Raw genomic sequence first — 288,358 nt, 5'->3', positions numbered from 1 at the left:
CTGAGTCATAACTATATTCCAATAGAAGTTTACTTCATGATAATAAATGGCACTGCCACCTGTAGTTCACCCAAATCTGAAGTTCCTATCAAGTAATTTTGAATACCAATAAACTGCTGATTTATATTTGATTTCAGGTACTTCCTGTAGAAAAATTTTTAAAATAACTACCTAGATATAAATACTAAATGAACCAAATGATGTTGTATAATCCACTAATCTTTCTTTAGAAAAAAACTCTGTTTTTACTAATTTAGATTTGGTTTATTTCATTGCTTTTTTAGACTAGTTGTATATATCGCTGCTCAAAATACATAAAAATAAGTCCCAGCTACTTGTGAGGATGAGGTGAAAAAATTGCTTGAGCTTGAGAGTTCAAGACCAGCATGGGCAACATAGTAAGACATCATCTGAAGAAAAACTTGGCAAAAATATTTTGTGATTTAGGTATTTACATGTAATGTTAATGTATGTATTCTAAATATGCCCTCTTTGTTTCTTCATACTTTAATAAAGGATTCATGAAGTCAGTAGTTACTTCTCAGTGTTTCATAAGGTTATATGAAAGTATATATAACAGAAGTTTTTCATGGATGGCTTAATGTTTATTAAACCATTCATATTACACTAAACAAAGCAAAGAATAAATGAGGCCTTTTATTAAATATAATGAGAAAATTTGAAAATCTATTCTTACATGACCACATCCTTAACTACAGGATTGACATCCCTATAGTCAATAATGACAGTGTTACAAATAATTTTCACATGGTTGTCAATAAGGCAATGGATTGTTTTCTATCTGAGCCTATCATGTTACTCTTCATTTTTAATTAATCTGAATATTATTTAACTTCAAGAATTTCCAGTTTGATTCCCAGGAAAGTAAATCTAAATAAGGGTTATATAAAAACCAAAAGAAGAAGGCAACTTTGTTCTTTTTACCCCACAATGTAATGCATAGATGCAAACTGAATTTTTCTAAACTTTGTATCCATTAGCTCATTGTGGCTCATCAGAAGATCCAAGTTTACTGGCATTTAAATGTATCAAATATGCAATAAAGATGTTAAGATAAAGAAGTCACCAGTAGGGAATCTAAGATTTTTTTTACCTCCTACAAAGTATCTCCACAAATGTATTCCCCTAGGGAAGTAGTTTACAAAAGTTAATAAGCCTCAGAATATTTTTACCAAATGAGATCTCAAGTGTAAGTTCAATGTATAAAGCGAATATAGTAAAGTTGCTCTGACTGCTTACTATTTGTCCTACTCCACTCTCCTCTGAGGAAGTCATCAAGGCTTAGAAGAGACCTTTCTGTACAGCCTAGAGTGAAATACCTCTGCTTTATCTTGAAACATTCAAATACCATGATACTACACTTCTAACTGGCAATGCTTCCACAGATATAAGTCCTTAGGGCATCAGTGGCTATTGAGGAAGGAAAATAATAGTCCTTGAATTGATCATTAATTCAGAGTCAGAATTTGGGCAAAGGTGCCATCCCTTCTCTGCTAAAACTTGTCCAAGGTCTTAACTTCTCTATTGCACTTTATATATGTCCCTCCATCTATAAATGAATAAATTGGTATCAGAGCACTTGACTGTGAAATAGGAAACATACCTGTATAATTTCCATGTAAAATAAAAAGAAGTAGTTTCTGAGATAATGTATCATATGCAAATGGAGAAACTGAAAGCAATAAATATTTTGTTCCAGGGAATTTGATAGAAATTAATTAATTTTATTAACTGAAAGTATTTTTCCTACTCACAGTCCAGTATTCTGTTGTCAACTTCTTCATTAATTTGATGTTATAACTGAATACTCAGAAGCCTAAACAATTAATGGATTTATTCTCTTTCTTGATATATAAAGACAATAAATGTATATATTTGTTGTATCTTTGTTGCATATATTATGTATTATGTAAAAAATATTATATTATATTATATGTAAATACATACAGTTGACTTTTGAACAACCTGAGAATTAGGGGTACACATCCTCAACATAGAAAAAATCTACTTGTAGCTTTTGGCTCCCCCAAAATTAACTAGTAATAGCCTATTGTTGACTAGACGCCTTACCTATAACATACACAGTAGATTAACACATATTTTATGCATTCATGACATAACTAACTTTTTAGTTTTTTCAATGTTTCTAGGCTACCAAGTTTGCAAGGTTTTTCAAATTGTCACTAATGTGCAAAAACTTTTCCAAAATATTTATTGAAAAACATCCTTGTATGAGTAGACTTGCATCGTTCAACCGTGTTGTTCAAGGACGTACAGAGAGGAAGAGAAATAGAAAATAAATCTTTTAATTGTCTAAGCTTGTGAGTATCTAGTTATAACATCAAAATAAATTTATAAATTAAAAACGGAATTTACAGACTAGCAAAAGTCAATGTACAATAATGATTTAATACAATTACTGTTGTTTTCATGATATTATACTTCTGCTTACAGTGCAAACATGGTATTTCCTGTACAATGCAAGTTCTACTGTGTTTTACCTGCCTACACGTTATGTGCTAGGGGATGCCTCAGTATTCCTTGTTATTCTCCCTTTGAACTGCGATAAAAATCTCCATTTGTACAATGTACCTTAATGACACTTGGCCTTCATTTAGTGGTAATATATTATTTATACTTCTTTGTTTTGGGGGAGCCGTTGGAAACAAAGATTAATTGGTGACATTGCAGTTATAACTAGCAACAGAAACAATAGCAGTGATGTCACACAACAGTGCTTGTTCAAGGCTAATGTGTAAATAATACAGAATATGTTCACTTTTTTTTTTTACTAAAATTAAATTCTACTAGAAAATTTTTGGAGCTGCAAAATTTATTTCCACATCCAAGTTTGGGAAGAACTGAGGTAAACTGAGGTAGTGTAATGGCCTCATTAGATCTCAAATGCTTTTACTACTTTACGGCACTGTATTGAGCCAAAATATCAAGGTTCTAAACCCCAGCTAAGTGGGTCTCCTTGAGGGAGAAAATGAGTCATTGTTAGCCCCCTGTGAAAGATTAGTTTTTTCCTCTGTTTCTTCATGGCATAAAATGAAAATAATATCGACTTCTAGACTATTATAGAGATGAAAGGAGATAATGCATGTAAAAGTATGTTATAAATGGTAACGTGCAATAAAATACAAGATATCGTTAGTGCCTAGTAGCTTACCACATTCAAAAGAGAGAACTTTGAGAAAAGAAAATACTTTTTAAAAAGAGGTAAGTTTTAGTTTCAAAGACTGTATATTGTAGAAACACTTTCAGATTTTTTCCCTACCTTTACCTAATTAAAACATGTTTACCTAAGTGTTGCATTAATGCTACAAAGAGCATTAAAAAGTTTCTTTTAACAGAAATTATGTTTTGAAGTAGTGTCAAAAATTAGTTTGAATAAATTTACGAAAATTTATCTGTGCCCATGCAAACACCTACTTGTATTCCTTTTCTCAGAGAGGAATTTAATTATATGCTTTTAAACTTAAAAAAGACTTGAAATATAATTTGTTAGACTACTTCATAGAAAAAACTTTTAAGTTATCAAATAACTGTTGGGATGCCAACAGATAAATCTGAGTCAGTATATATATTTTAAGAAACTTCCTGTAACTAACATGTTTCTTTTACTAACATTATTGCAAAAGTTTGTTTTTTTTGTTTTTTTTGTTTTTTTTTTTTTTGAGATGGAGTCTCGCTCTGTCGCCCAGGCTGGAGTGCAGTGGCCGGATCTCAGCTCACTGCAAGCTCTGCCTCCCGGGTTTACGCCATTCTCCTGCCTCAGCCTCCCGAGTAGCTGGGACTACAGGCGCCCGCCACCACACTCGGCTAGTTTTTTTTTTTTTTTTTTTTTTTGTATTTTTTAGTAGAGACGGGGTTTCACCGGGTTAGCCAGGATGGTCTCGATCTCCTGACCTCGTGATTTGCCCGACTCGGCCTCCCAAAGTGCTGGGATTACAGGCTTGAGCCACCGCGCTCGGCCGCGCAAAAGTTTTATTCTCTGTCTCAAGACTAGTCATTCTTACTTTCAAATTCTGCTGTAATTATTGTAGGATTTCCTCTAATAATACATTTTTCTCTGAAAATTACACACACAAAATTTTGAATTTAAAATATTTAAATATTTAATTCTCCTACCTTGACTATATGCCACACCAGTTAATTAAAAATAGATTTACTATTATTTGCCCACATAATAAATTAGGTTCCAATTCCAATAAAACTTTACTTCCTAGTTAGTGACTTTCAGGTCAAGTCATATGCTTTTAGACCTTTTGCCAGCATGGAGGGTCATTGTACTCCATTTAGAAAAAGAATCATGATATAAAACGTATTTCTTTTATTATTCTGAGTTAATATACTTTTTCAGAACAATATATTGCAGATAAATTTTCACGCGGTATTCTCAGGCCACATAGTTACAAATTATGTCAAATTTTATTTATAAAATAAATGTTATTAATTTATATATGTATTACATGGTACTTTAAAAAATTTTAATAGAAATAGAATTTAAATGCTTCCTTGTAATTTGGAATGATGTCACATCTATATGAATTCCATTTACATTTTAACTATTTAAGGAAGTGGAAAAAGTACAGAAAACAAAGGCCAGTGCAACAGGGAAGATATTGTTTATGAGGCAAACATTTGAAGAAGGAGAGTTGGATACATGTCAGTGATTTGATGGAACTACTAGGGAAATTGAAAGTGTCTCTGGTTCCTTCATTAGATACTTGGCTCTAATTGGGATAGGGCATATCTGGCATACTGTGTTTAGCTCCAGGAATCATTTATTTTAATTATTTTTATTTTTTAAGCTTTATTTTAAGTACATTCAGGGCTACATGTGCAGGTTAGCTACACAGATAAACTTGTGTCATGGGGGTTTGCTACACAGATTACTTTGGCACCCTAGTATTAAGCCTAGTCCCCATTAGTTATTTTTCCAGATCCTCTTCCTCCTCCCACCCTCCACCCTCTGCTAGGCCTCAGTGTCTGTTGTTCTCCTCCTTGTGTCCATGTGTTCTCATTATTTGGCTCCAATTTATAAGTGAGAACATATGATATTTAGTTTTCTGTTCATGCATTAATTTGCTAAGGATAATGTCTTCCAGCTTCATCCATGTTCCTGCAAAAGACATGATCTCATTCTTTTTTTATGGCTGCATAGTATTCCATGGTGTATATATACCACATTTTCTTTGTCCAGTTTAACATTGAGGGGCATTTAGGTTGATTCCCTGTCTTTGCTATTGTGAATAGTGCTGCAACGAGCATATGCACGTATGTGTCTTTATAATAGAATGATTTATCATGCTATCATGGTGGGTCAAATGATATTTCTGCTTTTAGGTCGTGCAGGAATCACCATACTGTTTTCCCCAATGGTTGAACTAATTTACGCTTCCACCACCAACAGTGTATAAGCATTTCTTTTCTCTTCAACCTTACCAGCATCTGTTATTTGTTGACTTTTTAGTAGTAGCCATTCTGACTGGTATGAGATGGTATCTCATTGTGGTTTTGATTTAATGTCTCTAATAATCAGTGATATTAAGCTTTTTTCCATATGCATGTTGGCCATATTGTCTGTCTTCTGTTGAAAAGTATTCATGTTCTTTGCCCACTTTTAAATCAGATTGTTTGTTTTGGTCTTGTAAATTTAAGTTCCTTACAGATGCTGGATATTATACTTTTGTCAGATGCATAGTTTGCAAAAATTTCTTCCATTCTATAGGTTAGTTTTTCACTCTGTTAATAGTTTTGGGGTTTTTTGTTTGTTTTGTTTTGTTTTGTTTTGCTGTGCAGAAGCTCTTTAATTTAATTAGAGCCCATTTGTCAGTTTTTGCTCTTGTTGCAATTTCATTTGGTGTCATTGTCATGAAATCTTTGCGTGTTTCTGTATCCAGGATGGTATCGCCTAACTGTTTTCCAGGGTTTTCAGTTTGGAGTTTTACATTTAAGTCTTTAATCCAGCTTGAGATGAATTTTGCGTATGGTGTAAGGAAGGAGTCTAGTTTCAATCTTCTGCATATGGCTACCCAGTTCTCCCAGCACCATTTATTGAATAGGGAGTCTTTTCCCAATTGCTTGCTTTTGTCAGTTTTGTTGAAGATCAAATGGTTGTAGCTGTGTGGCCTTATTTCTGGGCTCTCTATTCTGTTCAATTGGTCTACAACTCTGTTTTTGTACCACTACCATGCTGTTTCAGTTACTATAGACCAGTAGCAGAGTTTGAAATAGGATAATGTGATACCTCTAGCTTTATTCTTTTGGCTTAGGATTGCCTTAACTATTCGGACATTTTTGAATTTTAAAATAGGTTTTTTTCTAGTTCTGTGAGGAATGTTACTGGTAGTTTGATAAAAAGAACCTTGAATATATAAATTGCTTTGGGCAGTATGGCCATTTTAACAATGTTGATTTTATCCATGAGCACAAAATATTTTCTCATTTGTTTGTGTCATCTCTGATATCTTTAAGCTTTGGTTTGTAGTTGTCTTTGTAGAGATCTTTCACATCCCTGACTGGCTGTATTCCTAGGTATTTTGTTCTTTTTGTGGTTATTGTGAATAGGATTACACTCCTGATTTGGCTCTCGGCTTGACTGTTGTTGGGATATAGAAATGCTAGTGATTTTTATATGTTGATTTTGTATCCTGAGACTTTGACAAAGTTGTTTATCAGTTTAAGGAGCTTTGAGGTTGAGAGTATGAGGTTTTCTAGATAAAGAATTATGTCATCTTCAAACAGAAATATTTTGACGTACTCTCTTCCTATTCGGATGCCCTTTATTTCTTTCTCTTGCCTGATTGCTCTAGCCAGGACTTCCAATCTATGTTGAATATAATTGATGAGAGAGGGTATCCTTGTCTTATTTGGTTTTCAAGAGGGATGCTTCCAGCTTTTGCCATTCAGTATAATGTTGGCTATGGGTTTGTCATATATGGCTTTTATTATTTTGAGATATGTTTCTTCAATACCTAGTTTATTGAGAGTTTTTAACATGAAGGAGTGTTGAGCTTCATTGAAAACCTTTTTTACATGCATTGAGATAATCATGTGATTTTTGTCTTTAGTTCTGTTTATGTGATGAGTCACATTTATTGATTTGTGTATGTTGAACCAACCTTGTATCCCGGGGATGAAGCCTACTTGATCATGGTGGATAAGCTTTTTGATGTTCTGCTGGGTTCGGTTTGCCAGTATTTTATTGAGGATTTTTGCATTAACATTCATCAGGGATAGTGGCCTGAAGTGTGTGTGTTTGTTTTTTTTTTGTTGTTGTTGTTATATCTCTGCCAGGTTTTCATAATAGGATGATGCTGACCTCAAAGAACAAGTTAGAGAAAAGTCCCTTTTCAATTGTTTGGAATAGTTTCAGTAGAAATGGTACCAGCTCTTGTACATCTGGTAGAATTTGGCTGTGAATCCACCTGGTCCTGGGATTTTTTTGGTTGGTAGGCTATTTATTGCTGATTAAACGTTGGTCTGTTCAGGGATTCAATTTCTTCCTGTTGCAGTCTGTATGCGTCCAGGGGTTTATCCATTTCTTCTAGATTTTCTAATTCGTGTAGAGCTGTTAGTAATATTCTCTGGGCCAGGCACAGTGGCTTATGCCGGTAATCCCAGCACTTTGGGAGGCTGAGGAGGGCCAATCACGAGGTCAGGAGATCGAGACCAGCCTGAGCCTGTCCAACATGATGAAGCCCCATCTCTACTAAAAATATAAAAAATTAACTGGGCGTGGTGGGGTGCGCTTGTAGTTCCAGCTACTTGGGAGGCTGAGGCAGGATAATCACTTGAACCCAGGAGGCAGAGGTTGCAGTGAGCCAAGATCATGCCACTGCACTCCAGCCTGGGTGACAGAGCGAGACTCCATCAAATAATAATAATAATATTCTCTGCTGGTTATTTGTATTTCTGTGGGGTCATTGGTAATATCTCCTTTGTCATTTCTAATTGGGTTTATTTGAATTCTCTCTTTTCTTCTTTATTAGTTTTAGCTAGTAGTCTATCTATTTTGTTAGTTCTTTCAAAAGACCAACTTCTAGATTCATTTATGTTTTGAATGTTTTTTTTTTGTATCTTAGTCTCCTTCAGTTCATCTCTGATTTTTGTTATTTTTTATCTTTTTCTAGCTTTGGAGTTTCTTTGCTCTAGGTTCTCTAGTTCTTTTAGTTGTGACAATCGGTTGTTAAATTGGGATCCTTCTAAATTTTGATATGGGTATTTAGTGCTATAAATTTTCCTCTTAACACTGCCTTTACTGTGTCTCAGAGATTGTGGTATGTTGTATCTTTGTTCTCATTTCAAATAACTTCTTATTGTCCTTAATTTCATTATTTACCCAAAAGTCATTCAGGAGCAGGTTATTCAATTTCCATGTGATTGTATGGTTTTGAGCAATTTTCTTAGTTGTGATTTGAAATTTTATTGCACTCTGGTCTGAGATGGTGGTTGTTATGATTTCAGTTCTTTTGCATTTGCTGAGGAGTGTTTTGTGTCTGATTATGTGGTCCTTTTTAGAGTATGTGCCATGTGGTGATGAGAATAATATATATTTTGTTGGTTTTGGTGGACAGTTCTGTAGATGTCTATCAGATCCATTGATCCAGTGCTCAGTTCAGGTCCTGAATATCTTTGTTAATTTTCTGCCTTGATGATCTGTCTAATACTGTCATGGGATGTTGAAATCTCCCATTATTGTGTGGAAGTCTAAGTCTAAGTCTCTTTGAAGATCTCTAAGAACTTGTTTTATGAATCTTTGTGCTCTTGTGTTGGGTGCATATGTTTTTAAAATAGCTCTTCCTGGCCAATTGAATCCTTTACCCTTATGTAATGCCCATCTTTGTCCTTTCTGTTCTTTGTTGGTTTAAAGTCTGTTTTTTCTGAAATTAAGACAGCAGCTCCTGCTGTTTTCTATTTTCCATTTGCTTGGTGGATTTTTCCCCCTCCTTCTATTTTGAGTCTATGGGCGTCATTGCATGTGAGATGAGTCTTCTGAAGACAGCATGCCAATGGGTCTTGGTTCTTTAGCCAACTTTCTGCTCTTTGCCTTTTAATTTGGGCATTTAGCCCATTTATATTCAAAATTAGTATTGATATGTGTAAATTTGATCCTGTCTTCATGATGATAGCTGGTTATTTTGCAGACTTGTTTCTGTGGTTGCTTTATAGTGTCACTGGTCTGTGTACTTCAGTGTGTTTTTGTAGTGAGTGGTGTTGAACCTTCCTCTCCATATTTAGTGTTTCCTTCGGGAGCTCTTGTAAGGCAGGTCCGGTGATATCAAATTCCCTCAGCATTTGCTTATCTGAAAGGTATCTAATTTCTCCTTTGCTTATGAAGCTTGATTCAGCCAGATATAAAATTCTTGGTTAAAATCTTCTTTTTTTTTTTTTTTTTTTTTGAGACAGCCCTATTACCCAGGCTGGAGTGCAGTGGCTCAGTCTCGGCTCACTGCAACCTCTGCCTCTTGGGTTCAAGTGATTCTCCTGCCTCAGCCTCCCAAGTAGCTGGGATTACAGGCACGTGCTACCACTCCTGGCTAATTTTTGTATTTTTAGTAGAGACGGGGTTTTGCTATGTTGGCCAGGCTGGTCTTGAACTTCTTACCTCAGGTGATCTGCTCACCTCCTCCTCCCAAAGTGCTGGGAATACAGGCATGAGCCATCGTGCCTAGCCTTAAAATTTCTTTTCTTTTCTTTTCTTTTTTTTTAAGATTGTCTAATATAGGCACTCATTTTTTTCTGGCTTATAGGGTTTCTGCTGTTAGTCTGATGAGCTTCCCTTTGTAGGTGACCTGACCTTTCTCTCTAGCTGCCTCTACTATTTTTTCTTTCAGTTTGACCTTGGAGAATCTAAAAACCATGTGTCTTTGGGATGATTTTCTTGTTAAGTATCTTAGTGGGGTTCTCTGAATTTCCTGAATTTGAATGCTGGCCTGTCTTTCTAGATTGTGGAGGTTATCATGGATGATATCTGAAATATGTTTTCCAATTTGCTTATACTCACCTCACTTCTTTAAGGGACACCACTGAGTCATAGATTTTGTTTCCTTACATAATTCCATATTTATCAGTGGGTTTCTTTGTTGCTTTTCATTCTTTTTTTTTCTCTATTCTTGTCTGACTGACTTATTTCAGGAAGTCAGTCTTCAGTTTCTGAGAGTCTTTCCTCAGCTTGTTCTATTCTGCTATTAATACTTGTAATTGCATTATGAAATTCTAGTATTGTGTTTTTCACCTCTATCAGGTTGGTTATGTTCTTTTCTATACTGGCTGTTTTGTCTGTGAGCTCTTGTATTGTTTCATCATGATTCTTAGCTTCCTTGGATTGGGTTTCAATGTGCTCCTGTAGCTCAATGATCTTTGTTTCTATCCATATTCTGTCATTTCAGGCATCTTAGACCGGTTCAGAACTCTTGCTGGAGAGATGATGGGATTGCTTGGAGAAAAAGAAGGCACTCTGGCTTTTTGAGTTGTCATGACTCTTGCATTGGCTCTTTCTTATTTTTGTGGGCTGATATTTCTTCAATTTTTGAAGTTGCTGACCTTTGGATTTTTCTTTTCTTTTATCCTTTTTGATTACCTTCAGGTTTTGATTGTTGCCTACGGTGGGTTGAGTCAACTGGCTTTGTTACTGAAAGATTTTAGGGGGCCAGTGCTCAGTCCTCAATTCCTGGACTGCATGCTTTAAATCTGGCGGACTTATATTGGTTTCCATCTTTGTTCTCTTGCTCCTCAAGGCTTGAAATCCACTGCTCAGAGGATGCTGAGGTGCTCCTGGACTGCTGGTCACTACACTCTGATGGGTGGTGCCAGCCAAAGCTAGTGTGGTGGCTATGGGATGCATCCTCCTTTGCATGTATCAGCAGCAGCGTCAGTGGCAGCACAAGAGGGAGCACACTGGTCAGCTGTGGCAGCATGCTGTGGGTGCTGGGGTGCCCACCTCTGTGTGGGCATTCACAACAGTGATGGAGGCAGCACAGCTCATGTGGGGGTGGGAGGCTGCTGGCGACTGTGTGTGCGGTTACACTGTTAGTGGTATTAACATGGAGGTGGGGTACTGATGGGTGCAGCTCTGTGTGCACTCTCTGTGCATCACATTCACGGCAGGGAAGGGTCCACTGTTCTCTGTGCCTAGTTTCACTACCACCCGGGCTTGCTGACTTTGTGCCAGCCAAGGCCCCCACAGCAATGGTGGTCAGGCAGGGACAGTGGGGCCAGGGGACAGGATGCATGGGCAGAGAGCACTCCACAATAGCCGCAGTGGTAGGGCAGGGTGAATGCAAACACGTGCATTGGTGGGGCAGAGAAGGCAAAACCCACTTGTGCACACACTCACTGGGAAAGCAATGTGGAGGGTGCTCATGGGCCTCAGGAAAGCCGTAGTGGTAGGAGGCAGCAGGAGGCCTGCTGCGTGGCCATGGGGCCTGCCCCACTGTAGTTCTCCAGCCAGTCAGGCATGGTCCACCAGTGCAGAATGTATGATATGGGGCCCCAGGACACCCAAGGCTGCCTTGCAAGCAGCCACAACTAGCATGGGGCCCTGGGAATGACCGGGGTACTCAGGTCGAACTGACCTCATCTGATGGGCAAGCTTGCCCTACTTAGTTCAGGTATGACAATTCCTCTAGGGCTAGAGCCTCCTATGGGATCAAGTCAAACAGAGGAAGACTTGATGGCTCTGCTTTGTTGAAGATGCTCCCACACCAAACCCCCATACCAACTGGTGCACTACCCCTAACACTCCTCTAAGCTGCTGTCCCTGCCAATTCAAGTGTCTGTGGTGGTACAGGGTCCTCCTCCTGCCAGGATTCCAGAGTGCCATGGTGAGGGCAGATTGTTCTTTGCCAGTTCAACTCACCCATTATCCTAGAGTCATTTGGGACCAGGAGTGAGTCCCAGTGTGCTGTAGCCCTGTGCAGTGTTCCCAGCTTCCTCCCCTTTCAGCCCAGCTTCCTTGTCTTTCTTTCATCTACTCTCAGTGCCTTCTCTCCAAAGATCTGTTAGCAATTTCTTTTTTAATTTTTGTGGGTACCTAGTAGGTATACATACTTATGGGGTACATTAGATGTTTTGATACAGGTATACAATGTGAAATAAGCACATCATGGAGTATGGGGTATCCATCCCCTCAATCATTTATCCTTTTAGTTACAAACAATCCAATTACACTCTTTGAATTATTTAAAAATGTACAATTAAGTTATTGTTTATTATAGTCACCTTGTTGTGCTATTTTGAGTTTTAGATTCCACAAATAAGGGAGAACATGCAATGTTTGTCTTTCTGGGTCTGGATTATTTCACTTAATGATCTCCAGTTCCATCCATGTGGCAAATGTCTGGATTTCATTCTTCTTTTATGGTTGAATCATACCCCATTATGTATGTATACCACATTTTCTTTATTCATTCATCTGTTGATGGACACTTTGGTTGCTTCCAAATGTTAGCTATTGTAAACAGTGCTACAACAAACATAGCAGCACAGATACCTCTTCAATATATTGATTTCCTTTTTTATGTGTGTGTATATTCCCAGCAGTGGAATTGCTGGATCATATGGTAGCTCTTGGATGAAATGTTTTGTAAATATCTATTAGCTCCATTTGGTCTATAGTACAAATTAAGCATCATATTTCTTTGTTGATTTTCTGTCTGAAAAAATCCGTCCAATGCTGAAAGTGGGGTGCTAAAGTCTCCAGGTATTATAGTATTGTGGCTTATCTCTGTCTTTAGCTCCAGTAACATTTCCTTTATATATCTGGGTACTCCAGTGTTGGGTATATATATATTTAAAATTGTTATACTCTCTTGCTGACTTGACCCCTTTATCATTATATAGTGACCTTCTTTGTCTCTTCTTATAGATTTTGTCTTGAAATCTCTTTTGTCTGATATAAGTATAGGTACTCCTATTGTTTTTTGGTTTTCATTGCCATGAAATATCTTCTTATATACCTTTATTTTCAGTCTATGTGTGTTTTTATAGCTGAAGTGTATATCTTGTTGGCAACAGATTCATGGGTCTTTTTTTTTTTAATCTATTCAGTCATTTTATGTCTGTTGATTGGAGAATTGAATCTATTTACATTCAATGGTGATACGATAAATAAGTACTTACTCCTGCCATTTTGTTATTTGTTTTCTTGTTTTCTGGTCTTCTCTTCCTTCTTTCTCACCTTTCTGTCTTCCTCTACTGAAGTGATTTTCTCTGGTGATATGATTTTGTTTCTTGCTTTTTATTTTTTGTTTGCCCATCATATTTTTTTTGGTTTGAGATTACCATAATCTCAAATACTATTGTTTGCAAATACTATTTTATAACCCATTATTTTAACCTGATAACAACTTAATGCTATTTGCATAAACAAACAAGCAAAAAGAAAACTAACAAAAACTCTATGCCTTAATTTTGTCCCCCTGCTTTTTAACGTTTTGTTATTTCTATGTGTATCTTCCCACAGTGACATTTTCTTCGGAAGTTGTAGTTATTATTTTTGATTGGTTCATCATTTAGTCTTTCTACTTTGGATAAGAGTAGTTTACACACCAAAATTGCAGTTTTATAACATTTTGTGTTTGTGTACTTACTATAACCAGTGTTTATTGCCTTCATTACAAAACTCACCAATGTCCTTTTCTTTCTAATTGAAGTACTACCTTTAGCATTTCTGGTAGGACAGGTCTAGTGTTGTTAAAATCCCTCAGCTTTTGTTTGTCTGGGAAAGTCTTTAATTCTCTTTCACGTTCGAAGGATGTTTTTGTGGGATATACTATTCCAGGGTAAAAGTCTTCTTACTCCAGCACTTCAAATATGTCATGCCACCCTCTCCCGGACTGTAAAGTTTCCACTAAAATGTCTGCTGCCAGACACATTGGAATGCCATTGTATTTTTTTGTTTTAGGGTTTTCTCTTGCTGCTTTTGTGATAATTTCTCTATCCTAGACCTTTGGGAGTTTGATTATTAAATGCCTTGAGGTAGTCTTCTTTGAGTTAAATCTGCTTGGTGTTCTATAACTTTCTTGGACATAGATATTGCTGTCTTTCTCTAGGTTTGGGAAGTTCTCTGTTATTATCCCTTTGAATAAACTTTCTACACTTATCTCTTTCTCTACCTCCTTTTAAGGCCAATCACTCTTTGATTTGCCCTTTTGAGGTTTTTTTCTAGATCCTGTAGGTATGCTTCATTGTTTTTATTCTTTTCTCTTTTGTCTCTTCTGACTGTGTATTTTCAAATTACCACCGGATTGGTGATTCCCCTCTGACGAGTGCTGGTTTAAATGTTTCTTCCACGGGCAGGTATCGGCTGAGTTTGGTCGACTTTCCTCTCTCCAAGCTCACTGATTTCTTTCTTCTGCTTGATTAATTCTGCTATTAAAAGACTCTGATTCATTCTTCAGTATGCCAATTGCATTTTTCAGCTCCATAATTTCTGCTTGATTCTTTTTAATTATTTTAATCTCTGTATTAAATTCATCTGATAGGATTCTGAATTCCTTCAATGTGTTATCTTAGATTTCTTTGGGTTTCCTCAACACAGCTATTTTGAATTCACTGTCTGAAAGGTCACACATCTCTGCTTTTCCAGGACTGGTCCCTGTACCTTATTTAGTTTAAATATTTGGTGAGTTCATGTTTTCCTGGATGGTGTTGATGCTAGTAAATGTTCTTCAGTGTCAGAGCATTGAACTAGATTTTTACTGTAGTCTTCACTGTTTGGGCTTAATTGTAGCTGTCCTTCTTGGGAAGGCTTTCCAGATATTTGAAAGGACTTGTGTGTTGTGATCTAAGCTGTATGTGCTTTAGGGGGCACTCCAAGCCCAGTAAAGGTATGATTCTTGCAAACTCCTAGAGAGTCTTCAAGAATCATAATGGTTTTAGACAAGATCTGGTAGTCCACCTTCATAGTTTTGAACAAGATCTGGTAGAATTCTCGAGATTACCAGGCAGAAACTCCTGTTCTCTTCCCTTACTTTCTCCCAGACGTACAGAGTCTCCCTCTCTGTTTTGAGCCACCTAAGGTTGGGAGGGGATTCACACAAGCTCCCCTGTGGCCACCACCACTATGACTGCACTAGGTTAGACCTGGAGCCAGCACAGCTCTAGGTCTTGCCCAAGGCCTACTGTAACCACTCCCCGAATACTGCTTATGTTTCCTCAAGGCCCTGCTGCTCTACAATCAGCAAGATGCAAAGCCAGCTAGACCTGTCTTCTTCCCTTCCAGATAGTGAGTTTCCCCAGGCCAGGTGTGGGTCCAGAGTACCTTCCAGGAGTCAGGGGCTAGAGTTAAAAACCTTAGAAGTCTACCTGGTATTCTATTGTATTGCAGCAGATCTGGAACTCACACCACAAGATGTAATCCTTCCCACTCTTTCCTCTCCTTTCCAAAGGCAGAGGAGACTTGTCCCATAGCCACCACCACTCCAAGCCACAAGGAATACTTCCAGACTACCTTCAATGTTTCTTTAAGGCCCAAGGTCTCTTAAATAAGCTTGTCATGAATGCTGCCTGGCCTTGGACTCATCCTTCAGGGCAGTGGACTCCCTTCTGGCCCAGCGCAGGTCCAGAAGTGCCATCCATGAGTCAAGTCCTGGAATTGGGGACCCAAGAGACTGCTTGGTGCTTTACCCCACTGTGGCTGCTCTGGTGCAAGACAGAATCCCCTTTACTTTACTTTTCTCTCTGCTTTTCTCAAGCAGAAGTTTTGCCCCATGGACACCATAGCTGGTAATGTGCTGAGTCTCACATGAGGTCAGCATGTCTCAGAGGCTCACCCAAGGCACTTGATGTAGTACCTGAGTATTGCTTCCGTTTGTTCAGGACCCAAGGACTCTTCAGTTAGCATGTGATGAATCCTGCCAGGATTGTGTTGTTTCCTTCAAAGTAGCAGGTTCCCTTCTGTCCCAGGGTGTGTCTAGATAAGTCATCTGGGGGGACTGGATCTGGAATGGGGTCTGGAATGGGGAGCCTCACAACTCTGATCAGTGACCTATCCTGCTATGGCTGAGCTGGTGTCCTAGATGCAAGTCCTCCTCACTGTTTCCTCTCCTCACCTCAAGTGAAGGAAGAGGTCACTTCTGGAGCCCTGAGCTATGCAGCCTGGGGTTAAGGGAGGGGTGATGCCAGCACTCCTTTGGGTGCCCCAGTTGGTATTTCAGTATGTCATATGCCAGCCCAGTCCACTGTCCCTGGACCTAGTTTAGCACTAGGACTCACTTAAGAGATGCAGTCCTTATGGCCTTGACTGCCCTTCAAGTTTACTTGGAGACACAGAGTGCTGTAGCCCTCAGTGGCAAGGTTTGCAATCACTCAACTTTGGACTGCTGGATCAGTGATTCCCATCTAACTAGGGCTGGTTGAAATACTCCGTCCATGGCTAGGCTTCAGCTGTGTTTGATCCAGTTTTCTTTTGTGCTCTAACAGGACAGCAGTGAGTTAAATGCCTCACCATTGCTGTGTTCTCCCTCCTCTAGTGCCCAGAGACTCTGCACCAGCCTGTGCTTCAGGGGATGGGGGAGGGGTGATGTCAGTAATTCAAGACTGTTATCTCTATCTCTTCAGTGCCTCTTTCAGCAATATGAAGTGCAAACAAGGTACTATGAGTACTCACCTGATTTTTGGTTCTTTTTTTTTTTTTTTTTTTTTTTTTGAGACGGAGTCTCGCTCTGTCGCCCAGGCTGGAGTGCAGTGGCCGGATCTCAGCTCACTGCAAGCTCCGCCTCCCGGGTTTACTCCATTCTCCTGCCTCAGCCTCCCAAGTAGCTGGGACTACAGGCGCCCGCCACCTCGCCCGGCTAGTTTTTTATGTATTTTTAGTAGAGACGGGGTTTCACTGTGTTCGCCAGGATGGTCTCGATCTCCTGACCTTGTGATCTGCCTGTCTCGGCCTCCCAAAGTGCTGGGATTACAGGCTTGAGCCACCGCGCCCGGCCTGATTTTTGGTTCTTATGAAGGTGTTTTCTCTGTGTAGATAGTTGTTAACTTGGTGTCCTTGCAGGGGATGGGGTGGGGGACAATCAGTGAAGCTTTCTATTCCACCATCTTGCTCCCATATGGTAAATTTTTTAAAAAGGAGGTCCCTTACATATTTTCTGAATTGTCTCAGGACCTAATTTTATTCATAACATCACTCAATAGATGTTCTATGCAAGAAATAATAAATATTTGGGGGGTAATAAAATTGCTTTGGGTGAGCGTTGCTGGAGTGATTGACTGCAGGCTTTTGCCTGCCACAGCATGGAATTTCAAAGTGTTCAAAAAATAAACAAATCTCCCTTGATATTATCTCCCTTGGAGCTTCCTAGCAAGTAGAAGAGGCCACATAGTTATGGTTGAACATTCGTGTTTCTACTTTGGAGTCAGAAGCCAAGAGAATAAACGAATGTTATGATGAAGTTAAGATTTTCTAGCCCTTTCATAAGAACTGTTATTACTGATGTAAAGGTAGTGATGAAGCAATAAGCCAAACACAGAGACATATGAACTACAGTTATAAGAAAAGAAAGATGAAACAGAGAAATGTGTTCTGAGAATTAGTACTCTCTACAGGGATAAATCTGGCTTTTATTTGAAAGGTTTTTTTTTTTTTTTTCTTTTCCGGTATTAAAGCTAGACCAGACTATAAAATATCATGTAGAATAGATACATTGATAATGCTGATGAAATATGCAGGTGCTTATATTAGTTAGCATTTTTTCTCTATCTCCTTTTTAGATTTTATTTTAGTTTTTGGCTAACCAAACACAATTATTAGAACCAATATTGTTTAAAATGAATGTATTACTACATACTCGAAACATTTCTTTAGAAAAAATAAACCACATACATATTATGGAATAGAATTTTTCTACAGCATTTTAATATAGAATCCTGGAGGAAATTAAATGAGGATTATTTAGATGATTTTGTTTCTTAAAATTCAGATACTTTAAAAATTTTATATACTTTTTATTTCTGCTATTATTTGATGGTTTTTGTTAGAGAAAAATCATTGCAAACTAGGAATAACAAAAAATGATAAAAATACAAAACAAACTGAGTTAAGGTAAACATTTTAGAGTACCTGAAAAAGTCAAATCCAAGAAGTACTAACATTAAAATCCGGCCGGACGCTGTGGCTCACGCCTGTTATCCCAGCACTTTGGGAGGCCGAGGCGGGCGGATCACGAGGTCAGGAGATCGAGACCATCCTGGCTAACACGGTGAAACCCCGTCTCTACTAAAATTACAAAAACTTAGCCAGGCCTGGTGGCGGGCGCCTGTAGTCCCAGCTACTCAAGAGGCTGAGGCAGGAGAATGGCGTGAAACCGGGAGGCGGAGCTTGCAGTGAGCCAAGATCGCGCCACTGCACTCCAGCCTGGGCGATAGAGCAAGACTCCATCTCAAAAAAAAAAAAAATTCCAACAGGAGTTTTTAGATAATAGCAATGCAATAATTACATCTTAATTGTTTGAAAAAACTGTCTGACTCCATGACTTTCAAATATAGATTTTTTGGAGTAAAATAATCAAGTAAGGCTTCTAGAGGAAAAAAAGAAGGGGTTTATTACTGATGGGACTATAAATCATATCTCTATAGAATTAAATCAAATTTTTCATTTTTTGATGAGGAAAATTCTATTACTTGATGAATAAAATTATCCTTTGAGTTGTATCATTTTTCCTTCAACAAACAATTCTGCATTATAACTTATTACTTTAACTGGATATATTAGTCATTAGTACTTTCCTCATTTTTCTTTCTCTAGTCTATAAGGCAGATAATGCTTCCCCACACTCTGGAAGTTAGGCATGGCTATCAGGCTGGGACTAGAGTGGAGGGAAAAAGATCTTCATTTCTGGTGCAAAATTTAAGGAAGTGCCAAAACACAGTAATCAAAAAAAATGTTCAATGCAATATTTTAAAGAATCAAAATTAATGCAAAAAGTTCCAGTATGATCAAAATATCGAAATGTTAATAATGGTATGATGAATAATAATGATTTCTCTTTTTGTCTTAGGCTTCAATGTGGCAGGGTTGGCTCTGTAATGATTGATGATTGAGTGGTATCTAATCATAATAATATGAATTTAAAACCATGCTCCTGGGAGGTTTCATTTATTGGACATACACATGTAACAAAAATTATTAAAATAATAGAATCACACTATCAATCAAATGTATTCAAACCGCATCTTTTTTTTTTTTTTTTTTTTTTTTTTTTTTTTTTTGAGACGTGGTCTTGTTCTGTCACCCAGGCTAGAGTGCAGTGGCCTGATCTCAGCTCACTGCAACCTCTGCCTCTTGCATTCATGTTCATGAGATTCTCTTGCCTCAGTCTCCCAAGTAGCTGAGATTACAGGCACCCACCACCACGCCTGGCTAATTTTTGTATCTTTAGTAGAGACAGAGTTTCGCCATGTTGGCCAGGCTGGTCTCAAACTCCTGAGGTCAAGTGATCCGCTTGTCTTGGCCTCCCAAAGTGCTGGGATTACAAGTGTGAACCACCGTGTCTGGCCATCAAACATCTAATTCCATTGAATAGTAATTCAATGGGTTGACAATTTAATGGATCACTACATTACTGCTAAATCTTTATGTAATTATTTGCAAATAGAGAGTTTTATAAAGAAAATAAAAGCAGGAAATTCTTCTCACAGATCTCATCAGAAAGTTATTTAATCAGACTTTGTTGATTTAGTTAATGAATTAGGAATTAAGCATCTTATGTTTAATTGAAAGTTTTCTAAATATATAATGGGAGTGCAAGAAAAGTCCTTGTCTTTAAAAGACTTACAATCTTACTGAAAAAACTGATACCCTCGACATCCTATCCCCAAAAGATTGAGTCATAACAATTTAAGTCAGTTGTTTGGGACTTAAAGTGCATTTTCCTCAAGAAACACAATTAGAAAAATAGTTGGTTTCTGAAGCTGTATTGTAAATCCTACTAAACCAAAACAGTCTACTGGGGAAATTATTAGTGCACACTCACATTTAATTCTTCTCTCTCTCTCTCCTGAGCACACAGGAAGACTAGATACCTTATCTCTCTTGTAACAGTGTGAGACCATGTGACAAGTTTAGATGAATGGAATGTGAGAGAAGTGATGGATGAAGAGTAGTGGGACCTCATGTACAGTATGCTTGCCATTGGCATTACTGGAAGAAAGGGATCTCTCTGATAAGAAATGGATTGGGCACCAAAAGACCTAAAAGCTCTGTAGAAAAGTCTTCTTGATCAAAATTACCAATAACAGCTCTTTGAGCTTGGGTGATAAGATGGTGCCCACATAGAGGCAGACTGGAACTCAGGAAGCAAGTAACTCAGACAAGTTGCCTACAAAGTTATATGTACTTTGAATACTGATATAACAACTGTTTCAAGACTGATTTTTAAAATATGGCAAAACCAACAACTCTAAGGGGCAAATTTGTTGAGAAGTATCAGAAATATGTGCTGTGAAAGTCTTCCTATGTTTATATGTTTTCCAATTACCAAGTTTATCTTTTTAAAAAAAGTTAGCAGCTAGTTAAAGCTTTTAAAGTTTCTAATCTATTTTACTGTCCTACATTAAATCAGAAGGAGAACATATGCTAATGTTTAGGCCACAGTGTTAAAAGGAAAATAGTATGTGCCTGTCTGTGGTAAGAATTTTGTTGCCTCTGGTAACTGAAGCAAGGGAAAGTACAACTCAGAGATCCTTGGGGATACCATTAGAAGACTCTCCTTTGAGAGAAAAACCTTGAAGGCTCTGTATTCTATTTACTAGAGTGAGCATATTTCCTGGTTGGACAACGCTGAATTAAGCAGAAGGCTGACTCAGAGCAGATTCTAATATTTTAACCCTAAATGGCAAGAAAAATAACACCTTTAACAGGAACAGAAGATTGGAGAACATTAGGTGGAAGCTGAAGAATTCTGGTTTGGATTTATTGAGTCGGAAATGATGGCGGAATAGCTTATTAAGTACTGGTTATGTGCCAGGTTTGCTTGTGCTCTGTGTCCAGATTTCCTTAGCAAATTCTGGGTTAAAAGATAGAAATCATGTTTAAATAATTATCATATTTAATAACATGTGCAATATTCCATGGTGGCAGAGAGGAGAAAATAGATAACTTTGAGGGTCTCATATGCTTCACTGAGAATAGAATATTTTGAGTTTTATCTAAAATGATGAGCATGAACTTGCCAGATAAATTAGTAAAGAAGAGGTAAAGGCAAAGATAATCAGAGAGAGGAAACAGGTAGGCTCTAACTGTATAAAACCACATAACATATTTGGCTCACTAAAAATAATTTTTTTATGGGGTGAGAAGAAGAAAGGGCATAATAAAAGGTGACTTCAGAGAACATGGCTTGCAACATCATAAAGAACAGGCCATGAAATAAAGTTTAGATTTTATTTTGTAAGCATTGTGAAGCCATTAAAAGTTTGTTTGTTTATTTTGCAAATAAAAACATAGTTTTGCTCTGTTGCCCAGGCTGGACTGCTGTGGCTTCATCACAGTTCACTGAAGCCTTGACTTCCCAGCCTCAAGCAATCCTCCCACCTCAGCCTCCTAAGTAGCTGGGACTATACCACACCTGGCTTTTTTTTTTTTTTTTTTTGTAGAAACAAGGTTTCATCACATTGCTCAGGCTGGTCTTGAACTCATGGGCTCAAGTGATTCTCCTGCTTCAGCCTCCCAAAATGCTGGGATTATGTAATTATTTATGTAAGCATCAGTCCCTGTGCTCTGCCCCACCATTGCAAGTTTTTAAGAAGAGGAGTGACTGATCAAATTCATAGTTTAGAAAGATCAATCTGACAAAGCAGTATGACAAATGGATTACATAAGGACAATATAAGGTGTATAGAGAAGATTTATGAGGCCTTTAAGATATTTCAGGTGAAAAATGATGAGAACCTAAAAAGTATCAGTGTGTATAAAAAGGGGAGCACGAACACCAAACTTACACTTGCAATATTAAGCCAGTCTATTTTGATGACATCATAGATGTAGTGTTCACTAATTGGGGATGGTTTAGGCTGGATTGAGATGGGAATGGAGTGATGCAGTTATTGAGGCAAAGGAAAATATGTAAGATGACAGTTTTCTAACTTGGCAGTCATTCTTTTTCACTAGTCATTATGGGGTCAGGTGGAGCGCCTACTGATCTGTAAGATGTGCTAATTGTTACCATGGACTACAGTTAACTTGAATTCCATGTGTCTGGTCTGCCCCTACTCAACAATTACAAGAGTTTCTTGGAGCTTCAGAATTGGTAAGGAACAGGTTAGTTTTGTTGTAATTAATAAAAGTACCAAAAAGCCCAAAAGATCTGAACAAGAAGGTCTCTGTTTGAAAGAACACAAGGGTTTCCCTTTAGTCCATGCTTCCAAAAACAAGTACATTGGTACCAATCTAGTGTTGCTGTGGAGAAATTAGAGTCTATCTTTGTTGTTCCACTTTGTTTCAAGACATGCACCTGAGAGGGACACAGCTCTTCCTGCAGTGTGTGATTGCCAAGGGACTAAGGCCTGTCTAGTTTATCCCAGTTATTTCCCTTTCTCTTGTATTTTCTTTGCATTATTCAGAATTAAAGTAATGATCTCATCTTACTTTTCCAAAAACAAAAAGAGAATGTATTAGATCAATACAAATTCAGTAAAATAGTAGTAAAAAAATACCCATGCATTATGACAATAAAATTCTATTGTTTTTCTTATTTAATAGGTTACTGGGCTTGTTCTTCGTAGACACTTCTTTGAGAAAATAAAGAATAAAGAATATGAAATATTTTGTTCACATGACATCCTAGTTTTATTTTTATTAACATGGTTTTAAACAGGGTATCTATAGATGTGTTAATGCCAATGGAATACTTTAAATCTGATGACCCAGAATAAAATTTCGGCAAAATTTGCTTTATCTGTCCAATAATAAGAGATCAAAAGCCCTGATACTCATGAACACTTTGACCTGGGAAAACCTACAAGCTACTTTCCCACAGGTATAGGGGCTTCTTATCAGGCTCCACAGATACTATAGGCTGGGTCTGCAACCAAAAAGACCGTTCAAAGTTTTGGGAAATAATAGAGAATAGTAGCTGGTAAGAGATCATGGAAGTGATACAAGGAGGTGAAAAGTAAAAAGGATCACAGTAATACAAGGAAGTAAAAAGTAAAACATGATATCACCAATGAGGAAGAGAGATACCAAGAAGACAGGGAAATTGATTATAGTTTCAGCCTGAAAAAAATGAAGAGGGTCAGAATTCACACACCCTCTTAATAAATTTCAAACAGCCATTCTCCCACTATATTCATGCTAATTTTTGTACAAAACCAGTTTTCGTAATTATGACAGGCTTTTTGTTTAGTGGGGCCAAACTGTAACATGTGCCAGTAAAGAATGCTGGGGCAGATATTCATGGAGCGGATAGTGTTCCTGTATAAATTCAATAAATTGTGTGTGCTACTTAAACAGTATGTTTAGTTTAAGTTTGACATATTGAAGGCTTTTTTGGCTTTAACAGCAATATTATTACATTATTTATTAGGCATTTAATGGTGCCGTTTCACATAATTCTCATTCCGCTCTCCTCTACTCTTCTGCTTTTTTCCCTCCTTCTCCCTCACCTTCTTCTGTTACTGATACCTCCTAAAAGTCATCTGAAGACAAATTAGACTTGGAATATTCACTATAATGCTTTGGGAAGGTTGCCACAGATATCCCCTCACCAGACATTTCAACAAGTTGATTGTATCACATACCGTTTAGCCACAGTTTTGAAAATTTGTTCATTTATTTTTGGATGCATAATAAACGTACATAGTTGCGAGGTAGACATATTGAACTTTAGGTGTCTATAAAATATTGGTGGGAATATCTGACAGAGAGTGATAGAAAGTTCTGAGGTTTAAGACAAAGAGACTAAGAAGAGCACAGGGTAAGAATGTTGCTGTTCAAATCAAGGAAGAAATGCATTTTAAGGATAATTGAGTACTTAACAGCTTGAACACCAAAATGAAGTCCTTATTTCAACACGAATCCATTGGCTGGTGGGCTTTTCCACCACTACCCAACTCAGATCTTCTCTGCTCATTTTTCCTTAAGAGCTGACTCTCACATCTGTATTTTCAGACACTTTTTATGCATGGCACTATAAGTATATATCTAAAGATAATAACTATTTACATCATTCCCAAATATTGCCATTACTTGAATTCGCTAATTGTATGCCCTTCTAACAACAGTCACTATATACCTTTAACGATTGTTGTAGGCATGAGGAAAGAGTTTAACATTCTGTTAGGTCTCTATGACCCATTTAATTTATTTGCAGAGCCAGTATTTATATTCTGATTATAATTCCAAGAATTGGCCTTTTCTTGATGGGGTAGAGATTATACCCATTATCCAAACGTTTGTCCTCTTTTAGTGAAGACAGAAGAGCTCTATCTGTGATGTACTATATATTTTTGATAGCAGTTACCTTTATCTTAATCTTACCTGACCAATCTGCATTTGGCACAGTGAAAATGTTCTAATTCTTGCATCTCCCATGCAAATTTATTCTCTATGTCAGCCATAAAATATCTTAGTTCTTCAGCCTTTAATTGTACTCCTTCCTTTATTACTACTTCCCTATACTCTTTCTCCCAGGCGATATGAAACAAGCATAAGGCATAGTAGCACTAATGACTACCACTGTAATCTAGAAAAATCAGCTAGTCTGCATTTTCACTATCAAAATCACATTAAATTCAATGTGCCCAACAGTGAATCCATGATATGCACTTTTCCAGCCAGGTCTGACCTGGTCTTGGTCATGAAACTGAAGTCTGAATGAGTTACAACATAAGGTTCTGTGTATATCAGATAAAGCTTACGTGTTTACATACCTATTACTCATTAATTTATGAAGATTATTTATTAATTTCCAGCATTTACCATATCATTAGGTGGCACCAGGATCCATGGAGTTACATCTAAGAGAACTAAACATCTTTAAAGTATCTCTTATCCACAAAACTCATAACCATCCCATAACCAAGACCTGTTATTTTTCTCCTTAATCATCTCTTTAATCTATTAAAATTTATATCTATTATAATTTTTAAAATTTTCACTGCCATTAAAGTTCAAAAAACAGCCAAGTCTTACCTGGACCATTGTAGTAGCTGTTTAACTTGTTTTCTCTCATTCATGCTGCCTTCCCCCAATTCATTGTACACACTACAATCAGAGAGATCTTTAAAAAGACAAATATGATAATGTCATCTTCATTGAAACTCTTCAGAAACCTCTCATTGCTTCTAGGATTAAAAAAAAAATTGACTTGGCATACAAGATCCTAATTCTTCAACCACATCTTGCAATATTCTTTTTTTTTTTTTTTTTTTTTTTTTTTTTTTTTAAGACGGAGTCTTGCTCTGTCACCTAGACTGGAGTGCAGTGGTGGGATCTCGGCTCACTGGAACCTCCACCTCCCAGGTTCAAGCAGTGCTCCTGCCTCAGCCTCTTGAGTAGCTGGGATTACAGATGCACTCCACCATGCCCAGCTATTTTTAGTAGAGACGGGGTTTCACCATGTTTGTCAGGCTGGTTTCAATCTCCTGACCTCATGATCTGCCCACCTCAGCCTCCCAAAGTGCTGGGATTACAGGTATGAGGAACCATGTTTGGCCTCATTTTGCAATATTCTATCCCTTTTCTCTGCATTCTAGGCTTACCGGCTCTCTTTAAGTTTCCTGAACTTGTCACATGACTTTTGTACATATTGTCTACAAATGTATATTTGTACCATTTGTACGTATGCACACATATATTGTCCACATGTATAAAATGTTAAACCCATAGTTCCACCTCCTCTCATTCCTCTCTGTGAGTGCCGTGGACTGCAGCTGCTGCTAATTCACTATCTTGGCCTCTCCTCAACTAAGATACTTTTTATGGGTTTATCAACACATAACCCCATTGTAAGTCAAGAATATCTATAGTATACTCAAGAATTTACTGTTTATGTCTTCTGTTTGTTCATACAAAAAGATACAAAACCCAAAACTGATTACTGATTTTTAGCACATGATCCATAATGCTATCTTATAAAAAGGAGTAAAAATGTAACTCATTTGAACTAAATTTGTTCAATAATAGCTCAACCATAATACATCTTAATTTATTATAATCTAGGAACCCATAATTTATATACACTGAGGTAATTGCTACTGTTTGTCTATCCAAATCAATGAACAGTCCTCAACTGTTAGGCCTATGTCCTGGAAACTAATCAACTAGAGTTCCATGTTAATCTGTTTCTTTCTATGCTTTATTTGAATATCTGGTACGTATAAAGATGGTTATAAATTTTTCCATTTGAGATATCAATAACTAGAACTGTTTTTTTCTTTTATCTTACAGTCAAGCTTTCATCATTATTTTCCAAGTTCTTAACAACTCTTTGTTAACAAATAAAAAGAATCCAGTAAAATGCCTGAGACATTGAAGGCACTCAATAAATGTTATTTATCCAACTGACCTTACACACGATTTTAATTTACCGTACTATTTTCTCAAATTTGCCCATTATTATCCTTGTCTTATTAAAAACATAAAAAATCATAAGTGCCTTTATTTTCTTTTAAAATTCTAAAATGCTTATTTTTCTTTGAAGCAATGTACAAAGAAAAATAACTTGACAATTTGAATAACTCTGACAAAGATCTTAAGCCCTACCTTTAGGAGCCAAACAACAGTGGCAGAAAGAGACATGAAGTAAACAGTGACAAAAATACTACAATAAAAATATGTTCTATGACCAGAAAGATGAATCAAGTTTTCTTGTTTAGGAGAGTTAAGCAGAGTGGTATTTATGTTATTTATAGGAGGACAAGGGGGGTAAAAAGAGATACCAGGAATATGCAGAAAGAGTGTCACATATTCCAGAATATTTAAGCACCCAACCCAGATGGAGTTCAGAATGAATGGCAGGGGTAGGTGGGATGAGGCTGGGTAGGCAGACGCATGCTAGATCAGGGAAGTCTGTGTATTTGACTTGAAGGAGCAGAAAAACATTGAAGGATTTAAAGGATACAAGCAATGTGAGGAGATTTGGCTTTTTGAAACCTCACTGTAGTTGCAGCAGCATGGTGCTTTTATTTAATAAGGCCTCTCCAAAGAGAAAATGAGGGCAGTTTAAGAGCTGTATAATTTATAGTAAGTTATATGACAGCTATCACTAAAACAGTATTATCAATTTACTGCTTTTTACAATGGAGGAAGAGAGCAAGTCTTGGATTAGTGCACTAAAGAAAACTAACCTTTTCCTCCATAAATGCAAAGATTGCATACAGAACAATTATGTCAGACTAATACAATTTATTTCTATGATGTCATCTATCTGCGCTTCAGTAAAGATGGATCCAGTTCCTGATGGAAATCAAAATAACAAGCTAGACTGATACAATCTAGAACACTCCACCACTGGGAGAAAGAACATGAAATTAGAGGAAGGGCTGATTACTTCTGTTTGGAAACAGAGGGTAGCGGGTGGGTGATCTGCCTATAGCTACTGCTGTTTAGTATCTTTATTCATCAATGTTTGAGTGCTTACCTATTAATTTTTCATATGATAAAAAGTTTGTCAAAATTGATTACTTGAAAAAGCAAACATCTTTACATTTTAATGCATATTATATAGATGAAAGTACAGTATAAACAAATGAAAAGCAATATATGAAGAAGAAAACAAATTCTAAGTAAAGAAAAATTGTATCAGAAAAGTTTAATGTGTTCCTGGGGCCATGAAGATCCTCATGTATATAAATGCATTCATGAATTAAGTTATGCTGGTAGTTTAACATGCATGTATTTTGCTGCAATGTGCAAATAAAAGTATGTAAGAAATTTAAATGATTCCTCTTAAAGAAGCATTTCATCCTACTCAGGTAAACAAATTTATTTTGACATCATATTTCAATTATAATATTGTCATAAACCCTTTCACTTACTAAATTTTAATCCTCATAATAACCCTATAATACAGGTACTACTGTATCTCATTTTAAAGATAAGGAAGCTGTTGGCCGGGCATGGTGGCTCATGCCTGTAATCCCAGCACTTTGGAATGCCAAGGTGGGTGGATCATTTGAGATCAGGAGTTTGAGACCAGCCTGGCCAACATGGTGAAACCCTGCCTCTACTAAAAATACAAAAATTAGCCGGATGTGGTAGGGAGCTCCTGTAATCCCAGCTACTTGGGAGGCTGAGGCAGGAGAATTGCTTGAACCCAGGAGGCGAATGTTGCCATGAGCTGAGACCACGCCACTGCACTCCTACCTGGGCGACAGAGTGAGACTCCGTCTCAAAAAAAAAAAACAAAAGATGAGGAAGCTAAGTATCATAGTCACTAGTAAACTGTGGAGTAATTTCAAGATCTAGAGAAAAATTTTTAGCAGATAAGGATTTAAAGCAAACTAAACTTATTAGAAATAGGTACTGGACATTATTTATTGCCACATTTGAATATTCACTAGGAGAATACAATAGCATTAGACATATCAGGAATTTTACAAAGCATGATCAAAATTTGATTTGATGTAATGCACAGTAACATGTCAAAAATATCCGAAATATTGTTTATAACAGTGACCTAGTAAGGATGATTTTGACCCAAGTTACTGTTTGAAGAGAAAACTGGAGGAGACTATTTCTAGCAGAATATTCTTTATCCTCTGGAGGGGCCTTTCACATGCCAACAACCTGACAGATGATGAAGAATGCACCATGACAAAACTGACCTCAAACTTTCAATAAGATTCACAATGTTATTCTTTTTTGCAGATGCTTTTTAGCTACTACACTGCAATTTAGAAAACAATGACTCCAGGGAGAAGCATGGTCTACTATTTAGTGCATTGTGTAACATTAAGATCTACTGAAATTTGCTGGTTCTTTGAAATAAAATGAATCTTTAGAGCTTGACATTATCCTGCATCATAAATTGCTAAAGAACGGAATGAACTTTGAGTGTCTTACCTTGAGAATAAGTACATTCACTTAAAGTATATAAGACAAATACTGGCTTAGATGAAGCTCCACCACTACTCCCGGCCCCCGCCTTTCGGACTGGGAGCTAGCCTGGCGCAGGCACTGAAGGCAGCGGCAGGGCCAGAGGCTCAGCGGCTCCCATGACTGAATATAAACTTGCGGTAGTTGGAGCTGGTGGCGTAAGCAAGAGTGCCTTGACGATACAGCTAATTCAGAATCATTTTGTGGACGAATATGAGCCAACAATAGAGGATTCCTACAGGAAGCAAGTAGTAATTGATGGAGAAACCTGTCTCTTGGATATTCTCGACACAGCAGGTCAAGAAGAGTACAATGCAGTGAGGGACCAGTACATGAGGACTGGGTGGGCGGGGGAGGGGTTCTTTGTTTATTTGCCATAAATAATATTAAATCATTTGAAGATATGCACAATTATAGAGAAGAAATAAAAAGATTTAAGGACTCTGAAGATGTGCCTTTGGTCGTAGTAGGAAATAAAATGTGATTTGCCTTCTAGAATAGTAGACACAAAACAGGCTCAGGACTTAGCAAGCAGTTAGGGGATTCCTTTTATTGAAACATCAGCAAAGACAAGACAGAGTGTTAATGATGCCTTCCATACATTAGTTTGAGAAATAAAGAAAAGATGAACAAAGATGATAAGAAGAAAAAGAAGTCAAAGACAAAGTGTGTAATTATGTAAATACAATTTGTACTTTTTTCTTAAGACATACTTAAGTAAAAGTGATTTTTATACATTACACTAAATTATTAGCATTGTTTTAGCATTACCTAATTGTTTTCCTGCTCCATGCAAACTGTTAGTTTTTACCTTAAATGCTTATTTTAAAATGACAGCACAAACTTTTTTTTCCTCTAAGTGCCAGTATTACCAGAGTTTTGGTTTTCAAACTAGCAATGCCTGCACAAAAGAAACTGAATACCTATGATTTCTGTCTTGGGTTTTTTGGTGCATGCAGTTGATTACTTCTTATTTTTCTTACCAATTGTGAACATCGGTGAGAAACAAAGTAATGAAGCTTTTGAATCATCCCTATTCTGTGTTTTATCCAGTCACATAAATGGATTAATTACTAATTATAATTTCAGTTGAGGCTTTATAATTGGTTTTCCTGAAACATTGAGGGAACACAAATTTATGGGCTTCCTGATGATCCTTCTTCTAGGCATCATGTCCTGTAGTTTGTCAGCCCTGGTGAATGTAAAGTTACACTGTTCACAAAGGTTTTGTCCCCCTTACCACTGCTATTAGTCATGGTCACTCTCCCAAAAATATTATATTTTTTCTATAAAAAGAAAAAAATGGAAAAAATTACAAGGCAATGGAAACTATTATAAGGCCATTTCCTTTTCACATTAGATAAATTACTGTAAAGACTCCTAATAGCTTTTCCTGTTAAGGCAGACCCAGTATGAAACTGGAATTATAGCAACCATTTTGGGGCTATATTTATATGGCACTAAATTTTTATAATAATTGAAAGAATTTTAACAGGTACAAAAAATTATCATAGGAATTAAATGTAGTATCCCTGTGTCAGATTGCTCTTTCATAGTATAACTTTAAATCTTTTATTCAACTTCAGTCTTTGGAGATAGTTTTAATTCTGCTTGTGATATTAAAGATTGTTTGGGCCAGTCATAGCTTAGTAGGTGCTGAAGAGACCAAGGTTGCAAAGCCAGGCCCTGTGTGGATATTTGAGCTTCATAGAGAGTTTCACAGCATGGACTGTGTCCCCACGGTCATCCAGTGTTGTCATGCATTGGTTGGTCAAAATGGGGAAGGATTAGGACAGTTTGGATAGCTCAACAAGATACATTCTCGTTCTGTGGTGGTCCTGCTGACAAACCAAGAGCACCGCATTTGTTTTTAGAAAACAAACTCTTTCTTAAAAATTACTTTTAAATATTAACCCAAAAGTTGAGATTTTGGGGTGGTGGCGTGCCAAGACATTATTATTTTTTAAACAATGAAGTGAAAAAGCTTTAAAATCTCTAGGTTTGGCTAGTCTCTTAACAATGGTCAAATTAACATTTCATAAACACTTTTCAAGTCTGATCCATATTTAAGATTACTGCTTTAAAAATAAATATTAGCCGGGCGCGGTGGCTCAAGCCTGTAATCCCAGCACTTTGGGAGGCCGAGACGGGCGGATCACGAGGTCAGGAGATCGAGACCATCCTGGCTAACACGGTGAAACCCCGTCTCTACTGAAAAATACAAAAAACTAGCCGGGCGAGGTGGCGGGCGCCTGTAGTCCCGGCTACTCGGGAGGCTGAGGCAGGAGAATGGCGTAAAAACCCGGGAGGCAGAGTTTGCAGTAAGCTGAGATCCGGCCACTGCACTCCAGCCTGGGCAACACAGCGAGACTCCGTCTCAAAAAAAAAAATTAAATTAAATTAAAAAAAAAATAAAAAATAAAAATAAATAAAAATAAATATTAATAAAAACAATGCTTTTAATACACTTAAAATGTTACTTGTTTTAAAATACATGAAGTGAGATGGTGTGGTGAGATGAAAATATCACTGGACTAGAAGGAAGGTGACTTAGGTTCTAGATATGTGTCTTTTAGGACTCTGATTTAGAGGAAATCACTTACTATCCTTTTCTTCATGTGCGTGCGCACACACACACACACGTTTATTCCTGAGGAATTATTACCTGTATGAAGTACATAATTCGTTTGTCCTTGTAACTTCACACAGATTATTTTCTTTTTTCCTCTAATATAATAATCTTTCTCTTTCTTATCAGCTAATACATTCCTGCCCCCAACACACTTTGTGCAATTTCATTTAAATAATAAACACTGAATCACAATTCTCTGAGGCGGGAATTGGGTTCTCATTATTATCCACATTACTGAGATATTTTTGTTTAATGAATATGAGATGCTGCCCACAGGGGTCTTCCAATCCAGTTGGAGAGACAAAAATAATTGTCATGATATACTATGAAGATTAGAAACAGAACCATAGAAACTCTTAAAATTGTATTCCTAAGATAATAGTTTTACACATATGGAATTTAATGGTTTCAAGTTCATAGACCTATGTTAAAAACCCCAATGTCTTATCAAGAGAAAGGAGAAAGAAATGGGGGACAGTATGCTCTGTTAATGAAATAAGCCAAACTCTGTAAAATATTTAAAGAGGTTTAGTCTGAGCCAAATATGAGTGACCATGGCCTGGAAAAGAGTCTAAAGATGTCTTGAGAACATATGCCCTAGTCAATCAAGTTAAGCTTGGTTTTATACATTTTAGGTAGACAGAAGTTACAAGCTAAGACATAAGTTAATACATGTAAGGTATATGTTGGTTTGGCCCAGAAAGGCAGGACATCTCAAAGCCAAGGACTTACAGGTAATAAATGGATTCAAAAATTTTCTAATTAGCAATTGGTTGAAAGAATTAAGCTTAGGCCAGGTGCAATGGCTCATGCCTATAATCCCAACACTTTGGGAAGCTGAGACAAGTGGATCACCTGAGATCAGGAGTTTAAGACCAGTCTGGCCAACATGGTGAAACCCCATCTCTACCTTAAAAGTATATATATACACATATACATATATATATATGTATATAAAAAACTAAAAATTAGCCAGACGAGGTGGTGGGCACCTGTAACCTCAGCTACTTGGGAGGCTGAGGTAAGAAAATCTCTTGAATCGGAGGTAGGAGTTTAGAGTGAGCTGAGATCATGCCATTGTACTCCAACTTGGGCAACAGAGCACTCCTTCTCAAATAAATAAATAAATAAATAAAAAAGAATTAAGCTTCGCCTAAAGAGTTGAATCAGCAGAAAGAAATGCTTGAATTAAGATAAGAAGGGTTATGGAAGCCAATGTTCTTGTTATGTAGATGAAGCCTCTGAATAGAAAGCTTCAGAGAGAATAAATGGTAAATGTCTCTTTTGGGACAGTAAAAGGTGTCAAACTCTTAGTTAAATCTCTCCTGGATCTGGAAAAGACCTAGAAAGGGAAGGAGATTCTCTACAGGATGCAAATTTTCCCCACAAGGGACGACTTTGCAAGTCCATTTCAAAATATGTCAAAGAAATATATTTTAGGGTAGAACACTTCGATTTTCTTCAGGGTCTTCTCTCTGTCCTGTGATGCTATACCAGAGACAGGTTGGAATTTGACACTTTATTGTTACAAAGAGTGTTTTGTCAATCTTTTGACAAATCTATTTTAATGTTAATGCTGATTGGTTAAACTGGGGGTATATGTTAGGGAATGGGTATAATGGAGCATATCCAACCCCCTTCCTGTCATAACCTGAACTAGGTCTTCAGGTTCCTTTAGTCAAAGGTTGGGAGTCCTTTCAGTTGGTTAAGGGGCTTAGAATTTTATTTTTGGTTTATATGTCCAAATATAATAGACTGTCATGGGAGTCAGAATGACAGTGGTGAAAGGGCAGAACTCCACTTGTTTACTGTGAAAGAGAGGAGAGAGAGAATCAACAATACACAAAAGACAATAGTGGACATTATCCATGGTCCATCTGTTTGTGTAGGGTGAGCAATGAAGAATATATGGAAATTAGCATGACCAAAATGAAGGTGCAGTGCTAGAAGTATCCGCGGGAAAGTGGATAGGCCTGAAAATGAAGAAGCCTGAATGCAATGTTTAGTCACTGGGCATGAGAGGAGAGTGAGCAGGATATTAATGTTTCTGAGTAAGACAAGTGCCATAACAGAAATGTATTTAAGAATTTATATCTTAAAAAACAAAATTTAAATAGAATATTGTGTTAATCAGATTTAAATATAGCATGATCTGCTCACAAAATTATTCCTTCAATATGTGTCATAAAATATTTGAAAAAGAAAATATTCTATGTGACATGTTGATTTACCTTTCCTATTATTGTAACTGCAGAACCAACCTATAGTGGGCCTACTCTGTTGATATGATAATGTCAAGTTATCTTGTAGGTATAACAGAGCCTAAACTGGAAGTTATGTAACCCCATCACATGCAATAGAAAAAGATTTGACTTCTAACAAGACTCAGAACCAAGGATTCCTCCCTACAGAACCAAAAAGGCTGGGACATGATCAGAACTTAAATACTGGAACCCTTTCAAAGGTGAGGGATCTTTTGGCCCAGAAGATTCAGAATGTATTAGTTCATTCTCACATTGCCATAAAGAACTACCTGAGACTGGATAATTTATTTTAAAAAGAGGTTTGATTGACTCATGGTTCTACAGGCTGTACAGGAAGCATTGCAGGAGAGGCCTCAGGAAACTCACAATGATGGTGGAAAGTGAAGAGGAAGGTGTCATGTCTTACATGGCTGGAGCAGGAGGAAGAGAGAGAAGGGGGTGGCTCTACAAACTAAACAACCAGATCTCGTGAGAACTCACTCACTATCATGAGAACAGCAAGGGGGACGTTTGCCCCATGATCAAACCACCTCCCACCAGACCCCTCCTCCAACATTGAGGATCACATGAGATTTGGGCAGGGACACAAATTCAAACCATATAACAGGGCTAAAATCCACCTAGCATACCTTATTCAAATGGTCAAATCAGACCTTGACAAGCTAACATTCCCAAATTCTTCCCCTTGCGCTCTGACCCTTTAAAACTTGCCCCAGACCCCAAATTGGGTAGACAGATTTGAGCTGCGTCTCTTGTCTCCTTGCCGGCTGGCCTTACAATAAAGCCTTTCTTTTCTCAAAAGCCAGTGCCATCGTATTGGCTTCTATGCGTGTCAGGCAGTGAGCCCATTTTCTGGTAAGATTGTATTAAATGACCTAGCTGCAGTTATCCAAAATTCATGATTCAAAAAGAAACAAAATTAGATCTTTATTATTTTTTTCACGTGTAGAACTAGTTTTTAATTTCAAAATGCTTCAGGGAAGGGTGTGAATGTTAGTGCTTTTAGGATATTAAAGCAAGTCTAGACTCAGTACCTTTTATAAAAATATATACAAAATAAGAAGTGGTTTTACTAGAAGACAATAAAACACTTTCAGGATGATTTACAATTACTCATTCCTATTCCTGGTATATTTCACACAGAATAGGGATATGGTGTTATTTCCATTGGGTAAACATATTATAGTGTGAAATAAATATCCACAATCAGAACAATCTATGTTCCTTAGAGTATCCTTATTTTGTGACTTCAAAAAGTTTGTAGAATACATTTGATAGTCACGCTGAAACAAGAAGACATCTAAGATATCAATTAAGGAAAAACAAAACTAGAAAATAGTTGAAGCTTGGCTGAGCGTGGTGGCTCACGCTTGCAATCTCAGCACCTCGGGAGGTGGAGGCAGGGGTATCACCTGAGGCCAGGAGTTCAAAACCAGTCTGGCCAACATGGCAAAACCACGTCTCTACTAAAAGTTAACCAGGCATGGTGGTGTGTGCCTGTAATCCCAGCTACTCAGGAGGCTGAGGTGTGAGAATCACTTGAACCTGAGAAGCCGAGGTTGCAATTAGCTGAAATGGCACCACTGCCCTCCAGCCTGGGGAACAGAGCAAAGCTCTGTCTCAAAAAAATACTACTAATAATACAAATAAATAAACTAGAAAATAGTTGAAGCTTTTTCCAATGATTCATCTTTCTTTCAGTTTGAATACTTTCTCTTGATCAGGAGTCTCAGGTTCCTTTTGTATGCATACTGATTCCTATAAATTTGGAACCAGAAAACTAAGTAACTGGAAGTTAAAGATATTGTAATATAAAAAATAAAATTACATTGATTCTGCTATACATATTTTATTCTACTTTTGGGTGAAAATCCCAAACATTTTTGCCTGCTGCATACAATTATAAATCCTCTCACAATATTAATTTCATCAAAATTAATCTTCAAAATATGCTTATTATAGTGTAAAACTTACTGTGAGCACACAAGAATGATATTTTTAGTCCCTAAATTATACCACAGTTTGTTAAATTATTAACACAAAGGCAGTATGTAAATAAAGCAACTTGGCTAATTTCAATTTCATTATCGCTAAAAATGCAGCAGTATTTATGTCTTCCACATTAAGGGAAAGCCAGCTCTTCAACTGAAAAATTTATGTATGAAAACTTTCTTCTCCGAGTAAAAGTTGGGTAATAAAATATGTTTACTTCCAGGATTTCCAAATGCTTTACATAGCAATTGGTGTTGAATATGCCTTCTTCTTGGTGTATAACCCTTCTGATTTATGCCACATAACACACTTATTAGTTATGCAAAATTCAGTGACATGAATCATATTAAGAACACAAAAAAATTATTGTTTTTTTGTGGATAGTATGTCCTTACTTTGATTTATGAGAAAAGTAGTACAGAGTTAAGAATTTAAATGGTTTAAATATCTTTGAATATTTAAAAGGAAATATCAAAATGTTAGCATATATACTTGTAATTTTTATTTTAAAAATTAACCCTTAAACCACTAAGGATTTAGACTTAATCAATTGTGTGTTGATTTAATGTAGAATCAGTTAACAATAGAGTTTAAGAATTGAATCCAGGCCGGGCCTGGAGGCTCACGCCTGTAATCCCAGCACTTCCGAGGCTGAGGCAGGTGGATCACCTGAGGTCGGGAGTTTGAGACCAGCCTGACCAACATGGAGAAACCCTGTCTCTACCAAAAATAAAAAATTAACCAGGTGTGGTGGCACATACCTGTAATCCCAGCTACTTGGGAGGCTGAGGCAGGAGAATCACTTGAACCTGGGAGGCGGAGGTTGCAGTGAGCCGAGATCGCGCGGTTGCACTCCAGCCTGGGCAACAAGAGCGAAACTCTGCCAAACCAAAAACAAAACAAAACAAACAAACAAACAAACAAAAAACCAAAGAAGAAGAATTAAGTCCATTAGGATTTGGGAGAATTTGCTTAAAAAAAAAAAAATTGAGTCCAATCATAGAACCATTACTTATTAGCTGGGTTAAGTTTCTTAACCTCTTTAAACCATAGCATTCTCAATTCTAAAATACTGTTATTAAAAATAACCATCCAACAATACTAAAATTTGTATGAAACCACAGAAGACTTGGAATAGCCAAAGTAACCTGAGGGAAGAAAAAAAAAATACTGGAGATACTATACTACCTGATTTCAAAATTACTATAAAGCTATAGTAATCAAAATAGCATCATAGTGGTATAAAAACAGATACATAGAATAATGGAACAAACAGAGTGTCAGAAATAAACCCACACGTTTACGGTCAAATGATTTTTTGGCAAAGGTTCTGAGAGTACACAATGGAGAAAGAACAGTCAGTTTAAAAGTAGTATTGAGAAAACCAGATATCCATATGCAGAAGAATGAAACTGAACTCCCATCTCACACCACATACAAAAATCAACTCAAAATTGATTAAAGACTAAATTTAAGACCTGATGTGGTAAAACCATTGGAAGAAAACAACCAATTTATGACACTGTTTTGGACAATGATCTTTTGAATATAACCCAAATGGTACAGGTAACAAAAACAGAAGTAGACAAATGGGATCATATCAAACTAAGAAGCTCTTACACACCAAAGGAAACAATCAACAAGGTGAAGAGACAACCTACACAGTGGGAGAAAATATTTGCAAATCATAAATTTCATAAGGGGTTAATGCCCCAAATCTATAAGGAACTAAAACAACTCAATAGCAGGACAACAAAGAACCCAATTAAAAAATCTGCAAAGGACTTGAAGAAACATTTATTATAAGAAGACATATAAGTGGCCAACAGATATGTGAAAAGTCACTCAACGTTACTAATTATCAGAGCAATGCAAATTAAAATCACAATGAGATATCACCTCATACCTGTTAGAGTGGCTATTACCAAAAAGACAAAAGTAAGTGTTGGCAAGGATATTGAGAAAGAGATACCTTTGTGCACTTCATGGAAACGTACATTACTATAGCTATTACATAGAACGGTACGGAGGTTCAAAAAAAAAAAAAAAAAAAGCTACAAATAGCACTATCATATGATCCAGCAATCCCACTACTGGACATATATCTAAAGGAAATGAAATCAGTATGTCAAAGAGATATCTGTACTCCATATTTACTGAGACACTATTCACAATAAACAAGGAACGGTATCCGCCTAAGTGTCCATCAATAGATAAATGGATGAAGAAAATGTGGTACATATACACAATGGAATTGTTTTCAGTATTAAAAAGAGGATTATTTGCCACAACATGGATGAACCTGGAGGATGTTATGCTACCAGAAAAAAAAGCCAGGCACATAAAGATGAATACTGCATGATCTCCCTCATCTGTGAAATCTAAAAAAGTTGATTCATACAAATAAGAGTAGAATGGTAGTTACTAGAGGCTAAGAGTTGGGAGGGTGGAGGAATAGGGAGATGTTGATCAAAGAATATAAAGTTGGCCGGTCATGGTGGCTCACACCTGTAATCCCAGCACTTTGGGAGGCTGAGGCGGGAATATCACGAGGTCAAGAGATCGAGACCATCCTGGCCAACATGGTGAAACCCTGTCTCTATTTAAAAAACAAAACAAAACAAAACAAAAAAAATTAGCTGGCCGTGGTGGTGCACACCCGTAGTCCCAGCGACTCAAGAGGCTGAGGCAGGAAAATAGCTTGAACGTGGGAGGCGGAAGTAGCAGTGAGCTGTGAGATCACTCCGCTGCACTACAGCGTGGGCAACAGAGGGAGACTCTGTCTCAAAAAAAAAAAAAAAAAAAAAAAAAAAGATATAAAGTTTCAGTTAGACAAAAAGAATGAGTTTTCCAGATCTACTGCATAGCATAGTGATCATAGTTCATAATATATATTACATTTCAAATATATATGTTAAGTATTCATCTCGCTGAAAGAATATATTTTGAAAGTTCTGACTACAAGAAAATAAGTATATTAATGTATATTAATTAGCTCCATATAATCATTCCACAATTTATACATATATGTAAACATCACATTGTATCCAATAAGTACATACAATTATTGTCAATTTAAAATTTACACAAAAAATCTTTAAAACAGAAATAGAAGAATTGGCTAAATTGGATAAAATAAAATATATTACTAAAATAAAAGTAACGCAATTTTTGTTATTTGAAGATTAAATGGCATTTTCCATTTTAAGCATTTAGCACAATGTCAATCACAAAGTAACAACTCAATAATTAACAACACAGATTTTTGTTTTTATTGCATTATTGTTAATATTATTTTAAAGTTAAAGAGAAAGAGTTCCACAAATTTTTTTCAAAAATCTTCAAATACATATCAATGAAGCATTAAGTTATTGGGCACAAGTTTTTGTTTTTTAATTTAACCATTATAATATCTCTTGAATTACCATATTCTTTCTATCTGCAGTGGTACATTTCACCACATCTTAACCCTTGAATATTATGATAGTTATTTAGTTGGATGCTGGCTTTACAAACAACGAGCTCACTCTCTACATAACTACCAAAATGATGTTTTTAAAGAAGAATAAGAGTCCAGACATAATTTTGTAGAGTAATTTTACCCTGCTCTTATCTGCTAAGTACAACTATAATCTCTCGGGGGAGAAAACACAAAATGAAGTCAAACAGTAACTCTAAAAATTAGAAATACATAGGTACACTGGTTAGGAACCCTGGGAGTGGAAAAGCAACATAAGGACAGGTCATCTTACTATCCTTCATCCCCCAAAAATGTAACCCTGGCCAATGCCTAGGAGGTTCATTCTCTCTTGGATCACATATGAGTTCTCTCAGCAATACCAGGCAAGTCCAGTACCACTGGCAAAGAGGGTTGATCTGGATCCACACTAAGAATAAACAGCCAGAGGAAGCATTGTCCTTCCCTGAAATGCTAGAGACTACCCTCCCTCACTGAGAGTAGCCAAGTGAACTAGTCAAAACAAGCTGCCATACCTGGAACATGACCTTTTACTTATAGACAGGAAAAGCTTTTTCCTTACCTTGAGACACTAGGTGATGCAGCATGGGGCAACCCCTCCTGCCCCATTGAGAAGGACCAGCAAAGACCTGGGAGAGTTTCGGCCTCACTAAATAAATCAAGCAGACCAAAACAGCAAGGCGAAACTCTAAAAATGAAACTATCTTTGAAACCACAGCCAAGAAAAAAAAAAAAAAAAAAAAAAGTGCTGTGGAACTGCATGTTACAACTATACAGGGAGCTGCTTACTATAATAAAATATTTAAATAGGGCCTAGAATCTTCTAATGTAATATCAAAAATGTTCAGGACATAATAAAAAAAGAAAAAAAATCTCAACACAGCAAGAACCAGGAATATTATAACTTGAATGAGATAAGTAATTTAATGTCGCTAACACTTAGTGAATCAAATGCTGGAATTATATGGCAAGAATTCTAAAGCAGTCATCAAAAACTTTTCTAGAAGCAATTACAAATTTCCTTGCAATAGCAAAAAAAGACTTTCTAATCTCAGCAAAGAAATAGAGGTTATGAAAAAGAACCAAATGTAAATAATAGAACTGAAAGATATGATAATAAAAATCTAAAAAACTTGCTGGATAGGTTCAGTGGTAGGTCATAGATAACAGAGGATAGGATCAGTTAACTTTAAAACAATCAACAGAACATATACAGTTTTCACAACAGAGAGGGAAAAGAGAGAATGCAACAGAGAGTGTGCACAGAGAGGATGTAAAAATAGAAGAAATAAAACTGCCCTTACTTACAGATGTCATGATTGTCTTCGTAGAAAACCCATGGCATCTATAAAAATGCTTCTAGAATGAATACGTGAGTTCAGCATGATTGCAAAATACAAGATCAATACACAAAAATCAGTCACTTTACTGTATAATACCAATGAACTTCGGTAGACCAAAATTAAAAACATAATACTATTTATAATCAGTCTAATGAAAATGAAGTACTTACTGAGGTATATACTTACTGAAACCTGTACAGAGTCTATATGTGGAAACTTATTAAATGCTGTTGAAAGAAATCAAAGGAAACCTAAACAAATATAGAAACATAACATGTTCATAGATTTGAAAATTCAACATTGAAAAAAATGTGAATTCTCCCCAGATTGTTCTATGGGTTCAATGACAATTACTATCAATCTTCCAGTAAGAATTTTTTTTTTTTTTTTTTTTTTTGAGACAGAGTCTTGATCTATCGCCCAGGCTAGAGTGCAGTGGCACGATATGGCTCAATGCAACCTCCATCTCCTGAGTTTAAGCTATTCTCCTGCCTCAACCTCCTGAGTAGCTAGGATTACAGGTGCCTAGCTAATTTTTGTATTTTTAGTAGAGACGGGGTTTTACCATATTGGCCAGGCTGGTCTTGAACTCCTAACCTCATGATACACCCACCTCGGCCTCCCAAAGTGCTGGGATTACAAGCATGAGCCACCGCGCCCGGCCCCCAGTAAGAATTTTTACAGGCATAGACAAGCTCATTATACAATATACACAGAAAAAAACACAGCTCTAGAATAACTTTTTAGAAAATCTTTGTACAGAAAAATAAAACAGAAGAAATTACTCTATTTGATATAAATCTTATTATAAAGTGACTGTAAACAAGGCACCATGATACTGACAGAGGGATTATAGATTAGTGGAACAAAATAGAGAACCCAGAAATACACCTACATAAATATACTTAACTAATTTTTGACAAAGATGCAAAAGCAATTCCAAGGAGGAAATATACCCTTTTCAACAAATGGTATTGAAGCAACTGGACATCCATAGGCAAGAAAATAAGCCTTGACCTAAATCTCAAGCCTTATACAAAAATTTATTCAAAATCAATCATAGATGTTAGTATAAAAGTATAAAACTTTTAGAAAAAAATATAGGAGACAGTCTTTAAAGTCTAAAGCTAGTGAAGAGTTGTTAGACTTGACATTAAGAGATGATCCATAAAAGGCAAAATTGATAACATGGACCCCACCAAAATTAAAAAGTTTTGCTTTGTGAGAGCTTGTGTGAAGAGGATGAAAAGACAATCTACACAATGGAAGAAAATACAAACCACATGTCTGAAAAAGGGCAGCTATTTAGAAGACAGAAAGAATTCTCAAAACTCAACGATGAAAAACAATTTAATTAGAAAATGGGCACAAAACATGAATAGACACTTCACTTAAGAGTGTGTACACATGACATATATGCACATGAAAAGATATGCAATGTCATCAGCCATTAGCAAAATGCAAAGTTAAACCACAGTGAGTGCTTGCTTCAGTAGCACATATGGTAAAATACTATGTAACAGAGATTAGTATAACTCCTGCACAAGGATAAAACACAAAGTCATAAACTGTCCCATATTTTGCATTCCTTTTCTAATGTTTACAGATAGGAAAACTGAGGCTCCAATAAGCAAAGTGACTTTCCCAACTAAGAGTCATTTCAGCTTTAAACTATGTCCAATTCCTCTTCCTCTTAACAAACAAAAACCACAATGAGGTATCACTGAGTATCTATTAGAAGAGGTATAATTAAGGCCAGGCGCAGTGGCTCACGCCCATAATCCCAGCACTTTGGGAGGCTAAGGCAGGTGGATAACCTGAGGTCAGGAGTTCGAGACCAGCTTGCCCAACATGGTGAAACCCTGTCTCTACTAAAAATATAAAAATTAGCCGGGCATGGTGGCAAGTGCCTGTAATCCCAGCTACTCAGGAGGCTGAGGAAGGAGAATTGCTTGAACCCGGGAGGTGGAGGTTGCAGTGAGCTGAGCTCATGCCACTGCACTCCAGCCTGGGCGACAGAGGGAGACTGTGTCTCAAAAAAAAAAAAAAGAATAGATATAATTAAAATACTGGAACGATGTGTGACTATATACTATTTAATTCTTTGTCTTCTTTTTTTTTTTTTTTTTTTTTTTTTTTTGAGATGGAGCCTCTCTCTGTCGCCCAGGCTAAAGACTCTCCTAAAATGGAAACTAATTTTCAGTCTGTTGGACAAACTACTAGTATGATTTGATATTTACAGATATTTTTACCACGCACTAGTAATAGAATAAACTAATACTTTCAGAATTTAGTGGTTGTTTTGCACTTAATGTATGAAGATAACATTGTACCAAATTATGCATTATTCATTGAGGAAAAAGAAGTCAACCAATATCCAATACATTTAAAATGTTTCATACTCTGAAATAATCCAATATGTTACATTTTGAATGTGGAAACTGTCAAAATACTGTTTCAAGCTGTTTCTTTTATCTTAGATTGATTTTACTCATTTTTATGCTCTGAATATTTTGTTTTCAATATACTAAAAAAGGATAGTACACTTTTATTGTTCGTTTTAATCATGTGTATGTCTATGTCATGAGCTTGATCTAAAAGACATTTTAAGAACTACTAGAAGACGTTACAAAGTAATTTGAACATCACTGAAATTTATTTCTACTTTTGATATCAAAGGCCCAATTGTAACTATTTCATTTTCTCTTAATATTTATGAGGCAACTGTGGACAAATTTCAGTTCTTCACACACAATAGTAAAAAGATTTAGATAAAAGTTTTCGTTTTTCTCCATGGTTATTTGTTCATTAAATTTTTGCTAGTAGATTTTACTTTTTAGAGCAGTTTTAGATTTGAAGAAAAATGAAATAGAAAGTACAGAGTCTCCATGTACCCCCTGATTTCTCCCCTCATACGTAGTTTCCCCTATTATTAACGTTTAGTATTAGTGTAGTACATTTGGTACAATTGATGGGCTAATATTCATAGTAGTTACTAATCAAAATCCATAATTTATATTAGAGTTCACTCTGTGTTGTAAACTTACGGGTTTTGGTAGATGTATGACACATATTCACCGTTACAGTATTATACAGAACAGTTTCATTGCCCAGAAAATCCTCTGTACTTCACCTGTTAATCTCTCCTTTCCTTCCACTGCAGTCCTTAGAAACTATTGATATTTTTACTGCCTCCAGAGTTTTGTCATTCCACAATGTCATATAGTTGGAATTGTATAGTATGTAGCCTCTTCAGATTGATTGCTTTTTTTTTTTTTTATGTTTTTTGAGACGAAGTTTCATTCTTGTTGCCCAGGCTGGAGCACAATGGTGTGGTCTCGGCTCACTGCAACCTCCGCCTCCCAGGTTCAAGTGATTCTCCTGCCTCAGCCTCCCAAGAACTAAGATTCCAGGCACCCACCACCACGCCCAGTCTAATTTTTGTATTTTTAGTAGAGATGGTGTTTCACCATGTTGGCCAGGTTGGTCTCAAACTCCTGACCTCAGCTTATCTGCCTGCCTTGGCCTCCCAAAGTGCTGGGATTACAGGCATGAGACATGGCACCCTGCAGATTGACTACTTTCAATTACTGATTTGTTTATATGGTTTCTCAATGTCTTTCGATGGCTTGATAGCTCATTGACATGTATCACTAAATATTATTTCATTATATGGATATACCACAGTTTGTTTATCCATTCTTTGTGTCTTTGTGTCCTTCACAAAGCATAAACTTTTCATTTTCATGAAGTTCATCTTATAATTTTTCCTTTAATTGATGATACTTTCAGTGTTGTACTTACAAAGTCATCTCCAAATCAAGATCCTCTATCTGTTCTCCTATATTGTTGCCTAGGAGTTTTATAGTTTTGCATTTTATTTTTAGGTCTATGATTCATTTTGAGTTAATTTTTGTGAAAAGTATAGGATTTGTGTCTAGATTTATTCTTCTGTATAAGGATGTCCAATTGTTTAACCATCATTTGTTGAAAAGATTATCCTTTTTCTGTTGAATTACCTATGCTTTTTCATCAAAGATCGACTGACTATAATTGCATGGGTCTATTAATGGTCTCTCTATTCCGTGACTCTATTTACCTATTTTTTCACTAATACCACACTGACTTGATACTGTAGCTTTATAATAAGTCTTGAAGTCTGGTTGTGTTAGTCCTTTCACTGTTCTTCAATGTTGTGTTGTCTATTCTAAGTCATCTCCCCCTTCATGTAAACTTTAGAATGAGTCTGTGGGATCCAAAAAATAACTTGTTGTGATTTGTTCATTTGATTTTTGGTATGATTAACCCCTTAGATTTTATTCTTTTTTTAATCTTCAATTTTAAAACTATCACTATATAAAGATCCAAATTATTTTCTCCAATACAGGATTAATCTTAAACTTTAAGAAGTTTATTGTATATATTGAGGTTTTGAACATCAGTTAAACATACTGCCTAATGATTTATTTTATTTTGAACATCAATTAAACATACTGCCTAATGATTTATTTTCTATTACCTGCAGCCTAAAATAAAGAATAATGTTTTCTCTGTCTTTTTTTTTTTAATAAATCAGTATTGAAATTGGAACTGTATTGAAAAGAATTCACAAAGAAGCAAACAACAACAAAACATCTTCACAGTAGGAAATAGTAATATAGCAGAGATGGAAGCAGACTAAAAATTCTTGAAGTTTTTTTCTTTGCTTTTGTTTTTTGTTTTAAGACAGAGTCTCATTCTGTCACCAGGCTGGAGTGCCTTGTTTTGAGACGGAGTCTCATTCTGTTGCCAGGCTGGAGTGCAATGGTGTGATCTTGCTCCTGCTCACTGCAACCTCCATCATCCAGGTTCAGATGATTCTCCTGCGTCAGCCTCCCAAGTAGCTGGCATTACAGGCTCCCGCCACCATGCCCAGCTAATTTTTGTATTTTTAGTAGAGACAGGGTTTCACCATGTTGGCCAGGCTGGTCTCAAACTCCTAACCTCATGATCCACCCATCTCAGCCTCCCAAAGCGCTAGGATTACAGGAGTGAACCACCACACCAGGTCAATCCTTAAAAGTTTTATGATTTATTTGAATTTGATTTATTTTTATAGACACTGATTAATTTATATACAAATTTTAAAACATGTTATTAATCAGGACATAAAACCCAGACTAGAAAGTGAAACTAGAAGCATTCACATTAATTCATCATTTCAGTTAATTAGGTACCCATCCACTGTGGTGTCAAGTTAATTATGCGAAGGTCTACAAAAATATTTATGGGGTTGTAAAATGTTAGAAGACCAATAAATTTAATATATCTATAAATTTCTGGCATAGTATTTATCTTTTAAGACTATAGAAAATATTTACTCGGTGCATATATTTTGTGCTTGGGTTTGTATTCAGTCTTAAATCAGTTATTGTAGTAAAAGTCACCTTTACAAAAAAGTTTCAAGTCACTTATTCTAAGCAAATTTTATACAGCAAACTGTCAATATTTTGCAGCCTTTGTATTGCCTGGGGAGTTCATGTGCAAAACATTTTACCTATATTGGAAATCATATTTCGATCAATGCATTTGTGAAATACATACTTACTGATTTTTTTTTAGGTTGACAAAAGTAATAATTTATACTGACTACAAGCTCAGGGCCCTTTCCTTCCATTACCTTATCTTATTCTCCTAACATCCACATGCAGTGGGTGGTACAGATGGTGTTGTACCTACCTCATCCATGAAGAAATACTAGAAGAATCATAAAGAAATTGCCCAAGTTTACACTAACTAGTAGTTATCAGAATTTAACCAAAGTAAATGTGATTCCAAGTAGAATGTTCTTCTACAACACCATATCCATAGATGAAGAAAGAATAAAGAAGGGCTGGGCACGGCGGCTCACACCTGTAATCCCAGCACTTTGGGAGACCAAGGTGTGTGGATTACCTGAGGTCAGAAGTTCGAGACCAGCCTGGGCAACATGGTGAAAGCCTGTCTCTACTAAAAATACAAAATTAGCTGGGTGTGGTGGTGCGTGCCTGTAGTCCTAGCTACTTGGGAGGCTGAAGCAGGAGAATCACTTGAATCCAGGAGGCAGTGAGCTGAGATCACGCCATTGCACTCCAGCCTGGGCAACAAGAGTGAAACTCCATCTCAATAAATGAATGAATGAATGAATGAATGAATGAATGAATGAATGAATAAATAAATAAATAAATAAATAAATAATAAAACTCTAGGCTGGGCACAATGGCTCACACCTATAATCCTAGCACTTTGGGAGGCCAAGGCAAGTGGATTGCTTGAGTCAGGAGTTAAAGACCAACCTGACAAACACAGTGAAACCCTGTTTCTACTAAAAATTAAAAAAAAAAAAAAATAGCTGGGCGTGGTGACAGGCACCTGTAATCCCAGCTACTCAGGAGGCTGAGGCATGAGAATTGCTTGAACCCAGGAGGCTGAGGTTGCAGATCATGCTACTGCACTCCAGCCTGGGTAACAGAGCAAGATGCTGTCTTAAAAAAAAAAAAAAAAAAAAAAAAAAAAAAAAAAACTAGAAAACTCTGCAGGCTAACTTTGAAGGCAGAAAGTATTTTACAATTTTTCCTTCTCTTTAATGCAGAGAAGTGCTAGCATATATTGGACAATGTATTTACTATTACTCTTAATTTATATATCTATATATACACACTTAAATAGGCTACAAATAACATCAGAATTAATTGATATTCTTGATATGGTTTGGGTCTGTGTCCATGCCCAAATGTCATGTTGAATTATAATATCCAGTGTTGGAGGTAAGGCTTGGTATAAGGTGATTAGATCCTGGGGTGGATTTCTCATGAATGGTTTAGCATCATCCCCTTGGTGCTATTCTCATGATAGTGAGTGAGTTCTCAGGAGATCTGGCCATTTAATAGTTTGTAGCATTTCCCACCTCGCTCTCTTTTGCTCTTGCTCCTGCTCCAGCCATGTGAAGTGCCTGCTCCCCTTTCACCTTCTGCCATAATTGTAAGTTTCCTGAGGCCTCCCCAGAAGCCAAGGAGATGCCAGCACTATGCTTTCTGTACAGCCTGCAGAACTGTGAGCCAATTAAACCTCTTTTCTTTATTAATTACCCTGTCCCAGGTGTCTCTTATAGCAATGTGAGATGGTACCAATATAACTCTCTTTACTTCTCTACATAAGTCCACAGGGGAAAAAATACTTTCCTTCTCTCAGGTGGGTTCAAAAAGATAATATTCTGCATTGCAGGTAACCAGATATACTTTTTTGTGAATATTTATTTATTCTTGTGACATTCTTTATAGGAGATTTGCCATTGTTGTATGATCAGCTAGGCATTCATGTTCAAGTATAATGTTATTGGAAGGCCTCAGGGTACATGCCATTGGAAAAACATCAACCTGGGTTGCAGTGTGTATTAGTCTGTTCTCACACTGCTAATAAAGACATACCTGGGACTGGGTAATTTATAAAGAAAAAGAAGTTTAATGGACTCACAGTTTCACATGGCTGGAGAGGTCTCACAATCATGGCAGAAAGTGAGGAGGAGAAAAGTCATGTCTTACATGGCAGCAGGCAAGAGAGAGTGAGAACCAAGCAAAAGAGGAAACCCCTTGATATGATTTGGTTGTGTCCCCACTGAAATCTCAACTTGAATTACATCTCCTAGAATTCCCACGTGTTGTGGGATGGACCCAGGGGTAGGTAATTGAATCATGGGGACTAGTCTTCCCTGTGCTATTCTTATGATAGTGAATAAGTCTCACAAGATCTGATGAGTTTATCAGGACTTTCCATTTTTGCTTCTTCCTCATTTTCTCTTGCCACCACCATGTAAGAAGTGCCTTTCACCTTCTGCGATGATTATGAGACCTCTCCAGCCATGTGGAACTGTAAGTTAAATTAAACCTCCTTTTCTTCCCAGTCTTGGGTATGTCTTCATCAGCAGCGTAAAAACAGACTAATACAGTAAATTGGTACCAGTAGAGTGGTGTGTTGCTGAAAAGATACCCAAAAATGTGGACGCAACTTTGGAATTGGATAACAGACTGAGGTTGGAACAGTTTGGAGGGCAGAAGAAGACAGGAAAATGTGGGAAATTTGGAAGCTCCTAGAGATTTGTTGAATGACTTTGACAGAATGCTGATAGTGATATGAAAATAAGGTCCAGGCTGAGGTGGTCTCAGATGGAGATGAGGAATTTGTTGGGAACTGGAGCAAAGGTGACTCTTGTTATGTTTTATCAGAGACTGGTGGCATTTTGCCCCTGCCCTGGAAATTTGTGGGACTTTGAACTTGACAGCAATGATTTAGGGTACCTGGTGGAAGAAATTTCTAAGTAGCAAAGCATTCAAGAGGTGACTTGGGTACTGTTAAAGGCATTTAGTTTTGTAAGGGAAGCAAAGCATAAAAGTTTGGAACATTTGCAGCCTGACTATGTGATGGGAAAGAAAAACCCATCTTTTGGGGAGAAATTCAAGTGAGCTGTAGAAATTTGCATAAGTAGCAAGGAGCCTAATGTTAATCTCCAAGACCATGGGGAAAATGTAACCAGGCCATGTCAGAGACCTTCATGGCAGCCCCTCCCATCACAGGCCTGGAGACCCAGGAGGAAAAAGTGGTTTTGTGGGCCCAGCCCAGGGTCCCCATGCTGTGTGCAGCCTAGGGATTTGGTGCCCTGTGTCCCAGCTGCTCCAGCCATGGTAGAAAGGGGCCAACATAGAGCTTGGGCTGTGGCTTCAGAGGGTGGAAGCCCCAAGCCTTGGCAGCTTCCACGTGGTGTTGAGCCTGCAGGTGCACAGAAGTTAAGAATTGAGGTTTCGGAACCTCTGCCTAGATTTCAGAAGATGTGTGGAAACGCCTGGATGCCCAGGCAAAAATTTACTGCAGTGGCAGGGCCCTCGTAGAGAACCTCTGCTAGCGCAGTGTGGAAGGGAAATGTGGGATCAGAGCCCCCTCAGAGAGTCCCTACTGGAGCACTGCCTAGTGGAGCTGTGAGAAGACAGTCACCATTCTCCAGACCCCAGAATGGTAGATCCACCAACAGCTTGCACCATGCACCTGGAAAAGCTGTAGACAATTAATACCAGCCTATTAAGGCAGTCAGGAGGGAGGCTGTACCATACAAAACCACAGGGACAGAGCTTCCCAAGACCATGGGAACCCACCTCTTGCATCAGTGTGACCTGGATGTGAGACCTAGAGTCAAAGGAAATCATTTTGGAGTTTTAAAATTTGACTGCCCCACTGGATTTCAGAGTTGCATGGGCCCTCTGACCACTTTGTTTTGGCCAATTTCTCCCATTTGGAATGGCTGTATTTACCCAATACATGTACCCCCATCATATCTAGAGAGTAACCCGTTTGCTTTTGATTTTACAGGCTCATAGGTGGAAGAGACTTGCCTTGTCTCAGATGAGACTTTGGACTGTGGACTTTGAGTTAATGCTGAAATGAGTTAAAGACTTTGGGGGACTGTGGCAAAGGCATGATTGATTTTAAAATGTGAGGAGATAAGATTTGGAGGGGCAGGGGTGGAATTATATGGTTTGGTTGTGTCCCTACCAAAACCTCAATTTAAATTATATCTCCCAGAATTCCTGAGTGTTGTGGGAGGGATTTAGGAGGAGGTAACTGAATCATCGGGACTGGTCTTTCCCGTGCCAATCTTGCAATAGTGAATAAGTCTCACAAGATCTGATGGGTTTGTCAGGGGTTTCCACTTTTGCTTCTTCCTCATTTTCTCTTGCCGCCGCCATGCAAGATGTGCCTTTCACCCTCTGCCATGATTATTAGACCACCCCAGCCATGTGGAGTTGTAAGTCAAATTAAACCTCCTTTTCTTCCCAGTCTCAGGTATGTCTTTATCAGCAGCATAAAAATGTACTAAGATATTCCTTATAAAACTATCAAATCTCATGAGACTTATTGACCACTGGGAGAACAGTACAGAGGAAACCACCCTCATGATTCAATTATCTTCCATCAGGTCCTTCCCACAACACATAGGAATTATGGGAGCTACAATTCAAGATGAGATTTGGGTGGGGACACAGCCAAACCATATCAGAGAAATATGCTGCAATGTCACAGGGGTCCTGTAATCATGTTGAGTCAACACCTTTAGTAAAAAATTCTCACATTATTAAGGAGATGGCACTATATATACATAAAAGCTTCTGAAAAGTCAAATTATTGAATTTTTACCTATCTATTTCATATCAAACAGCATTTTATCATGTGCCTAATTTAGAATAATATGTTGAATCCCTAAATGTTCCATGTAATCAGATTTCTCCTGGAATTAATACCTTGAAATCTATTTTTTTAAGATGTTACATAGTGTTCTATCAGTGCTAGTACCTAACCTGTCAATTGTTATCCAATCAGGTGTATAATAAATTTCTTCTGTATGCCATATTTCATCAGGGTTCTGCTAGATCATCATACCTTTTTGCCACTCATATATAAAGGATATTAATATCATACTGCTGAGCATTTGAATGAAAACTGGATGAACCCCCAATAAACCTGAGCTGATTATGATCAGGAGAGAAGAGATTAGACCCTTTTTATCTTCTGATAAGACAGAGAGAAAACACTAGAGACAGCTTTTGATTGGACTTGCTGATACATAAGGAGCAGTGGCATCCATGAGGGACTCCCAAGCAGCAGCAGTCCATGGGCAGTCCTCAATGCTTCGCTTCCACTAACCCAGGCTCACATCCCTCATCGTTTGTGTGCCTGTTCTGTCAATCCCAGTCCTGGATTATCCCAACCTTGTTTCCTTCCACTTCTGCTCTGGCCCCTAAATGGTATTAGATCAAATGCAGAAATGACTGGTCAAACTTCAACTGGATTCTTTTCTACTCCTGTGCAATTATTTCATATCTCATCTGCTAATTTCACACTGTAATAATTTCCCAGAACAACTGCTTCCTTGAGTCTCTGGTCTTACTCTCATTTTAGTCCTCTGTCTGAGCTAATGCTTTTAAAATCCATCTGGAGAAAATTTCCAAGTTTCTCTCACTTGTATCCATCATAACTGTGTTTCTATATTTACCTTTTGCCTTTGGACAGAGAAAGATTCCTCATCTTGTTTAAAGCTACCTCACTTGTAATAAATACTGATTTATTCCTCTTTCAGTTCTTAGATAACTTGTTTTCTCATCATTCCTTCTGTTTTTATTACTAAACTTCCTTTCCCATTGGCATTCAGAGGTCTCTCCTAACTTAATAACAACAATGAAACCCTTCACTTAATTTACCTGTCTTTTCTATTTAACTATTTTAAAACCTAAGTTTAAGAACTTAGACCATCAATGTTACTATCTTTGTAAATAGTTTTTGAGAGGGAAGAAGAAAATGTTTATATCTGTAAACATATACACATATAAACACTCACATTTATATACATATGTTTATACATGTATATGCGTGAACATATACACATGTGAATACATATACATTTATACACATATAAACATTTTCTTCTTCCTTCTCTTCTTCTTAATCTTTGTTCTTCTTCCCAATCTCCCTTGTTCATAAGAAGTGATACATAAATGCTCATTAATCCATTCATTGACATCAAAATGCTGTACAACTTTTTCTCAATTGGACAGTGTGGCTGCTAGTTAGAAGAAAACGACTCTCAGAGGAGCAAGTCCCACTCTTACTCTAGCCAGATGGTATTGCAATGAGGTGATGGGTTCCTTTTCTCCTGGGTGGAAGAAAGGACTCCATGTATGAATATGAAGCAAAACAAATAATCTAGAGGTGACTGAAACATGACATCACAGTGAACCTATAAAGCCACATATACAGTTTGCTCAATGGGGTAAAGTCTTTATTAATACAATTATAATTTAATAAATATCATAACATTGTTTTATTATCCTTTTGATTATCATTTACTGATGGTATCTGGAACATGGAATTTGACATAATTTATGAGCACTCAATATACATATGACAAAAAGTACAAGAAAGAAAATGAAGAAATAACACTGGCATGATGCCAATGATATGGGAATTTATTATCAGAGTCAATAAGCCAATTCTCTTTATCTTTAGGAACTGAACTTGGATAATATTCAGGTTCACAGATAGGTGCAACATTTACTGTGTTATCCAAAGTGGGAAGTTTTATGAGTAAAACTGGCAAAAGATTTAAACAAAAACTGTGTTATAAAAATTGCCACTTAACTTAGCGCATTAGTCCCATGAAATGAAGTGAACTGTGCAAGCACTAAGAACATAGGAGCCTGTTGATATTTTTCTCATCTCTTACTGCACATTTAAAAGTAAAATATTCAAACATGCAAATAACAACAGTAAGTAAGTTCCAATATTTACTAGTCAGTTTCTAGCATGCAGTAAACCATAGAGACCCTACTAGCTGAATAACTTGGAATGGACTACTTTCCTGCTCTACCTAACATGGACCTTGTTAGTCTGGCTATTCACAATGATAGGGAATACATTTTTCTGTTCAATTTATATTTTTAAATATGCACTGTATGCCAGTCACTGAGATATATCCTAGAGATATACTCAAATTAGGCAGGATCTGCCCTTGAAGATTTACAGTGGTGCAGAATATGAGACAGGCCATTCTTCAGTTTCAGACTTATGCACTAATACATACATATACATTTTTAAAATTATCTCATTTAAATTATTCATCACATCATTTCCCTCCATTGGTGGAGAAAATCAAAGAGATTGAGGAAGAGAGAAACAGTTAGATGTAAAGCCAGATTTTGTTCAATACAACTTAAAAATTATTAAAATGTTGATTTACTCATCATTAAAAGTATCTCTTTCCAGGAAATCTGAAGTCTTGCACTGTAACAAAGGAATTGCCTCATCTGTCAGTCAATTACACTCAACTCATTAAGAACGTATGCCAATCATATCCCCATGCACATCAATCAATCAACTAAAAACTATCTGTATGGTGCATACAATGTATGCAAAATGCCAAAACTCTCCTTTTTCATTGGCATTATTGGAGGTATTCGAATTTTTAAATGGAAAGTTACCAGTATGTAACCCTTTGTTGGAATGTTAGTTGTCAGCCATCATGAAACAAATATAGCACAAGAGCTAGAAAGACCACACTGTTATCATAATCTCCATTAAAAGCAAAATGATAGTTCCTTCAGCATTGAATCATTACCTCTCATGACTTACACTCAGCAGACTCTAATCACCGATATAATATTTCATGTATCTCCAGGCTTTTGTTGAAAGCCTTATAACTGTGATGTCCTATCCATCTTACCTTGAAAATGTTAATTATGAAATTAGAGTTTACAAAGCTATGCCTGCCAGCAGAGTCATGTGATATCATGATGTCACATACCAGTAACTGAGCTTTGGTGTTTATGACTCATACTAGTAATCCATAATAAATCAGCCAGGCAGGGCTATTTGTGAGTCATTTAGCTATAAGATTTCCTTCTTGCTTGCTGAATGTTCCTGAAGAATATGCATCCCTTATATGTTGTACATGGTTCACATTAATAAATTCATTGATTTAAAAATCCATGTTGCTAAGCAAAGCCTTATATCAATCAATGGTTGATTGAACTTGATGATTGAGTTCCTTTTATCCTTTTAAATATATACAATAAAGGAAAGCAGTAATATTAGTCCCAGAAAAATTTGTAGTCTTTCCTTAAAATTGTGAATAACAATAGAAGTAAACTTGAATTATAAGAAGATATAAATGTTCATCTGAATTAGAATGTATCAATCATGTTCTAGAAATATATTATTCTGGAAGATGAGATCAATGGATCACTACAGGAACCTGTAATAGCTAACTTAATACTTGGCAATGTTACTTCATTCAAACATTCCATTGACTTCATACAAAATAAATGATTTTTCTTTAAGTACAGACTGCTCACCTAGATTTACCAACAGATTTAGATCTATTATTTATTCAAAGAAAACACAATGACCACAAAGATTACATGAAATTATTTTAATACTACTGTTCTCTGTGATCCATCTATAAGACTTAACAATAAGTCAACAAAATCTGTCTGTGGTAAAACAAGGTTAATAATATGGCACTGCCTGACAGACACGTTTGAGAATTAGCCAACTACTTGCCTTAAAGTACATATAATATTTTAAATAAAAAGGCTATGAACTTAATGTAATTTAGAAACCACAGGAAAAGTACTAGCTACATATATTTATACACGATAATTAAGATCATTATCTTCTATTCTGTCTTACTTGACAAGGGATTGGAGAAGGAAAATTCAATTCCACTATGCAATTTGTGTGATATTACATTGGCAAAATTCTTTTTTTTTTTTTTTTTTGAGATGGAGTCTCACTCTGTCCCCCAGGCTGGAGTGCAGTGGCGCCATCTCGGCCCACTGCAAGCTCTGCCTCCTGGGTTCACTCCATTCTCCTGCCTCAGCCTCCCAAGTAGCTTGGACTACAGGCGCCTGCCACCTCGCGTGACTAATTTTTTGTATTTTTAGTAGAGACGGGGTTTCACCGCATTAGCCAAGATGGTGTCCATCTCCTCACCTCGTGATCCGCCCACCTCGGCCTCCCAAAGTGCTGTAATTACCGGTGTGAGCCACCGCACAGGGCCGAGATTGGCAAAATTCTAACACTCAAGCCAACTCTGTCCTTGGTGCTTCACTAGCGCCTCCTTCATATCTTTAACACTGCTGAGATATGCTTTTTCCTTTCTCCACTTACTTTCAAAAGCCAAGAGTCTGAGTCATTGCAGTAGGACTCGTGGTAAGGGCTGAATATGTATTTTGATTTAAGTGGGTTGAAAAGTCCTGCTATCAGAAGTACCTTCACAGTGCCATAAATGCTAGCATCCAGGTCACCTCTGTGAATCAAGCTCTCTCTCTAATTGGCTTCTAGTAAAATGCATGCAAGTTGATGTGGTGAAGATGAGGGTCCTGGAGAAAAAATACTCATTAGCACACCTCAACCACACCTTTGAAAAAAGAGCAGAAGCCTAAGTGCACATAATAGAGAAGAACTACAATTGGATGACCTGTGCTTGGAGCGCCACTTAGGGAAGGCAAGACAGATGAGGCAAAAATGAGGCTATTGGCATGATGGGGAGGAACTTAACCATTCAGATAAGGTCCTAGAAAGAGAACTCCCTAGGAAGTTGACTGGAGAATTGTGGCCAACTCATATACCACACATCTAAGTCAAGTTCTTACTTCTAAAGGGTGTAAAGCTTACCTAGGAATCTCTTAATTAGAATGCATGTAATTGAATTCCAACAAAGAAAGGGTGACACCATTTTAATAGGAGTAAGTGTAAACTGACTTAGGTAGCAAATGTCACAGCATTTTTAGGATTCTTTCAGGCATTTAAAATACTCGAGTTTTATATAGTTAAACTTAATATATAAATATGAAGATGAAACTAATTTGCTCTAAATTATTATTTTGTAAGTTAAAAGTAAACTACATCAAACACAACAAAAATTAAATAATAATAGAAGTGGATGAATTCAGGACAAAGCAGGTCAAACGAGGTAAGGCGTCCTAGCACGACAGAGTCAGGCAGACCAGGAATTGAATCCTAGTAATTCAACCTATTTGAAGTCTTAGTTTACTAACCTGTAAAATAGAGAAAATAAGATCTACCCATTAGAGTCATACATGAATTGACTGGCAAAGTGCTCAGTGAAATAGTAACCATCATTAGACAATTATTATTATTGTTGTTGCTACTACTGCTACCGGTATGTACAATAAGGGCAAGAGGTTTTCAAAGAAAGTATACAATTCTGTGAATTTTGGCATTCTGACACTGTTTTGAGGAAGAGACTGGGCTTGTGCTGGTGTTTGAATTTTGAGTAGATTATATGGGAAGAGAGGATTCTGTTAGCGGGAGGAGGCTTCATTTCATGAAAGAGGAAATGGCATAGTAGTTAAGCAGGCAGAAATAGCTCTGACATAATTTTTTTTTTGAAACAGAGTCTCGCTCTGTTGCCCCGGCTGGAGTGCAGTGGCATGATTTCAGCTCACTGCAAACTCCGCCTCCTGGGTTCAAGCGATTTCTGGCTAAGTTTTGTACTTTAAGTAGAGATGGGGTTTCACCTGTTGGCCAGGCTGGTCTCGAATTCCTGACCTCCAGTGATCCATCCGCCTTGGTCTCCCAAAGTGCTGGGATTACAGGCATGAGACACCACGCCTGGCTTCTCTGACATGATTTAAAGAGATAGTGAGTAGATTGATTTAATAAGAAAACAATTTTAAGTAGACATGGGTAATACAGGAGAAAGGGTAAGTTGGGGCCTGATTATAAATGATCCTGAATATCTGCCAGCCCTTAGGCTTTTTTCTATGGACAATTGATAATGGCTTGGGTTATGATTAATAGGCCAGAGTGAGATGCTTGGTCATAGTCTGTTGGGCTATTCTCAACACTGACATTTTAAATGCGTTATCAAAGACCTAGCCTACATAAATAGTCAGAGAGTTACCCAGAGCCAGAGAATTAAGAGTTCCATTCTACTCTTCACTGAGCAGATCCCACTGGAAGTAGGGGACATGTTCACAAAGGATTAAACATGATAATTACAAAACTAGAAACTTTGTCATCGAAAGGTCTGTGGAAAGGCCTTGGTGTTGTCAAACAAAAAGCTTATAGGTACTTTTTGATATCTGACAGAAAGGCTTTATTTCTGCCTATGAGCATAGGACAAATTGCAAAAGAATTCAGTTTTCAAAATAACTGGTGTCCCAAAATAAAAACAGGAGTTATTTATACTATATTATATAGCATAAATATCATATCTTATGTTTTCTATAGCTTATAGCTTATAGTATATTACATTCTAGTAATTCTACTCTGTATTTATATTTCAAATAATTATTTAAAGTAAAAATATTAATTGGATAACATTTCAGTCATTTTGATACAGAACAGGCATTTCTGTGCTTGATAATAAGAGAAAGGAATTTTCTGGTATATAGCACATTTCAAAGCTATCTGAGTCTGTTTGTAAACTGTGTCTTTAAGGAATGTAAAGCATTTAGAAATGCAAATGCTTCTGAGCTATGGAATGTGACGGGCTCAATGTCCAACCAGGGATGGGCTAAGCTAATAGCAAACATCGATATTTTCTTTTTTTTTTCAAATTCTATATTTTTAGATTGGGAAGTTAATATTTAGGAAGGCCGTGTTTAGCAAATGTTCAAGTAATTAACATGCTGTCATGTGGAAAAGGGTAGACTTATCCTTTCTAGTGTCACAGTGTAGAACTAGTTCTGTGGGTAAAAGATACAAAAAGACCAATTTTAACTTTGCATAAGAAAATACTTTGTAAAATTGGCTGAAAATAGTTTTGCTTGCTTCATGAAGATTGGAATCTTAACGCCAAATGTGAGTGATCAGTAATTTGTGAAGCAGGAAGGAGCTATCAATGAACTAATTCAGTAATTTTCATTCTGCTTGCAAATTAGCATTACCGGAAGGTTTTTTGTAAAGCTACACTGACACCAGGGTCCCACCTCAGATCAATTCAGCAGAACCCCTGGTGTAAAGTCTATAGACATTGATGACTTTATTAAGCAGCAGGGGTGTGAATCGAGACATTAGCTAAGGTAAGTCTACATAGTCCTACAGCATCCACCCTGTCTGTACCCATGAAGCAAGAGAGTTGCACACAGAATCACTATTAGAAAAGTCAATCATAAAATGCTATGCAGAATGGATTGGGGGTAATCATGTTTATAGGCAACAAAAACAAGGTGTGCTGTGAGTCCAGCTGCCAGATGCTGGAGACAGCTACAAAGAATATGCATTGCTTTTATAATCCAAAAAATAAGTTACTTTAAATTAGCAGCAAATGATAAGAAAAATAAATGAAAATTTGAGACTATTCCAGCCTTATCTTCAGTCTCCACCTTTGCTCCCGCCTCTACCCTTATTCCTATCACATGCACTTATATTCTGGCCACAATAGGTTTCTCAAAATTCTGCAAATATTTTAAATAGTTTCACACACCTCTAATTTCTGTTATTGAAATCAACATCCTAAGAGTAACTTTGCTTCTTTCTGTGCCTGAAATCGTACTTATCCTCAGACAGAGAGGCTACTTTATGATATGGTACTTGAGTGAAAAGCTTCACTCTCACTGAGATTAATGGCCAGATTATCTCAATTCTTCACCCTAAGGGTTACTTTTTGTTGTTGTTGTTGTTGTTGAGACGGAGTCTTGCTCTGTCACCCAGGTTGGAGTGCAGTGGCTCTATCTCGGCTCACTGCAACCTCCACCTCCCAGGTTCAAGTGACTCTCCTGTCTCAGCCTCCCAAGTAGCTGGGATTACAGGTGTGCTCCACCACGTCCGGCTAATTTTTGTATTTTTAGTAGAGACAGGTTTCACCGTGTTGGCCAGGCTGGTCTCAAACTCCTGACCTCACGTGATCTGCCTGCCTCAGTCTCCCAAAGTGCTGGGATTACAGACGTGAGCCACGGTGCCGAGCCCCCTAAAGGTTACTTTCAATTGCACTGACATTCATGTGCTACATCAAAGCCCCTCCCACCTCCATGGGGTAAAATTTGAAGGAACTGATGGCTGATAAGCCAAGTAACAGATCTGAACTAAATCCAGAAAATGTCATGTATGTGGAAGCAACCAAGGTCATTTAGGTAGAAAGAGAGAACGTGTCATTACAGAAAGGGTCCCCTCTAGGTCTGGAAAGGACAAGCAAAGAAACAGCAAAGACTGCAGTTGAGATGTGCTGAGTGGTGCAGAATAGTCAATCCTGATTCCTATTCAACGTGCACTCTTCATAGATCACAGTAAGTGTTGAACTTGAAATAAAGAATTATTTAGCCTAGCTTTCTGGACTCCATTTTGGTGCTTCATCACCTAAGGGATTTTTTTGTCACCAGTGGAAAAATATATACGTAATTTAGGCATATATGTTCAGGAACTAGTAAAGGGATAAATACTTCTCAGGAGATACTGATTGTCTAGCTTTTCAATTTAAGATCATTTAGCAAAGATAGTAATGGTGAACTCAGTAGTATTAATACCACTAAAATATAAATACTATTTTGGATAACAATATTAAATTATTAATTTCTAATTAAGGATGTTACTTGTCATTAAATGCATCATATTAAATCCAGTTTCATTCAAATTAAGCATTTATAATATATAGCTAGAACAATATAATATGATGTAATATAAATGAGAAGTCCTAGATCTCGGCCTAGCTACCAAACTTTTACCCTGATTAGCTGTGTGATCTTTGGAAGACATTTACTATTTTTGATATTTGGTTTCTCTGTCTATAAAAGATAATATTTATTTGCCCACGTTGAGGATTTATTATGACAAAGATGTAAGGTCATTTGTGTGAAAATGTTTTGTAAACTCTAGGGATCTTCAAGTCTAAGTTATTATTTCTATATCATGACAAGTAATGTAAATTGTATATAAAAATATAGAATATACTCATACCTATTCTAAAAAAAAACTAGTTACTCCAGGAAAGCTTTCATCTTTTAATATGAAAAGTGAAAAGTTTACATTTTGATAAAATCCTAGAGAAAGTTAACTCTCAATGATGGCTTTATGTGGTCAACCAGTTCACTTAGTAAACGTAAGTGCTTCATATACTAATTAGATAACGATCTGAAAATGAAGACCTAGCATTGTTGATCTGGTAACTCAGGATTTATTTCTCTTTCTGGGCATAAAAGATTAAATATATTTTTGGAAAAACAAATTTTATTTCCACCTATTCTCCTATACAACATCTATACTATTACAATATTATACCACTCATTATTCTTAAACAGCTCCCTAGGTTTTCATATATTCACTCCATTACCTATCAAATATCTGCTCCATTTCTCCATGCCAGAAACTGTAAATTTAGTCACAGCATTATGTATATTAAAACATTCAAAACAACATAGGAGTCAATCACAGAGACTATCTATTATAGTCCACTCTTTGTTCTCCACTTTTTACCTGAGACTATAACTCATCATTTTTACCTGTGTCTTTATTACTTGATATAAAGGCCACTTTTCTCAATTCTCTTGTAGCTAGTCATTGCTATGTGACTAAGTTCTACTCTTTGGATATAAATAAAATGGTGTGTGCAACTCATGAAAAATGCCCTTCCCCATATTTACTTGACTCCATCCTCCTGAACCATGAGAAAGAGATAGCCTGGGCCTGGGATTCTACATTATGTGGTATCATATCAGCTCAGAGCTTCTTTTATTCATATAAGAAAGAAACTTTTGCCTTGTTTAATCCACTCAGTTTTGTTTTTCTCCCACTTGCAGCCCAAGTTGAAACTAAAAAAATACAGCTTTCTACTTGAGGGAACAGGTTTAAAAAAATATTCAGACATTAAAAAGAAGTATCCAAATAGAAATATCACAATCTATTAAGTGTAAATACCGGATTACAAAATAGCATTTACAGTATAATCTCATTCTTATAAAAACATCTGAAAGCACAGAAAACACTGTATTAGCTATTGACAAAATTGTCCTTCATAATAAACCACCCAAAAACTCAGTGGATTAAAATAACAGTGATTTATTCTCAATCACATGCTATTGGTTGTTTGATGATTATTGGCTAATCTAGGCTAGACTTTTTTGAACTTGGTTTCAAGGTGCTGACAGGATTCAGGTCTTCTTCGTGAGACTGTATCCTTTTTGGATCAGGAGGTAGCTTATTTTTTTCATGGCAATGGGAGAAATGTGAGAGCAGTCACATTTCAAGCCACTGCTTGTGTCATGTCTGCTAATATCACACTGACCAAAGCAGATCACATGGATAATTCAGAAATCAAGACACAGGAAAGAATACACAACCTTTAGTTGGAAGAAATGCATGTCACGTAACAAACACCATAGCTATGTGGGAGGGATAAAAAATTGGAATCAGTGATTCAATCCTGCACAATCAAAACATTGATATTTTTGATATTGACTGGCAGACTTATAGATGATTTTATTTCCTTCTATTTGAAGCTTATTTTGTCTAATTTAGGAGAAATAAATAGGTTTATTTATAGAATAAGTGCATAAAATTAAAATTTAAAACGTAACACCCATGCTTCAAGGCTTATCTCAGTGCTACTTTCTCTTCATAGCCTTTTTAGAGACTCCAACAAGTGCTAACATTTTCCTCCTCTGAACTACGATTTATTTCTATTTATATCCTATATATAGAATTTCTCAGATTTTTTTTGAAATTATTATTGGTATTTACTTCCCATTGGAATGTAGGGAAGAGATTATGCCTTATTTAGAAATAGATCTAGGCTGGCCACGATGGTTCACACCTGTAATCATAGCACTTTGGGAGGCTGAGGCGAGCAGACCACCTGAGGTCAGGAGTTTGTGACAAGCCTAGCCAACACAGTGAAACTCCGTCTCTACTACAAATACAAAAATTCGCCAGGTGTGGTGGTGTATGCCTGTAATCCCAGCTGTTCAGGAGGCTGAGGCAGGAGAATCACTTGAACCCAGGAGGCAGAGGTTGCAGTCAACAGAGATCATGCCACTGCACTCTGGCCTAGGTGACAGAGTGAGACTCCATCTCAAAAAAAAAAAAAAAAAAAAGAAAAGAAAAAAAAGAAATAGATCTACGTAGCCCAAGTTTTGCACATAGAAATTACTGAAAAAATATTTTTGAAAATGAATGAATTGGTAAAGTACAATCAAATTTTTAAAATACGACACTTTGTATAGGAAAAATATTTACAAATTATTCACAAGACAGATATTAACAGGTCATACACAAAAATATGGAACCCATGCAAAAATAGTATTCATTAGGAGAGATTCTCATGAGAGATGCTGTTTACCTGGTTTGCCCACTCTGATCACCAGAATCTTGACTCTTGCAAACAGACAGGGGTACAACCATTTTGAACAGCCAGTTTTTTAACCTTCAGGCATTATGAATACCACAAAAAAGTTAAATGCAAATGACTGTGTGGAATATGAGCCATCCTCTGGGAACTCTCATGAATAACTTGAAGAGTCTTAAATGGTGGGATTGAGATTCTGCTCTTATAAAGGTGGGGAATATATTTTGAATGCAATATTAATACGCCTTATTCATTTCCACTGGCAGGTAAGGAGAGGCTAACATACATACAGTCAAATCTACTGGATATAGACTGGGTTGTTATCAATCTCTAGGACTTTCTTATTATTGACTTTGGGAATAGACTTATTTAAGGGAATAGTTATATCAGGTCCAATTCTCTCTTCTAGATGTCTCCTGTAATTCTTGCTGTATGCCACTTGATCTATGCAAGGTATATCAGATCTTTCTTTCACACTCTGCTGTTTACATTTTAATGGACTTTCAAAAACTACCACTATTCATTAACAGGTTTCCTCAGAAGTCTTTTCATCTCTCCAAAGTGGTCTGATAGGTGCTGGGCATGACCAGGAGTGCTGTAGCTCTCTATCTCTGAGAGGAGGACTCTTGACTTGTGTTCTACGATGTGAGATAAGGAAGACGCAGTGTGAAAGAAAGTTTAATAATCTCTTTTTGGCTGGCTGATTCACTTCCTGGTGGAAGTGATACCTGAGAATTTGAAAACAAATGTGCCACTATACAAAACCAGGAGGCCACAGACACTATATCAGACTATTAAAACACAATGATATATTGAGAATTAAATAAAGCCAGCTCATCTTGGTTGACCAAGATGGGTCAAACCATTGAGGTTGATTTTACTTCTCATTGCTATGGGCCCTTTAAGAGGAAATAAGTTATTCTCCTCCAGCTTCTCAAAGGGGCAGCCGATTTGTATTTGTAAAGCATAAATTTTCCTTCTTTGGATAAGAATGTCCTGGGAAAAAGAAAATAGTCTTTTTTCTCTTTAATCTTTGGGGCAAGTAATGTATCTGGAAGGAAAAAGGGATGGCAGCTTTAAATTTGGAATTTAGTTGTGTATGTGGAGAAGGGCATAGGAAGAGGAGACTCCCAGGGACATGGAAGTTCTGTGAGGGGTAAAGGGGCCCAAAAGAGCAAACTTTCAACATCTTTCTTAGGAGTCAAGATAAGAAAGAAAGAAAAGAGAGTGAGAGAGAGAGAGAAAAAGAGAGAAAGAAGCACAAGTTCTTAGGTGCTTGTGAGCACTAGGGACCTTAAGAAAACAGTACCGCCTGGGAGTCCAAGCAGTGGGTCCTCAAGATAGAACCTGGGCCTAAGGGATAAGAACCACAAGCAGAGTTGCCCAACTGAGTAAGTTCCACTGGTTTTGGTAGGAAACTGGGAAAACCTCCACATTAGATGCAACTTCAGCATTGAAAAGAGAGAAGAGCTTAGAGCCTCTCAAGATATTCTGTATCCACTAAAAACTAAGGTTGCTATGGAAACCATGAACCTTTTTTTCTAAACCAAATAAATACATAAGCCTACATGACTGTCCAAATGCAGGGATAGAAAAGGAGTTTTCAGAAAAGCATTTATAGAAATAGCTCTGTCTGCATAAATTTGATTTGGGCAATCTAAAGCACCATGAATCATTTTTTTAAAAACTGTGGTCAGAACCCTTATCATGAGATCTACCTTCTTAACAAAATTTTAAATATACAATATTTTAAACTATAGGCACAGTGTCGTAGAGCAGATCTCTAGAACTTTCCCATCTTACATAACTGAAACATTAGACTTGCTGAATAGTAGCCCATTTTCTTTTTCCCTCACTTCCTGGGAACCACCATTCTCCCTGCTTCTATATATTTGAATATTTTATATATCTCATGTAAGTGATATCATGCCGTATTTTTTCTTTTGTGACTCACTTATATTACTTATATCACTTATATTACTCCTCCTGGTCATTCATGTGGTTGCATATGGCAGGATTTCCTTTTTTTTTTTTTTTTTTTTTTTTGAGATGGAGTCTCACTCTGTTACCCAGGTTGGAGTGCAGTAGTGCAATCTCAGCTCACTGCAGCCTCCTCTCGGGTTCAAACGATTCTCATGCCTCAGCCTCCCAAGTAGCTGGGATCACACATGGGCACAACCACAACAGGCTAATTTTTGTATTTTTAGTACAGATGGGGTTTTGCCATTTTGGCCAGGCTGGTCTTGAACTCCTGATCGCAGGTGATCCACCCACCTTAGCCTCCCGAAGTGTTGGGATTACAGGCGTGAGCCACCGCACCCAGCAGGATTTCCATTTTTAAGGCTGAATAACATTCTAATGTATGTCTGTATCATACTTTATTTATATATCCATCAATGAACATTTAAATTGTTTCCACATCTTATCTATTGTGAATAATGCTACAATAAACATGGGAGTGCAAATATCTCTTTGAGACCTTGATTTCAATTCTTTTTGATAAATAACTAGAAATGAGATTACTGGATTATACGATATTTTTACTTTTAATTTTTTGAGGAACCTCTGTAGCAGCTGCACTATTTTTCATTCCCACAAATAGTGGACACGGGCTTTAATTTCTGCATGCCTCTCCAACAGTCAGTATCATTGTTTTTTATCATAGCTATCCTACAGGTATGAAGTGATATTTTGTTGTGATTAAGATTTGCATTTTTATAATGATTAGTAATTTTTAGCATCTTTTCATGCACCAATTGGCCATTTATATGTCTTCTCTTGAGAAATGTCTATTCAAGTCCTTTGCCCATTGTCTTAATCAAGGTATTTGCATTTGTGGGTGTGTGTGAGAGAGTGTGTGTGTTTTGTTTTTATTTTTGTTCTGCTATTAAGTTGAAGGAATTTCTTACTTATTTTGAATATTAACCCCTTATCAGATATGCAGTTTGCAAGTATTTTCTTCCATTCCATAGATTGCCCCTTGATTTGGCTGATTGGTTCCTTTGTTGTGCAGAAGCTTTATAGTTTGATGTAGTCGTACTTGTTTATTTTTGTTCTGTTGCTTGTGCTTTTGATGTCGTATCGAAGAAAGTATTTCCAAAATCAATCTCATGAGGTATTTCCCCTATGTTTACTTCTAGTAGTTTTACAGCTTCAGGTTTTCTGTTTAAGCTTTTAATCCATTTCCAGTTGGTTTTTAAAAGATAGGGGTTCAATTTTATTATTTTGCAATTGGGTGGCCAGTTTTCCTAACACAATTTGTTGAAGATCCTAGCCTTTCCCCCATGTGTAGTCTTGGCACCTTTGTTGAAGATCAATTGATCTTCATGCATGATTGTATTTCTAGGCTGTCTATTCTGTTCAATTGGTCTATACGTCTATCTTTATGCCTGTACTATATTATTTTAATTACTGTAACTAAAATATTTGGAAGTTATAAATAATAATACCTGCAACTTTGTTCTTTTTTCTCAATATTGATTTGGCTATCTGTAGTCTTTTTGGTTCCATATGAATCTTAGAATTCCTTTTTTTCCCCTATCTCTGTAAAACAAATTCCATTGGAATTTTAATAGGAATTACACTGAATCTGTAAACCACTTTGTGTAGTATGGATATTCTAACAATATAAAGTCTTCTAATCCATGAACATGGGATGACTTTCCATTTATTTGTTTCTATTATAATTTTATCCATCAATATTTTCTAGTTTTCAGTGTAGAAGTTTCTCACCTTCTTAGTTGATTTCTATTTTTCTTCTTGATGCTATTATAAATAAATTTTTTAAAAAATTTATTTTCAGATAATTTGTTCTTAGTGTATGGAATTACAACTGATTTTTTTGTATGTTGATTTGTATCCTTCAATTTTATTGAATTTGTTTATTAGTTTGAATTTTGTGTGTGTGCATGTGTGTGTGTGTGTGGAGTCTTTGCAATTTTCCACATATAAGATCCTGTCACTTGCAAATGGGGATGATTTTACTTATTCTTTTCCAATTTGGGTGTCTCTTAACTTTTTTTTTTTTTTTTTTTTGCCTACTTTACCAAATTGAATTCAATAGCACATTAAAGGGAGCATACACTAAGTCTTAGTGGCATTTATTCCTGGATGCAAGGGTGGTTCAACGTATACAAATCAATTAGTGTGACATAACACATTAACAGAATAAAGGATATAAATGACATGATCATCTCAACACATGCAGAGAAGACATTTGACAAAATTCAACACCATTTCATGGCAAGACTTTTAACAAATTAGAAGAATATAAGGAAATAAACTTAACATAATAAAGGTCATATAAAAATGTCCACATAAAAAGGTCATGTATTAAAAGTCCACATAAAAAGGCCATATATAATAAGTTTCATCATTGTCAATATGAAAAACTGAAAGCTTTTTCCTCTATGATGAAGAATAAGGCAAGGGTGCCCACTCTTGCCACTTCTGTTTAACGTAATACTGGAGGTCTTAGCCAGAGCAACTAGACAAGGAAAAGAAATAAAATTGAAATTGCTTTTGTATTCTGAGTATGCTATGGTGGAACAAATGATAACTACTATACTAACAATATTGCCATATCCTTAATAATTTAGAATATTTCTATTTAATTTTCTTGCCAAATAATGCATGAAGCTTTACTTTAAAATGTGGTGCCCAGTGAGTTTGATGTATAAAACAGATAATTAAATTGTGGTACAGAATTTTTAGCAGTTCAGTTTGAAAATAAATATTAAACTATTGATTTTCTTAAATGCTTTGGAATAACATCCCTGACATTTTAGTTTTACAGGTTAGAAGTATATTAATTAAGGTCAGGTTGTATGAAAGATATTCTTATAATAATAAATTAACTTCTAATTCTCTTCCATGAAAATATTCTCAAGTGATTGACAATAGGACAGGTGTACAGATAGAAAATATATGTGCCTAACTGCATACATTTTTAAATTATGACTTTCCATGTTTTATTAGTCTGAAATTTTTATTATATTATTCCATTTATTATTTCTGATGTTGTATAATAGTTATAATAGTTATATTTCCCCCTACGCTCCCATCAAAGATACTGAGATGATTCTTAATTGAATATATATATACACAGAGAGAGAGAGAGAGAGAGAGAAATTAAACATTGGTCTCTCTGTGCTGTTAAGTATTTGTACCATATGTTTGTCTGAGATAAGACCCTATCGACTTAATTGGCAATTTGGCCTAGAAGCAGCTTTATGCAATAGCTAAAAGTCTCTTACCTTAATTACAAGAAGTATTTAGATAGAGGTTTAATTGTTGTACATAATCCATGCATTGTCTACTGTGAGAGCTTTCCATGATTTAGTGAAGCTAATGTGACTAATGACATAAACATTAAAAGCTCTTCTTTCTTTATAATATGCTTAGGATGGAGAACAAGAAGCCTGGATATGTTCCAGAGATAAGGAAGGCTCTCTATATCATGTTGAACATAGGCTAGATCCTCTTGAACATTTCCGATGAGTTTTAAGGATTGGGAATATTATTGATTCTGTTAGTAGTGCCTCGTGGTATAAAATTGGAGTTAAAATGCTACTAAGCAGATAGACAAAAGTACAACAAACAGAGCCCTGAGAGCCTGCTATGACCATGGTTGGTTTTTGGCTTTTTCTAATCTGGTAAATTCCTTCAGTCTTTTTTGCCCCCTTGTAAAATTGAGATAATAATGCTCACGAATGTTTATAGACTGTGGTTTGGGATGCTCAGATGAAATATGTTATTAGATTTCTAGAACATTTTACAGATATAATCTAATTAACCAGACATAATTGGGCTTACAGACACAATCTAAATAACTTCACTTCTTGAAGTAAATTATCTCTAATTATTTTTATGTGACTATAGAATCTAAGAAATAATGAGATTAAGCGATGTGCTAAAAGTAATATTGTAAATTAGGGATAGTTCTAGAAATATAGCCTAATGATTATAAAACTTATTGGTATAGATCTGAATAGTGTCAAAGAAACTCACTGGCTATTTATTTTAGGTAAAAATTTTCTGACTGGCTTGGTAAGTTTCAATAAGAAAGCTACTATAATGTAATAAAGAATCATCTTTTAAAACATATTTTCCCCTGAAATTCTTATATTTTATACTCATGGACATTATAGTCATGCCAATCTGTGAAAATTCTAGAGATAGCATGAGCAAATTATCTTAGAATGGAGTTAAAATGAAAATCCTACAGGAGCTAATTGGAGCAATTAGTATAACGTAAATTCCTTTGGTGAGGGATATTATGAATTTGATAAATCCTTAGTCAAAACATTTGTTCTCCATCCTTTTAATCTCCTGAACTTTCCAAGTTCTACTTCTGTGAACTAAACTACTTCTCAAACTTTATTCTGTACATATTTTGTGGTATCTCTTGTAACTATTTTGTTCATTTTGTACTGCTGCTATAAAAAATTACCACAAATTTAGTGGCTTAAAACAACATGAACTTATTATCTTACAGTGTTGGAGGTCAGGAGTAAAAAATGTGTTCCATGGCCTACTAACATCAAGGTGCCAGCAGAGCTGTGTTTCTTCTGTAGGCTCTAAGGGAGAATTTGTTTCCTTGCTTTTTTCAGCTTCTAGAGGCTGCCCACATTCCTTTGACTCATGGTCCCCTTACGTCTTCAAATCCAGCAATGGCCTGTCTAGTCTTTCTCACATTGTCATAGCTCTGCTTCTCCTTCTTTGGCCTCTCTGTTAGATTAGCCCTTCTGATTATATTGCAGCCCACCCCCAGTAATCCAGGGTAAACTCCCCATCACAAAGGCAGATGATTAGCACTCTTAATTCCATCTGCTGCTTTATTACTTCTTGGCCATCTAAGGTAACATACTCTCAGGTTCTGGGATTAAGACGTGGACAACCTAGGATGACCATTATTCCACTGACTACAGATGCAAAGAAGTAAAGGCTCTGAAATTAAAAGTAGTCTTATGAAAATACATTGCCAACATAACCTTGTTAATCTCAAAAGTTGTAACCTACTTTAGTAGGTTTAAATACTATTTTAATTCTTTAATTAGACTTTTTTTTTCAAAACTCAAAGCTTTTAAATTTTAATATTTTTCTGTTTTAGAAAAGGATTTATTTATTTACTTACTTATTTTGGAGACAGGGTCTGGCTCTGTCCCCCAGGCTGGAGTGCAGTGGCATGATCTTGGCTCACTGCAACCTCTGCGTCCCAGGCTCAAGCTATACCCCCACCTCAGCCTTCTGAGTAGGTGGGACCACAGGCACATGCCACCATGCCAGGTTAATTTTTTAAAATATCTTTTTGTAGAGATGGGGTCTCACTCTGTTGCCCAGGCTGTTCTCAAACTCCTGAGCTCAAGCAATCCACTCTCCTCAGCCTCCCAAAATGCTGGGATTACAAGTGTGAACCAGTGTGCCCAACTTTAAATTTTTTTCTCATAATTAATGAAGATCAAAATACTATTGGCTGATAATTTTTGAAAACATACATTAAATTATGTAATTATACATGACCAGTAACATTATTATTCAGTCAGCCCAAACACATGGAATTTTTAAATCTGCATAACTACGACAATAGAACCTCAATCCAGGAAAAATTCTTTTCAGCATTTTGAATAAAAACACAGCCTTATAGTATGAGGTATTTGAAACTGATCACATACATTTTATGCTCCTTGAGAGTTTTTTCTTTCTTTCTTTCTTTCTTTTGAGACAGGGTCTTGCTCTGTTGCCCAGGTTGGAGTGTGGTGGCATGATCTCGGCTCACCTTCATCTCCCGGGCTCAAAAGATTCTCCTGCCTCAGTCTCCCAAGTAGCTGGGATTACAGGCACCCACCACCATGCCCAACTAATTATTTCTGTATTTTTAGTAGAGACGGGTTTTCACCCTGTTGGCCAGGCTGGTCTTGAACTCCTGACCTCAGGTGAAATGCCTACCTGGGCCTCCCAATGTGCTGAGATTATAGGCGTGAGCCACTGTGCCCAGCCACTTGAGAGTATTTTCTTTTTCAAAATAATAAACCTCGGCATTAAAGTCACTGAAATAAGTATATTTTCAAAAGAATTTGACAAATATTTCTTTTAAATATATGGATTATTGCTCAACTTCCTTATTATTAAGAACACCACTATTCTTCTAGTCACTCATCATTATAATTTATACTTTTATTTTATTCATCCAGATATCAAATTCTATTATTCTTTTGAAAGAATATTCTGTTGCCTACTAAAAATCCTAATTAATTTATATGAATATTACTATGAGAATATATTTTAAGGATTAGTCTACATTGATTTGTTTATTTAAAAGTTAATGGAAAAATATCAACTCACATTTATTGAACAACTTACTATGTCCTAAGCAGCATTGCAAACACTTTAAAATGTAAAATTCAATGAATTCTTACCTCGACACTCTGTGTTAGGTATTATTAACCTAGTTTCACAGATGAGAAATTGAGAATAGAGAAGTTAAATAATTTGCCAAAGGGTTGACAAATAAAACTGGTGAAGCCAGGATGGAGAGTTTACACGAAACTGCTCACTATGCTACCTGAACGGTTTTATGAGAACCAAATTAACTACATTTGTGTCTTCTGGGGTTTGGGTGACCCACTATACTATTTCTAATAAATTCTTGCTCTGACAGATTCCACAGGGAAATGAAGGATGTATTTGGTAGAGAAAAGGAACCACCGAGTGTGAGGGCCTCCATTACCAAGGGAGGAAAGAAGAGGAACAAGTCCTACCACCTTCAGATAGAAACTAGCAGAGTCCTGTTTCCCTAGTCCTGCCTTGTCATCCTTCTTCCAGTCTAGCTAGACAAAGCTGCCAGGTAATTTGTTCAATAGCACCCCTTACATCATGTTATTTTCTTACCCAAGAACTAAAGTGACTTTGTAATGCTTGCAGAAGCAAGTCCAAACTACTCCAGTTGGTACTGAATATACTTTTTATTTAGCTCCATTGTATTTATCTTTCACTTCTTCCAAACACAAATCTTCTATTCCCAAACCTTGCAGTCATCCTTGAGTCCCCTCTTTCTCTAACACCTCATAGCCAATCTATCAGCAAATCTCACTGACTCTAACTTCAAAACATACCCTGAATCCAATTGCTTATCAGAACCTTTGCTGCTACCACCCTAGATCATGTGATTATTAACCTTTTTTTGGACCACTAACATAGCTGCCTAATTGGTTCAACTGCTTTCACCCTTACCAGTCTACAGAATCTTCCAAACACTGCAGCCAAAGCATCGTTTTAATATAAATTACTCCTTTGCTAAAATCCCTCTTGTATCTCTCCATATGATGCAGGATAAAAGTCCAAAGGCTTTACCAGAGATTACAAGGGACTACATAATTTGGCCCCAGCAATCTCTCTGCCTTTATCGCTTTCCTTTCTCCCCCTTGATCACTTTGTACTAGCCACATTGGTACATGTTATTCTTTGTAGATGTATATTTAGAAGTAATTTCTAAAAATATAAATAGTTTCCATGTATCACTCCCTGGAGCATAAAGATAGAATTAGATAGAAACTCCGGATGGGTGCAGTGGCTTATGCCTGTACCCCAATGTTTTGGGAGGCCAAGGTAGGAGGATGGCTTGAGCCCAGTAGTTTGAGACCAGCCTGGGGAAAATAGTGAGATGCTCTCACTATAAAAATTTTAAAAATTAGCCAACTGTGATGGTGTCTGCCTATGGTCCCAGCTAGTGGTGTGGCGGCGGGCTGAGGTGGGAGGATCACTGGAGCCTGGGAGAGTGAGGCTGCAGTGAGCTGTGATCGTGCCACTGCACTCTAGCCCTGGCAACAACAGAGTGAGTCCCTCTCCACCCCTCGCCAAACACACACACACACACACACACACACACACACACACACACACACAGAAAAGAAAGAAAACTTTGAGTTTTCTATAAAAATATTGGCTGAAATTCCTGTGGATAAAAACAATAGTCATTATAATTGAAATTGTAGTCTCTGGAGAAATACAGTTTTTTTATACCTTCTTATACTTGAAAAATACAGTGATTAAATGTCACCCTTAAATTCTCTTAAGGATTTTGAAAAAATTTCTTTAACCTATACATAATGTACCATTGATAAAAACATAACACCAAAGACATTAATAAATTGATATTTTCTAAATAGAAAGAGCTTATGAATATAAAATCCTAACCCTGAATATTTTTTAGTAACATTATCCACTTTGAATTTTGGTAATACATAACAAAAATTGAGCTCGAGATGCAGTCTATTCTTCTCCTTCCTTGAAGTAAAATCACTGTTAAAACTAATAAAATTGGATTTTACTTTATCTTCTGTTTAAATATAAACTTTATCAAAGTCTTTATAAAGCATTTTTTAGCCCTTTAAAAAAATTCCATTTTAATGCTGAACAAAATATTATAAAACTGAGGAGATAAATGTCTTTTTTTTTTAAGTTCTGAGATAAATGTGCAGAACACACAGGTTTGTTACATAGGTATACATGTGTCATAGTGTTTTGCTGCACATATCAACCTACCATCTAGGTTTTAAGCCCAACATGCATTAGGTATTTGTCCTAATGATCTCCCTCCACTTCCCCCCAACCCCCCTGAAGGGGCCTGGTGTGTGATGCTACCCTCCCTGTGTCCATGTGTTTTCATGGTTCAACTCCCGTTTATGAGTGAGAATATGTGGTGTTTGGTTTTCTGTTCCTGTTTTAGTTTGCTGAGAAATATGGTTTCCAGCTTCATCCATGTCCCTGAAAAGGACATCAACTCATTTTTTTTTTTTTTTTTTTTATGGCTGCATAGTATACCATGATGTGTAAATGTGCCACAGTTTCTTTATCCAGTCTATCATTGATGGGCATTTTGATTAGGTCTAAGTCTTTGCTATTGTAAATAGTGCTGCAATAAACATGTGTGCATATGTCTTTATAGTAGAATGATTTGTAATCCTCTGGGTATATACCCAGTAATGGGATTGCTGGGTTAAATGGTATTTCTGGTTCTAGATCCTTGAGGAATAACCACACTGTCTTCCACAATGGTTTTACTGGTTTACACTCCCACCAACAGTGTATAACTGTTCCTATTTCTCCACATCCTTGCAGCATCTGTTGTTTCCTGACTTTTTAATGATTGCCATTCTAACTGATGTGAAATGGTATCTCATTGAAGTTTTGATTTGCATTTTTCTAATGACCAGTGATGATGAGCTTTTTCATATGTTTGTTGGCCGTATAAATGTCTTCTTTTGAGAAGTGTCTGTTCATATCCTTTGCCCACTTTTTGATGGGTTTGTTTGTTTTTTTCCTTGTAAATTTGTTTAAGTTCCTAGTAGATTGTGGATATTAGCCCTTTGTCAGATAGAGAGATTGCAAAATTTTTCTCTCATTCTGTAGGTTGCCTGTTCACTCTAATGATAGTTTCTTTTGCTGTGCAGAAGCTCTTTAATTTAGTTAGATCCCATTTGTTAATTTTGGCTTTTGTTGCAATTGCTTTTGGTGTTTTAGTCATGAAGTCTTTGCTCATGCCTATGTCCTGAATGGTATTGCCCAGGTTTTCTTCTAATGCTTTCATGGTTTTAGGTTTTATGTGTAAGTTTTTAATCCATCTTGAGTTAATTTTTGTATAAGGTGTAAGGAAGGGGTCCAGTTTCAGTTTTCTGCATATGGCTAGCCAGTTTTCCCAACACCATTTATTAAATAGGGAATCTTTTCCCCATTGCTTGTTTTTGTCAGGTTTGTCAAAGATCAGATAGTTGTAGATGTGTGGTGTTATTTCTGAGGCCTCTATTCTGTTCCATTGGTCTATATATCTGTTTTGGTACTTGCACCATGCCATTTTGGTTAGTGCAGCCTTGTAGCATAGTTTGAAGTCAGCTTGTGTGATGCCTCCAGTTTCGTTCTTTTTGCTTAGGATTGCCTTGGCTTATACAGGCTCTTTTTTGGTTTCATATGAAATTTAAAGTAGTTTTTCCTAGTTCTGTGAAGAAAGTCAATGGTACCTTGATGGGAATAGCATTGAATCTATAAATTACTTTAGGCAGGATGGCCATTTTCACTATACTGATTCTTCCTATCCATGGGCATGGAATTTTTTTCCATTTGTTTGTGTCCTCCCTTATTTCTTTGAGCAGTGGTTTGTAGTTTTTGAAGAGGTCCTTCATATCCCTTGTAAGTTGGATTCCTAGGTATTTTATTCTCTTTGTAACAATTGTGAATGGGAGTTCAGTCATGATTTGGCTCTCTGCTTGTCTATTGTTGGTGTATAGGAATGCTTGTGATTTTTGCACATTGATTTTGTATCCTGAGACTTTGCTGAAGTTGTTTATGAGCTTAATGATTTTTTGGGGCTGAGATGATGGGATTTCCTAAATATACAATCATGCCATCTGCAAAGAGGGACAATTTGACTTCCCCTCTTCCTGTTTGAATACCTTTATTTCTTTCTCTTGCTTGATTGCCCTAGCCAGAACTTTGAATACTGTGTTGAATAGGAGTGATGAGAGAAGGTATCCTTGTCTTTGCTAGTTTTCAAAGGGAATGCTTCCAGCTTTTGCCCATTCAGTATGATATTGGCTATGGGTTCATCATAAATAGCTCTTACTACTTTGAGATACATTCCATTAATATCTAGTTTACTGAGAGTTTTTAGCATGAAAGGGTGTTGAATTTTATCAAAGGCCTTTTCTGCATCTATTGAGATAATCATGTGGTTTTTGTCATTGGTCAATTTATGTTATGGATTACATTTATTGATTTGTGTATGTTGAACCAAGCCAACTTGATCATGGTGGATAAGCTTTTTCGATGTGCTGCTGGATTCGGTTTGCCAGTATTTTATTGAGGATTTTTGTATCAATGTTCATCAGGGATATGGCCTGAATTTTTTGTTGTTGTTGTGTCTCTGCCAGGTTTTGGTATCAGGATGATGTTAGCCTCATAACATGAGCTAGGCAGGAGTCCCTCTTTTTCTATTTTTTGGAATAGTTTCAGAAAGAATGGTGCCAGCTCCTCTTTGTACCTCTGGCAGAATTCGGCTGTGAATCCGTCTGGTCCTGGACTTTTTGGTTGGTAGGCTATTAATTGCTGCCTCAATTTCAAAACTTGTTATTGGTCTTTTCAGGGATTCGACTTCTTCCTGGTTATTCTTGGGAAGGTGTATGTGTCCAGGAATTCATCTATTTCTTCTAGATTTTCTAGTTTATTTGCGTAGAGGTGTTTACAGTATTCTCTGATGGTAGTTTGTATTTCCGTGGGATCAGTGGTGCTATCCCCTTTATCATTTTTTATTTTGTCTATTTGATTCTTCTCTCTTTTCTTCCTTATTAGTTTGACTAGTGGTCTATCTATTTTGTTAATCTTTTCAAAATAATCAGCTCCTGGATTCACTGAGTTTTTGAAGGGTTTTGTGTGTCTCTATCTCTTTCAGTTCTGTTCTGATCTTAGCTATTTCTTTTCTTCTGCTAGCTTTTGAATGTGTTTGCTCTTGCTTCTCTAGTTATTTTAATTGTGATATTAGAGTGTTGATTTTAGATCTTTCCCTCTTTCTGATGTGGGCATTCAGTGCTATAAATTTCCCTCTTAGCACTGCTTTAGCTATGTCCCAGAGATTCTGGTATGTTGTCTTGTTTTTCTCATTGGTTTCAAATAACTTATTTCTGCCTTAATTTCATTATTTACTCAGTAGTCATTCAGGAGCAGGTTGTTCAATTTCCATGTAGTTGTGCAGTTTTGAGTGAATTTCTTAATCCTGAATCCTAATTTGATTGCACTGTGTTATGTTTGTTATGAGAGACTGTTTGTTATGATTGACATTCTTTTGCATTTGCTGAGGAGTGTTTTATTTCCAATTGTGTGGTTGATTTTAGAATAAGTGCCATGTGGCAGTGAGAAGAATGTATATTCTGTTGATTTGGGGTGGACAGCTCTGTAGATGTCTATTTGGTCCACTTAGCCCAGAGCTGAGTTCAAGTCTTGTATATCCTTGTTAATTTTCTGTCTCGTTGATCTGTCTAATTTTGACAGTGGGTTGTCAGAGTCGCCCATTTCTATTGTTTGGGAGCCTAAGTCTCTTTGTAGGTCTCTAAGAACTTTTTTTTATGAATCTGGGTGCTCCTCTATTGGGTGCATATATATTTAGGATAATTAGCTCTTCTTGTTGCATTGATCCCTTTACCATTATGTAATGCTCTTCTGTTTTTTTTTTTTTTTTAATCTTTGTTGGTTTAAAATCTTTTTTATCAGAGACTAAAATTGCAACCCCTGCATTTTTTTTTTTTTTTTGCTTTTAATTTGCTTGATAAATATTCCTCCATCCCTTTGTTTTGAGCCTATGTGTATCTTTGCACATGAGATGGGTTTCTTGAATGTAGCACACCAATAGGTCTTGACTCTTTTTCCAATTTGCCAGTGTCTTTAAATTCGGACATTTAGCTCATTTAAGGTTAATATTGTTATGTGTGAATTTGATCCTGTCATCATAATTCTAGCTGGTTATTTTGCACATTAGTTGATGCAGTTTCTTCATAGTATCATTAGTCTTTACACTTTGGTGTGTTTTTGCAGTGGCTGGTGCCATTTTTTTGTTGTTGTTGTTTTGTTTTTTTCTATATTTAGTGCTTCCTTTAGGAGCTTTTGTAAGGCATGACTGGTGGTGACAAAATCACTCAGCATTTGCTTGTCTGGAAAGGATTTTATTTCTCCTTCACTTATGAAGCTTAGTCTGACCGGATACGAAATTCTGGGTTGCAAATTCTTTTCTTTAAGAATGTTGAATATTGGCCCCCACTCTCTTCTGGCTTGGAGGGTTTCTGCAGAGAGAGCCACTGTTAGTCTGATGGGCTTCTCTTTGTAGGTAATATGACCTTTCTCTCTGGCTGCCCTTAACATTTTTTCCTTCATTTCAACCTTGGAGAATCTGATGATTATGTATCTTAGGGTTGCTCTTCTCAAGGAGTATATTAGTCTGTATTTCCTGAATTTGAATGTTGGCCTGTCTTGCTAGGTTGGGGAAGTTTTCCTGGATAATATCCTGAAGTGTGTTTTCCAACTTGATCAAATTCTCCCTGTCATTTTCAGGTATATCAATCAATGATAGATTTGGTCTTTTCACATAGTCTCATATTTCTTGGAAGCTTTATTTGCTCCTTTTTATTCTTTTTTCTCTAGTCTTGTCTTCACACCTTATTTCAGTACGTTGATCTTCAATCTCTGATACACTTTCTTCCACTTGACCAATTTGGCTATTGATATTTGTGTATATTTCATGAAGTTCTCGTGCTGTGTTTTTCAGCTCCATCAGGTCATTCATATTCTTCTCTAAACTGGTTTTTCTAGTTAGCAGTTCCTGTAACCTTTTATGAAGGTTCTTAGCTTTCTTGCATTGGTTTAGAATATGCTCCTTTAGCTTGGAGGAGTATGTTATTACCCCTCTTCTGAAGCCTACTTCTGTCAATTCATCAAACTCATTCTCCGTCCAGTTTTGAGCCCTTGCTGGAGAGGAGTTGCGATCATTTGGAGGAGAATAGGTGTTCTGGTTTTTGGGATTTTCAGCAAGTTTGCACTGGTTTTTCCTCATCTTCATGGTTTTATCTACGTTCGATCTTTGAGGCTGATGACCTTTGGATGGGGGTTTTTGTGTGGGGGTCCTTTTTGTTGATGTTGATGCTATTCCTTTGTTTGTTATTTTTTCTTCTAACAGTCAGGTCCCTCTGCGGCAGGTCTGCTGTTGTTTGCTGTAGGTCCACTCCAGACCCTGTTTGCCTGGGTATCACCAGTGGAGGCTGCAAAACAGGAAAGACTGCTGCCTGGTCCTTCCTCTGGAAGCTTTGTCCCAGAAGGGCAGTGGCCTGAGGCCAGCTGGAGCTCTCCTGTATGAGGGGTGTGTCAACCCCTGCTGAGAGGTCTCTCCCGTTAGGAGCCACGGGGTTCAAGGACCCACCCTGAAGAGGCAGTCTGTCCCTTAGCAGAGCTCCAGCGCTGAGCTGGGAGAATCCTCCTTGTCAGAATCTGCTGCTCTCTTCAGAGCTGGCAGGCCGGAAGGTTTAATTCCGCTGAAGCTGAGCCCACAGCCTCCCCTTCCTCCAGGTGGTCTGTCCTAGGGAGATAGGAGTTTTATCTTGAAGCCCCTGCCTGGGGCTGCTGCCTTTCTTTCAGACATGCCCTGCCTAGCAAGGAGGAATCTAGAGAGGCAGTCTGGCCACAGCCACTTTGCTGCACTGTGGTGAGTTCCACCCAGTCTGAACTTCCCGGCCTCCTTAGCACTGTCAGGGGAAACTGCCTACTCAAGCCTCAGTAATGGCAGACGCCCCTCCCCACCACCAAGATGGGTCATCTCAGGTTGACTTCAGACTGCTGTGCTGGCAGTGAGAATTTCAATCTAGTGGTGCTTAGCTTGCTGGGCTCCATGGGAGTGGGACACACTGAGTGGGACACACTGAGCGAGACCACTTGGCTCCCTGGCTTCAACCCCCTTTCCATGGGAGTGAACGAACGGTTCTGTCTTGCTGGGGTTCCAGGTACCACTCAGTTGGAAATGCAGAAATCACCCACCTTCTGTGGTGGTCTCACTGGGAGCTACAGACAGGCGCTGTTCCTATTCGGCCATCTTGCCAGATCCCCGATAAATGTCTTTATATAAATTTTTTTTATTTAAAATTTACCTGGTTTCTGCAATTGACCGATGGATCCAATATTAAAAATTATAAAATGAAATGATAAAAGTACTAGATGATGATATTCTACTGTTTGCAAACACCATCTTATGTACTGTTTGCAAACACCATCTTTTGTTTATCCATTCATCTGTAATAGACATTTCAATTGTTTCAATTTGGCTATTGTGAATAATGCTGCTATGAACATCAACATATAAATATCTGTTTGAGTCCTTGCTTTTAATTCCTTTGTGTATATACTTAAAAATTGAATTGTTGGATCATAACATCGTTGGTTGTATGTTTAATTTTTTGAGGAACTGCCGTCCTGTTTTCCACAGCAGCTGTACATCTTACATTTCCACTAGCAATGCCCAATGTTTCCAGTTTCTACACATCCTCTCTAATACTTATTATTTACTGTTTTGTGTTTTGTGTTCAGGACTCACACATAAATGGAATTTCTAACATTCAAGGTTATTCACTGAAGCATTGTTTCTCTCAGGGACAAATGAATATAACGCAATTGTCCTTTAATGGTAGATTACTTAAATAAGTGGTTAGAATGTGTGCCCGATAATGTGATTGTGGATCTGATACATTTATAATGTTACTGTTTGACGAGGGGAAAGTAGCAATGAATGAAAATGAAGTCGGTTCTTAAATCATCTTGAGCTAATGCTAGAAACAAGAAATATGTAGAATTAGATATTTCTTTGAAAAAAAAATGTAAGAATTATAGATATTGTCTATAGTAGTGGCTACTTGTTAGTCAAATGTAGACATTCAGGAAGACTCCTTAAAGGTTGGGAGCAGCCTTGTTTTTGCATTCTCCTCTCTTGCTTGACAGAATGGGTGCCTGGGCTAGAGCAGACATCTTAGACTGTGAAACAATTCTCTTAGTATGATGAACCAGTGATACAGAAGGAGCCTAGGTCCCTGCTGATTATAGAATTTCCTGGAAATTTCCATGTTCTTCATGCCACTACTGTGTATTCTTTTTAAATATGGTGGAGCAAAAGCTTAATGAATATAGGAGCAAAGGTGAAAGCAGATTGACAGTTAGGAGGCTTATACAACAGTTCAAGTGAGAAGCAACCAAGATTAAGAGGTAGTGGAATAATAATAGATGGTGAGATTTAGAGTATACTTTAAAGAACAATACAACAGACCTGGCTGGTGGATTGAATGCATACTAATTATTGAGATAGAAATGAAGCATACATCCCTATTTTTAGCTAGAATGAAGTTACTGTTTACTAAGTTGGGAAAAATTGCAGGTGGTGAAGCCATGTTTTTTGTCTGCTTTTTTTAATTTTTGAAGGTCAGACCTAATCAAGACTATTTCGAGTATGCTAATTTTAGATGCTGTTATATTTCCATACTGAAATATGGTGGGGGCATTTGATAAATGATTCTGCATTTTGAGGGAGAGAACTGGGCTGGAGATATATAATTATGGACTTATCAGATATTAGCTAGGAAACATGTATAGATAAAGAAGACATCAAAAGACTGAGTTGATGGGCACTCTGAAGTTTGCAAATTCAGAAAATAAGGAATCAGCAAAGAAAACTGAGAAGCAGCAGCCAGTGAGGTCTCTTAGCAGCAAAAGACTTGTTTCAAGAAGAATGGAGTGATCATTTGTGATAAATCCTGCTTTTAGGTCCAGGTAAATTAAAATAAAAAATTCAGGATTGAATTTGGCAATGTGAATGACAAGGATAGCCTTGTCAAGTGCTGTTTAAATAGAATAGTCATGAAAAGGACCTTACTGGAGTGGATTCAAGAAAGAATGAGGAGATAGACATTAGAGATTCTTGGGACAGACAACTCTTTTCAGAGCCTTTGTTGTAAAGAGGAGCAGAGAAATGAGGAGTTAGCTTTTTATCACTTTATTTTAGATGGGAAATACCATAACATGTTTTTATGTTTGCAGGACAGATTTAGTAGAAAAGACCAGTAGAAAGCAAAAAACAGGAGGGAGAAAAATCCATGTCCTATCTTTGAGTAGGTGACAAGGGACAGAATCCAGTGCACACATGAAGAGGCTGGCCTTTTGCATGAGTAAAAATAGTTCAACCAAAGGTTAGAGCACACATTTTTGTTTCGGAATTTATATTTTGTTGTTGGAATGTTGGGACATTTTCTCCTAATTTCTTCAATTTTTCAGTAAAATAATAGACAAAGTCATCAGTTGAGAGTGGGAGGATGGAGGAAATGTTAGAGGCTTGGGGATAGAAAAGAAGATGGGAAATAGAGAAAACAGTGTGAAGAGTGAATTGAACAAGATAAAATTAGTAGGGGGGTTGAAAGTTAGTAATCGTAAATGTAAGCTGGGACCAGTCAGCACTGTGATGGGTTTTTTTGCCAGCTATATTCTCCCCTTGGGTACAGGTGCAGAAGAGGTGGAGGGTTATATTTACCCAGGCTTGGAAACTTGGCCATGAGAATACAATGGAGGCAAAGAAAAAGGAGGGAGTTGCTAATATATATAAGGAAATGACTATAATAATGAGCCATGGTATCTAAGCCAGGTAGGAGAGAAGTTAGGAATGAGAGAGGCAAAAAGGAGTAAAAAGGCATTAGAATGAATGAATTGGAGGTCCAGTGGGGTTGAGGTTTTTAGATGTCAGATATCTACTGGGAACAAACTGAGAAGAGTAAAAGTGGTGATCAGAGTGTGTGGTATTAAAAATTAATATTACAGAGAGGGCATTGCTATTGGTAATGGCAAAGTCCAGGGTACCACCATAGAGTGGTTACCTGAGGAAGGTTGGAGGCTAAAATTATTGGAGAAGAGGTAAAAAACCTAGTGGCCACAGTATTGGAAAAATGATCTATGTGGATATTGTAGTCACCAAGAATTAAGAGAGCAAACCAGGTGCCTAGAATATTTGTATTGGTCCATTCTTGCACTGCTATAAAGAAATACCTGAGACTGGGAATTTATTTAAAAAGAGGTTTAGGGCCAAGCGCAGTGGCTTACGCCTGTAATCCAGCACTTTGGGAGGCCGTGGTGGGCGAATCACCTGAGGTCGGGAGTTCAAGACCAGCCTGACCAACATGGTGAAACCCCATCTCTACTAAAAATACAAAATTTGTTGGGCATGGTGGCACATGCCTGTAATCCCAGCTACTCGGGATGCTGAGGCAGAAGAATCACTTCAACCCGGGAGGCGGAGGTTGCAGTGAGCCAAGATCACGCCATTGCACTCTAGCCTGGGCAACAAGAGCAAAATTTCGTCTCAGAAGAAAAAGGAAAGAGGTTTAATTGGTTAAGAGTTCTGTAGGCTATACAGGAAGCATGGCAACATGTGCTCAGCTTCAATCATGGCAGAAGGCAAAGGAGAAGCTGGCACTTCACATGGCAGAAGCAGGGGGAGGAGAGAGAGCAGAGAGGTGCTACATGCTTTTAAACAACTAGATCTCATGAGAACTCTATCACAAGAGCAGCACTAGATGGGTGGTTTCTAAACCATTAGGAATGGCCCCCATGATCCAATCCCCCGCACCAGGCCCATCTCCGACAATGGAATTACAATTGAACATGAGATTTGGGTGGGAGCACAGACCCAAACCATATCAATATGCAAGTAATTACAGAGTGATGTAGAAGTCATAGATGTCAAACTTCTCATTAATTCCTTAAAAAATGAGCTGTCTTAGGTATGTGAATATGCTGGAAACTTAAGACATTTCTATGTTGATATAATATTAGTTCACTTTCCCTGTGTTAATTAAATGCTAACAAAATACTAGGCACTGAAGAAAGAAAGATTTATAAGGATGGCACAGCCTCTGATATTAAGAAAACGACTCTAATATAGGCAACAAACATGCAAACAAATGGCAATTCAGTGAAAATGCATTTCCACAATCTGTGAAACAATAAAAACAAAAAAATTATGTTGGTCATGAATTGCTGAAATGAAAGCCTTCTTGATCATATACAAGTCATCCCTGGATGCAGTTCAAAATTGGATCCACCTTACACTGATTTTCTCAAAAATATCTACTGAGTACTACCTAAGAGTGTACAAAGTGTGGTAGAAGACAGGATTATATATTAAATTCTAACTCTGTCTTTATATTGAATGATATTATGGTAGGTCTTATCATACATTAAATTCTCTGTGGTTAATTTTTTTTCCAGACATTTTATTCAGGCAGTGCATGAGCTCTGATCAGCTAGGGGCAAAGTTATTCTTTCATGTTACATCAAATTATCTGAGTCATGTAAGTATTTGTTTAAAGTCAGAGCTTTGGCTAAGAAAAATATCAAGGGAAAACAAAAGTGGTAACTGGATGCTGAAGACAGAGGATATTATCTAATATTCAGATTTTCTCTGAGAACTTAAAAAAGGCTCAGTGTCAGTGGGATGCTGTTTTGTTTTTGTTTTGGGTGATTTTTTTTGATCAAATAGTATTATCTGTCAGAGCATCTAATAATGTCACTGGATGGCTGGTATTTACCTCCCTGTAATGATCATGACATGCTAGTGAATAACCAATTTCAAGAAGAGAACTTGCAGCCTTCCTGAGAATATTTATCTCTCATCTTCTTGGTTGGAAGTTTATTATAATATCACAGTTTACTTAAAGGAACTCAGTATCTATTGATTCTTTAATTCATAGTAATAACTTGCTTGAATGATTTTTTTTCACCTAAACATGTAACAATATATGTTAATATATTGAGTTGGGGATAAAAATAGCACCTATCTCACGAGGTTATAGTGAACATTACATAATTCATGTATAGCTGTGAAAAATGCTTAATATAAACTAACATTATTGTTGTTATTATTGACATCATAATTATTATTTTGACTACATAGCTGCTTTGTTTTGAAACATCTAGTTGCAAGTAAACAGAACCCAATTAGGAGTAATGCAAGCATACGATGAAGCTTAATTGAATTTACAGCGACAGTGGAGTGACATAAGGGCTGGAATGGTATTAGGACTCAGAAGACAATGGGATTAGAACCAGGAGAACCATTAAAACTCTATTTAAGCATCTCTCTTTTTATTTCTACATACCTGCATCTTTTTTTTTTTTTTTTGGTCTCTGCATAATGGCTGAAAGCAGAAATCTCTGCTTTTCATCTGTAAGGTGGAATGGCATTGCCGTAGCCCCCGAATTTACATGTTGAAGGACAGACACATGCAGGACTAACCAGCTGACTCTCAATTCCATTTCTACATAGGGGAGAAAGTGTAGTCCATCCAATTTGGCTTAGTAATCATCTTCTGACCTTGTTAGGATTGAGGATAAATTGATACAAGTTAAGAATGGTGGCCACCTCATCCTCATGATGCTTGGGCAGAAGAAGGAGGATTATTATTAGTATGGCAAACAAAGATCTACCACATACTCTTAATTTCTCAACACATATGTAAGTCTTTCTTCCTATATTCCCAAAGGTATCCTATCCATGATCCAACTAATTTACGTATAACAACAAACTACTCAACAACCTCATAACTGGAGGAACCTGATCTTCTTTTGGTCATAGGCCCACATAGGTCCAATTGCTCTACTTAAGATAAATGGAGATTTATCTGTGTCTAGAGATGTGTCACGTGTTTACCTCTAAGGCTGGGACAAATAGATAGGGGTAAAGATGTACTGTATGATTGACAGCCGCACTGGAATCACATGAATGGGGAAGGGATGGCTCCACAAAGGTAGAGTGCTTATAAGATACTTTCGAAGCCACTGCTATATTCCAACCCTAGCTGCTCAGCATTCACATTATGAGAAATTATTATATGTCTCCACCTAATAAGCTATAATAATTCCATATACCACCAAATACACACTCAGTTCCTAAGGGGAATAAATCAGTATTATCTCCAGATGACACATCTACTGATAAGATCCAGATGCAATCCTCTATGATGCATTTAACCACCCTACCACTTAAAATCCACCATGAAGGTAGGCAGAAAATAATAATAATAAAACAAGATAACTGCAATAGCTGTCTTATTTGTGAAGTAGAGAAGGAAAAATAACAAATAGTCATCACTGAATCTTAGTGTAAATCATATTCTATAGGAAAGGGTAGTAAGGATCCTTACCTTTGGCCATGGAGTAATTTCCAGGTTACATATCTGCCTCCTTTTGCTATGACTGCCAGGAGGATTGCTGGCGTTCATTTTCCTCTGTGGTCATAATCTAAAGCAGCATATGATAAGATTTCATCTGTAGAACTATAATCTCTTAGTCCACCCATTTTCTGTGGATATGATTATAATAAACTGAGTGTTGAATTAATGGTTGAGCAAAAATAGATCTTTTTCAGGCTCAAGGGTTCTCTGACAATTACATTTTCTGACGTAACCCACTCTTTTGCTTGTTAATTTATTTCTGAAACCTCCAAACGATAATAATCAGCATTAGAAACCTTGGATCTAGAGCACTGAATCTTAACCCTACAGGTGTTTGTCTCAGTAATTGCCGTTAGTGCTCTGCTAGTCTCCTGAGGCCACTGCTCACTGGCTTCCACTGTGCCCTTAGCTGAAGGTGGTGAAGGCAAACCTGTCTGTACCCTGTCCCGGTGCATCCCAGTAGAGAGTGCTTTTCACTATCTACTACCTGAAGAGAGAGAGTATTACCTCTGTCATTCTGGGAACAAATATTAAGATGTGGTTGGAAGATAAAATCTATGACTTAAGCTACTTCTGGACAGCAATCTTTCTTTCTTTCTTTCTTTCTTTCTTTCTTTCTTTCTTTCTTTCTTTCTTTCTTTCTTTCTTTCTCTCTTTTTTTTTTCTTTTTTCTTTTCTTTTCTTTTTTTTTTTTTTTTTTTGAGATGGAGTCTTACTCTGTCATCCAGGCTGGAGTGATCTCAGCTCACTGCAACCTCCACCTCCTGGGTTCAAGCGATTCTCCTGACTGTCTCCAAAGTAGCTGGGACTACAGGTATGTGCCGCCACGCCCAGCTAATTTTTTGTATTTTTAGTAGAGATGGGGTTTCACCATGTTAGCCAGGATGATCTCAATCTCCTGACCTGGTGATCCACCCACCTTGGCCTCCCAAAGTGCTGGGATTATAGGTGTGAGCCACCGTGCCTGGCCAGCAATCTTACTTTCTTACCTCCCTGATTTTGTCTGCTCTAACTTTTGCTTAGAAGCAAATGAGTTATTTTCTTTCAAAATTCATAAAGCACTGCTTTTCTGACTCTCAGCCATCGCAGATTCCTGTGCTGTGTTTTATTAACAAAGCTAAATATTGCTGTGTTTCTAATTGCAGATAACTGGCTTAAGAACCTAAGCATGACCACTTCTTGCAGGATCTTGCTGGAAGCTGCTGAAAGTGAACAGTATTTGCCAATGTTCTCATCTATTTCTTTTAGGTTCTCCAAAGTTCCACCTGAAGAAGGCATATCAGAAACATAACAAGCATTTCCAATCTCCAGTGCAGAGATACAGAGATCACTGCTGCCTGCAAAGAAATCTGGACTCAGACAGTTTCTCATTTCAAGATTTGTACCTGCAGTTTTACTTTTCAATATACCAATTTATACATTGAACTCTTTGGTTTACAGGGACAAAACTCAACTCATATCAGATTCAGTTTAAGATTCAGTTCATATATATATATATATGAGTGCAGTGGTGACATCTTGCTCACTGTAACCTCCACCTCCCAGTTTCAAGCGATTCTCATGCCTCAGCCTCCCCAGTAGCTGGGATTACAGGTGTGAGCCACTGCACCTTGCCAGATTAAATTTAAAATGGGAACTGGGTTGATAGTTTTAGACTTGGCTCTATTCAAGACTCAATCAATGTAGTAAATTTTTTGTTCTCTCTCTCCCTTATTTCTGCCCCCATGTTCCCCTCACCCCATGGCTTATTTTTTTTTTATTTTTATTTTTTTCATAAGCTGGCTTCATTTTCTTTTCCTTTACACATTTTTCCTACATGCAGTTAGGAAAGATGGAAGCCAACATTCCAGGCTACTCACTCCAGTTTAACAATCTTGGAAAGACAGCCTCTAACTTCTGGAATTACAGTATGATATATTGATACAGTTTTTAAAAATTATCCATTTGTAAAATTGACTAATTTTTGTAATTGTACACATGTATGGCATACAATTTGATGTTTCAGTGCAAACATTGCATGATCTTAGTTATACATGGAATCTAGAAAATAACAACTGATATCATAGAAGCAGAGAGTAGAACAGTGGTAACCAGTCACTGGAGAGAGAAGGGGGAGAAGGAGGGGGAGGGGAGGATGAAGAGAGGTTGGCCAATGTGTACAAAGTTGTAATTAGATAGGAGGAATAAACTATGGTGTTCTATTGCACAGTAGGGTGACTACAGTTAATAGTAAAACATTGATATCATTTTAAACTCCACAAAATAATACTATATATTCTCTTTTTGTGTGTGTGTGTGTGTGTGTGTGTGTGTGTGACGGAGTCTTGCTCTGTCGCCCAGGTTGGAGTGCAGTGGTGTGATCTCGGCTCACTGCAACCGCCACCTCCTGGGTTCAAGCGATTCTTCTGCCTCAGCTTCCCAAGTAGCTGGGACTACAGGTGCACATCACCACAACTGGCTAATTTTTGCATTTTTAGTAGAGACAGAGTTTCACCATAGTGGCCAGGCTGGTCTCGAACTTTTGACTTCATGATCCGCCTGCCTCAGCCTCCCAAAGTGCTAGGATTACAGGTGTGAGCCACCACACCCAGCCAATACTATATATTCTTTATGAATGTCTACATATGTTAAAAAAAAATTTTGTGACTGACATGGGAATAATAAACATTAAATTGAGCAGAGTGATTACTTCTGCAGGACCATAGGTGAGTGAGCTGCAGTGGGGTGCATAGGAACCTCAGCTATGTCGGTAATATTTTATTTCTTACACTAGTTGGTGGTTATATGGATTCTTGTTATATGATTTTTTTCGACATTTAAGTATGGCCAAATTATTTTATAGGTTTAAAAAAGAAAAAAATCCAATTGTTATTAATGTTGGGATTTGGATTCCAGAGACAATCTCAGATTGGCCCTGTCTGGATGATTCAAGCATTCTAGTCCTTTATTTCTTCCCAGTAAAACGTGGATGGTTAGGTCATGCACTGATCACTGTGGCTGTGGGACGGGTAAGGAGATATTGTGGTTTCCAGCTCCATTACATACAAAAGGAATAGGGAAATATGACTTTTTAAAGAAAGGGATGTTGGCTAGAAAAAAAACAACTGAGGGCCGTTTTAGTCTGGGTTAATTTTCTCTAAGCGAAGCTCATTCCTTTCTCCAGTTTATTCTCAATCTGTCCAGGCATAGATTCTTACCACATTGTAAACTGTGCCCTAAAATTTTAAATTGAACCATGGCCAACACACCTGATAAGCAATGGTGGTGAAAAAAAAAATGCTTTTTTTTTTTTTTTTTTTGGAGACGGAGTCTTGCTCTGTGGCCCAGGCTGGAGTGCAGTGGCATGATCTTGGCTCACTACCAAGCTCCGCCTCCCAGGTTCACACTATTCTCTTGCCTCAGCCTCCCAAGCAGCAGGGACTACAGGCACCCACCACCACACCCGGCTAATTTTTTGTATTTTTAGTAGAGATGGGGTTTCACTGTGTTAGCCAGGATGGTCTCGATCTCCTGACCTTGTGATCCGTCCACCTCAGCCTCCCAAAGTGCTGGGGTTACAGGCGTGACCCACCACGCCTGGCCTGCTTTTTAAAATGAAATAAATAAATCTTAATTTTTTCCTTAGGTAGTGCTGTTCAAGGTCACTCCCAAGGGGAGCATGAGGAAGGTTCCTGTGAGTGGGTGTGTGTGTTTGCACACACACATAGGTATGAAAACACCACTTCCTAGTAGTGTTTACATTTGGATCTGAGGGTAACCCGAGTGGCTAACACTTCCCTTACTATTTATTACCATGGGTCACTGTTCATTCGAATTTCACACCATCTTAAAGCTCTTGTATTTGCTGTCTTTTGATTTCATTTTGGGGGACTTGTTTTGCTAAAAACAAACAAATAAACAAACAAAACATTTCCGTAAGACATTGTCTGTAAAGACACTCCCCAACCCCTACTCTACCATGAAAACTCCCTGCTTGTGATGATGAGCTGTTGAGAGTACTCAACCATCCTCACATTTTCTGCCAATTAAACTCAGCCACAGACCACAGATGGGTAACAGTCACCATAGGTGGGTAACAATGGGATGAGGAAGGAGCCAAATTAAATATATCAGGGTGCAAACAACACATTCTCACATCTGCAGATATTTGCTACTGTTTCTACAAAAGTTTCATCATTGGTAGGCACTCAGCCTAAGTTTTAAGAATCAACAGATAATAGCTTAATCAAAAACATCACTGTATGTATACTAGACTACCAAATTCTCCCCTGGGTTGGGAAAACCTTTCTGGACCTGAACCTTGCCTGATTTAACCAGTTCCATATTTTCAGAAGTTCTATTATTCTCAGCACTTCACCTGATACTAAAATAGGTTATTAGCTAGAATTCTTTAGAACACAAGTAACAGACACCCATTTGTGTTTACAAATGTAGGAATGGAAAACGTGTTATGAGGATGTGTGCATATCTCATCTCCCAGGGCTAAGGATAGGATCACATCCAAGCCTCATGCAGAACCTGGACCTATGAAATGAAAAGCAGTTAGGACTCAGTTTCATTTTTTGTCTTTACTTTGCCCTGTGCCTTTGTGTCCTTGTCCTCTTTCCAGATCAGTTTGCTTCCTTTTTCTATCTACATGACTATGTACAGTTACTGCACAGTTTGACTTTATAGATTCAGACACATGCTGAAGTTGTCTCCAAATTCCAAGGGAAAATCTGATTGGCTTAATTGAAGATAAATGCCTTCACCTTGTCCACAGGTTGTGCTAAGTGAAAACTTAATTTGGGGGGAGTTATTTTGAAATATCAGCTGGTCTCTTTAGAACATGGTCATTCAAGATAAACCATTATAATGGAATTTTTGCCAGCTAGAGATAAAAGACTATGTTTCTGTCTAACTCATCTTAGAGCTGGTCTTGGTTTTGATGTTTGAAATAGGTGTGGAATGTCTGCAGTAATGATAACCATAGTAATATTGGACTTTTGTATGATAATTGCAGGTTTTATAAGCTACCCAACATCTTTTTGAGGTTAGTCAGTATTATTATAATTATGCTAGATTTAGGGATATGGATATAGAGACATAGAAATTTAAGTTGCTATGCTAAGGGGTCATAACAAATCTCAAAAAAATCAGAATTTAAATTAAAATCAGCTGGCTGTAAAACTTGGGCTCAAATTTAGTAATGGTATTGGAGTTCTAGTTCTATTCCATCTGGATTTTAATTTTCTTCTTACCATTTCTCATTCCAAATGCTCTAATGGCCCAGCCATTTCTCGTAATAGATTTTTTTTTTTTTTTTTTTTTTTTTCCTTGAGAGGCAGTCTTACTCTGTTACCCAGGCTGGAGTGCAGTGACGAGATCTTGGCTCACTGCAAGCTCCGCCTCCCAGGTTCACGCCATTCTCCTGCCTCAGCCTCCTGAGTAGCTGGGACTACAGGCGCCCGCCACCACACCTGGCTAATTTTTTTGTGTATTTTTAGTAGAGACGGGGTTTCACTGTGTTAGCCAGGCTGGTCTCGAACTCCTGACCTGGTGATCCGCCTGCTTCGGCCTCCCAACGTGTTGGGATTGCAGGTGTGAGCCGCTGCTCCTGGCCTAGATTTTTAAACTGAAAATTATTTGTTCTTTATGCAATAACAAACACCAATGCAATCTGTCTACAGCAATAGTATCTTATATGTTTTTGTAATTTTTTTTGGTTAAATACTCTTCCATAATTCTCTTTTTTTCAAATAACAATCATAGTGGCCATGAATTTTATTCTGCCTACATTTGTAGGTAGAACTGGGGTCCTGGCAAACATCTACTTAAATAAAGTTTAGTGTTTTAGTGGGGATTCCTTTTAATACCTACTAGAGAAATATATTTTTAGTTTGAATACAGGGAGTAGGAAAGATAGAAAAGAGCATTGTTCAAAAATGTATCTAGGCTGGGCATAGTGGCTCGCACCTGTAATCCCAGAACTTTGGGAGGCCTAGGCAGGTGGATCACCTGAGGTCAGGAGTTCGAGACTAGCCTGGCTAACATGGTAAAATCCCATCTCTACTAAAAATACATTAATTAGCTGGGTGTGGTGGCGGGAGCCTGTAATCCCAGCTACTCTGGAGGCTGAGGCAGGAGAATTGCTTGAACCCTGGAGGCAGAGGTTGCAGTGAGCTGAGATTGTGCCATTGCACTCCAGCCTGGGCAACAAGAGTGAAAACTCAGTCTCAGAAAAACAAAAAACAGAAAACAAAAATGTGTATCTATATTTGTGATTTAAATATGAATATTTTCACTATAAATTATGAATAATTTTATTCTAATAATTACAGCAGTGATTAGGAGATAATTTTTTGATATTGGAAGTTTGATGTTGAGTAATGTAGATGTTGAATCCTTTGAAGCTCAGTTTCCTCCAGAAACAGTTGCGTGTTCTCTAAGAACCAGAAGAGTTGATCTTTTGTATAAATAAACCTAACATTATAATTATGACAGCCTCATGGTTTGGTGCTGTCTTCATGATAGTGAGTTATCCTGACATCTGGTTTTTTAAAATATGCGTGACACCTCCTCCTCCTTTTTCTGTGGCTCTCACCTTGTGAGGCACTGGCTTACTCCTTTGTCTTCTGCCTAATTGCAAGCTTCCTGGGGCCTCCCCAGAAGCCAAGGAGATGCCAGCACCACGCTTCTTGTACAACCTACAGAACCATAAGCAAATTAAACCTGTTTTCATTATAAATTACCCAACCTCAGTTTTTGTGTTTTGTTTTGTTTGTTTTGTTTTGTTTTGTTTTTGAGATGGAGTCTCCCTGTGGATATGCAGTGGCGCGATCTCGGCTCACTGCAAGCAAGCTCCGCCTCCCGGGTTCACGCCTTTCTCCAGCCTCAGCCTCCCCGGTAGCTGGGACTACAGGCGCCCGCCACCAAGCCCGGCTAATTTTTTGGGTGTTTTTAGTAGAGACGGGGTTTCACCGTGTGAGCCAGTATGGTCTCCATCTCCTGACCTAGTGATCCGCCTGCCTTGGCCTCCCAAAGCACTGGGATTACAGGCGTGAGCCACCACGCCTAGCCCTCAGTTTTTTTTTATAGCAACATAAAGAATGGCCTAACACATTAGGAAGAAAAAGTACATAGAAGCTTGTAAACCTAGAATTGAGAGTCTAAGAAACCAGGAGGCTTTCCTGTGAAAAAGAGAGTTAAGTTAAACTGTGAAGGAGGAGTTCATAGTAGTTTTTTTTTTTTCATTTTTAATATACAAGGGTGTTGATGGCAATATTGTGAATAGTAGAAAAAATAATCTGGATATAAAATTCTAATCAATTAGTGCTACATATATAATATATCCTCACCAAGGGGTATTATGCACCCATTCAAATAAACAATTAGAGCTCTGTCTTTTGACATGGAGGGATTTCCATGAAGTAGTGAGAAGTGAGAAAAGAAGCATGCATTTAAAAAAGCACAGGAATAGTTCCAGAGAGAGCATTCCTCAAGAAAAAGAGAGAGGAAGTGGTGTAAAGATGAGCTTCCTAGGCATAAGGAACAGCATGTGCAAATGCCCCAAGGAAGAAGACAGCCTGGTGAACTACAGTAACTGAAAGGAGAGTAAAGAGGCTGGAGCTCAGAAAATGAGGTCGGGGCTATAGGTTAAGGAGAGGTGGGAGGCATACCGGGTGAAATAGAGAAGTAGACAAGTCAGAGCGTATATTTGAGAAAGCGACATGTTTTATACCTTGAACTAGTTCCTTTTTTAAAACTTAGTGATTGCATGTCATTTAACGTGTAGTGATTGCTGGGGGAGCTATGCAGAGTATTCACTATAGTTTAGAATCAATGACACAAAGGAAATAAATTCTTTCCTGGCACAAAGGAAATAATAAATTCTAGTTTTCCACTTCACCTTGTCCCCTTTCCAGTGGTTTTCTCCCATGAAGGCATACAATACGGTTCTGTAGTTCTCAACTCCCAGGCTCAATGCCCCTTCTTGGTTTTAAAGAAATATTTTGTAACATCATCTTGTTACACTAAAACAATGAAATTTATTAATAATGTAATTTAGCCTACACATATAACTTTTAAAAATAATGTTATGTCCTGATTATAATGTAAATAAAAGGAATTTATAAAAAAATGCTATTTGTCGTAGTATATAAACATTCATACACAAATATACCAGAAGACAGAAGAAGCTGTGAGAGGTGAGATGACTGACCTACAGATGCTAAGGAAGAACGATGAGTTTTATTATATCTCTGAAGCAGTTCTGTAGTGCCATGATCTAAAAAATGATGACTAATTCTTAGCAAATGTCTACGTTAAGCAAAATATATTGTAATTGGATTCCTGTAATTCAGTATACATTAAAACCGTGCCAAACATTTCTTGTATTTGTATGTAAAACGGAGAGAAGCTCTGAACTTAGGCAATTATAAATGAATTTTTCATCTTCATTTTGTCTGGCAGGGCTGCTATTATTTGCCCAAGACATCAGATAATTTTCCATTGTGATGGATACATCACAGGACATTGTCATTTCCAGGCCCACCATATAACCTCAATACACAGCCCTCAATCACTGTAACATTTCCCAAAAGTTCCTTATGAATTGGTCCACTGAGAACCACTGATCTGACTGGAAGACAAAACACTGGAAATGTCACATTATACCAGAAGACTTCAATAACAGCCAGAAAAAATAAATAAATAAATAAATAAATAAATAAATAAATAAATAAAAAGGATGTTATAAAATCACATATAGTTGGCAGAAAAAATAGTAAAGGGATTAAGTCTTAGGCATTTTAAGGGGCCTACACCAGTCAAAGCTGGAATAAAACAATGTAGAAATAGATTTTGAACAATGACTAACCTGAAGCGAGACAGAGGAACGAGGGAGGCATTGTAGGCTGGAGGTCCACTGAGCAGAGGTGGGCAAAGGTGTGATGTAGAAATAAACATGATATGTCTGGGAGACAGTGATACAGAATTTCAGACATCCTCAAATTAGGCCTTCCAAAAAGGCAGTTGGAGTTGGCAGTTTACTGATCCTCCATTTTTGTTGTTGTTTTCTCTTTTTCTGTCTTAATTATAAAAAATACAAGTTATATCCCAGACCTCAGCTGAAGTTTGTGAAATCCAGTCCAGACTGTGACTCTAAGGACACCAAAAATGATCACTACTGATGTGATTTTTTATAATTCCTACAACATATAGTAACAATGAATGTCTATGATTATGCTAACAATGTTGATGATAACGACCTTTCTATATTGCTATGATAAAACACCTTAGAAGATGGCTATTCATATTCATCCATAACAATGAGTAACAGATGACTTCAGAAGTTAGATTTAGTATTTTCAAAGATGTTAAATATTGACAATTCTCATGTCCTAACAAATACTAATAACAAAAGATGAATGAATATTTTAAAAATTGAATAATTAAAATAATCAGTACTTTGTATGAAATAGATTCTATTAGCTCACTCTATGTTCTGTTTTTACACCTAATGGCATGATTATGCAATTTACCAGTAAATACCAGCATGGTTTTTAATGTTATTTACATGTATTATGAAAAATGTAAGCAACCTAATATTTTCATGTGTTTGATCTGCCCAAGAGAAAGAGAAGAGGAAATGCACTCATGAGAGAATAGGACCTAATGAGTTTAGCAATTTAAAAATTAAGGACCATGATTTTCTGCTATTTTAATTAAGTCATTTCATATCTCTTTACCTCATTCTCTAAAATAATTTGTTACAATTATCTAACCTTTTACAAATGTTTGCAAATTAAAAGAAATAATTACCCAGTACTACACCATAATTTTGAAGAATGGATGAAGCACACTGTATGATAATGTGTTTTTCATCCTTCTAAAGGAACTTCGTGATGACCAAAACAGGAAAAAAAAAAAATTTTTAATCTACAAATCTATTGAATTTTATTACATTTGTTTCCACACCTCTTTTCACAAATGTTTGCACCATCTTTTTGAACTTCAACTGGTCTTTAATTAGTTGTCTACACACCAATGAACACACAAACACCAGTCAAGGAATCAAATTAACACAAGATTCCTAGTTATATTATCTGCTATGCTTTATTAGTCTTTCTATCCTCTGTCCTAACCAGTGCTTAGCATAATGCCTTTTCTTTAGAAAGCTCTCAATAAACGTATTTATGGCACTTACATAATACTTTATGAACAATTTAAATGTGAGAGATATATAAAATGATTATGATGTTCATTTCAATAATTTTCACAGTAGTCTTACATGAAATGTCATAAGACAATTAAACTAATGTGATGATTCATCTGGCCACAGTTTTAGCCAACACTGACAGGAATTTTGCTTGGTAACTTCCCCAAAGTACTTGGGGAAAATATTTGTTGTTGTTGTTGTTGTTTTTTATTTTTTTGTGGAGACGAAGTCTCACTCTATTGCCTAGGCTCCCAGGCTGGAGTGCAATGGCGTGATCTCAGCTCACTGTAACCTTTGCTTCCCGGGTTCAAGCAATTCTCCTGCCTCAGTCTCCTCAGCAGCTAGGGTTACAGGCACGTTCTACCACTCCTGGCTAATTTTTAGTAGAGACGGGGTTTCACCATGTTGGTCAGGTTGGTTTGGAGCTCCTGACCTCTTGATCCACCTTGGCCTCCCAAAGTGTTGGGATTACAGGCATGAGCCACTGCGCTCAGCTATGAAAATGTTTTCGAGAGACACATCCATTTTCTTATCATTAGATATGATATTCTTTCTGTATTAAAGGCTTTATCTGCCTGAAAACCATTGTCTCGAACTGAACTAAAATACATACATCCTAAAGCTCTTGAAGGAACTAGAATCTTAGTGCTCTTTTTGTGTGCAAATAATGACTGAGACCTGGTAACTAATTGAAATAGCTTCTCATACTTCTCATACTTCTAAGGATTTTTAAGAAACATATTTGTTGAAAACAAATCAACAACTGAAAAAAAACATGTCATTCAGAGTATGATTTCCTTCTTTCCCAATAAAGTTAGTTGCTTTCTCTCTTCTATAATTCCTGTCTCTTTCATTGTTATCTATATTTATGTGTATATATATTTTTTCTGGATTATTCTACTTTACATATATCTTATCAGTTAAATTATAAGTACTAGCCGGGCACGGTGGCTCATACCTGTAATCCCAGCACTTTGGGAGGCCGAGGCAGGTGGATCACGAGGTCAGGAGTTTGACACCACCCAGGCCAATATGGTGAAACCTCGTCTCTACTAAAAATACAAAAATGAGCCAGGTGTGGTGGTGCATGCCTGTAGTCCCAGCTACTTGGGAGGCTGAGGCAGAAGAATCGCTTGAACCCGGGAGACAGAGGTTACAGTGAGCCAAGACCGTGCCACTGCACTCCAGCCTGGGCAACAGAGTGAGACCCCGTCTCAAAAAAAAAAAAAAAATTATAAGTACTTTCAAGACAGGAAAAAATACCTGATTGCTTTTGAACCCGCTTGCATACCTGTTAAGTGTAACTTCATATTTCCACTGATTTGTCTGGACTTTAAATATTGTAGAATGGAAATATTTTTATAATTATTTAATAAATATTTAGATTAAATATTGTGGAAAGATGCAATGAAGATTGTAGTTTTTTGAACAGATATTGTTTTAAGAGCCTTTTTTTTGAGACAGAATCTCGCTCTGTCTCTAGGCTGGAGTGCAGTGGCACAATCTGGGCTCACTGCAATCTCCGCCTCCCGGGTTCAAGCAATTCTCCTGCCTCAGCCTCCCAAGTAGCTGGGATTACAGGTGTGGACCACCATACTCAGCTAATTTTTGTATTTTTAGTAGAGACGGGGTTTCACATGTTGGCCAGGATGGTCTTGATCACCTTGACCTCGTGATCTGCCTGCCAAGGCCTCTCAAAGTGCTGGGATTACAGGTGTGAGCCACTGTTAGTGTAATCTTCCCATCCATCCTGTTAGCTACTTTTAAAGAATTAACTGTAAAAGTCTAATTTTAGTTTCTGTCTTAAATATAACCTATCCATTTAAAAAATAATAGAGAATTTATTAGGCATACTTTTCATATGGAGTGACTGAGGTTTTGTATCTCCCTTCCCATATCATCTGGACCTTGTTCATTACTCATTATTTTCTATTCTCTGCTATTTCCTTTCCAACACAATTACCTGAGTACCTATAGCTACAGAAAGATTCCCAACAACCTGAAAATAACCTTTCATATGATTCTGCTCCTGCCTCTTCCTACTTTTCACATACGTGGCCATTTTCTTTCTTTCTTCCCCTCTATTGATGACTTTTGGCAGCTTGAAAACACAGTTATAACTTGGGCAACACGGTGAAACCCTGTCTCTACAAAAAAATACAAAAATTAGCTGGGTTTGGTGGTGTGCACCTGTAATCCCAGCTACTAGGGAGGCTGAGGTGGGAGAGCTGCTTGAACTGAAAAGTTGGATGTTGCAGTGAGTTGAGACACTACACTCCAGCCTAGGGGGCAGAGCAAGATCCTGTCTCAAAAAAAGAAAGAAAGAAAAGAAAACCTATTTATTTCTTTCACTTTAAATTCTACATCCAATCTATCTGACGCAAATCATATGATTTTCAATCTCATTGGCTGTCAAATTGGTTTCCTCCTTTTCATTTTCACTATTTCTCCCCTTGTCATACTATTCACACTACAGTTAGGCATAACTACTCTTCCTGACTCCCTAGAATTTATACCAAAGGCACCAACTGTTAGATTAGTCAACACATCACCAGCAAGAGACACAAGTCCATATTTTTCAAATTGCAATCAGAGTTCTTCCCAATCTGATTCCCAGTATAATTAATAGTAATGGCCACTTACGTGCTTACCGCAGATCAAGAGCTGGAATGTTTTTCACATACCATATCTAATTTATAATTCTCACAACAATCTTAGATTGTAAATAATTTTGACCTCATTCTGTGAGAAAATTACTCCAAACTTTATTTTATTTATTTATTTTTTTGAGACCGAGTCTCGCTCTGCCGCCCGGGCTGGAGTGCAGTGGCACGATCTCAGCTCACTGCAAGCTCCGCCTCCTGGGTTTACGCCATTCTCCTGCCTCAGCCTCCCGAGTAGCTGAGACTAACAGGTGCCCACCACCTCGCCTGGCTAGTTTTTTTGTATTTTTTAGTAGAGACGGGGTTTCACCGTGTTAGCCAGGATGGTCTCGATCTTCTGACCTCGTGATCCGCCCGTCTCGGCCTCCCAAAGTGCTGGGATTACAGGCTTGAGCCACTGCGCCCGGCCTCCAAACTTTATTTCTAAACATATCTTCCACCAAAACCATGTGGTGCCCATGGCCAAATCAGGTAGTTGATTTGTGAGTTCTGGAACTTGCTTTAACTTTCATCCTCTAGCCTTTACTCTGCTCTTTCAGCATCTAATCACATGCCAATTTCATTCTCCTGAGAAGTTTGCTCATCAGTCAGGACCCAATTCAAATTCTAATAGTTCTATGAAATTCTGTCCACATTCCTCACCTACCTTCTAGGCTCCTATGTATCTTTCCATCCCATTAAGGATGGAAAGGTCTTACATAGCATAATACCTTTAATGGATTCTCTCTCTCCACTTCTATTTTCTGATCTTTTATTTGCTTTTAATAATGAACACTCTAGTAGATATCCTTCTTTCTTTGTGATTTCACTTGACTTAGCATGAAAGCATATCTTAATAAAATTAGACTTCCTGTGGGCCTCATTTTACTGTAAATATTCTTGATATTTTTAAAAATAGGATAAGTGTAGTCTCAAAATATTCATAAGTATTGCACCTTTAAGAAATATCCAGAATTATTCTCAAAGGTTGTAGAAACATGCCAGTATATTAAGTACCACATACAGAATATTAATTTAGTCAATGGATTGCATGCCAAAAATGAGGAAGAGAACTGAAAAAAATACTAACAAGTGAGATGTGAAAATTAGGAACAGAAGGAAAAAAATAAATACATAAAACAAGACAATTCTCTACATGCTTTTGAAGAAAAGAAACTACAAATCAGACACCAAGATTTGGAAGATTAGCTTTGTAATATCCTGGAATTTGCTTTTACTTTCCTGACTTTGCCCTTTGCTCTGATGTTTCAGTATCCAGACTAATGCGAATTTCATTCTTCAGTTTAAATCAGCACATCAGTTAGGGATTAATCCAAACCTTAATGGTTTAGCATTTTCCTAAACTGTTTAATTACGGGCAAAATAGCCATGAAAGTCATTTTTAAGGGTCAATTCAATTTTATGATAATTTATATATTATGCCAGAAGCTTAAAATATGCCTATTATTACCCTAAATTCCATTCTTACAATACTAGGCTGCATTTTAAACATTTGCTGCAAATGACTATATCTTGAAGTCTACGTGATTACACAAGTTATTGTAAATACTCATGACAGATTTACTGAGGTGTAGGCAAGGAAATGAAAAAATAAATTTTATTATTTACTGTATTTCATGTTAAAACTAAATTATACTGTCTCTACTTCCGTAACATTGCTCCGCAGTATCCCACCTAGAGTGACCTGCTTTTGACGCACATCTCCCTATTTTAAACAATATCCTTTCATCCCAAATCTGTAACTAGGACAGTTGAGAGTCAGTACCAAAATCTTTGATGATATTTGAAATTGTGACGGGGCGCGGGGGCTCACGCCTGTAATCCCAGCACTTTGGGAGGCTGAGGGGGGTCGATCACGAGGTCAGTAGATCAAGACCATCCTGGCTAACATGGTGAAACCCCCGTCTCCACTAAAAAATACAAAAAAAATTAGCCGGGCGTGGTGGCGGGCACCTGTAGTCCCAGCTACTTCGGAGGCTGAGGCAGGAGAATGACGTGAACCCAGGAGGCGGAGCTTGCAGTGAGCCGAGATCGCGCCACTGCACTCTAGCCTGGGCGACAGAGCAAGACTCCGTCTCAAAAAAAAAAAAAAATTCTTTTACATAAAAAAGGTAAATGCACAAGCACTTTTTCTTGTACTTTTCCACTCCTCACGTCGTCTCCAAGCCTAAAAACTCTCTTAGGCGTTGAGAAGGAGTCTGCACTGCGGGATGCCCAGTGGAATTACCTACTATGGATGAATCCGCCCCACACTCTCGAGGGTGCTACAACCCTTGCTCTCACCCCGCCGTCCCCAGGCCTGTCCTCCAGGCATTCATGAGCCCAGGGAGAAGCGAGGCCGGGACCACGGCCCCGCTCGGCCTAGATCCGCCTTCTTCCCAGGTGAGCGTCGCTGTCCTCCGGGATCGCTCCTTGCCCCAGCCCAGGAGCAGGGTGTCGGGACTTGTAATTGCCCCGTAGCCCCGAGGGCGGGCAGGAAAGAAAGGCTTTTTCATACTCCGCCGGGAGAGGGTTGGGTGGTTGAGTTCAGACAGGTTCCGAGCGCTTTCTGGCTGTTTGGGGTTTGGCGTGCCACGACTAGAGACTTGTTGTAACCCGTCTCCACTCCCGCCCCCTCTAGCGCTGCACCTCGGTCTCGGGGAGGCGCGGTTCGAGCCGGAATCAGCCTCCCGCCGCCGACTTGACGCTGGGCAGGTAACTCCCCTCCCCTCCCCGCCCTCGCCCGGGCGCTCGCTGCTTCCTGGGAGGCAAACCTTCGGCAGCGGGCGCGGTGTGGCGGGCGCGGTTGCGCGCGGCTTAGGGCGCTCCTGGCCGTAAGTGGGGCTCGGGCTCCCCTGCCCCGGACCACGGCGGGCGGGACCCCAGCAGGCGCAGGGTTGAGGTGCTTGGGGTGCTGGGCGGGGGGGGCCCAGGGCTTCACCCGCCCTTGGCCGGCGCGGCTGACGGGAGGGATAAGGGCCTCCCCCTTGGGAGCGCGCGCGGGATTGGAAGTTCCCCAGGGTGCAGAGCTCAGTTGCTTTAGTCTTTTCTACGTTTCTTTCATTGTCGTGTGGGTGCGAGTGAGTTGAGAACTTTGAAAAGTTGTCTCGGGCGGAGTCGGTTTGGGTCCCCAAAGGACGGGCGCCGCCGCTCGTGGACGCTGGATTTGTTTCCTCTTTCCCAGTGTAGGAGTGCGCCGAGGACCCCGGGAGAGGAAGCGGGAGGAGAGACCGCTGGGAAGAGTCTCGTGGGAGGAAATCCAGGGTGGAAGCGGAGGACGTGGGGGTGGAGGGTTCCGGGAAAAGGTGGGAGACCTTAGGTCGCTGAGGGGCGTGGGTGTTCTTTAGATCCGTAGTGAGGAGCAGAACTTGAAAAGACAGTTTTTTTCACACAACCTCTTAATTGTACAGGATCCCGTTTCTGAGTGCAGACTGGTAGCGACCTGTGTTTTTCAAACTTGGGTCGGCCTGAGTCTAGGTCTGTGTGCCCTAGCAGCTCTCCAGGAGAAAGTCTGTACGTACCAAAGTTTGAGAACCACTGCTCTAAATCGTGGTGAGTGATCTAGAGGAGGAGAGTATGCCTAGAGCAGGTTGCTCCTGGAACGGGACTTGGAGACTTTTGGCCTATTCTGTGTGATATGTGGGGGGTCTTGCCTGCATAAGGTGAGTGAAGAGGCAGGGAATGTGCCTGTGTTCATTGCAGGGGTCATAGGTATGTCAAGAGACAACAGTGCTTTAGAGGAGGAGGCTGGGAGGTTATGGGAACACAAGTTAGCACGTTGTCTATGCTTGGAGTGGTGAGGTTATAGGGTCTCTCTGACCTAGACGTGGAAATGAGAGCTCAGGCGGCCAGAACACTTAAGAAGAAGGTGTGCGGGTGGCAAGCAGTTGAGGCGAGAATTTAATGCCCAACACCTTATGTCCAAATTCCCATTTACAAACATCTTGCCAGGTTACTGGCAGGCACCTCCCTTCTTTCCCTTTCTCATCCTAACAAGTGCAAGAGCCCGGAGGAAATCCATGACAGAGGCTGAATCATTGCTGACTGGCATCAGGAAAAGAGACAGTGATGAAAGGGACTTAGAAGAGAAAGCTGGGTTTTTTTTTGGGGGGGGGGGTGGTGGCGGAGGGAGGCTTCAAAATGATTGACGAATGAGAATAATATGAAATAGAACGATGGAAGGTTGGGAGTGCCGGTCTTTGTTGCGTTTGTTTCTTTCTGTCTTCCTATAGTTCCCAGAAAAGTAGAACTCCCCACACCTTCCAATTGCAAATTCCACCCCCTTGCCTTTGGGGCTCAGGCACACGTGGTGGGGTATACACCTATTTAGGGTGCTGGCTACACCCTCTAGAGCCTGCCTAAGGGGCTGGGTGGATCCTGCCTTTAAAGCTGGCAGGCTCTAGACCGCAGATGCTGAGAATTTATTGTGGGAAGCATTACCAATTGAACAGTTGCTGAAAGAGATTGTGTAGATGCAGACAAACCACACCTCTGGCGCTGACTCAGTGATGTCTTTTACGTTTATGCCCTTGAGTTTATGACGCTAACTGGCTAAACTTTTTTGGGATGAATTAATTAATTTTATTAATCTTTCTATTTTATTCCCTCTAGCGTCCACCGTTCTTTATAGTTTAAGGTGGAGGTTCATTCACTGAGTATTTTCTTGACCATGACTCACCTTGCAGCAACTCACCTACTTGTTTCCCATTTAATTACATTATACAATACTGAGTTGCCAAAATGTAATGTTATTATACTTTTAAGTGTCCAGAATCTTGGGGTAAAAAACTGTGATCCCATCAAAGCAGGACTCTTCCAATACATAAATCTAGTTGGATGAGACCTTTTGAAAAGAGGCCACTTAGCTTAGTTTAATTAATTATTGGTAAAATTTCAAGTTATCCTTGTTTAGCTAGTTAGGTAAGTTGCACATCTGTCCCTTTATAAGTTGCAAAATGTGAATGTCCCGTGGATGTTTCACAATTCAGCTTTTTAAACACAATGTTTTGTTCTTTTTGAAATGGCTTTTGTTCCTTTAATTTCTGACCTGGAAATGGAATGTATTTTAGAATTTTGTTGTTGAATTTATCATTTGAACATCAGAATACCTCCACTCCCCTGTGGAAACAAGAGTTCTAAATGACGGTTATTCACAGCCCAGCTTTAAGGATGCCGCAGAAAAAAATTTGTACAAATAGCACTTAAACTCCATCAAGAATTAAAGCCAACAACATTTCTCTGAGAAAATGTGTCAGAGCCTTCAGTGGGAGCTTCTTTCCCACTGAGGTGTGCCAATGGGTATGGGCACTGTCTAGAATTATCCTGGTCCCTAAGGGTAGAGCAGGCTTCCCAAGGGGATTGGGAGGTGGAGTGCTGTGGGAAGACAAGAGCTGGGGGAATGGTAGGCTCCAGTGGAAAGGATATACGTGGAGGTGAGGTGGAGTGGGGGGCAAGTGGGCTGTATGCTGGGGAGGAGGGTGCACTAAGGAGGCAGGGGGCTAACATGTACAGAAGATAGGAGTGGGGAATGGAGGGGCAAAGGATGTTTTCGGGGGCTGTGATGCTGTAAGGAAGGTGAGCCTGGGTGGAGAGATGATCCAAATATGAGGGATATTCACTGGGCTTGCTGTCTGTGTTGGGAAGTCCTGGAATCACATGATCATGAATGGTGGGAAACTTTTCCTCTGGGGACATCTAATTACTACCCAGTTTGTCTTTTGTTTTATTTTTACACTGTCCTTAGGAGTGGGGTAAGATGTCCCCTAAGGGCACAGGACATTTATCTTTTGAGCTGTGTCTTAAATAATTTGTAGATTACTGGTCCGTGGGGAACTTAAAGTAGTCATAGTCAGCCTCTCTTGCATACTGACATAGGGTCAGGTGTAATCTCCAGGTCACTGGCAGGGGCCTATGTTAAAGAGTTTATAGAGAAGTTATGCAGTGATGATAATTATCTAATGGCTCTAACTTTGTGCTCTTTTACACTATCTCTTTGATTAAACATATTTATTGACCATTATCTGCCAAGCAATATATTCCTCTCCAGGGATAGGAAAGTGAAAATATATTCCTGGATCTTAGGAATCTTGCAGTTTAGGGACCTAATGATGATTACAAGTATACAAATAAATAAATGGATCAAGTCCACTGATTTTTGTAGTTCCTTCCTATTCTCTGAACATCACAGCAGACATTGTTCGTGTTCATTAATTCATTTGTGAAATTGAACATTAGCAGCCCTGGGATTGTCATGTTTTTTGACAAAGTATTAACATTCTTTAGGCTTGCAGGTTTTTCACTGGTATTGTGAAACGTTTAGACTATGTGGCCACTCCTGTGTCCCACCCACAGTGCTCTGAAATTCTCTGTGATCACTTCTTATTGAAAATATCATAAAATAATGTTAACTAAGGTTTCTTCACAATATCACTGTGAAGCTTATTATTTCCACTACTTGGCCAAATTTTCATTTCAAAGGGTTTTCGTTCTTTATTTAACATCACGTTCCTTCTTTGATTGCATAAACATTACTACTTGGGAAATAAAAGGCAGTTTTCAAAGTACTAAAGAGTGACATCTTCCATCTCAATGGTGGTAATAGAATCAATCGACATGAGATGTTTGGGCTGTCATTTATATATACATACTAGCAATTATGGCTTTAATTCTTAACAGCATGTTCCTCCAAATAACCTAGTCTCATAAGACTCATTCAGCAGATTTTTTTTTATTATTATTATTCCTGAGACAGTGTCTCGTTCTGTCACCCAGGTTGGGGTGCAGTGGCACAATCTCCACTCACTGCAAGCTCCGCCTCCCAGGTTCATGCCATTCTCCTGCCTCAGCCACCCAAGTAGCTGGGACTACAAGGGGCCGCCACCACACCTGGCTAATTTTTTTTTTTTTATTTTTAGTAGAGACAAGGTTTCACTGTGTTAGCCGGGATGGTCTCGATCTTCTGACCTCGTGATCTCTCTGCCTCGGCCTCCCAAAGTGCTGGGATAACAGGCGTGAACCACCACGCCTGGTCTCAACAGATGTTTTAAAAGTACTATATTTTAACGGCCAGATGTGGTGGCTCACACCTGTAATCCGAGCACTTTGGGAGGCCGAGGCGGGTGGATCACAAGGTCGGGGGTTCAAGACCAGCCTGGCCAAGATGGTGAAACCGCATCTCTACTAAAAATACAAAAATTAGCCAGGTGTGGTGGTGGGCGCCTGCAGTCCCAGCTACTTGGGAGGCTGAGGCAGAGTATTGCTTGAACCTGGGAGGCAGAGCTTGCAGTGAGCCGAGGTCACACCACTGCACTTCAGCCTGACTGACAGAGTGAGACTCCGTCTCAAAAAAAAATAAAAAAAAAAGTGCTGTATTTTTTCAAATATAACTTCTGAGTTATTTGTTAAAGATAAGTGCAATATAGCTAAGATGTTTTTAGAGTAAGTAACTGTTTACAGTGTTCTCCCATAATTCTTTTTTTAGTTTCAACTCTTCCTTTCCATTTTCATCTTTATTGGCCTTTTCATCTTTTTTGTCACATCTCATCCTTTCTACCCTCCTTTTGTCCCTTCTCTTCCTTCTTTTTTCTTTTATGCTTCGCTTCTCTTCCTTCCCGTTATGTTTTTCTCTTCACCTCCCTTCTCTTTTTATCTATCCCTTCTCATTCCTTCTGATTTACTTTTTTACCTGTTCATCTTTCTTCTTTCTTATCTCCCATTTCATACTTCTGTTTATTTGTCCATTTCGCCATCTGTTGAACTACCAATTTATTTACATTTTGTTTTGTTTTTTTGAGATGGAGTCTCGCTCTGTTGCCCAGGCTGGAGTGCAGTGGTGCAATCTTGGCCCACCACAACCTCCGCCTCCCGGGTTCAAGCGATTCTCCTGCCTCAACCTCCCAAGTAGCTGGGACTACAGTCATGTGCTACCATGCTTAGCTAATTTTTGTGTTTTTAGTAGAGATGGGGTTTCACTATGTTGGCCTGGCTGGTCTCAAACTCCTGACCTTGTGATCCACCTGCCTCAGCCTCCCAAAGTGCTGGGATTACAGGCGTGAACCACCGTGCCTGGCCTATTTACAGTTCTTTATTTCTGTCAGTCATCTTTATCAGCACAGTTCTCTACTTTGGTATTCTAAAAATCTGTACAATTAAAATTAGAAGCATATCTCGTTTTATTGCGCTTTGCTTTATTGGACTTTGCAGCAATTGTGTTTTTACTAATTGATGGTTTCTGGCAACACTGCCTCAAGCAAGTCTGTCAGTACCATTTTTCCAACAGCACATGCTCACTTTGTGTCTCTGTGTCACATTTTGGTAATTCTCACAGTATTTCAAACTCCTTCATTTTTATAATATCTTTTTTGGTGATCATTGATCTCTGATGCTACTCTTGTAATTTTCTGGGGGTGCTGCAAATCATGTGCACATATGACAGTGAACTTAGTCTATAAACGTTGTGTGTGTTCTGACTGCTTCACCAACCAGCCGTTCCCCTATGTCTTTCCCTCTGCTTGGGCACAATATTGAAATTAGGCCACTTAATAACTCTACCAGGGCCTTTAAATGTTCAAGAGAATGGAAGAGTTGCATGCCCTCTTTTTAAATCAAAAGCTAGAAATGATTAAGCCCAGTGAGGAAGTCATGTTGAAAGCTGAGATAGGCTAAAAGCTAGACCTCTTGTACTAGACAATTATCCAAATTGTGAAAGCAAGGGAGAAGTTGTTGAAGGAAATTAAAAGTGCTACTGCAGTAAACACACAGATGATGAGTGAGTAAAATAGCATTATTGCTGATAGGGAGAAAGTCATATTGGTCTAGAGTTCAAGGCTGTTCAATCTGTGGCCTGCAGGCCGTATGCAGTCTAGGACGTTTTGAATGTAAACTTTCTTAAAAGATTATGCGATTTTTATTGCAATTTTTTGTTTTGTTTTCTTTTTAGCTCGTTGGCTATTGTTGTTAGTGTATTTTATGGGTAGCCCAAGACAATGCATCTTTCAGTATGGCCCAGGGAAGCCAAAAGATTAGACACCCCTGGATAGATCAATCCAGCCACAACATTCTCGGTCGAAGTCTAATCCAGAGCAAGACCTTAACTCTCTTCAATTCTGTGAAGGCTGAGAGAGATGAGGAAGCTGCAGGAGAAAGGTATGAAACTAGCAGAGGTTGGTTCCTGAGGTTTAAGGAAAGAAGCTGTCTCCAAAATGTAAATGTGCAAAGTGAAGCAGCAAGTGCTGATGGAGAAGCTGAAGCAAGTTATCCAGAAAATCTAGCTAAGATAATTGATGAACAAGGTGACACTAAACAACACATTTTTAATGTAGGCGAAACAGCCTTCTAGTGGAAGAAGATGTCATCTGGTTTTTCAGAGCTAGAGAATGCCTGATTTCAAAGGATAGACTGACTGTCTTTTTAGTGGTTAATGCAGCTGGTGACTTTTAAGTTGAAGCCAGTGCTCATTTACCATCCCAGAATGCCTAAGGTCTTTAAAAATTATTCTAAATCTAGTCTGCCTGTGCTCTATAAATGGAACAACAAAGCTCAGATGAGAGCACATCTGTTTACAGCAAGGTCTACTGACTTTTTAAGCCTACTGTTGAGACCTACTCAGAAAAAAAAGATTCCTTTCAAAATATTACTGCTTATAGACAGTGCACCTGGTCACCTAAGAGATCTGATGGAGATTAATGTTGTTTTCATGCCTTCTAACACAACATTTGTTCTGTAGCACATGGATCAAGAAGTGACTTTGACTTTTAAGTTTTATTTAAAAAGACATTTCATAAGGCTGTAGCTGCCACAGATAAGTGATTCCTCTAATGAATCTGAGCAAAATAAATAGAAAATCTGGAAAGAATTCCCCATTCTACATGCCGTTAAGAACATTTATGATCCATGGGAGGAGGTCAAAATATCAACATTAATAGCAGCTTGAAAGAAGTTGCTTCTGACTCTTGTAGATGTCTCGGAAAGGTTCAAGACTTGTGGAGGACGTAATTGCAGATATGATGGAAATAGCAAGGGAACTATTAATAGAATTAGAAGAGGAGGCTGATGGTGTGGCTTAGTTTCTTCAGTGTCATGATAGCACTTTAATGGATGTGGCATTGTTTCTCATAGATGAACAAAGAAAGTGGATTCTTGAGATGGAATCTACTCTCTTGGTGAAGGTGCTGTGAACATTGTTAAAATGACAACAAAGGATTTAGAATATTATAAAAACTTAGTTGGTAAAGCAGCGGCAGGGCTTGCGAAGATTGACTCTAGTTTTGAAAGAAGTTTTACCGTATGTAAAATGCTGTTAAACAACATTGCATGCTACAGAGAAATCGTTTGTGCAAGGAAGAGTCAATCTTTCTGACAAACTTCGTTATTGTCTTATTTTAAGAAATTGCTATAACCACCCCACCCTTCAGCAACCACCACCCTGATCATTCAGCAGTCATCAACATCAAGCCAAGCCCCTCCACTGGCAAAAAGATTACAACTTGCTGAAGGCTCAGGTGATAGCCTTTTTTTTTGCGATAGGTATCTTTTGACTAAGGTTGTTCATTGGTGTTTTAGACATAATGCTATTGCACACTTAATAGGCCACAGTATAATGTAAAGATAACTTATATATGCACTGGGAAACCAAAAAAAATTTGTGTAACTCGTTTTATTGCAATACTCACTTTATTGTGGTGTCTGGAACCCAACCTGTATTATCTTCAACGTATGCCTAGGTATGAAAGTCAAATTTTATTTTCTAATGCAAGGCAAATTTTATTTTCTAGTAGCTAAAATATAAATAAAATTGACAATTACTCTTTAAACATTGTAAGCACAATATTCAACAATATGTTTCTAATATTTTATACTTTTAAAAAGTTGTTCCTTTTCTTCACATTGGAACATATGTGCAATGGTCATCTGATCAGGACCAAAGAGTCACTTCTTTTGGCATGTACAGTGAAGTTCATCTTTGCTTTAATTCAAATTATAAACATCCTGCCACTAACTTCAGAATTTTCATTTTTCCAGTTTTCAAAATGTATTATAAGTTCAAATTGCAATAAAATATTCAAATAAGTGTGCAAATACATGGTAAAAAGAAATACAATGATATTATTAAAACTGCATATTGACATGCTGGCAGCCCCATGTACAGTAAAATGAAATGTAATGATAGATTTAGTAATGACTTAGTAAATGATAGATTAAACACTGGAATTATTAAAGTTGTTTTGAGTGTCAATCTCTCATGCAGAAAAGTTCAGGATTTTCAAATGTCGAAAGAACTAACTAGGAGATCACTTATACGTATAATTGAAAATTACAGCATATGGCTACAATTTCTATGTCTGTTAATGTCAGACAAAAACATCAGTCCATATACATTGAAAGAAATATAGAAAGTGCTTTATTGCAGAAGCACTTATTTGTATGATACTAGGCCAATTCATGTCCACTGATATCTCAATATATTATCTGAGAAATCTGTCACTTTTGGTTCATACTCAAAGCCATACTCATAGCTCTGTTATTAACATAAGGTCTTCAAACTTTCTGAAATTCTATATTTTGTTTACGGAGTGACTTCACTCCCATTTAGCCTGTTAAATCTTGTATGTGGAAGAATTGGAATAAGTCATTTAGAGGAAAAGAAGAGTGTTAAATCTCTCCAAGGTCACTAGATCCAAAATGTGATTCCACAGAAATTTGAAGTGGATCCAAAATACGATTCACCAAAAAGTGGGGCAGGAGCTTAAAATCCTAAGTGTGTGTGTGGATGTATCACACACAGAGAAAATGATTCGATAAAATCATTAATTACTTGAGTTAAAGAAACGAATCATCTTTGATTTTAATGTAACAATGCAGAAATTCCATTGTCTCCCAAATAATTCAGTTTATTTTGTATACATATGAGAAATATTTTTGATTTGTATAGAGGATGGATAAAACTGAAACAAAGAGAAGAAAGGAGAAGAAAGGTTTAGATAACATAATCAATGATGATTCCATGGGAAGGGTGCCAAGGTCTTTTCACTTAAGATATATAGTGTTGTAGCAATTTCTAAATAATGGCCAGAGCTCTTTGGGGAAAGCTTCATTGAGAGACTAAGCGAGGAACCCTGTCTTTGAAATCAATTAGAACTTTGAGCTGCAAAGGAGTGGAAAAAGCAAGATTTACTCATGGACTCACATATCCACACCCACAGGTAGACTGTGCAAAGCGATAAGTAAACCAGTGATAGCTGCAATACTATGCGGCCAAGTCGTCTCCTTCTCCCTCACTGTTATGCTGACATAGGCCTTGAGGACAGACGAAAGTGAAATAACTGCCAGGTGCATTTTCTGGTGCAGGTGTGGTTTAAGCAACTGTGACTAGCAGAGTTCTATAAACATCAGCTTTGTCTCGGAACTGCAGTCTTCCAAGTTAGCGCTGCTGTCAGAAGAATTGAGCACAATTGTAGAGAGAGAGAGCTGAGAAACCAGGTTACTATTTGTAGGTAAGCCACAAGTCCTAGAAATCTGTCTGTATAAATCCAGCAGCATTTTACACATTTAAAAGCTATATTTATTTCTTATTTATTAACTTCCGTCTGTGCAAAGTCTCTATAAACAAGTAAGAAGCCAACGAAAAAGGTTATTTCAAAAAGAATAAAAAGTTGAACTAGAGTGGGCTGGTTTTCTAATCAGGTTTGTTGGCAGTTTCTAGGGTAACATAAAGAGAAAAGCACTTTTTTCAGTTGTGATACAGCTGTCTAGCCAGGCTTCATTAAAAGTGAATCCTAAGGGAAATGACTAATAAAGAATTGGTAGGCATTGGGATTATTTTAGATATTCTGATTATTTATATGGCTCTTTAACCACGTGAAAACTAAAATCTTTCCAGGCTAGATATATTATTAATATTTAATATTATTTGGCATTCAAACTAAATAAATTTGTGTCCACTTACACAATTGGCACAAAATTATTTCTGTTTTAAAGCCTCTACTTTATAACAGTCTGAGACTGCTTCCCTGCTACTAAATGTATGTAACAATTTTACTTTTTATGAAAAGCTGTTCCTAACATAACTAAGCAAAATATATTTTCTTAAGACATTTTATTTATAGACTTCCTCACTATTTTCTAGTTGAGGCACACTACCCTTGTTAAATGTATTTGGGAAGCCATTTTAAGAGTTCATATTGGAACATACATTTATGAGTTTTCCTACAGCATTTACTCTGCAAATGTCAGCATGCACCAAGAGTGACTTTATTGCCTTTTAGACTTAGAGGTGGAGCAGGAGGGTACATGACACATTCAGCATTTCACTCCATGGGGCTCTTGTTGCCTGTGGTGTTTTTGTCTCAATATGTCTTTGTTATAAATTATACTACATTTCTGAAACTGAGGTTGAAAGAGACTGAACCCTACTTCCTGTGGTGTTCAGGGGATTGTGTATGAGAGTTGTGAAGTGAGGAGGAGGAGGAGGAGGAGGAACATCAAGGTGAATAAGTAAGGGGTAGGTCAATAGATCTCTAGTTATTTCCCCTTTATAATTATACCGTGAGGGCAGAACTGAATTTACTTGTAATGTAGGAGAATAGGTCTTATCCAAGACAGTGATGATACCCAAAATATGAAATAACTAACATGATGGGGCCACTGGTAAATTAGAATATACCGACTCAGTGGCCTTTAAGCAGCTGTTATTTTACTGAAGGGGGTACAGGAAATAGCACATAAATAAATAAATATTTTATTTCACATAATAAGTGTTATAAGTTAAAGCAGGGTAAAACGATTAAGTATGGCAGAGAGGGTGGGTTCTCTCTACAATGGGTAGTCTGGAAGACCTCTCAGAGAAGGTGGCATATGGGTAAGATAGAAATGAAAAAATAAGGAGCATTCCAGGCAGATGGAACAGCTGGTGCAAAGATCCTAAATTGGAAATTAACTCAGGATGTTAGGTGTAAAGAAAGAAAACCTGTTGTGTATCCGGGGAAGATGTCCACAAACCAACTGGATATGTGAGTCTAGAGGAGAAGGGAGCAGTGAAGTCTGGAGGTTTGCAAGTCATTCATGGATATAAGGCTGGACGGGATTATTCTGGGAAAGTAATGAGAGAAGAGCTAAGAGAGATGGCAACTCCCAAGTCGAAACCCTGATAACAGGAAATCAATAGCTTTGATGACACTTGAGGAAAATTCTTAGTCTTCTGCATAGCTCAGCAATGATTTTCAGATACCATTGGCACTAACAGTAGTCACTATTGAAAAGTCATTTCCGGCCGGGCGCAGTGGTTCACGCCTGTAATACCAGCACTTTGGGAGGCCGAAGCGGGCGGATCACGAGGTCAGGAGATCGAGACCATCCTGGCTAACATGGTGAAACCCCGTCTCTACTAAAAATACAAAAAACTTAGCTGGGCATGGTGGCGGGCGCCTGTATTCCCAGCTGCTTGGGAGGCAGAGGCAGGAGAATGGCGTGAACCCGGGAGGCGGAGCTTGCAGTGAGCCGAGATCGCGCCACTGCACTCCAGCCTGGGCGGCAGAGCGAGACTCCATCTCAAAAAAAAAAAAAAAAAAGAAGAAGAAAAGAAAAGTCATTTCCCCCACCTATCCGACATTTTCAAGAAAAGGAGGTCCTCATCCTGTTGTAAGTTTTGCCTGCCTTTACAGTAGAGTGAGGGATGCATTCTTCTTGAAAAAAGAATCTAGATTCATATTTGGATGACTTATTGGATGAACTTAAGCCTTACACTATTGTGTTATATCAAGTTGTAAAATATAGACTTCAGCTTCCCAGGGACTGCTCTGAAATATATAGTTACTTCAATTTCACCTTATTGATATACGAAACATACATAACCATAATTTATTTAAACACCCAATTCATCTTTCCTTGCTATTGAAATAAGTTTATATAATAACTGATACCAGAAACACCGGAAAAAATGAGTCATGCTTTATAGCTAATTTGTATCACTACTTGTGTAGAAAACACAAGTCGGTAATTTATCTTGTTATGATTAATGAAAATGCCCAGAAACTGTTGCTGAATGACTTTAACATAATAAAACAATGAAAAATGCAAATTTTATGGAGAATCCCCAAAGACACTTGATACCACCTTTGTTCTTCTGACAAAGTTCTCATTTGAAATTAATATTTATGTTTTTGATATAGATCTATCCATTTACCTAATCACCTTTACAGTACTCACTGCATTTCTGGTTATTCTTTCTGAAGCCCTTTATAAATGGGTAATATTTTATATTACCAAAAACCTAACCTCGATTTAACATAAGCAAATGTATGTTCAAATATTAACAATTTCTGTATGGGTATTAAAATTCCTTCCCCCCACCGCCCCCCACGCCCCACCGCCCCTCCTCCCCACCGCCCCTCCCCCCCACGCCCCACCGCCCCCCACGCCCCACCGCCCCTCCCCCCGACCGAGACGCAGTCTCATTCTGTCAGCCAGGCTGGAGTGCAATAGCGTGATCTCAGCTCACTGCAACCTCCGCCTCCCAGGTTCAAGCCATTCTCCCTTCTGCAGTCTCCTGAATAGCTGGGATTACAGGCACCCGCCACCATACCCGACTAATTTTTGTATTTTTAATAGAGACTGGGTTTCGCCGTGTTGGCCAGGCTGGCGTCCAACTCACCTCGTGATCCGCCCGCCTCGGCCTCGCAAAGTGCTGGGATTACCGGCATGAGCCACTGCGCCCGGCCATAAGTATTATGATTTTTTTTTAAATTTATTTTTTAACAGTCTCGTTTATACTTTAGTCAACTCTCACTCTGTGGCCTTCAGTTATTAAGGCAGTATATTATGAGCTTATTTAACAATTATTTACTTACTGAGCATTTAGAGTTGTGCTAAACAGACATAATCTCTGCTGTCATAGAGCTCACAATCTAGTGGAGAGGGTAGAGTATGATGCATTTAAATAATGCATGAGAAGGGATAACATGTATTGGGAATTACTGTGGGAGCTCCTTTCACTGACTGTTGTACTAGCCCCCGAGAGTTAGGCATGACATTCTGTGTCGGTGAGCTACTTACTAAGCCCTAATTAGGTACATCTAGTTATTTTATTTTTTTTCCTTTATGGGTCAGTACCTATATGACTTTAGGTTGGATATTCTGTACTTGTTCATGTGTTGCTCTGTAAGAATTATTAAACTTAGATATGCAGGGTTTTGAATCACCCATTGCAGCCAACAATCTGTGAATGAGAAAAGAAGTGGTTATTGTAAACTCAAAAATAACTGTTGAGGTACTTCTTTTAAAAAAATCTTTCCCCATTGCAAAATAATACATATTCATTGTATTATTAATGATTTAACATTGTATTGTATATATAATGATTTAACAAATGTTAAATACAGAATAGTGAAAAGAAGCTTCAGAAAACCACCTGTAGAACCACTACTCGAAGAAAACCACCCTCATTATATGTGCGTGTGCGTGTGTGTGTTTTCCTTTTGTTTTGGGGTATATTTTCTCCAATTATAATTGTGCTCTTACATAGTTTTGTAGCCTGCTTGTTAGCTACATAACATTGTAACAAGCTTTTCTGCATGCTATTAAAACCACTGGAGGCAGCTTTTAACATTCTTGTTTTGTTTTTGCATTTGAATAGTGATGTTGATAATGTTGCTTAGTTAACTTAGAAAAAAAAATGAAGCTGGAGATTCTGGGTTGGTAAACACATTGACTTGCTGAGAGGGGGATGTGCTTAGAGAAGGCATGAAAGCTCTCCACTCCCTCTATACTCTTATATCTTGCCCTATACCTTTGGTTCTCCCTGAGTTGTATCCTTTATTGTATACCATTAAAAAAATTGTCAAGCTGTTTCTAAAACATATATGGAAATGCAAAGGGACTAGAATATCCTAAAGAATCTTGTAAGAGAAGTACAAAGTGGAGAACTTACATTGAGTAACTCTAAGACTAACTGTTAAGCTGTAGTAACCAAGACTGTGTGATACTGACGTATGTATCAACAAAGAGATCTATGGAACAGAAGAAAGAACCCAGCAATAGACCCTCCTTATATAGTTATGTCACATTCAACCAAGGCATGAATCAACTCAATGGGAAATAGAATGTCTTTTCAGTAAATAGCCCTGTAACAACTGTATTGTATGTGTGTGTGTATAAATATATGTACATAATCGTATCATACACCATATACAAAAATTAATTTTAGATGATTCAAAGACCTAACATTTAAAATCTAAAACTATAAAGCTGCATAAGGAAAATGTTTCATCAAAATATAAAACTCTGTTCTGTACATGTTCGTGGCATGTTAACCACAGACTTCCGTGAGCCTTGACTCATTGCTCTGCTTATCCCTGACCCTATCCAGGACTTGAGGGTATTGTGGTTGTTCATGTTATGGTCTCGAACTCATGACCTCAGATGATCTGCTTGCCTCGGCCTCCCAAAGTGCTGGGATTACAGGTGTGAGGCACCATACCAGGCCATGGGTATTGTGTTTTTTTCAAATTTATTTTTTAGTAGTCTCTAGTTTATACTTTAATCAGCTCTCACTCTGTTACCTTCAGTTATTAAGACAGTATTTCATTATTAATTTGAGCAAGAATTTGAGCAAATCTTTCTTAAGATGAGAGTTTAATATTTCATTCTTTATACTGCATCAAAATGTCCCAGTATAGAAGTGGCCTAGGCCGGGCACAGTTGCTCATACCTGTAATCCCAGCACTTTGGGAGGCTGAGATGAGTGGATTACTTGAGCATAGGAGTTTGAGACCAGCCTGGCCAACATGGCAAAACCCTGGCTCTACCAACAATACAAAAAAATGAGCCAGGAGTGGTGGGGCATGCCTGTGGTCCCAGCTACTCAGGAAGTTGAGGTGGGAGGATCACTTGAGCCTGGGAGGTGGAGGTTGCAGTGAGCCAAGGTGGTGCCACTGCTGACAGAGGGAGACCCTACCTCCAAAACAAACAAACAAGAAAGAAGTGGTCTCATAAAATGAGAGGAATGGTCCATGATGTGGTCTCTTGGGTTCTTTCTGGCCCTAAATGTCATTTCATTTTAAAAAATGATGGAAGAAACAATGAATCCCAGGTAAAATGACCCCAAATCTAGTTGGAGTGTTTCCAGACAGAAAGGTCTGGCTGCTTGTTCTCACTGTCCAGTAACGAGATGCAGACAGACTGGGAAAGAAGGGAGTTTATTTCTGCAACCGGTTACAGGGAAAAGGCCTGAGTAACTCACCAGACCAACTCCAAGTTACAAGTTTTTTTCTCGTGCTTAGGTACATTTTAAGCTCCATGCCTACTTGTGGGAGTGTACCTACAAGCCGGAGTGTTTCATTCAATCTATATCTACTCTTTAACTAGAGTCTGTAGTCTGGAAAGTTTTCTCTAGAGTCTTGGAAAGTTTCTTAAGTGGGCCCTGGTACAAGGTAGTATGAGAATGCCTTTATTATTCAATCAGACATTAGGGTCTAAGAAAAGCCAGGTGGGGTCATAATGGATTTGTTTTCATATTCCAGCCCTTGTACTCCAGTTTCTCCAGTTCTTTAATGTTTAACTTATACACACATCAGAGTTATAATAGAGGGTTAGTAGAAACTGACTCTTCTGGTGGCTAATGGGAACCTGGCCTGCCACTGAAGGCCACAGGTTTTGACAGGCTATAGGTCTATTCAGATTATATGACCAGTCTGGGCTGAGCACAGTGGGTCACAGGAGGAGGAGAACAAAAGGAGAAGGTGTAGTCCAGCCTTTGAGCAGCATCAGGGTATAGTTGGAGTGATCCAAGGCACACCCTAAAAACAGTGAGGGAAGTAACCCTTGCTGAGGAAGCTAGGACTGTGGGAAGGACACTAGGTGGCAGTTAACAGACCTGAGTTCTTACCCAGGATGTGACTTTCAGTATGTGGCCCGTGGTGGACATTTGCTTCTTCCGTAAAATGAGAGGCTAGCGGATCAGCAAGTGTTTCTTCTTCTTTTTAAAAAACCTGTCATTGGCCAGGCATGGAACCTCACGCCTCTAATCCTAGGGCTTTGGGAGGCTGAGGCAGGCAGATTTCCTGAGCTCAAAAGTTTAAGATTGGCCTGGGCAACATGGTGAAACCCCATCTCTACTGAAATACAAAAAAAAAAAAAATTAGCCGGGCGTGGCTGCGCATGCCTGTAGTCCCAGCTGCTCGGGAGGCTGAGGTAGGAGAATCGCTTGAACCTGGGAGGTGGAGGTTGCAGTGAGCTGAGATTGCGCCATTGCACTCCAGGCTGGGTGACAGAGTGAGACTCCATCTCAAAAAAAGAAAAGAAAAGAAAAGAAAAAACCCGTGAAAAAACAAAAAACCCCACCTGCCATCTTGTTTTCATTAATTAAATACTTTTGATTAGTGCAAAAAATAAATAAAGCTGAAGTTCGAAGGCTGATTCTGGAGAAACTGGGAAGAAGAGTAGGAGGCAAGTTCTTGTCACTGTGGTGTAGGAAACCACAACACACGTCACTGCTGAGCAAGCTTATGAACCTCACAGATCTTTTGAGCAGGCAAAACAAATACTATTTTGGAATTCTGATGTGAAGAATGTCTCAGAAATCCAACTGGTTATCCTATAGGACTCTCTCCAAAAATGTGTCCTCTGCTTAATTATGTGCATAAAGAGGGGTTTCAGTTAAAAACAACACAACAATAAAAAACAAAATAGAGGTACCAATTCTATTTTTATGCACCTTTACTAATTAAATAAAACTCCATCTTAGGTTATTACCTAACAGTTTTTAGCAGTTTTTATGGCAGATGTACACTTGAGGGCCTTCATCTCATTTAGCCCACATAGAAACCCTTCGGGGTCAGTACTGTTATTTTACCCTTTTTCCTGGTGAGTAACATGAGGCTTAAAGCCCTTAAATAACACGACTGAGGTTTACAACCTCAGTTTCAGAGTAGAGGTCAAAACCTGTGCCATCTTACCAACTATGCCGCTGAGCCAACCTGTGATTTTTGTCATTTGGTCCTTAATAATTCTACTTCTCCACTTCATAAAATTGAAGACTACCCTTAGTGCGTCTCCTAGTGTTCTCTTTGGACTAAATGTTCCAATTTTTCAACTATTTTTCATGACATAATGGGCTCCAAACCCTGCCTAAACTTGTATGAATTAGTTAATTTTTGATATAAATTAAAACCTCCAAATTTGTTGCAGTTGAACTTAATAATGTTCATGTTGATTTATTATTTTGCCACTTTGTCACTATTTTGAATGTCTCTTTTGGTATCTAGCATATATGTTTTTTGTTGATTTTTGCAGAAATTTTAGAGAATATGTCTGTATTTACTCATCCAAATGATTACTGATCAGGGCCAGAACAAGAATACAGCACTTTGGTATGGCACAAGACACAACTTTATCAGGATAGCCTTATAGTTTAGATGTTGGTAAAAATAATAATTTAATTTTATTTACATTTTTAAGCCATGTATAATCCTTTGGAATTTGAGCATTCAGTATAAGCTCTCTCTAAATGGTTTTTTTTTTAAATGAATTTGTTTACAGGAAGTATTCAATAAATGCTTCCAAATTACATTGAATAATTGTGTTTTAATGTCATTAACATATATTGGGTGTTTTTTTCTCCTGATATCTAAAATTCCTATAGTTTAGATCTAAGAAGGCAAATAGCAGCCAATAGAAACAAACCCTGGAATCATATTGGTATGAAAGTGATATTGCTGTCCCCTCCCTCCAGTCAAAGTAAATTGAGGAAATTAAAGAATTATTAGGTATTGAGCAAATGGGATTCCGGTTTGAGGTTTAGAAAATGAATTGGAAGTATGTTTGTTGTTTTTATGAGTTTGATAAGATGGGTGATTCTACTGGTAATGCACCTGTGGAGATGTTTGCATCCAACACCCTGTGACTGAGTGCGTCATGTGTTTATATGTTCTGTGACCTGCTGAGTATCATACTGTGAGGATGACTGTAATCCACACTATTGGGCCATGTTGTTATAAGTGTTATTATGAAGCCAGCTTAGAATCTTTTAATGAGTTTGGATGTCAACATGAGATATCAAATTGCACTTGACAGCTTGAATATTATAGTCAATTTTTAATTTAATAGAAACTTCTTTCATGTTTTAATTGTCATCTTAAATTTCTGGTAATCAAATGAGAAGAAAAACACAATCTTAGCTGAAGAAAGAAAAGATATATGATTTTCAACTGTTGTGGACCATGGATAATGATAATCATGAATAATGATTCAGAGATGTTCTGAAACAATCCTTTATGAAACATTTTCTTACATTATGTAGATATTCATTTTGATATATATCATAAAGTCAATTACCAAAAGAAATGACGAATTCAAGAATTTTTTCCCTCAATATATGAGAGTTTGCAAAGTATTTCTTAATAAAATTGCTTAATATTGAAGTTACATCAGGTAACTAGTTTAACAATATCATATAAACTACAAAAACCAATCATTTCTAAATGGTAAATTTACTTGTTAATTTAAGCTTATTTTAAAATTATGAAGATTTCAAAATAAAAGCATTTTTGTATGCATTTGTATCAGCTGCCTAATGCAGCTGTAACAAAATACCAAAAATATGGGCTTAAAACAGCTGAATTGATTCTGTTATGCTTCTGAAGTCTAGATGTTTGGAATCGGGATGTCAGCAGGGCCATGCTCTCTTTGAAGTACTCTAGGGGAGAATCTGTTCCATGCATTTCTCTTATCTCATTCTCTTCTCTGCTCTTGTAGGCAATTCTCGGCATTCCAGTCTCTGCCTCTGTAGTCACATGCAGTTCTCCCTTTGTGTCTGTCTCTGTGTCCCCTCTCTCCTTATAGACACAAGTCATATAGTCATATTGGATTAGGACCAGCTTGGGTCTAATATGACCTCATCTTAACTTGATTACATCTGCAAAGACCCTATTTCCATGTAAGGTCACATTCACTGGTACTGCAGGTTAGGACTTCAACATATCCTGTTGGAGGATGTAGTGCACCTCATAAAGCATTCAATAGTTGGAGAAAAACAGTTTAAGAGAGAGACTGGAAAATGGACTGCAGCGATGTTAGCACCTGTGATATTTTTTATATTTGTTTCAGTCAAAATTCTGACTTTGGATTATTGGCTTGCACATTAGGTAATTATAGCCTCAGACTTTTGATTTAAGAAAGTTGTAATTTCTCTTTGGAACATTTTCCCACTGACCTATTAGATCAGAAGCCTTTTCAATGAATTCTCTCAGATCAGAAACTAGGAACAAACTGAGACTGGGTTTGGTTGTTTTATACTGCAGATGATTAAATAGTTACAAATTGTACGATATTGCCAATGGTATGAAAAAAAAATCTCTTTTCAAATCTTAAAATCTCTTATCAAATTTATCACATATTTGTAGTAATTATACTGTAGCAGATTGTGAACATGTAAAATATCATCATCATCATAAAAAGGTTGAAGTGCATTACCTTATTTATTCCTTAAAATAACCCAAGGAGATAAAAACTGTTGTTATTCTTCTCTCTACATCTGCCCCAACTGAGGCTTGTGGACATGTGTAACTTGTTCAAGAGCTTCATAGTAATTGATGAAGCAGAATTTTAACCTGGCAATTTGACCCTACAGATGAACAATTATCTTGTGTGCTATAGGTTTTTTTTTTTTTTTTCTATCTAATGCTCATGACATTGCTCATCAGTAAGATTTTTTTCATTAAACTTTTTATTTTGAGATAATTGTGGTTTCACATACAGTTGAGGGCAATAATCCAGAGAGATTCCTTCTATCCTTTACCCAGTTTCCCCCAGTGTTGCTGTCTTGCAAAACTATAATACTGTATCTAACAAGTATGCTGATATTGATACTGTCAAGATACAGAATATTTCTATAACTATAAAAATTCCTCTGATTGCCTTTTTATAGCCACATCTACCTCTCCCACTGTCATTTTAAGAGTGCAGCATCTAAACAAATGAAATTATTCAGCATGTATACTTTGGAGACTGGTGTTTTTTCATTCAGCATAGTTCTCTGGAGATTCATCCAGGTTGTTGCATGTATCAGTAGGCCACTTATTTTACTACCAAGTAGTATTCCACAGTATGGGTGTACCATAGTTTAATATTCACCTGTTGAAAGACGTTTGGGTTGTTTCCATTGTTAGGCTATTATGAATAGAGCTGCTATAAATATTTTTGTACAGGATAAGTTTCAATTTTTCTTGGATAAATCACCAAAGTGCAGTTGTTGCATTGTATGTTAGTTGCATGTATCATTTTATAAATGAAACTGCCAAACTGTTTTTCCAGAGGAGCCCATGAATTGAAATCAATTTTTATGACTTATTGTATATCCTTTGTATTTATAGAATTTCAATGGAATTTCTACTTGCTACAAATGACCCTAAAGCTCAATATCAAATGCAATTTTTAATTTATTTTGACGCATGGATTTGTAAGGCCACTTTTTTTCTGGAATGAGTCATTTAACTGTTAGATAAGCTTAATGGTCTGCTCAGCTTACATGGCATAGTGATAGCTTTTTTTTTTTTTTCTTTGCTCATTAACTCTACTGTATATGATAAAAGAATGTACTTCCTAGGAGCTTTTAATTGTTATTAATAAAATAATGCCTTATTTTTTATGTTTGTATTTAAAGGCACACCTAATTAATTCTGTCCTCAAATAAAGCCCTCCAAATTTTCAGGGATTGAACTGTTGAGAGTGCTTTATTAAGTCTATAACTAAATACAGGTGATATTTTATTGCAATACTCACTATGCAAGTGCCATTACCTTGTAGTTCTCTGATAAAATTTGTTTATAGATGGTTCCTTCACAAGTATTCCATGCAAATAGCTCTTGTGATAAATATCTCTGGACATTGGCTAGAACATAGCCTCTCTTACCAGAACAATATCAAGTATATTTAGTAGTAATCTTAAGTCTTGTACATAATATTATAACCTCATTGTTCATTCTGTTGTATTTTTTATGTAATATAGTTTTCTGTGTGGTATCTGGCCATTGATTAGTCCTACAATTGTAATTAATTATAAATAAGTTTCACTTCTTATTTCCATTTTTTTCTTCAGATTAATTTATCTGTCTTCATGGTTTTATTTGGTTTTCATGGTCCTTTCGAGGTCTGTGATTTCAGAGTTTACACAGTTCCAGAAAGAATTTTTTACAGTTGCAAAATATTTATTTGCGTAGGTATAGCTCAGAAATAAGTAGTATTTTAAAAGTACTTTATGCATTTTAACTTCCAAATAGGTAACAGGTGTTTAACATCACATATATAGGAATTCAGAAGTTACATTTTAAAAATTAAATGAATAAGTTGTCAGGAAACTTTGTTTATGAACAACTAGTAGTTACCTATGACTTAACAATTATAAATTACAGATGTGATTTATTATGTAATCACCAGATACTTGTTCCTTCATTGCAGGAATTTTCAAGTGAAAACTGTACCTCACTAAACCTTAGGAAACTGTAAGCATAAGGATTGAGTCTTTCAAGTGAATGTAAATCTTATTTTTTTTTTTAATAAAGATGAGCATTATGTACAAAAGAGAACTTCAGTGAATGTTGAAAGTTATTAATTAGTGGTATGATATCATGAATATGAGGTGAGCAACTTTATGAAGATTTGTCAGCCTTGGCACTGTTGACATTTTGGGCGGGATTATTTCTTAATATGGATGGCTGTCTCATGCATTGTAGTATGTTTAGCAGCATCCTGGTTCTCTAATCATTAGATGCTAGTAGCCCTCCTCCTCACAAGTGATTCTATTTAAAAATGTCTCCAGAGGTTGTCACATGAGGGACAAATCTTCCATTTTGAGAACCACTGAACTTGATTGAAATGTGATTGGGAAAAAGATGACATATCCTAGAATGATTGAGAAATTTATGAAAGTCTCAGGATGTATCCCCATACATGTCAATAGATTAATTTTAATTAGGTAACAAAAGAAATTTTATTTCCCCATGCGATAGCTTTTATACTAGCAGACAAGATAGGTGTTCTTCCTTTTTCTCTTGGAGAAGAGAGTATTTTTGCAAAACTTCACCATAATACTATTTAGGGCAGGAAGACTGCCATCCCCAGAATTCAGATGCTGCCATCCCCAAAATTCGGATGCTGCATTGTGGAGCCTAGGATCCAGGTATAGTTCTAGTTGTCTGGGCTTGGATCAAATTATGACTCAAACTGAGGGCTTTCCAAAAGACAGAAGAGAACATGTTCTATTTTTATTCCTGTATCATATTTAATCTTTGGGCTTTCTGTACTGTTAGACTTTCTTTGTAAAACTTCTGAGCTCAGCGATGGGAACAGGATGGTCTCCACTAAAATGGTACCCTTTGTCTTCCATGCTTCTCAGTTCTATGTTAGTTGCTGGAGCTTTTCTGATCCTTGTTCCCCAGCAAAATTTATTGCTCTGTTGTCCATTCTTCAGGACTGCTCTGTATGATTAGCTTGTGACTCCTGTTCCATATTTTGAGCTAAGGAGTTATTCGATGGTAATGGTTCTCTGGGCTACCCTCCCAAATAAGATTTGAATTTTGGTAGGCCTGAGACTGAAAAGACTGAGTCAAGTGGAAAATATAAAATTTAAAATTAAGACAGGGTTACTGACAAATATATATCTCATCAAGTCAGCTTTTTAATGCTTGTAGCACATCATAAAGCTGTACCTTGAATCCACACAATGGAGATTATGACTTCAAAAGACTGGAAAGTCCATCATCTGATTGAGATAGCCCATTCCAGTATCTCACACAGTGTGGAGTAGTGACTGAATGACTGAATGAAGAGCATTCTGTGGGCATTATGAGAGATGGAATGTGAGCCTGGATAGGCAGATTTTGACTCCTAAGAGAAATTACTGAATTATCTTTCATGCCTTAAATTTCATCCTGTATACTCTGTCAAGTCACTGAATCGCAAGGCTCCTTCCTTCAGACCATCTCTGGAATACTCTGTCCACTTCCTCACTGGGGTTTTGAACACTGAAACACTTTCCTAACTACCTGTCTCTTCTCCAGTCCCCTGCTACTGCCAGAATTGTTTAAAACAGAAGTTTTGTTGAATCACAAAAATTTGTGTCCTTCCGTTCTTGGCTTTATCTTGTCTATTCAATTTTATCTCTTACTCCTAGTAAAAGGAACCTGTTTTCCAGCATGCCAGGTTTTTTTTCCTTTAAATTTTTTTCTTCCTTCATGATTAGTGAATGTACCAAACTCTCATATCTCTTCTGTGCTTTTGCTTATGTTTTTTTACTTGTATGGGATGGAAATATTTCTTCTTGCCACCTGATCACATTCTTACTCATTGCTCTGGGTCCAGCTGAAGCCCATCTCTTGCTCATGGCTGTTCATAACCCATTTTCTCCATATTGATCTCTCCTTGCTTTTATTCTTAAAGCACTGAATATAGGTGTTACTCATTTTGGCCCTTAGCAATGTATGGCTTTCTTCAAAGTGGTAACTAACGTTTTGTGTGTACAATTTGCCTCCTCAACTAATTAATAAATTCCTGAAAGACCAGTGTTTTGTACTTTTAACATTACATCTAGCATATTACTGTATGCATGACACGTACTCACTGGAGACATTAATGACTGGGTAGGCATTGATTGTTTTCTAATTCTCTTTTAATTTAAATTGAGATACTTTGGAAAGGGAAAATCCAATAGCAATCTGTAAGGGAAATTGTTTAGCTTATTTGTGATAGATGTGTGAATTGTGGTGCTGTTAATGTCATTTTGGATATGAAATATTTGTCATTTTGAACTTCTGGTAATGTAAATGTGTAAATGAAAAAATAATAGTTGATATGTATCATAAAACATTCTATTGCAGAATTTTAACTTGATCTTGATTTTCTTCTTTTCCAATACCAGATACTTCTCACCACTGCATGAATGGACATTTGAAAGTGCCATAGCCAAACACTTGCAAGCATGGAGACCTCATCAATGCTTTCCTCATTGAATGATGAGTGTAAATCTGATAACTACATTGAGCCTCACTACAAGGAATGGTATCGAGTAGCCATTGATATTCTGATTGAACATGGGTTAGAAGCGTACCAAGAATTTCTTGTCCAGGAACGAGTTTCAGACTTTCTTGCTGAGGAAGAAATTAATTATATTTTGAAAAATGTCCAGAAAGTTGCACAAAGCACAGTGCATGGTACTGATAATTCCTGTGATGATACCTCATCTTCAGGGACCTACTGGCCTGTTGAGTCTGATGTGGAAGCTCCAAATCTTGACTTAGGCTGGCCATATGTGATGCCTGGACTCTTAGGGGGCACCCATATAGATCTCCTTTTTCATCCACCAAGAGCACATCTACTTACAATAAAGGAAACTATTCGGAAGATGATAAAAGAAGCAAGAAAGGTAATAACATTTCTATTTTGAAATGAAAAATTTGAAACATAGAAAAGTACAGAGAGTAATAACACAAATATGTATGTTAACAAAAGAATCTCTATATGTATACGCCATGTCTTTTATTTTTAGGAAATGTACCCATGATACACAGGAAGGTTGTATTTCCTATATCTTGCATATTTCCAAGAAAGTGGCATTAGGTCTTTGATAAAGAAAGAGATTTCCTTTTCTTTCTAATGGATTGAAGAGCTCTCTTCTCTTCATTTCCAAGAAAGTGGCATTAGGTCTTTGCTAAAGAAAGAGATTTCCTTTCTTTCTAATGTACTGAGATCTCTTCTCCCAGAAGACTGAGGTATGTTGACTGGGAATAAGATGACTTGACACTCACAATTTTAAAACACTTAAATTTTTCTTCTTCTCTGAAAGGAAGTAGTTGGTGGATATGGTGGAATTTTCTGTGTTCTTAACAGGACTGAATGCCAATTCTTGCTCTGGATGTGGTTTATGCAGTTAAATAAACCATACATTTACTTATCTATTTTCCTGAGTTGTGTGGGAACAGTATAAAATCAACATAATAATGTAAAATTCTAAAGTAAGATTCTGAGATATTTAGCATTTTAAGGCTTTGGTGTTCTTTATCAAATATTTATATTGTCTTATACATCTCACAGATCTTATTTTAGAGCTTGGGTAAAACTGTAGAACTCTTTAATCAAGCAACAAAAGTTATTAAGAGTTTTCTATCTACTCAGCACCATGGTAGGCACTTTGGAGACTATAAAAAAATTTGCCAAGCTCAATCTAGAGTTTTAAAATGTATGGGCAAGGCCGGGCATGGTGGCTCACGCCTATAATCCGAGCACTTCGGGAGGCTGAGACGGGTGAATCACTTGAGGTCAGGAGTTTGAGGCCAACCTGGCCAACATAGTGAAACCCCATCTCTACAAAAACAAACAAACAAAAATAAACCAGATGTGGTGATGGGTGCTTGTAGTCCCAGTTACTCAGGAGGCTGAGACACAAGAATCACTTGAACCTGGGAGGTGGAGGTTGCAGTGAACCGAGACTGCACCACTGCACTCTAACCTGGGCTGTCAGAGTGATACCCTGTCTCACAAAAAAAAAAAAAAAAAAAAAAAAAAAAAAAAAAAAAAAAAAAAAAAAGGATAGGCAAAAAGTTATAGTTTTTAATTATAAAGTGTACATTTTTTAGTTATGACTATTTGATACAGAAATTTAGATCTAAAAAGGACCTTAGGAGCACACATGCGTGACATTGCTTTCTTCTATGCCAGTAAGCACAGAAATGCTTGCAAAAGCATGCTTTTATGAAGTACATCAATATAAGACCCTTGAATTCCTCAGTGACATGGCAGTTTGCAAGACAGGCAACTAAAAGGCTAACAATCACGTAGGGAGAAACAGTGTTCTGAAGCTAATGTCAAATGCAAGCTTTGCAAAAATGAGGTAATTTTTTCCCTAAACCTTTTTAGTTCGAATAACCTGTCTTTTTAGCTGTATTAACTCCTTTAGCAGTATTATATTAAATAAAGTACTAATCCATTCCAGTTGTTAAAAATTAGCTATAGAATCAGTCTCACTGTAAGTGACCAAACTTTTATTGAATAAATTGAACTGTCATTCAATTTTCTGAATTGAACCAAGAATTTTTTTTTTAACAGTACTATCTGAACAAATTATACAGCTGTATTTTGTAAGGCAACAGTACAAAATTTGAGGATATATATGAGTCTTTCTAATGGCAAAATCATAAATGTCAAGTATTAATGTTTGCTAATTTTATTTGGGGACATGATATGCTTTTGAAGCAAAGTGTTAACAGAAAATTGAAATCCATTTTTGAAAATACATCAGTGAAGATGAAGATTCTTATTGTGGTAATTTAGTAGTAATGCATTTATCATCCTGCATGATAGCTGGTTTCCTTTGGGACATTGCATTATTATGACACAAAATGTTAATTCAAGAGATACCATAAGTTTTTGGGCTAGCACTCACTGGGAACTGAACATCAGTCATGATCTTCTGATGTATTTTTCTTTCTAATGTGGCAGCTATGTATTCAATAAGCCTCTAAAAGTAATATCTTCTACCCGGTCACCGTCCATTGAGAACTCCCACTTGAATTAGCGAGCTGAAGAAATTGAAGTCCATACTGTAAAACAGTAATGTAATGTGTGCTTCTCTTTCATAAAATCAATGTGGCATAAAAATAAGAAAGAGAATTGTGTCTTTTTTCTACTTGTATAGCTATATCTAAGCTGAATTCAAAGTAAGAGAATTATTTGATCTTGTAAACTGAGTATACTGCCAATCAAATATAAATTATAACAGATGACTTCGATTTGATGAACATGGTGTGTGTGTGTGTGTGTTTGTTTGTTTGTTGTTTTGATTTTTTGTTTTTAACACAGAGACAAGGTTTCCCTGTGTTATCCAGGCTGGTCTCAAACTCCTGAACTCAAGTAATCCTCCCGCCTGAGGCTCCCGAAGTGCTGGGATTACAGGCATGAGCCACCACACCCAGCTGTTATTTTTTAAGGTGTTAGGGAATGTGCTAGTTTCTACCCAGATGCAATAAATATTGAAGTCTAACTGGCTATCTTTGCATGGAATATGTATTTCTCAATTATTGTGGAAGATTCTTCATATGTCACCATATCTACTTAAAGATTTTTGAAGGATTAAGTACTCTGGGGAAAAAAGTTATTGACCCCATTTTAAAGAAATTAAGATTATTTAGCTTATAACTGGACATTGTCCTGTGAAGAATTTTTAAAAGAACAAATATTTTGAAATAAAAGCTTACCAGAACACATTGCTTTTTAAAGATTAAATGTGGTTTTCATGACTATCATTTACTCAACAGATGTCTTGCTCTTATTATCTTTCAGAATCAATGGAAGCCTAATAGTCATTAGGATAAGCTTTCTGTTTTTGAATTTTTTTCAGAGGATAATTTGTCTTTATTGGTAACTCAATGAATTGTCATGGCATTGTAAAGGGATGACCTTTTTTTTCCATAAAGTGTTTGGATAATGTATATTTTAATGGTTAAAGTTTCTTTTTTTTTGCTTCCAAATATCTCAGGGAGAGTTTTTTGGTAATAAACGTTGTAAAACTCTACAGAGATAAGCCAAACCAGTAGGACTAGACACCAGCAAAACAGAACCCAGGAAAAGATCTCAGATAAAAACTTAAATCCATTTTCACTTTTGTGTTTGCAATTGAGATAAGGTACTTCTGAAAATAATGCCATTTTGTGGAAAAATCTTCAACTAATGAAAAGAATATAAGTTATCTGCTTAAAGGCCCAAACATTTGAAGTCTGATTATAAGCACCAAGTTTAGCTTCCAGTCTCTTGTGAAAGGAATTAAAAATGATTCTCAGTCTCAACTGTCTTTACTGGAAAGAGGTGAAACATTTTGTTTTTGTTTTTGAATTTCAGTAATTTATATGCTCTCATTTCTAGCTTAAGTTATATAGTTAAATGATCTCTTGATCATTTTTCTTTTATAAGCAGAATGTGATCTTTATAGTATTTCAAAAATCTATACTTTTTTACTTTTTAATTTTATTTTTGCTAATTGTCACTTAGAAATTGATTAGAGATTTTTGTTTGTTTTGTTTTCTTTCTTTCTTTTGTCTGTTTGCTTAGTTTGTTTGATAACTTTCCTTTGGGAAAATTCAATTGTCGATAATATCTTACTTGTGCCCTAAAGGGACATATTTTAATTTACTGGTTCTTTTTTTAAAACACTGTTTTTTACTTTGTGATTGACATAATTACATTTGGGTCAACTTCATGAAGTCTGATAGTGTCTACTCAGACTTTTCCCAGGTAATTATTTGTCTGTCAAGAAGTGTTCCCAAGATGATATATGCACATATTCCTAATTACTGTGAACTCCTCTTATGAAAACATCACCTCTAATTACTTAAAAAAGTCATCTTTCATTAAAGTATTTTTTTTTCCTAGCCACTCAGTGGTATGTATTTACAAAGTTATAACTTCTGAGAGTCTTGAATATCTGAATGTTTAGCCACAATGTTATTTGCATCTCTGTTTCCTAATTCTAGGCTAGCTTTTTTTGTGAGATGTGAATCTTACTCTTGCGAAATATGGAATCAAGACACATAAGCAAAAGTCTAGTGAGAATTAGGGCAGAGTAATTCCTAATGCGCTCTGTACCACATTACCTGAGTTCAGGGCTTGGTTCCTCACTGAGTCACTGCTCCTGGGTGTGTCTATTATGGCCTTAGGAGTTATTAGTAATACAGAGAAATATTAACCATCAGTTGACCCCGCAGATGCAAAGAGGAAGATGAACAGATGATGGGAAATCTTCTGGGAATAAGCTGATATTATAAAAGTAGAACTAGACTAGAGACTTTGTCACCAGGACTCTAACTAGTGTGGCATTAAACAAGTCGTTGTACCTCCTCAAGTATCTTCATTTATTTAGGGAAAGATGTGAAGCAAAAATGTTTTCATATTTTTAAAATCGGGTGTTCCTAACCAAATCTCTAATATTGTTTACCAACTTAAGATTATTTTGATATGTTATAGTTCTTGCTGAATTAGTTTGTGAAAGAAATGATTTTTATTCTCTGGTGATATGTTACTTCCATCTGCATCCCTTTGCAACCATGTCCTGCCCAGTTAAGTGATATTTATATGTTTATCTGTGCCTTCATTAGACTAGAATGATCTGTCCTGATGTTCCTAATTTTTATTAAGAATTTCCTCTCTACCCTATCCCTGTCCCAACTCTCACTGTGAATTTTGTGATTCTTTGAATTTGAGTCAAAATTGATTTCTTCTTGGAAATATATTTTGCTTAGTTAAATTTAGTGACGTTACTATCCTGGGACATTAAGTTGAACATTTCTTCTGTGAATAAAATGTATGACATGTTAATATATATTTATGTTTGAGTGTGTATGTGTGAGAGAGAGGGCATGAGGGGAGAAGGAGGGAGAGAGAGGGAAGAAGAGTTGGAGGGAAAGAGAGGGAAGAGGGAAGGTGGAAGAAAGGGAGAGAAAAGAAGGTGGGAAAGAGACAGGAAAGGAGGGAGGGAGAGAGAAAGAAAAAGAGATCTGGTTAAAATTGCACTGACTTCATCCTGCCAACTATTGCTGTGTCTGTATGGCAGTACTGTGCCTTTAACAAGCTCCTGGTGCTATACAGAGACAACACATTCCATGTCTATTTTATGGTGGTTGAAGCAAAAAATTAAAAAAGTATGAAAAGATGAAAATGAAATTGTTATATGAGAGTTCCAACTTGGTTGCACACCAAAGCCATCAGTAACTTAGGAATTTCAGATGTTTTACTCTGTTGTGTATTATCAGGTAAAGTCTAAGGATCATCAGTGACTTGTATTTTTAAGAGACTTTCATTTAAAAATTGACAACTGAGAAAAGACTTTGGCTTTAAAAAGAAAAAATACAGTTACTTATGGGTGTCAGTAAGTTTATCAGAGTCTTTGTGTTGCAAATACTAACCTATACCTCTATTAATAGTTGGAAAGAAATAATTTAAAATGCGAGTTATTTAGGAGTGCATATATATATATATATATATATATATATATATATATATATAATTTTTTTTTTTTTTTTTGAGACAAGAGTTTTGCTCTTTTGCCCAGGCTGGAGTAAAATATCGCGATCTTGGCTCACTGCAACCTCTGTCCCCCCAGGTTCAAGCGATTCTCCTGCCTCAGCCTCCCGAGTATCTGGGATTATAGGCACCCATCACCATGTCCGACTCATTTTTGTATTTTCAGTAGAGACAGGGTTTCGCCACGTTGGCCAGGCTGGTCTCCTGACCTCAGGTGATCCACCCGCCTCAGCCTCCCAAATTGCTCGAATTACAGGCATGAGCCACCGCACCCTGCCGGAGCACATATAATTTATCTGATTACGAGAAATGTTTTTGAGACTATTTTCTTTACTCAGCTATTACTTTTTAATACTTTTAAATTCTCTCTCTCTTTTTTAATGTAAAATAAGCTGTGAGAAACAATTTTTGTAAGGACTGCACATGGCGTGTTTAGTCCTCTGAGCTTTGAGGTAGTGTTACTGACTACAGTACAGAATGTAGTTCTATATATTTGGGGATCTCTGAAGTAGAATATTTATTTTTTGTGATTGTTTGTATTTACTCATTCTTTTCTTCTGTCTCTGGTTTAAAATAAAAACCAAACAGTTACTTATTGAAATATGTAATATTTTCTGATGATACACCTTTAGTAGTTTGTTGGAATGGCAAAGTTAATTGTCATCATAAAACCTTATCATAAAATACTGAGCGTTCCTAATGCCTAAACACCTAAATTCCAGAGGGGTAGAAATTAGCAGTTTTACACACTCAAGTGCCTTCAGGGCTAAGCCACAAAAATAACTCTGCAAAGGAGAAAGGGCAGGTGGTATTCAAATAGGGAATGAAAGGAACATGGAAGAAGAGATAACTTGACCCGACTTAAGGCATTCTTCAGGCATTTGTTATAGAGGTGATAAGCTTAGGACCTTAGGTACACATTGAGGCATCATATCAAAAGTTAAGTTTCATGAAAATAAGGGGATATTACTTTACTTGTCTGTCCTCTCAATGAGATGTAAAAAAGTCATGAAGGTTTGACATGGGAGCCTTTTTGAGGTGATGAGAGCTGACATTTTGACACACTGACATTTTGCATTTTAAGGATTCTGCCTGCTCTCTTATAGTTGCTGCAGATCCATTATGTGGCATACCTTTTTGTATCAATTATTGATATCTTTAACTAGTCACTCTTCAAATTATCTTGAAAAAATTGGGTGGCTTTTATCCTAAGGACTGGAACTCACATCTGATTTTGAGTAATGAATTTATATTATGTAATTTAGTAACAGTATCAGGTAACATGTATTGAGCACTGACATGTTAGGCTCTGCGCTAAGCACTCTGCATGCATTATCTTAAGTTGACCTTCATAGCAACCTTGTGAAATGTGTCCTTTTATCATCCACAGTTTTCTGATGAAAAATGCTGGGTTCATGTGGTAGGTTGGTCAGTGGTAATGACGCAGAATGAAACCAAAATGATCATAACCTGAAAGTGGTAATGATTACATGTTCCTAATCAGAGGTCTTTGAAGACCTGGTTGAGAGGGTCTAAGATTGAGATCAGTGGGTGTAGATGTGGAAGCGTTGATTTCTAAATGTGTCAGGTAAAAAGTATTGCGTGGTTGTTATTAGAAGTCAGAAGTAACTCACTTGGAGCTGACAAAAGTTTATGATAAGCAGATAAGGTGATAGTACCTAGAGTGCAGACCAGGCCAGGAGACACTGAAAGGAAATGCGTTTCTGAGTTCAAATATAAGGTAAATTTGAAGCAGGAAGAAAAGGAAAATCAGTTAGTGAAGTTGTCCTTTGGCCTCTGCTGGGTTCAGTTATGAGGGAAATCAGCAAGTCTTTGGCCAGCCTTATAGGTTAAAGGTATTGCAGGCCATTTATTCATTTAGCAATTATTTTTTAGTGCCAGTGATGTATCAGATACTATTCTAAGTTCTGAGAATACATAGGTGAATAAAGTACCAAAGAAACCCTGCCTGCCCTTGAATGAAGTTTACCTACAAATGGGAATAATCAACTAATAAATAAGGAGTGCTAGCAGGAAGAAGCAAAACACAAATATTTTTGAGTAAAGGGAGCTACTAGTGGTGGTGGAAGGTAGCTTGCAATTTTAAATAGGGTGCTTGGAGCAGGCCTTAACAAAGTGACATTTGAGCCAAGATTTGAGTAAAGAAGGAATAAGCCATGCATATATTTGTGGACAGAACACAGGAGACATAGGGGAAGCTTTCTTGTTTTTTAGAAGAAGAGCAGAAGCCAGTTATTGGACCTGACAGCAAAGAGGAGAGGAGTAGAAGATGAGTCAGAGAGGAAACATGGAGGGTAGATCTTGGGGATCCCACTGGCCATTTTAAGGAATGATTCCTGTAAGTTAGGAATCTACAGGACAATTGTGAGCAAAAGAGAGACATCAGTTTTAAACCGGCTATATTTTAACAGGATACTTCTGGCTGTAATATTGAAAATTGACTGTAGGGGACTAAGAATGAGCATATCAGATATTACTAAAATAATTCAGGTGTGGGATGATGGTATCTTAGATGGTCAGATGGTGGCAGCAATGGCTAGTTTTTAGGTATATTTTGAAGGTAGTGAAACATGGGATGTGAAATAGGTTGAACAATGCAAGAGGACTTCAACATTTTTTGCCTGAGCAGTTGGAGTGATGGCATTGTCATTTGAGGTTGATGTCAGAGGTCCCAAAGTTGTGAGCAGAAAGCACGCATAGAGAGTGAGTTAAGGAGACTTTTAAGTTACCACTTCACCATAGCCTTTGGATGGTTGATCCGTAACCCCAGCCACTGACATCTGGCGACACACATGGCTAAGTATCTCTAGATGAGGTTTCACATTGGAACCCAAATAGTGACTGACTTGGAGAATAGTCCTGACCCGGATGACCTAGTTGTAAGTAACTTGGATAAGATTCAGATGCAAAGGAGTAGGTAAATAGAGAGTATGAGATAAGAACATGACTGATTAGATGCTGTCCCAGGACCTAATAAAACAGGAGATTATCTACCTTGCTGGGAAGCAGAACCTCCCAACACATAGTCTTTTCAAACAAACTTTTACAGGCAATTATTTCGCAATTCCTTTTGCTGGGTCAAGTGAGTGGAAGACACAGGAGAAACTGGGAAGGGGTCACGTAGGAGGTCCCTTTTTTTAACAGGCTATTTGGATGGATAGTTTTGATAAGTAGGAGACGAATGGTGGAGAGCTGGGCATTTTCAGACAATGGGGGAGTGTAAGAGAAGTAGAGTAGGGTGGAAAAAAAGGAAGGCAGAGTTGTTGAGAGAGGTTGATTAAGGCCAAATTGTGAAAGTCCTTTGATCAAACCTTGTGAAAGTGAATAGTGGAAAGTCATGAGATGTTTTTTAGTGACAGTAATGTTGTTAAATCTGATTTTGGACATATTAATATTGCGTTTTGGTTAGTTAACACATAGAGAAGAATATAAGACAGGTTGTAACAGGCATTGGGATAATGGTCAGCAACAAGCTGAAGCTGATGTTCAATAGCAAACAAAATGTCTTTTCAAGGGGAAAATATATCTTCAATTTCCTACTAGAATAGAATGTAAATATAACTACTTAATTCTGTATCTTAAGGAAAGTGCCTTTTTTTTTGTTTTAAAGCTATTTTTAAGATGTCTTAATTATCTGATTTTAAGGTAATAAAATGTATTTCTGTACAAAAAAGTTTTAACTATCTACATACGGTTTAAGTCTACATATGCTTATTGAGTCCCAGCTATGTGCAAGGCACTCTGCTAATTCATATGGATGGGGGGAATAACCCACTTCAAGTGATTTAAAGTCTGATATTTGAGGGATATGGTAAAAGATTCATTGGAAATATATAGGTAAAATCATGTGTGTTTATGGGCATTACCCGAATGAGCTATGTATTATATAGGGTCTGGATTTTTTCCCACCTGTTTACTCTTTAAGTATCAGGATTATACAGACAATTATTGAAATTTTAAAGTAGCAAAAATATGATACAGATAAAATACCTCCAAAATATTTATTAGCAAATGTGTTTCACTAGTGCAACAAATGTATATATGGAACGTGTCTTTTTTTTTTTTTTTTCTGAGAAGGAGTCTCGCTTTGTTGCCCAGCCTGGAGTGCAGTGGCATGATCTCAGCTCACTGCAACCTCTGCCTCCCAGGTTCAAGCAATTTTCCTGCCTCAACCTCCTGAGAAGCTGGGATTACAGGCGCGTGCCACCATACCTTGCTAATTTTTGTATTTTTAGTAGAGATGGGGTTTCACCATGTTGGTCAGGCTGGTCTCAAACTCCTGACCTCATGATCCGTCCGCCTCGGCCTCCCAAAGTGCTGGGATTAAAGGTGTGAGTCACTGTGCCCAGTCGAAGGTTTATTTTTTATTATTGGGGTGCATATATTCCTTATAGGCAATATGGAAAAATTCTAGAAAGGGTTAAGAAAAGGCAATCGTAATCTCCCAGTAGAGATAATCACTGCTACTAATGTTAGAAATTTTCTTACTGATTAAATAAATAGAGAAATACATGTATACATAAGTGTATGTGTATGTATTTTGATATCTTATATAAATCCCTGAAATAGAAGATTCATATGTGTTATATTTGAGATCATATATTTTGTAATATTTTTAAAATTGCCTCCTGTCTTTTTTCACTTAGGATTTTTCTTACAATAAAATAATTGATTTCTTATGCTGAAATGCAATGGCATAATAAAATAGGGGGCAGTGGGAGCTGCTGTGTCTCCCACGAAATTTAAAAACAGTAAGATTGACTAGATGACAGTCTGCTTTTGAGAGCATGTGCTGACAACTGTAAATAATATTAGTGATAATATATTCCTTCATTACTGCCACCTCCACCCATTTCTTACTCATCCCTCTACCCATTGGCATACCAGTGCTGATATGGTGAGAGTCTCATGGTAATATTCCTTCAGAAATGAAGAAAGCCTCATAACTGTTTTTGTGTAATCATCAGTAAGAAAAATTGGTAAATGTACATTTTCTTTTGAAAATGAGAACTTTCCTTTGGGCTATATTAATTTCATATTAATAATCACATTTTGATTTTTTTCTTCCTTGAACTCAAACACAGGCAATAAATAAACATGAAAGGGAAAACATTGTCATTTGGCTAAATATCAATCCAATATATGCTGCTGAAAAAAATCTATAATCATAAAAAAGACCTGAGTCATAGTAGTCATATTTCAACCTGCTGAATTCTGGAGCAGTTACTGAAAAAAAAAAAAATCTGAGGTTTGTGATCATGTAGTCTTTTTACAATTGGGCAATGAGAAATTGAGAAAGTCCAAAGTCACCCATTTGGTGACCATAAAGACTGACAGCACTCAGGCATTTGGGCTTCTATTCTAAGATTATTGTATCGTATTGCTTCTCTAGTGGGAAGGAGAAATACATTTATTAATGACACCAGTAATAGCTAATGTTTAATGCTATGTGCCAGGGAGTGTTTGAAGAACTTTATATGTACTAATGTATTAACACATTTATCTTCACAACAGTTCTCTAACATAGATACCTTTATTGCCCCCCCCTTTTTTTTAGAGGTAAGGAATAAAAAAGTTAAATAATTTTTTTCTAGGCTTCAGAAGTAGAAAATTACAGGTCTGGTATTTGAGCCTGGGTCATGGGCTCAGACAGAGCCTGCTTGGGCTTTTAACCATTATGGTGTATTACCTCTGATATACACCACTCCAGGCAGGCTCCATGCAAACCAACTGAACATTCACAACCATGCTTTCTAGTATTAGTATTACTGGATAGTATCTAGTTCTAGTATTATTGCGTTTGATTCCTGGTTATCTGCCACATGGACTCCAACTCATAAGCATGGAGTATATGATGAGGCTTTGTGCTTTATCTTATGCCTCCCTCAGTCACTTCCACTCCAGCGCTACTGGGCCTGCTCTGGGTCTTCCACTGTAGAAGTATTCCTTCCAGCTTTTGTTCATGATTATTCACATATTTGGAGCATTCTTTCCCAACTTTTTGCCTCCAATTCATCTTTTAAAATCCACGTTAAATTATACTTGTTTGGGAAAGCTTTGTTTGATTCCCTTACAGACTTCAGTTAGTCATCCTCTGTATTATTGTCACTTTATTTTTTTATTATTTATTTATTTTTTGAGATGGAGTCTCGCTCTGTCGCCCAGGCTGGAGTGCAGTGGCACGATCTCAGCTCACTGCAAGCTCTGCCTCCCAGGTTCACGCCATTCTCCTGTCTCAGCTGGGACTAGAGGCACTCACCACCACGCCCAGCTAATTTTTTTGTTTTTCATATTTTTAGTAGAGACTTGTTTCACCGTTTTAGCCGGGATGGTCTCGATCTCCTGACCTCGTGATCTGCCCGCCTTGGCCTCCCAAAGTGCTGGGATTACAGGCGTGAACCACCGTGCCCGGCCATTATTGTCACATTATACTTGTTCTTTAATATGAGATATATTCTCCATTTTGTCATAGGACCCATGATTTTTTAGTGATTAAAAAAATTTTTTTTTTTTTTTTTTTTTTTGAGACGGAGTTTCACTCTTGTTGCCCAGGCTGGAGTGCGATGGGGCAATCTTGGCTCACTGCAACCTCGCCTCCCAAGTTCAAGTGATTCTGCTGCCTCAACCTCCCTAGTAGCTGGGATTACAGGTATGCACCACAACGCCCAGCTAATTTTTTGTATTTTTAGTGGAGACGGGGTTTCTCCATGTTGGTCAGGCTGGTCTCCAACTCCTGACCTCAGGTGATCCACCCGCCTTGGCCTCCCAAAGTGCCGGGATTACAGGCCTGAGCCACCACACCTGGCCGATTTTTAAAAACTAGGTTATTTTTCTTTTTAAATTTATTTGCAATAATTTTTTTATGCTGTATATGAATTATTTGTCAGACACATGTTGCAAATATTTTCTATAGCTTAGTTGTTCACTCTGATAATGGTATTTTTTTTTTTTTTATTAACAGGCGTTCTTAATTTATAGTTCTTAATTTCAATGTAGCCCAATTTTTAAATATTTTATTTTAAGGTTAGCTATTTTTGTGTTCTATCAAAGAAATATTTGCAGCCGAGTGCAGTGGCGCATGCCTGTAATCCCAGGACTTTGGGAGGCTGAGGCGGGCAGATCACTTGAGGCCAGGAGTTCAAGACCAGCCTGGCCAATATAGGGAAACCCTGTCTCTACTAAAAAGGCAATAAAGTCCGGGCATGGTGGCTCATGCCTTTAATCCCAGCACTGTGGGAGGCCAAGGCAGGTGGATCACAAGGTCCAGAGCTCAAGACCATTCTGGCCAACATGGTGAAACCCTGTCTCTACTAAAAATACAAAAATTAGCCGGGCGTGGTGGTGTGTGCCTTCTGTCCCAGCTACTCGGGAGGCTGAGGCAGGAGAATTGCTTAAATCCGGGAGGCAGAGGTTGCAATGAGCCGTGATCGCGCCACTGCACTCCAGCCTGGTGACAGAGCAAGACTCTGTCTAAAAAAAAAAAAAAAAAAAAAAGACAAAAAGAAAATTACCTGGATGTGTGGCGCATGCCTGTGATCCCAGCTACTTGGGAGGCTGAATCATGAGAATTGCTTGAACCTGGAGGGCGGACGTTATAGTGAGCCGAGACTGCGCCATTGCACTTCAGCCTGTGTAACAGAGTGAGACTCTGTCTCAAGAAAAAAAAGAAAAAAAAAAAAAAAGAAATATTTGCCTTCCCCAAGATCAAGAAGATGTTCACCTTAATTGACCTCTAGACGTTTTATTTTTGTCTTTCATATGATGTGAGCTCAGGGTCCATTTTGATTTCCATATGAATATGCAGTTACTGCTGTGTCATAACTCAAGTGACCACTTGTATATGGGTATATTTCTGGACTCTATTCTAATTCCATTGGTTTATTTATCATTGCTGTGCCAAGACCACAGTGTCTTGGTTATTACTTGTAAACCTCTCCCTTTGGTAGTGAGTCCTCTAGTACTGTTCTTTTTTCAGTATTGCCTTGGCTACTCTAAATCTTCCGCTTTTCTGTAGGAATTTTAGAATCATCTCGTCAACTTTCCAAAAAAAAAATAATGTTGGGATTTTTATTGGGATTTCATTGCATTTATAGAACAGTTTGAGTAGACTTGAACTTTACAATATTGGGTCTTCTAATCCAGGAGCAAGGTCTATTCCTCTATTAAGTTATGCTTAATTTCGTTCTGTACAATTTTGTTGTTTTCTGTGCATAGATCTCACATACCATTTGTTTGATTTATTCTTCATTATTTGTTATGTTTCATCCTGTTGGAAATATTTTAATTTGTTTGTTTTAATTTTTTTCTTTTTTACTAATATGGAAATGGATTTTTTGTATATTGACATTGAGTCCAGTGACTAGATTAATACATTTATTAATTCTAATAGTTTATATATTATTTTGGATTTTCTAGATATATTATCTGTAAATAATGGTAGTTTTATTTTTCTCTTTTCCAACCCATATAACTTTAAAATCTTTTGAATGCCTTAGTACATTGGGTAGGTGTTCCATTGCAATTTTTAACATAATGTTAAATGTAAACAATACTTGCTGTAAAATTTTTTTAAAAAAAGAAACTATCATATTTAGGAAGTTCTATTCCTAAAAAGTTTTTGTCATTTTATCATGTCATATGATTTTTCTCCTTTATTCTGGTAATATCTTAAACTACGTTAATTGATTTTCTAGAAATATATCACCAGTGCAATCCTGGAATTCATTTGAATTAGTTGTGATATTTTATTTTTATAAAGCTAGATTATATTTGCTGGTATTTTATTTATGCATTTTGTGTTTATGTTCAGAAGAAATACTGGCTTGTAGTTTTCATTTCTTATAATTGTAGTCACCAGTTTTTAGTATCAAGGTTATACCGCCCTCATAATGATGTTTTTGTGTTTTTTGTTTTCCCAGTTCTCTGGAAGAGTTTGTGTAAGATTTCAACCTTGAATATTAGGAAAGATTTGCCAATGAAGTTATTTGTGCTTAAAGTCTTTTTTATGAGTCTAATTTTAATTCTGGGTTTAATTTCTTCAGTAGGTCTAAGGCCATTCAGATTTTCTATTTTTTTCTTGTATTTGTTTTGTTTTTACTGTTTTTAAGTTATATTTTTTACAGGAACACCTGAGTTTTTCTTATGGATTGGCATAAAATTATTTATAATATCTCCTCATTGTATTAATGACTGTTGGATTTGTGATGATGTTATCTTTTCATCCTTCATATTGGAGGTGTGTTCTTTTTCATGACTAGTTTCTTGATTTTCTTTTTCAAATTTAGTGTGTTGATTTTTTTATGTTACTGATTTCTGATCTCATTATTCCCTTTTTCTTTTTTCTATTTTAAGTTGTTTTATTTTTCCAGGATTCTTAAATACTTGGACTATTAATTTTCAGTGTTTTAGTTTGTAATATATGAATTGGAAAATAATTTTTTCTTTAAATATAGCTTTAGATTTATCTTATGAGATTCAATATTTATATTTGCCTTATCATTACTTAAACTATATTTTAGTTTCAATTTTAATTGATCCTTTGGTTGCTGGATTATTCAGAAGTGTTTGTTAAATTTCCAAATCGTTTTGCATTTTTATCTTTTTGTCGTTGAGTTTTATTTGAATTATACTGTGATCAGATAATTTACTCTATATGACTTATGTACTTTGACAATATTTAAAGTATGTTTTATGATTCAGCCTGTGTTGCATTTTGGTAAATGTTTGAGAATTTGAAAAACACAGTTAACCCTTGAACAGCATGACTTTCAACCTCATGTGTCCATTTATATGTAGATTTTATTCAACAAATACAGTAGGTCTCCTTTTCCAAGGGTTCTGCATCAATAACCAAATGCAGATTAAAAATAGGGTATTCTTGACAGAATTCTCGGGGTGCGAAACTCGCATCTGTTGAGGGCTGACTTTTCCTGATGCTGGTTCTGCAGGATTGACTGCAGGACTTGAGAATGCACAGAGTTTGGAACACACAGAAGTCCTGGAACCAATCCCCTGTGTTTTCCGAGGGACGACTGTATTATGTATTCGATAGCTGTTAGGTGAAGTCTTCTGTTCCTTAGGTTAAGTTTTAGTTCCTGTATAGTCCTCCCTATTTTCACTTTGGTTTTTTTGTTTGTTTGTCTTATTGCTTGTTTTATCAATTATGTACCTGGTTATTACTAATTGTAATTATTTTATTTTTAAAAGGAGTATTTTGAGAGTCTTCTTAGGTACATAGAAATTTATTTTGTTTTGAAACAGTTCTCTTTATCTCCTAAAAAACTTCTTTATAATTTACTCAATTTGAAATTCCATAACTATTTAAATTTATAAAATTAGTATTTTATATGTGTGTATATATAAAATGTGTATATATATATTTTATGTGTCTATGTACACACACACACATACACACTATCCATTGTATGGTATATATTTTCATCCCTATATGTTCAACTTTTCTCTGTGTAATTATGGTATGTTCCTTATAAACCGTGTATAGTTATATTTTAAAAAATTAACTCTAACCACCTTTTGTCCTTTAATTGGTATAATTAGTGTATAACATGTAATTACTGATTTCTTTTACTCACCTCATCTGTTCTTTATTCCTTTTGTTTTGTTTTGTTTCTGTAGGATCATTCACATAGGTTTTATTATTCAGTTTCCTCATTTATGAGCTTGTTTGTTGTGTGTTATTTATATAATAATAAATTTACATTCTTGACATTTTAGACTGTATTAGAATTTAGTATTCTTAGTACAATCTAGACAGTACAAGGACCTTTGAAAACTTTAATTCTACTAATGCCTCTTGCATCTTGGTCATTGTTGTCATGAATGTATGTTTTATTTCCAAGATATTTTTATTATTGTTTTAAATTGTGGATATTCATTCAGTTAGGTATACATATTCACTCTAGCTGTTGCTGTTCATTCCATACTTGTTAAGATTCTGTCATCTGGGATAATCTTCCTTCTTCCTGAAGAATTCCCTTTAGGATTGCTTTTGGTACCAGTCTGTTGGCAATGAATCCTCTTGGAATTTTTAAAAAATTTGTTTATTTCTCCTTCTTTTTTTTCCAGATAATTTATACCTGGTATGGAATAAAAGTTGTTATTATTGTTATTTAGCACTTCAGTGACTTTGAGTTATTTTATCTTTAGACTTTCATAGTTTCAGTTGTAAAGTCTTCTGACTTTTATTGTTGCTTCAAGGTATATATTTTTTCTCTACTTTTAAGGATTTCCTTTTGTCATTCATTTTTAATAGCTTTAACATGATGTAACTAGGGGAACACTTTTTTAAATTTTTTATTTCTCCTTGACATAATAGAGCTTCTTGAATATGTACCTTAAGGTTTTCCTGCTGTTTTGGAAGGATGTCAGCTATGATCTCTTCAAATACTGCTTCTACCTTCTATTTCTCTTCTTCTAGGAATTCTAATTACAGGTCTGGCATACATTGTTTTGTTTGTTTGTTTGTTTGTTTAACCATGTTCCATCCCTTATTCGTTTTTGTGTTTTTTATAATTTTCTCTCTCTGTACTTCATTTTATGTATTTTCTACATAGATATCTTTCAATCACTAATCCTCTCTGCAGTTGAGTCTAATTAACTATTAAACCCGTCTGTTGAGTTTTAATTTTGGTATTGACATTTGTCAGTCCTATAATTCTCATTAGTCTGTATATTCAGTTCTCTGTTGAAATTTTCTTTCTTGGCATCTATTGTCTTGAATACTTCAATAACAATTATGTCAGAGTCTGTTTTTGATAACACCAATATCTGCATTACCTGTAAGCCTGTTTCTTTTGTCTGTTTTTATTTTCTTATTTTAAGCATTTCCAACATTTTAATGGATGAAAAACATCCTGCCTTTTATTTTTTCTTCCCATGTCTTACTTTCCTAACATTTATTTATGCAGTGCACATAATGAAACATGATTTTAACCATTATCCCAATGAAGTGTTGTCTATTTAAGCTACATATGATAAATCCCTACGTTTAAAATAATGCTACTGCAGAGTATTGGCTCCAAGACCCCCACACCCTTTCCCCTACCAACCTGGGATACCAAAATCCATGAATATTCAAGGCCCTTATATAAAATGATATGGTATTTGCATATTACCTACATACATCTTCCTGAATACTTTAAATCATCTCTAGATTGGTTATAATACCGAGTACAAAGCAAGTGCTGTTTAAATATTGCTATATTGTATATCAAAAATTTGTATTTTTTAATTTTTTTTTAGTTAAATATTTTCTGGAAACAGAATCATGGATACAGAGGGCTGACTGTATATGTATACATATGAGAATATATGTGTAGACTTTTCATTTTCTTCATAAACTTAGAGAATGATCTCCAAGTTGTTGATACACACTTACAAATGGTTAACTCTATTGGAAACACAGCAGAGTTTAACTACTCATGGCTTTAAAGCCTTAAAAAATTAATTATGGGTGTGTAGTTTTTAAATGGGATTATAAATATCCTACGGACATACATAATTTAGTAGTAAAGCTCTTGATAGTTTTAAGTTTTATATTTTAACCATTTATGTTCAACTTCTTTTAAATATATATATGTGTGTGTATATGTGTGTGTGTGTGTGTATATATATATATAGTCATGATCTATTCAAAACATCAAAAGAACAGCCATAAATAAAACCAAATACAAGAATTTTATCACATCATATTCTTTACAGCTATTCTAGAAAATAATTGTATCGTAGAAGGCATAGGTTTGGAAAATGTAATGTCAAAAGTTTTTTGAGTATATGTTCATTTAATCTGATTTTCAAAATTATTTGACACATTGAAATAAGAAATGCTTTATTGAAAACCGAGTACACCAACCTTTTGCTAAATTACATTTTCACAATTTATTTCAATTCTTAACAACCCAAGTTGAAAAACTGCAACTAATTCCCCAAATAAAAGACTGCCTTGTCAGCTGCCTTTTTCTATTTTTGTAAAACTGGACCAATTCTCATTCAATCAACGAGTTTTTTAGGATTTATTTACATAGTTTCACAATACTAAAATTCCTGGAGCTCAAAGTTATAGATTTCCCAAAGCTTAGTTTCATGTTAACTTGTATGTCCATATTGTTTTATTTTTAAGGGTGAGATCAAAGAAATTAAGAGTTCAAACAATTATTTTAACATAGTAGTACAGGAAATGTGACCCAAAGAATGCACTCATCAGTTACATATGTGAAATATCTCAACTTCAAAAGCAGAAAAAGTCCATTCCCTGCCCTCCCCGCATCTTCCCCCAGCACTTTCCACAATCACAATAGAAGAATTCTATAGATTGCTGTAACCTGTGTATCACTGCATTCAATTTATGTAATCAGTGAGAAGAAATAGTGATAAGATCAGTTTAAAAATTTATACATTTATCACATGCATTCACATTGTAAACTCGACTGAACCTTTTTGTTCTCCTTCCCTCAACAAATCCCTGATGTTTAATAGGGGACATTCAGAATGAATTTTAAATTTCCCCAGTCTCAAAAGCCTAATCTCAGCTACTATTTCTTCTAATTTGTTTTCTTCAGAGAAAAAAATAAAGTTGTGATCTTGAGCCTCCTGAGATTCTGTTTAACTTTTATACCTTTAATTTGTATTTATGGTTACTTCTCCTCTGTGTTCCATCATGACAGTCCTCTGGAGTGAGTTGCTTGCCTCCCTGCTGCTAGTGTCTCAGGGTATTATTCCTTTTCCCTACCTTTTAACCATTATACATTTGAAAGAAGTAGTTTCCATAAAGGGCTCTACTTCCTTACTTCTCTTTCCTCCTAGCCCTGCAGTCTGAATTTTGCTTTCCTTCCTCTCCTAAACTGTGTCTCATAGGCTACTGTGGTCCACATGACCAAGACGTGCCTGCTACTTTGTAATATCCTTTAGTCTCTTCCACTCCTCTGTAAGTAGTTTGCCTTCTCTCTTTGTTCTTTTCCTGTCTCTTCAACTGTTGTTTCTTGATTTGCTTTGCTCTTTCCATCTGTTGAAAGTGAATGTTTTAAAGACTTTTAACCTTGGGTCTGTTCTCTACATTTTATTACTTACTGCTGCTTTCTACCTTCATACTTTGGCACTATTGCTATTTACAACCTGATGTGACCTGTCTCTGAACATTAGCCTATGTAATCTAGCTGATGGTCCAGCGTCTTTACCTGTGGCCCACTGGCCTATCAAATGCAGCATGTCCAAAATAGTAGTTAGAAATTTGGAAAACGCACTAAATTTTTTCTCATCCTCTCTCTCTGTTAAAGGCATCATCACATTCTTAGATGCCAAGACTACAGTATCTTGGAATCACATAATGATTCATTCTTCTCTCATTGTATAGCTTCACTTTTGTCATTAGGCACTGGGTTTTGTTTCTTTTTTTCTTTTTTTTTTTAATATAGAAATGTTTGGTTCTCATTATGTTGTCCAGGCTAGTCTAGAACTCCTGAACTCAAGTGATCCGCCTACCTCAGCCTCCCAAAGTACTGGGATTATAGGCATGAGCCAGCATGCCTGGCCACAGGCACTGGGTCTTGGAAATTGCCATGTCTTCCTCCTTCTAATGCTCTCCATTGCTACCATCCATGTTCTGCCCTCTATATTTTATAATTAATTACAACAGTACCCTTAAATTATCTTGCTAAAGAACATTTCTGCTTTCTCCAGTATTCCTATAGCCATTTGCCTGAATGATCACTGATCATGTGATTCTTTTCTGAATATAAATCTCTGTATCTTTGCATTCTGCAAGTGCCACAGAAGCCCTCACTTCATCCAACAGCCTAGCCTGCCTTTCTAGATTTAACATGCTACTTTTTTCTGCCTCTGAATCTTTTTATTTTTAAAAAACTTTTATTTTAAGTTCAGGGGTACATGTGCTGGTTTGTTATATACATAAAATCATGTCATGGGGGTTTGCTGTGCAGATCATTTCATCACCCAGGTATTAAGCCTAGTACTCAGTTATTGTTCCTGATCCTCTCCCTCCTCCCACCCTCCACTCTCCAATAGACCCCAGTGTATGTTGTTCCTGTATATGTTTCCATGTATTCTCATCATTTAGCTCCCACTTATAAGTGAGAACATGCGGTATTTAGTTTTCTGTTCCTGTGTTAGTTTGCTGAGAATAACGGCCTCCTTCTCCATCCCTGTTCTTGCAAAGGACATGGTCTCATTCTTATTATGGCTGCCTCTGAATCTTTCCTTTCCCTTTTTTCTTCCAAAAATACTCTTCTCCGTCTCCTCCTATTAATATTTTATATATATATAATATATAAATTATATATTTACATTTATATTTGAACACCAAATTTAAATGTTACATGTGATAATTTTAAAATACATTTACAACACTTCAACAAACCTCCCTCCAAAAGGTGGAGCGAATTGTCTCCCTCTTAAGTGTGGATGGGGCTTAGTGACCCCCTTCTAATGAGTAGAACATAGCAGAAGTGATGGCGTGAATCATGGGTTATAAAGGTATCATGATTCCCCCTTGCTTTCTTCTGGATTACCCCCTCTATGGAAATCCAGCTTCTGTGTCATGAGGTGACTCAGCAGCTTATATGGAGGCTGTTGCGATGAGGAGCTGAGTCCTCCCACCAACAACTGTGTGAATGAACCATCTTGGAAACAGATACCCTTTCCCAGTCAACTTTAGATGACTGCAGCTTTGATTCACAAGTGACTCTGAATTGGCACCATCCAGTCAAGCTCCTCTCAGGTTCCTCACCCACATAAACTGTGAGATTATAAGTGTTTGTTGTTGTAAGCCACTAAATTTTGGGAACAATTTGTTATGCAGTAATAGATAACTAATACAGTATATTTTCAAGAAGATCTGGTCTCTATTAGTAAGATAATATTTCTCCTGAGAATTTTTTATTTATACCATCAACCTGTTCCTTGTCACAGTCCATTCATATTGTGGTTATTTGTTAATACATTTTATAATTTTGTGTATTAGGGCAAGTTTTTCCAAGTCTGTCTATACTGTTTAATGAAACATGTAAATACATAAAAGCTCAAAATATGAGCCAGAGTTCTGGTTATGTGTGTAGTATCTTAATACTTCATATTTTGGGATATTTCTAGATATAAATGTTTATCATGACCAGGTGGTTCTTAAATGACTTCCTCATCTTAAGCTTCATATTTCTGTTTATGCTATATGTCCAATATACATGAACCAATTAAAGAATTATGATTCTACTACATTAAGTTATATATAGAGCCAGTGTCTAAATCCAAATTCAGACACATGAATATATATCTATGTGTGTATAGATAGATAAACATAGATATATATATATATATAGACATACAGGGGAAGTGATTCTTTTTTTAGAAGAACCTTCTTAAGTTTAGTGCCAAGGAGTTTCCTTTGATACTATTTATATGCAGAGAAATATGAAAGGAACCTCCAATGAGTAATTTATAGTGCACATGTATATATGTGTGAGGTCTCAATATTTATTACTCTAGCCATTCTACTTCTGTCCATTTTGGAAATGATTTGACATTCTAATCACTTGAAGTGTTATAGGTGATAAAAGATCACTGGTTTCTTCTCACCTTATTTTAACCCGAGTCAGTATGTTTTATTATGGTCAAAGATCAACACTCTTCATTATTCCGTGAAGTAAACTGTGTTCCTTTCCACTTGGTTCTTTATATTTTTCTGTAGAGGCTTAACTTAAGGATGAGGGAGAAGAGTTCATCCAAAGCTTATATTTAAGTGTGTCTTTTGTGCTTTCATCACATAAATGCTGTATATGGGTACCAGTGACCTTCAGGGATTGTAGTGTCCGTTGATTTAAGTGGTTCTTGCAAGTGTTCTGTATCTGAATTCAGGAAGCAATGAATCTGGCAAGAATTTACAAACTGATGTCCTGGGAACTTTTTTTTTTTTTTTCTTACAGAATTTGGTAAGATGGTACATTGGTCTGTTTGGATTCTGATGAATCCCTTGATTTTGTTTAGGATGATAGTCTCATAGGTAAATTGGGGAAATATGCATTCTGTAACTTATTTGTGTGATGTCTGCTAAGAAAATGCATACTCATGCCATACAAAATGCACAAATACAATCTAGTTTATGCAGGTATCTTATACTTGAGAGAACATAGTTGAAGAGATTTAATTAAGAATATATGTCATCTTAGGGAATCTAAGAAATAGAACTCCACGGGGTTTGGCCTCTACCATCTGGTGTTTAACACATTTTGATTTTTACTCGAATAGAATACAAAACCTGCTACTTAAGTTTTTTTGTTTAGTTGATGACATATTGGAAAGGGTAGCAGGCCCTCAGAAGTTAGGATTCAATTACAAAATGGCTTCTTTGGTCAGAAAACTTAGAAGCAGGGACAAATCTGATATTGTGGTTTTTGAAAAGACACTGTGAGGCAGCTTAGGGCAGTGATTGAGAGCATGAACTCGGGATCTAGAGTGCCTGGCTTTGAATCTCAGCTCTACCACTTAGCTTTTACAGTGTCTTACGTATGAAGCTACACATGCCTCAAAGAGTCTTTCACTTGAACTTTGAAAACATTGTGGGTAAGGTATTATTTTCCCATTGTTCACATAGAGACTGAGATTTCAAGAGGTTAAGTAATTTGACCAAGGTCAGCAACTGACTCTCAAGACTGACACCTAAGTCTCTGACTGCAAAGACTAGGTCTTAACTCATGCATTACCAGGGGTGTTAAAAGTACTGTATTGTATAGATTCTGTAACTCAGAAAGGACAACATCCAAACCTGTATCCAAACAACAACATCCAAAACCTGTATCAGTGAGAAAAACATTACAAAGAGATATTGAAGAAGTGATTACTATTGAGTATGAAGAGAACAAATTTGGTTTACCTAGAAAAGCCATGGTCTTGGAAAGGTCTTGGAACAGATTCAATAGCATTTCAAGGTCTCCTCAGTCTTTATTATTTTAGCCTTGCATAAAATTCTATTATACTTCCTTGGGACTTGTACATTTATTTTCATAAGACATATAGTGTCTTTTCCATATCCTCAGGTAGTTGTGCCAATTTCTGCTTCTGACTTTTACTACTTTTTAAACTTTTTAAGCAGTATCTTTTAAGCAGTATTACTTGTACAAGCAATATCTATTCAAACACAGTTATTACATCACAATTTTAACACACATTTACATATCAAGCATCATAGATTCTGAAACTAAATATGTGAAGTTGACATTTATAGTTTTTATATTGTATGTAGTATGTATGTTATATATAATGATTGTTTTTGTTGAGAGGGGCTTCAACTGAATTAGGGAAAAATGGGTTCTGAAACCAGTAACCAGTAACATGGCATAGGTTTGTTTTGTTTTGTTTTGTTTTGTTTTGAGATGGAGTCTTGCTCTGTTACCCAGGCTGGAGTGCAGTGGGGTGATCTTGGCTCACTGCAACCTCCACCTTCCAGGCTCAAGCGATTCTCCTGCCTCAGCCTCCTGAGTAGCTGGGAGTACAGGCGTGCGTCGCCATGTCCAGCTAATTTTTGTATTTTTAGTAGAGACGGAGTGTCACCATGTTGGCTAGCTGGTCTCAAACTCCTGACCTTGTGATCCCCTCTCCTCGGCCTCCCAAAGTACTGGGATTACAGGCTTGAGCCACTGTGCCCGGCAACATGGCATAGGTTTACGACAAAGTAAAAAAACAACTATTGATAAAATACTTCATCAGTTGATCATACCAAAAACATAATCTTAACATTCTACCTTTCTGGATTTGGCTACATTGTAGCATCCATCTAGAATGATGCAAAAAAACAAGAAATAAACCAATTATTCACTGAGCTGCCAAAACAGACATGCTAAATAAAAGCTTGTTGGTAGAAGAGGCCTCCTCGTCCTACCTCAGAGTTCATTTACCCCTGTTTTATACATAATTCGAATAAGTTCCCTGATCTTCTTTCCACACCCAGATCAAAGTATGAAACTGGAACACAAGAGGCCAGTCCACACTGATAAGAGAAGGAAGTGTTAGCTTGACATCTAAAAGGAAAACAAGCAAGAGAAATACTGTTAAGAAGCGGACAAAAGAATACCATAAACACAGCACCATAAAGCAAAAGAATATGGCCATTGCCACTCTCAATAGCCTTTAAAATTGTCAATGTCTCAGAGTATCTTTAAATAACACTAAATTTAAATTATGTTCTGGACAGTATTTCTGAGAAGTCAGGAAAGTATCTTCTATATTTAGTAGTATTTTCCATTTAAAGTTGACAGAATGAAAACAACAAAAATAATTTTATACTTAAGTCACATTTCTAAAACTGTCAGGAAAACTTTAGCCACAATCTTTGGAAGGAAGTTAACAAAAATCAATTATATTTGTTGAAAATTAAACATAATTGGATATTATAGTTAAGTCTAGATTCTTAGAGGTCATACTGGAACAGTAAGAATGCACAATACTATGAAAATACATTTGACACCATCCTGTTAGTATTTAGCTAGAATTTGTTTCTGTATTGCCTTTCCTGGAGTCCTCCTTTTCCTCATTACTGTTAATATTATTGTCACTGCCAAATTTCTTCCCTTGTCCTCTCTCTGAGACCCTTTAGGCTACTCCCACAGCAAACCTGGGGACAGCTTTACCAGCTAATACTGCTGCCACACTGGTAAAACCGTGTTGTGATCTTAAAAAAAAAAAAAAAAAAAAACACCTGGACAGTGGGGAAATAACATATGGGAAACAGTCATGGGTACGATGATTAATCTAAAACAATATTTATAATCTCCTTGCTGATAATGAAAGTCTTGATTGCATTATTATGTATTCTCAGTAGTTTAAATGTTACAAACAGGAAAGCCTTAAATGAGGTTAAAATTTCTGACATTTGCTTATATATCATTTTATTCTCTATAAGTAGAATACAGGGAAGTAAGGATCTAAAATTATTTTCAGAACTTTTGACAGAAATCCTAATAACAGTTTCCATCTGAAAACTGCAGATGTCTGGAAAAAAGCAAAACAACGTAGAAACCTGACTGTTAAATTAGTTGTCAAAGTCTGGTCCAAATGTTTAATCTCTTATTGGGTAGAGTTATATTCTGGAATTTCTTAGTCACTCTCTGTCTTTCTTTCTGAACTGGTAAGATAATGATTCAGTAAAAAAGAAATTTAAACAACACGAAGATATCTAGAAGAAAAAGAATGAAACAACTCACATGCCAGTTCACCATCAGTAATGCTTCTGGCAAGCATATAGGGATTATATAAGTATAAAATAGAAATATTGCCTGAACTATATACTTTCTAATCAGCAACCTTAATATTTAAGGACATTTGGTGTTATAATTACAACATAATCAAGTAAAACAATTACGTGGGGACAGAGAAAAGACCCGAATGAATAAGAAACATACCTGAATAATTATATATGCTTAAACTAGAATTTTCAGAAAATTGAAAGAATATGATGCCATGTATACTTTTTGGTTGTATGTAACTAATACATTTTTTTTTTCCCCTCTATTCAGTAGGTCTTTCTTAGGGTGGCTAATGATATATTCTTCCTCCCCTTTTGGTGGGAAATTGCTGGCTTAAATAGGCTTCCTAAGAATCCAATATAGCTTTCTCTGTATTTCCTCTTAGAATTAATGCTTGAGAGAAACAACGGGTGCCTGACATACTTGAACCTGCCCATTGCTATTTTCTGATACTCTTCTCCATCCAACCTGTCTCTAGCTCAGAAAGAAATTCCCTGCTAGCCCCACAGCAGTGCAGGAATAACAGGATTTCCTGGAGACTTATCACTAGCTCTGTTCAAGTGTAAAGCAGGTTTGGGCCCACTCTACGTTGTTCACTGACTCAGAAATGAAGATAGCTGATCTCTGTAGGTCACTTGTTACTTGTTGAGAAATGGGACAAAGGCCACAATAAATGAAGTGCTGCCCATCATTGCTAGTTCATGAACATCGTCTTCTGGACATCCCTACCTGAGTGTTCCATAGACCCCAGACTAGGTACTACTTCCGCAACTGAACTCCTTATCTCTACTCCACTTCCAAACTGGTTATTACCATTTATAGCTTCTGACTAGGATAATGGTATTACCGTCTAACCACTCATTCAACATAGTAACATTGAAGTTAATTTTTAACTCTTTGCTCTTTCCTGTTACCTTTCCCTAACCCCATCCAAATTTTTGTCAAGACCTGTTGATTCTATCACCAGTATATACCAAATTGGTTCTGTTTTCTCTATTCTCAGTGCCACATGCTATACTTTAGGCTTGCATGATCTTTTGCTTTGACTGTTTCAGGAACCTTTTAACTTGATGGTGGTCTCTTGCAGTGTTCCTTTTGACTTCTTCTGTAAGGTTTAAAGTGTCTTTTCTATTAAGCATTTCCTGAACTTTCCAAGTTAGTTCATTATTGCCTTGCATGCTGTCATGCATATTTTCTGTAGCACTGGATCAGGCAGTAACTCAAATCTTTGTTTATGCCTGTTGCTCCAACTAAACTTTGAAGTCCTTGAGATAGGAAACTTATCTTCCCCATTTAACATTTTCTAGCTCATAGTAAATGCCCAGCATATTTCTTAAATAAAAATGAGAAATAGAAAAAGTAAGTTTAAATTTGTCATGAAATCTAGAGTTAGTCATATAAAGTCGAAATTGAAAAGGCTCTATTATTTTTGAAGAGTGTTACATATAACACTTGGCTGAATGGGAGAATGGGTTCGAGATTTTTCTAAACATTTCTAAGGATGTCAGAAATCACAAGCATGTGTAATTTTGCATTGAGATTTAGGATTCTTTCATTGTAGTAAATGCAGCAACTCTCCACATGGATTCACAACACACATTTTATCTTTTGTTATACCTAATGACTTCAGTGTTCTCTTCAACTTGTTTCTGTCAGTGTCTTCATCTGTTCAGGACTGCTGTAATATAATGCCATAAACAGAGTAGCTTTTAAACAGCAGATATTTATTTCTCACAATTCTGGAGTCTTGGAGGTCCAAGATCAAAACACTGGCGGTTTAAGTGTCTGGTGAGGGTCCACTTCCTGTTTTTAGATGACTAGCATGTTGCTGTGTCTCCACATGAGAGAAGGGACGGGGAGCTCTCTGGTACCAGCTTTATAAGGGCACTGATTCCATTCATGAGGCCTCCCACAGGCTCCACCTCCTAATATATTATCTCCTTAGAGGTTAGGATTTCAACATAAGAATTCGAGGGAAACACAAACATGGATGTTACCATAGCAGTCAGTGTTTCTTTCAATAGCTAGTGGAAATACCAAAGTGAATGCTGTTCAAATTTTCATTTTCAATTTTTTTTCTGACTGAAGGTAAGTTGAGCTCCAGGAATGAAATGATCCAGAGCATGTATTTCAATTATAATAAAATGAAACAACTCACATTAAAACAAAAAGAAAACCTGATATATGAAACAAGTTAATAATTTATCCTATGATATATATTGTGATGATTATAAAACACAGTATCACATTTCAAAGCTAAGTTTTTGTCAAAATTAACATTTGTTATGCAAAATATAATCATGTACATGAAGTTATTGATATACAATCATTTCTGTAGCACACATAAACTTAATGGTGGGGCTTTCCAATATTTAGTATTTTCATATAAATACAAGGCACAACATGAAATCAAGAACAAAGAACCAATCTATTTTTAGATCATTGCCTTTCAGTGGGTTGGAGTGATGAGAAAAGAGGGAGGCCCTATCCCACCCCACGTCGGCATATCAGGATCTCTGGGGGGCCTTTTCAAACTGCTCATTTTCTTTGGCCCCAGTAGGAAGCACCAGGTGTAATGTGAGCTTTTGCCTGACAGGAGTGTACTATTCTTGAAGAATATTGAAGCAGAAAAAATGAGAGTACTGTTGGAGGAAGAAGTTAATAGCTGATCTGATTTCTGTTTCATAGTTCAAAAATATAAAAAATAAAATAACTCATTTTTAAATATTCAAAATGAAGCATTTATTTTGAAGTTATTTGGTGCCATAGATTCTGTCTTTGCTCGTAATCAAGTAAGTGTTGTTGACAGGGGTAAAAAAGAGAGACCAGATGTAGAAATAAGTATGTGTCAGTGATAACATATATATATATATATATATATATATATATATATATATATATATGAACACATATACATAGGAAATCCAGTGCTTGACCTAGGAAGGCTGAATTGACTCTATAGCTTGCAGCTAAATGATGGTATGCCTCAAATAAGTTCCTTTAACAAGAAGGTGAGAGATGCCAAAACTGATGAGTGTGATAGACCACCCCCTTCTACTTAGTAAGAAAGGCTGGGAAATGTGGGCACAGAACTACAAGCTCTGTATCCACATGTATATCCAATAAATAACAGCAGGCACACATGGGCTCAACATTCAAACAATTCTAATTGTGTATTCAGACATTAAAGAGTAATCATAGGTCAAAATTTAAAATTTCCCATTGGAATATGACTGCTCTTTGACACCATAAAAATGTTGTGTTACTGACAACAAAAGCTATTATTGATGTGTGGAATGAACTGGGAATCTGTTTGTTTATCTAGCCAAGCCAGGACTCTTGAACAGACTAAAACAAGAAAGCCTGAAGGTTACAGATGACAAATAATTCAGAATACAATTTATATTGATCCTGCTTTTCAGGCTGTTATCCTTGACAATTGTTGTACTCCTCTTAATACATCTACCATGTGTTCTTAGACTAAACACCAGTGGGACAGGGGAATTTGGTAAACTCCTGGATCAATATAGAATATCAGTAACTAAAATTGTGTCGGGTTTACAAAGTTTCTCATAATTTAAAAAAAACAACAACACTGTATCGTATTATCCTCTTGAGCAAATGTGATAAAAGCCTGTTACAAGGTAAATAGTTTTATCCCTGCAAACCATTATGTTAAAGTATTTTCTGTCATGAAATAATATGTAACAAATCACATATTCACTCAAGCTTTTAAAATGTGGAGATGCAGCATTGCTATGATATAAAAAGTCAATAACTTATAGAGGTTCTTATTAAAAATTGCATTGTTTCCTTTATTTGGTTCTTTAATGTTGAAACATAACATTATAAAAGAAACAACATAAATAAAATAAACAATATTTGCTGGTTGAAGTTATGCTGTCAAGGCACTAAGGTCTTTCTTGCAATGACCTTGAGGAAAATTTAGTATTTTACATTCAGATCATTTTTTAAACCAGATTTATAGAGAAGCAATTTAAGGTAATTAAGCACTTTAACTCTGACAGGTTGATGTTATTTAGTGACAGGTGTGTCATTTTTATGACAAATAGCTAATTTGAAGACTATATTTCCTTCCTGTAAGCCCTCTTTTTCCTCCTTTTTCAAGCCTTTACAGGTCAGCTGTCTTCCCATCCATGGTCCCTCTTACTTAGGAATCATGACTTTATTTGTATTCATAATATGCAAATTTGCTGCCATTTGCCTGAAACACTTTCAACACAGTTATTTTCTATTTCGTTTAACTCATAGTGAAGGGATTGGTGTATTGGGTCAACCATTATTTCCTATATCTCAATGTTTTCTTTCTCACATTGACACCAAGCTGTATGTTTAAAGATAGCAGAGCAATTGTGCTCCATGATCTGACTCTAGAAAGTAAAGCTTTGTCCCCAAGTGCCCTCAAGTTCCATTTCAGAGGTGTTTGCAAATTTATAAACTATGAATTTATTTTTACTCATTCTGGATTATTTCTCAAGCTCCTGGCCTCAAGCAATCCTTCCTCCTCAGCCTCCCGAGTAGCTGGGATTACAGCCATGGGCTACAGTGCCCAGCTCTCATTCTGGATCATATTTCCATTGTCTTGACTCTACCAACTTCTACAGGTAGAAATTCCATAGGTCCAATATCTGCTATATGAAATTTCTTTACTGGGGTTATGTTATTAGGAATTGTGCAGTGTCATGATTTCAGTCTTCAACTCTGTTATGATCATCGTCTTTGTGGAAGTTCTAATTAGCTTGCTTTTCTGGAGGCTACACATGCCCTCATTGATCATTGTAGTTCCCTTGTTTTTGACATTTTTCTACCTTTTTCCATATTTTTATGTTTGTCCTAAGATTAAAAGGACCATAGAGTTCCAGGCAATAACTCCCCTTCTTTTGTGTAAATGTCAGATTGTTCTCATTTTATTTCCAGTACTCTATTAGTGATCTCCACATAACCTGTAACTCAGTCAGGCAGAAATAAGTCTTATTAAGACAGAATTTTTCAAAGAGTGCTGATTACTGGACTTGATCTGTCTCTGTGTACAAGAATCTTGAAGGGTTCTTTAGCTTTTAGGAGTAAAACAAAATGATTTGTTCAGAATAACTGAACCCACAAGGTGTAAGATGAGATTTATTCACTTTATTTTCACAAATATTTAAAACAAGTACATTTTGGTAACCAGAAAAAATAGAACAAGTCATGTTTAAGGTAATACTCATGTATTAAAAGAAGATATATATAAGATAATAAAAATATCCTCATACGATTTGCATATAGTTATAGATTTGTTTCTATGGATTTATTTCTCTATATTTCAGTAAGTGGGTTTGTATTCAGCATTCTTTGAACTTGACTTTTTTTAATCATTATTTTCCATTATAGAAGTGTACTGTAATTGGAATGCCTTATTATTTATTGGACATTTAAGTTTCTTAACCTAAGTGTAGAGATTGTAGTGCTGAACGTGTAAGTATATACATCTCTGTATATTTGAATCATGCTTTTCCTTTAGGATAAGTCCAAAGAGTTGGACTGACATGGCAAAAGAGTATGGCTTGGGGCCAGGCGCGGTGGCTCAAGCCTGTAATCCCAGCACTTTGGGAGGCCGAGACGGGTGGATCACGAGGTCAGGAGATCGAGACCATCCTGGATAACACGGTGAAACCCCGTCTCTACTAAAAAATACAAAAAACTAGCCAGGTGAGGTGGCGGACGCCTGTAGTCCCAGTTACTCGGGAGGCTGAGGCAGGAGAATGGCATAAACCCAGGAGGCGAAGCTTACAGTGAGCTGAGATCTGGCCACTGCACTCCAGCCTGGGCGACAGAGCAAGACTCTGTCTCAAAAAAAAAAAAAAAAAAAAAAAGGGTATGGCTTGGTCACATATTCACTGTAAAGAACATTGCCAGATTGTCATTTAGGAAAATTGTCTCCATTTCTACTACCATTGAGACTTCATGTGAATATTTCTCACACCACCTGCTAACTTTGAGTGTTGTCAACAGCTTCCATTTTTAACAAAGATGACAGGCAAAACATCATAGTTTAATTTGCAATCATGTGTTATTGAGGTCTTGTGCATCTTTTTATATGTTTCTTGCCACTTATATTGGTTTTAATAATTATTCTTTTGGGGTATTAATCTTTATTATTTCCTAACTACATTAATAGAATTTTTCATCCTGTCTTAACTGCTATAAAATCATCTTCATAAAAATCAACTCAAATGTGTTTTTTAACTCATTCTTTATTTTTTTCTATATACCTTCCTACTGCTCTGTTTCTTGTATGCCAGTAACATACTATTTTATTCTAGCATAATAGATTTTTTAAGTACTTTTTTCTCTTACATTTTCTATATAGTCTCACATTTCATTTTTCAGGCAAATATTGGAATCATTGCCCCATATGCTTATGCACCACACATGTACAGAGTAGATTCTCATGTCACTTCCCAGCTCCTCCTCACTAAGATTTCACATCAACCCTTATCCAGTATGGCTGGGAGAAACCTCCTTTGTTAGGCTGAAAACTGTCCTCTGCATCCTAGATTGTTGCTGTGCCCTCTCATTTGGCCAGGATAATTTACTGCTTATTTTAAGGCTCCTCAGACTAATCACAGTTTAAAGTCTGTTTACATATTGTTCATTGCTAAGTTGTTAAGTAATGAGTCAATGTTTTTAAAAAATTATAAATGAAAGACTCTTTCTCTCCTGAAATATTTTACAAAGTAGTTGATCTTCACAGGTTTTTAATGGTGCTAGAGAATGATGATCAGTACATATGCTGATATGTAGGCAGTGATCAAGTCCATCTGAGAAAACAAAATTTCTTCAAAAGCAGCCAGTAGCATGATCTTCCACAAGTTCTAAGGTACCTGTGGAGTGAATCTACAGGTACTACCATTTCTATGTAGAGGTACTGTTGTCCAAGGATTAAATATTCTTCTAATCTAGATCATTGCCTCCCCCTACTTTCTAAGGCAATTTAAGGAAAACACACCTCCCATTCCTTGCCCCACTCCACAGCTCTGTTTTAATATCTCTCACAGTGCCTGTCAGCGAATGAGAGCCCATTTTTTAATAAAAAATAAACATATGGATATGGCCTCACCTCTGCCCATACCAGTCATTACTGTTCATTCCATGGGTGGACCAAAGATGTTCTGACTGACAGGTAAGACATTAGACTAAGAGACCCAGACACTAAGGTTAGTGGATGACATTAGCACTAGAGCTGTGAAGCCAGAACATGGTAAGAGCCAGGATTTGGCCATGGCTTCGTGAACTGAATGCAAGCCAAAGTTGGCATGGTAGGAGTAGGTGGCAAATACTACCAGCTTTGTGGAGAAGGCAAGCAGTAAAGAGAAGCAAAGAAAAAATATATTCTGAGGAGCAGGGAAAGAAGAAGAAAGACAAAAGACAATTAGAGGGAAATAAGAGAGCAGAGAAAGAAAGAGGAGGGAGAGGACAGGAGATCAATGATCTGTAAAGAAAGGAAGGACATTTCAGCAAGGTGTAAAATGATTGGCAGAGGTAGTAGGAATGGTGATTAAGGCAGGACCTGGAGGAGGTGGATAGGAGGAGTAGCTGCAGGGCACCTACTGGGAATAGTCTTCTCTGTCTACTCAAAAAGCAAGAGGTGGAGAAAAGAACCTAGGGTCAGCAGAGAGAATTTATTTGCTGCAAAGAAAATATAAGATGGTGATGCCGTTTGGAACCACTGTTGGCCCCTGCTGTTCTGGGAATAGCATAGCATAGTGGTAAAGTCTTAGCTTTACTACTGACCAGGTGGCAGGAATCCTCAGGAAGCCAGTTCTCTCCCTAATACGAAGCTCCCAGTACATGTGCGATTGTGCTGAAAGGACTAAATTTTGAACCTGAAACTTAAAAATTGACAAATAATACTTGTATATATTTATCAGGTACAATGTGAAGTTTTAATATATGTATACATTGTGCAGTAAATAAATCAAGCTAATTAACATATCCTTCACCTCAGATTCTTTCCTGTTTTTTGTGGTCAGAACTCAACATTTTTATTCTTGGCCATTTTGGAATACAATACATTATTATGAACTATCGTCAACATGCTGTGCAGTAGATCTCAAAAATGTATTCCTCCTGTCTCAAACTTTGTGTGTGTGAAATAGTCTTTACTATTTTCTTAATTACACAGTTGAGAAAATAAAAAGTTTAGAAAGGTTATGTAACTTAGTAAAAGCTAAAACTTATATGTTAACAAAATAAATAATATTAAGAAAATTGAATAAAACTGAAACAAATATCAAGGTTTGGCCATAGGATCATAATCTTTTATGATCACAATCATAATATAAAGGGAGCAATTTCCTTTGTATTAAGCAATATAATATAAGGAATATAAATTGCTTCATTTATATTATGAATTCTCCATTTCTATTTTTCCCCATTTGCCCCTCTGTAAACATGTTTTTCTCTTCTATTGGAAGAACAGAATCCCACTATTTATCCTATTTATGTTATGATTTTTCCTCTTTCTTTTCATGGTTAAGATTCTATACAGAATAGTTTATATGTGTTCTCCCTGACACTATTCTTTTGCAGTCATTCTACTGCACCTACTATTGGGGAAAAAAACAAACAAACAAACAAAAAAAACCTTATTAAAATAACCAGTGATATTCTAAATGAAGACTCTTTGTTTCAACTGATCAGCTGGTTCTCTCTCTATGGAGACTGTAGATTCTATTTAAATGGCATTTTCAAAGGCCCTCAAATTACAGTGTCTAGTTCAATTTAAATATAAACTAGGTCATTTATACTATTAAGAGTGGATAAAAGTGCCAGAATCTGACGATTACCCTATATAGTTAACATACATGAAATGAATTGAGTTGGTATTTTGGTACCTATTTTATCAGATTTTCTTATCTAAATTTAAATCAAGAAAACAATTATTATTATTTTTATGTTTGTTTATTTATTTATTTTTGAGACAGAGTCTCATTCTATTGCCCAGGCTGGAGTACAATGGCACGATCTTGGCTCACTGCAACCCCTGCCTCCCGAGTTCAAGTGATTCTCCTGCCTCATCCTCCCGAGTAGCTGGGATCACAGGAGCATGCCACCATGCCCAACTAATTTTTGTATTTTTAGTAGAGACGGGGTTTCACCATGTTGGCCAGGCTGGTCTCTCACTCCCGACCTCAGGTGATTCGCCTGCCTCGGCCTTCCAAAGTTCTGAGATTACAAGAATGAACCACCATGTCTGGCCAAGAAAACAATTATTTTTAGACTGAAAACTCAATCTAATAAAGTACAGTATATAGTTAAAGCAAGACAAGTTATCGAACATTCAGTTAATAGATTGTTTTTAAAAATGGTGATTCAATAGAGGATGTTGCTAAGAATTAATTTAAGTCCAAGTCATATGACTAAATAACAATATACTGAAATAATACATTCACAGATACAGCAGGTTTTATATAGTCTCTTTTGTTTAATATATGTTTGTGAACCCTTTTGGCTAGACATTCTTTCCTGATTATATTGAAATCTATTCTGTTTTATGAATGCCCATTTCCATTTGTTCTATTATTGTCATGTGTTAAGAGTGAACAGTACCTTCAAATTTATGCCTCATTACAGTTATATGGAGAAAGCCTACTTTTAACACGTGCTATGCATCCATTATCAGCCTGTGCCTTTTCTTGAATACTAGTTAACTGTAAAATAAAACAGATACTGGAAACGTATTCCAGCTTCTTTTGTTGTTTCTTTAGGATAGAAAAGCTATTATCTACATTAGTCTTATTATGTTTTTAATTAAAGATTATTCCTATCATTGTTTTATTCAATCAAATGGTATTTAAGAATATGCAATTTTTCACAGATTATTTTATTTACGTATCTCAATGGTTTGGAACTGTGGAAAATAACCAAACAACCACAAAGCTTTATTAAATGTGGCTAAAATTAAAAAAAAATTAAAAATAATTCAGTATGAGTAAGTTTTTCAGTAACATTAGTAACCATTCTCAGAAACCTAGCACTGCATCTCTTCAGTTCTTTATTCTTTTTGCTCTCACTTGATCTTTACTTTCAATTTCTATATTTAACATCTCATTAGCTTTCAACATAAGGAGCCTTCTGACAGGGTGAGACTGAGCAAGTAGAAGAGAGGTTTTGATGATATTTTCATAGAGAATGTTTTTTGAAGATTTTTTTTTTAAAAACAGTGTCATAGAATTTCAGAGTTTGAAGGCACCTCAGAGGTCAGAGTTGACCTAATTTATGTATTTGTTCAATGTATGAATTTTTTCTGTTCCATGCAAGGTTCCGGTTAAACACTGTAATGTTGCCAAATTTTGGAGAATATATTAAGATGTGAAGGAATCTTGATTTCTAAAGCTAATACATTTTTTATATTGGCTTGGGAAGAGACCTAAGGTCATAAGTATTATGAGAACACATTTAGTTTGAATAAGTTACCATATGACTTTTATCAAAGAAATGACATGAGACAGATACGATGTAGACCTCTGTAATGAATCAAAGTCCACTTAAGGAATAAAAAATTACCATTGCTTATTTAAGGTTCTTCTTGGCCATAATTTAGAAGATGAAAAAAAAGTGGGCTTGACACTTTCAAAATAACAAAGCATCTGTTGCTGTCTAATTTGTTGACCAAATGGAGATTTCTGCCTTCTTGGGATTTCATGGAAAAAAAAAAAAAAATCTAGCAATTGCTGACAGGGTGGGTGCTGTGTAGAGGATAGCTATATTACTGATAGAAGTTGTGTTTAGTGATTTTGTTTACTCTCAAACTCCTTATTCCCTTTTCTTTTTTACTTTCCTCTATTTCTTTATTAGAAACTAAGCAGTTTCTTCCATGAGCGATTGTATTTTCACTGTTGAGATTCTAACTTTGAATAGGTAGGGTTCTTTCATTTTTGAGAGTTATTCCTAAAGTATCATTCTACTACCAAGGAAAAGAACTCCTTTAAACACTCTGAAATCTGTCTTATAAATATTGTATGCATTTAGCATAGATGAACACTTTCTGATTTCTGGTTTATTCTGATTAATTTTTAATTTCTAAATTAAAAAATTTTTAATTATATTTTATAATTTCTCTTCATTAGAAATTATACAATTTCAAATTAAAAATGGGCTGGATTTTTCAAATAACTACCTGTAGCTATACTGTTTTACAAAATTTCTAGCAATAGTTTTTATATCTCATATCATTTATGCTTATATTAAAAATCATCCATAATGGATCTAGGTGCTTTTATAATTGAAGCTCTGACTTAAGATTCTGTCCTACACTTGCTTCAGCTATAACTCATCTTGGAGACAATGTACAATTCAATACTAGCTTCATCCAAATGATGGTAACATGGAAATTGCCTGTAGTTTGAGGCAGGATTCCAGAACATGGGGTACAGGTGTACTTCAGGAATGGAACTTTGAATCATACTGTTCCTTGACCCTTCTTGTTAATGGAGCATTAACCATACATCTGTGATCAATTTGGATTCTATGTTCTGGAACCCCTCAGGTATACCCATTTTCCCTTGATTCTGGTAGGCGGCTGGAGTCATATAGTATAATAGTAGAGTACTGATGTAGAAGAAAACTAGTTCTAGTCATAACTTCATCACTACTCTGTGATCTTAAATAAAATTCGTTTTTATGATATTTAGTCTTTTATTGCTGATGTCTTTGGCATGTGTCTGTATTAATGGAAATAATACTACTTGTCTAACACAACTTATAGGGCTGTTTTGAGAAATTTGATTGTTACGATACCTTCCACAATGCAAGTGTTATTATTCCAAACTTACTAAGATTCATATTTTTTACATTTATTACTTGTAGCATTTAGAATATATTTCAGGTTATACTTTATTTGAATATATGGCGGGTGACCTTTAGGAGTCTTCTAGCTGTTTCATACAGGTGTTCATGCATAAAATATTACCTAGAACCAGAAGATCAGCAAGCAAAGTAATAACAGTCTGTATATTCCAATCCAACTCCCTCTTGGAATGCTGTAGATTTCAAATGAAACTATTAGTTTGGTGCAAAAGTAATTGCGGTTCTTGACATTACTTTCAATGGTGAAACTGCAGTTACTTCTGCACCAACCTAATACTGTGAGAGATTTCCGAGGCATTGCTTCATTTAGAAAATTATTACAAGTTTCAGGAATTCAAAAGAAAAAAAATGAAATGTTCATTAAATATATTTATTTGCATGTTTAGTATTTGAAAGTACTGATGCTTTGTAGAAATAACAGTGAATAATTAGTTTTATTGAGTTATATTAGTTAATTGGATCGGATACAACAATGACTTAGGTCCACACCTACCCTCAAGTAACTTATCGCCCCCAAGAAAGTAATAAGTAAGCAACAAGGCTGAATAAAATAAACACTCCACTGAAAGTATACCTAAACTGTAGAGAAGCATACATTAGGGTGCAGTTAATTTAGGCTCAGAGCATTGGCAAAGGCTTTATAAAGAGGCTTGCAGAGACCTGTGCCTTTAAAGATGAGTTGAATTTTCTTAGAGAAAAAAGACAGGGATTTCTGAAGAAAGCGACCACTTGAGCATGATACTGGGAAAGTACATGGCCATCAGAGCAGCACACATGGAAGATGCAGTAAGGTGTGAAACTAAGAAGAAAAGTTAACTCTTGGTAGACACTGAATATCATTGTAAAGAATTTATATATGATTCCATAAATTATTTTTAACTAGTTTATCTGAAAGATAGATTGGAAATTGGAGGCCAGGAGCTGTCTCCTGAGTCCCAGGCCATGAAAACCAGCACACTATGAGTTTCCACCTGGCTGTTTCATAGATGGCTGGAACTCAGCGACCCAAAGCCAGATGCATTCTTTCCAACAATCAATCTCCAGATGTCTGTCATTGACAACACCGATCACTTAGCCAACAAGAAACCTGGAAATACATTCTCCTCATGTACCTGACCATCCAATTAATTGTCAGATTTTATATTTGCCATCTAGTTTCTAAATAGCTCTGAAATCCGAGTCCATTGTTCTACATCCCTGAGCATGCTGTTCTCTGTCCCCGCCCTACCAGATCTATTTTTCCATCTTCTCTACCCTTTCAAAAAGGGAATTTCCGAGGCTGATGCCATGGACTGCATTGCCTGGGCTTCCTTGTTGCCTGCCTTTCTGGCGGTGACAAGGTTGCCCAATAGGTGGTGGCAGCAGGAGAGTAGAACACTGGAGCGGGGCAGAGTTCACTTTATTTGCTTGCTTGTTTTTTCTCTTGCTCCCTCACTCCTCTAGTGCCAGAGTTCCGTCTTCCTTGCTGGTTTCCTTAGCCATGCTCACACTTCAGTAAATAGTCTTTTCATAAATGTCTCATTTTCGTAAATGTCAGCATTAAATCTCTTAGGGAAATTTGTATTCCCGCCAGAACCCTGAATGATAGAATCTCCTTTGCCAATTAAGTTAGATTCTCGTTTCTGGACTTCTGCAACAGATTTATGATTGGTCTTTCTGTGTGCAGACTACATTCTTCATACTGCTTTGAAGAACTTTTTTCCCCAAACATGGGATGTAACAAGAGTTTGTAATAAGAAAATATACTATAATGATAAACATGCAACATACAATTATCACATGCATAAGATGATCTCAGCTTTGTAAAAATATACCTATATCAAGATGAAAGGAAAAGAATCACTTTTCCTGGTTGTAAAATTATGGTTATTTTTCTTTTCTTAGTCTGTTTTCTATCATTTTTCTTCTGGGGGTACAGAGAGAGTGAGCATGAGAGGAATAGAGAACGACACACAGCCTGTGTGTGTGTGTGTGTGTTTGTGTGTGTGTATGTGTGTGTGTAATAGAAAAATATTTTATACATTTTTTATATAGAATGTTACCAACTATTTGTTTGTTTCTTTGTTTTTTGATCCAGATGTTAGAATTGAAAGAAATGCCCCTAACTTTACTTAGGAAGTTTGAGTTAAAGGAAAAAAAAAAAAAAAAGGCAGTCTGACATTAAGTCTAAAAAAGCAGTGAGAAGATCTTTTAATTGGACCATTAGTGATAAGGTTATCTCAGGAAGTGAGGTTAGGAGCCTGTTTTAGATGCTCACAAATTGTAGTTTACTTTAAAATTAAATATTTTATTGAATATGTTACATATTGTCATGAATTATAAATTCAGAAGAATATTTTACAAAACACTTTTCTTCCCTCCTCTCAGATGACACAATACTTTGGGCCCCTCCTTAGTATATGGCTTTGTTGTATTTGGTAAAGTCAGTAATAACAGCTTAAGGGTTAGATTTTTTTGCTGAACTGCTTCACATTTTAGTAATTTGGATAATTTTTCCTTTGCTGTGACTATTGGGATTTTTATTGGTCATCTGTTATAATTTTCTCTTGCCATTTAATCTGTTTCTGAAAATGAAGTCTCAAGAAATCCAAATTATAGGCATATTTAAATTTTCTCAAAATATTTCATTTGCCCAAATTGAAATTCTAATTTGAATGTTGCTTATCACAATAGATTTATCTTTTTAATATTATTTGTGTCCTTATGTATGAAAGATGAAATTATTCAGCCTTTGGAAATATGTAAAGTTGAAGTAAGTTTTTAAATGCCATTTTACATTTTTGGTACAATAACCACATTTAATGTATTGCTCCAAGATAATTTTTATACTTGTTTTTCTATGTTTTGCCCTCTTTGTCTCATTTTCTTGTTCTTTAATCATTATATTTCATGATCCCTCTGTTTGTAACTTAACTGTCTGCTTGAGGATATATTTATATAAAGCATATTTTATTTTCTCAAATAACATATTTATTTAGAATATCAATCAAGTGTGATACATAAGGCTATGAAAGTTTTTGAATTTCACAAATAAAACAATTTGGTTTAAGGTCATGAAAATGGTTGGAGTAAATGTGGTTATTTTAGCTTTTGATATAGGCAATCTCAATTTCAATAAAATGTCAGTTTTTAGATGTAAAATACGTAATAAACAGAAGCAACCTTCCAAATCAGAACACTGACAATTTCTTTTTTATGAACCTGCTTTAGGAAAGGAAGTGAATTATACTTCATAATTTTCCCAGCCAAAAAAAAAAAAAAAGATTCTGACAGTGAGATCTTAATCATTACCTGAAAACTTGAAAATAGAAATTGTTAATAAAATACGAACTCTACATCTTACAGCCCAATTGAAAAAATCTTCTAAGTTTTATAATTTGAACTGTATATTTATATATTATTTATCTGTTTATAGATTATATGTTTTCATTTATCATTAGTTGTTAAATATTTGTGAGAGGAATATTCAGTTAGTATTCTAAGTAACATGGCTAAAGTTGTTCAGTTTAGCTTGATGGCCCCCTGAAAATTGATTTCTCACATCTTTAGCTTTGAGAACCAGTGTTTCTACCACCAAAGGTATGCTGTCTTTCAAGTTTCAGGCTTGAAAGTGAAGCATAATGCATAATTTACGAAAGCTATTGTTGTGAAAATATCCAAGAGAAGAATGAGGAATAGTGGAGTGAAATAAACAGGAGATTAGGTAGATAGAAATTGACTATTGGGTACAGATGTAGGAATATATTATATTAAATACAAAATTGCTACTTTACCAATTTATGACTTGAATGTAACTGCTTTATATGTAAGTTTTTTATTAAAATGGAAATTACTAAAGAATGAATAGGACTGTATTTTTGCTATGCAGTATATTTGATTTTTTATGCTAGGTTAGTTAATTGTTTATACTTGACATCAAAGTGAAACAATTATCACCCAAGTAAAGAATGCAGCCTCTTAAAATGGGAGTAGAAAGTTTTGTTTTGCCATATTTTTTGTGTTAATTGTTGGAAGAATATTTGGTTAAGGTCAACATAAATTAAAAATAATGGCTTGAGAAATGTGAAACACCTCACCAATCTTCTCTTTACGTGTGGAACTATCAATTTCTATTCTTCAAGTTATATTGTCACCAACATTTTTATTCATAGTCGCCACTACTTAGTGCTTCCTTACCATATGCTACTGCTGTAACAACTTGGTATTCATAATCTCAATTTTCCCAATAATCCCATGGGGCAGGAAGTATTTACTTGACTTTATAGATGAGGAAATATATATGAGATCTATATATAAATATAGATGAGAGATAATATATAAATATAGGTGAAGAATATATATGAGATATATATATATATAAATATAGATGAGAGATAATTTTCTTCTCTCAGTTTACCCCAGTAGAAAATGGCAGATCCCAGATTCAAATAGATACACAGAGACAGACACTTGTGGAAGAAAAGGAAGTACTGAAAGGTGACTTAGGGAGAATGAGAACAAAAATAAAAAGGGAAAATTTAGCAAGAATGTTATATACGAGTTAAGGAGAGATAAAAATAGAAAAAAAAACATGAGAAGAGGAATAAGATAGATGGAGTGAAAGCTAAGATAGGTCATTGAATACTTAACATCTTGTTATGGAAGTTTTCAAACATATGTATATGAAGAATCGGTTTCAGTAATTATCAACTTGTAGTCAATTTTGTTTTCTTCGTATCTCCCACTCTTGCTGAATCATCTTAAAGCAAATTTCATGCATCATATATTTTTAATTTCATCTGAATTGTTTCAATGTGATTGTCTTTTTTTATATTAAAAAACAGCTTTTGAAAACATACCCCATGTGTAATTATCAAACCTAAAGAATAAAAATAATCATTAATATTATCACATATCCAGTCAGTATTGATCTTTTCCTGATTGTTACCTAAATGTCTTTTAACAGTTGTTTTGTTGAAATCCAAACAAGCTCTGGTCCACACGTTGCATTTTGTTGATATGCCTCTTAGTAATCTTTTAATCTATAAGTTTCTCTCTCCTTTTTCGGTAAATAGTGGTGGGGTATTTTCTGTTTTCTAGGTGTCTTTTAAACATAAGATACCAATGGGTGTGTTCCTATTAACATCAGCAGAGTACTGTGAAAAACTAGAATTTATTCATGAATTATGTGCTGCATAACATTGCTGCTAGAAAGGACAAAACCTTAAGTTTATGTTACATATTAGAAATGCCAAGTTTCATGACATAATAAAAAATAACCTATTTATTTATATATTGAACCTAGCACTTAAATTTTGTCTCACCCTAGAGGTCACTTTTCATCAAATCCACTGAGTTTGAATTTTTTTCTTATGCTGATTTCTGGTCTCTTCAAATTCTTCTTATCCATCCGTCAGTCTCTTTGGATGCTGTTTGGTCATTTGTGTTAGAACCCATCTGTCTATTAACCTGAGGAACCCCTAATCCTGAGTCAAACCCACTTCCTGCTGCCTTTGCTTTCACTCCAGGCTTGTTGAGCTTTGCTGGAAAATGTCTAAAAAATTTGTAAAAAATGTCCACTTCAAGTTTACATTTTTGAATCTCAGTTGGGCTCTTACTGAGCTTTGCCAACCCTTTAAAAATTTCTTATAAAGTCTTATTGTATTTCTCAGAGCGGCTATTCTGATCGTTTTCACTTCCTGGCAAGCCCACAATCTGAACCCTCACTGACTGCACCCAAAGGAAAACTTTACCTCCAATCATGAGTGGTATGTTAATGGCATCAAGTGACAGTCGCCTAGTCTGGTTCCCATTTCTCCTTTATGTCCGTTCACCACCGAAATATGCCTTTTCATTTTGACCCATTCTCTTCTTCCCTATAGTTTTAGCATATTTGTATAACTTAATTCTAAGGCAGACTTTTTCTCTTGTGCTTACGCCATGTCATTGTGCTGCCCCTGATATCTTCTATCATCAAGCAAATCACCTCTTTCCCATTTTATTCTTTTGATGTTCACGCACCTGTTTTTATGCATAAAAATTCCCGAGTTTCTGTAGTTTAAAAAAAAAAAAGAAGCATAGATAGTTAGATGGGTGGATGTGTGGATGGATAGATGGATGAATGGTAGGTAGATTAAAAGGTAACACAACTTTTTATCATATTGTTTTGACTTAGTCTGATGGCTTTCTTTATACACAAAAATGAAAAACTACTTTTGAATTTTAAGTTTTCTTATAATGCTGCAATAATTCTCCATGTAATTTAGGTCTCTACACCCTAGAGATTTCTGTCTATCCTTTCTCTGTTGTCCATTAGAAGCAATTAGCCAATGAATCTTGTCACATCATCCTTTACAACTTTACCTCCAACCCTTTAATTCCTGCTTTCACCATCCACGTTGGCATCTCGTGCTAGACTAGGACTGAAACCCCCTAACTCCTCTACCTACTGGCAGAAACTCACATTTCTAACTCATCCTATGTATACAAACACATTAATCTTCTCAGGTATTGTTTTAATCATGTAATTCTTTGACTATAAAGTTATGAATGGTTCACTGTTGTGCCTTATAGAATCCATAGTTAGCCTAGCATTCAAGGACTTCCCTCTGCAATCGGCCAAATTTACCATTACAATCTTCCTAGCTTTATGGCCATCTCTTTCTTAATAGAATTCCATTTCCCAACAAACTGGGCCTCTAGTTGTTTCTGCTGTAGTGCTGCTTTGCTGCTCAACCTTCCTAAAGCTTCTGTTCCTATTCCCCAAACTCCTCTTCATGCACTATTTTGCAATTTTCCTTACACAGAGGAATTTTTACTCCTTCCTCCCTCTTTCTCTTTCTGCCTGCAGTGCCATTCACTCCTTTTTTCATGACAGAAACCCGTTTGTATCACTAAAGTAGAAAATAAGATAATAGCTATCTCAGGACCATGGATAATTACATTACTGAGAAAAAGCTACCTACCAAGAGGTCTTGGGGGAATTTTTTTTTTTTTTTTTTTTTCTGTAGTTACTTTGCCAAAATCCAGAATCTGAACCTTACACTTAAGAATTAAAAGCCTGATTCACAAAGTCATATTGACTAAGCTTGGAACGTGGATGTCTGACAAAATAATTTCATTTTACAGTGCCAATTGTAAGTGCTCAATATCCTAGCAGATTTGCATTTTCCAACTGGCTCAGTCTCTCTTTGTGGCAATATACATACTAAGTGCCAATATATTTGAAGGCTATAAAATCAGAACAAGAGGAACTAATAGGATGTTTAAAATGCATCTGGCTCTGATGCCATTATTAAACCAAATATACCTAGCCAATATTATAGAAAGATCAAGTTCATGCCTTTTGATACCCCTCCTCTCTTCTGTATAGTACACAGATGAATGTGGGCAGTATTTGTCTCTGTGACTCTATTTGCATGACTTACCAACCAAGTTCTACATTTTTCTACTGAAATGTCGACTTTTATATGTTATGTTGCTATCTTTCATCTGGCTATTATTACATCTTGCAGACCTTGCTGTCTGCTAAGGGACTTTGAATGCTTTCATTTGTTGACATTTAATTCTTAGAAGACAGTCTCGTTTCCCTTATTAAACAAGATCCACAGGGATGCCTCACTCACTGTAGGCTGTAGGTACTGATGACACATAATTCTTAGTCATCAACAATTATTCCCTTACAGTAGTTTATTCTACTGTGTTATGTACATTTTATGGCAAATGTCATAATGATTTATAGTTTTATTAATGAGTCTCTCAATACTGTGTACTCTTTGAGAACAGGTGCCATGCAGACACTGCATCCCAACCAAAGTTTATTGAATACCTGAAATATATCAGTTATAACTACCTTAGAAACTAGGTATAACAGAGTAAGTACTCTCAAGCTGTACGGTTAATTATGGAAAGATCTAATTAACTCAATAATTACAAAACACATGTTTAGAAAGATCAGATATGGTTTAGTCTAACCCAGAGGTTTTATTTACAACTAAAGTTTTCACTTAACTCTAAAATAATTTTTTTTTAAATTTTCACTTTTAAATATTCCCTTCCCAATGTCTTATTTACATAATTAAATTAATAATTTAATCATTCCTCATTTTAATGCATGCCTATATTCATGATTGGTGAAAATAAAAAAAGCTAGAGAAAAATTTAAAAATATATGATCTAATTTTTGCCTTTTTGTTCAGAATTTTTACCTTCTTGGTCAGAATTTTGAGTAGCTTTTCTTGGTTCAAATTAATAATCTAAAATAACAGTTATTATAATACTCATTTTCTCCATAATAAGTTTTCTTTTAAATAGCACCAGTGAAAATGACCAATTACACATTTGGTTATAGTGCAAAATTGAAAAATTAATAGTAAGCTATTAAGAAATTAAGTAGAAAAATATTTATTACTTTAAATGCATGGCTTAAAAAGTCTCATAAAAAATGCTTCTGTTTTAGCAAGTTGCCTTATGAATCCACCCGAAACCCTCTTTCTAACTGTCATTAAAAAATATATCATGGGGACGGGGGAGGGGAGGGGGGAGGGATTGCATTGGGAGTTATACCTGATGTAAATGACGAGTTGATGGGTGCTGACGAGTTGATGGGTACAGCACAGCAACATGGCACAAGTATACATATGTAACAAACCTGCACGTTATGCACATGTACCCTAGAACTTAAAGTATAATAATAATAATAATAATAAATATAGCCATATCAAATGTATCTGTTTTTACTCTGAATTTTGAGCCCATGTCACTTAATAAATACCTGTAAAATTAAATATGGCAAAATTTTAACATTTAAAAATATTGGTGATGAGTTATAGATACTCGTATTATTCCTTCAACTTTTCTGTAGGTTTGACAATTTTAATAATAAAATTGAGAATGAAGGAAAAAAGTCATATATAAATATTATATTTTAATACTCATTCCTAATGAAGTGATTCTATGGTAATGAAGTGTTAGAATACTATAACATACACTTTGAAAACTTATGAATGCTGGCCGGGCACGGTGGCTCACGCCTGTAATCCCAGAACTTTGGGAGGCTGAGGCAGGTGGATCATGAGGTCAGGAGTTCGAGACCAGACTGGCCAAGATGGTGAAACCCCATCTCTACTAAAAAAAATTACAAAAATTAGCCGGGTGTGGTGGTGCACGCCTGTAGTCCAGCTCCTTGGGAGGCTGAGGTAGTAGAATCGCTTGAACCCGGGAGGCGGAGGTTGTGGTGAGCCGAGATCGTGCCATTGCACTCCAGCCTGGGTGACAAGAACGAAACTCCATCTAAAAAAAAAAAAAAGAGAGAGAAATTATGAATGCTTCATAGTTTCTTAGTCAAGTCTATTATTAATTTCAAATATATTTCTCCTTACATTTTTACAAATATTGTCAGAATTTGACTAAAACTGGCCCTGATTCTTCAATAGCAGCAAGTCAGAAAACACTGGGATTTCTAACTCTGTAGTAATACAGCATACATCTTTTTTTTAAAGAACATCTGTGTTAGTCCATTCTCACACTGCTATGAAGAAATACCCCAGACTGGGTAATTTATAAAGGAAAGAGGTTTAATTGACTCACAGTTCTTCAGAGCTGGAGATGCCTCAGGAAACTTACAGTCATGGCAGAAGGGAAAGCAAACAGGTCCTCTTCACGTGGCAGCAGCTAGGAGAAGTGCAGAGTGAAGCGGGGATAAGCCTCTTATAAAAGCTTCAGATCTTGGAAGAACTCATTCACTATCACAAGAACAGCTTGGAGGTAACCACACCCATGATTCAATTACCTCCCACCAGGACCCTCCCACAACACATGGAGATTATGGGAACTACAATTCAAGCTGAGATTTGGATGGAGAGACAGTCAAACCATATCAACATCCTTCTGACATACTGAGAGTTAGATTGTGCACAAAGTTAGGGGCATTGTAATTGTTTTCTGGTTGAACTAAATATTGCCATTGACATTGCCTCCTCTCTGTCTTCCAGCATCCCCTCAAATGGTGTAACTCTCTGCAGAGCTTCCTTTTATGCTTTGTAAGGTGCATTGTTTGTGTGATCACAGAGCTAGATTATTCTAATATAGGAGAGGCTGAGGGGTCTTGAGCTCATTTTTCCACCACTAATTACCCTCCGACATCTTGGCTTTGAGGGCCCATGCTTGGGACACTTACCAGACCAAGTTTCAAACAAAGTAACTTTTCAGGAAGTACCGAGGAAGTTAGAACGTGAAAGATGATTGAATTGTTGAAATCAGTAAAAATAAAACTATGACTCGTCTTTGCAGTTTCTTTTAGGCCTACTCCTCATTCTTTTTCCTCCTAATTCCTTGTAGATTTCCTTATTAGAGCAAAAGTTACTTTAAAAATCAAAGTTGTGTACTTGTACAGAGCTGATATAAAGATTTCCTTAAATTGGACAAAGGTAAAAACGTGATTTATTTTTGTAGTATTAAGTATTTTCAGTTCTATGATATGATGCAAATCATGTGGAAAATAATGTATACAAATTCCCTTCTGAGTTGCCATACACTTTCATTTTATAGATTACTGTTGCCATAACGGAACCCAAACATGCCCTTTACATTTCCAATTGACTTTTATTACAATACTCTAGATTTGTTCCCTGCTTTCACCAAGCAAGCTATGTACAATGTACCTTTTAATCCAATTACTAAAAACTACTGAGATCTCATTATTTACAAAGTCTAGATAATTAGGATTATAGTTATCAAGTCTTGTTTGTATCCCCCTAGTAATATATAAATCAGTTTTGAATAATATGTTAGCAATATGTCTAGTGTGACTCAGTTCTCATGTTTTAATATATATATAAATGAAACTCTGTAATACTCTTTTATGGTAGTGCTTGAAATCTATGTCTATTTATATTATTTTATCCATCATAATATGGAGTGAATGAATGATTATTGAAAACATAAAATTTTGGAACCTGGTACATGCAAGATATTCTCTGGTTTATTTGTTTGTTATATTTAGAGGTGTGTGAGACTCAAAGTCATTTCAGTGACTTTCCCAGAATCACTTAATTTATGCAGACCAAACCAGTAGATATATAGATATAGCAGTTAGGATAGATTCTTAAATATCTGAGAAATTATTAATACATCCATAATATAAAGCCATGAGTTAGTAAGCAATGCTATAGTGCACACAGTATATTATATATAAATTTCATGCAAAATGGATACTCTTACTTAGGCTATAGAAGGATTTGGGCCAAAGCTACTTCTTTGTATCAGCCTCATTTTTTTTTTTTCTGAAATCATTTAGCAGATTGCTTTTGACAGGGTTTACAGACTTGGAAATATATGTCCCTTAAGTGATCATTTCCCTTTATTTCTGTTATTGAATTCTTAAAAGTTTTTCGGTTGTGTTGAATTTTGTTTTAATGTTATTCTAGAGCTCCATTAATCTGTTTTTTTTTTTTTTTTAAATTTGATCTCCCTCTGAGTTTTTCTTCTGTTGAAAAAAAAAATCCTCCTGTCTCTATTTAGGCAATTACAAAAGAAGTCTGAATAATATTCAATTATGAGGGTGATAATGACAGTTGTGTGACTAAAGAACATTAACCCAAGGTACACCTATATTTCATTAAGTATCTAGGTCATACCAAAGCATATTGCTAATAGCTCTGTATTATAATAGACTTCAAAGGGAAAAGCAATGTAGGGTTCAACATAAAATATTGAAAATAGTGAAGCATATTTGTAAGGAAATGCAAGTTTTCAATGTCAACACTGTGATGAATATTTTCTATGAAATCTGACATTTATTTTCACTTTTCTTATCACTGGTTTCTACCACACTTTTTGGTTATTTGGTGCATTTATTAAATTACAATAAAAATCATACAGAAGGCTTCACAATCTTATTCAATTGTATGACTCAGTAGAACTTAGATATTTTCAGTATGCATATTACTATCAGATACATTTTCCCAACACAGTTTTGACTAGATATTCTCTTTTCTAGCACTTATATTGGTCTGCAGACCAGATGTAATAATGAATCAGATTTTCAAAATCTTTCATAATCTGTATAAATCCTGTCTAACTATATTCCTTATTTGTGAGCATAATGATCTTTGTATTTAACTTTATGTTAATTCAATAAACATTTGTTAGAACCCTCATCTTTTTTACCTTTGCCTCTGTATCTTTGCAGTACTAGCCTTTCACCTTGGATGGCTAAAAATAATTTTACTTATTATTTACTGCTTATCCATGAAGGCCTGTTTATTTCATTCTACTCTATACCCACCTTTACAACCATGTACATATAGATTGTTGTTTTTTCTTTCTCTGAATTACCTTTCCCGTGTATTACTTAACACTTGATTATGTACTTTCCTGAATGGCCTTAAATTTTGTAATGCATATGAACTTATCAAAATATTCATTGACTATATATGTAATATATACCGTCGGTATCCTCTGGGGTCTGTGTCACTTCGGGAAAATTTAGTACTGTAAGAAAGGTGAGTGAAGATGAATGTCCTTGGGTCAGATTCTCGGAAACCTTTAATACGAAAAGATGTGAAGTTTTACTCAGATCTTAAAAATGTCCTGGGATAGCATTCTAAAACTTTTCTAAGTCTCATGTTTCTGATGAATGCATTTATTTATTTACCTTTTCAAATTATAATGCAAGAATTGTGAATTCATGGCAAGAATTAATGAAGAAGCAAGTAAATAATTTAAGAACTATATAATGTCATGGTATTTTAATGAATACCAATTAATAGGACCGGTTTCTGTATTAATATAATCGATTGATGTACCTTTTGAAAAGCCTAATACTAATCAGGCATATAACTTTTCTTCAATTACATGTAGCCATGTGGCCATGTGTGCAACACAGTGTAATTTTGATAACTAACCAAGCATGTAATAATTTCAGATCAGATTTGGCATACCTCATTTCTAATTATTATTCTTTCCCAGGAATGTAACCCATCATTTTTTTTAAAAAAGTTACGTTTTATTTTGCCTTTTGCAGCTTAGCTAAAAGTTACTGTAGATTTCATGTAATTTTTCCACACATCAAGTGAGAGTACGAAGAAACAGAAGCCCTGAAAAGCAACCTGGCTTCGTTGACATCAGATAAGCTTGTCAGAGATGGGTAATCTAGTCTCCTGGATCCTGATCCAGCGTATTATTTGTCATGCAAGAAAGACTGTCATTTGTTCTGCCTTTAGTGTGACAGAAACATCCATTGGCTGAGTGACTTCAATTACTTTTTGCAAACAAAACCCTTTATGTATCCTAGTAATGTGTTTTTGTTCGCTTCCAAAGTCTAAAGTAATGTGTTACATGAGACTATCTGGCAAATTAAAAATAAATTTTTAGATATGCTAATTAAAGAATACCATGTTGTACAATACTGTTTCTGTATTCAAAAAATTCTGGTTAAAAAAATTAGTACCAGACTGCACCAGACATATGTTTTTGAAAGTTATTTTGTAAAATAAATGTATAATATGGACTTTAAAAAAATCTTAATGCCTATATATCATTACACCCCTCCTTAATGCATAGCTAATGCATTAAATTAATAATTTGGGGTACAATTTTAAGACTTTTTGTATATTTGACATTATGAAAAATATTCTCAAACATGGATGAGATTGTTATCACTAGTTTCTCCCTTCATCTGGTTCCTCATACCATTTACAAACAAGAAAAAGATTGTGAAAAGCTACTGGAATGATTGAAATTGTTCTTTCTAGAGAAAATCTGATTGGAGTATGTTTCACAGGTAGTTTGAAGAATGTCATCACTGATAGAATTTGAGCATGGTCCAGAATTTTGTTTAAACACTCTAATTAGAGTAAATAAAAATTATTTCATATATTATCCATAACTTTGCTCATCTTCTAACGTATTCACAGTGTATCCATTACATTATGCTGTATATTGCCATGCGCCTATTTTTAGGTCATTCCATTCCCCCTCATTTCTTACAATTTTTGTTTTCTGGTCTGTGTCACTCTTTTCAACACTATTTATCTGACTACCACCTCTACTTCTATTTTTGGCTTATCATCTCTAGTAACTGCTAGTAAAATATATTCTTGTCTTTTCAATATTTTAAACTTTATGTTATAAAAAGTTTTGAAAGTAGGAAGGATAGTATATGGAGTATACTAGTAATAGTTTTGAAAGTAGGAAGAATAGTATATGGAGCCCTTGTGTACAATCAACTAGCTTCAACAATTATCATTCATGGCCATGTTTTTCATCCATTATAACGGGAAGTAAATATAAGGCATGATGCTTTCATCTATAACTATATTAACATGTATATTTTAAAGATAAGATATATATTCAATCTTTAACAATAATCCTTTAATATTTAATGTTATTTAATGCCAGCAGGATCTAAAATTCATTCATCCTACCCTCATTTCACTGCCTCTCACATTCATGACATCTTTTCTCCTTTCTATATCAAACTTAAAGCCCATGATCAATCATTTCAGCCACTCCATATTATATACACCTTCAGTCTCCTTGCCCTCCTTTAATCTGTTATACACTCATGGCAGAACCACAGCCATGGCTAAATCAAACTCTGCCTACTCCATTTCTATAGCCTTGCCACCAAACAGGGTTGAAGAATAACTTACAACTACATTGACTGGTCCCATATTAAATTTATGACCTGGTGAGCCCTAAAGCTAACCAGCAACCATATTATATTTTCTTAGTGTATTTTATTTTGTACTCTCCTAGATGACTACATAGTAACCTTTTCCTCAGATCTTTAAAATGTCTTCTAGAATCTTCAAAGTTGAAGACCTTGCTTCCCACTACACTGAGAAAATCAAAGAACTCAGAAGAGAACATCTACAGCACCACTGCCACACTGTCTCCCCCACGAGCATCTGCACCTTTATACTTGGCCCTCTGTCTTCATATAACAGATGATCAGTTACTGGTCTTTACTCTTTGTGCTATAGTTTTATTTTATTTTATTTCATGTCACTTTATTTTATTTTATTTACTTTTGCACTAGACTGTATACCTTATTGTCTACTAAAAGACATTGTTCCAGAAATTCTCCCCTTCTCCACCTCACCTCCCACCTTCTCTTGCACTATTAATTTTACTCTTTACTGTAGCATTTCATTAGCATAAAGACATACTGTTATTTCTCTCACCTTAGAATATTTTTAGATTCTACATATGAGTGAGATCATGCAGTATTTGTCTTTCTGTGTCTGCCTTATTTCACTTAAAATAATGCCCTCCAGGTTCGTTCATTGTAACAAATAGGATAATTGCATTCTTTTTATGGCCGAATAGTATTCATTTATACACACACACACACATACACACACCACATTTTCTTTGTGCATCTGTTGATAGACACCTAGATTGAATCTCTATCTTAACATCATGTTGTACATGATGATTATATGCAATTTTATGTCAATTAAAAAATAAAAAGTACAACTTCTTTTGATTCAGCTCTACCTCCACCTACTGCTCAATTTCTTTGCTTCCTACTATAGCCAAATTAGACAAAAGTGGTTTTCTGTATCTTCTATGTCTAGTGTCTGCCCCAATTCTCTCTTAAATGCCTTCCACTGAGGCTCTTGCTGTTCCATCTCCACTAAAACTATTCTTGGCCTAGCTGTAGGATTGGAACCTCTCAAGTTCACCTTCCTTCTTACAAATGCACTGTCTTTATTGGTGTTCAGGATTCCACCTGCCCTTTGTTTCCTCAATCTGCTTTGCTGGGAATTTTTCTGGTATTAGACTTCTTAACTTGGAGTGTCCCAGGATTCGATCCTTGGTCTTCCTCACTTTTTCTCCCTTTTCTCTCATACCTTAAAATCAATCCATCCACAAGACCTTTAGACTCAAAGATATCCAGTATCTGACCATCTCTTTTCATCCCTGACTCTACCGTCCTGGTCCTACACACTATCACCTCCCACTTCCGTTGCCCCAATAGTTCTAACTGGCCTCCTTGTTTTCCATCCTTGCTACCTTTTATTAAAGCCTGTTCTTAACACAGTGGCCAGAACAATCCTTTCAAAACATAACCAGATCATTTTATTACTTCAACTCAAAGTCCTTTAATAGCTTGCAGTCTTATTCAGGAAAAAAAAAAAAAAAAGGGGGCTTTTAATGCCTTTAAGACATTGTGATAACTCTCCCATTCTCATTTCATTCCTGCTATCTCCTTTCTGTTTTTTGGATTGCCAGAGCAGAGTTGCTGGTTTCCTCTGCTACAACAGTCTTCCTGAAGATATCAATGTGGAAAATGTCATTTCCTTTAAATTCTATTCAAAGGACACTCTCTCAAAGAGACCTTCCCTGAAACCCTCAAACTCCTCCTGAATTTCCAGGAACCCATGATCCCCTATTCTGCTCTATTTTTTTTTCCCCAAAAAACCTATAGCTTGTTACATAATTGACTTATGTATTATCTTTATTACTTTTTATGTCTTCCCCCAGTAAAATGTAAGGTTCATAAGGGCAGGATTTTGTTCTTCTTGCATGGCCCATAGTAGGTGCTCAATAAATATGCCTGGCACATGGAAGGTGGACAACCACTTAAATGATTTTTCCCCTTCTTCTAGCATTATTTTACTTTCATTCCAACAATCAACACAGACTCTACATCTTAGGGACCTGTTCTTTAGGGCATTTTCCTTCTCAATTATATCACCTTTTTAATTCACTTTTTTTCTTTTGCTTATATTATCTGTTAAACAATTTTAGGCAAGTTCATTTGGCCTTTAAACAGCATGGGTGTGAACTGCTTCAATCCACTTATTGCAGATTTTTTTCAACTAAACATGGATAAAATAACCCAGTATTTAAGGGGCATGAAACTTGCATATATGGAGGTCCTGCTTTCCATATACATGGGTTCTTCAGGGTTGATTGTCTACTTGAGTATGTGCAGATTTTGGTATATGCAGAGGTCCTAGAACCATTCCCCCAGTAAACTGAGGAACAACTGTATATTTAATTTTTTGGTCTTCAAATCATCTTATACTCTTTCTCCATCTTTCATCCTTTCTTAGGTATATTTCTATTTCTAGAATAGTTTTTTCTCTGTCTCACTTCCCCTAAGACCTTTATTCTTAACAACTATTCAAAAAATCCTACTTTCCCCTGGAAATGTCTCTTAGAAAAATAGTAACACTGGTTTCCACCTTGTCCTGTTTGTCTACCTTATGGGCAGTCTTGAAATCCATGATTTGGATTCCCCCATTTTTCAAAATCTTACTGAAATGCAGATTTCCTTTAAATTAAAGCTAATATGAAAATGACTTAGTGTTACAAATCTGCATATAGTTATTTGCTTATTTTAATATGGTTTTATCTTCCATTTTAGAAAATGAAATGAATATTTGTATATACATATATATTATACATCTGTACATTTATGCATTTAATTTTTTAAAATTTTATCTGACCTTTACTGAAAATAAGCAGTTTCTTAATCTTTCTCTATCAAGGATCTAACATTGTTTCATATTCTTTTCTTTAACAGGTCATTGCTTTAGTGATGGATATATTTACAGATGTGGACATTTTCAAAGAAATAGTTGAGGCATCAACTCGAGGAGTATCTGTTTACATTCTGCTTGATGAGTCCAATTTTAATCATTTTCTAAATATGACTGAGAAACAAGGTTGTTCAGTTCAGCGTCTCAGGGTAAGAATTCTGTGTTTTTTTCTCAAGTAATTTGTGTGTCATTTTCAACTCAGTCAAATGTAAGGCATATTAAGGTAGATGAATATAAAAGTTAAAAAGAAAAAAAAGTATACATATTTAAGGTTAAGGAATGACTGATCACAGAAAGGTCCCTGTACTTTTTAGAATGTGACTGAAAGCACATCTCTTCATGAGAGTGTGTGTTTGTTTGTTTATTTGTTTTTGAGAAGGAGTCTTGCTCTGCCTCCCAGACTGGAGTGCAGTGGTGCAATCTTAGCTCACTGCTACCTCCACCTCCTGGGTCAAGCAATTCTCCTGCCTCAGCCTCTCGAGTAGCTGGAATTACAGGTGCCCACCACCATGCCCGGCTAATTTTTTTTTGTATTTTTAGTAGAGATGGGGTTTCACCATCTTGGCCAGGCTGGTCTTGAACTCCTGACCCTCATGATCCACCCACCTCGGCCTCTCAAAGTGCTGGGATTACAGGCATGAGTGCCGTGCCCGGCCTTCATGAGGATTTTATATTGTGCTTTTACTGATTAATATTTAATACATCAGTTTTGCATGCACGGCTTTGAAACCAGTGACTCACAAGCGTCTATGGTTCAGCATGTATTGCTTATCAGAATCATTTTGCGTAGTATTTTCTATTACTTTTAACTTTTTAAAAGAAAGGTTAATTTTTATTTTAGTTAATTTATGATCAAGGCATTATAACCCAAAAAGGTTTTTTATACTCAGAGCCTGAGTGATTTTTGATGCCATTCTGTGTAAATGTAAAGTGAAGTCTCCTATTTAAGCTGTGTTGAAACGTATATTTTAAATGATTATTTTCCTTAAGGATTTAATATTTGGGAGTTTTTAAAAAATTACCTGAAGTAATTTTTTTATATTAAGATTATATTATGGGTTTTAGTTTTCAAAATATTCTTTTCCTACCCATAATGTCTGCTTTTTATTTATATATAATTCTAGAATATTCGAGTGCGAACAGTAAAAGGCCAAGATTATCTTTCAAAAACGGGGGCAAAATTCCATGGAAAAATGGAACAGAAATTTTTGTTAGTTGACTGCCAGAAAGTGATGTACGGTTCTTACAGGTAAGATCATTGTGTTTAACTTCAGTGTTATCAATCATTTAGATGATTTATTAGTTTCAAATTTTAACATAATCAGTTAAGCTCTTTCTTAAAAGTAAAAAAAAAAAAAAAAAAAGAGAGAGAGAACACTTGCATGGGAGATTAGAGACCTAGGTTTGAGTTATGAATCTGCCACGAAGGAGCATTAAGATCTTAGGCAAATCATATAACTTCCTTGAGCTTCAGATTCTTCATCCAGAAAATGAAGACATTGACCAATATCTAAGGTTCCCTACACCTCTATGGTACTACAAGTGGGTTTGCTCCTTATGGAAACATTACATAGTATGAATTTAGTTACAATTGTTTGTGAAAGCATAAGTTGGTTAACACTTTAAATAATCTGGTAAATGGATTTTTCTTATTTTGTATTCTTAAGAATCTGGTCAAAGCAGAACTGGCAGCCCAGTCTAGGTGAGGCTGGCTCCAGAGTGTAAGCCTGCCCTAATATTCTTTTGTAAATAAATCCCCTGGCTTCAGTCCTGAATCAGATACAGAGTGAGGCTACACAAACAGGCAGATAAAAGCACCAGCAAATACCCATGAACTGCCAGGTCACTGAGGCAGGGTAGATTCATTATTAAAGACTGAGGGAAGAATCCAGAAGAGCTATGGATGTGAACACGACTGTGTAAGGCGAAACCTTTGTCTCCTGTCTTAGCAGCAGAAAGCGCATGAGAAGGAAGTATCACATTGAGATGAGTTACTTTGTATGGTTGCACTTTAGTTTCCTCTGCTATAAAATGAGGGGAATCATAGAACTGGCCTCATGACATTGTTGTGAGGATTAAATGAGTTCATGCATCCCAAACCCCTAATGTTAACTATTATTTTAGGACTTGATTTGTTACTTTCTGCTAACCCTCTCTTTAAGCTCAGGACCTTTTTTAAAAAAAATGTTGTTTGGAGTTCCAAATGAAAACATATTAAGAGAGAAAATACACAACTAGTGCTTGAAATTAGTGAGTCCTTTTAAAGACTCATTATATGTGAATATATTTGTCCAGACCCACTTGGTTTTAGAGAGGTTTTAATTGAACTTTTAATTAAAATTGAGAGTTCACTTGAGTTGTAGAATGATTGTTATTTAAGCTCATCACAATTAATAGTTTCTATGGTTATTATTTAAGTTTTAAGATTGTCTTTGACAGTAAATTTACCTCAACTTTGTTTTGCTGCCACTAGATATTAGTAGTTCCTAGTGTTGCAATGAGTGTAGCTGAGCTACTTTTGATTAATTTAGGGGAAAATCAAACAACAGCAATGACAAAAAAAATTATATATCTGTATCTCTCTGTCTATATCAGAAGCCAGAGGCAGAATTTAAGTTACTATTTATGATAGTAACTATGGGATTCCTAGGACCATGGATTATAAAAATTCATCACAACTCTTAACTAACACCCTCTGTGTTATCTCAAGTTCATTTTAAATACATTTCTTTAAATAATTCATAGTGGTCAATCATTGCCCTTTTTATTTTTTTGACATTATCGTGGACCTTTCCTATTGCTAACAGTATTCGAACAGGATGTGGTAGACTAGTTATGAACTAGTTACGAACTAGCTTGTTTACAAGTGAATTTCCTTTTGGTTTAAAAACTGCCTTTGTCCCTCATATTCTAGTATTGATAATCCTCATAGGCGAGTTGAAAATGCCTTCTTCTTTAATTCAGTATTCTTTGCCGTGGGATATCATTGGATTCTAAACTGCTCCCGTTCCTGGAGAGGCCCAGAATCTGTATTTTCCACAATTACACATTGTGTGGCAGCTCACTAACATGGTGATGACTTTATCAGGAAAGCATGAGGAGTTTTTCCATAACATGATACTAACATTGATGAATGTTTGATAAACCATTGTCTATAAATCAGACTGAGAGATAATTTTATAGGCTTTTTCATTTTTAATCTCAAGAGCTCGATAAAAAAGTTACTTTCAAAAGACAAGTTGACTGATGTTGGCACCTCTCAGGTTCCATTTTTAACCATACATAAAAATCATCACAGTTGAGGTCCATGCTGCAACCAACATACTGTTACTATTTACACTCGATGGACTTATTTAAGCTGCCAGCCAGGAACTCGGAATTTTTAAGTCAACTTCATGACTAATGTCTGACAGTGTGTGTTTAGTGGAGCTGGGAGTAGTTAGTTTTTTTTATCCATCAAAATATTTGTACACTTTTTAAAAAAACCAAATATTACTAAAATATATGCAGTACAAAACAGTGATTTTTGTTTTCCATCTGTAGCCAACTCGATGCAGTTGCTCAATTCTTTTAGTTGGTTCTTCCGATATTTATTTCATCCCTTAAATAACATGATTATGCTATTCTTGTTTGATTTACCAATTTCATATATTATCTTGACTTTTTATTTTTGGAGAATTGTACTTCCTACCTACTATTCCTTCTTGTCTGCATTATAGTGTTATCACAATTTTTGGTTAAATGAGAAGTCCAGGTCTACATTATTGAAACTTTGTCAAAATGGATCACTGATGAGCCATAGAGTGATATATGTTTCTTTTTTCAAAACCAAGTTAATAATGGCCATTTTGTTTTTATTCATTGTCTTTGTTTTCTATTTATCTATTGCTACTTTTTTCTCCAGTTGACCACACAGATTTTGCAACACATGAATGACTTTCCCAAATGCTCAGTTACAACCAACCATCTATGACATCCCATCTGAACTAGCAGGTCCTTAAATTGGAAGCACACCTGGGGGCCTGATATTTTTCATATTTCTAAGTGATTTGATCCATGATTTCTTAAATCCCATATTTCATCATTTTGTTTCTAAGTCTCCATTTTTCTCCCAAAATTGCTCAAGGACTTTTAAGTTTAAAAAATTTATAATTCTAGGTCATTTATGGCTTAACTTGGGATGGAACTCTAAGTTGAACCATTTTTCCTCCGAATTGGTAAGGTATTGCCCCGTAATCAAAGTTGCTGCTGAGAAGTTTCAACAATTTTTATTAGTCACATTTTTTTCATGCAGCCATTTTTTCTTTCTTGAACCTGTCAGGATTTCCCTTTTTTCCCTATTCGTTTGTTTTTCTTTTTCGAGTTTCTTGAGGTATAAAGTTAGGTTGTAGTGTGAGATCTTTTAGCTTTTAAAAAAATGTTTTATTGATAGAAATATGTGTACATATGGTATAGGTCATATTTTTCATATTTTATCATATGCATAGACTAGGTAATGGTTAAGTCAGAGGAGATCTTTTCACTTTTTTAATATATGTATTTACAGCTATAAACTTCCCTCTTAAGAGTGCTTTTGCTATATCTCATAAATTTTGATATCTTGTGTTTTTATATTCATTTGTCTTAAGATATTTTCTAATTTCCTTTGTGACTTCTTCTTTGACTCATTGGCTATTCAAAGTTGTGTTGTTTACTTTCCACATATCTGTGAATTTTCCAATTTTCCTTGTACCATTGATTTCTAGTTGTTTTCTGTTGCAATCAGGATAAGATACTTTGTGTGATTTAAATCTGTAATTTGTTGAGGTTTGTTTTGCCCAACCTGTGGTCTATCTTGGAGAATGTACCATGTGTACTTGAGAAGAACGTATATTTTCTGCTTTTGTCAGGTGTTCTCTATGTGTCTGTCAGGTGCTGTTGGTCTGTACTCTTGTTCAAGTTGTCTGTGTTCCTTTTCATCTTCTGTCTCATTGCATTCATTATTGAAAGTGGAGAATTGAAGTCTCCTACTAATACTGTGTTGCTGTCTGTCCCCTTCAATTCTGTTAAAGTTTGCTTTGTATATTTAGGAGCTCTGAGGTTTGCTGCACAAATACTTATAATTGTTATATCTTCTTGGTGAATTGACCCCTTTTTCGTCATATAATATTCTTCTTTATCTCTTGTAAGTTTTTTTATTTTAATTTAAAGCCTGTTTTTCCTGATATTTTTATAGCAACTCCTGCTCTCTCTTTTGGTTACCAATTGCATGGCATATCTTTTTTTATCCTCTTACTTTTAGCTTATGTGTGTCCTTAGATCAAAAGTGAGTCTCTTAAAGATTGCATATATTTGGATACTGTTCTTTTTAATCCATTCAGTCAATTAAAGTCTTTCAATGAGGTAATTTAATTCATTTACCTTTTAACTAATTACTAATGGAGAAGGACTTACTATTGTCATTTTTTTTCCGTATGTCTTTTAGCTTCTTTGTTCTTTCCCTCTTTTACTGAAGTTTTTTGTGTTTTGTTGTTGTTGTTTTTGCACATATACGCATTGATTATCATCTCATTTCCTTTTGCGTATGTTCTAAAACTATTTTCAGTTATCACTGGAATTACATAAAACTTTTTTTTTTTTTTTGGAGATGGAGTTTCACTTTTGTTGCCTAAGCTGGAGTTCACTGGTGCGATCTCGGCTCACTGGAACCTCTGCCTCCCAGGTTCAAGCTATTCTCTTGCCTCAGCCTTCTGAGTAGCTGGGTTTACAGGTGTGCACCACCGCACTTGGCTAATTTTTTGTATTATTAGTAGAAACTGGGTTTCACCATGTTAGCTAGCTGGTCTTGAACTCTTGATCTCAGGTGATCCGCCCACCTCAACCTCCCGAAGTGCTGGAATTACAGGCATGAGCCACCATGCATGGCCTTACATAAAACATTTTAAAGTTATAGCATTTTATTTTAAACTGATAACTTCAATCACATATGAAAACTCCACTCCTTTGTAGCTCTACTCCTCACTTTACATAACTGTTGCAACAAATTACATATTTATATATTGTGTAGCAATGAACACAGATTTAGTTACTTTTCATATTTTTCACATTTAAATTCTAAGAACCACATCTGCAACAGTAGAAGTCACTTCGTTTGTTTACATATTTACTTTTACTGGAGAACATTATATTTTTATAAGGCTTTGTGTTGCTCTCTACCATCCTTTTATTTCAACTTAAAAGATTCACTTTAGCATTTTGTGTACAGTAGATCTAATAGTGAACTCTCAGATTTCATTTATCTGGGACAGTCTTAATTTCTCCTTCCTTTTGAAGGACAGTTTTGCTGGATTTTTGGTATTTTCAGTGTTTTTCTTATAGCTCTTTGATTATATTTTCCTGCTTCATTGTAGCCTGCAAACTTTCTGCTGAGAAAGTCGCTGATAGTCTAATGGCAGCTCCCTTGTAAGTGACAAATCACCTTTCTTTTGATGCTTTCAAGACTTTCTCTTTGTCTTTGACTTTAAACAGGTCTGATTATAATGTGTCTTGGTATAAATTCTTTTTGAATTTATCCCAGTTTGAGTTCTTTAAAATTTGTAGGTCAATTGTTTTTTTTCCTCAGACTTGGGAAGTTTCTGTCCACTATTTCTTCAAATAAGTTATCCGCTTCTTTGCCTCTCTTCTTTCTGAGCTTCTCATAATGCATACATTGATAAGCTTGGTAGTTCTATAAATTTTTTAATATATCTTTGCTTTTCTTCATTCCTTTTTTTTCATTTTGCTCCTCTGACTCAATTATATCCATGACCTGTCTTCAAGTTTATTCATTATTTCTTCTGCCTGATCCAGTCTGCTGTTGAATCCTTCTAATGAAATATTCAGTTATTTTATTTTTCAGTTCCAGAGTTTCCTTTTAGTTCTATTTTATAGTTTATCTTTGTTGATATTCCATTGGTATATCATTTTCCTGATTTTGTTTACTTGTCTGTGTGTGTGTGTTGTTGATGTTTTTATTAGTTTTTGTTTGTTTTTAGCTCATTGAGCATTTTTATAATAGTTATTTTAAATATTTTATCAGGCAGCTCATAGATCTGTGATCCTTTGGAGTCAGTTTCTGGAGTGTTATTTTATTTCTTATGATTGGGCTGAGTTTCCCTGCTTCTTCATATGCCTTGTAATGTTTTACTAGTATTCAGGCATTTTAAAAATAATCAGTCACCTCTCCCAGTCTTTATGAACTGTCTTTGTTCGGGGGAAGAACTTTTTCAGCCCAGACGCAGATTCTAGGATCTTTCAGATCTTTTCTGACCTCTTGTTCCCTTGGTGTCTGCCCATGGAACTGCAGGTTTAACATGCTGCTTACCTCTATTTTCAATGATTTCTAAACTCTGGTTCCAATCCTACCAGCACTCAGGCAAAATAGAAGCCAGTCTCTTGGGCTGCACTGAAGACAAGCCAGAATTATGATCCATAGTCTACTCTTCTGTTTCCATCCTGAGGGAGGACCCCCAATCTGGGGGCTGGGAGAAAAGTTTCCCTCTGTTTGCTTCATGCTATACCATATGGGGGAGGAATAGGAATAAGCATGCCAAACATCACAGGTTTTCCAACCTGTTTGGCTGGAATACAATGTTCTGGGTGCTCTGTCTTTGCAATTAGTCTCTAGCGTTTCACAGAGGTGTTCTGTTTCACATATTGCTGTTAACTTAGTGTCTCTCTGGGGTAAGTAGAGCCTGTAACTTTCTAATCTGCCACTTTACTGACCTTGCGTTTGTGTTTTGGGAAGTATTTTTATTTGTGGTTTGTGTCTGTTTCTTCTAGGTGCCATTTTCCAGTTTGTTTTGATCTCTGATTGCATCTAAGCTCTTAAGCTTCATAAGCTGTCTTTGAAACTTGCTTTATTCATCTGTTAATCTTTGCTATGTGTTTATATTTAAGAACGAGGGACTGTAAAGCTGATTAGAAACTGAGCGGTGAAATGCTTATCAACATTTGAGTTTACAGCTGAATGATAGACTGGGGTCCTGGCAACTTTACAGGAGGATCCCTAACTATCAATATAAACATCACTTATCTGGGGTTTTTCAATGTTTCCAGAGAATAATCTCTTTCTCCAAGAGATTGTCAAAGGAGATGGAATTTGGAACGAAGTCAGAATATGATCCTAACTGAAGATACTCTAGAAGCAGAATGGGGAAGAGAGCTGAGGGTCTGAAAAGCCTCATTCTTAGCTCACCTTTATCCCAGTCGTGAGTTGTTTAAAGTTTCTGAGTTCAGACTTTCTCTGGATTGGTTTCTGCTGAAGTAAACCTTAGGATTTCTGAAAGGCATAACAAGGAGTGCTTCATGGGAAAGGAAAGAGTAGGGAACCTGGAGGCCCAACTGCTCTGTATGGGACTTTCAGTCAATCTTCCTGTTTCTCTATTTTCATGACCTTTCTAACCCACCATTTTTATTACCTTTTGATCCAATGTTGAATTCATAGATTCTGCTGGGCCCACCTGGCTTATTCTCATTGGTCCTCACCTCATGCAAACTTCCTCTAAGTCAGCCACCACTTCTCCATCAGATTTCTCTATTCTAAACTTGTATTAAATACTTTCACTTGCTACTTCCCTTTTACCTTTGCTATCTTTTTAGTAGTGTGTAGGGAAGAAAAAGAAATAAACGTGCATGATAATCCGGATTTAATGTAAACCTTTTAAGTTTTCCACCAACATAAACATCTTTGCCTTTTAGTCTTATTTGATTTTGAAACTAATAATTCATTTATATTGTCATTTGTTTATTTACAACTAATGTTTTTAAGTGTTTACAATATGCCAAGCACCATTCTTAGCACCTAGGAATGCAGTCCTAAATAAGGTATACAAGATTGTTGAGCTAAATTTTATTTTAGTGGGGCATTGGAGATAGATGATTAACAAAGGGAGAACATGCAATGAAATGTCAGATAGTGGTAATGGGGTATTGCATAAATGAAATCAGGAGAATATGATAAAGCATAATCAGATGGATACTTTGAATAGAGTGATCATAGATGTATTCTAAGAGCATGTCAGCCCAGGACTGTCAGAGAGAAGAGATGTATTGAAGAGGGAACAATAGATAAAAGATCCTGGAGTAGATATCTGGGGGATAAGCAGAAAGGCCAATATGGTAGGACCACATTAATCAAGGGAAGAGCTATCCGTAGTAGAATTGGAAAGCAAGCAGGGGAGGAATTATCTTAGGCCAGGTAAGGAGTCTAAATTCTCTTTTAAACAAAATAGAAAGTGCTGTGTGGAAGTGTGACATGACCCAATTTGTTTTATGCAAAGATCACTTCTGCTGTTCTGTTGATTGAAAAATGAGCAAATGAGGACGCTAAGAGTCAAATTAGCTGATAACGCTAAGACTAGGGTGATAGTGGGATAGGATTGATTTATGAGAGGTTTTGCAAGCAGAGTCAACAGGACCTTTTGGTTCTGAAAAAGAGGGTATTCAAAGATGGCTGCTTGTTTCCTGTCTTGATCACCTGAAAGATGGTTGAGTCACTGACTTAAATAAGTAATACTAGGGAAGAAATAGGTCGGGGAAGGAGGAGTGCTAGATGACAACTTACGAGTCATACATGTTAGGTTTGCAAGGCCCACTAAAATTTTGAGTAGAGATTGAACACTGATTCCAGAGATGAGGAAGAGGTCAGCACTGACAATACAGACTTGGTAGTTAATGGCATAGAAATCACCTATGATAACAGAGGAACATAGAGATTCATTTCCAAGCCCCAAAGCATGTCTGTAGGTTTTCTTCCTGTTGCCTGAAATGTTTTTACAATATTATTTTCTGATTTACTATACCAGGGAAACTTTTCCAATTGCCACACATTCATCAATACCAGTATCTTCTCAGTTTCCTAACCTCAACACTTGGAAGTTGTTTTTATTTAATAACGTACGGATATTCTTTTGACGTGACATCTTTTGGTTCTTTCTTCTTACTACTGGCTCAACATTTTCACTCATTATTCCAATTTCTACTTTAGTTGGGCTCTTTTAAGTCTATACTGCAATAGTACTACAAATAGCTGCTGGAAAAAAATAGTTCCTCAGACAGTTCTTTCTATTATAATTTATCCAAATTTGGAAACAAATTCTATGTAATCAAACTTTCTGTTTTGTTTTCAAGATTTTCCCCACTAGTTCATCAGTCTCTTATAAGGCTTCTTTGCTCCAGCTATATATAGTATGTTTTCTGTGTTCAGCTAGAACATGACCCTTACTGCATTCTTCCCTTTTCCATATTACTCCCTCCACACAAATTGTCTTCCCACATCTTTTGTGTCTGAACTGGGAATCTAGTATTTATCAAAATATTGCAAAACTTCACTTTCTTCATGGATTTCCTCATACTTGATAGTTGACTGTTCATTCCATTACTTGCTGTTTCTAATATTTTGTATTCATACCTTTGGTCAGATTGAAAATTTCTTTAGTTACTTACTTTTGTACCGTTTCTTTTAAGTCAGCCCAGTGGCATAATCAATATTCCTCCTATATCATGCTTCCTGTAGGCATGCTAGATAAAATTAAGCATATCCAAATAAGAAGTTTCTTAAATTACATGCTCCTGTGTGTGATATGTAATATTTTATATATTTTAAATGTTTGCACATTCTTTTAATTATTTTTTCTGCATTTTTTGTCTCCTTTATAGAAATAAGATGCTTCAATGTGGAGAGTGTCTCTTTTTTCTTTTGTATTAATCCCCATTGTGTCATATACATTACTTGATGCATAGCATAATTTATTTTTCAGCTCAGAGACTGTGTATTAAATCATTAGATTTTCAAAAATGAGGTTTAAAATTTGATATGAAGTTTAAAGATAGCTGTTACCTCTAAACTCTAGGAAAGGAATTGGAGCTTCCATAAAGTACTATAAAGTCATATAAACATTAATTTCCTAAAAATTGTATTTTATATTAAAAGATCTTGATTGCCATTTTGACTGGCATGGTTTCTGAGGCCTACATTTACTAATACTGTGTACAGCGAGTACAGTGAAGTCTGCTCTTTAATGATTGAGGCAGCTGGCCACAAATCCTGTTTACAGCTCTTGGCATCCTAAATTACACTTATTAAGTAAACCACACAGAGATAGCAGTCTGAAAACTTATAGACTCTTAAAATAAATGCATTAGCACAGCTGTATCTTACATTATATCATGTTAGAGCTATAAGGCATTGTAGCTATTATGCTGTCCGTATCCTTACGTTGGACACGAGGAAAGTGAAGCCCAAGCTCATGTGTCTACAATTCAGCAGAAGCCAGGCCTCTCGACTTTTTCTCCAACACTGGCTTTACTGCATTCTGCCAAGATGGTATATATGAAATATAATATCAGTTTTTATGCCACAAAGTTTTGTATACTTGCAAAATACACAGCAAGTTTTTCTTTATTTTTTTTTAATGTTCTATTTTATTTATTTATTTCATTAGTGTTTGGGGAACAGTTGGCTTTTGGTTACATGAATAAGTTCTTTAGTGGTGATTTCTGAGATTTTGGTGCACCCATCACCCAAGCAGTGTACACTGTACCCAATGTGTAATCTGTTACCCCTCACCCCTCTCCTACCCTCTCCTTCTAGTCATTATATCATTCTTATGACTTTGCATCTTCATATCTTAACTCTCACTGATAAGTGAGAACATACAATGTTTGGTTTTCCATTCCTGAGTTACTTCACTTAGAATAATGGTCTCCAATTCCATCCAGGTTGCTGCAAATGCCATTATTTTGTTCCTTTTTATGGTTGAGTAGTATTCCATGGTATATATATACCACATTTTCTTTATTCACTTGTTGGTTGATGAGCATTTAGGCTGGTTCCATATTTTTGCTGCTGCAAATTGTGCTGCTATAAACATGCATGTGCAAGTGTTTTTGATAAAACAACTTCTTTTTCTCTGGGTAGATACCCAATAGTGGGATTTCTGGGTTGAATGGTAGTTCTACTTTTAGTTCTTCAAGGAATCTTTGTACTGTTTTCCATAGTGGTTTTACTAGTTTACATTTCCACCAGGAGTGTAAAAATGTTCTCTTTTCACCACATGCATGCCAGTGTCTATTAGTTTTTGATTTTTTAATTATGGCCATTCTTGCAGGTGTAAAGTGGCACCTCATTGTGGGTTTAATTTGCATTTCCCAGATAGTTAGTGATGTTGAGCATTTTCTTTTGTATTTTTGTTGGTCATTTGTATTTTCTATTGAAAATTGTCTGTTCATGTCTTTGTCCCACTTTTGGTGGGATTATTTGGTTTTTTTCTAGCTAATTTGAGTTCCTTGTGGATTCTGAATATTAGTCCTTTGTTGGATGCATAGTTCACAAATAGTTTCTCCCACTCTGTGGGTTTTCTCTTTACTCTGATGATTATTTTGCTGTGTAGAAGCTTTTTTGTTTAATGAGGTTACATCTATTTTTCTCTGTTTTTGTTGCATTTGTTTTGGGGTTCTTGGTCATGAACTCTTCGCATAAACCAATGTGTAGAAGAGTTTTTATGATGTTATCTTCTAGAATTGTTATGGTTTCAGGTCTTAGATTTAAGGTTTTGATCCATCTTGAGTCGATTTTTGCTTAAGGTGAGAAATGAGGATCCAGTTTCATTCTTCTACATGTGACTTGCCAATTATTCCAGTACCATTTGTTGAATAGGGTGTCCTTTCCATACTTTATGTTTTTGTTTGCTTTGTTGAAGATCAGTTGGCTGTAGGTATTTGACTTTATTTCTGGGTTCTCTATTCTATTCCATTGGTGTATGTGCCTATTCTTACACCAGTACCATGCTGTTTTGGTAACCATAGCCTCGTGGTATAGTTTGAAGTCAGGTAATTTAATGCCTCTAGATTTCTTCTTTTTGCTTGGTTTTGCTTTGGCTATGCAGGCTGTTTTTTGGTTCCATATGAATTTTAGGATTGTTTCTTCTTATGTGAAAAATGATGATGGTATTTTGATAGGAATTGCATTGAATGTACAGATTGCTTTTGAAAATGCACAGCAAGTTTTTCTTTGGACTTCTGGGAAGTAGTGAATTCAAAGCCATAATTTGAGTTGCATTGATATTTAAAATGTGAATATGAGGATGGGAAGACATGTAGTGCATGTAATGATGGTAAATATTCTAAATAATGGTAGCCAAAGAAAAGTACAAAAACATATTTCAGTCATTAAGTTTTACTTTTTCTAGTAGAACTATATGTTATTATCAATCTTTTAACTTAAATGATTAAAATTTTTCCATTTTTTTCCCCAGCTATATGTGGTCATTTGAGAAAGCTCACCTCAGCATGGTTCAGATAATTACAGGACAACTCGTTGAGTCTTTTGATGAAGAATTTAGAACTCTCTATGCCAGATCCTGTGTCCCCAGTTCATTTGCTCAGGAAGAATCAGCAAGGGTGAAGCATGGCAAAGCCCTCTGGGAAAATGGCACTTACCAACATTCGGTTTCTTCATTAGCATCTGTTTCCAGCCAAAGAAACCTTTTTGGTAGACAAGACAAGATTCATAAACTAGATTCTAGTTACTTCAAAAACAGAGGGATATATACTTTAAATGAACATGACAAATATAACATAAGAAGTCACGGATACAAACCTCATTTTGTTCCAAACTTTAATGGTCCAAACACAATACGTCACTTCCAACCCAGTCAGATAAATGAAAATTGGAAAAGACATAGTTATGCTGGGGAACAGCCGGAAACAGTGCCATACCTCCTGCTTAATAGAGCTCTGAATAGAACCAATAATCCACCTGGTAATTGGAAAAAGCCATCTGATAGTCTCAGTGTGGCGTCCTCATCACGGGAAGGCTATGCAAGCCACCACAATGCACCCGCCCAGAGTTTTGCCAATCGGCTTGCACAGAGAAAAACAACAAATCTTGCAGACAGGAATTCAAATGTTCGGAGGTCTTTTAATGGAACAGATAACCATATCCGCTTTTTGCAACAACGAATGCCAACTCTTGAACATACCACAAAGTCATTCCTACGTAACTGGAGAATTGAATCCTACTTAAATGATCATTCAGAAGCTATACCAGACTCAAATGGATCAGCTTTAGGTGACCGATTTGAGGGCTATGATAATCCTGAGAATTTGAAGGCTAATGCCCTTTATACTCATTCTCGGCTTCGTTCCTCTTTAGTATTTAAACCCACTTTACCTGAGCAAAAGGAAGTTAACAGTTGTACAACTTGCTCCTCAAATTCAACTATCATTGGTTCTCAGGGAAGTGAGACACCTAAAGAGGTCCCAGACACCCCTACAAATGTACAGCATTTGACAGACAAACCCTTGCCAGAATCAGTCCCAAAGCTCCCATTGCAGTCAGAGGCACCAAAAATGCACACCTTGCAGGTTCCTGAAAACCACTCAGTAGCCTTAAACCAAACTACAAATGGCCATACTGAATCAAATAACTATATATATACAACCTTGTGTGTAAATAAGCAGACAGAAAATCTAAAGAATCAACAGACTGAGAATCTACTTAAAAGGCGAAGTTTCCCATTATTTGACAACTCAAGAGCCAACTTAGATCCTGGAAATAGTAAGCATTATGTATATAGTACACTTACCAGGAATCGAGTTAGACAACCAGAAAAGCCCAAAGAAGATTTGCTGAAAAGTTCTAAAAGCATGCACAACGTGACTCATAACTTGGAGGAGGATGAGGAGGAAGTCACCAAGGAAAACCCTCCAAGTAGCACTACTACCAAGTCAATTTCCATTGCTGCTTTACTTGATGTGAATAAAGAGGAATCCAACAAAGAACTCACTTCAAAGAAGGAAGTTAAGGGTTCCCCAAGTTTTTTGAAGAAGGGGTCTCAGAAGTTAAGGTCATTACTTAGCCTTACCCCAGATAAGAAAGAAAATCTATCCAAAAATAAAGCACCTGCCTTTTATAGATTGTGTAGTAGCTCTGACACATTAGTTTCTGAGGGTGAAGAAAATCAAAAACCAAAGAAATCAGACACAAAAGTTGATTCATCTCCTAGAAGAAAACATTCTTCCTCATCGAATTCTCAATGCAGCATCCACAAGAGTAAGGAAGATGTAACAGTTAGTCCATCTCAAGAGATAAATGCTCCATCAGATGAAAATAAAAGAACACCTTCTCCAGGTCCAGTTGAAAGCAAGTTGTTGGAAAGAGCAGGAGATGCCTCTGCCCCAAGATTTAACACTGAACAGATCCAATACCGAGACTCAAGGGAGATTAATGCAGTTGTTACTCCTGAAAGAAGACCAACTTCTTCTCCAAGGCCAACGTCCAATGAGCTTCTACGATCTCATTCAACTGATAGGCGTGTTTACAGTCGTTTTGAGCCGTTTTGTAAGATTGAGAGCTCTATTCAGCCAACAAGCAACATGCCAAATACCAGTATAAATCGCCCAGAAATAAAATCTGCGACTGTGAGCAACAGTTATGGCAGGTCTAGTCCAATGCTTAATTACAACACTGGTGTTTATCGCTCGTATCAACCCAATGAGAACAAGTTTCGAGGATTTATGCAAAAGTTTGGAAACTTTATACACAAAAATAAATAGCTATTGAAATGCAAAATGAATGAGGCTATAAATATTTGTCCAAAGAAAATTGTGGACAGTCTTTGTAACATGCCAATAGATTTTCCTAAGGACAGAATTATGGGTATGATATCTATGTTTACCAGTGTCCTTGTATAAAGTTATTTTCCTGTGTGATAAAGTTAGGGTCTGCTGTAGATAGAATTTCTCTGTAAACACATGATTTGTAAGTGGTAATGGTAAAAATAACAGGTGTATTTAAATCATTTTCTTTAGACTGAAGATTTTAAGTCTTACTTAGAAACTTTCGTGGATGATGTATGGTGTATGGTGTATGGATTTTAACCATTTCCTTTTAAAAAGGTCATACTACCCTCAGTAACCCTTTATAATATGTCTTTATAATATTTTCATATCTTCAAAAATATAAGCAAATGGGACAAAGCCTTTTTCTAAGATTAACTTTAAATTCTACAGGATAACTTGTTATATTTTATTAATATTAATTTTTCTCTGTTGCATTGTACAGCTGTTTGGGCAACAGCAGTACCTTTTAAACTTTTTTTTTTTTTTTTGCCTGAAGTGTTTGCAAAGTATCAGCCTCATGTAGTATAATGACATTCGTAGGAATTTATTTTCCTAAGCCTTTGAAAACGGTCTGGGATGTGCTTCTCTCTACACTGGACCCAGGGAGCTGTCCCCCTCTTACCCATAGGCTGCTGATTTTTTATAGTCATTCCTTACTTCACATTTAGAACAAACCAGTAGGAATTTAGAAAATCTGAATGGATTCCCCCTCCTTTTTCTTTTGTGTAAAAGCTTTTAGAAATGTAAATTTCTGCCTAAATTTTTGTCAGATTGGCATGACAATGCGAAGGGGTCCTTCTTGCAAAAATTCTTGCTCCTTTTTTTTTCCCTTTTGAGATGGAGTCTTGCTCTGTCTCCCAGGCTACAGTGCAGTGGCATGATGTTGGCTCACTGCAACCTCTGCCTCCCCAGTTCAAACAATTCTCCTGCCTCAGCCTCCTGAGTAGGTGGGATTACAGGTGCACACCACCACACCTGGCTAATTTTTGTATTTTCAGTAGAGACAGGATTTCACTATGTTGGCCAGGCTAGTCTTGAACTCCTGACCTCATGATCTGCCCACCTCGGCCTCCCAAAGTGCTGGGATTACAGGTCTTGCTCTTCTTTAAGTTGTGCCAAATATTATATGACTGCATAGTGTTTTTGTAAGAGTATCATTGGGAAAATGAAAAGTTGTACTGGGCTAGTTCGTCCATGATTTGAGGATGATATTCAGATTATAAGATACCCTTTGTCTTTCTTACAGTAATGAAGTATAAGCTCCATATCTGTTCCAGAGACTTTAACTTGACTTTGCTTCATTCACAAAGAACAGATTCAAGAAGCAATGCATCCTGTGAGAAGTGTGAAGTGTTTTTACATCACTTTAAATATATTACTTAATACATTATAAGTTGCTGTGTGGAGCAGTATACTGTTGTTTTAAAAATGGAAGATTCAGACAAATTTTTATATGTATCTCATTAAAATAATTAAAATAATGGTATAAAATTTCTATGCCATTAAAATAATTTTCCATAGTGTTTAGAAACCATGAAAAAGAAAACATAGCAGGAGAAAATATGACAGGAAAAGAAAACCTAACAAAGGCCCGAACCCACAGTTAACCAAACTAGACTGACTTTGTTATTACCCATTCTTTGTTAGTATTGGATGGGGAATTAGGATAATGAGCCATTAGGCAGTTCTGAAATGGAAAGCCCTGAAATTTAGTGCAATGTAACTTTAAAATTGAAATTATATAAAGAGTAGAAGTTTAATCATGTTTAATTACAACCAAAAGCCTATTGCCTTTTTGTACAGAAATTTCCTTAATTTCAGGAAATATAGATAGCTTATGGAAACATCCTTTTAAATAGTTCCTGAGCTCTTCCTCTTAAGTGGAATTGAGGAGTACAGAATGCTTTATTTCATCATCCCCTGACAGGTAACTTACGCTTTTGCACAGCAGATTTACTTTTCTCTGCGTTTTTTAAAAATTGTTTTTCTTGCATCTTTTTTCTTCAAAAATATCTATATTTGAGAATATGTACATAGCAACTTTCCAAAGTCTCTGTGGCCAAGAAACTCTCCAGGGACAAGACTGAGCAAGAATATAATACTTCAAAAAATTTACAGCTACTGTTTAAGTTTTAAACAGACACCACCACAGTTTGTGGATGAAATAGTTTTAGGCAATATACTTTCTGTCTTTTTCTCCCCATATTAATATTGGGGGACAGATAATATCGCTTTGATGTACATTGATATTAAAGTTTGGTAATGCAGTTTTTACTCTATAATACTGTACATTAGTTTTTAATCAGAAACACAAGAAAATGGGTATAATTTCAAAGTAGTTCTTGGCAGATGGCTAGAGAATACTGTAAGTGACCCTGTATCCCAAATACGCAGATATCCCTCTATTACAAGTTTGGGATTAGCCATAATTCTGATAGGGCGTGTTCAGATATGGGGATATGTTATCAGTCTACACTTGTGGAAGCAAATATCTTGTTTAATCAAGATGATGTCTAGTGTCATCTAGATAAACAATGCAAAAAGTTTAATTCTGGCTGAATTCAGCTTTACTCAAGATCCACATATTCAAGTATCGTTCCACAGATATTTCTGTGTTCTGTGAATATCTGTTGATTCTTAATGTGCCTGTGGCTAAGGGATGCAAACTAGAATTGTTTTACACTGACTATATATGTGACATGTACAATGCTGTTTTTTTTTAAATAACTTTATCATGATATTCAGATAGATTCTGGGTTCTAGAATATTTAAAACAAAAAGGATAAAATGATAAACCAAAGAGTCAACTTGTTAACTTCTTTTTTAAGAGATGGGTTCTCGCTTGTATGCCCAGCCTGGACTCCAACTCCTGGGCCCAAGCAATCCTCCAGCCTCAGGTTCCTGAGTAGCTCAACATTTTATATATGTACGATGTTATAAAGAAATATTCTTCCAAATGAACTTCTGTTTTTAGATCAATAAATGAATAATAAATTATTTTGTACAAGCATCAATATATTGTAAGCTGTTGTTTTTTTAATCTTCATACTCTGCATTTCTGCATTCAAGCTCAGTCTTTCACCTAGTTATTCTAATCAGGAATTTAGATGTGGACATATTTTTAAATATTTCTTCATGAACTTTGAAATCATCTTTAAAATATTATTTTGATTAGCAATTATATTTCATATAGTAATTTATTCATATTTGAAATTCAGTGGCAATTCTCTTCCTTTAAGCGAAATATTATATATCCACGTTCTCTTTAGTTCTGTTATTACTGTAATATAGTGGTTACTTTAAATAATTTTTACTTTTTTTTTTTTTCGAGATTAAGTCTTGCCCTGTCACCTAGGTTGGAGTGCAGTGGCACCATCTCGGCTCACTGCCACCTCCGCCTCCTGGGTTTAGGCAATTCTCCTACCTTAGCCTCCTGAGTAGCTGGAATTAAAGGCACCTGCCACCTAATTTTTGTACTTTTAGTAGAGATGAAGTTTCACCATGTTGGCCAGGCTGCTCTCCACCTCCTGACCTCAAGTAATCTGCCCCCACTTGAGCTCCCAAAGTACTGGCATTACAGGCATGAGCCACTGTTCCTGGCCTAATTTTTACTTTAAAAGATAGAGAATCTTTAAAAAAGAAAAAAAAAATGATGGCTGACTTCTGTATAACTTCATAGCATTTGGTTTGCGTAAAATATTCTAAATGTGCATTTGTATTAGTGACATTGTTACAGTCTGAGAATTAGTGAATTAAGACTCAGAATTTATTAGAAAAAAATATCCTTTTTATCACAGATTATAAAGTAGTTGAAATAGTGTGTATTGCAAATTAAAAATTGTGTCCTTTTAAAGGCAAATGTGCTTTTTAACTAGTTAATCATAATGAATGGTAGAACAAATGGTAGAATAAATTAATCATAAGTGCCAAAGTTTAAGAAAAGCCTAGTTCAGTTAGCATAGTAAGGGAAATGGATAAGACTTCACTTTTGTGGCCATCTGAAAGGGAAGTTATCAATAGGTTCAGTTGGTTTAAGGAGTCAAAGACCATCTTGAGTAATTGGACCTGGGAAAGATGGAAGGGCACTGAAGGGGATATATGTGTATCCTGTCCAGGGAAACACTTGACGTAAGGGGAATTACCTGAGCTTCAAGCAGTGAGAAACACAAGCAAGAGATATACAGAGGAATATTTCTGAGTTAACAAAGGGTTAGTATGTTAAGTTTGGACATTTCTCCTATAATATGAATGTTTCAACAATCTGGCTGATTTATTTAACAGTTATACTGGGGACCTACTTTGTTCCAAGTATGTAGGTTATAGTAGGCTTTTGGTGGAAAAAATAAAAATTAAAAAAAAAAAAAAGGTTGTCTGGATAATCAGGATAATCAGAGGCTGCCAGCAAGTTTTCATACATGTTTTAAGAATACCCCAACTTACAGCAAAAGCCTGTGTTACTTGAGGGGTATTTGTCCTAACTTGTTACTTAATGTACTCCTAGTGCCTAAAAAAGGGTGCAATAAAAGATACCTGATAAATACTTGATGTGTGAATCCAGTCATTTCCTTAGCTGCAGTTAGGAAAATATAATAGTCCATTAATATCCATACATTAAAATAGGCATTTTATAACTACCTGAATAGGCATTTGTATTAGAAGATGTAGATAGGTTAATGCAGCAAGGGTGCTAGTTTAAACTTCAGCCACATTAACCCTAGAATCTGGGCATCTTTAAAGACCCAGAAGTATTGGTCTTCCTAGCATATATTTTTGTGCAGGAAAGAAAACCCCTGATGAATTCATCTTGAAGGAAAAAAGAGTAGAGCTCAACAAATCAAGTTCAAAGGCAATTGGTACATGAGGGAAGGGAGTGGTGATTTTGTGTTAGTCCTTTAGATTTTCAGCTACCATAGGCAGGTTGTATGGGAACCGTAATTGAAGAATGGCTCCTCTAAAATCTGTATAGTGAGGACAGCCTGGTGTCAGTAGTGACAGCAGCAAGCACCTTCACTGAGGACCTCAGAACACTCGACCTCTTGCTTTCAACAGCAGCCCTTGTGCTATTGTTGAAAGGTTATAACAACTGCAGACACAATATACAAAATTGGACTTTGACAGAATGATCACTATTTTACTTTCATTAGGTAAATTTAGAGTCGGGCATGGTGGTGCATGCTTGTAGTCCCATCTACTCGGGAGGCTGAGGAATTGCTTGAACCTGGAAGGCCCAGGTTGCAGTGATCCAAGATCGCGCCACTGCACTCCAGCCTAGGTGAGAGAGCAAGACTCCATCTGAAAAAAGAGGTAAATTTTTAAAAAGTCCAACAACAAAACCTTTTATCAGGGATTTGTTTTAGAAAACAACATTCAGTGTATATTTTAATTTTAGCGTATTTTGCCTCTAAATTTCTTTTTAGCATTTTAATAATCTGTATGTGTCTCAATTCGATTGGCAGATTCAGTTAGACTCAATAGCCTACATTTCAGAAAGAAACTTATTTTTTCTTACTGTTTGTGTATTTTTGGTTTGCGTGTTGGTTGCTTTACACATTACCAAAATTTAATGTTAGTTAACTGCTAAGGCTAAGTCAGATAGTTATTAAGTATTCTAGTTAATTGGGATCTACCATAAAGCTAAGAACTAAATGTATTTCTATAAGTGGAAAGTCTAAAATACTTGAAGTTTGATTTCTTGTTTTTCTTCTTCAAGCAGAATATAATGTTGTTTTTTAAAGACAGAAGGAAATTGTTATGTATTTTGCTAATTCAAGTATGAAAAAATATTTTGCTTCACAAAGCATTTACAAAATGTGTTTCATGTGACACAAAATTAAACAATACTGGCTACACCATGTGCTTTCACAGTGCTTGACATAGGGAAGGGACTTAATAAGTGCTGATCTCATTTTATTTTCAGATGAAGAATTTGAGAGAGATTTTGCATTATAAGTTAAGGCAAAAGACATTGTTTTGAAATAAAATTACATAGAAATGGAAAAAAGAGCACAGAGCAGGTGAAAGGCCTAATGTTACTTCTACCTTCTGGTAACTCACTTTTTGACACTAAACTTATTTGTACTTGGTTTCCTTCATATGAAATAAAACATTGTATTTTACTTTATGAAAATATGTAAATATTAAAGACATCTATCTTACAAGTTGTGCCCCTTTGAAAGGGGCACAAGGCAAATATTACCATAGATCATCATCCCTCTTGCATTGTTTTTCTACTTAGGTAAAAACAGTAATAATATTTAAATTCTTAGTAGTTCTCTTCACTGGACTCAGTGTTTAGCAAAAGGGTAGATTTCCAGATGCTGGAATTAAAACTAAGTATTTGAGAGTAAAATATAATTAAAAATGTCATCTAGATTAAATGTTTATGTATGAGCTTTAAGGCCCATATAATCAGAGGTCAGAGACTAGCTGGAACAGAGTGATTTAGAGGTAGAGCATGCCAGTAGCAGGTGCTGCTCCTAGTGCCCGCAAGATTGGACGTGTTCTGATGCAGCCACCCTGTGACATGCGTAGAGTAACAATGACTCCATCAGTCAGAATGACAGAACCCATTTCTTATTGTTGGAATCCTACAGACAATGATTTTCAGAGACTGTAAAATATTTTAATACCTAATAAACCTGGGAAGTTATTTTTAAGTTATCTTTATCTAATGTCAGGCAATTACTAGAATGAGATTCTATGAACTTTCTACCACAATAGCAACACATCTGAGTTTGGTTAATGGCAAAATCTGTGTTTAAAGATGGCAACCAGGATTGATTATTATACGTACTACATGATAGATTTTAGATTAGTTACAAACTTTGCCATGTTATACTCCATATTGACTCATCAAATTCATGCAAGGCTTTTTTTCCCCCATAATATTACTTGATGTATATAATCAAAAATTACTTATAGGTCATTTTTTTTCAAGTGCTTACCCAATTATTTTCCATTTACACCTAGACGTTATCTTGTTCTTATTTCTCCCTAGACCATGGTAATACATTACAGAGCTAGGATGAGTTGGGTTTTTTTTTTTTTTTTTTTTTTGAGACGGAGTTTCACTCTTGTTGCCCAAGCTAGGGTGCAATGGCACTAACTCGGCTCACTACAACCTCCACCTCCCGGGTTCAAGCAATTCTGCCTCAGTCTCCTGAATAGCTGGGATTACAGGCATGCGCCACCATGCCCGGCTATTTTTTTGTATTTTTAGTAGAAACGGGGTTTCTCCATGTTAGCCCACTGGTCTTGAACTCCTGACCTCAGGTAATCCGCCCGCCTCAGCCTCCCAAAGTGCTGGGATTACAGGTGTGAGCCACCGTGCCCGGCCGATGAGTTGGTATTTTAATTCAATATGCATACTGTCAAACTAGCTAGCACACATCAAACACTGTCTTCAAAATTATGGGGTACAGGCCTCAAGTACCTTAAAACACATCTATAGAAATAATGTAAATACATAAGAACAATTATTGAAGGGTTAGAGATTATAACACAATGTATAGGTTAAATGTATTCATTTTTATCAAGCTTTATTATTCTTAAATGTAATGTAGATAATATCTATTAAATAATTCAAAAACTGATTTGTCAATATTTAGATGCCTATATGGCTTGCTAATATCAAGAACTTAGTGGTACTCAGTTTTTCATTTTCAATATATTTATTTGACCAGTTAAAATTGATTTGAGGCTTGAGAATAAGTCTGAGGTAAAACATTTATTTTATCAGTTAAAATAAGTTTGAAACTTGAAAACAGGTTTGAGGAAGTATACTTATTTGATCAGTTAAAATAGATTTGAGAGTCCAACTAAGTTGGAGGGGCAAAAAATAAAGGCAGTTCAGTGGGACTGCATAAGATGCAACAGTATCACTAACTGGTCCAATATAAAAAATGTTTATTATTTGTTAATGGCACATCCCAGGAGGCCTAGCTTGTACCATAGAAAACAAATGACATGGGTAAAAGCAAGTGTATTTATTAATAAAAGCAGAATGGCATTTAACTTTTTTAATCAGAAAAAAATGGACTGTACAAATAAAATCTAAGGAGTGACTTGGGATGCCTAGAGAATATAGGAAACTGGAAGTTTCTCTGTAATTGCAAAGCTAAAAAACAATCCGAATGTAGCACTAGAAAGTCCAGCAAAACAAAGAGAATTGCAGATGATTTTACACAGAACAGAACACAGGTAAGGGTGAACGTTCAGGAAGACTCTTTTTATGCTAGGGTCAAGTTTAAATAAAGGATACAGTTTAATCATCTGGGACAATATTGTTGACAATATTGCTTATTGTTTTATCTTTAAATATATAGAGTCAGAAAAAAAATTTTTGAAGGAAGGACAATACATGAAATCAAGCATAACTTTGTCCATAATGTGTCTCAGTCTTCAACTGTTTAGACCAACCCCAGAAAACTCTTCTGCCGCAGACTTTATGATGAGAACCATGTGATGAAATTAGAGTAACATTAGGGAGATGCTTAAAAGATTAGGAGCTTTATGAGAAGGTTAATATTTAATATGAGTTATGGAAGATTTTTAAAGTGGGCATTGGATAAGAGGGAGATTAATTCATGAAGGATTATTTTATGACATAGAACAGTGTTTGCCATTACTTTTTAGCAAAGACTGAAATAAATTTAGTCATTCATCCTTAGTAGGCTTAATTTAAATTAAAAATAGAATAGAAAAGAAAATATTAGAGTATGTCACAAATAGCAACAAGCATTTGATGTCATTTTAATTGTTCATATTTGTGTAGGCACTGGTCATGATGGAAAATGTATTTCTTTTTTAAACTTTATTGTAGAGAATTTCAAACATACACAAAGGTGAACATATATTTGAATGAATGTTCATTATCCATCACCTGTCCTATATACCCATTGATATGGTTTGGCTGTCACCTAAATATCATCTTGAATTGTAGCTCTCATGATTCCCAATGTTATGTGAGGGACCTGGTGGGAGATAATTGAATCCTGGGGGTGGTTTTCCCCATAACTGTTCTCATGGTAGAGAATAAGTCTCATGAGATCTGATGGTTTTACGAGGGAAAGCCCTCTCACTTGGTTCTCACTTCTCTCTTGTCTGCCACCATGTAAGACGTGCTTTTTGCCTTCAACCATGACTGTGAGGCCTCCCAGCGACGTGGAACTGTGAGTCCATTAAACCTCTTTTTCTTTATAAATTACCCAGCCTCAGGTATGTCTTTGTCAGCAGCGTAAGAACAGACTAATACACCCATTAAACTGTGGATAAGCATTTTTTGTTTACATTCTTAATTACATCACCATTTTGCATTATTTTGAAGCACATCTCACAAGTCATATCTGTGTTTCCAATGTATCTCTAAAATTTAAGGATTCTTATCTAATGTAACTGTATAATACCAGTACAAGTTATTTCTTAATATCAGCAAAGATCCAAAAATGTTTTTCTTTGTTTGGCTCATAGTCAACATTAAACTTCACTTAAAAGACATGTCCTTAATATTATACACTGAGGATTGACTTGATATTAGATGAGGAAAATTTCTGACAAAATTTTTGAGTTAGTTTTCGACAGAGATGTAAAATGGCAAACATGGTGTACTTTAAACATGAAAATAACTTTTCCTTTACATTGCAAGTAAATGAGAAGAAAACTGGTATCTTTCCAGATTTGTAGTCCTTCCTCAAATATGTACAATTTACTACTCAATCATTTATCAACTTTATTCAAACATCACTAAAATTGTTATTTACAGGTGTACTTACTAAGCATGTTGCCTTATATTGATTTGTTTAATCATTCACTGAAATTAAATGTCCATTATTTGCTAGATAACTACGGTATACTCATCATCCCTTTTTCCAGGAGCACAGTTCAATGAGCAAGGAGTCACAAACACACAACTAACATGCCATTTGAGAAGCCATAGTGGAGATACTGCATGACAGTAAGATAAAAAAAGAGATACTCTATGTAAAGAAAAAAATATATACTGTAAAAAGAAACAAAAGCATAAAAGGGCCATGCGTGGTGGCTTATGTCTGTAATCCCAGCACTTTGGGAGGCCAAGGAGGGGTGGATCACAAGGTCAGGAGTTCAAGACCACCCTGGCCAAGATGGTGAAACCCCGTCTCTACTGAAAATACAAAAATTAGCTGGGTGTGGTGGTGGGCTCCTGTAACCCCAGCTACTTAGGAGGCTGAGGTGAGGTGGAGGTTGCAGTGAGCTGAGATAGCACCATTGCCCTCCAGCTGGACAACAAAGCAAGACTCCATCCCACCACCCCCCGACTCCCCAATAAAGAGCATAAAAGGTATTTTTCTAAAACAATTAAGTTTGTGTGATTTGAACTTAGCATTTATGGAGGTGCAAAGGAGAAACAGTAAATGATAGAAAACAGATTTTAGAGCAAAATTGTAAGGGGTCTTATGTGCCTAGCTGAAGTAGACTTTACCTTGGAAATAGCAAGGAATTTTTGGAGGCTCTTAGGTACAGAATGACCTTTATTTTTATTTTTATTTTTGTTAAAAATAAATCTCAAGAAGTGATACAAAAGATGGACTGGAAGGAAACCTGGAGGCTTGGAGACCAACTAAGCAGCTATTTCAGTAATCCAAGAAATTTGTAATGAGTGACAAACTAATACAGTGGCATTGGGGGAAGAATAGGAGAAAAATTGAGAAATACTATGGAATTGAAATAAAAATTAATAACAAATGTATTATTTTTATTTAAAAGGGGGTGAATTTTAGATAATTCCAATATTTTTATCTTGGGAAACTGCATGGTCTTCTTAGCTTAGAAAGGCATGTAGAAGGAAGAGCATGTTCAATGTGTGTTTGTGTGAACGGTACAGGGCACAGTGATGGTGAGTCATTTGCAGTTGGATTATGTTTCAGTTGACCATGAGACACCTGGGTACCCATTAATGGGTACCCAGGTTATAGGTATGCGTTAATGGTATGTACCTGGAGCTCAATGGAGAAGAATGAGATAGATGGGGAAGTAATCTGCATTGGAATCTATAACTGAAGCGATTAATACACTAGGTAAGATAGTGCAGAGAGACAGAGAAACAAAAAAGGAAGTAAAGACAGGAGAAAGAGAAGAGACGAGCAAATGGCAGGTTTTTTCGGTCCTTTTTTTCCTTTATTAATGTCTGCAAAATAAATGGGTCTTCTCTGCTAAAAATCTGTTTATTTTATTATTTATTGTGTCTTTTAAATAGTTAAGGACTTCTAAAATCTTTACTTGGAAACTCCTGATTAAAATCCAAGATACTGGCTATGTATCTTAAATACTGCTTCTGCATTTATGAACATGTATAAATAAATTCTCAAGATGCCAACAGCCATAAAACTGCCTTAGGCTAAAAGTAACCACCAAAGAAGTTTTTGATGGCTCTCTTATTCTAAGTGTGTCATCTATTGAAATTCTCTTTATCCAGATGGTCTATCATGATGAAAACTCAAACTCAAAAGTGCAACATTTTCAAAGATCTCTTCTAGCCTGATATCATTTGCTGAATAAAGTGATTATTCTATTTCACAATAGAACCAGGCTTTGACAGAGTAACTACAGCAGAACTGTAAAGAAAGATCTAAGAGTTAGAGTTAGAACCAGAATGACTTTTAATGGGGCATGGAGTAAGTGAAGTTTCTCCAGGATGATGAGAGGAAGGCAGAACTTAAAATACTGGAAGTATAATATAGATGTTTTGTACCACAAGAGATGGCCCAAAACAGAACTCAACATTTGGAAATACAAACAAAGGGTAAGATGAGTCCCCCAAATATTGGCAAATGGAGCATATAAACTGCTGGTTTATCTCAGAGCAATTGATATAGATAGTGATGGCTGGCCACAAGGACCTTTCAATCCACTGTTTCTTCTTCCTTCTGGGATTCTCTGATAAGAAAGCACCTGATGCCCCACCACCTTCAAGGCTTGGCTGAGAAGTAGCATTAAACTTAGACCTGGCATGCTGTTGGGTGCTTCCTGCTACACTCCTATCCCTCTCTGCTACCATCTGTCCCTCTACCCAACCATGTTTGCTCTCATACACACCACTAGTATTCTTGCATGCTGGTGAAGAATGGCATATTCAATGACTTAGTCTCTGACTAGTTTGCTTAATAATTATTCCACCCTTGCAGAGTAGGAAAGAGTAGTCAGAGGCACATGCTTGGGTGGACATTGTATCTTCGGTGACAAGAAACTGAAATATAAGAATGAAGCATAAATGCTTCAGAAATAGGAACTTGGTTTGATAACTAGACAAGGTAGAACTAGCCATTATGATAAGTGAGATTGGCAAAAAGAGTCATAGCACTGAGCTTCAAATTATTGATCTGGAGTTACCTTGAATGCAGTCAAGACCAGTTTTAAAGATCAAAATAAAATTGAACTTGAATTTATAGCAAAAGTGGAACAAATAGGGCATTGTATAAATTGCATTTTAATTTAGTCAAAGGAGTAAAATAAATAGGACTCGAAAGCATCTGGAAAATGCAATAGTGGCAAACTTAAGTAAGTTACCTAAGCATGATTTCATGTGTTTGCTCCTGAACATCTTGGTTACATACATCAAATTTCCCTTGTTTTTGAGGAATTGATTGAGACCAGCAGTCCTTAAACTTTAGCATGCATCTAAATTGCTTGAAGAGCTCATTAAAACACAGATTTCTTGATGTCCACCCCCAGAGTTTCTGAGTTAGTAGGTCTGGGTGGAGCCTGAGAATTTGCATTTCTAAGTCCCTGGATGATGCTCTCTCTGCTAGCCTGGGCATCATAATTTGAGTCATTGAATGCTAATTTTCTAGTAATGCTAAAAAAAACCTCTTAAGTCTTAAATTCAGAGGCTGCATTACCAGAATTTAATATTGACATCATGATGTTTAATAAATTCCACAAAGATAAAATATTAAAACTTGTTCTTTTAGGAATGATTTTCCTTCTTTACCATCTCTTATAAAATCGGTCTCTCATGACATTATTATACACCTATTTGATGAGCCCTAGTTTATTTAATTGTATAGGGAAAGATATTATATTCTCCTGTTTGCTAGTTCTACACACACACACACACACACACACACACACACACACTTCCTAGGACCTATATTTGGTTAAACAAGATTATATTAGAGAGAAACCATAATTTCTCCATCTTCAAGCTTAGAAATAGTTTCCCACATAAAATGTTCCCTCTTCAACTTGTGCAAAGTTGATTTATTTGCCTTATCCAAATTTAAAGATGTTGCTTGCTTAGCTGTAAAATGATATACGTGTCAGAAGTGGAGAGGAATTATATCTGTATTAGTTTCTCATTGAAACAAATCTTATTTGTCTTTGTGCTAATGCATATTTTAAATAAATAATGTGAAATTAGATTGGGAATTGTGTACTCTATATCATTGCAGTTTATTAAAATAACATTTAATTTGCCATTTGAGAATGGAATATTTTTCTTTTCTCTAAAGCTTTTACCATATTTAGTGACAAGACGGCATATTTGCTGTTCCTCCAGGGCTCTGTGGTTGCAATCAGTTTGATCTGGCTGTTCTGCAGAAAGAAACACATTATCAAATACCCTGTACTTCAAGTGTGAATTCTGAAATTTTTGAGAAACCCATTAAAGATAATTTTTAAACATTTGAGTAGGAAACAATAAGGTGGTCCACGTAAGAGCCTCATTTTCATAAATAACAGCAGAATCCAAGGTTCTCACTTTGTCACCTAAGCTGGAGTGCAGTGGTGTAATCACAGCTCATTGTATCCTCAACTTCCTGGGCTCAAGCAATCCTCCCTCCCGAGTAGCTGGAATAGAGACGCACACCACCATGCCCAGCAAATTTTTAAATTTTAAGTTTTTGCGGAGATGAGGAGATCCCACCTATATTGCCCAACCTGGTCTTGAACTCCTGGGCTTAAGCTACCCTACCATGTTGGCCTCCCAAAGTGCTGGGATTACAGGCCTGAGCCATTGCACCAGTCCAACCTTTTACTTCTTGAATTGATGTTATATAATCACAGTAAAGAGCTACTGGGTAGTTGTGTTGACACTATTCTACGATAATGCACTAGAATTATATTTTTAAAACACACTAATGGTTTAGGTATTCTGTTCAGATTAATTTAAATAATGAATGAATTTTAAGATATATTTGAATATATCTGACTATTTAGAGCAGGATCAAAATTTAAAATAAAAATGGAAAGATAATCTGGATTGGAAATTCTGTGCATTGTTATGAATGAGAGAATATCAGGGTCTCCTGGGCTTGAGACAGCTCCCTTTTCATAAAGCATTCTAAGTGGACAAATGTTAGCTTATTGAGACCAATTAACAAATTTACACTTTACCAGCATTAATTATCCATTCAAAAATATCTGCCCCATAGGACAGGAGAGTCATAATAGGGACAGCTGCACAATAAATCAAGACTCAGTATAACAGTATTAACTAGTATGTACTGAATGCTTATAACATGCTAAGTGTTTTAATTACATTATCTTAATTGATCATCATAGAAATTGTATTGACTCAGTTTTACTAACATCTCCATTCACCCAATGAGAAAACTGAAGCTGAAACTCCTTTAATGGTCTCACAGGACAAGGAGCTAGTAAGTGGCAGAATTAGAATCTGAACTAAAAAAATTAGCTTTCAAAGTCCACATAAGGAAAAAACCATATTTTAAAGCAGATTCATCTTTCATTGGATTAATTGACTGTGGTTCAAAACACATTATATGCCCATTAATGTCTTAACCACAAAGTCTGTTCAGACCAGATTTATTCTCATAAATTAAAATAGTCATATTTATCTATTTACCTTTTTAAAATTAATTTGAGACACATAGCCTATAAGGTATAGATATGGTTCCTAGCAGAATGTCCTGCATATACTAAATAATAAATGTTAGAGACAGTGAAAAAAGAGGAAAATGTTTGGATACTGTGATTGTATCTGAAAGAAGGATAATGCTGAAAACTGTTCAGACTGGGCATGTTCTCCAATGCTCCTAATATTATATCTTTATACTTTTCTTGCCTTAGGAACTGCAAGTTCTTTTCATGTCTAGCCCTCTTACTTCTCCCTCAAGTTTCCTTTCTCCTTATTTTCCTTTTCTTCAAAATACAAATTGCCCTCTCTGCTACATATATATCTCTCTTTCATCATTGCAAATGATCAAAGCAAATCAAACATTGTAAGTGGTCAGGTTTACTTTAGTTGAACACAGAAAACTATGTGGCACCTAATTTCCCTGTGTCTGTCAAACAAAAGCACACAGCTTTCCTTATAATACACATTTCCACAATTAAATGTTTTACTCAATTTTAATTAATGCTTTCCCTTTTATCATAGAACCAGAATAAAAAATATCATTTAAAGATTTGGTACCTGCCTTCAATGACTTAATAATATATAGGGCTATGTAGAATGACTGAGGTAAATAAATAGCTGTAATGAAAGATCAAAAGTACAGTAAGAGCCATGTACACAAAATACTAAGAGGACTCAGAGGAGGGAGAAAACATAACCTGATGAAAATTCATGTTTTACTTACTGTTTGAAAATGACTTAGTTTTGAAGCAAACTTTGTCCAAAAAATGAGTCAAAGATACCCAAAAGTAAAAAAGAAAGTTTAGAAATATCCATTTTAATTTTTAGGCAAGACATTTACTCTGTATAATTTTCTAATAACTATCTCCCTTTTCCACTTAAGGTAAATACTAGTTTAACCAAAGCAGTGCTCTTCCAAGCTGTGCTATGTATCTTTGCTGCAAAGTCATAAAAATAGACATCCTAAGATCCAACATAACAATCATTGGAGGACAACATGTTCCAGAACAGACCATGAAACAAATGTAGATCAAGTGTTTCACTCCAAAGATCCTAAAACCATTGACAACATGGATGGCATGGGATACAAATGACAAATTTGTTAATTCATAAGTCAACATATAATCCCCAAACTAATTATTAGTTAGCCACTGTGCCCCTGTCTACACATCTCTGCAAATATTTTTTAAAAGATATCCCTCAATCCTTCATGGTCCTGCTTAGGTGCCCTAACAGAATACAAAATAGTACTCTTGAATATTAGCACTATGCCATTTTTATAGTTAAAAAACCAGGCTGTATGATTGTTTTAAACCCTAATATCTACAATGTACAATTTGTCAAGGTGCAAACTAAAATATTATAAATGCATTTAAAAGCGGATATTAAAATGAATATTGGATATTAAAATGTTGCTGTGAGAGAATAATTCTGACATAATAATTTTTTTTTCATTGGTTTAATAGACCAAATCTTGCCACTATTTCTGGCTTCTGAAACCAGGAAGGGATTATTTTTTCTCTTCACTGGCAATTAACCGAATGTATAATTTTGAATAATCATTTGTAATTATTTCTTGGGCATGGTCCCCATACCTTTTATCCAATTCCAAAACCCTAGCATATGTGCTGTGCTTCTGAAGTTAGGTTAGAAGCAGAAGTGTTTATAATTTGTGGCTGGCAACCGTTGCACTTGAACTAGGACCGGAACTTCACCGTGCTCTGCAGATGTCAGCAAAACAAAACACTCTCCTAAATTCAGCAGCACGCCACTTTACAGAAGTGGTAGCAGTCACCTTCTGCCAAACCTTTCTGCAATGTTCTAGATAGAAAATACAACCAAAGAGTCACTACAATGTAATTTACTTTTCATGTGTGAAATTCACTGATTTCATAACAATCAAGCACTACAGCGACAGTGTGTAGTTGTTAAGAGTATGATCTCTGGGAGCAATCAGACATGGGTTTTCATGTGTCTCCCCACTGATTTTTAAGGTAGCCTTAGGTAAACTACAGAATTCTCTGAGCTTCGTTGTCTAGTAAATGGAGTCAGCAAAGCTTTCCATAAAAGGTCAGATAGTGAATATTTTAGGCTTTGTGGGCCATAGGGTCTCTGTTACAATTACTGGACTCTGTCTTCTAGACCCAAATCAGCTATAGATAATATGTAAACAAACGGATGTGGCTGTGTTCGAAAAAAACTTTGTGGACGCTACAATTTGAATTTCATGTAATTTTCACATGTCACAAAATACTATTCTTCCTTTGATTTTGTTTCAACCACTAAAAAATGTGAAAACCATTCTCAGTTTATGGATCACACAAAAACAGGTAGCAGGCCAGATCCACGAGCCATAGTTTGTTAAATGCTGATCTATGAAATGGTGATAACAATATAGCTCCCTTACAGAGTTCTTTTGAAGAGTAAGAGAGAGAATGCAGGCACAATTGTGAGCATTATTTTGGCCCTTACAATTTCTATTCAGGTAAGTGTGGATTTTCAAACTTGTCATCCTAGAAGCCAATTTGTATTTTTCAACTATGTTGTTATTGAGAGCAGCTTCACGTCCACCTTTAGGGATGGCTTAAGAGACTGCGTTAGACTCTCCTCCTGGCTGAGTACCTGGCAGCATGAGACAGCAGCAAAGAGAAGCACTAATGCTCCAGGTGAAATCAAATGACTTAGCTTTGTAGCCAGGCCCTTGGTGCCACAGGACCTGGATAATTCTAGGCTTCAGACAGGTCAGCAACAACACTGAACGCAATCTAATTTAGTTGATTGAACAAGGCAGCAAAGGTCACTCACATCAAAGGATGTTTAAGTCACTAAGCGGCCAACACAAAGTATCCTAGTGATGAATACATTCAGAATTAGTCAAGTGAGCAGAGATTTACAGCACAGATTCAATCCATTGGGGATCTGGCATACTATGCTCAAAAGTGCAATATCAAACATAGAGAGCAGAGATTGAGGTTGGCTGTGCAATGGTGCATATTTGAATTTCCAGTGCTCAACAAGATGTCCCACCTGCCAAGTGTACAGCAGTCAAACTTATTCCACTGGTGGAAAATATTGGTCCTATTTGGTTCAGGAAAAATGATAAAGATTTATCATAAAACATATATGAGCCAAGCACTACACTGTTATTTGCACATAAAATATTTCATTTAATCTCTACTCAACGTTACACCACATGTATTACTCCAATTTTATAAAAATAGTAATAGAGTCAGACCTTGTCTATCAGGATCCAAAACTCATTCTTTCTTAGAGCATTAGGAAGGAGAAAATTTTTCTCCTTAATGTCTTCTTGTCTCTCAAAGTTCCATAGACCTACCAAAAAAATAGCTAGTAGAACTAAACTTGCTCAGTGGAAGAACACAAGGTCTCTAGGTAAAGGCAGTGCTGGTGTTCAGACTCACCTGGAGTTTTGCATTTTCTTTCAACCAGATATTTCTCTGGCTAAAACCTTCCATTGTTGCATAGTCCATGGGTGTTACTTGCCACCTCCTAACTTCTCCTAACTACTGAAAAATATTGCAGTTAGAGATGGCTTTATCAAGAAGCTAATAAAAAATGAGTAGGAGAATTCTTCATAGTGTATGTGGAGAAGTGCTGGGAGCATGGCATGATGCCTAGCTTAGGTCCCACATTCTGTTCACCAGTGGTGGCCCTGGGGCTGAGGGTAGGCCAATAGGCTGCCATTTTTGCCTTCAGTAGTTAGATCTGGGCCCAGTAAATGTCATCATTCATCTGGAACCGCGTCTTTGACCTAAAGAAGAGGGAAGTGACTCAGAGTCTTCCCCATTGCTTCCTATCCAGAAGTTACTATGACAAAGCTTCATAGTTACCTCATGCTCTGCACACCAATGGTCTGGTGAGGGCTGGTATGGTTCAAGGAAGACACAGTTAAGGTGGTCCAATTGCTGTCTTTTCAGTTCTGTGATGACTTGTCCCCTCTCAAGGAGCACTGTCTGAGCAGATGTGGCACTATTAGTAAAGAAATGTGACATACACAAACACTTTTGTGTCAATAACTTTTAAAAGTACACCCAACTTTCTATCAAGCATGTCAGAAGAAAGATTGACTGTTACCTTTTTATTTTCTTTTTAGAAAATTATGTCACAAAATTGTTGCCATGGGAAGAGACAGTCAGAGAGTATACACCAAAAATTGTGGGAAATAAATGTTAGATACACAGGTTATTAATTAGTAATACTAATGTGTTCTTTTATTTATTTTGTGAAACTTGGGATACTGTTTATTTTTTTTTTAATTTGCTCAGGTTCCTTTTTTCATTTTTAATAAATATACAATTTCTTCCCCTATCATTGCTCACATTTTTGTAATCTTTTCCTTAAAGGGCAGGCCCCTGAATTAAAATTCTTCAGGCACCACAAAATTTGAGTCAGCTGAGTCCAACGGTGGGTTTCTTTCTTGGCATGCAATCATGCCCAGCACAATACTGCTTCTTTGATGAATAGAAAACTGGAGGATGAGGAGTCATGTCTACTCTACTGCAAACTTTTTGCTTGTTAGTATTTTTATAGTATATTTTCCTCACTCTCTGTGTTGCTAGTGGTATGTCTGTGTCACCTTCCCATATATTCCCTGCCTTGGTCAGAGATCACTTGAAAATGGGCAACATCAAGCTTGCCTATGAACATTTTACAAGTTATGACTATAGGCTTGAGATCTCTCAATATCTCATTTTAAAAATTGTTCCATGGGAATAATAGTTCCCATTCCACAGAGCTGTGTTGAATGTTAAAATTATGCAAACAAAGGACTCAGAATATTTCTGGCTTACAGAAAACTTTCAGTAAAAACCTGCCCTTTAAGGAAAAGATTACAAAAGTGTGAACAATGATAGGGGAAGAAATTGTATATTTATTAGAAATGAAAAAAGGAACCTCAGCAAATTTAAAAAAATAACATAACATAACAAAACATAACATTATGTTTATGAACATCATTTTTGTTAAACAGATCTGTGAAGGCAGGAGCTGGTTTATCATTCTTTGCATATTTACAGTGGTGACAAAATCTTCCTCATGGGGATAATTTGATAGAAGGCAACAAAAAGAGAAACAATAATAAAATAGGTGGGAGCTGTGTTTGAGGAAGGAGGAATGGGATGAAAGATGAAAGAGTGATGTGTGGTGCTAAGGGGGTCCATCCACTGGCTCTGAAGGCAATGCCATCCCTTATCAAAAAGGGCACTAAACATTTGAGACAATAACAACTCTTTTAAATGTTTATCCTTCTGAGGTGACCACTTTGATGAAGTTTCACAAACACATGGATGTCTAAGTTTTATTGTGTCAATAAGTAAATCAGACCTATAACTCATATAGTTCCACCTGAGTCTGCCCAGTTCTCTTGATTAGAAGGCAGGAGAGGTTAACAGACATTCTGCCAGGCACATCTTAGTGCATAAAAGAACACAGTAAGACTGGCAGCCTGACAAACATTTTCAAAGAATAAATGCAAGTAATTTTGAGTTCCTGGGAAGAAAACTATTTTATAAATTCAAGGCAAACTTATATCTAACTTCCTTCCTGAGGCAGTTAAAATTCAGCTTGAAATATAAAAGAACAAAAACCCAGTCCTGCACAGTGTACAGAGGAAGTCATATTAAATTATGTTTTGTTTAAAATTATGTGTCTGAATTCACAGCTATTGATAATAAGAAAAATAAATTCTTTCCATATAGTCAGATAAAATACCCATACTGGCATTAATACAAAATAAACAAATTTCTTACTACCTGTGATGATAAGTGTATTATTTGTCTGAATGTTTCTGGTTAGAAAATGCAAAACTCCAGGTGAGTCTGAACACCAGCACTGCCTTTACCTAGAGACCTTGTGTTCTTCCACTGAGCAAGTTTAGTTCTACTAGCCATTTTTTTGGTAGGTCATCAGTTATGTAGTTATGTATTAGGTTGGTGCAAAAGTCATTGCAGTTTTGCCATTACTTTCAATAGCAAAAACTGCAGTGACTTTTGCACCAACCTAATAGTTAAAAATGTATTTCACTATGCCAAATTAACATATCCTTCTTATTTAGAAGTTACATGTCTTTTAGCAGTTACATCTTTTGTCACATATTTTCTCCAGTACATTAGAAAATGGCATTGCTTTTATATTTTTAAAGATACAGATAAATGCACATATACAAAAAGCAAACAAAAAGTAGTATTCCATAACTGAAGTAGATTTAGAACATTCTACTTATTGAGCATTTTCACATTCATTATTATGAAAATCAATTCAATTTTTAAAGACAGAGATAACAGTCCTTTGATATATAGAATAAATTAAAATTATAGTACACCATATAAAATAATCTTCATAATTTCTTGCTGTATACAGTTTGCATTTGACATTCATAATTGGGTCTCTAAAACTTAACCTGGGAAACTATCTTACTTAAGATAATTTTCTAAATTGGATAAATCTGCAATCCTCAAACTTATGACTCAAAAAGAGATCTCCAGGTGATTCTCATATACTACATTTCGAGAAACTTTTGTACTGAACCATGGCAACTCCAGATTTGAGCAGTTACCCATCATGATTTCTTCTTTTCTCTCATATTTTATTTGATGGCAAAATATGTCCACTTTTTCAGGATAAATTAATATCCACATTATGTCATTTATCTTATTGGCATTGTCCCAATGTTCCAGTGTTGGGAAAGAATTACAAAGCAGACAATATCTTCTAATAAATAAAATTATTTTTTTAATATATTAGAACAGTTTTTTACATTGAATGCATTCCATGACACTAGGCAGTTTGTTGTATTGGATTTGTTGTCTATAAATTGCTCTTTTTAAGACCACATCTATGAAAAAATCAAAATGATTTTGATAAACATGTTTGCATTTTGGCATAAGTAAGAGATGTACTGAGCAGCATGAAATCTGTAGGTAAAATGTTTTGAACGCTTCTCTTCTGCCATAGTTAGAAGTGGAAATCCTGTCAAAATGGTTACTCCAAGTTTAGGTCCATGATGATTGTATTCCCTAGAAAGCTCAGAAAAGGATCTTTTTTCAATGATGCCAATGACACACTACTCTCAGTGGACCCAGTTTGACCTGGAGTCCCAGACAGAATCCCCATCCCGTCCCTGCAACTCAACATGAGGCAGGGAGCAGAGGGCTGGCTGGAGAAAAGGTAGGACTATGTTGAACTGGTCATGGGGCCTGCAGTCTTCAACACTATCGTCAGGATTTGGGATGCCCAGCTCAACTAACTTCAAGCTTCCTCTAACCACCCTGGCCAGATTTTCCCAATTGCTGTTACTCTCTTTTAACCTCAATTTCTACTTCCCAGCCCCATTTCCCTACGAGGCTCAGCCTTGACCAACTGACCCTTGATGCCACCCAATTCCGGTGTTCCTCTCCCCTAGAAAACACTGCCATGAGTCATAAACAGAAGATGAATCCACCAGGTGCTCAGCATTTACATCACCTTAAGTACTTTTCCATATTAAGATTTGAATTGATTTGTAGTTGCCACAGCAGGCCTTTTGAGGATGGACCTGCTTGAGCTTCAGTTCCTTTGGACCTTCTGCATGCTGCAATTTTATTCTTAGGCACTGGGTAAGCCAGGGTCAGCTGTCAGTTTTGTGATACAGTTGACCAGGTCCTTAGCCTTTGTTTCTTACTGAGATTCCAGCAAATCTGAGCCATAGTCACCTGAGTTAATCATGTGGACATATTGATCATAACAAGATTATCACAGTGATCACGTTAAGTGCCTGGCCTTTCCATCTTCACTCTTTCTTGGAAACCTCTGAAAAATACACAAATTGACTTAAAACTCTTACTGAGCCCAACATAGACTTATAGTTCCTCTTAACTAACTGCTATGGAAAACTACTACCAATAGATCAGCAGAGGAATAAAACCTAAATCTTTAAAGACTTGTTTTCCACAGAAAGACCCTTTTCTCCAAAGGGCTCTATTTAAAAAATGTGTAGAACCTTCTTATGCAATCTTGAAAAATGTAATAGGAATTAGAGAAGATGGAAAGGGACAGAGATTTTTAATGAAAGTGATGCAAGTTAAGGCATTTCAATGATTCAAAGACCCTCAGTACAAATTAGAACAGCAATCCTCTTTCAAGAAAATTAAGAGTGATTTCCTTCTCTGAGCTTAAGTGTTATTTTATTTTTAAAGAGCATCAAGAAGGTTAAATTTCCAGGAAAATTAGAGGTATAGACAGCCAGAAAGGGATATCCTACCTTTCAATTCCCTATTAAATACGACGCTAAGCAATGTGAATCTACTAGTACTAGCACTCCTTCCAGTTTCGGCTTGATTTGGCATTTTTTCCTTATCTTGCCAATTCTGAGCAGAGGCTCATGGTTCTCTCACAGTAACTGGGTATGAAACGCAGATAAATGCTTGGACTTTGCAGATGTTGAGATCCCTTAAAGACACTGAGAGATTATAAGGGTGAAACTGTAGACTTACATAATTCTATCCCTTTTTTTATATGGTGCTTATTTCTTGAAAGGGGTATTAAGAGATTTATTTGCTTAAAACCAAAATTCACAGTTTGTAATTCCTTTGCATTCTATAAGAAGGGATGAGGGGATGATCATTACATGACGGAGGTCTCAGGGCTCACTGAAATTTTCATGAGGATCTCTGATAAAAGTCTTTTCCCACAGCTCTGCATCCATCCAAGTCCATTCACTGATTACTTTGCTTTTTTTCTAACTCCTAATAATTCCTGTTTTAAGCCAAGTCCCAAAGCTGATACAGAAGCTCTACATCTTGTATTAGTTTATAGTGAAGTTTAGGAAATCATGTCTTCAGTGACTAGGCAGGTAACATGAGTCACTGAGAAATGCTAGGCATCGCTTAACTGTGAGTCCTGAGTAATGTGATCAACTGGAGAGAGAGCATCTCATCAAGTGGTAGGTGAAAAAAAAGACTAGGTGTGATGTCATATGCCTGTAGTCCAAGCTACTTGAGAGGCTGAGGTGGGAGGATCACTTGAGCCCAGGAGTTCAAGGCTGTAGTGAGCCGTGAATGTGCCACTGCATTCCAGTCTGGCCAACAGAGTGAGGCCCCATCTCAAAAAAAAAAAAAAAAATCTGTGACTAAACTCTAGCATGAAGTTTCCTAGATTGCTGCCTCTAGTACTCGTTTAAATAGTAATTTATTCAGATTCTGTCATCATACTTTTGAGTTTTGGTATCTTCCATTATTAGCTATGAGATTTCAACTGTGAACAAATCTCTTATTTCCTCAAGTCTCAGGGACACAGTTTTATTTGGCACAGCTGCCTCTCTGTTCAGATGTAAGATAATTTTGTGAAAGCACATTATGAACCATAAAGCCACATACAGGTGAGATATCATTTTCTCAACAACCACACATCAGATGTTTACTATCCACAAATTAATACAATTCACAATGTTATCATAAACCAAAAAACTGTAGGAAATATGGTTCTTTTTCTCAGGGAGATAACATTCTTGAAGAAATAAAACTACTATGCTGGAACAGTCTACAAAAATACAAAAAATATTATTATAAATGTAACTGGTATGCCGCATTCATTCATTGGGGTAAAAAGTTATATTTATTTTCCTACACTTATTTTTAAATGGCAAGAGCTCTAAGTAGGAGTCCATCTCCCTCCAGAATTAGACTCAGTTCTTATAGAGCAGCTCTTTTATTCTTACCTACAGCCTCCAATCCTAAGGCGCACCCACCTATGCTATGTACAATGGCTCCACGGGATTCCAGCATCAGTCACACAGTGAACAAAGTTTCCGTGGCAATTTGGGTCATGGGCCAAATCCCCATTTTAAAACAGAGTTTCATTTTGGGTAACCCTGGTTTCATTTTATCATGGCAAAAATATTTTCCTATTTTAAATATTCAAACCTTAAAAGGAAGGAACAGATGTTTCCTTCACAATACTTCTAGTTTTCTCCTTCATCTTTGAGTAAATTTCTGGATGCAGAGACGTACAGCAGGTAAGGCAGTGCATTCATAATACACCACCATCCAACACCAGTGCCTAAGCCAAAGGTCTTCACCAAAACAAAATACATCATGACTTTGGTCATGTGCTTTTTTTTGGTGGGGGCGGGAGATGGCGGGAGGTAATTACTGGGATGGCATTCCAGTGACATTTCCAAAATTGAGGACTTGATATCTCTACCACAAGAAAGAGAAACAGCCAAAAGTATTTAAAGAACATTTATGCTGGATAAAAATAAATAAAACTCTGCAGTTTTATTTACCCCAATAATAATCAAGGTGTTGAGAAATTCAAGATAGGGAAGTGGCTAATGCTGGATAAAAATTATCAGAAAAATCATCTTGGAGGAAGTTGAAAATATAGGCCAGTAGATGTCCAGTTGGTCTTCTGAGAGATAATTTAGGCATTTTAGCAAACCCACGCTTTTGTTTGAAATTTTGCAGTGTTTTTCTGAATTCAGTATCATAAAGACTAAGGAATTTATGAAGCAGAAAAAAAAATAAAACAATGTCTTGGGAGAGTAATGCAACATGAATTATTACCTCTCAGATTTAAGGATTTTTAAAGATATTTTGGTATTAAATCATCATTTCCCTCAGAATAACAACAAAACTAATATATTAAATACATCTGGTTTTAAATATAAAAATAGTGCTTAGATTTGTTTTAGAAAATTTCAAATGTAAGCCTTCCATTTGGAAGAGCAGCAGTGTTTACACAGGTAGGACACTCGTCTGTAATTTTGGATTGGCTTAGAATAATCTCTACATGTCAAAACCATTAATTCTGCTGTCATGAACTGAATGGACAGGGCCAGAAAAAAATCACTCACCATAAAAGAAACGGCATTTTTTTCCCCAGTGTGATCCCACAAAGTCATGCTGAGGTAATGGGTTAGGACTGATTCTGTAACAGGGTTACCTCTGAAATTAGTTCCTGCAAGTCTGCCTGTAGATGCAATACCGTGTGGCATATACATTTTAAATGTGGAAATAAACTGGAAAAAAATGCCATGCAATTTAATATAGAGATCTAAATAGTAGACACTGACACTGGTTCCAAAGTGGCTTTAAAATCAAAAATCTTTCTAGGTATAATTCATAATGCATACCAGAACACTTTGGGGGATCAAGAAATATTAATAATGTATTGTTCCCTGATTTCTCACTTACTGCCTTCACAATTAAAGATTTATTTTGATGATGAAAACTATAACCCATTTAGTGAATAAGTAATGCTTAGTACCTCTCAAGTACTTAATAGATACCTTATTCAATGCATCTTACTGAGAATTTCCAAGATCACCTAAATTACCATATGTATTATATATTTTTGCTTCTTTATATTTTGGATGTAGACTTTGAAAAGAAAGCCAGGAAATTGGCTCTAGCTTCATGCTATTATTTTCTACTTTGAAAGGGTTACTACTGCTTCCAAGAGAGGTTTCTCTAAACAAAAATTACAATATTAAATTAAGGAAGCAATTTAAAGAGTCACTACACATATTATCTAACATGACATTTCTGCCACTTCTCAATGATCCTGAATCTTGTCTTCCTTTGTTGCCTCTAGTGAGCCAGCGTGGTGACAGCTGCTTGGTTCTGCTCTCCCTGCATTAGGTGAAGTAGTTTATCACGTCTCCCATACGACATGATTGGAGAGTGCTGAAAATGTCTTCCAGACTGTAATTACCCTCACCCCATAAGCCATTACTATACCTTAAGCCTATCTTAAAATGAAGCCCTTTTCTGTAAGAAAATTGAGAAGACAACTTGAAGCGATAACATACTAATTCAGTACATCTTGATAATTGAGAAGATTAAGAGAGATGTTCAGAATCAAGAGATAGTCCCTTTGAAGACAGACATAGATATAGCATCATTACTTGGCAAGCAGGGTTACGGTGAATTGAATAGTGTCCCCTCAAAAAGATACCCTGGCATCCTAACCCATAGTATCTCCAAATGTGACCTTATCTGGGATTTTCACAGAGATAATCAAGTTAAAATGGAATCATTAGAGTGGGTCCTAAACTGATAGGACCAGTGTGCTTTTTACAAAAAGGAGAACTTGAACACAGGACAGACTTGCACAGAAGGAAGATGATGCGAAGACACAGGGAGAACATGTGAAGATGGAGGCAGAGACTGAAATTGTGCTCTCACAAGCCAAGGAACACCAGGGATCCACGGCCACCACCAGAAGATAGGAAGAGGCAAAGAGGGATTCTTCCCCACGGGCTTCCAAAGGCGCATAGATGTGCCAAGATCTTGATTTTGGACTTCTGGTCTGCAGAACTGTCACAGAATCAATGTATACTATTTCCTACACCAGCCCTAGGAAACTAATACAAGAAGAAAAAAGCTACCAGACATGAAATAAAAGGAAAGGATCCTGAGAAGTAAAGTATTTTTCAGATAACTACTTTTTAAAATAATTTCTCTTACTATTTATCAGTTTATTATCTCCTCACTGCAGATGATTTTGAAAATACATAAGAAGATTTTAAAATCTAAAATAAATTCATCAACTAAAGAAAACCTTCCTTGACATTTTCATAAACGTCCTTTTAGTTTTTGGTTTACTCATATGTGCATTTTTTTTAAGTCAAAAGAAACCTATATACATAATTATATTTTATTTTAAAGACATAACCTATTGTAAGCATTTCCCTATAAAATAAATATCTGTAAACATAATTTTAATGCCTACAGAATAGTATATGATGTGGCTGATCTCTAATTCACTTAACTGTTCTCTCAAAGAACACTTTGTTTTTTCTTCATTATACATTTTCTATAGAACATATCATCATTTGAACATTTTTTAAAATCTAGTCATATATTTGGCTCAAATGGGTAAACATTTGGGGTATTTGAAATGCATTAGCAAGTAGTTCAATTCCAATACTCATCAGCAGTATATAATAATGTTCATTTTACCACATACTTGGTAGTATTAAATATTCTCATTAAAATTTATTTTTATGTGTGAATTTAGCAAATATAAAAGTTTCTCAGTTTTTCAATGTCTATATTGTTTGCTATTTGGATTGTACTTCTCTGTTTACTTACGTTTATCTTTGTCATTTAAATTTCCAGTTTATTTTTTTTATTTATCTATTGGAACATTAATTTTTTATATATTCATATGAACTCTTTTTTGTTGTGTTTATTGCAAATGTCCCCTTTGCATTACTTCATTTAATTCTATTCAATTATTTATTTTTTAATGTAATGCAGCTTTTAATTTTTAAATAAGCCAAATCTAAAGCTGATTTTATTTCTTATGTTTTCAGATGGTTTTAAACTTAGGAAGTTGTTTAAGGATTACCTTAACATGATTAACAGAGTACACACTCTAGACAACCCTCCCTTACTAAATGCTGAACAGTATACTTTTAAAAAAAACATTCATTAGAACTAGGAATAGAAAAGTCATAACCTCAGTGGACCGGAAATGAATCATTGAAAGATGGCAGACAACAGAATGAGATTAAAGGAGGGAGTCACCGCTCAAAAGCTATATACAAGAAAACTGATAGAAAAAATAAAGATGGTGGGTTGGGGGGGATGCAGGGGGAAGTTTTTCCAAGCTTGGATATGATGCATCTGTTAAGGAGAAAGGGGCCCTGAGTCAACTAACAGAGCCTTGGTAGATGAGGCTACCCCAAAGACATGCAACCCTTCCCTGTCTCTCTTAGTTTAAGGCCAAGTAGAGGTTTTTGTGGCCAGGCACAAGCCGTGAAATTGGTCATTTGGGTCAGAGAAGCATGGCAATGTACTGAAGAGCTAGAGACAGCCAGGAAGAAATGTAAAATGTAAAATTCTGTGACCAGAAAATTAACTTCTGATGTAGTTCTTTCTATAGCATCCTGCCTCTCACTAGTTTGCCCAGTAAAATGAGCACACAAGAAAAAAAAATCTCAGCTTACTGTAAGCAACAACACTCCATCAAGAAAAGATATGAATGTCAAGAAATAATGCCTAATGAAACAGCATGAATAGAACACACAACTTTAGAATAGACAGAATTATCCTGAAAGTGATGAAGAAGAAATTTAACACACCTCCCAAAACACAAAAAAAGCTAAGAATAAATTTTACAAGTACTAAAATTTGTTAAAATAAATAAAATTAGCAGATAGAATTGATGTCAGAATGGGACTCAGATGAGTGAATTAGTGAAGTACAAGATTAAAGAAAAAAAAAATCCTTCCTAATTCAACCCACAAAGGACAGAGAATTAAAATGTATAAAAACAGAAGTTAGAAAAAAAGAGTGATAGATCTAAAAGTTCCAACATATGTCTAAAGTAATTTCATTATAAATAGAATACTCAAAATTAGAAAGGAGGAAATAATAAATACTATCAGAATTGAAGAAAGGTATGCATTAATCTTGTTAACTGGGTGCTTAACATACTGTAAATACATGAAACAAAGCAAAACTTCATACCTAGACATACTGGTAACATTTTAGAAAACCCAGGATAAAGTGAAACTTACTATGAGCTTCAAGATGAACAAAATTAGAGACTCTAAAGGACAAAGTATAACATTGACATTGGAATTCTAGTTGGCAATTCTGAATATAATTGCCATAATTCTGAATATACGATCTGATTTTAAGAAATGGTCTGATTTAGAATTTTCTAGAACCAATGAATTATATGTGTGAGGACAGTATGACAGTTTCAAACCTCTAGGACTCATAAAGCTTACTCTCAAAATTCCTAGTTGAAGAAATATTGTAGGATGGATTTTTATCACAAAATGAATCCAAAAGGAAGACGAGGAAAACAAGAAACACAAAAGAATGAGGAAACTATATAGGTTATTGAATTAGACCAGAAAATTGAGATTGGTTCAGTCTGAAGATTGTAAAAAATGATTTCAGAAAGCATTAAGAAAATTTGATAGTGCCTGAATACACCCCAACAACAACAAAAGAGAATTGCACATACAATAAATGAGAGAAGGCAAATTTTGCTTGAATGGAAGTGTAGATTAAAACAAAAAGATGTTTCTGTTTTGTCTACCAAATTGGAAATATATAACAAGTTTTATGATATAGGGAAACTGGAAATATTTTGTCTACCAAATTGGAAAGATATAACAAGATTTACGATATAGGGAAACTGGAAATATCACTGATGCAAGCTGATAAAGTTTTCTGGTTGGCAAGCTATATTAAAAGTGATTGAAGTTCAATCTTTTGATATAGTGTATTATTGATTGGATTCTTTAGTTGCCAGCAACAGAACATTGGGCTGTGTGTGTGTGTGTGTGTATCACACACATAGTTAATTCTCATTATTCATGGTAGCTATGTCCCATAAAGTCACTATGAATATTAATTTAGCAGATATCGAACAATTGCTCCAAGGGGAAATACAGGATTAGGTTCCTGTGAGCCTGTGGTCACAAAATTTTGTCACTCCTAACACCACTTGTGTTATCTAGGTTTGTTTGCCAAAGTCTTTGAAAAGCAAGCCAGTCTCATTACCTTTAAAAACCTGCTCTTCTACACAACTCATTTTCTATATGACAGTTGGCAAGTGTTTTTTAATTGCCTTACCTGCCAGTTAAACACTTTCCATGTAGCATTGCTTTTTGAAACATGCAAACCAGCCAGCACTAGCTGAGAATGGTTTAACGTTTTCTTGACTATGGATAAGGTGACCATACATATTTTTGGGTTTTAACCTCACAACAGTGCTGACCACTATGCTTCTTAACAATTCGTAGTCATCACATGAATCCAAACGTTTAACTACTTTTTTGTCTTTTCTATAGTTTCATTACATCCTGTGTCTATGTTACTTTAGCACCTTCCAAAGCAGCCTTGTGTGCTCATTCATGTACACATCAGTGAGTTTTCTCTTTCTTTTTCCAGACATGTGGTATTGTTGACTCATAACGTTGAACTCATGACCAACAGCACTGTAACACATGCCTGAACAAAGATTATCTAGCACACATTTCTCCTTAAGGAACATCACAGCCTTCTTGTGGTTAGAAATATTAGACAGCACTTCAGCCTAACACATAAAGGCCATTTTATACATCAAAGTCACCCCCAAAAAAGCACAAAAATGTGAAAATGGCATTACATAGACTGCGAAAGGAGCACGTTTACAGTGTGAGAGCTGGAACAAGAAGGTGGAGTCTTGCCTTGTTCCACCCCATCAGAGAATGTATGTGTGGGTGACACAAAGTTTTCAATGCCCTGTACATGTGAGGGTATAACCACAAAAGCATAGTGAATATTAATTCTGGAGTTACAGATACATTTAGCAAGCAAATTCACAAGTACTGAATAATGAGGATTGACTCGTGTGTGTGTGTGTGTGTGTGTTTGTGTGTATGCATGGAGAGGGAGAGAGAGAGATTTATTTGAAGGATATGAGTCAGCACTCATGGAGTTAAAGACAAATTGAACAATGAAGCATAAGAAGTGGTATGAAACAGGCACGTGGGGATCCAGTTGGAAGGGAATTACAGAAAGTCTCATCAGATGTCATAATAAGCTTGAATCAGATTTATGGATTTTCAGTGCCTTTTTTTTTTTTTTTTTTAGATTCAAATTCCAGGAAGAGAGTCTGATGGGTCGTGTTAGGTCCAGGACTCTCCTCAGGTCAGGCAAAGGCTGCATACCAAGGCTGACGTCTCATCAAGACTGCAAGTATCGGACGATTGAGTTGCTATTACTAAAATAAGGTGCCATGAATTTGAAAATGCAAAAAATAACATATGTGCACTCTCTTCTCTATATTTCCTTAAATTTATACCAAGAAAAGAATCATGGATTTAGGGTTGTGTTTATGTTAAAAATACTTAAATAATTTAAGTCTGAGTCATCTGTTAGTTATTTGCGCCGTGATTTGAAAACACATGTTTATGCGATTTCTGTTGCTGCATAAAAAGTTACCACAGATAGCGGCTTAAACCATTTATTAATTATCTCATGGTTTCCATGGGTTAGGAGTCCAGGGGTGGCTTACTGGATCCTCTCCTCAGGGTATCGCAAGGCTGCAATCCAGGTGTTGGCTGGACTGCATGCCATTCTCAGGGTTCTCTTCCAATCTCACGTGGTTGCCCGCAGAATTCCATTTGTGTGTATGTGTGATTATAGGAGTTAAGTCCCTATTTTCTATGATTTTATGTGATTATAAGACTGTCAGCCAGGATTTGCTGTTCCCAGAGGCCACTTGCAGTTCCTGGTCATATGGCCTCTCCTAGTCCCTCTCTTCACATGGCAGCTTACTTTTTCAAGACCTGCAGAAGAATGTTTCTCTTCGGGGATGGTATTCTTTTTTTAAAAGAACTATCTTGATTACATTATACCTATCTAGAATAATGTCCCTTTTGATGAACTCAAGGGACCTTAGTCATATCTCTAAAATATTTGCACCTGTTATATAAAGTAGGGTAATTATGGTACTAATAGCCCATCACCTCTGCCAGGTTCTATTCATTAGAATCAAATCACAAGGGAGAGGATAATACAGGGCGTAACACCAAGAGCTGGATTCTCAGGGGCATCTTAGAGTTCTATCTACCACTTTGAGGAATATTTAATTTATTGAAAAAATGTTTTATATATAATATTTAATTTAGAAAAAATCCAAAACACCTTAGATAATATTAAAACAGTGTAACAGTTAAAGGACAATGTAGAACTAAACTATATATAACCAATGGCCTTCCCTTGAGTTGTATAATTAAGAGTGATTTTTATTTATTCTTCAAAGCTTATTTATAAATTCCATATTTTCTACAGCAAGCAAGTGATGCTTTTATAGTTAGAAAAGTTGTATCTGAGTTAAGAGCATGGATACTGGAACCAACTGACTGAATTGTAATTAAGATCTGCAATTTAAAAGCTCTTTGATTAGGGTAAACTATCTAAGCTGAGCCTTTTTGTTTTTTAAAAGAAGCATCTGACTCCATTTCTGTTGTTTGATTGCTATCAGCTTTCAAGCCCTGCCACTCCTTATGGATCCTCTGCCTCCTTTCTAGAGAAAGTGGTAAGAGAGCCTGAGTCTTCCCTCCTTTGGCTCTTGTAAAAAGTTTAAACCGTACAAAAACCCTAAAAGCCAAACCGGTCTCTTGCCGCTACTCTCAAGCCATTTCGGGACTGTTTGGGAGCCTCCTCTCTCAGAAAACCTCATTATGTGAGTAACAAATATTTTCATACCCTCTGTGCATGTGTAGTGTCATCATTCTCAACAACTCAACCAACTTTTGACTGGGGAGGGCCCATTCTGCCTCTCCAGGGTGACCACCACACTTTATTTGTGAAATGGAGTTATTAATAGTGTTGACACATTTATTGTAAGGGAAAAAATTTATTAATGTATATAAAAGCACTCAAAACAGTGCCTGCACATAGTAAATGCAAGGCTGTTGTATCGGTTCGAACCCGGAGAGCATGCCAACAAACAACACAAGGTGGTGTGGAGCAACACGCTGTTTTCCATGAGAGCCTGGGCGCAGACGCGCTGAGGCCTAAAATGGCGTCAGCAACAAATGAGGACTAGGCAGGCGTTTTATAGTCTCCTGTAAACAGGAAGCGTCTCAGTCTGATGTAACTGCTAGGCTGTACCCGGATGGCCTCTCTCTGGGTCTTCACGGGGTACCTGTCTTCCAGCCAACTCTCTTCCTGCTTCTGCTATCTTGCTGATGCAAGTGCTCCAGGGAGAATCTTTTAGTAAACATCATGCAAGTGTTAATTGTAGATACTTATAAATATTATTGGCGATCTGATTATTTGCTTTATGTTGCTTATTCTGCAAACCATAATTGTTTTACAAAAGAAAATTAACATAATATTGTATGCTATAGCAAAAATTTTTAAGTCCTTTAGAAAAGAAAAAAAATTACATGCTATATAGTGTAATGTAATTTAGAGAGTAAATTGTGTTTTCAGTCATTTCCAAAACTAAAGAAAATGGACTTCATTTATTATAATTTGAATTTTGATTATTTTTAGCCTTTAAATAACATATAATTATACATCAAGCACCTATTTATTTAAAACTTAAAGTTACAGCATGCTTTTTCAAACACTTTTCCTTAATCTATGGATATGTAAAATGGTTATAAATGGATTAGAATCAGGTATTTGTTCTTTTTAACCAGCTTCTGGAATTTATTCATGGAGATCTGTTAGGCTTCCTATTTTTAAATCCAGAGGACTATAGAATGAAAAAAATATTAGAATGATGGTTTATGGCATTAGACATTTTTATAGCAGCTTTATTCATGATTACCAAAACTTGGAAGGAAGCAAGATGCCCTTTGTAGGTGAATGGATAACCAAACAGAAGTAGAAGTACATTCATACAATGGATACTATTTAGAGATAAAAAGATATGAGGTATTAAGCCACAAAACAACATGGAGGAGCCTTAAATGCACATTGCTAAGTGAAAGAAGCCAATCTGGAAAGGCTACATATTGCATGCTTCCAACTATGTAATGTTCTGAAATAGCTGAAACCATGGGCAAAATAAAAAGATCTGTGGTTGCCCAAAGCTCAGGGGAGAGGAGGTTAAGGATACACAGATGGAGCCCAGAAGATTTTTAGGGCAGTGAAACTGTTCTGTATAATACAGTGATAGTGGATAGATGTTATTATACACAGCTCAAAAAAGAAAACTTGAGGCCAATATCCTTGATAAACATCAATGCAAAAATCCTCAAAAAATACTAGTAAATCGAATCCAGAAGCACAACAAAAAGCGAATCTGCCGTGATTAAGTAGGCTTCATCCTGGGGATGCAAGATTGGTTCAACATATGCAAATCAATGAACATGATTTATCACTTAAACAGAACTAAAGACAAAACCACATGATTATCTCAGTAGATGTAGAAAAGACTTTTAATAAAATTCAACACCCCTTCATATTAAAAACTCTCAATAAATTAGGTATTGAAGAAACATACCTCAAAATAATAATAGTCATCTATGACAAACCCACAGCTAACATTATACTGAATGGGCAAAAGCTGCAAGCATTCCCCTTCAAACCTGGCACAAGACAAGGATGCCCTCTCTCAACACTTCTATTTAACACAGTATTGGGAGTCCTAGGCATAGCAATCAGGCAAGAGAAAGAAATAAAGGACATCCAAGTAGGAAGAGAGGAAGTCAAACTATCTCTGTTTGTAGGCAACATGATTCTGTATCTAGAAAACCCCATAGTCACAGGCCCAAAACTCCTCCAGCTGATAAACAACTTCAGCAAAGTTGTAGGATACAAAATCAACATACAAAAAGCACTAATATTCTTATACCAACAACAGCCAAATCAGAAAGGCGATACCATTCACAACTACCACATATACAAAATTAAATACCTAGGACTATAGCTAATCAGGGAAGTGAGAGTTCTTCACAAAGATAATAACAAAACACTGCTCAAGGAAATCAGAGACGACACAAACAAATGGAAAAACTTCCCATGAACATGGAGAGGAAGAATAATATCATTAAAATGGCTATACTGCCCAAAGCAATTTATAGATTCAATGCTATTCCTATCAAACTACCAAAGACATACATCACAGAACTAGAAAAAACTATTTTATAATTCACATGGAAACAAAAAAAGAGCCTGAATACCCAAGGCAATCCTAAGCAAAAAGAACAAACCTGGAGGCATCACGTTACCTGACTTCAAACTATACTACAAAGCTACAGTAACCAAAATAGCATGGTACTCGTACAAAGACAGACCCATACCAGTGAAACAAAATAGAAAGCCGATAAATGAGGCTGCATAGCTATGACCATCTGATCTTTGACAAAGCCGACAAATACAAACAACGGGGAAAAAAACTCCCTATCCAATAAATAGCACTGACATAACTGGCTAGCCATAGGCAGATTGAAGCTGGATCCCTACTTTTCACCATACACAAAAATCAACTCAAGATGGGTTGAAGACTTTAATGTAAAACTCAGAACTATAAAAACTCTGGAAGATAACCTAGGCAATACCATCCTGGACATAGGAACAGGCAAAGATTTCATGACAAAAACTAGCAAACAAATCTCAACAAAAATTGACAAGTGGCATCTAAGCCTAAGAGCTCTGGACAGCAAAAGAAAGTATCAACAGAGTAAACAGATATCCTACAGAATGGGATAAAATATTTGCAAAATATGCATCTGACAAAGGTCTAATATCCAGCATCTATAAGAAATTTAAACACATTTATAACAGAAAAACAACCCCATTAAAAAGTGGGCAAAGGACATGACCAGAAACTTCTCAGAAGGAGACATACATGTGGGCAACAAGAATATGAAAAACTCAGTATCACTGATCATTAGAGAAATGCAAATCAAAACCACAATGGGATAACATCTCACACCAGTCACAATGGCTATTATAAAAAAGTTGGAAAACAACAGATGCTGGCGAGGCTGCAGAGAAAAGGGAACATTTACACACTGTTGGCAGGAGTGTAAATTAGTTCAACAATTGTGGAAAGCAGTATGGAGATTTCTCAAAGAGCTAAAAGCAGAACTACCATTCAACCCAGGAATCCCATTACTGGGTATATACCCAGAGGAGTATAAATCATTCTACCATAAAGACACATTTGTGCAAATCTCCATTGCAGCAATATTCACAATTGCAAAGACATGGAAAAATGTCCATCAATGAGAGACTGGATAAAGAAAATGTAGTCATATACACCATGGAATACTGTGCAGCCACAAAAAAGAATGAAATAGATCATGGCTTTTGTGGGAACATGGATGAAGTGGAGGCTATTATACTTGGCAAACTAATTCAGGAACAGAAAACCAAATACCACATGTTCTCACTTATAAATGGGAGCTAAATGATGAGAACTTACAAATTCAAAGAAAGAAACAACAGACACTGGGGTCTACTTGATGGAGGAGGAAGGACGAGGGAGAGGATTAGAAAAGATAACTATTGGGTACTGGGCTTAATACCTGTGTGATGAAATAATATGTACAACAAGCCCTTATGACACATGTTTATCTGTGTAACAAACCTTCACATGTACCTAAAATAAAACCTAAAATAAAAGTTAAAAAATTAAAGTCTATTAATTTTTTAAATAATATGTTAGAATGATGAAACATTCTAAATTTTCTTTTAAATTATTAAAGAATGATTCAATTAAGTTGTGTCAGTCCATTTTTGCATTTCTGTATAGAAATATCCAAGGTTGGGTAATTTACAAAGAAAGGAATTGTATTTTGGCTCACGATTCTGCAGGTTGTAAAAACATGGCACCAACATCAGTTCAGCTTCTAGTGAGGCCTTCAGGAAGCTTACAATCATGGTGGAAGGCCAAGGTGGGAGCTGATGTATTACATGGAGAGAGTTGGAGCAAGAGAAAGCGAGGGAGGAGGTGCCACACTCTTTTAAACAACCAGATCTCATGTGAACTTGGAGCGAGAACTCACTCATTACTGCGAGGAGAGCACCAAGCCATTTATGAGAGATCTGCCCCCATAACCCAAACACCTCCTACCAGACTCCACCTCCCACATTGGGAATTATATTTTACCATGGGATAGAGGAGACAAATACACAAACCATATCACATGCTCATGATTATGTATCATTTTTATTATACTTATATCTTAAAACATTGTTTTGCTCATGGTTTCTGTGAGCAATGAACATTCTACCAATGTTTCAGAACAATTAAATAGGTAATATATTTTCTAACTAATCTAGATAAATGACTCACATTTACTACTTTTTTCCTTAAAATTAAAGATTCTCACAAAAATTCTTTTCATATGCTATGTAGAATCATATACAAATGAGAACAGCAATGTACACTCAGATGTATTTAAGTGGTAGTAAAATAGTGAAACTAGAAAGAAAATCCATTCCCTCATTAAATCACCGGCATGTACTGTTCCCCTGTGTAAAAGCAAATCATTAAAGCCAGAGAGTTATATTTAGACACAACACCACAGTGAAAGAACTAGTTCTCCAGGAATATTGATTCTGTCCTTGAATTTCAGTGAATGAGGCATGTATTCTTTGTAAACTTGCCATCCAAATTATTTCTTATCCATTCAAATAATTTCAAATAGAAGTGATTTAACTCTTAATTAATTTATTCCTGCCACAGATATGTTTTTCCAGAGACGAATTTGGGAGTGGGGAGTAGAGAGATGTGAGGCTGTGTTTACATGGCACAGGGTGTGTAAGTGAGTGGTTAGATCAAGTTCTCTGGAAATATCACATCAAAGTGTCAAAGTGCTTTGCCTCTCAGTGGCTGTGTGTAGTGTGTGGCTCACTTTTTGGCCTGGTGCATAGTAGAAGCTCAAGAAATGTTTACTGTACATATAGCATGGTAGTTGGTACCCAGTGTTCTTAGAGCTAATTTGTGTGTAATATTGGCTCTACTTATCATTGTTTATGTGATTAGCTACTTGGATAAATCACATCACAGCTCTGAGCTGAGTTTCTTCATCTGTAAAATGAGGATAATGAGACCTACTTCTCAGAGTTTAAATGAGATGGCATTAAAACATAAGCTATACAAAGTCTGGAATGTTTTGTTTTGTTTTGCTTTTCCATTTGGTTAATTGTTGTAATCCAAGTGCCTAAAATGTGCTTCATGCATATTTGGTGTTCTTTCTATCTATCTATCTATCTATGTATCCACCTATCTATTAGTTTAATGAGTTAAAATTGCTTAATACTTGCAAGATTGTTATGAGATTCTTCAAGTAGTTTAATTTTTACAACAATCTCATAAGGAAGGTGTTATTAGTACTTTTTTGTGATAAAGAAATGAAGCAAAGATAAGTTAAATAATTTGCTAGAATGCTGCACATAGAGAATTCCAAGTATTTATACTGTGAGTCATATTGTAAATATCTTCCTTACTGCAGACATGGTCATAAAAGGTTTCATTGCCTGTTAGGTGAAACTTATCCCAAGTTATATTGTTAAATTTGCAATCATCCTCACTCCCACCTTGTGTGTTATAAGCCACCCCCATTGGCTTTGAACATTTATGAGCTAAAGTTTAAGAATTGTCTTTAGAGAATAAAGTGCAAAAAATGAATATATAAAGATATTTTAATGTAAATAATTTTCAAAATCAAAAGCAATCTAATGACTGCTTCCAGAAGAAGAACTAAAATATATAGCCTCATTTTCTAGGGGAAGGCTGAAGGCCCTAATCTGTGAAAAGGATCAAACAATAAAGAGGACTGTATGTAGCTTACAACTAAGTAACCTGCTGTGATCTCTGTATTAGTTCATTGCCATGCTTCTATTAAGAACCGCCCAAGACTGGTTAATTTATAAAGGAAAGACGTTTAATTAACTCACAGTTCCACATGGCTCGGGAGGCCTCAGGAAATTTACAGCCATGACAGAAGAGGAGGCAAACATGTCCTTCTTCACATGATGGCAAGAAGGAGAAGTGCCGAGCAAAGAGGGAAAAGTACCTTATAAAATAATCAGATTTTGAGAGAACTAATTGACTATCATGATAACAGCAGCAAGAGGGTAACTGCCCCCATGATTCAATTATCTCCCACCAGATTCCTCCCATGACACGAGGGGATTATGGGGACTATAATTCAAGATGAGATTTGGGTGGGGACATGGACAAACCATATTGATCTCCTAGTTTCCTTTATCTTCTTACTTCAATCCATAGACTGTATATGGGACTCCCCCCCTTATCTGCAGGGGATACTTTTCATGACTCCCATTGGATGACTAAAACTATGGCTAGCACCGAACCCTAGATATAGTGTTTTTTCCAACCTGATGACTGAGAAGGCTACTAAGTGATTGATGGGGGATACCGCATACAGCATAGAAATGCTGGACAAACAGATTATTTCCATCCCGGGTAGATGATGTGAGATCTTATCATGCTACTCAGAATTGTATACAATTTAAAATTTATTGACTATTTATTTCTGGAGTTTCCTGCTTAACATTTTCAAAATATGGTTGATTATAGGTAACTGAAACTGCAGAAAACAAAACTCTGAGTAAGGGGTGACTACTGTATATGGTAGTCCAACTATTGATTAGAGTTCCCAGTATTCCTTTCAGGTAAATGTGGCCATGTAACTAGGTAACTAGGCAATGGGATATGAATAGAAGTAATGTGTGCAACTTCTGCTTCAAATGATTTTAAAATGCAGGTGCCTTTTTTCTTTCTTTTAGGGCAGGATGTAGATGTGGGGCTGAGGCAGATTTGACTAAGGAAAAGTTCAACCCTTTTGAGGATGACAGAGTTGGGAAGTACCTGATTGCCTTAATTACTTCATAGAGCAGGATTGTTTACTCTGTTTGCATCACTTGGCTGCTTTGGACTTGTACATTTAAAAGTAAAAGGAACTTCTGTTTTGTTTTAATCATGAAACGTTGAGGTCTGTTTGTCCTAGCAGCTTAGCTTATATTCCAAATAATGTATTCTTCAAATTAAAATGTAGGTAAATAACACTATCACAATTACCACCAACAATGAGAATAACAGCTACTTATTGAACTTATCCTTTGTGCTTGGCCTTGTGCTGTATGTTTTGAAAGCATAATTTTATTTATACCTCAAAACAACCCAAAGATGTATATGCATTATTCTGAGACTTAGGTGAAAATTTTTTTTACGCAGTTTGCTTTCAACCAAAAGTCAATAAGTGAGAAAGCTAGAATTGGAACTCAGGTCAGTAGGATTCCAAACCTTGTGAATTTTAATGCAAAGTAATTCCACTTTCAGCATTTCCAACCATTCTTTTAGTACCTCATTATAAAATGAGGTCTTGTATACCAAGTCCTGTAATATCTATCATTAATTAATTCCAACTGAAAAGAAAATGTTGTGTTCTCATGGCACTAAATTAATTTATGCTAATTTTATTATTTCCCATTTGGTTTCATTTATTCACAAGGTATCTATTGAATACCTACTTTGTAAAGGCTGTTTCTATAGTTAGAAGAACAAACTAGTATCGTACTTGTCTGGCTCAGTAGGCAGTGGAGGAGAGCAGTGTACAAGTGGATCAATACATAACACTATTAAACAATACACAATCCATGTATCACAAAACATTTTTGTCAAGAGCAGACCACATATACAATGGTGATTTTATAAAATAACAATGGAGCTGAAAAATTCCTAGCCTGCCTTGTGACATCATAGATGTTGTAATACATAGCACAACACATTACACATACATTTGTGGTGGTATTTGTGTAAACAAACCTACTGCCCTGACAGGAGTATAAAAGTATGCAGGCTCAGCAATGTCATTTCATAGATTCTACAAAAAGAATGTTTGGAACCTGGTGAATCAAAACACAAGTTCCATTCTGTGATATGAAACAACACATCACAAAGCATTTTCACAGGTAGCTTGTTTCTAGTTTTTAGAGCTAGAAACTCGATTTACTATTAGGTACCACATACTATTATGTATAATACACAATAGTTGATAATAAATGACAACGTTGCTGGTTATGTATTTACTATACTATACTTTCATCATTCTTTTAGAGTGTATTCCTTCTACTTATATAAAGAAAAGTTAGCTGTCAATTAACAGCTTCAGGCAGGTCCTTCAGGAAGTATTGCAGAAGAAGGCATTCTTATCACAGGAAATATCAGCTCCGTGTATGTTACTGCCCTTGAAGACCTTCCAATGGGACAAGAGGTGGAGGTGGAAGACAGTGATATTGATAATCTTGCCCCTGAATAGGCCTAGGCTAACGTGTATGTTTGTGTCTTCGTTTTTAACAGAAAATTTTAACACAGCCACCCTTACCCTGCCTAAGCATTTAGTCTCTGACCTGTTGTCCTTCTGGGAACCAGCCTCCAGAGGCCTGTGATCTGCCCTGGGGCTTCCACCACCGTCACTGCCAACATCCAGCCAAGTAGGGAGTGGAGAGAATGGGCATCTTTGTGGATTCTATCACTGTTTCTGTGGGAGGGAGGCCTGAGCAGGCCTGTCATGCCTGACAACTGCTGGCCTCCACTGCTCTCATTGATGGGGACTATCCTCCCTGTCGACAGGCCCTCCGTACAACTGCCCTGCCCCTGCCTAATCGTTTCAGCTGTGGCCTGGTGCCCTCCTGAGAGCCCAGTTCCTAAAGTCCTGTGATCTTCCCTGGCACTGCTGTCACTTGAATGTTCTACAGCTGCCTGAGTGTTTTGCCTGTCCCTGCCCGAGTGGCCTGGGAGCTAGCCCTCCCTTCCCTAACACAGCCAGCACCTAAAACCTGAGGACCTGAGAACAAGTCCACTAGTCTGGACCTGCTCTAGTATTTGTAGGATTGTGCACACTATCCAGGAGACCATCCAGGGGCCTGAGGATTGGAGGAATGCCTAGCCCAGTCCACAACTACTCGCACCTCCACACACCCAACCAGCCAATACCACCACAGCTGACACTTACCCACGTGTGTTGAAAGGCAGAGCCCCTCCTCCTCTCTATACAAAGCAACAGTATTCATGCATCAGAGAACAAGTGAGCCACAAACATGTATCCACCCCAAAGTCACTCCCATGAAGAACTTGGGACAGGTGTTTTTCATGGCTCTCAGCTACACTGTGGCCTGGAGATAGCAGTGTCTTTCTGAACTGAGAGTCTCGAGTCCTAGGACAGGGGTGTGATAGGGAAATAGTTCACATTCCTGCCTGCTCAGGATACAGAGCTGGTGCAGCCCAATCCCCCACTGCAGAGATCTCAGCACATTTCACTGGGAGCTCAACCACCCACCCCCATTAGGGCTGGTGCCTGTGCTTGTCGTTGGAGTATTTATGAGTGAACTTGGTAGTTGGTGGCCCAACTCTACCCAGTTTGGTCCTCCCCACCTTCTCCACTCCCTGCTGACCAAGGAACTTAAGGCAAGGGGCACTCCACAGAGAAGCTCATCACCTGAAATACCAGAGAACACATCTCAATAAGCAAAGATCAAGCACATATTCAACTGCTGTTTCAGCCAATTCTTACATGTAAGTGCCTCCTACTGGCCTGGAGGTTGAACTGCACATCACAATACAAAAACTACTAACAGAAGTGCACCGGGCTAAAAAAGTAAAGCCAAAAAAACCCTAAACAACAGACACTACAGTCATACTTTCAAGGGTTAGAAAAAAAAATCCTATCCAAATAAAAGTAAATTCAAAAATAAGAAGTAACAGCTTCTCCAGGTGAAAAGGACACAGTGTAAGAACTCTGGCACCATGAAAAATACAGTGTTGTAACACCCCTCAAGAATCACACTATCTATCTAGCAATGAATCCTAACCAAAATGAAACTTCTGAAATGATAAAGTAAAAAATTCAAAATACAGATTGTAAGGAAGCTCAATGAGACCTAAGAGAAAGTTGAAAACCAGCAAAAATAAATCAGAAAACCAATGTAAGATGTAAATGCAGAGATAGATATCTGAAAAACAAACAAACAAACAAGACAAATGGAGCTTCTGGAAATGAAAAATTTACTGAAGGAGTTACAAAATACAGCTGAATGCTCTGAGGATAGTCTAGACTGAACAGAAGAAAGAATTTCAGAGCTTAAAGACAGGTCTTTTAAACAAACCCAATCAGACAAAAATAAAGAAAAGTAATTAAAAAAAATGGAAAACAATGTTTAAGAAATATGTGATTATGTACTTACAAGTTATATGCATTCTTGAGGGAGAAGAAGAAGTAAAACATTGGGCAAACCTATTTAAGAAAATCTCCCTGGCCTTGCTTGAGATCTACACACCCAGATACAAGAAGCTCAGGGCATACCAGGAAGATACTTTGCAAAATGAACATCATCAAGCCATACAATCATCAGACTTTCCAATGTCAACGTGAAAGAATCCCAAAAGCAGCAAGAGAGAAGAACCAAATTACATTTAAAGAAAATTCCTTCAGACTAACAGCAGACTTCTCAGCAAAAAACTTATAAGCCAGAAGGGACTGGGGTCCTATTTTCAGTATTCTTAAAACAATTGGCAGCCAAGAATTTTGTATCATGCTAAACTAAGCTTCATAAATGAAGGAGAAACAAAGTCTTTCCCAGACAAGTAAACACTAGGGAATTCATCACTAGACCATACCTATAAGAAATACTCAAATAAAAGAACGTGCAAATAAACGGACAATACTCACCATTGTAAAACACACGTGAGTACAAAGCTCACAGATCCTATAAAGTAATTACACAATTGAGACTACAAAGCAGCTAGGTAACAACATTATGCCAAGAGCAAAATCTAACATATTTATATTAACTTTGAACATAAATAGCTTAAATTCTTCACTTAAAGGATATAGATTAGAAAACTGTATAAAAAACAAGATCCAATTATTTGCTGCCTACAGAAGACCCATTTAATGGGTAAAGACACCCACATACTCAAAGTAAAGGGGTGAAAAGATATACCACGCAAATGAAAAATAAAAACAATCAGGAGTGGCTATAGTTATATAAAACAGACTTTAAATCAACAACAGTAAAAAAAGACAAAGAAGGTCATTATATAATTTTAAAGGGTTCAATTCAACAAAAAGGTACAACTATCCTAACTATATGCTCCCCATACCAGAGCACCCAGGTTCATAAAATAAATACTACTAGATCTAAGACAAGAGATAGATAGCAATACAAAAATAGTGGGGTAGTTTACACCCCACTGACAGCACTAGAGAGATCACAGAGATAGGAAAACAATGACAAAACTCTGGAACTAAACTGGACTCTAGACCAAATGGAAGTAACAGATATTTACAGATCATTCATTCCAACAACGGTAGAATATAGATTTTTCTCATCTGCACATGGAACATTCTCCAAAATAGACCATATGCTTGGCCATAAAGTAAGTCTCAATAAATTTTGAAAAATCACAATCATATCAAGTATCTTCTTGGACCACCGTGAAATAAAATTAGAAATCAATACAAAAAGGAACTTTTAAAGCTAAACAAATACATGGAAAGTAAATAACTTGCTCCTGAACAATCTTTTAGTAAATGACAAAATTAAAGCAGAAAAAAAAATTTCTTGAAACCCATGAAAATGGAGACACAGCATACCAAAATCTCTGGGACGTGGCAAAAGCATGCCAACTAGAAAGTTTATAGCATTAAATGCCTATATCAAAATGATAGAAAGATCTCAAACTAACAGCCTAATGTCACAACTTAAGAAACTAGAAGAAGAATGAAAAACCCAAAGCTAGCAGAAGAAAAAAACAAAAAACAACAAAAAAACAAACATCAGAGCAGAACTAAATAAAATTGAGAAAAAATAATAATATAAATGGTCAATAAAACAAAAAGTTGTGTCTGGGCACGATGGCTCACACCTGTAATCCCAGCACTTTGAGAGGCCAAGGCGGGCAAATCACAAGATCAGGAGTTAGAGACCAGCCTGGCCAACATGGTGAAACCTCGTCTCTGCTAAAAATACAAAAAATATCTGAGCGTGGTGGTGGGTGCCTGTAATCCCAGCTACTCAGGAGACTGAGTCAGGAGAATCGTTTGAACCCAGAGGCGGAGGTTGCAGTGAGCCGAGATGGTGCCACTGCACTCCAACCTGGGCGACAGGGTGAGACTGTCTCAAAAAACAAAAAACAAAAAAGTTGGTTTTTGAATCTATAAAAATTTAAAAATATTTTTTAAAACTTAATAAAGATACAAGGAAAGAAAATGTTTCTGTGTAGCTGTAAAATGATAAATAATATAAATAAATAAAAAATTAAAAAATTAAAAATATTTTTTAAAACTTAATAAAGATACAAGGAAAGAAAATGTTTCTGTGTAGCTATAAAATGATAAGTGTTACATAGGAGTTAAAAGTTTTAAATATTAAAAAAGTTAACAAAGTAAAAAAGTTGCAGTAAGATAAGTTTAATTTATTTTATTTATTTATTTATTATTTTTTTTTTTTTTTGAGACGGAGTCTCTCTCTGTCGCCCAGGCTAGAGTGCAGTGGCGCGATCTCGGCTCACTGCAAGCTCCGCCTCCTGGGTTTACGCCATTCTCCTGCCTCAGCCTCCTGAGTAGCTGGGACTACAGGAGCCCGCCACCTCGCCCGGCTATTTTTTTGTATTTTTTTAGTAGAGACGGGGTTTCACCGTGTTCGCCAGGATGGTCTCGATTTCCTGACCTCGTGATCCGTCCCTCTCGGCCTCCCAAAGTGCTGGGATTACAGGCTTGAGACACCATGCCCGGCCTAATTTATTATTAAAAAACGAAATTATTTTTGCAAACTTAGTGTAACCTCATTGTACATATTTATAAAGTTTATACTAGTGCACAGTAATGTCCTAGGCCTTCATAGTTGCCTGTCACTCACTCACTGACTCACACAGAGCCAACTTCCAATCCTCCTAGCTCCATTTATGTTAAGTACCCTTTACAGTTATACATTTTAAAAATCTTTTATACTATATTTTTTTACTATACTTTTTCTATGTAGGTATGTTTTGATACACAAATACCATTGTGTTACAATAAGCGCCTACAGTTTTTAGTATAGTAACATGCTGTATATGTTTGTAGCTAGGAGAAATAGCTATACAATACTGCCCAGGTGTGTATAGTTTGTACTATCTAGGTTTGTGTAAGTACACTCTATGATGTTGTCACAATGATGAAATCACCTAACAATGGATTTCTCAGAATGTTTCCTGTATCCTTTTTCAAACTACTCATGACTATATAATTAAATTTTTAGAGAATTTAGGGATAGTCTAGGGTAGCTGGACAAAACTTTGCATAGTATGAAAATTTAAGTTGATCTTGAAGAATATTAAAGTTTAATAAGATGAAAAAGAGAGGGCATTTCAAGTGGAAGGTGAACAGCATAGGCAAAAATTTGGTGCCAAATTTGGGTCTAATATATTATAGAAATTCTGATAAATCAATTTAGTGAAACTTAAGAATGTCACTAAGTAGGACAACAAGGAATGATCAATACAGATTGAGGCTAAAAGGCCAGGAAACTGTTGTATGAATCTGGAACACTTGATTTTGTAAAAATCTCAAGTAAAGATATCATCAGGATTGAAAGATTAAACTGATGTTTAAAAAAGATTTATTGATCTGATTTATGAATTGTGACCAAAGAAGGAAGGACTGAAAATGGGGAAACTCGTTCAGTTATTGAAGTAATCCAGGAGTAAAATGGATATATAAATACTGATTTACTGGGTTGAAATTGGAAATTTTTAAAAATGTTAGTACTATAAAAGAAGACTATGCAATAGTTGAAGACTGATTAGTAAAAGTGATATTGCAGTTGTTGTCTCTAGATCGCTATTTGCTATTTCTATTTTTCTTTTTCTTTTTTTGAGACGGAGTCTCGCTCTGTTGCCCAGGCTGGAGTGCAGTGGGGTGATCTCAGCTCACTGCAAGCTCCGCCTCCCGGGTTCACGCCATGCTCCTGCCTCAGCCTCCCGAGTAGCTGGGACTACAGGCGCCCGCCACCACTCCTGGCTAATTTTTTGTATTTTTAGTAGAGACGGGGTTTCACTGTGTTAGCCAGGATGGTCCAGATCTCCGTACCTTGTGATCTACCTGCCTCGGCCTCCCAAAGGGCTGGGATTACAGGCCTGAGCCACCGCGCCCGGCCCACTATTTGCTTTTATTAATTCCAAAATTACAGTGCTATGGGCAACAATTATTGGGTACCATTAATTGCTAAATATTCTAATCCTCTTTGTTCTATTATTGAGAGGTCAGGAGGGTTGAAAATGGAAGGAGTAATTTCATGGTGGGAATACTGAAGGATAGCACAAAATGGCATTGAGAGGTACGGAGATATGAGGGAATGACTACGTAGAGTGTCCTTTCTTTTTTTCTTGTTGTTTTGCTTGTTTTGTTTGCTTTCATAATTCCAGAAGCAAATTTCAAGCTAATAAAAGATCGGAAAATGATCCTTGACAAGATATCTAAGTTGTATCAAAATTCCTAATAACAATTATCCTAGTAACAGAATAAATGAGTAGTATTTGTTTTATGAATATGAAAATTACTACTTTCACTGCTTAAATGCTGGTTTAAACATGAGACTCCTAGATGATTTTTGCTCTGCCCTGTAGACTTCTTTCCTTTATCCCAAGAAAATTCATTAGTGTTTACCTTTCATTTAATGTACAGTTGGATATTGCATAATCATCTATAGTTTATACTTTTCCAAAAAAGGATCTTCACATTTATATGCCACTCTATATATTTCTCAGCCTCAGGTAAAAGAAATTTAAAAAGTTTTCTTCTCAAACTAAAGTTTGGCATTTTTCTATGCAGATTTTACTTTTCACTGCAGATGTACTCATATAATTTGTATACCATTTACCAGTTGGCTGCATTCCAATTCTCAACCTCTATTATTTCTGTAGCATATACCAAGAAATTTAATTTATATATTAATCTTTTTGTTAAAGCCTTTCCTCCTACTAAGAAGATGGATGACAGACTAACATAAATCCCTTCAAACAGAGTCCCAGCACGAATGCACCACAAAACAGGCAATACTTTTTCAAATCTCTAATGTGATGGTCACATAGTACAAGAAAACTTCAGACTTTTAACTTGTAAAACTAAATGCATAATCAGGTACAGTATGAACACTTTTATTTTGAAGTGAAGACGCAGAGTGGAGAATTAAAAATCAAAAGTTTTGTTAGTTTCTCTATCTCTCCCCTTCCTAATGCACCACATTATACATATGCATTTGAAGAGAGAAGAAAAAATTGACAGAGAAAATGATATTACTGTTTCTAGAGTCAGCTTGTTGGAATTTGTGTCTTCTTATCAAAAATGACAGAGGCAATAAAAATAAAAACTTCTTGATTATAAAGACGTCATCTCCAATTATAAGCAGAGCAAAACACAATGGGTGTTTATTACTGAAATGTAGCTGGTGGCTGTAAGATGATAATTTTTAATAAAATAACGTTATTATTTATACAGCAAAATTAATAAATGTAAAAGAAGATATTAAAATTTATGTAATAAATTTAATATCTCAGGAATTAGTGGGAACAGAAAGATTAAAGTTCGTACCGAGTATGAAATTTGGGGATTCAGTATGTGGCATTGAATATTCTAATCATAGTAGTTGAATTGGTTAATATGACAAAAATGTAAATAAAAGATATAGGACAAAGATATAAATATGTGAACATTTACCTCATTAGATCAGAGAATCAGGTGCAAAGAGTAAACAAAGAACAGTAAAAACCAGAGGTCAGCGTAGCATAACACAACCCAAAAATGTTTACTGATAATGTTCAGTGAAGGTTATGTTTTGTCAGTAATAGCAGAGATCATTGTGTGATGAAAGCTAATCTGAGACTGAGTACAACACATAAGAAATCTGGGAGCCCAAGATAGCAAATAAGAGAGGATATATAAGAAATCCAAAAAAATTAAACCACAGGACACAGAAAAAAAAAATAAGGCAGCATGAGGACTGAGATTATTGTCTCTATACACCTGTGAAGAAATAATTTGCCATTCCTTTATTGTGGAAGAATTAGAAATTAATTAATCCTTCACCTGTGATACATTCATGGTAATTCAGTGTACATGTGTATTTAAATAATTATTACACAAAATTCCATTACATGATACATCGTGTGTTTTCTTTTCACATTATTCTTTCTGGTTTCTAATTCCATGGTTAATAAAGTGTCATGGCATTGCAAATGAGACGTGTCTAAGATAAATTTGGCAGCTGGCCATATGATTTGTACCTTGGGGCCTAGGCAGAGGGGTTTTTGTATAGATCTTCTGAGTTGCCATATAGGCAAACCCATATTACTCCAATGGTGCCTGAAAACGAGTTCTATTTTGTTACTATGGAGTAACTGACTCCTACATGTGACTCTGAAAAGGGAAAGGATTATTTGCTATTTCAATGAGTCCATTGTAGCGCTTAATATAACCTTTCTGTCTAAGTCATTTCATTGGTTTTATATTTCATTCCCAAGAAAATACAAGTTATCTTAAGCATACTTTACAATGAATAACAAAGAACAAAGGAAAGGCCATGGTGGGTAGAAAAAAAGAAAAAGAAAAAGAAAAGGTTATTCGTATATTTTTTACTTATCATTTGAATTTGGAACATGACTTTTTAAAAACAAAACAAAACAAAAAAACTCTACTTTCTTAGTCCACTTGGGCTGCTATAACAAAATACCATAGGTGGAGTAGCTAACAAACCGGCATTTATTTATCACAGTTCTGGAGGCTGAGGAGTTCAAGATCAAGGTGTCTACAGATTTGGGTCTTGATAATGACCCTCTTCCTGGCTTGCGGACAGCCACCTTCTCACTGTGTATTCGCATGACTGTTCCTCAGTGCATGCTCATGGAGAGAGAGACAGAGAGAGACAGAGAAAGAGAGAGATCGATCTTCCTCTTCTTATGTAGGCATTAATTTCACTATGAGAGTCTGACCCTTGCTAATCTAATTATTTAGCTCCCAAATGCCCCTACCTTTCAATACCATCATGTTGGGGGTTAGGGCTTCAACATATGAATTGAGGGAGAGTACGAATTCTCTACATTTTTTTCATTTTCTAATATATTATTTTTTTTCTTAAGCATGACCCTTCCAATATTTCTAAATTCTGGAAGGAAGAAATGGTCAGATCAATGCTTTGCCCTCCTTCTTATTTTAAATTCAAATCTTAGATTACAATTTTGTAGCCACAAATATTCTCTCTCTCTCCTCCCTTTCTCCATTCTATTTCTTAAAAGTATTTGTTTAAAGAGGATTAAAAAAAATGACTTACACAAACCCATTGCAATTTATTTTTAAAGGATACCGTCTCAGATGGAAGACAGACTGAAACTCTTGCAAACAGTTGTAAAAGGAACTTTTTATATGCTGAAATCAGTTGTCTTTTTAAAGCATTATTTAAAAACACATTGTTGTTATTCCCTGCAATGCATCATTATAGCAAATACGGTCAGTGCCTCACACACATCTTTCACATTTAGAGCCTTTTAGGTCATAACACCCCAAATTCCAACTTCTAGTATAGAATATTATTTGCCCAGGTGCTCTCTCAGCACGAGAGCCCATTCAGGCTGAGCCCAGCACTGACAAACATGTTGAGAATTTAATGCTACAGCGGCGTGGATAAAGATGCTAACTGCCTCGGCTGTGAGCTATGTGTTCTACACTTGTTCTTAAAGTTTGCTGGAACAATCAAGTTCTAGTTGCCCACAGTAGTAATGTTTTTGATAACATATATTTAATGTCCCCTTGTCGTTTCTTGTCTTACTTCCCTACACAAGTAAACTGCTTCTTCTCATATCTTAGCTTAGGATCTGATTCTGGGAGAATTCAGACTCAATCTGCCTCATTCCAAATATTTATGAAAATGGTGAAATAGTACTTTTGTACATAACAACAGAGTCTTGAAAGGAATTTTCTTTTTTTCCCCTCTCGAGATGGAATCTCTCTCTGTCACCCAGGCTGGAGGGCAGTGGTGCAATCTTGGCTCACTGCAACCCACACCTCCCGGGTTCAAGCGATTCTCCTGCCTCAGCCTCCCAAGTAGCTGGGATTACAGGCACCCAACACCATGTCTGGCTAATTTTTTGTATATTTAGTAGAGATGGGATTTTACCATGCTGGCCAGGCTGGTCTCAAACTCCTGACCTTGTGATCTGCTGGCCTTGGACTCCTAAAGTGCTGGGATTACAGCCGTGAGCCACCATGACCGGCCAGGAAAGGAATTTTCTTATGGAACTTTTGTAATGCGTGTGATTCAAAGCAAGGCAAATTCTGTTAAACTGAGCAGAAGCAATGGTATTTTATCATCTAAATTTCACTATTTTCAATTAGGTTTAAAATCAAAAATTAAAAATGTTCTTATGAAAAGTCTCCCAACACTCTTCTAGTTCTATTGACTTTTTATTTTAGTTCACTTTAATTCATTTTATTTCAGATGTTCATTATACCCAGACAGAGTGAATAATACCAGAATGAATGAATAAATAAATAAACAAATAAATACAGGTCACTTCCCCTGAAGAGCTTAAATAGTAGGTATGATATCTATATGAAATAGAATTAACCATCACTTAATATCATGCTTAGGCCTTTGAAATAATTGGAATTAGATGAAAATGTAATTGTTGGCCGGACGTGGTGGCTCACTCCTATAATCCCAGGACTTTAGGAGGCTGAAAAGGGGGAATCACGAGGTCAGGAGTTCGAGACCTGTCTGGCCAACATAATGAAACCCTGTCTCTACTAAAAATACAAAAAATTAGCTAGGTGTGGTGGTGTGCACCTGTAATCCCAGCTACTCGGGAGGCTGAGGCAGGAGAATCGTCTCAGCGACTGAACCCAGGAGGCGGAGGTTGCAGTGAGCCGAGATCGCACCATTGCACTCCAGGCTGGGTGACAATGCGAGACTCTATCTCAAAAAAAAAAAAAAAAAGAGAAAAAGAAAGAAAGAAGAAGAAAGAAAAAGAAAGAAAGAAAGAAAGAGAGAGAGAAAGAAAGAAAGAAAGAAAGAAAGAAAGAAAGAAAGAAAGAAAAAGAAAGAAAGAAAGAAAGAAAGAAAGAAAGAAAGAAAGAAAGAAAGAAAGAAAGAAAGAAAGAAAGAAAGAAAGAAAGAGAAAGAAGAAAGAAAGAAAGAAAAACGGAATTGTTATAATGGAAAAACTGAGAAATTCTATTTTGTAGGCCCTCTGCTGGGATCACTATATTTCCTCTCAGTATCAGATCCTATGACTTCAATTGCCAGCCAATTGCTAATGTATCCTACATTTATTTCTCTATCCTTGACTACTCTTCTGAGTTCTAAAATTATGTATCTTACTATTTTCTGTTTCTATTTTGATGTCTAACAGGCATGTCAAATCCATTATGGTTAAATTATACCTCTTTTCTTTGGCCCCCAAACCTATTTATCCCCAGTTTTTTCTGTAAATCTGTAGAGAGTCCATTTATGTAACCAGTTGTTCAAGAATCTAAGCCTTACTAAATTCAGCAGGTAGTCATGTTGCCTGTAGCCTTCAACCTACCTTGCTAATGGACTATTCTCTCTGTCCTCATTGTCCCCTGAAAACCTAAGCCTGTATCACTTCTCCTTTGGGATCATTATTCTTTCATTCTTACTTCCATACAAGCCATTCTCTGCTTTGCAGCCAGAATCATCTTTCTACAAGATAAATTCAGTCATGCTTCTTCCCTATTAAAAATCCCACAGTGACTTCTATTACAGTTAACATAAAGATTCCTTGCCATGACTTCTATCTCCAGTCTCATCTTCTACTACTGTTTTCCTCACTCACCATGTTCCATATAAACCAGACCTAAAAGCCTCTTGATGCATTTCAAACAAACCAAATTTCTATTTACTTTAGAGTCTTCATACTTCACATCTGACATACTTTATTTGCATATCTGCACAGATTGGCTGCTTCTTTCTACTCAGTTTAAACATTCCTTCCTTATTGAGGCTTTCTTAGCACCCAATTTAAAGTAGCCCCATCTGGGTACTCTTCATGGCACTAGGTGTAAATACCCCTAGTTTACTGGATATCATCAGATTGCCTTGTAAATTTCAGAGTTAAAGGGACCTCACCGTGCTGGGCACCACTGTATTTTCTAGCACTTACATCACTACCACATATCAAATAGGTGCTCGATGAATTATAACGTATAATGAGTGTATGAATGAATAAATAGAAAGAAATGAATTACCTGATAATGCGGTACATGTTATCGTCAGAAATGCTGAGAGAAAGAAACAAGAGGGAAAGAGAAGATGATTATGGAGAAACATTCATCAGGCAGGACTTTCTGAATGAGGTGAGTCACATTTGAGCTTGTAGAAACATGAGCTTTGTCATTGGAAGGGAAGATAAATTTATGCAATAGACCTGTATTTCAAATAGATATTTGGAGATGACCAGAGCTATTTCCAGAATGTGAAAAAGGAACGTTGCTGGAGTAGGGAGGGGGGCATTGTTGAGCAAGACTGGTAAAAATAGGTTTTAGTCTATAGGCTGAGTTCAGATTCAGGCTAGGGAGTGGAAGTTTGTACTAGTGAATGAATTACATTTTTAAAAATATGAATAATTTAGCACCTCGTCTCTGAATAAAAGCCTTATGGTGTCTGATATCTCAAGTGTTTTTCCAAATCGGTGCCTGAAACAAGATGTTAAAAGCAAGAGCTTTGGAGACAAACAGATGTGAGAGTGTATGCAGGCCTCAATTTGCCGGTTGTCTGACCTTGAACAGTTACTTAATCTCGCCTTCTGAACTCCAAATTGCAGTGTTTTTTTGCAAGATTAATTTTAAGAATATAAATAACTCAGTGTCATGACTGACACCAGAAGGATTAATAAATGTGTGATCATTATCATATTAATATGTTAAAGCATAGTATCTGATGTGAGTTTCAAACCTGTTATTGAAATTGCTCATTTCACTATAGTAGTACCAGCCAGCTCATTATCTTGTTTCTCCACCCACCACCCAGGTGCTGACAAATGGTGGTATCACTGATCAAAATGATAGAGTAAGCTTAGTTTTAGAAATGTTTTGTAATGGAGAAAAATAAGTAGAATTATCTTATAGGTGGCAGAATAGTGACATTTTGGATGTCACAAATTGCATTTGGCTAAACCCTTAGGTGAAATTTTAAAAACTAAACTATGTAAGTCAACTTTCTTAGTCAGATCTTTGTACTCAACTAATAATGGAGTGACTGCATTCTTGAAAAGTTCATTCATTCACTCACACGCACTGAGCACTGACATTGTGCCAACCATGTTGCTCAACTATGTGCTGAGAAAATAGTGCTTAAAAGCTGACATGACTGTTGTTCTCACTGAGCTTATGGTATTGTGGAAAAGACAAACATTAACAAATAACTCAAAAAACTAAAATTATACAGTGATAAATGCTATAAAAGAGAGTTACATGATTCCATGGAATTCCATAATGAAGAAAGCTTACTAGAAATATAAATTTCTATGAAAATATTGATAGGTTCCATTAACTTGAATTAAATACATGGCAAACTGAGAAAAGGGATCTATTATAAACCAAGTTAAAAAAAATTTTTTTAAAGATTTTGTCATGGTAGTTTGTTTTGTTTTCTTTTTTCCCCCCCATTATTTCTTCTTAAAAAAAGGGTTCGGGGGGTATATGTACAGAACTTTGCTGAAGTTGCTTATCAGTTCAAGAAGTTTTGGTGCTGAGATGATGGGGTTTTTCAGATATAAAATCATGTCATCTGCAAACACCGACAACTTGACTTCCTCTCTTCATATCTGAATACCCTTACTTTCTTTCTCTTGCCTGATTGCCCTGGCCAGAACTTCCAATACTATGTGGAATAGGAGTAGTGAGAGATGACATCCTTGTCTTTTACCAGTTTTCAAAGGGAATGCTTCTAGCTTTTGCCCATTCAATATGATATTGGCCATAGGTTGGTCATAAATAGCTAGTATTTTGAGATATGTTCCATCAATACCTAGCTTATTGAGAGTTTTTACCATGATGAAGGGATGTTGAATTTTATCAAAGGCCTTTTCTGCATCTATTGAGCTAATCATGTGGTTTTTGTCTTTCATTCTGTTTATGTGATGGGTTATATTTATTGATTTGCATATGTTGAACCAGCCTTGCATCCAAGGGATGAAGCCAACATGATCGTGTGGATAAATTTTTTGATGTGCTGCTGGATTCAGTTTGCCAGTATTTTATCAAGCATTTTCGCATTGATGTTTATCAGGAATATTGTCCTGAAGTTTTATTTATTTATTTATTTTTCTGTCTCTTCTGAGTTTTGGCATCAGGATGATGCCAACTTCATAAAATGGGTTAGGGAAGAGTCCCTCCTTTTCAATTGTTTGGAATAGTTTCAGAAGGAATGGTACCAGTTCCTGTTTGTACTTCTGCTAGAATTCAGCTGTGAATCCGTCTGGTCCTGGACTTTTTTTTGGTTGGTAGGCTATTAATTACTCCCTTAATTTAAGAGCTTGTTATTGATCTATTCAGGGATTCAACTTCTTCCTGGTTTAGTCTTGGTAGAGTGTATGAATCCAGGAATTTATCCATTTATCCAGAATGTATTCCATTCTCTGATGGAATATCCATTTCCATTAAATTTTCTGGTTTATTTGTGTAGAGGTGTTTATTCTCTGATGGTAGTTTGTATTTCTGTGGGATCAATGGTGATAGCCCCTTTATCATTTTTTATTGTATCTATTTGTTTCTTTTCTCTTTTCTTCTGTATAAGTCTAGCTAGCAGTCTATTGTGTTAATTTTTTCAAAACAAAAAAAACAACTCCTGGATTTGTTGATTTTTTTGGAGGGTTTTTCATGTCTCTATCTCCTTTAGTTCCTCTCTGATTTGTTTCTTGTCTTCTGCTAGTTTTGGATCAGTTTGCTCTTGCCTCTCCAGCTCTTTTAATTGTGATGTTCGGGTGTCAATCTGAGATCTTTCTGACTTTCTGATGTGGGCATTTAGTGCTATAAATTTGCCTCTTAACACTGCTTTAGCTGTGTCCCAGAGATTCTGGTATATTGTCTCTTTGTTCTCGTTGGTTTCAAAGAACTTCTTAATTTCTGACTTAATTTCATTATTTACCCTGGAGTCATTCAAGAGCAGGTTGTTCAATTTCCTTACAATTGTGTGGTTTTGAGTGAGTTTCTTAATCCTGAGTTCTAATTTGATTCCACTGTGTTCTGAGAGACTGTTATGATTTTAGTTCTTTTGCATTTGCTGAGGAGTGTTTTACTTCCAATTATGTGGTCAATTTTAGAATAAGTGCCATGTGGCACTGAGAAGAACGTATATTCTGTTGATTTGGGGTAGAGAGTTCTGTAGACGTTTACTAGGTCCACTTGATTCAGAGCTGAATTCAAGTCCTTAATATACTTGTTAATTTCCTGTCTCATTGATCTGTGTAATACTGAGAGTGGGGTGTTAAAGTCTCCCACCATTATTGTGTGGGAGTCTAAGTCTCTCTGTAGGTCTCTAAGAACTTGTTTTATGAATCTGGGTGCTCCTATATTGGGTGCACATATATTCAGAATAGTTAGCTCTTCTTGTTGAATTGTTCCCTGTACCATTGTGTAATGCCTTTCTTTGTCATTTTTGAATTTTGTTGGTTTAAAGTCTGTTTTTCTGGGCACAGTGGCTCACACCTGTAATCCCAGCACTTTAGGAGGCCAAGGCGGGTGGATCATGAGGTCAGGAGATTGAGACCATCCTGGCTAACACGGTGAAACCTCGTCTCTACTAAAAATACAAAAAATTAGCCTGGCATGGTGGCGGGCACCTGTAGTCCTAGCTACTCGGGAGGCTGAGGGAAGAGAATGGCGTGAACCCAGGAGGCGGAGCTTGCAGTGAGTCTAGATCACGCCACTGCACTCCAGCCTGGGTGACACAGCAAGATTCCATCTCAAAAAAAAAAAAAAAGAAGTCTGTTTTTCAGAGACTAGGATTGCAACCTCTGCTTTATTTGCTTTCCATTTGCTTGGTAAATGTTTCTCCATCCCTTTATATTGATCCTGTGTGTGCCTTTGCATGTAAGATGAGTCTCCTGGACACAGCACACTGAGGTGTCTTGACTCCTTATCCAATTTGCCAGTCTGTATCTTTTAATTAAGGCATTTAGCCCATTTACATTTAAGGTTAGTATTGTTATGTGTGAATTTTATTTATTTATTTATTTATTTATTTATTTATTTATTTATTTGAGATGGAGTTTAGCTGTTGTTGCCCAGGCTGGAATCCAATGGCACAATCTCAGCTCACTGTAACCTCGGCTCACTGCAACCTCCACCTCCCAGATTCAAGCAATTCTCCTGCCTCAGCCTCCTAAGTAGCTGGGATTTCAGGGATGTGCCACCACACGCAACTAATTTTTGTATTTTTAGTAGAGATGGGGTTTCATCATGTTGGTCAGGCTGGTCTCAATCTCCTGACAAGTGATCCATCTGCCTCAGCCTCCCAAAGTGCTGGGATTACAGGCATGAGCCGCCACACCCCACATATGTGTGAATTTGATCCTGTCATCATGATGCTATTTTGTTGTTTTGCACACTAGTCGATGTAGTTTCTTTGTAGTGTCATCGGTCTTTATATTTTGGTGTGTTTTTGTGATGGTGCCAGTTTTTCCTTTCCCTATTTAGTGCTTCTTTCAGGAGCTGTTGCAGGGCAGGCCTGGTGGTAACAAAATCTCTCAGCATTTGTTTGTTTGGAAAGGATTTTGTTTCTCCTTCACTTATGGAGTTTAGTTTGACTGGATATGAAATTCTGGGTTGAAAAATCTTTTCTTTTTCTTTTTTTTTTTTAAAGAATGTTGAATATTGGCCCCCAGTCTCCTCTGGCTTGTAGAGTTTCTGCTGAGAGGTCTGCTGTTAGTCTGATTGGCTTCTCTTTGTAGGTGACCCGGCCTTTCTCTCTGGTTGCTCTTAACAGTTTTTCCTTCATTTTGACCTTGGAGAATCTGATGATTATGTGTCTTGGGGTTCAACTTCTTGTGGAGCATCTTAATGGTGTTCTTTGTATTTCCTGAATTTGCATTTTGGCCTGTCTTTCTAGGTTAAGGAAGTTCTCCTGGATAATATCCCGAAGTGTGTTTTCCAGCTTGTTTCCATTCTCCCCATCTCCTTCTGGTACTCCAATCAATCATAGGTTTGGTCTTTTTATGAGGTCCCATATTTCTTGGAGGATTTGTTCATTCCTTTTCATTCATTTTTCTCTATTCTTGTCTGTATGTCTTATTTCAGTAAGGTGATCTTCAGACTCTGATGAATCCTCTGCTTGGTTGATTCAGCTTTTGATACTTGTGTATGCTTCACCAATTTCCCATGCTGTGTTTTTCAGCTCAATCAGCTTGTTTGTGTTCCTCTGTAAACTGCTTATTCTAGTTAGCAATTCCTCTAACCTTTTATCAAGGTTCCTAGCTTGTTTGCATTGGGTTAGAACATGCCCCCTTTAGCTCGTCGTAGTTTTTTATTACCCATCTTCTGAAGCCTACTTTTGTCAATTCATCCATCTGATTCATCCAGTTCTGCACCCTTGATAGAGAGACATTGCAATCATTTCCAGGAGAACAGACACTCTGGACTTTAGGGTTTTCAGCATTTTTTCACTGATTCTTTCTTGTCTTCATGAGTTTGTCTAGTTTTGGTCTTTGAAGCTGCTGACCCTTGGATGGGGTTTTTGTGGAGGCCTTTGTTGTTGTTGTTGATGCTGTTGCTGTTACTTTCTGCTTGTCTGTTTTTCTTTCAGTAATCAGGTCCTTCTTCTGTAGGGCTGCTGCAGTTTGCTGGGAGTTCACTTCAGGCCTTATTCATCTGATTTTCTCCTGTGCCTGGAGATGTCACTCGAGGAGGCTGGTGAGCAGCAAAGATGGGTGTCCTGCTTCTTCTTCTGGGACCTCTGACCTCAAAGGGCACCAATCTGATGCTAGTAGGATCATTCCTGTGTAGGGTGTCTGACAACCCCCCTTGGAGGGTCTCACCCAGTTGGAAGGCACAGGGAGCAGGACCTGTTTAATGAAGCACTTTGTCCCTTGGTGGAGAGGGTGTGTTTTGCTTGGGGGAAACCCACTTGTCTGGGCTGCCAGGATTCCTCAGAACTACCAGGAGTAGAGGTTAAGTCTGCTGGTTCACAGAGACAGTGGCCACCCCTCCCGCTAGGGGCTCAGGACCAGAGAGAGCCAAATTCTGTCCCTGTGCCCCTGGCTGAAGTTATTGGAGATCCTGCAGGGAAGCCCCACCCACTGAGGAAGGATGGGTCAGGGCTAGACCTGAAGAGGCACTCTAACTGCAGACAGCCACAGCCGGTGTTTTGGGCTGTGGGGACAAGTTTTGGGACCAAGCCATGCAGCCTCGCTGGTTCCAGAAGGGGCAAGTGCAGCATGGAACTATAGAAATGGGTGCTGCCCTTCCACCGCCCAGGGATCTCAGCGTGTGAGGCAGTTGCACGTCCCAGTGCTGGCTGCTGCACCTCCCACAAGGAGCTCCAGTGGCTTAGACAGCTGCAGCTGGTTCTGGTCGCCCCTCCCCTTGGGAGTTTTGTAGGCTTAAGCAGATCCCAGCTGAGACGCTGAAGAATCTTTACACTCGCGGGTTGGGACACTAGTTCCCAGTGGCTTGGGTTCGTGAATAGGATCTTCTGATCCAAGGGTTCCATAGTTTCGTGGAAGAAGCAGTCTCCTCCGCTGTGTAGCGCACTCACTCACCGCCTTCCTTGGTTTGTGGGAACATGATAGGGTACCCCTTCCCCCTGTCGCTTTCAGGTGGGTCGCCACACCACACTGCTCTTCCTTTTATCCGTGGGTCACGCCAGCCTTCTAGTCAATTTTGATGCGAGAACCTGGATACCTTGGTTGCCGGTGAAGGCTTCACAGGCTTATTACGGTTTTTTCTCTGTGGAAGACTCCAAGCGCCGCTGCTTCTAATTGGCCATCCTGGCCCAACCCAAAGCTTTTTTTTTTTTTTTTCTTTTGAGACAGGGTCTCACTCTGTCGCCCAAGCTGGAGTGCAGTGGCACGATCTCAGCTCACTGCAACCTCCACCTCCCTGTTTCAAGCAGTTCTCCTGCCTCAGCCACCTAAGTAGCGGAGATTACAGGCATGCGCCACCACACCCAGCTAATTTTTGCATTTGTTGGTAGAGATGGGGTTTCACCAAGTTGGCCAGGCTGCTCTCAAACTCCTGATCTCTGGCGATCCACCTACCTCGGTCTCCCAAAGTGCTGGGATTATAGGCATTGAGCCATCATACCCAGCCTAAATGTTTTCAGTAAGAATTTACTGAGACTATATTTAGCTGTTTTTCATGTTGACATAGTACAAGAAATTAAACATGGTAATTTGGTCTTTATCATTTACTATATATGCACGCACATGTACATATATGTGTGTATGAATGAATGTATGTAATATATATACACACACACACTTGTAGTGCTTCATTCACACCAGGATTTCTCAATTTACCTTCTCCAATAGAATGTTTACCTCAATAAGAATATGTAGGAGCTAAAAAGTTAATCTCACAGAGGTACAGTAGAAGAGTATTCACCAAAGGCTAGGAAGGGTGTGTATGTTGGAAGGAGATTAAGAGAAGCTGATAAATAAGTACAACCATACAGTAAGATAGAAAGAATAAGTTGTAATGTTCTATAGGAGAGTAGGGTGACCATAGTTAACAACAATGTGTTGTATATTTCAAATAGCTAGAAGAGAGGTTTTGAAATGTTCCCACCACATAGAAATGATAAGTGCTTGAGGTGATGGATAGCCTAAATACACTGACTTGGTCATTATGCATTCTATGCATGTAACAAAATATCACAGGTATTCCATCAATATGTACATTATTATATTATATATCAATCAAAAAAATCTTCTATAATTCCTAGTGCTTGTGCAACACAAGTTCTCCCTCCTGTTTGACCGTTTTGAGAAACTGCTTGTGAAGTGGTGCTTCCATATCAAACATCATCAGACTTCACTTCCATTTGTAAGTCGATGACCCATAATAAATTCTACAGTTTAACAATTTTTCCTAAGTCTACAACTATATATGCAAATTGATACTAGATATTGGCAACTAAATGTCACTCTTTGGGAACTAAATTCAAAGTATCTGAAACTGTTATCATTGTTCTTCAATTTGGATTCTCTTCATGTAATCCAATACTTGGTGAATATCCTCACCATCCATCTTGGTACCTCTGTAACTTTGCTAAAACTTCCATAACAAAGTACCACAGCCTGGGTGGCTTAAATAACACGTGTTTGGGTTACAAGAGCAGGTAAAAGTACTGGAAGGTTTAGTTTCTTCCAAGGCTCTTCTTCTTGGCTTACAGGTGACTCCCTTGTTACTGTGTTCTTGCTTGATGTTTATCTCTGTGCATCCCTCGTGAATCTTTGTGTGCCTAGATAGATTTCCTCTTCTACAGGCCTCCAATCAGATTGAATTAGGATCCACCCTAATGGCCTCATTTGACATTAATAATTTCTTTCTTTTTTTTTTTTTTTTGAGACGGAGTCTCTCTCCGTCCCCTAGGCTGGAGTGCAGTGGTGCGATCTCGGCTCACTGCAAGCTCTGCCTCCCAGATTCATGCCATTCTCCTGCCTCAGACTCCGGAGTAACTGGGACTACAGGCACCTGCCACCACGCCAGGCTAATTTTTTGTGTTTTTAGTAGAGACAGGGTTTCATCGTGTTAGCCAGGATGGTCTCGATCTCCTGACCTCGTGATCTACCCGTCTCTGTCTCCCAAAGTGCTGGGATTACAATAATTTCTTTAAAAGCTCCAAACACAGTCGCATTCTGAGATACTAGGGGGTAGGTCTCCAATACAGGAATTTTGGGGGGACACAATTCAGCCCATAGTAGTACCCACATCAGAGTTTTAGAGGCTATTCTAGAGTCTTTACTTTTCCTCATTACTTAATATTCAATTTGTGAACAAGTATTATCAATGTCAACTCTTGAATGTTATTATATCTTACCTCTTCTTTCTATTCTCACTGCTGCTGCCTTAAATACATTCCTAATCCTCTCTTGGCTATATTGCATCTTCCATCAATATTCTAATTTTTCCTTTCTCCAATCTAGTTTTCCCTCCATGTTGTCCTCTACATTATTATTAGAGCAAGCTTCTTAGTTTTCAACACTGAAGCCCTTCAATGGCCAGCCCTTGCCATTGCCCTTGCCATTGCCTGTAGAAACTATTCCTAGCACTGTTTCACCCTAATGATTTCCGGTTGGTTCTTTTAAGGGTATGAGGCAAGTTCTTTACATGAATATGTACACATCATTACCCAGGCAAAGAACCCAAGAATGCTCTGTATCATTTCTGAAACTCTTCTCTGGGCAGCTGACTTCCTTCTCTGTTATTCTGTTTCATAAGATTTAGCTTCTTTCACCTTTTTGAAATAGAATTTTCTGTCTTCTCAACTCAGTGAGACTGCCACGCTCTGTTTGGATTTCCCTGTTCTGCACTGTAGCCTGGAAACTGCCTCCAGGCATTAAGCTGGAACAAGTCTTGTGCTCATCTCATTTGTTTTTCTACTGTCAGGGATCACAATTCCATGCTTCCTGATGTCCAGTATCTGAAAACTATAGCTTCACATATTTTTATCCAGTTTTTTTTTTAGTTGTTTGAAAGGTAGGAGAATGAATAACAGGTAGGAGTCCCTGTTAAAATTCTATTATGATCAGAAATAGAAATTTAGCAATATGTATTGTTTAAAAGACAAAAATATGGATTTATATTAATATTTATAGTCATATTTAAGAATATGCTCTTTTTAAAAATGTATGCTTCCTTGTTAGCAAAATTGTTTATCATACAACATATATATAATAATTTCAAAGTAACGATTTTATTATAACTAGAAACCAATGAAAAAACTGAAATATGATTAATTTTTTTAACATATATCCCATTGAAGACACTGTGATATAAGTCAGATGGAATTATTGTTTTCTTCTCTGACAGATTCCAATAGAGGAACATTTTGCATTACACCTGATTAGTATTTCTCAAAACTGTCAAAGTCATCAAAAATAAAGAAAAGTCTGAGAAACTGTCACAGCCCAGGAGAAACCTAAGGGAGATATGATGACTAGATATAATGGGATGAGATGCTAGCACGTGCATACACATACACACACACACACACACACGCACAAATAGATAAAAATTAAGGAATCTGAATAAACCATGTACAATATTTAATAAGAAAACATTGGTTTATTAGTGGTAGCAAATGTACCATACTAATGTAATATGGTAATAATAATGGAAACTGTATGTGTGGTGAGGGCATCTATGGAAACGCTCTGTACTATGTACTTAATTATTCTGTAATTTTAAAATTGTTCTAAAAATAGTCTACTCAGTTTTTAAAAAGCTGCTTTAAAACTTAGTAGCTTCATACCATTATACTCCAGCCTGGGCGACAGAGCAAGACCATGTCTCAAAACAAACAGACAGGGAAAAAAACTTAGTAGCTGTTAATAGTAGTGAATCTTTGTTTTCCTTTATCTTGTCCCATAAAATTACGTATTACTTAATTTGAAATTATTTTATTATAACTTAAATGACTAGAATATATATTAATTTCAGAATACATATTAATTTCAGAATATATTTTAATATGTACACATACAAATAAATCTGTTTATATTTCTCCCAATATGTTAATTCTATGGTGAGAACAATTAAAGCATTTTAAGTGGAAAAAAAAATCATAGTTCTTTCACTAATTATACCAACATTTTTAATGTAAAAATTTCCATGAGTTCTGAGTCCTAAAAAATTTTCTATTCTATTTACTTTATCTTCTTGTTTAATTTTACTATAATTATTTATTTTTTTATTTCTGATCTATTTGCTTTCCCTGTTCATCTGCTAATACTGCACTGTTTTAATTACAGAGATTTTTAATATTTATTTAAGGATCATGGCATTTTTACACATTGATATGTAACTTAGCAGCCAAGATGCCACATGCATTAGTTCATGGAATTGCCAATTTACAAAGAAGCTAACATTATTGAAATGATATTTCTTTCTAGCTAAAGAACTTGACACATATTTCTATAGTAAATGTATTACTAAAGCGTTCTCAATATAATATTTGCAATGGCTATATTTAGTTTTCCTGAAAATGAAAATTTATTTTTTAGGTATGAGTTTGTTTACGTATTTAACTTTTAAAATATCTTGATATCCAATTTTAGCTAGATGTGTATACAATTACAAGTTACATTAGATACATCTAATTGAATGTATACTACAGTTCTTATACTATAAAATAAAATGTTACATATTCAGAAAATCTTCTACTCGTCTTCAGATTGGATAAATCAAATAATACTATTAACTTATTTAGTTTTTTTATGCTGTTAGCTTGCCTTGTATGAGGCTTGAATCACACACGCTTTGAAGACTATATGCTCAGATACAGTAAGTTTAAGAAGATCACACTAAAGTATGGTGCCTCAGAAATAAAAAGAAGTTGAGGGAATAGCTCTCTGGGTTGCAGATAAATAAACTTGTATTAAATACAGCTGTTGATAGCTATTTAAATGTTAGTTGTGCCTTTGGAGTATTAAAGGGCAAGCATCACATTTATAATGTTAAAAGTTTGTGAGTAAATTAAAGGTGCAAATGTGCTTAGCAATTAGCACTGCTGAAAACACATATTACTGATTTGAAGTTCTTCCATATCCTGTATTTTATAAGAAAGTTTTAAATTTTAGTGTCGAGGTTATTCATATTTTAATTTAGCCCGAGGCAGACACAGCAAGATTTGGAATGCATAGTTTCCTTCTGGTTGTATTATAGTCTTTCACTGATATCAGCCAAATTGGATTTTGCAAAGCTTACATTATTGCATTTCAGAAATTTTAGGTCATGCCATGTTCATTTTTTAACTTTAATTTATGCATATTTGCCTTTCACTGTTCATTTAATGAAAACATAAGCCAGCTGGAAGTTCTCAGTGTTTCTCTAGTCAGGAAAGCCAGCATCATGGACAGAGTTGTGTGAAGAGGAATATACTATTTCAGAACCATCCCAGCATAATTGGAAAGCCTACATATAGACTGTTATGCAGTACAGTAAATTGGCATCTGATCCAATCTATTAATAAACAGCATAACCAAGTCAACGGCAGAGTAGAAGAACAAGAGGCACAAGAGGGTGACAAAAGACAGTTTGAGAAGAATGCATATAAAAGACTACTGCCTCATCCCTGCTTCCTCATGAGGTGTGCCATCTCCTGCTTTCAGAGTAGACTCTAAACTCATTATCTTGCTTAGGGTTGCTGTAATGAGTCTGTGAGGTGACAAGACAGCAGATGGGATGAATAAACAATTACACAGCTCCTTAACACATTTGTCTCCTCTGCCACTTGAGTAAGAAGAAATTTAGTCAAGGTGAGATAATGAGTTAAGGTGGAAAAGTTGCTTGTTAGGTGGCATCCTCCTCCATAGTTGATCCCCCACCCCCACCAGTGCACAAAATATGATAACTTGCCCAAAGAAACTGTTCATTCTCATGAAACACAAACTTAATTGAAAACCATGTGCTTTATTGTACATCATTTTGTATTTTGTAGAATTCTTTTCGGTTACTGTTGACAAATACAGAAAAGACCGTTAAGTATTTCATAAGTATTAAATCTGACAGGTTGTTATTTTAAAGCATCAGTGTGTGTGTATATTCATTGCCAGAACATGATGGATTAAAGACAGTTACTACAAAAGTTGGCATTTGTTATATTGTCAAGATTTTCCAAAAAAAGTTTTAATATCTAAAACTCAGTCTTAACATTAGAATTACTATTTAAATAAATAAATGCATATATACATATTTACATATGTAAATAAATATTTATTTAAGTAGATATTTTGGTAAATATCTATTTCCTCTAGTCGGAAAGACCAACATCATGAACAGAGTTGTGTGAGGAGAAATATACTGTTACAAAACTATTTTAGCATATACCAGACTGTAATCTAGCATAATCAGTTCTCATCTGATTCAATCTGTTAATAATAAATACTAATATTTTAATTAAAATTTAAGTGATTATTATTTAATACATTGATATTAATATCTATTTAAATAGATGTTTTGATAAATATGTCATGAATATGATAGCATTAAATTGTAGGGTAAATTAAACATCTCTTTGATATTTGAGACTGTAAGATTGACATATGTGGACAGATAGCAAGAGTAATATTTGTTGTCTTTATACTCTAAAAATTACAGCTGTTCGTACATTGAAATATGTGTCGCATTTTAACCAGCAACAGATTTGTAGAAGCATTTCGTTATCTGAAAACAAAACAAAATCTTAAGTTATTAAATATTTGCTGCATACTATTTTTAGAGTCCTTTTTAATGTGGTTTTTACTCTAGCTTTTTCAAAGGCAAGTTTTTCTTAAAGGATCCACATTTTTTCTTGCAGCTGGATCACAGCTAAGTTCATAGGCAGCCAAGGCAAGGAAGAAAATTTGCTACGTGCAAAATAAAGTATTTGACAGTAAATTGAATCTCGGCTAACTGATAAACCATATATATATTTACTATAAGTCACTGAGTAATTATTAGGAATTTGCCTTTATCTTATAAAAGAGAAATCAAATGTTGACATTATTTCTCTTAAATACATTGTGCCTTTTAAAGCTTTCTTCTGCATTGATAAAAATGTGAAGAAAAAATAGAATTTTAAAATTTCTCTTATGAATTGTAGCAATGCCATTTATTTTATATACAGGGGTGTATATAAATCTTGAGTGCTGGAGATAAAGCCCTGTTCCTTGGCCCAGGGCTCAACAATCTTTAGAACAGACCTTTCTGGACTCCCTGGCACATTCCACACCCCAAACTGGCAAATGCTCATATCTGCAAAGGTCAGTGTACTATGAGAGTTGGAACAATCCCTGATGACTAAGATGGAAAGAGAAAAATCACAGTACAAAGCAAGCATAATGTCATTGATCAAATTTTGTTTAAGAAACAGCTGTGATCCAAATCTTTAATTCAGTCTGACATGCACTTTCTATCTGTGTTGTAGACTCATTCATAGTTACAAAAAAAGTAGGTAAAAAGTTTTATTCTCAGAAAGTTAAATCTGTTGGTAGACACAATGTCTCTCATACTTGAATAAACCATCCATTTGTTAAGCACTCCCCGATTAATATCTCTAGGCTGGAAATCTTCCCTGAACTATAGACTCAACATCCAGCTATCTACTTGACACCTGAGGGCTTAATAGCCCCAATTAATATGTCCTCATGGTACCCCTAAAACCTTCTTCACTCTCAAACTTCTGCATGCCGGTCGATGGCAATGCCATCCTTCCAGCTGGCTCAGGCCAAAAGCTTTGGAGCCTTCATGACCCCTCACTTTGTCTCATCCTGCCTACCTGGTCCATCAGACAGCCTCTTGGCATCATTGTCACTCACCTGGATATTCTGAGAGCCTCCTAACTGCTTTCACTGCATCCATCATAACTGCCTTCCCCCGACAGTTTTTTTCAATACAGCAGTCAGAACGATTCTTTAAAAACATCCATCTGATTATGTCATACTTGTTTTCAAAACCCTCCGATAGCTTCCATATCACTTGGATTAAATACCAAAGTCCTTAAAATGGGTACAAGATCCTACCAAACGAAACTCCCTATTTCTTCTCTTGGGAAGAAAGTTTCCATATCCCCCACACTCAGTTTCCTCTGTTGTTAATATCTTACATTATTATGGTACAGTTGCTACAGTTAATTTATGAATATTGATACTGTGTTATTAACTACAGGCCATCCTTTACACAGATTTCCTTAGTTTAAACCTTGTGCTGTTTTTCTGTTTCAGGATCTCATCCAACATACCACATTACATTTATTTGTTATATCTTCTTAAGTTCTTGACTTAAGGAGAGTTGAGTTTCTCAGACTTTCTTTGATTTTGATGACCATGACTGTTTCTGTTTTGAGTAGTAGTATATATAGTTTGTAGAATTACTCTCAATTGGGATCTGTCCGATGCTTTTCTCATGATTAGGGTAGGATTATGGGTTTTGTGGAGGATGAGGTAAAAAGCCATTCTCAACACATCATTTCAAGGAGATATGCTGTCAGTGACATCACAATTGATGGTAACCTTAATCCATGACTGAGTTAATGTTTGTCATATTTATCAGCTGTAAAGTTAATGTTTTATGCTCCTTTCCATATGCTATTCTTTGGAAGGATGTTACTGTGTGAGGGCCGCATTTAAGGAGTGAGTAGCTATGCTTTTATAAGGACTGGAAATCTACATCAGATATTGAGCATTCTTCTGCACATTCTGCACAGGGAATTTGTCTCTTCACTCCCATTTATTTATTCAATTATTTAGGTTATGAGTGTGAACTCATGAGTATTTATAGTTTGGATTATGATCCACTACTATTTATATACTTTATTGCTCAAATTATTCCAGCTTTGTTTACTGGGAGCTTTTTCAGTTGGCTCCTGTGCTTCTTTGACTGTGTATGTTAGTACTTCCTTATGTTTTGGCACTTACAAGTTGCTCCAGGATTGTATTTTTATTCCTGCTTCAGTTCTAGAATTAGGCATTTCTCTAAGATTCCTCTTGTGGACTGAATGTTTGTGTTCCCTCCAAAATTCGTATGTTGACATTCTAATACCCAATTGATAGTATTAGGAGGTGGGGCCTTTGAGAGGTAATTAGGTAACAAGGGAAGAGTCTTTGTAAGTGGAATTTGTGCCCTTATAAAAAAGACCACAGAGAACTCTCTAGTTCCCTTCCCACCATATGAGGATACAAGGAGAAATCAACATTCTGCAACCCACAATCGAGGCCTCACCCCAGAAGCTAACCATCCTTGTGCCCTGATCTCGGACTTCCATCTTCTAGAACTGTAAGAAATACATTTCTGTTTTTTATAAGCCCCCAGTCCATGGTATATTATAACAGCCCAAACTGACTAAGAAAGTTTCTTTTATTGCAAAATTCTATTAGAAACCACAATCTGAGTCCTGAGTGTGCTTGCTGTTACTAGGGTGGTATTGCTTCTAGGCCCACTCAGCTGACTGAACAAGAAAATATATGTGTATCTACTAACCTTTGTACCTGTACATCTCTATAAATATTTCTTTATGTATCTGTGTTTATATTAAACTAAACATGAGTTCAGAGTTCGTACTGATATCTTCAGTGCTAAGCTATTACCATACAGATCATTCCAGCCCCCTCCTCATTCTTATCTATAAATTCACACTCCGGGTTCTCATTGTCCACTTACCTAATTGTTCAATTCTAGTATACATGTATAACAGTCTCAGAGTTGCTAACCTGTTCTCCCATGAAACACAACTTTATCAACTAGACTACAGGCTTGTAATACAGCTTCTTTTACCTGTAGTCTCACAAACTCCACTTATTTCCAAACTCAGCACATTTTTCTCCTATCCTTTTCAGTTAGGCTATTTTTAATATATTTTAAATAATAGCTAAATTCTTTTGTCATAGTCTGCATTTCATACTGGGATCAGCTGACTTCCTACATGAAAAAAATTGTAGACTTTAAGATACACTCTTTTGTTGTAAATTTCTATTTTACAAATTGTTTTCACAAATGCTTAGTGTTTTGGGTCATACATTATTGTCTTATAAGTTATAGTTTCACCACCCTAAGAATCCCCTATGTGACATTTATTAACCCTCTCCAAATCTCTGGCAACCACTGATCAAGTTACCATTACCATTATCACTGGTTGCCTTCCCAGATTGTCCAATAAAGAGAATCATGGATTAAATCATTTTCACACTTTGTTCACTGAACAATATGCATTGGCTTTCATTTATATCTTTTCACAGTTTGATGGCTCATTCATTTGTATCACTGAATAGCATTCCATTGTATGGATGTACCACAGTTTGTCTATTCATATCTAAGGACAATTTTTTATACCTCCCGTTTTTGGTGACTATAATGAAAGCTGCTATAAACATTTACATGCAGATTTTGTGTGGACATGAGTTTCCATATCAGTTAGATAAATACCTAGCAGGAGGATTGCGGGATCATATTGTAAGACAAAATGTAGAAAGAAATTACCAAATTTTCTTCTAAATTGGTTTTGGCACTTTGTCTTCCCACCAGCAAGGAATGTGAGTTCTTATTTCTCTACATCCATGCCAGCAGTTGGTATCATCAGTGTACTGCATCTTGGCTATTCTAATAGGTGTGTAGTTGTACCTTGTTTTAATTTGCATTGTCCTAGTCACAGCTGGTTTTGTTCATCTTTTAACATGCGTATTTGCCATCTGTTTATCTTCTTTGGTGAGATTTGGATCTATTTCCTCCTTTTAAAAATTGATTGATTGATTTTGGGAGGCCGAGGTGGGCGGATCACAAGGTCAGGAGATCGAGATCATCCTGGCTAACACGGTGAAACCCCGTCTCTACTAAAAAATACAAAAAAACAAAACAAAACAAAACAAAACTAGCCGGGCGGGGTGGCGGGAGCCTGTAGTCCCAGCTACTCGGGAGGCTGAGGCAGGAGAATGGCGTGAACCCGGGAGGCGGAGCTTGCAGTGAGCTGAGATCTGGCCACTGCACTCCAGCCTGGGCGACAGAGTGAGACTCCGCCTCCAAAAAAAAAAAAAAAAAAAATTGATTTATATGTTTTCCCAGTTTTTAACAGTGTTTTTGTATATTTTGGGTACAAGACTTTTACTAGACATGTAATTTGTAAATATTTTCTTTCAGTCTGTTACTTGTTTTTTTGTGTGTTTTAAAAGTGTGTTTTACAGAGGAAATGTTTAATTTTAATAAGGCCCTACTTGTCAACTTTTTCTTTCTTATAATATACTTCGAGTGTATCTAAAAACTAATCCCCAAACCCAATCTCACATAGATTTTCTCAAATGTTTCTATTTGTAAGTTTTATGGTTTATATTTTACATTTAGGTCAGATACATTTTGAGTTATTTTTTAAGGTATAAGGTCTGTATCTAGGTTTTTTATTTAGCATTATTTTGTTGCTTATGCCTGTCTCATTGTCTCAGTGCCATTTCTTGAGAAGACTCTCCTTTCTCCGTCTAACTGCCTTTGCGTCATTGTCAAAAATCTGTTTCTTGTATTTGTTGGTATCTATTTATGGGCTCCTTATTCTGTTCTATTAATCTGTGTGTCTATTCTTTCACCAATACTATATTGTCAATACTATACTGCCTTGATTACTGTAGCTCAATAGTCATTATTGAAGTTAGGTAGTATCAGTCTGCCAACTTTTTTCTCTCCTTCAATATTGTGTTAGGTATTCAGTGTTTTAATTTTTTTTTTTTTTGTAAACCTCATTAATAGAGTCAGTTGGTTTATACCTACAAACAAACTTGTGATTTTGTCTGGGATTGCACTGACTCTATACATTAATTTAAGAATAATTGACATGTTAATAATCAGTCTTGCAATCCATCAAGTAGACTATCTCTCCATTTACTTATGTCTTCTTTGATTTATTTCATCCAAGTTTTGTAGTTTTATGCATATAGTTCCATTTTTGTTTTTTTTCTTTAGATTTTTACATAAATATTCCTTTTCTGATGCTATTATAAATATTTTTGTTGTTTGTTTTTATTTTCAAATTTCAATTGTTCATTACTGGTATATAGTAAAACACTTGCCTCTTGAATATTAACTTTGTATCCTATGGCCTTTCTATACTCAGTAATTTCGGGAGATTTTCTGTAAATTGTTTGAAGTTGTTTACATAGAAAATAAGTTATTTGTAAGTAAAACCCCTTTTTTCTTTTCAATCTGTAAATATTTTACTCCTTTTTCATTTCTTATTGCAATAGTGAGATCTTCCAGTATGACTTAAATAGGTGTGGTGAAAGATCACCTTGCTTTGTTCCAGATTGTAGGTGGAAATCATTTTTATGGCTGAAAGTCTTATTGTACAATTTCTGTGCCACAATTTCTTGTGCTTCTAATACAATTTTTTAAATAATAAAGTCCCCCAATTCATTGAGAAAACTTATAGCACAAAACAATTTTCCTATGAGAGCAATGGAGAAAATAAACTATATGGTTAAGACACTGGGAAAAAATATGGTTATCTGTGGTCAGCTGAATGGAATGAGTTTTTATTTATTTATTTATTTATTTTTGAGATGGAGTTTTGCTTGCTTGTTGCCCAGGCTGGAGTGTGATGGCTCAATGTCAGCTCACCACAACCTCTGCCTCCCAGGTTCAAGTGATTCTTCTGCCTCAGCCTCCCAAGTAGCTGGGATTGCAGGCATGCACCAACAAGCCCAGCTAATTTTGTATTTGTAGTAGAGACAGGGTTTCTCCCTGTTGGTCAGGCTGGTTTTGAACTTGTGGCCTCAGGTGATCTGCTCACCTCGGCCTCCCAAAGTACTGGGAATACAGGCATGAGCCACCACGCGCAGCCGAGTTGCTTCTTAATATTCTACTGTTATTATATTTTATTTGTAAAATATATTTATTCCTACTTTATTTTTAATACTTTCTGTTAAACAAGTGGTGACAATGATTTTCCCACATGACAAGCATTTATTCTTATATTTAAAAAATGAATCTTAAAAGTTAGCAGAGAGGTATTTTGTTGGCATTATTGTTAAATAATGTTTGTTTCTGATCATTGAAATAACATATTTTATATTCTGTTTTGTTCTATCAAACCAGCTACTTTAGGAACATACGTAAATATAAAAACATAAAAAGTTATAATAAATATTTTCTGTTTCATCTCCCTAATGGTAATTCAGTGTTTAACAATCTGGTGTATTTAAAAAAATATTTTATATAAATACACACATCTATATACACATACTTTTATACAATTGAAACTATAATTGTTCTTATATATTTTATATATTTAATATTTAGGAATTTTCTACAACTTTGCTTCTGAAGAAAGGTAATTTTTAATGACTTCCCAATATTTTATCATGTGAATATACTAGAGCCACTTGCTCTTTTTCATTATTGCATATTTGTTTTTTCTCAAAAAAGGACAATGTAGCAAGTGGCCTTGAGAAAACTGCATATCCACATGCAATAAGAATAAAGTTGGATCATTAACGTTACATTATACACAAAAATCAACTCAAAATGCATTAAAGACTTAAACATAAGTCCTGAACCATAAAATTCTAGAAAAAAAATAGGAGAAAACTCCTTGACATTGGCTTTAGCAATTATTTTTTTGAATATGACACTAAAAGCACAAGCAACAAAAGCAAAAATAAACAAATGGAACTACATCAAAATAAAAAGCTTCCGTATGGCAATGGAAAAATCAATAAAATGAAAGGGCAACCTATGGGTTAGGAGAAAATATTTGCAAACCATACATCTGATAAGGGATTAATATCCAAAATATGCAAGGAACTCACACAACTCAATAGCAAAAAAATCAAATAATTCAATTAAAAATGGGCGAAGAACTTGAACAGATGTTTTTCAAAGAAAGACATATGAATGATCAACAGATATCTGAAAAGGTGCTGAAAATTATTAATTACTAAGAAAATGCAAATCAAAACCACATTGAGCTATCACCTCATAGCTATTAGAAAGGCTGTTATGAAAAAGAGAAGAGATAACATCTTGGCAAGGTTATGGAAAAAAGAGAACGCTTGTACACTGTGGGTGATAATATAAAATGGTACAGCCATTATGGAAAACAGTGTGGTGGTTCCTAAAAAAAAATTAAAGAGAACTACCTTATAATGCAAGAATCCCTCTTTTGGATATATCTCCAAAGAAAATGAAGTCAGTATCTGAAAGAGATGCCTGTGCTGCCACACTCATTGCAGCATTACTCATTATAGCCAAGATATGGAAACAACCTGTGTTAATCAACAGATGAATTGAAAAAGAAATTGTGATATATATATATATCATATATATAATAATAATACACAAATATATTCACTCTTGAAAAAGAAGGTGTTTGTGACAACGTGAATGAACCTGGAGGATATGATGCTAAGTGAAATAAGCCAGATACAGAAAGAAAAATAGTGCATTATTTCACTTGTATGTGGAATCTAAAAAAGCCAAACACATAGAAACAGGAAGTAGAATGGTGGTTACCAGGGTCTGGGTGTGGGGGAAATGGGAAGATGTTGGTCAAAGTGTACAAAGTTTCAGTTACCTAGGATGTATAAGCCAAGAGATATAATGTACAAGGTGATGATCACAGTTAATAGTATTGCATTGTATACTGAAAATAAGCGATGATCACAGTTAATAGTATTGCACTGTATACTGAAAGTTAGCTACAAAAGTAGAATTCAGGTCTTCTCACCACAGAAAACGGTAACTGTGGGGGCTATGGATATGTTAACTTGCTTAACTGAGGTAATCATTTTACTATGTATGTGTATATCAAAACATCCTGTTGTACACCTTAAATATGTAAGATTTTTATTAAAAACAGTAATTTAAAAACTAAATATCTCTATGTGCTTCATGTCAAAATTTTAAATTTCTTATATGGCTTTGTAGAGATAAAAATATAGAATCCAAGTGTATAAACATTTTCAAAACTGCATAGATTTTAACAAATTATTTTCTATTTAGAAGGGTTAGGTCAATCTATATTTCATATGAAACTAGTACATAAGGTACTTTGCTAAATCTAATTCAAAATTAAGTAGCATCACTAAAAAGAAGGGTAAAAGTATCTTTGCCAATCTAATAGTCAGGAATGGTGTTTTATTTTGATTTACATCTTAGATCTGAGTGAATCTTGTTGAGGTTTGTATGTTTTGCTTTTTTTCTAGCATGGGTTTAGAGTTTCCCTTTTCCACTTTTATAAGGTCTTTTTTAAAGAGATGAAGTATTTATCTTAGAATGAGTATGCACATTTTACCCATCTTCTCACTTGCCTTTTACATTTATGGTCATTTATCAGGAAGCAGTTAATTAGTGTAAATTGACCCTTTCCTCTGCACATCTTCTACATCATTCATTGCTTTTAAGTTTAGTATGATTTTTACCCAGTTAGAGATCATTTGTGTTTTCATCTTTTAAAAATAGCCTTATTTGTAAACTTCAACCAGAAGTTTGTTATAAGGTGAAGATTTAAATTCTTTTTTAAGATACGTGCTTAACCTAGTATTTGAGCAGTATCTATGGAAGAATTCTGTCAAATTATACGTGTGTGTGCATGATATGGTTTGACTGTGTCCCCATTCAAATCTTATCTTGAATTGTAGTTCCCATAATCACCACATTTGTGGGAGAAACGCTGTGGGAGGTAATTGAATCATGGGAGTGGTAACCCTCATGCTGTTCTCGTGACAGTGAGTGAGTTCTCATGAGATCTAGTGGTTTTATAAGGGGCTTTTTCTCCTTTGGCTCATATATCTCCTTGATGTCGCCATGTAAAGAAGGACATGTTTGCTTCCCCTTCTGCCATAATTTTAAGTTTCCTGAGGCCTTCCCCACCATGCTGAACTGTGAGTCAAGTAAACCTCTTTCCTTTATAAGTTACCCAAACTTGGGTATGTCCTTAAAGCAGTGTGAGAATGGACTAATACAGTATATATGTGCAAGCACGTGCATATTTTCATTTCTTCCATTCCATTAATTTGCCTGTTGGTTTTCATACTGCCAACATATTAATTATTATAATCTCATTAAATATTATATTTTAATATCTTATAGGTCAAGATTCCTATTACCATTCTTCTTTTGATACATTTTCACATTCTTACCTATTTTTCACATAGACAAAATTTAATAATCATTTAATCATATTCTAAGATGTGTCTTATTGATATTTTAATTAGAAATACATATTTTAAATCTTAGTAATAGTTCACTTTTTGTATTTTTTTCATTAATCTATTTTATCATTCACGGAACACATTTTATCAAGTATCATCCAAGTAGTAGGCATGGAGAACACATTGGTTAACAATACTCTTGCAGTCTGCTGGGCTGTATCTTTCAGTTTATTCAAGCTTTTAGTAATATTCTGAATGGTAATTTATAATTTATTCTTATAGGTATTTCACACTGTATAATAAGATCATCTTATACTTTACAGTGTAAGCTATAATGTATGTGATAGTAATTGTGAGCTATTTTTTCACTGTATTTTACACAGTAATTACTATTTTCAACATTTTTCCTTATTTTCTTTTTTGGCATGTGAACTACATGATAGGATTCATTTGCTTTAATCTCATTTGGTAGTTTGGAAGATGTTTATTTTCTATTTGTCATCTTTTCAAAAATGTACAATTATCTTTGCCTGGAAATAGGAATTTTGCCACATTTTAATTTCTTCCATTTATTGTGTTCCTGGCCACTCATGTATTTTTGTGCTCTTTCTCTGAATATTTACATTGTTAATAATTTATTTTTATTTGGTAGAACATATTGTCTTGGCTGCAGCATGGTTTATTTCTTTACCCATTCTTGAACTAGGCAAGAAATATTTAGACAGTTTGTTAACAAATTAAACTTGTGACATTTTGGAACGATTTTTTTTGAAATAATAATTATTTTTTCTTTATCTTACTGTTTTAGGTGATTTTAATAGAAAGATAAACATTTTCTATATTCCAAAATGTTGCAAATATTTGTGGGTTGAGGCTGAATGTGACTCTGTGTTACTTATTGCTTTCGTTTTCTGAATTTCATAGGTAAAGCAGAATTTTTACATTCAAAGAATACAAAGCCCAAGAGAACTGTCATATAGGGGTCTAGTCCCATTGAAAGAAACAGATTCTAGGAACTCAGGAGAGTGTAGCCATGTCTCAAAGGGGTGAGTGGATAGTGTTTTGTTTTCTTTATTATTATTATTGTTATTATTAATTTTTTTATTTCCATTGATTATTGGGGAATGGGTGGTGTTTGTTTACATGAGTAAGTTCTTTGGTGGTGATGTGTGATATTTTGGTGCATCCATCACCTGAACAGTATACACTGCACCCAATTTGTGGCCTTTTGTCCCTCACCCTGTTCCTGCCCTTTCCCCCTGAGTCCCCAAAGTCCATTGTGTCTTTATTACGCCTTTGCATCCTCATAGCTTAGTTCCCACATATGAATGAGAGCATTCAATGTCTGGTTTTCCATTCCTGAGTTACTTCACTTAGAATAATAGTCTCCAGTATCATCGAGGTCACTGTGAATACCATTAATTCATTCCTTCTTATGACTGAGTAGTATTCCATCATATATACATACCATAGTTTCTTAATCCACGTGTTGGTTGATGGGCATTTGGGTTGGCTCCACACTTTTGCAACTCCAAATTGTGCTGCTATAAACATGTTTGTGCAAGTATCTTTTTTCATATAATGAGTTCTTTTCCTCAGTGTAGATACCCTGTAGTGGGATTGCTGGATCAAATAGTAGTCCTACTTTTAGTTCTTTAAGGAATCTCCACACTGTTCTCCATAGTGATTGTACTGGTTCACGTTCCCGCCAGCAGTGTAGAAGTGTTTTCTTTTCACTGTATCCATGCCAACATGTATTATTTTTGATTATGGCCATTCTTGCAGGAGTAAGGTGGTATTGCACTGTGGTTTTGATTTGCATTTCCTTGGTCATTAGTTGTGTTGAGCATTTTTGCATATGTTTGTCGGATATTTGTATATCCTCTTTTGAGAACTGTCTATTCATGACCTTAGCCCACTTTTTGATGGGATTGTTTGTTGTTGTCTTGCTAATTTGAGTTCATTGTAGATTCTGGATATTAGTCCTTTGTCAGATGTATAGATTGTGAAGATTTTCTCCCACTCCATGCGCTGTTTACTCTGCTGACTTTCTTTTGCCATGCAAAAGCTCTTTAGTTTAATTAAGCCCCAGCATTTGCTTTTGGGTTCCTGGTCATGAAATCCTTGTCCAAGTCAATGTCCAGAAGGGTTTTTTCAATGTTGTCTTCTAGAATTTCTTTTTAATTTTTATTTATTTATTTTTCTCAGATGGAGTCTCAGTGGTGCCATCTCGGCTCAGTGCTACCTCTGCCACTTGGGCTCAAGTGATTCATCTTCCTTAGCCTCCCAAGGGAGTACAGTAGTCCCTGTACTCCCTGGGACTACAGGCACCTGCCACCACACCCAGCTAATTTTTTTGTATTTTTAGTGTAGATGGAGTTTCACCATGTTGGCCAGGCTGGTCTCAAACTCCTGACCTCAAGTGGCCTACCCACCTCAGCCTCCCAAAATGCTGGGATTACAAGCATGAGCCACCACACCCGGCATTGTCTTCCAGAATTTTTACAGTTTCAGGTCTTAGATTTAAGTCCTTGATCCATCTTAAGTTGATTTTTGTATAAGGTGAGAGATGAGGATCCAGTTTCATTCTCCTACATGTAGCTTGCCAATTATCCCAGCACCATTTGTTGAATAGGGTGTCCTTTCCCCATTTTCTGTTTTTGTTTGCTTTGTCAAAGATCAGCTGGCTGTAAGTAATTAGGGATTATTTCTGGGTTCTCTATTCTGTTCCATTGGTCTATTTGCCTATTTTTATGCCAGTACCATGATGTTTTGGTGACCATGGCCTTATAGTATAGTTTGAAATCAGGTAATGTAATGCCTCCAGATTTGTTCTTTTTGCTTGGTCTTGCTTTGGTTATGAGGGCTCTTTTTTGGTTTCATATAAACTTTAGAATTGTTTTCTCTAAGTCTGTGAAGAATGATGGTGGCATTTCAATGAGAATTGCATTGAATTTGTAGACTGCTTTTGGCAGTATGGTCATTTTCACAATATTGATTCTATCTATCCATAAGCATGGGATATGTTTCCATTTGTTTGTGTCATCTATGATTTCTTTCAGCAGTGTTTTGTCATTTTCCTTGTAGAAGTCTTTCACCTCCATGGTTGGTTATATTCGTAAGTATTTTATTTTTTTGCAGCTATTGTAAAAGGGGTTGAGTTCTTGATTTAATGCTCTGCTTGGTCACTGTTGGTGTACAGAAGAACTACTGATTTGTGTACATTGATTTTGTATCCAGAAACGTTGCTGAATTCTTTTATCAGTTTTAGGAGCTTTTTGGAGGAGTCCTTATGGGTTTGTAGGTAAACAATCATATCATCAACAAACAGTGACAATGTGACTTCTGCTATACCAATTTAGATGCCCTTTATATATTTCTCTTGTCTGATTTCTCTGGCTAGGACTTCCAGTACTATGTTGAAGAGGAGTGGTGAGAGTAGGCATCCTTGTCTTGTTCCAGTTCTCAGAGGGAATGCTTTCAACTTTTCTCCATTCAGTGTTATGTTGGCTGTGAGTTTGTCATAGATGGATTTTATTACATTGAAGTATGTCCCTTGTATGCTGATTTTGCTGAGAGTTTTCATCATAAAGGGATGCTGGATTTTGTCAAACACTTTTTCTGCATATATCGAGAAGATCATGTGATTTTTTGTTTTTGATTCTGTTTATGTGTTGTATCACATTTATTGACTTGCATATGTTAAACCATCCCTGCATCCCTGATATGAAACCCACTTGATCATGATGGATTATCTTTTGGATATGTTGTTGGATTTGGTTAGCTAGTATTTTGTTAAGGATTTTAGCATCTATGTTCATCAGGGATATTGGTCTGTAGTTTTCTTTTTTGGTTATGTCCTTTCCTGGTTTTGGTATTAGAGTGATACTGGCTTCATAGAATGATTTAGGGAGGGTTCCCTCTTTCTCTATCTTGTAGAATAGTGTCAATAGGATTGGTACCAATTCTTCTTTGAATGTCTGGTAGAATTCTGCTGTGAATCCATCTGGTCCTGGACTTTTTTTTGTTAGTAATTTTTAAATTACCATTTCAATATCATTGCTTGTTATTTGTCTGTTCAGAGTATCTAATTCTTTCTGATTTAAGCTAGGAAGGTTGTATATTTCCAGGAATTTATCTATCTCTTCTAGGTTTTCTAGTTTATGTGTGTAAAGCTGTTCATAGTAGCCTTGAATGATCTTTTGTATTTCAGTGGTGTCAGTTGTAATATCTCCTGTTTCATTTCTTAGTGAGGTTATTTGGATTTTCTCTCTTCTTTTCTTTGTTAATCTTGCTAATGGTCTATCAATTTTATTTATCCTTTCAACAAACCAGCTTTTTGTTTCATTTATCTTTTTAATTTGTTATTGTGTTGTTGTTTCAATTTCATTTAGTTTTGCTCTGATCCTGGTTATTTCCTTTCTTCCGCTGAGTTTGGGTTGGTTTGTTCTTTCTCTGCTTCCTTGAGGTGTGACCTTACATTGTCTGTGCTCTTTCAGGCTTTTTGATGTAGGCATTTAGGGCTATGAACTTTCCTCTTAGCACCACTTCTGCTGTATCCCAGAGGTTTTGATAGGTTGTGTCACTATTGTCATTCAGCTAGAAGAATTGTTAAATTTCCCTTTTGATTTCATTTTTGAACCAGTGGTCATTCAGGAGCAGGTTATTTAACTTCCATGTATTTGTATGGTTTTGGAGGTTCTTTTTGAAATTGACTTCCAGTTTTATTCCACTGTGGTCTGAGAGAGTGCTGGATGTATTTTCCGTTTTCTTTAATTTATTGAGGCTCATTTTGTGGCCTATCATATCATCTATCTTGGAGAAAGTTCCATGTGCTGTTGAATAGAATGTATATTCTGCAGTGTTGGGTAGAATATTCTGTACATATCTGTTAAGTCCGTTTGTTCCAGGGTATAGTTTAAATCCACTGATTTTTGTTGACTTTCTGTCTTGATGACCTGTCCAGTGCTGTTAGTGGAGTATTAAAGTTCCCAACTATTATTGTGTTACTGTCTATTTCATTTCTTAGGTCTATTAGTAATTGTTTTATAAATTTGAGAGCTCCAGTGTTAGGTGCATATATATTTAGGATTGTGATATTTTCCTGCTGGACAAGATCTTTTATCATTATATAATAACCCTGTTTGTCTTTTTTAACTGCTGTTGCTTTAAAGTTTGTTTTGTCTGATACAAGAATACCTATCCCTGCTCACTTTTGGTGTTCATTTGCATAGAATGCCTTTTTCCATCCCTTTACCTTAAGTTTATGTGAGTCCTTATTTGTTAGGTATGTCTCCTGAAGTCAGCAGATAGTTTGTGGGTGAATTCTTATCCATTCTGCAATTTTGTATCTTTTAAGTGGAGAATTTAGACCATTTACATACAGTGTTAGTATTGAGATGTGAGATACCATTCCATTTATTATGCTTTTTGTTGCCTGTATACCTTGTTTTTTTTTTTTAATTGTATTTTTTATTTTGTAGGTCCTGTGAGATTTATGCTTTAAAGAAGTTCTGTTTTGATGTGCTTCCAGGATTTGTTCCAAGATTTAGAGCTCCTTTTAGCAGTTCTTTTAGGGGTGGCTTGATAGCAGTGAATTATCCAGTGTTTGTCCAAAAAAGACTGTATCTTTTCTTCAGTTATGAAGCTTAGTTTCACTGGGTACAAAATTCTTGGCTGACAATTGTTTTGTTTGAGGAGGCTGAAGATAAGGCCCCAATCCCTTCTAGCTTATAGGGTTTCTGCTGAGAAATCTGCTGTTAATCTGATAGGTTTTTCTTTGTAGGTTACCTGGTGTTTTTGCCTCACAGGTCTTAAGATTCCTTCTTTCATCTTAACTTTAGATAACCTGATGACAGTGTTCCTAGGTGATAATCTTTTTGCGATGAATTTCACAGATGTTCTTTGAGCTTCTTGCATTTGGATTTCTATTTCTCTAGCAAGGCTGGGGAAGTTTTCCTTGATTATTCCCCCAAATACATTTTCCAAACTTTTAGATTTCTCTTCTTCCTCAGGAATGCTGGTAATTCTTAGGTTTGGTCTTTAACCTAATCCCAGACTACTTGGAGGCTTTGTTCACATTTTCTTACTCTTTTTCTTTGTCTTTGTTGGACTGGTTTAATTAGAACACCTTGTTTTTGAGCATTGAAGTTCTTTCCTTCCGCTGGCTCAATTCTATTGCTGAGGCTTTGCAGAGAATTTTGCATTTCTATAAGTGTGTCTATTGTTTCCTGAAATTTCTATCGTTCTTTATTTATGCTATCTATTTCATGGAATATTTCTCCCTTCACTTCTTATATCATCTTTTTCATTTATTTACATTGGACTTTGCCTTTTTTTGGTGCCTCTCTGATTAGTTTAATAACTACCCTTTTGAATTCTTTTTCACATAGATCAGGGATTTCATCTTGGTTTGGATCCATTGCTGGAGAGCTATTATGAAACAAGTAGAACCTTGTTTTTTCGTATTACCAGAGGTTGTTCTCTGCTTCCTTCTCATTTGGGTAGCCTGTGTCAGAGGGAAGTTCTAATGCTTAAGACTATTGTTCAGTTCCTTTTGTCCCACAGGGTATTTCCCTGATGTAGTACTTTCCCCCTTTTCCTAGGAATGTGGCTTCCTAAGAGCCAAGCTCTTGTTGTCTTGTTGTCTCTCTTCTGGATCTAGCTACCCAGCAAGACTACCAGACTCTGGGCTGGTGCTGGGGGTTGTCTGCAGAGTCCTGTGCTGTGAACCATCTGTGGACCTCTCAGCCATGGATACCAGCACTTGCTCCTGTGGTGGTCGCAGGGGGTAAAATGGACTCTGTGAGGATCCTTAGCTTTCGTTGACTAATGCACTATGTTTGTGTTGGTTGGCCTCCTGCTGGTAGGTGGCGCTTTCAAGAGAGCATCAGTTATGGTAGTATGGTGAGGAACAGGTGGTGGGCAGGACCCTAGAATGTCCAAGAATATATGTTCTTTTACTTCAGTTACCAGGGTGGGTAGGGAAGGACCATTAAATGGGGGCAGGGCTGGGTACGCCTGAGCTCAAACTCTACTTGGGCGAGCCTTACTGTGGCTGCTGTGGGGATTGGGGGTGATTTCCAGGTCAATGAAGTTACGTTCCAGGGAAGATTATGGCTGCCTTTGCTGTGTGTTGCAGATTGTTAGAGAAGTGGGGGAAAGCCAGCAGTCACAGGGCTCTTATGCACCCATGCAACCCGAAGGGTCTGTCTCACTCCCACTGTGTCCCCGCCAACAACACTAAGTCTGTTTCGAGGCAGTGGGCGAGCAGGCCTGAGAACTTGCCCCAGGCTACCTGCCTCCCAGCTGTGAAAATAAATAGGGCTTTCCTTCTTTTCCCACTGGTGGAGTCTGTACACTGGATTAATGCCCTCCCCCAGGTTCTGGCCGGGAGACTTCTTGATCAGTTCAAATTGTTAAAATGTTCAGCTGGAGGTTTCCTTCTCCCTTGGCCTTTTCCCAGTGTTTCCATCAGCTCTCCTCAAGGACCCCTGTGAGGTGAGGCAGAAATGGCTTGGTAGGGGACCCACCGAGCATACAGGGATTTTTCTGCTGCTTCCTCTACCCCTGTATTTCGCTTGGCTCTCTAAACTGACTCAACTCCAGGTAAGGTCAGAATCTTCTCTTGTAATCTAGACCTTCAGGTTCCCTGTGGAGGATGTGTGTTTGGGGGTGAACGATCTCCCTTTCCCACCTCCATAGTTTGGACACTCATAGTATTTGGAGTGTCTTCCAGGTCCCGTAGGAGCAATCTGCTTCCTTCAGAGGGTCTGTGGGTTCTCTTGGATTTCCTAATGTATTCCTGCAGTCATTCTGGAGCAAAAGTTCATGATGCAAGCCTCCACATGCTGTTCTATCCAGCTGAGTGAGAGCTGCAATCTAGTCCTGTCTCCCTTCTTCCATGATCCCCAGAAGTTCTAGTGTTTTGTTTTCTATATTGGCATGAGCGCTATAAGCATAAAGAGTTTATATATTTCCCTATGCTTAATCTATTTTATGACACAATAAGATGTAATCTGACAATAGGGTTTTCTGGTTTTTTTTTTTACCCCCTATTAAAATGGATCTTGCATTCCTCTAATTTGGGAAATATGGTACTAAGAGTTCTGAGGAGGACAGTTTGAAAACCACTAATCTAGTTTGTCTTTTTTTAGTGGTAAATGGGACATTTTTAAAATCACACCACCAGATTCTCTATATCCTAAAAATAGAGCCACGGCACAGTGCTTTACTTTGAAAAATTCCATCTCCATGACTATATGAACCTCTGTATACTCTGTCTTTCCAATCCCTGTTTTCTGGTCTTTGTGGGATCCCAATGGCTGTAGAAATGTGCATGTGTGTGAGAATGAAAAGGAAGAATCAAAAAATGAAGAAGCACAGAAGCAGTGGTGAGATTACTTTCAGTTTCCTAATTAATGCATATAGTTGGGTTAATGGGTCAAGAGACAAAAAAAGTAAACAACAAACAACAACTTTCCTCCTAGCTCTTCTAGTCAATTAAGATTTCCCTCTTTTATGTAGTAGCACTTAATTAGTACTCTTATACACACATTTTTCAAACTTGTTTTATTGATAAAATAGTTTTATATGGCTGTGTGAGAGAGAGAGATAACATTCACATATATTAATGCAAGTGTATAAATAGGTTTTATTTTCATACAGATGTATACATGCATACACACATGTATTTTATACTAAATAGATATATACTTCTAAATGGAAATTTTTAAAATTTGTTGATACATATATACTTTATATTGGCATCTGCCAATAAAGTGAGGTTAAACTCTAATTCAATTAAGAAATGAAGTTGCTTAATGCAAATTTTTTCAATGAAGTGTGGACATAAACTCTGAGGTTTGTGAGTTTGATAAAAACATAAATCTTAAGAAGGTGACATATTCCACTGGTCTGAAATCTGTTGAGAAAAATGATATGGAGACATGAATAACAAAGGATAAAAGATACAGTTAGAAAATAATATATTCTATAAAATTCTAGAAGCATATAAAAATATTCCAAATACAATAATATCTCCCTTACTATAAACTTGTTTTCTAAACTCCTTGTCTTTCAAGTTTTATTTTAGGCATTTTTTTTTCTTTTAAAAATACAAATACAAAAATTAATATAATGGGAATCTACAAGAAAATAAAAATTAATTTAACAATGGGCAATTAATGAGCACCCATGGAAGTTGATTGCAAAAATATTAAAAAGATATGGTGTCAGCATTAAAAAATCTTACAAGTTACCTGGGGAAACAAACACATATATGAAGGAGTCAAATAACTTTATAAATATGGCCTCTTGATCACTTAGCTGAAACAGATTTTATTAGGGGGCAGGGGGTGAACTGTAGAGGACTTTTGCTCTGTTAAATCTCTAGCTTTTATCAGTCTGTACTGAATATTTACACCAAAATAACAGATACAGGAATCCCCTTTCATGCTTCTTTCTCATTTTCTTTTTTCACTGAGTCTGGCTTTAATCTAAAATTTCCTTTCTAGCTATTGCCATCATTTTTCTCCCTGAAGTTGCTCCGGCCTCTCTTTTCTTATCAGGTTCACATATGTCAGTCTTCACCTCCCACTGCATTTCTTCCCCTCTAAACTGACATTTTACATTTGGCTCTTTGTTTTGCATGTGCTTTCTAATTAGACATTTTCTTTTATTTTCTTTAAAATGCATTTTTCTTGACATTTACTTATAGCCAATCTACTCCTGAAAAAGTATTTTTAATAGCTTTATTGAATTATAATTGATATTAAAAAACTGCACATATTTAGAGTATATAATTTAATGAGTTTGGGTATATGCCTACACCCATGAAACCATCGTCTGAGCTCCAGTCTCATTCATCAAAATATCAAATCTCTCCTTTTTGATGCTGAAAGGGTGTCAAACAGAATTGTAGTTTTTTTTTTCTTCTACCCACTAACTGTAGACTTCCTCATATTCTTTATTTGCTCTGTTGCCCAGGCTGGAGTTCAGTGGTGTGACCACTGTTTCCTTCTGCCTCACCCTCCCAGGCTCAATTGATTCTCCTGCTTCAGCCTCCTGAGTAGCTGGGACTATAGGTGTATACCACTATGCCTGGCTAATTTGTGTGTGTGTGTGTGTGTGTGTGTGTGTGTGTGTGTGTATATACACACACACACATATACATATATACACACATACACACACACACATACACATACATATACATATATAGTAGAGACACTGTCTCCCTATGTTGCCCAGGCTGGTCTTGAACTCCTGGGCTCAACTGATCCTCCAACCTCAGCCTCCCAAAGTGCTGGGATTACTGGAGTGAGCTACCACACCAGGCCCCTCCTCATATTCTTGATCATGACTCAATTCTAAGATTCCTTGTTTTTTTCTAACTCTATTTTATCTCGAATCCAAATTTAGCCCTCATGGCTCTATGATAAAGGAACTTCAAACTGGACCACTTGTCACTTCTGCAGTTAGTGCTAGCTTTGTCAGTCAACCGTTACCAAGTTACTTGAATCACTTTAATTTCTTAATGGTCTCCAGTTTTCTACATTTTTTCCTCTATAGTCTATTTTCTTCCATCTTTCCTTCTCAGCCAGAAGCATATTCATTATAAACACATGTAATTATATCACTCCTCTGGTCTAGCACTCTAAACGTGGCCTGCCTGACTCATTTAAAATAAAGATCAGAATCCTTGCTAAGCCCTACAGGGACCTACATGATCTGGCCCCCAAAATCCCTCTGCTCTCCCTCTTTCTACTCATCCCCCTCCTTCCATGCACTAGACTGCCTTCTTTCGGTTTCTCAAACACCTAGAGGCCATTCTTACCTCAGAGCCTTAACATTAGCTCTTCTCCTGCCTGGAAAACTCTACCAATGGCCTTTACATCATTTAGGCCTCATCGATAGTAAGCTTCCCAGAGATGCCTTCCCTGCACACACTTTTTCCAATAGCACTTCTCGGCATGTTCTATCCCCTTACTCAACTTAGCTATCATCATAGTATTTATATCACTTATTTATTTGCATTTTTTATCTCTCCTCCTCCTGCTAGAGGGCTTTCCCCATTAGATAGAGACGACTTAGATCATGTTTGCTTTTCCTTTGACAAGAATAAGGCTGATACATGGCAGATGGTCAAAGTATTGTTGAATGAATAATTGTTGCTTCTATGGTATTATCAGTGGAATAAAGAATATTATTTATGGAATTTAAAATACTTATAGAATTCTATATGTATAGAATATGCTAGTATTTACTTTTCATATGTATAAAATATTTCATATATCTTTCTATATTTCTCAATATAATTTCATAATTGTAATATATGATATTTAATATCTACCTTTCATTTACATTTTTTCTTTTTTTTATTATACTTTAAGTTCTAGTGTACATGTGCACAACGTGCAGGTTTGTTACATAGGTATACATGTGCCATGTTGGTTCGCTGTACCCATAAACTTGCCATTTACATTAGGTATTTCTCCTAATGCTCTCCCTCCTCCAGCCCCACCCCCGCCAACAGGCTCCGGTGTATGATGTTCCCCATACTGTATCCATGTGTTCTCATTGTTTAACTCCCACTTATGAGTGAGAATATGTGGTGTTTGATTTTCTGTCCTTGTGATAGTTTGCTGAGAATGACGGTTTTCAGCTTCATCCATGTCCCTGCAAAGGACATGAACTCATCCTTTTTTATGGGTGCAGAGTATTCCGTGGTGTATATGTGCCACATTTTCTTAATCCAGTCTATCACTGATGGACATTTGGGTTTATTCCAAGTCTTTGCTATTGTGAATAGTGCCACAATAAACATATATGTGCATGTGTCTTTACTGTAGCATGATCTATAATCCTTTGGGTGTATACTCAGTAATGGGATTGCTGGGTCAAATGGTATTTCTAGTTCTAGATCCTTGAGGAATCGCCACACTGTCTTCCACAATGTTTGAACTAATTTACACTCCCACCAACAGTGTAAAAGTGTTCCTATTTTTCCACATACTCTCTAGCATCTCTTGTTTCCTGACTTTTTAATGTTTGCCATTCTAACTGGCGTGAGATGGTATCTCATTGTGGTTTTGATTTGCATTTCTCTGATGACGTGATGATGAGTATTTTTATAAATGTCTTCTTTTGAGAAGTGTCTATACATATCCTTTGCCCACTTTTTGATGGGGTTGTTTGTTTTCTTCCTGTAAATTTGTTTAAGCTCCTTGCAGATTCTGGATATTAGCCCTTTGTCAGATGTGTAGATTGTAAAAATTTTCTCCCATTCTGTAGATTGCCTGTTCACTCTGATGATAGTTTCTTTTGCTGTGCAGAAGCTCTTTAGTTTAATTAGATCCCATTTGTCTATCTTGGCTTTTGTTGCAATTGCTTTTGGTGTTTTAGTCATGAAGTCTTTGCCCATGCGTATGTCCTGAATGGTATTGCCTAGGTTTTCTTCTAGGGTTTTTATGGTTTTAGGTCTTACATTTATGTCTTTAATCCATCTTGAGTTAATTTTTGTATAAGGAGTTAATGTTTGGTATCAATTTTAATATTTGATATTTAATATCAACGTTTCATTTACATTTTTTCTTAAGTATTTAATAATGATATGGGTAACATTATGGAAGGGAGATATATCTTTAAATGCTCATTTTAATCCATGCTGTTCCTAAGTCTTATATACATGACCCACATTACCAAATTTTCTTAATTTTATTTCTATTAATAGAGTATCTTTAATATTCTACATATATGTGCAGCAGCTTTATTTTCAAATTTTCTTAATTTTATTTTTATTAATAAAATATCTTTAATATTCTTTTTTCTCTGTATATTTATAAACGAATATGTCTCTTCCAAATTTTATATCGAAAATTTATATCTTTCTGATTGCATAGATTAAAAGTATCAAAACGAAATAAGCATCATCTGAAATGTTGTTCAGTTTCAAAATAACTGAACATCATGTGAATGTCTTGAATATTTTCTGTTCGTGTGTCTTCTTTACTGCTTTCTTTTCTATTCAATGAATATTCTCTAGTGTAGTATTTTAATTCCTTTAATAATTGTATTTTTTGAATTATTTTCTTAGTGGTTGCTCTAGGGTTTACAATAATAATCTTAACTTATCTAAACGTACCTCAGCACCATACTAACATAATCTAGTGACACATAGAAACTTTACTTCTATATAGTTTCAATTGCTCATTATTTTTATACTTTGTTATTAGTGATTAATAGAAAACCAGAGATGTTCAGAGTCCTTCAGATCTGGCAGTATTCTACTGCTAAACTCTATAGGATTTGTAGCTCTTGTCAGAACTTATTTTTTGGCTTTGTTATGGTGAGTCTACTTCCTATAGCATGATCCTTGCTTTCTGGTGTTTCAGCTGGATACCAGAAATGTTATTGAGGTTTTTAAAAGATACCTACAACCTGGCAGGGCCAAAACTCCTACATCCTCTACTGCTGTTCTTCCTCTAGATCTGTTATTCTTCTTTTTAAAAACTTACTGTCTATTGCTTTTTGTAGAGATGGGGCCTTACTGTGTTGCCAAGGCTGGCCTTGAACTCCTAGCCATTTTCAAATGATCCTGCCACGAGGGCCTCCCAAAGTGCTGGGGTGAGCCATCATGCCTGGCTAAGAGGCGTTATTCTTTTGGCTGTATTCCACTGTCAACTATTTAGCAGCTCGAGGTGAACTCATCCTGTGCATGCATAACACATTCCTCAGCAATGCACTCAAAAGTACCCTTACGTGAACTTAGAGTCCTTCTTGTGTTTCCTGTTTCTGAAGTGCTTCCCTACGGATGTCAACTGCTTCTGTTATTCTAAATGCTGATCTCTGCCTTTACAGCTCTATAGGACTACTGTGTTTGCTTAAATCTTGACTTACAATCAGGAAATTGTTCCCAATAATCATAGACTTTCACTGCCAATTTCTACCACGTGGAACAGTTTCCTAACATACAGATTTATGGCAAAGGACTTTTTGTTGTTGTTGTTGTTGTTTGTTTGTTTTTGTTTTTATTTTTGAGGCGGACTCTTGCTCTATCGCCCAGGCTGGAGTGCAGTGGCCTGATCTCGGCTCACTGCAACCTCCACCTCCCAGGTTCACGCCATTCTCCTGCCTCAGCCTCCCAAGTAGCTGGGACTACAGGCACCCACCACTATGCCCGGCTAATGTTTTGGTATTTTTAGTAGAGACAGGGTTTTACCATGTTAGCCAGGGTGGTCTTGATCTCCTGACCGTATAATCCGCCCACCTTGGCCTCCCAAAGTGCTGGGATTACAGGTGTGTGCCACCACGCCCGGCCGGCAAGGGACTTCTAAGAAATTTTTTTGCCTTAGCTTGTTGAAAGTCTGAAATTTTTCTATGTTTCTACATTTAATAATAAGTCTGGTGTTCAAATAATCTCATCAGAAATCTTCTTTCTTTGGCTTTGACTTCATTCTCAAGTAGGACATCAACCAGTATCTTCAGGCTTGTAAAAAACAGTTTATTATCTCTGTAGGGGCAAAAAATCCCCAATAGGTCCAGTTGAGGTCCCTGCATCTGTGGTTTTTGTCCTAGATTAGATTATGCGAACATCTTAGAACCAACATTGGAGTCAGGAAAATTAATTGCTCTGAGTGGCCTAGTCGGGAACATGTTACCCAACTGAACTCAGGTGTGCCTGCTCAAGGCAGTAAAGCCAAACATGGACATTGGTATTGAAGTGACAGAAACCGAGACATTTATTGGAGAGCTCCAAGTAAGGACAGTTGGACAGATTATGTTTAAGATCCAAACTCCCCTATGGCTTATAAAATAAGGGCTTTTGGCCAGGCTTGTCCCAGCACTTTGGGAGGCCGAGGCAGGTGGATCACGAGGTCAGGAGATCGAGACCATCCTGGCTAACATGGTGAAATCCCGTCTCTACTAAAAAAATGCAAAACATTAGCCGAGCATGGTGGCAGGCGCCTGTAGTCCCAGCTACTCGAAAGGCTGAGGCAGGAGAATGGCGTCAACCAGGGAGGCAGAGCTTGCAGTGAGCCGAGATCACACCACTGCACCTCTAGCCTGGGCGGCAGAGTGAGACTCCATCTCAAAAAAAAAAAAAAAAAAAGATAAAAGAAAAGGGCTTTTAAAGATTGAGAAGCAGAGGTTATAGGCTGTTATAAGTCAACATATAGAGGTTACACATTGTTTTGACCTAAAATGCTGGGACATCTCAAAGCGAGGAACCACAGGTCCACAGGTTATAGGTGGATTTAGATTTTTTGATTTGAGATTGGTTATGGAAGTGAAGCTTCGTCTAAAAATTTGGAATTAGCAGAAGCTAATGTTAGCTCTGGCTTGTGAGAGTGACTTATCTGGGCCCCCACAGGAAGTAATTTAGAACAAAGGCAAGTGGTCAGAGTTTATTCTTCAGTTCTCTCTTATCTGAGGTCTATGTGTCAGCACATAAAGACACAAACGTCCTTATCTGAGATATATGTTTGGTGGGGGTCTGAGTTTTTTGAAAAACAGCTCAGAGACATAT

The 288,358-nt window shown here is 36.5% G+C and overlaps 1 protein-coding gene, 1 non-coding gene and 1 pseudogene across 4 annotated transcripts; all 3 read left to right on the top strand.

Moving 5' to 3' along the window:
• Positions 1 to 29,190: 29,190 nt before the first annotated feature.
• On the top strand, positions 29,191 to 29,753 carry LOC102128816 (GTPase KRas pseudogene; annotated as a pseudogene).
• A 12,507-nt stretch (positions 29,754 to 42,260) lies between these two features.
• On the top strand, positions 42,261 to 42,363 carry LOC123573196 (U6 spliceosomal RNA). Its single transcript, XR_006697930.2, has one exon. It is a non-coding gene; the product is annotated as a U6 spliceosomal RNA (small nuclear RNA).
• Positions 42,364 to 100,453: 58,090 nt separating this feature from the next.
• FAM83B (family with sequence similarity 83 member B) lies at positions 100,454 to 199,669 on the top strand. 3 transcript variants are annotated; one of them, XM_045391072.2, is made up of 5 exons: positions 100,454 to 100,672; positions 125,172 to 125,675; positions 180,998 to 181,162; positions 182,138 to 182,262; positions 194,288 to 199,669. In XM_045391072.2, the coding sequence occupies exons 2-5, from the start codon at positions 125,232 to 125,234 to the stop codon at positions 196,587 to 196,589; spliced, it is 3,036 nt and encodes a 1,011-aa protein (XP_045247007.2). In that variant the 5' UTR covers positions 100,454 to 100,672; positions 125,172 to 125,231; the 3' UTR covers positions 196,590 to 199,669. The 3 variants fall into 3 exon arrangements, with proteins under 3 accessions (XP_045247007.2, XP_045247008.2, XP_005552759.3); XM_045391073.3 differs by lacking the exon at positions 100,454 to 100,672 and adding an exon at positions 100,948 to 100,984; XM_005552702.4 differs by lacking the exon at positions 100,454 to 100,672 and adding an exon at positions 101,051 to 101,103.
• The last annotated feature ends 88,689 nt before the right edge of the window (positions 199,670 to 288,358 follow it).

This window comes from Macaca fascicularis, chromosome 4, assembly GCF_037993035.2.
Source record: "Macaca fascicularis isolate 582-1 chromosome 4, T2T-MFA8v1.1".
Lineage (NCBI taxonomy): Eukaryota > Metazoa > Chordata > Mammalia > Primates > Cercopithecidae > Macaca > Macaca fascicularis.
Note: the sequence above shows the minus strand (reverse complement) of the source record. Positions and strands in the feature narration are given on the sequence as shown.

Bases quoted from the DNA above. Each gene is read 5' to 3' on its own strand.
- FAM83B (XM_045391072.2), top strand. From the start codon at position 125,232: ATGGAGACCTCATCAATGCTTTCCTCATTGAATGATGAGTGTAAATCT. The intron at 125,676-180,997 runs GTAATAACATTT...TTTCTTTAACAG, and splicing joins TGATAAAAGAAGCAAGAAAG to GTCATTGCTTTAGTGATGGA. The intron at 182,263-194,287 runs GTAAGATCATTG...TTTTTTCCCCAG, and splicing joins GTGATGTACGGTTCTTACAG to CTATATGTGGTCATTTGAGA.